This window comes from Pagrus major, chromosome 6 (assembly GCF_040436345.1).
Source record: "Pagrus major chromosome 6, Pma_NU_1.0".
Classification (NCBI taxonomy): domain Eukaryota; kingdom Metazoa; phylum Chordata; class Actinopteri; order Spariformes; family Sparidae; genus Pagrus; species Pagrus major.
In genome coordinates this window covers 9,794,204-10,082,561 of record NC_133220.1, presented here as the reverse complement: position 1 = coordinate 10,082,561, position 288,358 = coordinate 9,794,204, and the positions used below count along the sequence as shown (strand labels likewise).

Sequence of the window (288,358 nt, the reverse complement as noted above, 5' to 3'; positions counted from 1 at the left end):
GTAGTAGCAATATCTGCTGTTCTGGGAAAAATAACCCTTTCAGAATTAAAAGATGTGGCACATTATTCACACTGAGTTGACTGTTGACTAATATATACGTTACTGTAGAGGAAGCAGACATCTCACGCTCAGTATTTATCCTCCTGTGTGCAGGGTTATGACTCTAATAACAGCCTGGATCCATTGTTTTCATATTCTGTTTGCTCTCTATTCCCTGTGTTCTTCCTCCTCGGTGTCCATTTTTGTCGGTGATGGGTTGCCTTGGACCCCAGCTGTGAGGCATAAAGTTTTCTGAACTTTGGGTCAAGGAATGATGCAGTAGGCACTGGTAGCAGAGTGTTCAGCAGCTCATAGCCTGAAATAACAGATGAGGCTGTCAAGACGGGGCGCCTTGCCTGATCTGGGCTACACTTCTCAGTGCAGGGTCACCTCTGTTGCCTGTACTTTTCAGATTGTCTGTCTGGAAATCCAGCTATGACAGGGAACACAAAGCTAAATGTGGCACCATTGTCTGAATGAAAAAAATATGTCCTCTACTAATGCAAATGAGTAAAACTCTGCAAAACAGAACTTGACAAAGCGTTTACACTGATGTATTAGAATCATTTTCTCCTAAATAGCTTGTTGGATGTGAATACAATGAACCAGTCATTATATACTGTAGCGCTCTCTGTAATATAACTAATGTGGCTGTTTATTTAACTTATCTGCAGCGAGCACTGAAATAGCTGCAGGATGTGTTTGTGTGAAGTGCAGTCTGGTTGTTACAAATCTCCGTTGTGCTATGACTCATCAGAGGATGATTAGAAATGTTCAAACCAGATGAAATGTCCGCGTTTCTCTTTTATCTTATCGTTAATATTGATTTTATCTCATAATTCACACAGGCATCGTCTGTTCACGGACCTTCTGATCTACGCACATAAACGTGCACCGCACCTGCTTGCTCTAAATTAAACATTAATGTTCAGCTTTTCTTTATGAGGATAGTCAATAGTCTGCACAATCCCTTAAGGTGAAACAGTACAGGTGAGAACATTGTTTTCAGACTCCGGGGACGAGCAGAAAGAAAATGTTTGTTCTAACATTGTCAATGGAGTGTGAAGAATCAAAAGAGTTGACGTTACGTCAAAGATGTGATATCTACTGTGTTGTGGAGATGTCTTCTGAAGTTAGCATGCTAATCAGCTAGCCTGTCCTGTCTCATAATATCACTTTAAACTGCATGAGGCAAACTGTCTCACTGTCGAATCACAATCGTAAAACAAACTTAATTCAAACTCGGCATCAACAAAATAAAACTCAGTCTTGGTTTGCTGTTTTCAGCCCCTGCTGATGTCCGACTCTCTCTCCTTCCTCTCGTGTCACTGCCTGCTGTGTCTTCTAGTCCGGTAGGTAGCAACAGCCAAGGACAGCTAGCAAAGAGTGGCAGTTGTTGGTTACTCTGGTGATCTGCTGCCCACTATATTTGTCTAGATATCTTCGAATTCTGGCCATATTTTACAAATTACACCTTTTTAATTTAAGTAACCAACTCAGGATATCTGTTAGTTTATATTGTTACCTCTATTTACCATATTTTTTATTTAAATGTTCATATTCTGAGCCAGAAATCTCTATATTATATAATACACTAAAGATTTTTACAGAAGGCTTTGTTCATTTATCATTCTTTACCTGATTAATGAGCACATTTGTCCTAAAAACTTGGCGGACATTGTTTTTTTGTTGTTATTTTCTGATTTATAGTCATTAAAAAAAGAGAAATTCAAAATTCCTCTAATACACAATGAAAGACGAATTACGATGGTATCTATTAAGACTTTTGCTCCATCAATGTATGTATTTTAATTAGCATTTTAATCAGTATATGTTTGATTAAGTAATACATTTGTGTATTTAAAAACATAAACTTAAACACACAATTTTAGAAAACTTAGACACAAAAAATAATTGTTTTGATTTAATGATCAACTGGGAAAGTTTCACAATGATATCTATTAATATTTTACCCTGTTCACCTGTACTCTCTCCATATAATAAAATGCTGGTCTTTTGATAATTACACCCTGTCAGCCATAAAATTTACAACCAATCACAGATCAAACTTTTCAGTCTTTCCCCAAAAGGTACTTATGTAAAATCCCTCATAAAATGTCCTAATTCATCAGTAAGTTATCTTATTTTAACTAGAATTTGTTCATTGTGCCCGTAACAATAAAACTCCACTTAACCCAGACAATGTTTAATAAGGCCTCGTAGTGGTGGATGGGATCACTCCGAGTATCGCCTGGCAGCCCACGGGGCCCCTCCATGGCTCCGAGTTAAACTCATTACAGGCTCCACTATGCAGTGTTATGGCTTCTTTGAGGAAAATTGCCAGCCCCAAAATTACCCGCTTATTTTTGTTTCACGGATTAACTTCCAGCGCTTCAGGTTGCAGAAACCTTGCATCACCATGAGCCGCACTATAAGCAAATACAAAGAAATGAAAAATAAAAGGAAAACAGATGTAGTTCTACTCATACTGAGGAAAGTAATAGTCTTCATTTGGAGACAACAATCCTCCTGCTTCCTAGAAGGATCGGAACGAGAAGATTTAATATTACCTTGGAAGGTCGCTGGGAGCGGTGGATGAGTCCCTCCACTAGACGTTATCCCTCCTGCTGATGTGTCCTTGAACGAGATGCTGGATCTGTTTAATGAGTCACCTACAGACTCACTACTTGACTTTCCTCCGTGATATGTAGCATCACTGCTCAAGTGGCCAATTACATGCCAAGGCTTTGTTCCAAATAGAGAGTGGGAGCCCTGGATATAAAACATTCAGCCTTTAAGCAAGCAAATAATATACAGTAAATCTTCCCAAGTTACATTTGTATATTGCAGTTTCTTCCACTGTGAGAAAACCAAATTAATAACAATAATGTATTCTGGGCAAAAATAGGTGTCTACAGATTCTTGACCTGCTCACTCCCACTCGAGGAGTGTTTATCTGTATTTACTTGCATTTCCAGAATAATGTATTATAATTTAAATAACACTGGAGGATATGTGCCAAGGTGAAGTTGATGGGTGCAAGTTACAACAAATAATGAGTTTAAAAAAAAAAAAAGGTTTCTAAATGGAAACGCTGCACTCTCTAGGGAGGGCAAAAGGAAAGACAAGTTCTCTGTGTGGAGCACGATGTCAGTATTATTTACATTGCATGTAGCAAAACCTGAATAATAAGTATGTTTTTGCTAAATCACGTATCAGCCCAGTCACCAGGATAAAATGTTGGCAGCTAAGGTTTCTGCAAACCACTGATGCATTCACATTTCTACAAAACATGTCTTATCATGTTCAGATTATATGGTTACCACTTGACTTTCATATTGGAATGTCATATCTTTCATAAAATAAAAAATTGAACCTCAAAAACATGACGTTGCAATATAAAGAGGGTTTTATCATGTCCGTGGTTTGCAGAAACTTACATTTACAACAATTATTCTGGCGACTGAGTAGATTAAATGGATGTTTCATTAAAATAAATGTTGATTGCGCACAGTAAATACAAATAAAGACTATATCATTTATCTAAACACACTTGTATGGTACCTTAGTACATGTCCACTTGATTTTTGGTATAGCCTCTCGCTGGAGAAAAAAAAGATATTCCACAGCAGTGGAGAGCAGTAAGAAAAAGCTCTGAGCCTGCCAACTGTTTGATTTCTTATTAATCCTCTTAATAAAAGATAGATGATAGATTGAAGAGGGAGACTGCATGCTGGGATCTGAATGTACATGGAGAAATGTAAGGTCTTGTAAGGTGTAAAGAGGTGTTGATACATGAGCAGTTTGTTGTCTGATGTAGCTGAAATAGGGAGTGAGGACAGAATCAGTATTATGTGTCAAATGTTTTGGTTTAAGGAGAAAAATTGTAGCGGCTGAATTTTGGAAGATGTGAGAAGTTTACAGTACTCAAGTTTAGATGAGATGAATATATAATTGTCTGAAATAGGAGCATGTACAGTGAAAAAAGCAGTGGTCCTAACATTGAGCCTTGGGGTACCCCACAGGAAAGGAAATGACTATAAGAGGTAGAGAGCTGTTGAAAATAACAGTATGTGTCCTACCAAGCAAGTATGGATGAAACCATGTGAGCATACATTTACAACCTGAAGTGCTTAAAGGTGCATTATGTAAGATTTTTGTTATGAAAACATTTAAAAATGAACTAAAATTTGTAACAGAATGTGAAAAAATGACAGTTTTGAGGTTGTGATGTTAAAGTCATTGTGTTGCCAGGATATCTATAAAAGTCAGCATGCTAACCAGCTACCCACTAGCCACTTCATACATTAAGATGCGATAGTTCAATAGTAAACAACACCAACAGAGTTAGCTAGTACGACCACTAGCAACATGGTTAACTGAGCGTGCTAGCTAACAGCGGCTACAGTTAGCAGCAGTTAGGGATTGTACTGATGTCATGCTGCCCTCTATTTGTTTAGTGTCATGAGATGACTTTTGTTGTGAATTGGCGCTTTACAAATAAAGATTGATTGATTGACTGAGATGGCCAATTCTTGCATATTGCTCCTTTAATAGCAAACTGACACGGACATACATCTCAGCTCACTTGTGTATTGATTCTCTGAGGGACACACTTAAGCCACCATGTGCGTTCGTCTGCTGCTGTAACATTAATGTCCTTGCTTGTGTCTCGAATCACTTCCACGCATTGAGCTTCTTTGATCAAACTGGTAAATTGCTGCCTTAAAATGCTTCTCTTTTATTCAGGGCCCCATTCACCGAGGATACAACGACTTTCTCCTCCGCTCGTCTTTGATGCGACCTTGTGTCGCCAGTCATACATCATTCCAAAACACAGACGTCCTGATTAGGCTTTGGTTCCAGTCTGAAAGGTGGGATAGAGCGGGGGGAGGGGTTCATTCCTGACTTGAATACTGCTTATAAGAAATGTAAAATGACCCAGACCACTGCCACTCCTCTTCCTCTCTCTACATACAATCCAAGCATTGAAAGGATTTCTAGAATCAGTGCTGCAGAGGTTTTTTGGAACAGAAACTGATAAAGCAGCCTCAAGGGGAGGATTGGACTTGAGTGATGTTAAGAGCTAAAATATTGTATATTGCTTTATCATTCAGGGTCCAGATGGATGTTATTTATAACAGCTTGCCCTAGGCTGCCTGTTGTTAGACATTTCTGAGCAATGCAACCTGGTGTGAGTGCTGCAGTTTGATAAGGATGATATTTCCCCCTTATTTATCGAGTTAAATCAAATTTCCTTGTGCAACAGATTTCATGTTCAACATTTGTACCACGCTGGAACAAATAGATTCACAGCATGCTCTGCTGTTTTCCCTTTCCAAATATAAAGTAGATCTGACATTTAAAGCCTTTTTTTATTGATCCACAATATTTTTCTATCATCCTTTTGGGGCTGTTGTCGTTCTGTGGAAATGAATTCAGTGATATTTTTATGATCCTGTCAGAGCAGCTCTTGTGATGCTTGTTTGGTTTTACAAACCTCTAGTTGATAAAACGTTGTCCCAGAGAGCGCGTCACACCAAGTCGTCCCCTCGCAGGAGCGAGCTTAGCAGTTCCCAGCTGGAGTCTGGGGGCTCTCAAAGGGTCGGAGCCACAGCAGGGATTGGACAGTGCCAGCGCTGTCAGATCTGGTGAAATGCCACAGTGGGAACAAAGGCAAATGAAAGAGCTTTTTTGCCCTTTGATGCCGCAACTGAAGTCGAGGGTTATTGCCAAGAGCTGTGGAGCGGTGTGAACACGGAGATCACACCGCACAGTGGGACTCTGTGCTATGAATCACATTGCCTCACCTTGAGAAGCTGTGTCACTCTGGCCTGTCTCATGACTGGAATTTTTGGAAATACTGTGGTGTGGAAAAAAGTAGAAAAACTCACTCTTTATCAGTGTTTCCCACACATAGACTTTACGTGGGCTGCCCAAGTATATTTGGTGACCCAGTTCAGCATTTTCACTTTTTATTTATTTTTATCCGTCCAGCAGTTAGACGCCTCCACAATCCATGAACTAATGGACTCCTGGCGAAGAAAGTTAAAGTGGACAATGAAAGCTGAAGTATGTTTCCAAACTTTAAAAGTGATTCAGAAAAAGAGTCAAAAAGTCTCATTCTCAGGTGGTCAAATACAGACACTTTGTTTTGGTTGTGCAGGTGGTCGCTACCTGCCCAGAATCAAACAGCATGCAAAGTTAGCAACTAGCCGGTGAACAAAACTGAGCATTTATCAGCTGAAGAGTCAGGTATGTCTTACTACGATGGTGTCTTTCTGTTTGCTAACAAGATTGCCCTGATAACTGAAGTGGCTATAATATGTGAAAGATGTGCTTACTACAGCTTTTTTCACGCTGTTCGGAGAGGGGGAAAACAGTAAAGTTAATGTTTAAGAAATTTAAAAAATACATATTTAAATGTATCTAATGTGTGTCTAAATGTTTAATAGAAAGAGCTAATACTTGTGATACCTCCTTTGAATCTGAAACTGACTGACTCAAGGTCACATCATTGGAAACAACTGTGCCTGGAAAGAATCCACTGAGCTCAAGTTTATTCGACATGATTTAAATGAAGGGATATTGCCATGCCCGTGAGGAAGTTACATAGTTCACAATCTCAAACGTATTCCATAAATTCCCTTCTAACTAAATTTCCATCATTTGCAAAACAAAATGGAGCAACTGTCTTCTCTTGAATGGTAGTATGTATGAATCAAAAATGCTAAATAACCTGGATTTAAATGATTATCATTTATTGTAGCTTTGGCATTACATCACATGAAAAGAACTCTTGAGGTTTTGTGCATTTATTGCTATTTTCCTTTAATTTATTGTGATACATTTACAAATTAAATTAGATTAACTCTATTGTCCATCTCATTGGACATTTGTTTAGCTTCTTCCTGCACTGCACACCATTAAAACATACAGATATACAACATACAAATGGAAATGGGCAGGTAGCAGCAAATAGGTTGTATAGATACACCAGAGAGCATCTAGGAAACTATGAGTCTTGACTAGATTTTACAATAAAGGTCAGTGGATTTAAATAAAGCTGCTCAATGTTATATGTTAGCAATGAAAGATTCACCTAATGTCAGCAAGATTACGTGGATCTGTTAGCAGAACTTTCTACTGCTACTGTCCGTGGTGCTGAAAGTTCAATATCTCTTGAGCAAAGCAGAGACGAGCATAAAAAAAATGACTATTGTTTCCACTGGATGCTATACTTCACTTTTATGTTAGTGTTAACTTCCCTGAGGATAAAACCAACAAAACAAAGAAACAGAAAAAGCAGAAACTCTTCTGATATATAGTTTTTCAAAAGTAAAAGTACCGGATAGGTTCGGAGTTTTTCGAGTCAACTAACTCAAATGGCAGTATATTGAAAGAGTAATGGTTGCTGTTACAGTTTTTATTCCTCTTCTCCTCGCTGACCCCAAGGTGATTTCTTTCTAAGTGACTCCAATAGAGGAGAGCAGGGACAACCTCAACAGTCCACATTCTGTATAAAAAAAGCAATCTAAAGCTAACGGCCTGAGATTAGTCGTATCAAGTGAATATCTTCCAGAGTTATAGTCTTTTTAGTGCCATGTCTAGGATCACTTTGGTGCCAGTATAGAGAGGAGGAACATTAAACTCGAGTCATGTTTCTCTATTAATCAAATAATCATCTGGGCAAAAAAACACCTCAGAAAATAGTAAAAATAAAGTTTAACCAGACCAGTTTAACCACAGAAGAAAAACAGAAGCAGACAATCCTCACATTGAAGAACATGGGATTTTCTAGCATTTTTTTCTCCAGTTCATTAGGAATCAATTTATTGTATTTCATTTTATGCGTTGACTCATCAATGAATCCACTAATCGTTTCAACCCGAGGCATGTGAATATTTGTATTAAAGGATAAGTTCACCCCTATATGAAAATTCAGACATTATCTACCGACCCTCATGCCGATGGAAAGTCGGGTGAACTTCCGTAGTCCACAAAACAAAAGCAGCAAAACACTGTTGCAGCATTCTCAACTGAAGTAGATGGGGACTTGTACTGATATGTGACAAAACAGCTAAATGATAAAACATTACATAAACATCTGGAGTAATCCAAGTCTCCAGAAGCCCCGAGATCCCAAATTGAAATGAAAAAATGTTATTTTCGACGTGCGTTTGAGCTCATGCACCCACTTCAGACAGGGTGCAAGCTAACGTTTTTAGCTAACAGCTACAGAGAAGATTTCAGCTTAAAAAACAAGGGGAAATAACGTCTTTTCAACTCTATTTGGGATCTTGGTTCTTCCAGAGACGTCGCTGACACCGGAAGAGCTGAATGAAACCATGTTATTATAATTTTTTCAGTTATTTATTAACGTTTTTAAAACAAGTTTTGCTGTGAAGCTTCACAGATGTGCTGTGGACTACGAAACTTCACCAGATTTTGGGGGTGAAATAACTTAGATAATGACTGAATTTTTATTTTTGGGTGAACTTAATTGACTACATAATTGAACCTGTCTGGAAAGAATGAGCACGCAGTATTTACCTGCTAGTTCTGCTATAGTAAAGGCGTAAAAAATGCTTTTTCTTGCTTCTATATTTAGGAAACTCTGCCATGATACAACTGCATAACCTGACATTCCCTGTTACTCTTTTTAAATGTCATTATACTGCAAAGTGACAGGTAATTTGCATAGTACAGGTCCCCAATTAAGAGTTACAGCCACAGATGCCAAGAGGAAAGGAAACAAGCGAAAAACCTCTTCTCTGCATCTCTTTTTATATTCACTGCCACATCTCAGCTGTAAACACAAGCTTCTTGAAGTGTAAGAACTTTAAATGTGATGACATGCCGAGGAGGAGGAGGCCAGCGCAGGTCAAGATGAGGTTGCTGACAGTGGACAGGCCCTGAGGTCTGAATGAATGATTATTTTGATGAGGCTGCATGATTACAAATCTCTCCCCGCCTCCTCTCGGTCCCTATCTCGCCTTCTCATGTGGATAAATCAAAGTCGGCCCCTAACTGAGCCTCTGCTGCTCCCCTATCTGCAAAGTCATTATTCCAAGGATGTGGTCCACGGGGGGTTTCTCTCCTCCTGCCTCCACTCAGTAGTTGTTGCATGAAAAATAAGCTTGGTTGCTTTTTATTTGTTCTAATGGGCCTCTGATCCTGGTTCTCACCCCAGAGAGCCAGTTACGCGTCCTGCTGGGGCTTTTCAGTGGGCTCTTGTGCTTGTTGCGCTGCTGTAAGTCGCCACGCTGTGCCCTCGCTCTACATTGCTCGAGGGGCTCGTTCACAGCTTCTCCCACTCTGTTGGTGTGATTTGTGTCTTCATATTCCTTCTCTGTCTCCTCTCCAACACGCTACTCACGCCTGTAAATGGCTGTATAAAGACAGATAAAGTAGAAACAAAGGCGACCGGATCCTGTCACGCTTAATCAGCCTATATATACATCCACACCCTGTCGCCCATTTCAGACACACACCCCCTTTCTTTTCTCTCTATCTCCCTCTCTTTTTTTATCCTGTGTCACCCCCACCTCCCTCCTCCTCCTCTGTTATCATGGCCTGGAGAAGAGTTGTGAAATTCATGACATTCAGATCTAGAGGGGCTGGGTGATGGAGGACAAGAATAGTCTCTTGAGTTCCTGCTGGAATCAGTCTGTCTTTGATGAGCGAGTTATACAATGTCAGCACCCCCGATAATCTCGCTCCCGCAATTTGCGGCAGAGAGAGAGAATCTCATTTGTTGCATTTGGTTACGGCACAGTGGCTGCCTCTGCACGGTCTGTTTCTGCTCCATAACCTTAGAAATGAGGTGCCCAGTAACGTGCACACAACCTGAGAGGGAATAATGGACACAGCGTCATGAAGATAACACGAGATAGGATCTTAATGCTCTGTTCATGGCTTATTGTGTCTCCCTCCCCACTTCTGCTCACTTTTCTCACTGCTGTGAAAATCATCATAGGCGGTACGCTCTGTTGCTTGAAAGGCGTCGGAGTCTATCTGCTTAAAATTCAAAGTTGTCTGTGTCAGACAGGGCTCTCAAACAGCCCCTGAGACACTCAGCAGCTCGAGAAGATGAAAAGTAGTTCCTCTGGCTAACAGCGAGGGGTAGTGTTGCTCCAAGACATCTTCATTATTCCTTTTGCGTTCCTCTTTTTCCTCTCTCTCTCTCCATTCTTACATAAATCCCAGCAAATAAGTGAAGTGGAAGAAGTGGTGAATATTTTTGTGCGATTTCTGCATTGGAAATTTGGAGAGCGCTCTCCAACAGCTAATCAATGAGTCATTACTCGAGTAGTTAACTTCCTGCTAATGATTTTGCGAGCCGTTAGTGCAGCACCTCAGAGAAATCTCACTTTTTAAAAGACGGTGCTGTTCGAGCCAAAGCAAAAGTGCATGTTATCCCGCAGAAAAGTCAACAAAAAGGACATGAAAGTATGATTGTGGGCATTTCAGGCCACTGAGGCAGAGCCTGTTGTCCTTGCGATCTTGTCAGGGGTGTAGTTGTGCAGACAACTGGTGAATATTTAATGTGTCGGCGTCCCGCTCTGCTGTCCCCACAGGGAAGGGACTGTACTGTAACTGTGTAATAGCTCATTAGCCCTGAAGACAAACCTAAGGAGAGCCGTTGCTGCACTTGTAGGTTTGCTGACTGTTGGCACCTTAAGAGAGTGCTGATGAGAGGACGGCTGGCTGTATAGAAGAAGCTGTCTGTTCAGCTTCTGTTTGGCCTTTTCAGGTAGTGAAGCAGAGCAGAAATCTATAAGTGCAGAGAACTTCAGTGAGCTTCCTGTGTTTTTTGTTTGTATCGTCCTGCCTTTGTCAGATACAAACTATTGTAGGGGAGAAAATCAATGCCAATTTCCTTCAACCCATTATGTCACTAATTAAGTTCCTTCCTATATAGTGTTTTTTTTTTGGCAAATCTGTTAATGCCAGTCTTTTTCTTTCTCAGATTTTCTCTAGATGAATATTTTCAAGCCCCGACACAAACACACTTGTCTTTTGTCTGCAAACTTCTACACAATTGTGTGTAATCAATGAAGATTTCCCACTGGAAAACTAAATTAGGAGCAGTTCACCTTGATAGTGGAGGCATTAGAAAACTGCCTCTCTGCACGAAAATGGCAACTCCCCAGGAGCAAACAAACACTTGATCATTTTCTCTGCAAGATATACACCTCTAATCCCGCCATCTTTCTCAGCGACTTGTTGAGGCTTTGTGCTGCAGATCTTCTCAAATCAGGGCTGCGACTGCCATCTTATGTTATTATTTAGAAAAGCGGCAGGTGATATATTTTCTTCTTCTTCCTCCTGCTGCTGTTTCGAATGTGTACAACTATTTTTGAAATTAAACAAACAAAATAAACAAAATATGAATGAATGAATGAATGAATGAAGTAGTTTGTCTTGATTGAAGCAACTGCAGACAAACGTTTCATAAGTAGGATGTGGTAAACTATAATCTATTTTAAAAATTCTCTAAAATTTCGATGCCTCATACATCTTGCTTCGTCCCCACCCGCTATAACTCCGGGCCTCCCCTAGGGGGCACACCTCTCACTTTGAGAACCAGAGGTTTATGCAAATACTTTTCACTCTCCATATTCTTCCTCCCTCCTCACAGCATATTTATCATTTTAAACCACACTAGTTGTGTCTTGATACAAACTTCTTGTTTTGTAAAAGTCTCTAAAGGGGCCGTCCACACCAAGAATGAAAAACGATAGCGCTGTGAGCACCCACACCGATGAACAATAATGTTGGCATCTTAGGAAAATGGATATTGATGACCTCTTACTTGTGCAGAAATAACAAACAACCAGAAAAAATCCCAGGAGGACATGAAAACTTTCACAGATGAGAGGAGGTAGGAGAGGAAAACACTGCTGCAAGAGTCGTTGTCTTCTGAGGATGAATGTGCCTCATACTCTTCATCAGTAAGGCCCATCAGCGCCAAAGAACGATGGCGGTATGTCTCAGGTATAAACTTTTATTAGGGTTTTAAGTTGTATAAATAACAACGACTGAGTTCTCTACATCCCATCAATTAGCTTACATAAAAGAGAGATGCTACATGTTTGTGAAGATTCTCAGTCCAACCTGGTCATGGTATATCTCTGCAATACTAATGCAACTGGACTTGGATGTTTCACCTCTCATCTAAGAGGCTTTCTTTAGTTGTGACTGACTGGTGAGGAGTCACAAGCTTTTAACACTGTGCGAGCTGCAGGGTCACATGTGAGTCGTCGGCCCACCACGGCCATCATGTGAATCGCTGAGGTCACCGGAGTCCAAGTGTGAATGGGGGTTAAGCTTTCTGCGGAGGGAAGTCTGCGTTGTAAGTGGCTGATGAGTGGTGTTATAATTGTTGGCCTTGTATGTTCAGATGTCAGTGTTTCTATAGATATTGTTCGAGTTAGAATGATTTTTAAAAACATATATGTTTATAGTTATCGTTCTAGTGATCATTCTTGGATGTGTAGCCGTTTACTGAGTATGATTTGTTATCCAAGTATTTATCTACCACTGTGACAGCATTATTTCAGAGCGGAGTGAACCCCATCTCACAGATGGCAGCCTCCCGTCGCTGCCTCCCTCCTGCCGTGGCCAGTCAAATCCTCAAAGTCAAGGCTGACCTGCTTTGGAGGAGCCGGCCCGCCACATCTCTCGAATGAAACCTGCAGGCGTAGACTAATTACACCAAAATGCCCTTTCCCTTTCACCTGCCTCACACAAATCACTCTGGGTAAATAGCTTTTTTTTTTTTTTTTCTCTCACTATCCACATCCTCCCGAAGGACATCTTTTGAGGGACGCGATAGCAAAGGCTACGATGAAAAGAGCTGTTGAAACCACATTACTGTAGCGACAATAACAAGTTTGTCAGCAGGAGTGTGGTTCTGGAGAATCATTCTGTCAGAGACATTTCAGTGTCGCTGTCGGCCGAGGAACCGGGGCGGACTGACTGGAATAGAGGAGCTGCCGTTTGTGCACACTTTTGTCTAAATATAAAAGAGATCTGACTGGAGGAGGATGCATATTTTTTGCCTGCGGTCTGTACTGTTAAAGTCCTGCTTTTCCAGTAAGATACATCTGCATAAAAAGCTGGCAGATAAAATGACCGTCAGGGCGTGAAATAAGGAGATGCTCCACCTTGAAAACAAACAAATAAGAGGCTGAAAACACCTCAGCTGTGAAGGGATTCTTAGTGGCTGCTGCGTTCAGGCCCTGAGGTCATGACCCAAATATATCAGATAATACAATATTATATGTTGTAACGTATGTTGCTTGTTTTCTGCAGCGCTGTCACTTTATCTTACTATAACATTTTAGGTCCCAAACCAGCGATTTAAGTCCCCTTTCACTAGCAGTGATTGATTGTTTTTATTTTAGAGACAGAAAAGTCAAGCAGGACAATCCGTATCAATATCAGTCAGTAAAGGAGCTGGAGGACCTTGGTGGGGACACTGTGAATGACACATTCCTGCGTCCTCTCCTCTAAACATCTGATTTGATTTATAGCACACGTCTGGCCACAGTCCAGTCAGACCTAATAGAATCACTAAAGGTCGACTGGGGGAGTCGTCAGAGCACCCCGACATTAGCACCGGGGACAAGAAGACAATCAATGCTCTCGAGCCGGACAGGGCAGGGAAGGATATACCGTCTCATCATAGCAAAAAACTTAATAATAAAGACAGATAAATTGTATATCGGAGAGGCAGGGGAGAGACGGCAGCCAGAGGCAGAGGGAGGACATGAAAGGAGAAAAGAGCAGAGGGGACGGCGGCGAGAGAGAGTTGAAACGAAGAGGAAAGAAAATTAGAAGAGACAAGACGGAGGAGACGTGAGATCGTCCTCTGTTTGACCATAAGCAGACATGTGCTCTGCTAGCAGATCAACAGAGATATCACTTTCCACACAGCCTGATGTAGGTGGCACTTTGACAAGTCTCCCTCTTTGATTTACCGGGGAAGTTCAAGAAAAGTGTGATCACAGCAAAAACCCTTGAATAGCGGTTAGAGAGCCGGAATTGCCAGGTTGAAACAGGTCAAGTACCGCGAGAGACTCGCAAACATCGGATAATTCGGCTCGACCTCCGTTCAGTCAAAATCCCCGGCAGTGGGAGTTTTCATCTGATGTGAACCAGGTACTTTGACAGGAAAATTAGAGACTATCCAATGCAGCAGGTCTATTTGAGGACTGATACACTCTGTTTGGTTTCAAATCATCAGGTTCGAAACTTCGACTCTAACTACAGTCGCTTGAAACGGAAAAAAGAGGTGTGCCAAATTAGTGTCTGATGTAAGCTGGCATGGCACCTTGGCATTGCAGCTCAAGCACAATCCAAACTTTCTGCCAGACCACTGAAGGGTAGAGGAGCAAATACATCACTGCTGAACATGGGCAGCGTTCCACTTCATAGCTACACAGGTAGAGACTGCTGCCTCCATCATATCATACTCTCATTAACAGTCCTCATCGGTTCATTTTCATTGTCAAATATATGCTTTTATAAACATTTTTGATGATAAAAAATAATATAAATTCAGAACAGGAATGGAGTTTAATGTTTTAAATACTCCTATATTGTTTTCAGAGCAGGAACAGCAATAGTTTCAGCAGCAAAGTCATTATAAACTCAAATGTCAATAAAATAAATAATCCTGATATCAAAATACTTAGTGAGGTTTAGAAAGACTGAAGTACACAGACATCAGTCTGCTGAGGTGATTCACTGCCTGCAGGTAAAGCTGGTAGAGGGAGGAGGAGATGGTTCGTCTCAACCAGCAGCTAAGCTTACCATAAATTTCCGGATTTAAAGATACAGCTACATGGCAAATTAAGCTAAACAGTCAGACTACATACAGACAACTTTAATTTCAGTGTGTTAGTAGCTTATCTGTTCAGTTCAGCCGATAAGAGCCGCAAAAGGATTATTTTTATTATTGACCCGAAACCCAATGACTCAGCAAATTGTTATGTTTGAGAAGATGAAACCAGGAAATGTTTGAGATTTTTGGTTGAAAACTGATTGAAACAAAGAAACAGTTGTCAAACTAGTTGCGGTTTTCCTTTGATCGACTGTTTAATCGACTTATCGTTGGAAGACTATCGTCGATATTTGATTTTAAAGCCCTCAGATCAGCCGATAATCCCTACTTTGATGTTGAATTTTCAAATTGCATATACTCAGATGCAAAGCTGCCACTACTAGTGGATAAATCAATTACTTTACCATTTAAAAGGCAATGAGCAACGACAGTATTTTGATGGTTGATGAACTGTTTTAGTCAGTAAAAATCCCAGTTTCTCAAATGTGCTGGTTTTATATTTTTCATTATTTTTAATAGCAAGCAAAATTTCCTTGAGTTTGAGAAATCAAACCAGCTATTTGAATACCTCACCTTGGTCTGTGGGAAATGTAAACATTTTTCACTATTTAATTTTAATAGACAAAACAATTGCTGGAGAAAATAATTGGCAGATGAGTCAATGAAGAAAATATTTCAATCAGGAGAGTAAAGATAATGTTTATCACAGCAGATAAAATGTGTCTCGTCAGAAAGTCTTTGGTGTTTAGACTGTGCAGGGAGATTTTGTGATTGAAATGAATGAAAAATCCCCCCATGGAGATGATGATGGGGAACAGCGGCGTGACTGAACTAAAGGCAGGGAGTTAATCATATTTAAAAGATAGTGGCAAGATGATAGGCTTACAATGTAGGTGCGTCGCTGTGCTACCGGATAGATGTGACCAGCTGATATCTCAATTGAAGTTCCCAAATAATAAGCGCAGAAGTTGCGAGTGAGCATGCTCCAGAAGAGTGACAAGACAAGATGTTATGAGAAATAAACTGGAGGCCTAAGCAGGAAAAGTCAGTCGGTAGCAATTTATAAAACACTATCAACAAAAGTCCAAAGAAGAAAATAAATAATTTCTCACCCTAACCTTTAAGTATCTGCATCTTATTCCCACAAGACCCATTCTGAGAAAAGAGCTTCTGTAATTCCCATCATGATAATTGCTGGTAGGGGGAGCGAGTTGCCTTTTCATAGGGAACAGGTAGGAAATGAAAGTATTTTGTGGCCTCTTCCTGCTTCAAATGAGAACGACTTAGTCAGACAGAGCCCTGAGAAGCAGTCCTGTTTGTTTCCAGGACAACAGGACAGCCGGACGCACCTTCCTCTTAATCTGGCAGAGATAGGAGCTACTTAGTGGAAGAGCACAGAGGAGACAAGAAGAGGGAGGGCAGTGATGTGTACACACATAAAATACCCTCAGACAGGACACACACACACACACACACACACACACACGATGAGGGCTGAGACAAGGAGGGAGGAGAGAGGAAGAGTTAGAGGTGTAGAAAGAGGAGGAGAGGCATGAACAGAGATAGTGAAAAGGAAGAAGGCATGGCTGTTATTCTTTAGCCTCGTGTTGTGAACTGATATCCGATATCCTGCGCTCACCTGGGAAGCAAGATCAGCCGTCCAGCAGGATGCCTCAGAGGAAAAGGAGTTTCACATTTGGAGCTTATGGAGGGTAAGATAATAAAGGTGTGAGTGCAGACCGATTTTAGAGTTTGTGCTATGTGTGTGCGTGGCAGTGCGAGTGTACCTGTTGCATCTCGTTACCAACCAACCTGAGAGGAGTGGTGAGAGGAAGGTGCGAGACTCCGACTCCTGCACCTGCTCAACAACTGCAGCACTAGATGACTGTGACAAGGTCGTTGACTGTCAGCACCGTGCGCTCCTGGTTTACAGCTTTAACCATTAACAGTGAACAGCTGCTGAGATGCTAACATAATGAGATCAGGGAGATGAGATTGCCAGTTGTCCGTCTCCGCCATGGTGACCTGTTCCAGCTTGTCTTTTGTGCTTTCTTAAAGACTATGCAGAAGTTGCTGGTGAGACTGTTTGACTACTGAAAAACATTTATCATCGTAAGTTCTGTTAAACCGCACGCAGTTAGAGAGAATTATTCATTCATTAGTGGTAAACAGCATCCAAAAAATGATCAAGACATGAGGGGACTTTTTCATTACCTCTGGTGTGAGGTAATCTCTTTATGGGAAAACAAACACATTAAAAACAAAGCAGCGGTCGTTCATCATCATCAAAAGTGGTGCGTCATCTCAGAAAGACAATTAAATGTTGGAAATAGTGAGTTATTGGAAGATAACAGATGCAATTAAACACTTATTAAGGTTGTGCATTTCACTGTGAGGAAGGTAAAAACGAAACTGTGAGCTGGATCTTTACTTTGGCGGCGGTGAAAAAGTTCCCAAAACGGCCATTGCAGCAGTCTGTTTGGTTTGGGTCGACATGTTTACGCAGAAGACACAGTGATTCAAGGCTGTATATCTCAAAGCTGCTGGAAGGGATACGATCACACTGGAGCCCTCAGTAGCACAACGGCATGGGCAAACAAACAGTCAGTCATTTTAAACTGTAGCTTTCCAGAGATATTCAGTGTGTCAAAGTATGACAGTTTTGTCACAGTTTGGGTTTTTAGTTTTGTGGTTTCCTGTTTTATGTTGAAAGTTTATCCTCATTTGTCACGTCTTACTTTCCACTTCCTGTCTTTGTCTGTTTTCCCGGCCTTTTTCTGTAAATGCCTGTGTGTCACCAGTTCATCACTCCCTGTGTATGTAAGCCTGTGATGTTCACTTTTTGTAAACCTTCCTACCGCTGTGTGTGTCCTGCTTTTGGGTCCTTTTTGTGTAAACTGACAATTCTGATGTAGTGTGTGACACGAGGTTGGGTAGTAGCACATTTCTTGACATAGTTAATGTAATAATTTCGCTGGAAACCTTTCAGTAATGCATTAATATTACTTATTTACGGTTCTAAGTGATACATTGCTCCAACACTTTACCCCCAACACTACTGGGAGCTGGGGATGGATGGTTAAGAGGGTCTATTTAAAAAGAATAGCTTGAAACGGCACAACACTGGGTCCAGGCAGCTAAACTACTCGGTTAGGTTTTGAAAAAGCTCACGGCTTGAGACACAAACAGTCTCCTGGGTCTGAGTGTAAGTGTTTGTTGAACCATCCACTCTGTCTGCCTCCCTTTGACCACCTGGCTTCTTCCTTTGCAGCCATTTACTACGGCCGTTGGAGGCTACCTCATAACAATAAACGTATATTTGAGTCGTGATAAGCTGCTTGCACAGACGACCTATGTTATTGTTTTTCTGATGAGGACGGTATGGAAGCCAAGAACGGCCATGCTTGCAAATTTGCTTTTTTTGTTTATTATTTCAATATCTCAAGATAAGAAAGCTCATTTTCTCATGAGAACCGGTCCATTTTTCTTGTTGAGGAAACAAAGCAGTTTTCTGAAGATAACAAGATCATTTATCGTGAGGAAACTACTTCTCTTCTCGAGGATTTATGACTGAATAGTAAATCAAGGCATAATGTTGTTCTGTTTGCAGCAGTTGCTTGCTTGTACTTACCTCAAACTGTAAGTAATAAGAGGAAATACGCTTTTGCTTTCTCAGGTTAAACAACTTTAACGTTATCTCGAGGGAACAAAATGATAATTGCAAGCGCGGCCGACATCTCATAAATTACCTGTGTTACTGCATCAGTAGGGGGATGTAACACGGGGCTGTCGATGAATATTTTTAATTTGATTGTATAATAGTAAAAAAAAACACAGACAATTGATTATGAAAATTATTATTGTGAATAAAAGGCAGCACTACTGCAGCAAGAGAGAGAGAGAGAGAGTGGTCTGTAGTCTTCAAATTATGTTTTATGGTAGAGGACATTATTTTATTTGTCTATTTTTAAAGGACAAGCTCATGTTGAAGTAAATATACCTGTACAAGAAGTCATGTCTATGTATCGGTTTGCCCTCTTATGCACATGATGTTGCAAAAATAGGTATTCCAGTGGTTCAAACTTGTATGTTTCTGTTTTAACGTGAATAATTGAATGTCGTTTGTGTCTAATTTTGACAGCCCCGGTGTAAAAGAGGTTTCTATAGTCACAGCCTTGTCAGAATCATACATTTGAGGATTTTGTGGCCGTCAGAATGTGAATCTGTCAGATATGAAAACACTTTGGTTTATGAGCAGCGAGCCTCTCAGCCAGAATTAGAATTCATGAGGCGGTGAAATTACTTTTTACGACTGTGTTCTGCTGCTAAGGGTTTCTGCCAAGTCTGACTAAAAAACACTCACGAGGCCCAGTTTGACATTTCCGTTGTAGGAGGTTGAAAGCTAGCCGTGCTGAGTGCACAGGCAGATGCCGACAACCAATAGCAAGTAAGTAAGTGCAATGTAGGGCAGGAAAACACAATATTTTTGGAACAGCAACACACACTTTGTTCCCAAAGTGTGCAGTGAGATTCTAGGAACATAATCCAAAAAGAAAGTAGTGTCATTCTGAAAAATGTACACCCCCACCACGATCACACCTGCTACAAAACTACTAGAAAGTTGTATTCCTTCAGTTTTTCTTGATTCTGGCGATCTTGGATCTTTGTAACAACATAGGTTTTGTGTTTATACATGTTTAAACTTAATGATTAAACTGGTTGAGCCAAGTGAGGCACAAATCTACACCCTACAGAGAAACACGTGTGAGATGACACGCAGTCTGCTCCAGCCAGCTGGACATTGATTAGTAATATTGACTCGACATTTAGGTGTCAGACGCTTCAGGTCCACACATGTGACGGCGGTTAAGTGGAGGTGTTGCTTCTCGTGAAAATCTAGTGGACTACACATGTCAAGGTGATATGCTGTAGTCTCTTCAGTTATTTTTTAAAATCCTGGTTCTTTTAGGAACTTGGATTTTCTTATTAGTTCAGTTTCTTTCTAGACGAATAAGTGTTTTTGCCCACAGAGATATTCGGGGATGGATTTTGGCTGACTGTGTCTGAGAGAGTAGTAATGAGTCTGACCTGAACTCGTCAGGTGTTCTGTTTTTTACGTCTAAACCCGACCCGACCACTGAGTCATAGGAAAGATCTACTCGGGTGCGTAGAACAATATTTGTCAAAGGTTGGAACATTTTGAATCCTGATTAAATCACCAATTATTTTCGGAATTCAAATGAAATCAGTGAAACGACTGGAGGAGTTCTTGCAGGTGAAGCTTTGCTGAGAACAGCCTGTCCTTGTTCACACAGCCCCCAGATCGTCCCCAGAGCAGCTCTGCCGGAACAGTGTGATAGTTAAGTGGTTCTGCCTGTTGAGGGACTGCGTTCCATATTTATTAATGTTGTCCTAAATTTCCCCCCTCAATCTATGATCCAATCTGATATCCTCCTCTAATCTCTAAACCACAGTTTCCTCAGGATTCTCTGAAAGCATGCAGCTGTCGTAGATAGAGAGAAATTAGCTTTCTCCTTTTTTCACTTTAATGTGACTAATATTTGGTTTGTTTGCAGTTGTCAGTAAAATATGTCCCCAATGTTAAAAGCCTTGTAGATAAAAAGAGAGTCTCTGGGGAAATTAGTGCCTAATGAACAACAGGAAGAGTATTCTCAAACAGAAATGGATGAAGCTCAGACCCGGACCGTCAAATTACCGGTCTGCATTTGTTTCAGGATTTTGTCCTTGACGAGCTTATTTTGTTGCAGCATGATTTCCGCGTGCAATTTCATGGAAATTGCCGTCAGCACACGATAACGTTGCTGTTTGTACAAAACTGCAAACAAAAACTGATGAGCTTAAAAAGCAGCTGGAAGTTGGACAGTGTTTCAGCATCGATTTTACTATCTGCTGTGCCAGGTTCCTCTTTGATTTGACTTTCTCTTTCGCGTTATGTAAATTCAGAGCCAGCAATTATGTGAAGTAGGCAAAATGATTTCAAAGATGGTTGACTGCGTGGGTGAAAAGCTGTTTTTAACATTGTGTCCTCGGTGGATTTTCTGTCAACTTTCTCTGTAAACCTCCCACTTGTATTTAAATCCATAAACCGTGAGAACAAGCGGGCGAGGTCAGTGCCCCCTCACAAACACAAGCTTAAAGGCCTTGTTTGATGTGAACCACTTGCCTGTTTGGAGATTTTGAGAGGTTGCGATGGTAAACTGAAGATTTGGAGAAAGCCAGTCGATGACGCTGGTGGTTTCACAGGCTTTGAATTACAGCTGGCTGGTTCTCTGCTGGTGAGTTAAGTCAGCTTTAAGCCTGAAGACAACTGGCAACAGTTCAGCCAAGTGAAGGATTATAGGATTGTGCACATAACCCACTGCTCAGTCTCCCTCGGAGGTATTATACCTGGTGTTGAGGAGGAGGACGGAGCGGCTGTGCACCCAGTGCACCTTTACTTTCAGGCATTTTAGCTGTGTATTTGTTTGTTTTTCATGGTTCTGATCCATTTTAGGTGGTTGTTGACATCTTGAAGCTGCAATAATAAGTCAAACAATAACTTAAATCAGCAATGATTCACTGTTGGTCAGAGACATTTTTAAAATCTGATTGGCCTCTGTACATTTATGCTTTTTTTACGTTTAATGGTCCAAATGATAAATCAATTAACTGAGAAAATATTTGTCAGATTCATCTTCTATGAAAATAATTGTTAGTTTCAGCCTTAATCCACATGCTGATGATTAGAGATGATTAGAGATGTTATCATTTTGCGCGACGGCCATGAAATTTGTCTTAAAGTCAAGTGGACCCTGTTATATTGATCATATCTGTCCAGCTGAAATTGACCCCTATAAGCGGATGATTATTACAACCAAATGTGTTTCTTTATTTCTCAAACAGATTACCGTCTAGTTGACATTTGTATATTTTTCGTAGTCTCTCTCCAACCATGACTGTGTCCTGTGTTAGAGTAGACTGAATGAGGAACAGCAGCTGTCTCTGCTGGATGTTTTTTGGTAGTTTTACTTCGTTTTTTCCTTGAGATGAACAATGACTTTTATTTTACCTGTCATGATTTCAAAGTGCACGCAGCACTAGCCTCAGGTACCCAGCTGGATGCAGATGGTTTACTGCTCGGCATAGATTCAAGTCTAAAATGAAAAAAAAAGAATAAAGAATTTTATTTTTTTCCATGTATGAAAAGACTCTTACTCCTCTTAGATACGATACGATACGATACGATACGATACGATACGATACGATATGATACGATACGATACGATATAAGCGGTTGATTCCTGTATTTCTCTATAACATTAGATATTCATGACTAAATAAGCAAAATCAGATTTGAGAAAACATTTTGGTTTATTATTCATTTTGAGTTTAACACTGAACTCTTGGATCAGGACTGTGTGGGTGCAGTTTGATGAGACTTGATTGACAGTGACTGAACAACCCACCAACTGTCAACAGATTCTGATTTCAATAACAATAATAAATCCTGATCGGTGCTTTAGCATACGTGACATCGCCTTTTTCCAACTGAGATACGCCCACTTTAAAAATGGATTAAAAACACATACAGGTATGTTGTGCTTGTGAAATAACTAATTTTGTTCAGGTGGAACCGCAGAGTTCAGAGAACGAAGCTGATTGAGAAAATAAACTGATTTATTTTGCTCGTTCTTCCCCCTTTTTTTTTCAGCTTCTCAGTTTTTGCTTCCAGGCCTTTTTTTCTGTCAAAACTTTTTCTCACACTTCACAGATGTGTTTTCCTCTTTTACCTCTGTACTTGGCATATTATCAGTCGAATTGGCATTGTGCACGTCCACAGTTATGCCAAGCAATAAAGATTTTCAATTATGTTAAGTCCAAACGCATCAACAAACAACAGACTTTCCAGCCCCCTGTCTTGTTAGTCACGTCCACTGACTTGGTTGACGGGGTTGATTGAGCGCAGGCCTGTGGTAGTGTGGTGTAAAAAAAATCAACAAGGCTCAGATGGATTCAGACAGATCATCCGCTGTCTATAAAACAAAATGTCATTTAACGAAAACAAATCTGACACTTGATTTTTGCAACTTGACAGAAAAATAGCTCTTTAAGGGGCCTTTCATTCTCTGTCTCTTTCCATAACAACTCCTGTTTTTGTTGAAAGGCAGCGTTCATGCCGGCAATATTCAGTCTAGATAACATATTGATGATTTATTCTGTTGACTTGTCTGAGAAGATTTAAATGTTTGCTTTTTGAATTATTACGTTGCCAAGCTGCATCTCTTTTCCCAGCAACACAGCTGAATTCTGCCTTATATCCCCACAAGGCTCTGCCTGTCACTTCCACTAAATCTGCATTCAGTTTAGTCCAATTATTCTAAAAAGTTTGATGGCGGCTCGAAAAAAAATCAAATTAGCCGATGAATTTCTGGTTCGCTGCCATCTCTGTTGATCCACGCAGTGCGGACCGCATGGAAAAAATATAAAACAGGACTAAGACTGTACATGTTGGAAGCACGCAGACTGAGCTTAACAGATCACAGCAGCCTTTATATATCAGGGGGTAGCAGGGGAAGAGTGCTGATGTGAGATAATTACTGAAGTGCTCTTGACCCTCTTGTTTTGAAGGCCGGCGCTTCCACTCAAGGAAAGCTTGATGAATACATTTAGCCGCATCTCGTATTGACTTCTCACATTTAACGTGATTTAAAGAGCTATCTCTGTCTGAATGGCTCGATTCGTCTATTGTCTCTTTTTCCTGGCAGAGGAGGAAGCGGCGCGCTGTGGTCTAAGTGAGAGGTTTGAATCGCTCAGCTGTCAGTGAGAGCCATCTGATACTCTGGTGAAAAACACGAAGATGGCAGTATCCAACACGCCGAGGGTTTTGCGGCTCTTTTAAAGTCAAATGATCTCCATGATCCCCATGATACAATGGGGAATGATTAAAGGGGCACTGTGTAGTTTTGGAGAAGAAATTCAAACTCAGAATATTAATGAGGTAATAATACAAACTCAGAAACTGAATAAACAAGCTGTTCTCAGTGGGTTATAAGGTCCCCAGAACACTGTTTGAAACTAGAAAGTGGCAGGGTCCGCCACATATAAACAAAGTAAAACAGTATGAAATTGTGATGGCATTTAAGGTCAGTTAGTTTATTCAGTTTATTCAGCCATGAAAACGAAGAGAGTTTGTTTTTTAGTTTGCTTAGTCATTAAAAATCAGTCAATGAAGATCTTTAAGACCTTTAAGCTGCTTGTAAGAACATACAGACGTGTGGAGACCAGCTGTAAATAGATGTTAACGTCTTGTTCCCACTTCTTGTCATTAGCAATTCTCGAAAAAACTTACCTCGGTGTTAAATGACTTTTAAATGTCATACCAGCCAAAGCCCATTTTGTTACCTTCTACCTATTTGTGTGTCCTCCCTTGACTGACTGTCACGTGCCTCCACAGTAGATGGAGGTGTAGCTGTTTATGTGACGGTCTGTTTCTCAGCCCTGACTGTTAACACCAAAACAGTGTGTTGCCAGTGTCAGCAGGGGGATAATCACCAAGCGTATCGCTGACTGGCAAACTCATATTTCCATTCCCAACACTGTGCAACAAACACGGCAAAACAGCCGAGCCCTCACCAGCAACACGCAGAATGTCACTGTTTGCACGCCAAATACATTTAACAGTCATACACACAAAGGTGAGTTGTGTCTGATGACATAGACGAGTGCTACGACTGTGCAAGCGCAGAAGCGGTTGTGTTATAACATGTTTGATGTCAGACGCACTGCGGGGATGCTGTTTCATTTTCTTACATCATCTCAGCCTCTCTCACACACTTCCATCCAATGTTTTTTTAACAGACACAAGTACTGGAATGGGAGACGGGAGTGAGGGAAGACGGAGGGGTGGAGTAGCGAGACAGAGATAGAGATAGTCGTGGACTAGTGAGCCACAGAGCTGGCAGAAACAGAGGAGCGTCACTCTGAAGATACATACGTGCACAGAAACAAAGATGAGACGGTCCTGGTTTGACACCACTTAACTCGATCCTGTCACCCAGTGGTGCCGGCATGCAATTGAATATTCACCCACTGCTCCATCAACCTAAGGGGCGATCCAACAGGTGGATACTTGAAATACTTGAATCACCATGAATCTTCAACAGTTGATTACTTACATTAAGAAATCTAGTATTGTTTCACCCTGAAATAGAAAAATTAGGCATTGTCATGTGAAATATTTACATTAATTAACTAATAACTAATTAATTTTGTTGACATCTTAGAGTTAAAGGTATTTACAGAGGGGATTTTGGATACTTCTTTGTATTAGTCCATAAATCAGAAAATACTCTCTACAGCCATAAAAATGTATGTCCTGTGTTTTGAGGAATAAAATGTTAAGGTTAAATCAGGTTATGAACGATTTATGAACAAATCCCTCTGTAATAAACTTCAGAATATAGATAGGAATAAAACTGAGAAGTTTGTTGTATGTAAGTGCTTCTGAAGTGGAGATTTCTGGCTCAGAGAATGAGAAAACAGACTTTTAAAGATATGTATTATAAAATTCTTAATTATGGCAGTGCATTAAGATGATTATTTATGTGTTACTCTTTGTGTCTTGTGTGATTAATTTCTGGTATTTTATTTTTAAATATGCAAATGATGCGTTATCTAATTAAATCCACACTAATTTGCATATATTTCCTGAACAGGAATTCAAGCTAAAAACATTTATATGTGTATTTTTGGACATTTCTGTTCCACTAGTATTCAGAATTAAGGTGTTTTCACCTGTAATAACTCCCAATCAAAGGGATATTCCAATAATTTAGTATTGCACCTGTGTGTTTCCAGAATTGAATGGTAGAGGGTGAAGCATCGGAGCCGAGATATCCTGGATCCTATATTTTCCACAATGCAACTTGCTAGCTTCTTTCTTTCAGTTCTTTCAAACACACACCTGCAGTCTGGAATGCAGTTTCTTTTCTTAATGCCGACATCACCAAGGTTATTTCTTCAGCCTTTGGAAAAGCTTAGTTTACAGTTTACAATGATACAAATGTTTTTACAGGCTGACTTTTACTCGTTGTGAAGTTCAGTGCAAATTGACCAGCAACTATTTTGATAATCGATTATACCTTGCAGTCCTTTTTCAAGCAGAAATACAAACATTCACTGTTTCCAGCTGCTCAAATGTGAAGATTCACAGCTGTTACGTCATCTTCTGTGTAATGTCCTGTGATTTAATCTTTCTGATGTCACCTTGAGCTCTGGGAAACGATTTTGAGACATTTTCTGAACAAAATTGATTAATTGAGAAAATATTGGCAGACTAATCGATGATGAAAAGAATCCTATCGTCCATGGTGATCATTGCACCTTAGTTTTCTGCCATTGTAGAGAAAATCAAGACATGCTGTATATCAAAAAACAATCAGTGGAAAGTCTTTGGGTGGTGATGAGTTGGAGCTGTGTGGCTGGGCTTTTCGAATATGTGAATGGGGCCGGTTCAAGCTGAAACAAGATTGCTCTTCAGTAGAAAAATAGTGTCAGACTGTGTTCTCCACACATTATCATACATCCCTAACTCTCCTTGGCATAAATAAATAATTTTAAAACTGGATAAGATGCTGTTCTATTAATATTTTATGAATGTGATGGTGAATCGCGAGATGCGCTGCGAGTGTTGACTTTCAGACTCTCCTTGGGTAAATCTGAAATGGTCTGTGACGTTGCCAGGAATCTCATTCATCATTTTAAACCGTTCTTTATGAGACTGAGTAGGGAAAAGGAATAATCTGTCTTTCTGTCAATGTCAACAGACGTTGATGACAGACTGGAGGTGAATGGAAGGCTTACATCTTGTTTTGTAGCGCTGGATGTCAAAGTCACATAAGTTGTCATTTCACATCTTGAGAAGTCTTGGTGACGATGAGAGTGGAGATGTTTCTTTGAGGTAGAGTTGACCCAGCAGTAACCCTGCATGGAGTTGAAACTGAATCCTCCTGGCACATTTATATTGAACACAAAAAAAAAATGAATAAAACTTGTTGCATGTTCTCTCTTTGAAAGACACTGTTAGAAAAGTGGCTTCGATTACCTTCACGTTGTTTTTCTGCTGAATAGAGCGAGTGTCTGTGAGACTGTTGGTATTGAATGACAATGGTAATTATTTGATTGGCTTAGCCCGTGGGAAGGAAGGGATTAGCAGTGATTATCAGTAGATTGATTGTCCTCAACCAGCGTCTACTTGGTGCTGCTTCAAAGACTGACCCAGGTGGGAGATGCAGGGTGTCCTTCGTCATTTGTATGCAGGGTAAATGAAAAGAGAGAAGCGGCCACACAAAAATCCTCTTAACACTCTCAAAATGTCACACACCAACAGAGGAAAACAGCCAAATCCAACCCCATCTCCAGAATAAATGTGACATTTCTGCAAACCACAGATATGTTGCAACTTTACATGTTCAATTTTCAACACTGTGTTTGTGGTCTGGTTAGGTTTAGGCACAAAAGCCACTTGGTTTGGTTTCGGAAAATATCCTGTTCTGGGTTACCTTACCTGGCTGGAAACGTTTCGCGGCCACCTCACTTAGCTGTCACGCATCCAACATCTCCCCCACCTCCAAACTTGAAAGTCAGCATGTTCATGTACAAGACGTACGGTAGAAACGTTACATATGTCTGAGATGTACGTGTGGTTTGGAGAAACGTACAATGCCAATGTTTTATTCTGGCAAGTGGGCTGGCCAAACCACTTTGTTCTTTCTGCAGGCCTCATATCTTCTATTCCTCCTCTCTTCTTCTTCTACACAGCCAGTTTTACCTATAAGTAAGCATTCTTCTTCTCTCTGTCATTAATAATGTCAACCGCAAGATCACGATTCCTGTAATCAATTCTGTGGGTAGTTTATCTTCCACATGCTTTGTCAGCTTTGCATGCTTCCTCCCCACTTAATTTACACATTTTTCATATTTTTTAATCATACTTCACATTCCTAGACTCCTGCCTGCCTGCCTGCCACATCTTCTCATCTTTGAGACAAACCCACTGTGGTTGCACTTAGCAAGTGGCTGGCAGGCAGAGGAGTAGATAAAGGAAGTGGTGGGAAGAAAAGGGATCAGTGGAGGGAGGCGATTTGGATCATACTCATCTGGCTTCACGGAGGCACACTGCGGTATATATTGTTGAAACATCAAAGCCACACCGACCAGTATTCTTTCATTATGGATCACTTTGTTTATTATCGAGTATTATCACCCACCTCTGCAAGTCCTCTAATCTCTATGGAGTGTTTCACTATCTACTGTTGTGTTTCAGTGTCATTAGTGTTGTTTCCAGCCAGAACAGGCAGCTCACGCTCATCATTAACTCAAGTTAGCAGTGAGTTGGCGAATATATTGGGAAATTTAGCAGCAACAGAGCCTGAGGCTTCCCTCAGGAGTTGGTGGAGAGCGAACAGAGCTTTAAGGAGATTGAATATTCTTCTGACGTCAATCAGACAACTTAAGATGAATGCAAGCATTGCTCCGTGTTGCCTACATCTGTCACCGGCAGCTGTTTTGAAGAGATTTAGCATATCAAATCTCACAGGGCGACATGTTAATGCTGATCAAGTTGTTCTAATTGACAGTATATTAAGTGGACGGAGTTTCTGGTCTGAAAAGTGAAGCCACCGCCGAAGTGTCTTCCTACTTTCCTGCTGTAATAATTACTACAGCCACAAGAGGCCACTGCTTAAGAAGAAATGTAAATATCGGTTGTAATCTCAGTCATTTTCAATCAGGATAGAGGCATAGCATAGCGTATCCTCCTAAGCTCCAACAACTTGTCCAAACATGGTCACCTCTGGCTCCAAAAAAACAAAATGGTGACGGATGTAATGCCAGACTCGAGGCCTCATAACGGTATGACTGGGTGGCACGTGCGGTTCATGTCTTAAGAATTGAAAAAAATTACAATTCTAAGGTCTACTCTACTGTTTCACCTTCTTCAGATGTTTTTTTTTTTGTTTAAAATCATCTTTCAGTAATATTTAAGATGGGAACTAACATTTATCTCCCATCACTTTGTTTCTCTCTAGAATCGACAAGAGCTTCTCCAGAACCAGAACCTTATGGTAAGTCCTCTCCTTTTTGATTAACGTGATGCATCGAAAAACTACTGAAGTTGTTAAGCTGGAGGCTACAGGACTGTTTTCTGATTCCACATGGCCAACCGCAACTTTGATTAGATATCTAACTTCAGTCAGAATGAAACCAAGATGATCTGTGTCGAGGCTGAGCAATGCAAATACAGTATGTATCCCATTTTATTCCACCCATGTTCACTGTCAGCATGACTTTCTGTTTTGTGCTGCAGCAATAAACAAGCTTTTTTTTCATCCTTTTACAGCCAGTTGAGTCAGCATGAGGAGCAGAGAGATAGACTTTGATTTGTCCATCATTTTCATGCTTAGTCAGATGCTTGCAAGCTATTTCACTTTAACATTCTCTAAATGTGCTTTTCTTTCTACTGGAGACAGTGTGATGACCTGAGCGAGACGCAGTTAAAGCCATAAGCAGAGCATGGCTCTTCTTAACCTCTTCTCCTGGCTCATAGAGAGATTTTCAATCACGCATTGAATTATTTTCTCACCTTGAAAACCTGCGTGCTCTTTTTGCTTTGGGACATCTGCATATGATCGAAGAGGAGATAGTGGAGCTTGTAATGGTCGTGGCTTGGCAGGTAGTTTCACAGCATGGAGTGCGGGAATGTGGGGCTGTAAATACAGGAGTGAGAGCAGATGGAGGGAGTCAGGGAGCACGAGTATGTGTGCAACACCAGCTGGCCATGTCGGGCACATGCTTTTGTGAACTCAACCATCAAGGGCCACGGACAGATTGATAGCACCGCTTTTACATGGATAATGATTTGCAATACCTTATTTATAGTCTACTGCAGTAATGAACCTGTGCACTTATTTGTTTGTTGTGCTGTGAGTTACATAACTTAATGTAATATTTTATTGATATTGTTATTATTATAGACTATTTGCCGTCCAGTAGAGCCCTCGTTTTCGTGATTGTGGTTCTAAAAATCATACAATTTGTAACTGAGTTGAGGTCAAGCTATCATACCGAATCCAACTGATTCAGCGCCCTCTCAAACTTATAAATTACTAAATTTACTAACTAAAAAATGGCCCACAGGGAGTTAAAATATGGCCACTCGTGGTTTTAAGTGGCCATTCGAATTTTGAAAATATTATGGAGGGATTCAGCATCCTCAATAACCTCAAAACCACTCCAATATTCTCTAAATTGGCCAAGCAGTTGCTGTAATATAGTCCATTATAGGTGATTATGCTAATTTATACTAATTGTACTGCAGTGTTTGCCACAGAATGACCCTGTAACTGTGGAGGACCCGAGCTACCAACTCAAAGTGTTGGTATTTGCTGACCTGAGACTCAAAAATCAGCTGTCTTTTTCAGAATGGCTTTAAGTTTGCCTCCATATTGTTGCTTAACAAACAAACACTAGAGAGGGGAGGGCAAATTGTCCACGAGTTGATCGATGGATACAAAATGCAAGTCACTGAAAGCAATCAAAAAAAGCTGACAACAAAAGGCAACAAAAACAGAAGAAGTAGGCAGAGGCAAATCTGAAAATAAAAGTACAAAAAATACAAACACTAAATAAAGTGTAAACCAATGAAACACTGGGAACACAGAGGGAACACGAGGAGTAAAACAGGACTGGAGAACAGAGACTGCAGGGCTGACATGAGGAAACAGATGACCTGACAAAGACTGAGAAAAATACAGGCTTAAATACACAGGGACTAATGGTGTGTTCCATTGCAAGTTGGAAATTGGAATTTCAGAGTCTGTATTCCCAACTTCCAAACTAAAAACATTGCATTTACTCTTACTTCTTTACTAACTACTTAAAAACATGGAGTACAATGGAACACACCATAATTAACAAATCAAAAACAGGTGAACGGGGATGGATAAACATTTAAATGGGCTGCCAAATATACCTGGGCAGCCCGCCCAAGTAAAGTCTATGTGTGGGAAACACTGTACTAACTGTGCAAAGTTTTTCTAAACTGTACATTTTTAATATGAAACTCCAGGATACTCAACTTTTCCAGGTTCACATTGCAGAAAAGTACACTTGTATAGTAATATATATGCATACTAATACAAACAGTTTCTTATGTCATAGATTCAATTGTCATCATAAAAACTTGTTATTTAGCAGAACGTTTCTACTTTGCATTGACTGACACCGGACACAGTCCATCCGTGAGTTGAATAGAATAGAAATGGAAAGAGAACAAAGAGATGAGGAAGACGATGATTGTATTCTTTTGTTTTTCATAGTTATAAATCAAATGGGCTGTAGACTTGAGTCGTGACTATAGGAGAGGATTCTGTGAAATTGAAGGTGTGAGGATGATTCAGGCTCATCAGAGGAGAAAACACACACACACACACTCGCTCAATTTCATTAAGAGGATTTGTGTTTCTGTGTCGCAAACGCGGCTGTAGCACATGCTAATGGCAGCTCAGGGCTGGGCTGTGCAGTTTGTGAGAGCTATCCACAGCAGAGCTCTGTGATTATAATCATTGAGTCATTATGCCAATCGTGTATTCCATCATTCTCAGGCTGCACTTGGATTAAAAAACCCAAGTATCAACAACATACTTACACTTCTGATACTAACTCCTGTCTTTTACCCTGGGAGTGAGTTTATTTTTTCATCCAGTAAGTTTTGCTCCGGTGTCAAACATGGTTGGATCACGTTTTGAAAAGGTTTATGAATTAATTACGACATGTCTCATTTATGTCCACAGGGACTTTGTGTGTGGCTCTCTCCGTCTCGCCTCTCACACAGCTATTGTGTTAGGAGAGGCAGCATGTCGGTGAGATTTAGGACAGCGGCTTCAAACCGTCGTTAAAAACTATCTTTTCTGGATCCTCTGCCATGTGCCACTGCCTCTAATCCATCACAACATTATCCTCAACCAGCCAGGTGTAGCTCTGTGTGTGTGTGTGTGTGTGTGTGTGTTTGTGGTGGGGCATCGAATCCACAGTGCTCACACCTCACTGTCACCCTTGCAGAGCAGCGCCTCCATCATCTCACCCTGGCACACACACACACTTTACTTCGTATGTGACTTAAGTAGCCCTGACTCATTTGGACAAGGGGCTGCCCTTCATGAAAAGGTGGGAACACACTTATTTTACTGTGCTAAACTGCTCTCAGCAGAGTGTTCCCAATTAAACACTCATTAACTTGATTGCTCTCGATAATGGCGGTGCTTATCAGCCTTAGTCTAAAGCTGCCGCCGTGCTGCAATGAGGAGGCCAGAATAAATGCCGTGGCATTTCTGCGAGAATTGTCAATCTGGATGTGGACATTTTTGTCCCCAACAACTCGACTCTGCTCTAATGGGGGCGAAGCATTAGATTGGCTTATTACAATGAAATTACTATCAAGTGACGCAGCACAAAAAGGACAACCTTATCAGCATTTCTGTTTTAATGCAAAGCAGTGTGTCAGTTATGAAACGCAGACCAAAGACGCAAGACAAACGTCCACCCTCCAGGGTTGTAGTCAAGACCACCTAAACTGAGACCAAGTCACGACCAAGACCAGAGTGTATCGAGACCGAGACAAGACCGAGACCTTGAGAGGTTGAGACCAAGTCAAGCGTACCATGAGAAATGTCTTGATAAAATAATCATAAGGCATTGCAGAGGTGAATTTTACTTTGTTTCTATGAGCAAACAAATACAAACTTTACCAATCCTTATCCATGTTTTACCATTGACCTTATACAATACATTTTTTTGTGCACGCATTAGGTTTTGCGGGTGCCTCTTACAAACCATCATGAAGAACGCATCAAACAATTCTTGTGATATCACTGCAGTTGTCAGAGTTTAAGATGAGACTGAGACCTTCAAAAAAGGCCAATCTCGAGGACTACAACACTACCACCCTCCGAGTTGCTGTCCCATCTTCTTTTAACTTGACCAAAAAACAGAAAGCTCTAATTTACTGCTCTTATCCTGTCACCAAAAGGAAAAAAAACAGCAAAAAGATGAATTTTCCCCTCAAGTCAGACTCTCTTCCAGTCTCTAAAACTAAGGTTTTGTCAGAGTATTCGACCGCGTCCAGCTGCCTGCTTCTGTGAACTGACCCCTGCGGTCTACACGGTGCATTTAATGACTGCTCATAAATTACAAATGTTGTGACATATTCCATTCACATCCAACTTTCCAAAGACTTTTTCGCTGAATGAGTTATATGAAGACTGGTCTTGTCGAAGGAGTTTTTTGTATTTCTCTATTTCTCTTTATTTAAGTAGTTAATTTATGTGGAGTAAATGTACGAAGTTAATCTAACCTCATAGGTATGAACCGAACTGTGGATACATTTCCTTCATGTCTTAATTAACATGTTTGCTTAGGGACACCCCTCAAGCAGCTTCCTCTTTAAGATAATGCGATATATAATGTACATGCACAGCTGGAGGTATGTATGTTGCCTTGCAGCCATGTAGTCTGAGCTGCCTCAGGGCCAAGAGTCTGAGTAACCCTTTGACTGACACGAGGAGCTGGGTGGTAATGAAGTGGTCCTCAGTGTTGAATGATGAGAAAGAGCGGGGCGAAGAGGCCTCTAATTGGGAATCCGTGCCTCTTCAGATTGCTATTAATGGCCGCCCTCCCTCCCAATATCGTGGTGAGTGTCATGAAGAGAAAGCAAAACAGGAAAAGAGGAGAGCCAACTGGAGCTCAATGGTCAGATCAAGGCTCGTATGTTGAGCCCGGGGTGAGGTCAGACTGTCGTGGGGACAAACACACTGTTTACATTATGCACAGAATATGAACAAAACACCAATGGAGATATTCTGCCTCACAAAACAGTCTGAATGACTCGCGCCATCTCATCTCGCAGATGTGCAATTGGCCTGAGATCTGATGGCTGAGCAGGCTGCTGCATCAACCTGAATTTATTCTAATGTTCACTGAACCGCTCCTGGACAGTCTCAGCCGGCATTAGGAGGTACAACCCTGCTGCCAGGATATCCTGGGGCTTCAGGTTTAGCAGTGGGCACAACTGTGCTGGGAAGAAACACCCACCAACTTTTACCTTCCTGCTGCGGTGACACATGACATAGCAACTCCTTTGCGTGTTCCTCCCATCAGTGTAATTATTCTTTAACCCGTCCACAACTCCTTATTGTGCAAAGGTTCATTTATTTAATGGAGCTGTGTGTGGCGCTCCGTAGGCTCAGTGGATATTAGTCTCACTGGGATTCAACAAGTTTATGTTCTTCTCTGAGTCACTTGGTCGTTTGGCTGGACCATCTGTTGCTTTGCACAGTTCATTTCAGCCTCTTCTGATCTCGTACTTCCCTTCATCTGCGCTGATTGAAGTGGATGCTGCTGCTGATATCAATTAGAAGCATAGCCTTCGCCCGGAGTTAATATGACTGGATTTCACTCAAGCAACTTCATCTCCATTGTCCCAACCCCACTATTAGTTATTGTTTGTCTCACATCACAGAGTCCAATCCATAAATTACATACATATATCACAGCTCGCTCTGAGAGAGAGTGATCGCAGCTGCGTGTAGCTATCACGCTCATTAGTTCTGATGATGTTTTCATTTAAGATGTCTGCAGACAGCCACGGCTCATACAGGGATCACAGGCGCCTCGGGCAGATTTAAACAAGAACGATTTAAACCTATTCCACATATGAATGCAAATCATGTATGGTCCACACGGTACAGTTTGTGTCCACGCAGTGTTATTTACAGAGGTTTGTGGCTCACATATCTTACCTACGTGAAATTGTCAATGAGGATCTTTCTCTTCTGATCAAAATTTCTTCCCCAAAACTACATAGTGCACCTTTAAGCTCCATTGTTTTGTACATGAAGGATTAGCAGGGTAAGCAGCACTTATAAAACACAGTTAGTGTCTGTGGGAATGGTTCACAGACCCAGAGCAGCTGAATTTTTTTTCTCTAAAGCACCGTGTGGCTTTGGCTTTTTTTATTTCGACTGCATCAGAACCAGGTGGGGGGGGGGAGTGACCCCTGCTGTGATCCAGACGGGTGTGTCCAGTTCTCAGTGAGTTCGCAGAGGAAAACATTATGACCCAATGCAGTTGCAACGTGGTCTGCTTATGCAGGGTTGGGGGGGGGGGGGGCACAGTCGGAAAGAATCGCAGTGATGTTGGAGGTTATTTTAGCAGATGGGGTTCGTCTGTTACTCACTGCACCTGTTCAGTCAAATGCAGACTGCAGCAGCAGCAGTGGTAGATGAGAAATGAGTCAGTATGTTTTTGAAGTACTGTCCACCCTCGTGCTACCTTAAATTGGATCTCTTAGAAGATTATAATGTTCAGTTTTAAGACGCTGTTACCGAGAGATAATGCTGCCGTTAACATGTTTTACTGCGTATTGAGAGATACAGATAATCTACATTTATTACTCTATATTCCTGCAAGTTGTGCTTCATTAGCCTCCCCCCTGATAGAGACGTATTCAGGCAGTTAATTGAAAAGCTTGGACTTATGGAGGTGGGTAATGTTGCTTGCAGTTGTAGCCATTTAACATCATCGGGAGGTCGACTCCATGTAATCAAGCTCTATTACATCTCAGTTCAGGAGACTCTTTAAATAGGCACTTCACATACTTCACTGAATAGGATGACAGAGAGCAAAAGAGAACGACGGTGGAGGAAATGATGTGTTTCCAGCGTCACTCAAACAGTACGGAGCAATTATTTCACTCAGGCATTTCCACATTTACATGTATTTATCACGCCTTTATTGGACATATGTGAGGGGATTGTAGCGTGGTGTGAAAAATGAGACCTTCCCTGTGTCTCTCAGCTGCCTTTACAAGCCTGTGCATGATGTGTTGGTGCTGTGCATTTCTTTGTGAAGGACTCGGGTTGTGTTTTTCGCAACAGTCCAAAGTATGTGACATGTTCTCGGAGGAGTTCTCTTAATGTTGTCAGCTACATATGTCTAAGCCAAATTGTTAGGTACGAGTTGTCACCTTCTTTTGTCTGGAAAATGTTGACGATAATGTAACATTTGGTGATGAGATTTCCAAAATGACAGTTGCAGTTCGGCTCATAAACACTTGTTTTCAATTTTTGCTGTTTTCCCACAACGGAGCAACTTTTAATTATCTAGGTACGCTGGTTTTTATATTTAACATTACAATATTGCAGTTATTCTTCATTTGCATCTCAGTATGCTTCAGTCTTTGTTTGGACACCTGTGTTGTTGTTGTTTTTTTCTCCTTTTTGTGCTCCTCACTCAGCAGCCGCTGCCGTGCCCACCTGGAGCCGCTGCTGTCAGCTCCGCACGTCCACATAATGACTCTAATCACCCTATTAGTCACTGGGGCACTCAGAAACACAGCAGAGTGGGGTTAGGTTCAATCCACTTGCCATTCAATCAATCCAGGATGAGAAAGTAGTGAATTGGAAGAGGTTGCACTTCAACAATCAGATTCTCAGAAGAGTGCAAACACTAAATGCAGTGAGCATTTTCAGAAGAATGTCGAAGGAAATCACATTGAAAATTTCCAAGAATAGAAAGACAAAAATAATCACTTTTCACTCTTTATTTGTCTCACATCAAAGTAGATGTGAGAGTGAACTGTGAATATTTTGTCCTCATTGACTTGGAAATTTGAAATGAGGAAGTAAGTCAGACTTTCAATTATGGAAATGTTAAGTTTTGGAAAGCTTGCCTTAATCACTGGTACACTGGGGAAATAGACATGCTGCAGATTTAATTATGTGTGTTGTTAAACTGATTGAATATGCACTTGTATTTTGGTTTTCCCTGGAGCTAAGTCTAAGTTTAGCACCCAATTAGTTATTTTTGACCCTCAAATTATTTTTAAATGAATGAATTTTTCGTGCAATTTACTTAAAATGTGATTTTTCAGAAACATAAGTCAACCGCCAACCAGAAATGTAGAGCTCTCAGTTCCTGCAGGTGTGAATGTGATCATATTTGCCTGTGTGATGGCGCCCTTTTCAGGGTGTACTTGCCCAAAGCATGCTGATATCATGTCAAGGCCAGAAAGGGGATTATATAGTGACATTTAAATATGTTGCTAATCACCGTTTCCTTCATTTCAAATTTAACATAAATGTGCGTCTTCATTTAGTGGATCCACACAAATTCAATACAAATAAGTGCACAAGACAATACAACTGAACTGTGGATGAGCTATTCTACAGTCAGTCTTCCATATGCTACCTGCCCACTTGCTCCTGTGGATTCACACTCAGTTTGGGTCCAAGTATATCGCTGCCAAAATCAATGGAGAGGGCCACCCAAACACAAGGTAATTATGAGAGCCAGCAGGGTTCTGGGAGTGCTGACAACACTGTGTTTGTATTGAAGAGCTGCTGCCTTTTTTCTACTTTTAAAGCCGTGAGAGAAATGAGAGCCATGGCCACCCTGCACCCGAGGGCTACACGTGATGATTACATTTTGATAGACCGTCATCTTGTTCCTCTTTTCCTGCATTAGTTTAAAGTAGATCGTTCATCAGTGTCACTATACTTACCAGAATATATATCTGTTTCACCCAATATATCACTGCAAACACAGCTATGTGATTTCTTTTAATAACACGCAATAAAGGCACTCTGCCTTTAGAGGCCTTCAGCAGTTGCACATGATGCAGGTACAGTACATGTGTGGGAATGTGCGTCTGAAGACACTGAATCAGGACATGTCACCTTTTCTGTTAGCTAGCAGTTAGCTGACATTAGCTAGCGAGCCACAGTAACATTAACCAGTGTTTCAGGGCTCCAGCACTACTTTTGGTAGCCCCTCATGTATTTTTCACCTCCAAAGTTGAGAATAGATCTTCGCCCCTGGCTGGAGTGTTACCGCCACCCATTGGAGACCAGCAGAGTGGTGTGAAACCAATTGTAGGAAGTAAAAATGTGCCACCACATGCTTGTATGAACGCACGTGCATCCTCGTGCTCATGTATGGTCGTATGAATAAAATGGGGACCCACTTAAAAACATTGCTCCATAGTGCTAATATTCAATCTTAAGCTAACTCTTTCTGCAGCTCGGATTGTGTTTTCTGTTCAGTTTTAGTCTCCATGGCCCTAAAATACTCACAGAATACTGTATACTCATATGGTGTGTAAAAGAGGGTTGACTCTTTTATCAGTTTAATCTCATTTTCTTTCAGCCTGATTCTTTTAGCCTTGCACTGATGCTTGAAAGGGAAACCAGGACCAAAAGTTAAAAAAAGACTCCCATATCCAGCATCTTGTAATTGTGCTTACCTGCTGACTGCAAGGCGAGTCAAAATCCCAAATCTAATTCCACCGCCTGTAATTTTCTGCAACAACAACATGTTATTTTTATTGTGTTTCCCCCTAAATCTGCAAAAGTGTCATCCATCCATCCATCCATCCATTTTTTTACTGGTTGGGAGTCTCTCGGCATCTCCTGATATGATTTAATGTGATACGATTCAAAATTTAGAGGGCTATAGTGCGATTATAAAATGATTATCGATGTGTCATTGTGCATTAAAATTTTAGATTTTTAGATAGATGATTTACTTTATCTGGCTGTGTGACTACCCGCTACTTCTTTGCTCTTTGCTCAGGCTCAGCCATCCTCACCAGAACTACAGACAAGTTGAACAGAAATGTTAAAGTGTTCATGTAGAATTGGGTTTTAAATTTCTAATTATTATTTTTCTTCATAGAGACACAGTCTTCCAAGGCAATACTAATGAATCTAAGAATTGATTTTTTTTCCCCCACACACTATTGACAACAGTTTTGACCTTTGACCTTCGGAGCTCACTGAGCGGAGCAGCAACTGCAGAGGCAGTGTTGAAAAGATTTGAGCTGTACTCACAACATCCCTCACACTTAAAGTAATGCAACCAAAGAAGTTAAAACTGCAGCTTTTTTTGTGATTAGAGCTGGAGCTCTGGCTGTGGATGAGGCAGGTTTTTAAGTTTTTAAGCAGCTGTTTTGTTGTGCTCACATAGTATATGGTGTCTTGTAAATGTATGTGTTACTGATTCTTCTTCTAAGCGTGTTCTCTGCAGTTTGGTGGTGTGTAAATGTTAAATTTAGTCTCCGCTGCCTCAGGAGGGGACTGTGAACAGAGTGGGAAGCAGACAGTCACAATGAGAGACAGAGTCAGAGAGGGGGATGAAACTAATGAAATGAGAAATGGGGGAAAAAACAGTCAGAAGAGTCTCAGCGTGACCCACATACAGTAGAAATGCTCTTGAAATTGCACACCGTCTGATTAACTTGACAACTCCGAATTCCTATGTACTCACTTGGAAGGAAATACTGATAATTTGTTTATTCACGCTTCTCCTGACCTGGTTTGACTCTCATTTGTTCTGCCTCCGTGTAAGGCAAGATCCTCTTTCATCTTCAGCTCCACCCGGCTGGCAGCACAGAGGCTGGAAACAGGCAGAAAGGTTTTGATTGTACTTAACCTGCATGCTTCATGCTCCTTCTCTGCCTGTTGGAGCTCAACTATGTTCATCCTGCCCTCCCTGGGGTAACACTATCCTCCCTGGGTGAGTGGTGGAGCAGCTTACCACGGACCTCTACTGGAAAAACCACAATGTAGGTTATCCGTCGTAACCCAGATCCCTTCTTTAGCAGTAAATGAAAAGAAAACAGGCTTTGTGTGTTCCCTGTGTGTGTGTGCTGAAGCTAGCTGTGGGCTACCTGTAACTTTATACACACACAAGGGTGTGGACAAGCCAACATGCCGCCAGAAGGCTTGGCTCACATCCCCTTATGGGTTTGTTTCAAGGGCCTGCAGCCTGCGTTATCGATTGGCACTGCTGCCGTCGGATCTTCTGCAGCTTCTTAGCAGAACTGTTACCGTAACTGTAGCAAGCAGCTAAATCTGTTTTTCAGAGGCGATGCTTCAGAGCAAAGACTCAGGACGAGGAAGAATGCGTACAAGATTGTGGAGAGTGAGCTTCTCTGATGCCGTCTCCAGAAAGGTGCAGCACGTTTGGTAAAGTCACGGGTCTTTTATTGCATTTAGATCTTTTGAGGCTTTGTCTTCACCTGCATGCTCTGAAACAGTGACTTTAAGTATTTAAATTACATGTACATTTAATCATTTAATTTGATTTCATAATGTGAAAGCATACTGAGAGAATGTGAATAATTTAGTCTGGTTAAAATGAATTAATGCACACTTATACATAAAGCTTTTGCGCCTATTAAATTATAATATAATAAAGTTAACGGGAATTTCCACTTAAACAAAATGTGTTTTTCAAGTGTTAATAATCCAGCAACCATTAGACATAAAAGTAATGCATTTCAAATGGGTTATTCAGTCTCCTGTAATAAATTACACATAGATATTTCATTTATTCACATTGGCTCAACATAATAGGAAATATTTGCATTACTCTCTGTGGTCAAGGGTAATGTAGAGAGGAGGGAGGGGATCACTAACTGCAAAACGGACAGGAAGTTAGCCATAACGACGACAACGCTTACATCAGCTTTAAATGTGACCCGTTACTTTGAACTTATGTAATAGAATTAGCTGGAAAATGTTCATTTTATTAAAGCAAAGACAACTTTTCAAATTTCCCAAGCGTCCCTAACCCTTGTGGTATCATGGTTGAGGCTGCTGTCACAAGGAGCAGCGCGGCTACCGCTAACTGCCTGGCTACTGCCCAAAGCAAAAAACAACCATGAGAATCTCAACTTGACCTTGAAATCCTGATGTCAGTGCTGAGTAAAATACCCGGTTGTATTAATAAGTATGCAGGTCTTATTACTTCCTGATCTAGTAGAAAAAATGTCGGTTTTAACCGTCTCATGTCGCGGTGTTAAGAGGAAACACACTATGACGCAACAGCAGTGCTCTTCATCGAGTGGATGCCTGTCCGTTTACCCTCCGTCTTCAGTCCTCTTTTGCAGTGTAGAGTTTCCACAGATATTTCACTTGTTCCAGCGTTACCTGGGGAAAGTGACCCAGCAAAAAACAATGCCTCTTCCTGTTCAGGTTTCGCAAAGGCAGATGTGCTTCCTTTGTGCCATTATGTTTTCTTGCAGTGTAGAGTTTCCGCAGTTATTGTAGTTGTTCCAGCGTTACCTGGGAATAGTGACCAGGGAAAACAATGCAGACACACTTTTTGTGCCATAATTTGTCCTCCTTTTCAGAGAAAAATCAAGCCCGTGATAGACTGAATAGCAATAGCGTGAAAGTGAGGTTTAAACTGAACCAAACTATACGTGGATGGTGCTTTTTTTCAGATTAAGCATATAAGTGAGAAAGTTAAAAAAGTTGTCTACTGCCAGTTTGAAATATGTAAAGACAATGTTTTAGCCAAAGTTAATCTGAAATCTGTTGTGGACATAGACTAGGAGCATGCCTGTCTGTGAGCTGCTTCCATCTACATCCTACGTTGTACTTATTTTGGGTGATAAAGGGATTTCAAGCTTTAACGTTTATTTCTGCTGCACTGTGTTTGCGGAGCATTGGAAATTCGGTGAATGCCTTTTTATGCGAGACTGCTTTGTTGTGCCTGTACACGTAATGTGTGGTGATGCCTCGTACTGTCTTATGCATGAGGATTAGGGAAATGTGATTACTCAGTGCTACACTGGACAACACTGACCTGTGTTTATTCCTCTGTGGGCTGAGCAAGTGATTTTTCCCATTATGTGAGAGCGTGCTCCAAAAATGTGCAGCATTTGAGAGCTTTTCAGCTAACTGCCTGCTGCTAATGTGTCAAATGGACAATGGGATGGTTAGGCTAATTTCTGCAGAAGGGGTTTTATGATGTTGGAACAAGCTGTCAGAGCGAGGCAGATAATAGGATAGAGAGATTTGATGTCGCCTCTCAGATGAGGTAATGTCCCCCCCTTTTTTTTTTGAAAACTTTGCTTTCAAGCCTACATCCGGCCACAGCGTTTTTGTCCTGTTGAATGAGCAGAATCTGTGATTAACAAGCAGACTCGCTGAGGCAAATGCTAAGCAAAAGCAACACCCACAGCTTGAATGGGCAGCTCTCTTGTCACAGACAGATCAAGAGAAAAAAGACGGGAGGTGGAGATAGAAAGCGAACAAAGGGGGAGACATCAGCAGAGGAGAGCAGGAGACAGAGAGAGTGGAGCGTTTGTGCTCATCTCAGAATAAAAACAGTTAATTGCACGCATGCAAAGAGAGGAAGGAGAAGGGAGGAAAAACAGGGGAGGTTCGGACTGAAAGGGAGGATAGAGGGAGGGCTGCTCTCAGCATCATCTGACAGGAGAGAGGCTGAGCTCCGACAGCAGGTGTTGGTGGATAGAGAAGGACTGAGTCAGACGCACGGACGCAGCGATACATAGAGGAGCACCAAGTTGTTGAAGGGAGGAAACTGAGCTGCAAGTGAGGCAGCACTGAACACAGGTAAGAACGGACAGAGATGAGCGAGTGCACTGTTGAAAGATAGATAAACTGAGGAGAAAAGGGCGTAAGTCAATACAGGATGGACAGATAAGAGAGAGAAAGTGACATATGCGATACAAGCATCTAAAGAAGAGACTGCCTGTCTTTTAACTCCAGCTGATCCGTCCTGATATCTTCATCCTTTCACACTCCAGACCCTGAACTTTCTCTCCGTCTCCCTCTCCCTTTCTCCCTCTCGTTCACCCAGGAAGCGGCCGACTGTCATCTCCAGTAAATGAGTCTGCTTTCATTGTGCATTAGCTGCTGTACTTGATTAGATTAGTTGCTCTCTACTAAGTGGACCTGCAAACCTTAGGGGTTCATGTGTACTTATCTCTCTCGGACTGTCAGTGTGTGTGTGCATGTCTGTGTGGTGCTGGGGAAAGATGCAGCCAAGCAAGACATTACTCTTAAAGCAAAAATATGATTCAAATATTATTTTCGCTCGGTATTTATGAATCTTAGGAAACTCAAAGCCCGGAGCGAGAATTGAATCTATAATGCCATTGAGAGGCGAAAAACCTGGAGCAGTTCCAGTCGAGATGAATTTGAGAATAATGTTTTCGTCTCAGATTGCTTTGAGCTCTCAGATTCAGTTGAGCTACATTGACGTCAGAAATTTAAAGAAGAAAACGGGCCAGCATGTCTGCAAAGTTTCTGCTCGGCTCCAGTTTAATAGGATTTGTCTTTTGGTGGCATCAAGAAAAGGAACTGACTGATGATAATGATGATGAGATGATGATGATAAGCCCTGATAGTATTATCAAAATAGAGTTACAGCTTTACACCCAGCAAATTAGCTGTAAGCAAAGCAAGAGTCCCACAGGTAGCAGAGTCGTGGTTACAAAGGGCGAATCACTTAGTCTTTTCAGCCCAGTCTTTAGAGCAGTTCGAGCCGACAGGCTGCAGTTAACCTTGACAGGAAAGTATTGCTAATGATTGACTTTTACTAGATGATAAACATGCTGTTTTCTCGTGCTATTTATGATGTTAGGGGGGATTATAGTAAAAGCATCTTTTCTTTAATTATCTGTTTCTATTAAACAAACCTTCCTATGTTGTCAAATCTGTAATTACAGGATCTCTGAACTAAACTAAATTCTGACTTACTGGCATTTCGTTGGGTTTAAAAGGATTAGGGAGATCCTAAAATCAGGAAATGAGTTAGCATTTTTGCACTTCTGTTTCCCTCATCTCCCAGGGAATGGGTTTTATGGCCGCCATCATCTGTAGCTGGGAGCCGCTCTGTAACGTCATCAAGCCAAATACATATGCTGCTGTCACTGTCGGCAAGCAGCAGCAGACACAGTCATCACTGCCACTAATGGTGGTGCTGCTAGACGGCAGAACGCAAAAATTGGTCACCGGATTTGTCTATAGGTTAGTGTAGTAAAAGGCATTGTGTCGGTGACGTTGAAGTCTTCTGACGATAGCATTAACACTTCAAAAATCCTTAAAGTGTTGTTCGTTTGTGAAGATGATGAAAAAACATGGAAGTATCGAAAACTTTTGCTTGCCACAGAGCGTATTTTCTTCAGTAATCCAAAATTTAAAAACCATCCTCTGGTTCCTTCCTTTTTAGTTGAAGGAACCAGAGGATGCCATATCCACTGCCCTCTACTCAGTCTTCACAAATCTTGAAAATAACAACTACATCACAAGGCTGTTTTTTGACTTCAGCTCAAAATTTGGCCGAGAAAAATCTGTCATCCCTGCTGCACTCTATTACTCATATGTTTTAAGATTGTTTTGCTTGTATACAGAAGTCATCACGTTACCCTTTTGAGATATACTGTAGTTACAAAGCAATGGATGGCACTTGAAATCTCATTATTAATGCATGATGCCCCAAGGTCTTTTTGCTCGTGTGCCTGGTTGTTGCAAAGGAGTTTCCTCCTCCATTAATAGGCGAGGTTACTGCACCATGCCAGCACTCAATCCGGTGATATCTGACTCTTCCTGTAGTGCCCATGGCTTTCTTCTTTCTGCCAGTGCATCTGTTGAGCTGGCACACATGCAGTAGTCATAATCAGCCAGTATGTGGCCTGAGGTCAACAGTATTTACCAGAGCCATTGTAGAGTTTTGCCGATGAGCCTCTGAGATGAGTCTTGAGTTTAACCTTGTAAGTTTTCATTTAAAACATTTCAATTATTTGGGTTCATAACAGATCTTTCTAATTCCCACTGCAGCGACGGATACTATTATCTGTACGTTAGCTTGTGTGGTGCAATGTCAAAGCATTTATTGATATCTAAGGTATTTATGTATACATTATAATCAGCTTAGATGGCAGACCCTCTGAATATCCACCTCTTAAATTGAACTAAATACTTTTGCTATGACCAACAGCATGCTAAGGCCATTTGGTAATGACTAAGCATTAATCATCACACCATACTGTAGATATCATGCGGCACACGTCTGTTGCTGTTTTTTTCCCCCTCATATAGTCAGTGAAAATATTATTTTACTGTTTTTTAAGCTTTTTCAGGAAACCAAATATGTCACTTACAGGATATGAAGTCTATAGTCCAAAAGTTACAACACCCACCACCAGAGGAAACACATATTTGATCAGTCAGCAGATTGTGTAGTTGATACATATGGTGATGATTCATATCCGACTGACCTTAAAGGGTAACTCCACCAATTGTACACATTCAAGTGTGTTAACATGTCTTGCGGAGTACTAATGCAAAGGAGTATAAAGCCTTTTGCTATTTCAGAAGAAGCTGCATGTAATCTGATAAACTGCCTTCGGTGATGTCACTGGTCACGGTGATGTGGAGTTACCCTTTAAACCTCTTCACTCCACGACAAACCACAGAACCGTCCTACTCAAATGTATGTTTTAAATTCTGTTTGCGGAGCATCCGGCGTTGCCCAGCTCATTTGTATTTGCAGGTGCTGCCCAGCCTGAACTGTCATTGGACTTCAGGAAGCTGGGATTCTTATTAGAGCTCACAACCCAGCAGACTGTGGAGGCAGCCGCTGGCAACACACAGGATTAATTGGCAGATTTATTTTCAGAATTATTTCAGTAACTTTCTTTTGAGAGAAATAAACATAGGGACACGATTCTATCATGAAAACCATCGTAGTCTCGAATAGAAGGGGCTTGGTGGAGAATGCCAGTTTGGCCATTTTTTCAGAAAAAGACTTTACTGCTTTTACAATCCATCAGTGCAGAAGTGTAAGTTGGTCGACCTAACCTTGGATGATTATAGTTGTCTAGTATCTTTCATCGGTGTATTCTATGGTACAAGTATTACAGCAGAGGATAAAATGATATGGTTGAACACTTGGAGGTCATCTTTTGAAGCATTAACTCCTGAATAGTCTCCTGAAAACGGCACATTCCTTTAAAAGGAGTTAGGTAATCATTTTCAAGGGATAGGTAATGTTGCTAGGTGACACACGTTTATACAGCTGCAGCTGGAAGAAGAAATTTGACCATAATATGTGGAGAGAGAAATAGGAAACAGCTTTGTGCACATTGGGTCTACCGCAGAGCAAAATGTGCTAGAATCTAAACCTAAACCAGACAAAATAAACCACAATAGCAGTGACCACGTACTCAGTCCATCAAAGCAGATAAACACTTATCTTTTCGTATCATTTCTCGACGTCTCTTCTGGCTCTCTGCATCCACACGACTGCAACTAGTTAATCAGATGTGACTGAAGAATGAACCTTTCACCTTGCGTCATGTGTGAGCCGCTTGACAATGGGCAGCAGCCCAACTCATTGTTAAAGGCGGTGCCAATCATCCTGCCGTCGTGACACGGCGACCCTGCCACCTGGCTGCTGCTGTGCACGGGACTGACCTGTGCCAGTCACCAGGTCCAGAGCTCATTAGGACACGCCACAGTTGGTTATCTATATAAGTCTAGTTCAGGAGGGAAAGGGAAAATATGTGTGCCTCTGCTGCAATATACATAAGCTTATTAACACACTAGGGCTTTCTAGTGCATATTAGTTGCTGTTTTGATATAAGTGATACCATTAAAAATAATAATGGCTGAATTCCAATTAGGAATGCCTCCAGGCCATGGTGCAGTGAGAGCTGGTGATTCAAAAAGGACAGAAAGGGGGGAAATTACTGATAAAACAAAAGCTTTATGGGACTTGTCACCCTGTTTGACTTTAAAGAATATGCTGGAGTAGGTAAATATTGAATAATAGAACATAATTTTTTACCAGGATTCACAAACTCAACTCCACTTTTAATCAGCCATTAAAGAATGATAGATTTCCACCTTTTGAATTGAGAAATAAATCTTTGTAACCACTGCCAGTAGTTCTTTTCTTCTTCACGCTGCTAATAATTTATCTGCTACACAGGTGCATCTCAGGGCATTTGCAGCAGATGTTGAATTACTAAATATTTGACTTTGATTCGAGCGTTAGTAACCATATCCATACAGTATCATCGTGTCATGTGTCAGGATGGTGGTATTTTGATAACGTGTGCTCGCCGTGGTCGTCAGAATATGCCAGCGTCAAATCTCTCCCTGAGTCAAACTTAACATTTACCCTTTCGCCAGATATTTCTGTTATCTGCCGTGTAAATTAATGCGGTGACGGTATAAACAGGCCCACACACACAAATACGCACACACTCACACGTAGCACAGAAAATATATTCGTCTTCTGTGATGAGAGCCACCAAGCTTGCCATCGGTAGTGAAAGTGGCAGGCTGTCAGACAGCCTTCATCTTTCTGTCTGTCGAGTCTTCCTAATCAAGATTGATTTGCACCTTTGTGCTTTGCCTTTCAGTCTGGATATGGTTAGTCCCACACGGAGGGTTTGGGTTAGCTGTCTGCCCGCTGAGGCAGTGGGCAGGTGACTTAAAGGTCCCATTTTAATGATCGTTTTCAGGGTCATACTTTTATTTTGGCGGTCTGTTAGATAATGTTTACATGCTTTAATGTTCAAAAACGCATCATTTTTCTCATACTGAGTGTCTGATCTGTAACCCATGTCTCTCCTCCTCCCGCTCATGCAGTAAAAGAGTAAAGAAATGTTCTGGTATCCCTGCTCACTTTATTCAATCAGGGAAAAAAACTCCATAAAGAGGTGGGCCTCCTGTTTGCTTGTCTGGTGTTTACTGCAGCATGTTCATGTGTTGATGTATAGAGGAGGGAGTGGACTGCTAATTGCAAAACGGAGAGGACAACGTTTACAACAATTTTAAGGCCCCCCCTCCCTAAAGGTCCAGTCTGCTCTGATTGGTCAGTTCTCACAGGCCTGAGAAGGCACGGCCACATCATCTCTGCTGATGTTTTGGCAACCACGGCCGTATTGGGGGTGTAGCTGTGGGCAGTGACTGTATAGTTGTGACATCACAACCTTGAAGGTGAGGTTTCTAAATACAGACTGTACGCATTTTTCTGTGGATTGAGCATTTTGATACTTTAACAGTATTTATATGGTCTTGCTGATATGGTTGTGTTAGTGTTGCTGCCCTTCACGTCCAAAACTGATGCTGGAGTAGAGCATCATAGTTTGAAGCTTAAGGCCACTGACCAAGCTGCCATATTTGATTAGTTGGGAGTGAGAACATGTTAAAATATACCCTTTCACATCATTTAACGCATGTTTCAGAGGATCAGTTCTCACATGTGAGTATTTTTCTGGTCTCTGGTCTCTCTATCATCGAGTTGAAATGCTATGACATCTTCCCCGGAACAACATCAACGCAGCAATATCAAATCATGCGTATTTGGCCTATAAAGCACCGAGGCCTGCTTTATAACAATAATAATAATAATAATAAAAACTTTTTACAATACCGTAACATCAACTGTGCAAAGAGTAAAACATGATCAAAGAACCATGAATTCAAAGGAAGTCTTTTGTATGTGTCGTTATGTACCTTGCTACACTTTCTCTTCCCATGGGACGGTTAAACAAGGTGTCATCTCAGTCTGCAAACGGCAGATTTGTGACTGAACAAGCTCAGTAAGCCTGTCCTTTGTAGGCAGATTTTAATGCCTCGCTCTTGCCTGGAAGCAGCATTTGACATCATATTTTCATTGTGTTCCAGCTGCACCGAATGAAAGACGTAACAAAGTTCACTCTCTGGAGGAATGTCAGTTCTGAGAAGCTGAGGATGCTGCAGGAAAGATCTGACAGCCTCATTCAGTCATTTCCCAGGATTCAGCAGAGATCAGAGGCAACAAAGAGCAGTGTTCCTGTGCTTTGGTACAAATAGATTGTCTAACCTCAACTCCAGGTCAGCGGTCTGTTGTCATAAAAGAGCAGCTCTGTTTACTCAGACTTACAGATTCTCCCCGGTTGTAATAGGCAAGGCATTTTTTAATAGAGACAGCTGCAATGTCTAGTAATGCACTGTGTGCAGGAGAGAGTCTGCTCTGCAAATGATCTTATTCCAGCCTCCCCACCTTTTAAATCATGGTGGTGTGTGCCAAGACGGCAGAATGGATGAAATATGTGTGAGCGTTTATGCCTCCACCAAATTCTCACTCCATTCTCAACCAGAAATCAGATTGTGCTATTGTTCTGTGTCTCTTTTTGCTGCAAAGCCGTGTTGCTTCCAAATGCCCTCTGCTGCAGGTCTGTGAACAGGTTGCATGCACAGACGGGCTGCCAGTTCTCGCAAATGGCTGTTGTGTGAGACAAAGTGTGAAGTAATATGCTGTGACCAGAATCCTGGTCAGAATAATTCACTCCAATCACACAGAGAAGAGAAGAGAGGAGAGGAGAAGAGAGAAGGGGGCCGGGAGGAACAGAGACAGAGAGGCGAGGGTGGCGGGTTAAGAGATGAAAGCTGAGGGTCCTTTCTTCCTCCGCTTGTATCAATTTTCACTTTGTTCTCCCTTGATTCTACACTTCTCTGTTCCTCTGTGCAGCTGATCTGTAGTGTTTCGCAATCTCTCCCAATCGCACTCATCAAGTTGCTTTTCAAACTCACTGGTGCGAGGGCAGAAAACTGAACAGACAAATGACACAAGCCTTACTCCTGAATAAAGAAAAACCCTCAGGATGGTGGCATAATTTTGATACTCCTCACGGTAGTGATGTTGAGTGATCGCCTTTGATGAGATTCAATTGTGTTCCAGACGTTTTGCTGTGCTCTTAACTGCTTAAATGAGAAACTCAGCTCAAGGCAAGCCATAAACTCTGTCTTTCTTTTCTCCCTCTCTCTCTCTCTGTCTCTCTCTACCCACCCACCCCTCCGTCCTCTCTGACTCACAGGAAACAAGATGGAAGGATTCCTCGTATCTCTGATGAAGTAGAGCCCTCGCGAGCACACTCCCACCCTCCATTTCCTCTTCCCGTGCTTTCAAAGGTAACACAAGACTTCGACTTGCTGCGGCTCTCGTCTCTGTTAAGGGTACAGTTGCTGGAATCAGATACTGAGCGAGTGCCAAGACTCTGATCTGACTTAACATGCCTGAAATCAAAGAATTAACTTTTTTCACACAATTGATCATTTTTACAGCAGACATTTTGACATGACCTCGCAGTAAAAGCACATGTATAATCCAGGATTCATTTTTCAAGTCTTAAAACAATGGTCAGGAGCCTATGGTCTGAAACCCAATCGCCAAAATAAATGTCAGCAATGTACATATCTGCAAACCACGGATATGTTGCAACTTTACATTTCCTAACATTCAATTTTCCATTTAATGTTGTGACAACGTACACTGTGGTTATGATCTGGTTAGGTTTAGGTACCAAAACCACTTAGCAAGTGTTTGGAAAAGATTGCCTAAAGCAGTCTGGACAGGTCCCAGCATCTTGCTAAACACACTGGCTTGGTGTCCTTGCCACATTCATGTGACTACATCACCATCCTGTCCACCTACGGACATGAAATAAGCTAATATGCATGTAATCTGAACGTGATATGACAAGTGTTGTAGAATTTCAATATTGTACGTATGACACATACAAATTTGCACATATCTGTGGTTTGCAGAAATGTTACCTGCCAGCATTTTATTATGCAGGCTGGGCTGCAGCCGGAGAAGCACCTGCACATGTGTGTCTGCCATCTTGAAAAGCTAGTTACGGCAACATCCATCCAATGGATGGATGGATGGATGGATGGATGGATGGATGGTCAAGGTCTGTCAAGTATATTAAACTTGACAAATGGGGGATTATGTAGAAAAAAATGGATGGCAGTTATTCGCAGTGATCCATATTCTTTATTAAAGTTGTTCATTTAAAGGGTAAGTCTGATGATATATTTTCCTTTTCAATTGTTAACAAATTCCACGAATAGGCCAAAACCAACAATAAGTTATCTTGCTAACATTATGGCACTGTTGTTGACTGTTCACTGCTGTTCAAAAACTATTCACACATCAGTGAGCCTGACTGTCAGTGATTATTCATGAACGGACATGTCACCATACGTGGCAGTGTAAGTGTTTATGAGTCAGTTTTAATGTGTGGCTAAAGTGGTAGCTTTAACCTGGCTTTTCTAAAAGAATATAAAGTAATATATTTGTTTTTTAAATGTATGCCTTCAGTCGGAACGAGTGCCACAGACATCTAGTGGGGAATTAAAAAAGAATTGAGATTTCATGGGATTTGTTGACAGTACAGAAATAAAGAATAACGTCAGCCTAACCTTTCAAAGCCACAGGTCGGATCAGTATTTGGCGCTTGTGAGCCCAGTACAAGGAGTTACACATAACGCTAAAATAGTGTTACCAGTCTGTATTTGAATCCCCTACTTCTCTGTTTTCCTCCTTCTTTTTTGGCTCATCATAATCCTTTAGCCGTTACACTCAGGTGAAAGGTTCCTCTAATGCCCCCCCAGCCCGGGTGTCCGTTGGCAGGCTGTTGTCTCTTTTGACAGAAGAGTTTGTGCCCTCTGTCACAGGCTTCTGAGACGAATATAGATCTGCAGCAGTTGTTCCTCTCAGTACATACCATAGGGGGCACATTGATATTATTTTTGTCACGCATGCAGTGGAAATACAATTAGCAAGGGATTAATAAGGAGCTGCACAGAATAGATTTGCGGGGGAAACATTTCCAAGTCTTCATGTGAGAAGCGTCAAATCATAGACCTGATTTTTTTATAATGCCACAAATTATATGGAAACCAGTGAGATTTCTATTTACTTGCTGTATGTTGCAAGTGCCGGTGGATTCAGTGTCTGTAGTGGTTATTTCCTCCAGTACGTACACAGGGTTATAGGTTGCACACAGTAGGGTTGTTAAAGCCAAGTGGTTAAACAAGACGGCAACGTTTTATAGTTTCATTGCTCTAGAAATTGCCAGTGGTTAAAGTTAAAAGCTTCTTAAGTAATTCAGCCAAGTGTTTCTGAGTACAACAGAACTCACATAGCAGAGCCTTGATCAGAGATATACTTCAGATTAAGTAAATCTTACTGAGGAGTGCTATATCTCACCGATTGATCCACACATTTGCTTCATGTCTGATTATCACAAATATTCCCACATTCAAATTGTTTACATGCTTGGGGAGTACTACTAGCACATGAAAGTTTTGTATAAAGCCTTGCGGCTCCAGACAGAGCTTCACAAAGTCTGATAAATCGCCTGAGTTCAAAACTGAAATGTATCTGTGGCTTTGGAGTTAAATAGAACTGGGCTTACAAGACCCCTGCAGCCCACTCCTCATCTGTGCTCGAGGCTAACAAGCGGAGCTGCCTCTGGCACAACACACCTCAGTCTGATTTAACTCTTAATGGTCAAGTTGCCTTGAGGGTTATGTCGGCACCAGGTTTTAACAAGAAAGAGGAATGCTTGGAATTAAAAAGATAAAATCTTTGGTTCGGCTGCTTCAACCTATTTGTGCATTTTTTGCCCTTAGTCTGAAAAAAAGGTAATATTCCTACTATGCTGTTTAAATGGCTAATGACAGATCGATTTTTCAGGAGGGTGGCTATTTCATGAACCTGGACTGTGTGTGTGACCGCTGTTTATATGACCTGTATAAGTGCTGAATTGGTGGTGTACTCTTCTATTCATACCCACCTCTTCAAGTAGTAATAGAGGGTACTAATGGATCCATCAGATTTATGCCAAAAGTTCAAGGTTTTTCCTTCCCTAAGTCCGTGATAAGGCAGTTAGTCATAGTAATGCATTACACATACTAATACCCAGTAGATGTTCATCAAAATGCAAGAGATGTGCTGTGTTACAGGGAGGGTTACAGTGCCTCTGTGTCTTAAGTGACTGTTCACTGCTTTTGTCAGAGTGAAGGCAGTAAGAGATCTGCTTCAGCGTGCAGAAAACTCAGCAGCAGCTCTGCAGACCTCAACCTCTGTGGCAATCAGCTAGCTCGTCTGAGGCGCTGATGGGGTGGAGGGGGCCATCCATGTGAGCTAGATTTGTGTCCCCCAGGCCCCGGTGGCCAAAGCAAGGTCAGACACGTCTTTGGAGTTAGACCTGATGAATGGACCCCTATGGATTTTCTCTGGCTGAAATGATAGGCTTCTGTGCCCATTGATTGACTCTCTTTGAAGTTTAGTTTCCCATTTTACTGTATTGCCTTTGAGGATGCGGCTAACCCACAGAGCATAAATGGAGGGTGGGGGAGTGAGCAGGCGTGGGGATATGGCTTTGGATACAAATCATTGACAATTTGTCTGTCGAAATTCAAATGTGGCTCTGGTTGTTAGCTGGAATCACAGTGTTTCTCCTCAGCTTGCAGAATGAAGGTCCAAGTGCATTTTTCATGGATATTAATGTCCCTCATATGTATTCACTCACATACTGTCACTTAGCCATTCATCCAAGTCAGTCAGTCGATCAATGGATCAGTCGATCACTCAGCCATTTACTCACTCACTCATGCACTCCCTCTCTCTTCGGCACACACACACACACAGTTTCTGGTAATCAAGTCAGAGAAGAGCGAGATGTGTAGCTCTCAACCCCTCAGGCATTCAAGCAGTTATAGTGAATTCACGGCAGAGGCTCCATATTGTCTCGGAGTGCAGCATACGAAATGTGAGCGGCTTAAAAGACTGAAGGACAAGAAGTCTGAAAGTCCAGCTGAGACACTTCCAAGTGAAACCTGCGATTCCTTTCACTTGTCTGTTGCTGATCTTCTTCAGTGCATATTGTACATAAGATCACACCCCATACTGGAGCCACCAAATCCAAGCAGGGCTCCGCTGCAACAGCTTGAGCTCGAGCTGAAATGTCGCGCTCACCAGCGCCGCTTTCACAATCAGTATGCTTTACAACTGAAACAATGTCAGCTCTCATAGTGTCAGCGTGAATAGTAATTAATACCTCCCTCACATTTTGCATTCATGTAACAATTGTACATGATCATCAGGCAAGCTTAATTAGTATTCAGCTGTCCTCTGTGGATGTTCTCAAATCCTAGTTTGGCATTCAGCTAATGCCAGCTCGGACCCGAGTAAACAGATCGCCAGTAATGAAAGTAACCGCGGGGCGAGGCAGTGTTTAAACGGCTGACCCTTTATGGTGCAGTATCACTCTACTGAGAGCTACTTCTGTATTTATAAAATCCACATTTTATGCACTTTCCATTCAAACAATGTTACCTCTCCGAATTGTGTGTACCTTCCATCGATTTTCCTCAAGGGAAATCAATGCAGGCAGTTAGCTGACTGTGTTTATCTTCCATTGCAAAATGAAAAACGCTTAACATATATGGGGATTATCTGTCCCCTTGAAAGCTTTCAGCAGTGTATTTTTTTTTTCTTTTTAGAAGTAGGTCAGTGTTTGTTGATATCTGATGGAGAAAGCCGCACAGAAAAGACTTCACAGAACGACAGCAGTCCCACAATGCCTCCCTCGGCTTTTTTATCGCTCCTCTTCCTCCTCTGTCTTTCACTATCTCTTATGCTCTCATGTCGAACGAGTGTTTAGCTATGCACAGATGATTCGGGAGGTGCTGAGGTTGGATAAGTCCTCCATCAGGCTGTGGCATCTACACATGAAGGGAACTGGGCTGCCTTCCTATCTCACACATCTTCCCTGGTGGATGTGTTAACATTTTCAAATTGATGCTTTCTAACCAAGAGCATGATGCAGTGGAAAGTGCCTGATGCATTCACATGTAGAGTCCACAGAGTGCACCACTTGTTTCAATATTTATGATGGCTTCTTAATGGCATTAAAGGGGAATTCTGGTATTTTTAAACCTGGGTCCTATATTTACATGTTTTGGTGTGTAACTGATTCATATTTAACGAAAGTTATGGAATCGGTCCAGTAGATTGCCTCAACTGTCAGCCGCAACACGGCTGCAATGGCTGCAATGTAATCTTTTGGGGCAACTTCGACTGTCAAAGTTATGTCTGTTAAAAGTTTTTTTTTTTGCCACTAACAGGCTGAGGTTATTAAAAGTGTCTGATAACAAGATCCTTCTTCTAACCAGAAACACAAGTCATGTTCAAGGAGAGGTCTCCCTCTGAAATCTCAGGAGGTGTAGTTACAGTTTTTGCTTCATCTTTGCCTCATAGTCAGCCATGACTCTGGAAATAATTACTTGCTGGCAGATCCTAAACTCCAAACTCCTCTCTCTAACTCTCTGACTGTCTCGCTGAGATCAAAGAAGTTGGACCCAAATGCATGAGACGGTAGGCGGGAACATCAGCGGATGAAGTTTATTCAGGATCAACGGCAGGAACAGGCAAAAGCGGCAGGATTAGGGAAACTCAACAGACTAACGAGGGGATGAGGTGCAGGTGGAGTGAGGCAGAGAAACGCAGGTGAGGGTAATGAGTGGAAAACACTAGGAACAAGGAAGGGATAATGAGACAGATGCAAGACAGGTGTGGAGGGAAAGGCAGGCTGGTAAGGAGCACAAGAACACAGGAGGGAAACAGAGCTGAAGACACCACAGAATGCCAGTCACTGGCAACAACAAGCACTATTAGAGGACGACACTTTGACAGTCATAGTTGCCCCAAAGAATTACACTGGAGTCATGCTGAGGCTGCCAGGTGAGGCAGTCTACTGGATCAATTACGAAACTTTTGGGAAGTATGAATCATTTACTCACTTCAGTTATAGGGCCTAGGTTTAACAGTACCGGAAGTTCCCCCTTCAGAATTTATCGTAAACATACGTCAGCAAGAAAATTGTTCAAGATTCAAGATTAACTTTATTGTCCCACAATGTGGGAAATTTGTTCTGGGCCATTCGCCCATGCTGCAGCCATAAGTAACACAGAACATAAAATTACACACAATCACATACAATAGATGTGCACATCTATATCATACAAAGTGCCGGGGTGCAAAAAAGTGCTAAAATTGTAGTAGGAAAATTACTAACCTATACAAAACAAGCAAACGCAAGTCACCTGAACTTATCTGACCTTATTTAACAGCTTGATTGACACGGGAACAAACAAGTTTAACATCTTCCTTGTTGCTTGTACAGAAATAAAAGCATAACGAAAGCTCATAGCAGCTCTTTAAATTTATATGAGCACTGGAGGTATAATTAACCTACTTCTCAGCATGTGCTGAGACAACATAAACTGCAAAATATATTGAAGTTTCTAGGTTTGACCTGAATCACTATAGAGGTAAAACAAATGGCTACACTGACCTGTTTTCATTTTCATGTATGTCTGTCTGTGTGAAGCAGAGAAGAAGTGTTTCTGACAGGGAGGCTTGAGAAATATGAGATGAAAGAAAAGAGGAAGAGAATAGTCTCATAGTGTGATGTGTGTGTATGTGTGTGTGTGTGTGTGTGTGTGTTTGCATTGAAAAGAGAAGATAGCTGTGCAGAGCTCACAGGGAGGGGAGAAACATTGTTCCACCCTTCGTGCGACTTCCTACTGAACAGCTGTGTGTCAATGGGAGGGTGGGGGACATAAAAAAAAAGGGAAGGAAAGGAAATCTCACATTACAGTATGTGCTTTTGCCACACACTTACGTATGGATTCTGATGGACAGCTATCAAGTTTTCTCTCCTAGTTTACTGACTGAGCGACAGTGAGTGCGAAGTGTCTTTGTCAATCTCGCCTTTCTCCTCGTGGCTGACAGTGACATCAACACCCTCGCTCTTGTCAGCTCGCCGCCTGCGTTCGTACTCGTGGAATGATGACTGAGCTCAGGATAGCTAAGAATGCCTTATTGGATGGACTGCTCAACAGTCCCCCCAGTAAGCCTTTTCTCAAGAGACGATGCCTCAGCGATGTGAGTATTTTTCACTTGCTGGAAGTGAGAGATTCTTTTCGCTCCAGTTGTTGTTGCTTGTTTAATTCTTAAGGTAGCTTAGAGACAGAGATAGCTGTGTGTGGAGCTGCAGAACAGTACGTTTTTGTGCATTGTACAGATAGATACATGCTTCACTGCCCTGGGATCTGCTTTTTAGCCCCATACAGACAGTCAACCATTGATGCATGCTTTTTTTTCATTGAACATGCTTTTTTTAAGTTTTAACCTGATAATAACATGGATAATACAATTATAAAATTCTGTAATGGTTCTATTTGTATGAGGAAATATGCCTACATAGCTATGGTTCACAGTCTGCTGCACTCAAACTCCACAACACAGGAGTACATAGCTTCCTTTCCCTTCTCAGGAGAAATTTCACTGTGTGTTTGGTTCACTGATAATCTGGTCAGCATAAGACAATGCTTGTTGATGTTTGTTTTACAGTTAGTAGAGCGGTATCTCCCTGAATATCATATGTCAGTGTTTATTTTCACATGCAACAATAGACTGAGGCTACACCTTGGGCTTTACTATGTCAGGGTCAGGTGTGTGTGTGGGTGTGCTTTCATGGGTGGTGATATGTGTACGTTTACGAGCATGTTTTAGTACATGCATGTGTGAAAATGTGTATTTGCACGCAAATGTGTGTGTGTGTGCTTGCGTGTGTGAGTGTGTTTTGCGAGCCCTGCAGTGCCCCTCAGTAAATTTAAGCTGTCATGTGGAAACATCAGCTTGGCACTTCAGTCCACTTGTGTTACATGGTGAACAGAGGGCTCAACCCGCAACAAGCAGTGCCGTCAGGCCAGCTGTGATCCTCTTCATCTCAGGTTGGAGCTGTTTAAATCCATAACTTGGACTGTGGAGATGAGAAATGCCTCCCTGAGGATACTTTAACCTGCGCCAGTATCTCTACTAATTGGACAAAAGACTGAATTATGTTCTGTGGCAGTGCATGGTCGAGGTGTATAATTATAGATCCAGCAGCTGGATTGAAGCCTCTTCTTCTAATGAGCAGTGCTGTTATCAGTATTCCACCTGAACACACATTGATTAAAAAAAACAGCAAAATTATACCAGCCCAGACTCCAGAACGTTTCTGTAAACCACCGATATGTTCACATTTGTACGTGTCATTCACACCATATTGACATTTCTACAAAACATGTCATATCACATACACATGACATGTTTATGACCAAACCAAGACAATTTCCAGCTGTTTTTGTGTCGGCAAAAAAACTGATACTTTGACAAGAAGTCATGGCGACCTAAGCAGCTCACTAGCATTTTTAGCTCCTGTCTCTTTAAGGCCTCCCCCCTCCTGAATACCCAGTCTCCTCTGATTGGTCAACTCACACACGCCTGACCCAGCACCACTAAAAACAACAACAGAGCAGCTGTGCTAAATCAATTCTCAAGTGCTAAACTAGCCACTAGACATGATGCAAATGTGTGACATGTTGAGGTAGTGTGATGTCACAAAGTCACAGTATTATAGGCGGGACTACTGGCGAGGCGTTTCAGGAGCAGTGTTTCTGTGGGAGAGAAGCCTAAACCTAACCAGACCATAAGCACAGCCTTGTCACAACATGAAATTGAAAAGTGAGCTATGAACCATAAAATTGAAACATAAACTAATATAAAGTGTCAACATATCCATGGTTTACAGAAACAGACATTGCCGACATTTATTCTGGCGACTGGGTTGACGGGAAACCAGATCACCTGCGTCAATTTATTTTTTATCCCTCCCTGTACACTCCCTATCTGCCTCTCACTTGATAGGTTGGTAGTGCGTCTCATTCACACATTAATGAGCCTCCGTGCTTCACACCATAATCAGTGTCTTCTAGCTGATTTGGCCGTTGCACGCAGTCAGAAGAGCTGTTGGCTGTAGCAACAGAGAGGAGCACTGTTGAGCTTTGCGGTTCATTTTCCCATCAGAGTTACTTGTTTACAGTGTGTTTGTCTTCAAGCACGGGAGAACGATTCTCCTGGAGAGCGCATCCTCAGTGAGACTAATGTCAAGTGGGGTTAGGGAAGCATTAGGGATTGCTGTCATAGTGAACTAAACAATGAGGAGGTGTCAGAGATTCCAGGAGGAGGTCTTGAGACTGCACAGCCAGTTTTCACAATGGGCAGAGATGAAGGATGAGTGAGGACAGCAGGGAAGGCATATCAACACAACTGACAAACCCATGTCCCTTTTTGGATCTGTGTCATCTCTCTTCCCCAGACCTCGGACCTGTTTGCCATGATCGAGAGGATGCAGGTATTGTGAGCGGTCCCCGGGCTCTGCCTTTTGTACTCGCCACACAAACTCGTCCGTCCTTCCTTTTAATCAAAGTACATCCTCAGAATTTCGCTCGCTTCGGACATAAAACTTCACCTCTGTTTCGAGACTCTGCTTTTCCTGCTATTTTTGTATTCAAGATCACAACCTTGCCACTGCAACACTTTTATGTGCGTGTCCATGTATCCTTCTCGTTGCTATTTATGTGTTTATATATATATATATATTTACAGCAGTGACAGCCCCGAGGCTGCCTTTAGAAACCTGATGCTTCTGAATGTGCTGAACAGAACCTTTGTGTTTTCTCTTCACAGCTGTGTAGTTGTTTCTGCGTCACCAGATGTGTGAAATGTTGTTATGTTTTCCACTATGCCTAGATGGATTTGTAGGATGTCGTTTGTTGTGTAGCCGGTGATGTTCATCTCTTCACATGAACTAGAAGCAAGAACAGTAGGTTCTGAATAAGCTCTGGTGGAATGAGATCCACACAGATGAACAGATAATTCGATCTGACTTTTGAGTTTAATTCATGTACGACAAAAGACATTTTTTACTGTCTTAAGTGGTCAAAGACAGTATAAAACTGACCTTTTCCCTTTGGCATTGCTGTGTCAAGGTCAACTTAACCGTAAACACTAGAAGCACCATTTGAATCTGGAAAGTTTACCATGATTATATCTTTGATTAAGGCACAGGATATTGCTCTAAAACATTATGTAGGGTTTGAATGTGTAAAACACTTAAACAACAACCATTTCCCAAAGTTACACTGCTGGAACCAATAAGAATCACATGTGTACAAAGCACGCTTCCTGGGCATGAAGATACCTATTAGTTATGCATTAAGTTTAACCGTAAAGTCTTCCTGACCTAATTTGGAGATTTTTTGGAGGGATTCGAACTTAATTTATTACTTGGACGGCACAGAAGCAGCACTGCCAAGATGCAACAGTAGCTATTCAATTATTAGTAATGCATACTCTTCAACATAAAGGGAAAGAGGGAGGGGGAAGCAGTGGACTTGTCTTCAAAGAATGAATTTAATGAAAGCATTTCTAATTTCCATTTGATTCATCTTCCTTAGTCCTTAAAAAAAACGTCATATTTGATACATTTCAAATCATGCTGCAGGGTTTTCTATGCAAAGGGGCCACTGATCAGGAATGCTGCGTTACTCATCTCTCTCTGTGCTTTGGGATCTGCCAGCAGAGTCAGCAGAATAAGAATAGATGGAGGAGATGAAAAGCCCTTTTTTTTTGGCACTTTTTGGCCCCTAAGTGGAATTGCAGTTTTAAAAGAAAGGAATTACGGTTAATGGTGTTGGTCAAGGTATCTAGCAAACAAATCTTTATTGTCCCAAGGGTCAGTTTGGTGTCCATCTTGGATTTTTCCAGTAAAAAATTCAAATAGACATGACTTTTTGAACTAGGGCTGTCACAAAATCAGATTTTCACTACACGATTATCGTGGCCAGATGAATTCACGATAATAATATTATTGAAATATCTATGGAAGTTTTTTAAACAAAATGCTAGCGATCAAATCTATCTTTAACTTTTTTGTACTGTGTGTCTTGTCAAAATCCTTCAAAATAAGAGCTGAGGGAGGTGGAGAGAGTCTGTAACCATAACTGTAAAATAAGTGTACAAAAGCAAAAATTACTATCAACTAATCAATGACTAGTGAAAAGGCAACCAGATGAACTCATAAACGAAAATGCACAAGGTCGGAACATCTTCGCTGGATTATTCAGACGATATCATCATATGTGTATTATTAACATGATATCACGGTTATCTTGAATATCGCAATATTGAACTAGAAATAATCCAGAAAAAACACATTTTTAGCATGAGTAATTGATTAGTGTCATGTTTTTAACAAGTTGGGTATATTAAAACTAAAAAAATAAAGAAAGCAGCCTGTATAATTTACGCTCAAATTCATGCAAAATATCTGTCTGCACATTTACCAAACTATAAGATCCACGCAAATTCAGGAATCAACTAAAATTGACAGTGATACGGGAAAACAAATATCTGCAGTAGCTCAGTGGAAACACCTTGTTCTCAGAGACCTCTGCTTATCTTTCTCACCCGCTATCTCTTGTCTTTACTTCCTCTTTCTGTGGCCCATCTGGTGATTGAGCTTGTGTTATGTAAACGTGAATTATTGTCACACTGAATTATCTCACACTATGCTGCAGCGCCATAAATTTAATGGAACTGGACAATCACAAATGTTCCATGTCGGTGTCTCTTTGCCTTTTATCTTCACACATGTTTGATATATTTCACCTGTAGCCTATCACTTTTTTTTCCCCTCTGTCTCTACAGGGTTGCAGAATGGATGAGCAAAGATGTCCCCTCCCTCCCCCCCTCAAAGTGAGTCGCAAATCCTCTCGTCTCCTCGTAGACCACGGCCTGGTAAAGCATCCGTAATGGCAGAGTTATAAACCTTTTCCTTATCTGCTGTCAGACAGGCTTTAGGATGCTCACCGGCTGAGTTCGGAACTCAACAGGGACTAAGACTGCAAAATCCTGAGCCGTCCTATTACCTAGACAGGCTGCTGCGGCTGGCATTGAAGGCTGAGGGAGACTCTCAGCAGGATGCTTGAGGTCAAGTCAGAAAGGGCACGAAATAGATGGTTATCAGCTGAGGGAAGAACATAAGAGCATTTGTTGCTGTGACAAAAATCAGCAACCTTGGTGAGGATCTGTTATGTTTAATGTGGTTTTGGGGTTTGAAGAAAAGACTTGTGTAACGGCTCCTATACAAAATAGTGTTGAAATAAAAAGTTGGCATGAATAAGCAAAGAAAGATGTCATCCAATAAAAATAACACACAATGCCCAAAAGGCGTTGGATGTGAGAGGTTCAGTGTCGGCAAGTTAAGTTCCCGGATCTCACCCCATAGTTTATGGACTCTTGGACGTTTTGAAGCCAGTAGAGTCATCCCTTTCCTGGCCATTATACAGAATGCAGTTACTTCATGATTGGCTTCACTTTTCAGACCCAAAAGCTCAGTCCACTATATTGTCTTTAGAACAGAACAGACTTTGGCCGTATATTTTAGTGTTCTTTGGCCCGTGTTGGTGGTTTATTTTCCTTCTTTAATGTCGGCAACTGCACAAATGATGAGCTGAACTGAAAAGGACAGGCTTTTTCAGCAACCAATAAAACAGCCAGGCTTTGGCAACAACTTCTGTCTAGACCCGGCATTTTTAGCCAAGCTAGCAGAACTGTGGAGGGAGGTGTCAGACTGATAGTGAGCCGGTCTGTTCACCACTTTGCCCGAACTGAAATATCTCAACAACTATTCAATGAATTGCAATTAAACTTTGTACAGACATTCTTGGACCCCGGATGATGAAACCCACTGTCTTCGTCACTTCAGCCATATATAGCCTGTAACTTCTGATGGAGCAGGTTCAGGCGTGCTCTGCTGGGGTTGTTGAGCGGCAGTCTTGGGAAATGGAGCAAATCACTGTCTGAAGTTGAGGAAAAGTGGGTTCGCAAAAGAAGTAAATTGCCAGATGAAAATCACAAAATGGTGTCAGGAGTGTTCATCCCAATGTGATGTTGAAACCTGTTTTATATAATACTGCATGCATTAGCTGCCAGTAACTGATAGTGAGCTTCTCTCACACCATCACATGCATATCCAGTATGAGTCAAAACATTATCTTCATCAAAGTGAAAGGTTGTTACCCCTCTTTTCATGCCACTGAGAGGTTTCAGCTCGATCTTTGAAGGTTATAAAATTTCAGCTTTTGGCAAATGACAGATTGAAGCTTCAGATAACTGTTACTTACTCACAAAAAGATGGGCTATGTATTCACCAGGGAAGAACATAAGGCATTCGTCAAAAAGGCGGCTAATGTGGCCCTGTCATGTTCGCAGGATAAGAAAAGTAACTCTGAAAAATGTGGAACTGTATGAAACTGTAGTTAATATTCTGTCACAGTGTTTATGCTCATTGTTATTTGCCTCAAAGAGCCAAAACTGAAAGTATGACTAGAAGCGGCTGTTTGTCAGCTTGACTCATATTCGTTTCCCCTCCCTGCAGACAGAAGAGGACTACATCCCTTATCCCAGCGTCCATGAGGTACATACGATATGCTGTCCACACGAATAACTCACCCTGCACACTATGTATTTTATATATGTCAGAAACTGTAAAGCTAAAAGTCTGAACTTATAAACCAAAGTATACAAATTTTGCAAAAACCAAAGCAATGCATTGCTTGAAGCAACACATGGACTATAACTTCATCCATCCCTGTCAGGTTCTGGGTCGCACCAGCCCTTTTCCACTTATCCTGCTGCCCCAGTTTGGAGGCTACTGGATCGAGGGGACCAATCATGAGCCTAAAGATGCACCAGAGGCTGATCAACCCCCCGGTTCTGCCTCCCACATCAAACTGGAGACAAACAGCACCGCCAAGATCTACAGAAAGCAATTCATGGGCAAGGTGAGGATGGGGAAGAGGGGTCTGGTTTTATGCAAAGACGAACAACTATTTATCTTGGTTTGATATCTTAAATCATAGAATTGGGTTTGGGAAACGTCTCTTGTTTCCAGCATTTGCCTTTAAAATGTGTCTGAGGTGATTTTTATGGTTAGGTTTAGGCACAAAAGCCATTTGGCCAGGAAAAGTTGAGAAAAGATCACGTTTTGGCTTAAAATACCTGCTTTGGTCGCCACAAACACAGCTAGAAATTGTCCCTAAGTCTCCTTAAAAATATTCATGCTTTCAAATGTTGAACAGGGGTCACTGTCTTGGCAGCTTACCTGCCTGTAACTCCGCCACCATCCCCCTCCACCTCCCGATATCAATGTCAGGTCATAAACACGTAATGTGAACATGATATGACATGTATTGAAGAAATGTCGATATAGTACGTAGCGCCATGGCACTCACAAATATGAACGTATGAGTGATTTGTTAACTGCAGACATTTCATTCTGGCTCAATATAATACTGATTACACTGATAATACTGGGTTGACTTTACCCTGTGAGATCTAACGACTGCTGCAGCCATCGCATTTGATTCACATCATTTTCATACTCATCAAACCCCACCACTCCCATCAAGATAGAAATGTTTCTTCAGAGGATAGAGGTGATTAAAGCCAAGAGTCCCCCCCACAGCATAAAAGAGTGAGCGCTCAAAAGGTTTCTTCACTCATTCATTCAGAGTTTTGCTTTAATTTGTCACATGTCTGCTTCTGAGGTCGTGTGTCGGTTATCTATCATTCATTAACCTTTATAACTCCTCACGACAACATGTAAAAGTCTGTGTTCCTCTTGAAGTCACTAAGCTATATGATTTTAAACTGTGAAACAAATTGCCCTCTTGTAAATAAAGTATTTCTGTTATATATATATATATATATATACATATATATATATATATATATATATATATATATATATATATATATATACAAAGCAATTTGTTCCAAATCAGATTTGTAAAAGTAGATACACTGTACCTTGTTTCACACCTTTTCCTCAAGGACAGTTCAACTACTTCCCTTAATTAAAAGACCGTTACTCTCTCCAATTTATTATAGCGTTTTATTATTATTATGTCACCCACTGTCAGTTGCTGGAGGAGTGTTCTTTCTTGCATTAAAGTAACTTCTGCTTTTCCGCCCGCAGGAACACTTTAATTATTACACCATGGATGCCGCCCTGGGCCACTTGGTCTTTTCCATAAAGTACGATGTCATTGGGGATCAAGAGCATCTGCGCTTGATGCTTCGGTACAATTTCCTATTATCTTTATCTTTGACCTGTTTTTTTCTCCCGTTTGTGCTTTTTGTTCTCTCACGTGTTCGTACCTACCGACAGTCCTTTACAATTGTTCTTTGCCGTAACTCGACTTATCTCCCTCTATTGTCCTTTTTTCGCATCAAACCTGCAACAATCCTGCCTCAGATATCTATGTAATGCAGCGATGTTTAGCATTTACTCATCACTCTCCCACACAGTACCATTTCACTGACAGAATTTTTCACACATGGCTTGATTGTGTGGGCTACATTATGGGGTTGATGTTTGTTTTGTTTTTTTCTTTATAGCTCAAGGATAGTGTTAAGCCGAGCAAAAATGACACACAGGAAGAAAGGCATCCCAGCTCTCACAGGTTGCCTTAGTGATGAACTTAAAAATGCGTTTTCCAGCTCGATTGCTGACAATAGGCAGCGCTGCGGAGAGGCTCGCCCCTGCTGTCAGAGGGTGCCCGATACATTTTCTCATCAATTTCATATTCAATTGAATACGACTTCAGACATCTTCTGCCTATTTCAGACAGCGTCCGAGCTATTGTTAAAGGATTGCTTCTTTAATGAATGTACTCACCTTTCTTCCACTTCGGCTCACTCACAGCATTTTGTGTTCATAACACCGAGTTTTGTGGACGTCTCCTCCATCAATCCTCTAATGGGCTCTGTTTTAGCTCCTGTCTCTTTAAGGCCCCGCCTCCCCTATGCCCACTCTCCCCCTGATTGGTCAGCTTGCACAAGCCTGTGCCAGCACCGCTAACAACAACAGAGCAGCTGTGCTAAATCAATTCCTACTTGCCAAACTAGCCGAATGATGGAAATGTGATGTCAAGAAGTCACAGAAATGTTTTAAAGGCGAGATTACTGACGAGGCGTTTCAGGAACAGTGTTTTCTGTGAGAGAGAGGAGCTTCTGTTGGGGCTGTTGACCTTTTTACTGTCGAGATCTTTTCCATAAACAAGAACACTGCAGGAAAGGGAAAAAATAAAATAGGTCTCCAATGAGGTGAACCTGCGAAAACAAGAAAAATAGAGTCTGCACACTAAATAATGCTCCCATGAACATTTATTACCTCTCTCCCTTATTTTTTATGTGAAACTGCTTATGCTGACTACATGGCCAGGACCTCAAGGACTCCCTGGAAAAAGAGATTGTGTATCTCAAAGGTACCCTTCTGGCTAAATAAAAGATGAATAAAATGAACTAACTGCTTCTCATAACATACAGAAATCTGACAATAAAAATCCCCAAATAACTTTCAAAGTTCTGCTTTTGTGTCCACAAAACCCACACCAGGGCCAAACAGAGATTTATGAAAGTATAAATAAAAGTGTTGAAGGTTTGCGTGGTACAGCGTCAACACTCACGCTTGTCTATAAATGTTGACTTAAATGAAAACCGTGCCACAAAGTACTCAACAATCACCACACTATTCATCCCTGCTGTACAAGCATAATGCCTTCCACCCACCATCGCCCAAACTCGTGCTCACTCGCTGAAATCCTCTTCACATTCTGCTAAAGACAGACGAGGGGGAGAGAGGCAGAACACAAAATAACCTGTGAATTAATTTTAGCACCGGAGAGACTCCACTCCAGATTTTAATAGCTGCCTTCCCTCTTCGTTAATGGAGCTTTCGAGTGGATGAGTATGTTGCGAGGTAACGGCCATTCAGCCCACAACATTTTTCACATAGTGATGTTTTCTACTGGATGGGCACCACCCACAGTCACCCCGTCACCCCCAGTCAAATTCAGTCCCCTCAGCTAGTTTAGTCACAGGCAGTGACTCACAGTCCATATTTAAAGCATCTGTAAGAGATCTACATGATGTGTCATAATCGCTTTTTTTATATTTTGCTGTTAGAGTCCCACACACTAAAACAACATTAGCAAACATGAGGATAACAGGTTGTTAAGCTTTCTGTATATTAGTGCTGTTAGTCCTGCATATTAGTGTAAATCAGTGACCATTTTAAAACAAATGGGGCCTTTATTTCAGACGTAAGGAGAGAAAAACAAGCTTCTCATTTCAGCAATTGTTGATTGTTGTCTCTGAGTGACTTTCACCCTCCACTGACTCATTTAAAGCAAGAAAATGTAACTTCCTGGAGAAACGTGGTTGATTGTCGAGTCTACTACTGACGCTTTGGGCTGTTGCTTTAAAACAAGATATTTCTGAAGGGAGTCTTCAATGGGAAATCCTACATAGATGAGATTGTGTTAAAGCATATGCTCCAAATCATTGCGATGAAGTGGAAGTCGAATCTCACATTGCCAGATGGATTGGAAACTGAGGAAAATAGTCCTTTTCTTTTATGAAGTATGGCAACCTTCAATCAATTACATGGACAATCTCCCGTCTCACATGATTGAATGACCGTCTGCTGAGTCTCTGTCTTCATCACATTAATGTTGTAAAAGACCATTATATACTCTGGTTGGAGCTAAGTTATGTCTCCATCCATCTCTCCTATTTTAACCCCCTTAACTTTTAGCTGTACATTTTCGTTTGTAATTGTTGTGTGCCGATTTATGTTGTCTGTTATTTTAGTTTTTGAGCGTACGGTGAGTGTTTTTTTCATTGTCAGTGGGTCTTACTGTTTGGGTTTGTGTTATATTTGAAAAAATGCTAATAAAAGCTGCATGTTCCAGACAAAAAGTCAACTTCCTCACCAGTTTATGATGAACAAACAAGGATTGTATTGCATTGTAAAGCTAAGTTAGCCTTCATCTAAGTAAAGAAGCATGAGAAGATTTAGGATTAGTCTGGTTTCCTTCTAACACAACCCTTTTTGGATTCTTATCTAACATATTTATCCCATTTTCAGTCAGTTATCAGCATTTTCTGGCTCGTTTCTTGCCCCAAAATTTCAAGTTTTAAGGGGCAACGAGGATGTGAGTTGTTTTGTCACGATCCTGCACAAGTCAATACAGTTAGTAACTGCTGCATAATTAATATCCACATTAAGGAGTGTGTCAAGGGGACGATTAACATCCAGCGCTCACTTTGTAGCTCATTTTGTGTAAAGTTTTTCTTTACTCCCTGAAAAAGTAATGATGCCCATTTGACCCTCTCCCAGGCAATCTTGGCTCAAACACATCAAATGTAAAGACCATTATAATCCCAGCCACACACAGCATCTATAGGAAAAGATCCCCTTAGAACTGGCGGCTCACTTGCATGAATGCAAAGCACCAAAGAAAAAAAAATCATTAAAAGTAGCCGGAGGATTTCTTTGGATTAGAAACTTAACAGTGAGCATTCTGACTTTTCAAACTGTTTTTTTGCCTTTCAGCACAAAGTTAAAAACCTTCCATGACGTGATTCCCATTTCCTGCCTTACCGAGTTCCCCAATGTGGTTCAGATGGCCAAGGTATCACACAGAATATATCGTTAAAAATACGTTGCTATATGTTTAAAATGAGAAAAGCTGAATGTACTTTTCCACCTCCAGCTTGTTTGTGAAGAAGTAAACGTGGATAGGTTTTATCCCGTCCTCTACCCAAAGGTAGGCAGTCGCACTTACTGAGATTTCTCCAGTTATTACTTCCTCCACCGACACCACATCCCCAAGAAAACTCTGGAAACTCTCCCTTCTCTCATCCTCAGGCATCAAGGCTCATTGTCACCTTTGACGAGCACGTGATCAGCAACAACTTCAAGTTTGGAGTCATTTATCAAAAGTTTGGCCAGGTGAGTGCGCCCTCAGAGATATGCCGCTGCTAATCTTTGCTTTTGAAGTCATGTGTCACTCCCTCCTGAAAATGTCCTCTGCTTTCCCTCCACGCAGACATCAGAGGAGGAGCTGTTTGGAAACATGGAAGAAAGTCCTGCCTTTGTTGAGTTCTTGGAGTTTCTGGGCCACAAGATTGAGCTTCATGACTTTAAAGGGTTCGGACACTTTTTCAGTTAAACTCAGTTCGATTTCGGCAAGTCTGTTTTAAAAGTCTCAGTACCGCACGCCACCTCCTGTCTGTCAGAAGCAGGTCATCATTCACTTACCTATTGATCAGAGCTGGCTTTAAATCAATCCCCTGAAAAAGCGATTTGGAGTGTCCTGATATTTGCAGTGTTGCTGACATTGTGATTGAGGAGGCAGAAGAAGTGCCCTTGGCATTCGCTCAATGATGGATGAGCGTGGAAGAACCGGGTGCTCCGAGAGCAACACTCTTATGTTCACTGCTTTGTTCGCCTCGCTTCTTCCTCTTGGCTGCTCACCTCAGTCCTCGTTTTGCCTTTTTACTTTACTTTCTTTTATCTTCTTTTTTTCCTCTACTTTTTCCTTGCCTGTGCCCTTAAACCTCCTCTTTTCTTCTGCTTCTTTTCTTGTCAGATTTCGGGGCGGGCTGGATGTCACTCACGGGCAAACGGGGACAGAATCCATCTACACAAGTTTCCATAATAAGGAGATTATGTTCCATGTGTCCACCAAGCTGCCTTACACAGAGGGAGACTCACAGCAGGTAAAGTGACATTCCAATGATTAATTATCAGGGGAACTAATTGGTGCTTTCAGGGCAATTCGCTTCACTAATTGATTTGTAAAGGCCTCTTCTTGTGACTCTTCCATGTGTCGTACTGCAGCAGCAGCAGCAGCTAATGGGTCAGGGCTGTAAAATCCAAATGAAGGTTTTTTAAATGACGCTAATTTGAATCAGTGGTTGAAAGATTTCCAATTCCTGAAAATACACTTATTCCCTTTTCTAGTTGAGAGTTAGATGAGAAGATTAATACCGCTCTCAAATCTGTACGGTAAATGTATGGTAAACCAGCACCTCTTAACTCACTAATTAATACATAATATCTTGTTTGTTAAGTAAGTATCAAACAAACATGACATAACATGTTAAAGGTATACTACGCAGGATTTTTCTTAAAACAAAGTATATTTATCTTGAGCATCACTTACGATCCATTCCAAGGATGTGTCTGTATCTGCAGAGACCCTGCCCTCTGCCTATATAATCTTATTTTTTCTCAGTATTTTGCCGTGTTTCTGGGTGTCAACCTTTGGGGCAGTAGTGTGCAGCCAGCTGGAAGTATTATTGGCTATGGGACTATAGTCTGCATAAGAGCTGCAGCTGCAGGTCTGTGTCTGTTTGACCGAGGGCAGGGCTGAGCTACACACACACACACACACAGATGGACCACAGAGGCAAACAACAGATGGGATGATGTGTGTATTCCGGCTGCATTCGCACAAAATCCGTAGGGTTGTGCAGAGGTGTGGGTGTGTTTGTTTGTGCTTTACAACATAACTGCCGTAAAACAAACATAATTGTTTTGCTCTCTGATTCACAGCTCTGTTCTCGCTAACGTAGCTCCCTCTGCTCATTCGCTCTCTAGCTCGCTCGACTGCTGCTGCTCACAAGTTTAGCCAGGGAGGGCGGGCCAACTTTGAATAGTGTGTTTATAAACAGCAATAAACAAATCCACCATAGTATACCTGTGTTAGTGAGTTTTAGAGGTTAGCTGTTTATCCTTGTTTCCAGTCTTTGTGCTACACTAAGCTCCTCTGATGGTACTTTCGTGGTTATTGTACCGGTATGAAAGTGATATTTATCCATTAATTTTACTGTCAGCAAAAGGCAAAATTAATTTCCCTTAGCGCTGCAAAATTCAAATCAAATGATTATCTAAAAACCTGTTTGTCTTTAACGTACTTGTGTTGTACAAATGCAGTAAAGATAGTGATGAGCATTTGCGAAGAGTCAACTTTTGTTTAGGCTTGCGGGTTTGATGTCCTCACTCACTTTTAGAGGCCTCCCTAGCATTGCATTGTTCTCTCTACTGCCATTGAAGTTTCTCCCTCGTCGGTTCGTGGCTGGAGACTCTCGCCTCTTTGATGCCGTGTTGCAGAGAGCTGCATTAGTCTTCAGCTGCCTCTTGAACTTTGTTACCACAGTAACCCTGCGTTGCACACAGACTGTCCATATTGGCGAGGCATGAGGAGAGACAGAGGACATAAATAACACCCACATGGGATGATTCATGAGGGAGCTCGAGAGAAGGAGGCAAGGTGCAACTGTAATAACATAGCATTATTTCTGGGGGGAGAAACCGCAGAATTAATGAAGCCAGATCTGTCCGAATATGAGCCGATCTGAGCGGATATACTGAGCAGTGTTCAAAGGCTTCAGGTGTCTCAATCCAGCCCCTCACTTTTATTTGTTAAGTGTCTGTCTGTGTTGAGTTTGGCAGAGAGAAACTGGGGTGAATATTATTCAGCTATCTGGGATCAGAAAGCCCCCGCGTGAGTAAATATTAAAGCCGACAGCTCATAAGCTCAGGGATGATGCAGTGGTAACCTGGCTGCCCTCCTTCTGCCGCCACATGGTTCCTGTTTCACTCTCAGCCCTCACTACTGTCTCAGAAATACGTCTTAACAACAGACATTCCTGCACAGAGATCTGGCTGGCTGCTGCAACGAAGACCCGCTGGCTCGGCCCCCCCGGTGTGTGATTTTGGATAGCGTGCCGTCGTTCCTGAAGCACAACGGCGCGTGAAACAGCGTGTCACCCATGCTGCCGTCTTACCCTTTTTATACAGACATCTCTTCAGCTCTGTTTCTACCTCCACTGCTGACTAAAAGGCAGAACAACAGTGACCCAGTCCTCGTCTGTATGTTTTATACAGTACGACGGGGGAGGTGGAAACAACAGCGCAACATTCACGCCTTGAACAAGCTGTGTAAAAATGGCTACAAATATAACTCGAATTTCCCCATTAATGACTGTTAATTGCTGCTCATTCATATCTGTCTAAAACAATGTTATTTCACACTGAAACTTGTGTTCAGAAGTGCAATTACAAGGAAAATTAGTCGCTTTTTTGATGATTAATTAAAGTCTAACACATTCGTACTATTTGATAAATGTATTTCTTTTATATTCGTGGCTTTTTACGACATCAGCAAATTCTGAAAAAAAACGTGCCGGCGCCTGAAACAGATGGCTGATTGTTCTCATGTGGGACTTTAACAGACTGGCTGTGAAGTAATTGGACTGATAAGCGAAAAAGAGCCCGTCTATAAATCCCAGAGTCAATATTTACAGTGCACACAATCAGACGAGTCTTGAGGCATTTTATCGGAGCGCCGGCTACAACTACAGCTGCTAAATTAGAGCTGATAGCAACAGGTGTCAAGTTGCTTTGTTAAAAGTCTCTACTTAAGTTTGTTTGAATAACCTTCATACCATGATGTCAAGACTGATGATGAGAAATAAAGAGGCTGAACAGAATATATTTAGACATTTTCATATCCGTTATTATTATTATTAGTAGTATTTTACTGTTTGATTGCTGAGAGAAAAACACATCATGAACACTATTTATCATGTCTCAAACAGGAAATTTGCACCCAGCTACTGCAAAAACCCTAATCACACACATTGTGACATATTAAAAGTTGAATTTTCAAAAAAGAGGGAGAAGAAAGTCATCTCCTCTGATATTTATGGGATCTTTGCGAGTTCCTAGCTAAAAAGACAATGAGGTCGAGTCACATATCCCGACAGTGTCTCTGATGCTTGGCACCACTGAGGGTTTTAAAAGATATTGCTTGAATAGAAATTAAAAAAACTCGAGCAGAGTCACGCCGTCCTCCAAGCGTTCGGGTGTCCTTTCGGCAACTTTTAAGCTGTTTGGCAACCAGGAAAGTGCAGCGATGATACGGGTCACTAACTTTCAGCGATCTGCAGAATCATAAACCATTTTTGTTTGACTTTGCAGCACCTCCGCCCGTATTCAGATGCATTAAATTCTAACACCATCAACAGCCATTAAAACCTTGGGCCTGAATTATTCTAACCTCGTCCTCGCTCCTTTGAAAAGAAACAGATTACCTGGATTTATGGGGTTTTCTAGGCCGGTACCTGCTGCGCATTCATAGATGTTCTGCACACATATGAGTTTTACTATTTCTGTGTATGGATTTCACTTTTGTGTCCTCAACACAAGCTTCAAGAGAGATAAAAGGCATAATAATTTCACATTTTTTGGCGTTTGGTGTTAAACTGGGCTGTCAAACATCTAAAGACGGTTGAACTCTTGGATCAAAGTCGTGCCCACCTCTCTGCTGGGACCATATTTATTCCCTGTCAGTCTTTCATTTGAAAGTCCTGGAAGTGATCCCGTGTTTCCGATTCTCTAACTGGTCATTTGAGATGTTTCCGCCGCTGTTAATTTTGTCTATCTGTGCCATCCAGCTGCAGAGGAAGAGGCACATAGGCAACGACATCGTAGCCATCGTGTTCCAGGAGGAGAATACGCCCTTTGTGCCCGACATGATCCAGTCCAACTTCCTGCACGCGTACGTGGTGGTGCAGGTGGAGAACGCGTGTACGGACAACGTCACCTACAAGGTTTGGTTTTCAAGGACGGCGTATGTATTAAGAACGTTTGACACACTGTGACCTGTCAAACCCATTTTAGATTCGCTCATTCATTATTCAGGAGCTCTCAATCTTCTGTGCAGCTCTTTGAAAAGTAGCACATGTATTATAAAGACTGTGCTCACCTGCTTTCGCCTCCAGGTGTCTGTCACAGCACGGGATGATGTACCTTTCTTCGGGCCCGCTCTGCCTGACCCTGCCATCTTCAAAAAGGTCAGCAGTCACACAAATTCCCGAAACTCAATTCTCCTTTACAAGCAGACATCATAAAGGCTTCATACTCTCCGCCTCTCCGTCTCTTTATTTGCCTTCCCCTCAGGGACTCGACTTCCGCGAGTTCCTATTTACCAAGCTCATCAACGCAGAGTACGCCTGCTACAAGGCTGAGAAGTTTGCCAAGCTGGAGGTGAGACGAGTGCCGCAATGCAAGCTGAGCTATAGACGTGTGAATACCTGCAGTGTGTTTGTGCATGTGTGTACACTTGAGTTACACGCCGGTTCGCATAGGTGTGCTTGATAGTAAAGTGATTTCAAGTGACGTTTATACCACAACGCACAGGTGCTCCAAGTGCTGGGGCCACATTACAGAAAGTTCCTCAGTTTGAATCTTCAGTATCCTCAGTTTAGGACTTAGGACACATTCAGTTAGGAAAAAATGTTATCTTATTTTAGGAGATTAAATATAAATCTATTTCAGAACAGTCTATCCAAATATTTTTTTGAGTTAGGAACACTGATTTTAGCCTGTTGAAGCAACTAACACTAATGTAAGCCTTTTGGATAAGCTAACACTAATGCTACCCTGTTGGACAGGCTAACACTAATTTTAGCCTGTTGAAGAAGCTTACATGGATATTAGCTTGATGGAGAAGCTAACACCGATGTTAGCCTGTTTGAGAAACTACCATCCATGTTGTCAGTTGGGGAAGCTGATATTGATGTCAACCTGTTAGCTCATTAAAAGCTAAAACTGAATGCCTGTCTTTTCTTGTCCATTACAGCAAGCTAGCTAGCCAGAGACAAGTGAAGCAAGACAGCTGTTTTCATGGATGCAGGCATTGCAAAACCAGTGCAGACTGAAGATCAAGTTTTCAATTCTCGTTAGGACATCTTAAGATGAGATACGAGGTTTGAGCCATGAGTTTAGCAATTCCTTCTGTAGACGAAAGATAGGTTTTTTTTCTGTATCTCTGAAACTAGGACAAGCAGTTAGGATATTTCTCTGTAGTAACGCCAGCGCTGCTGTCTGTCACCCTGATGCGTTGCTGTCATACGCATTTCATCAGCGTCGCCCGGTACCCCTCAATGTGCGATGATGAACTAACTTGAATTTTTAGATTTCAAGGTCAGCGTTTGTACCTGTGCAAAACTGACTCTGGCTGTGTTGCTGGCAGGAGCGCACACGTTCAGCCCTGCTGGAGACTCTGTACGAGGAGCTGCACATAAACAGCCAGTCCATGATGGGTCTGGGTGGAGACGAAGATAAGCTGGAGAACGGGGGCGGCGGAGGAGGAGGAGGAGGAGGAGGCTTCTTTGAATCCTTTAAGGTACGGCACCGTGCCTCATTTGACAGGACGCGGCATTAATCTGCAGACTCCACGTGCATGAGAGAATGGTTGGATGGATAAACTTTTAGGATGCTTTTTCTTTTCCCTCCCCTGTCTCTTGGCTGGGATTCTGGGTATTCACACATGAGAAAACAAAAGCATAGAAAATGTGCAGTGTATCTCAAAGGACCAGTCCTGTGGCATTTTGATTTTTTCCCCTCGAACTCCGGTGTGTTTTCATGTGATGGTGTGGTTTTGAGTGTCCTGTTGTGCATGAAAGGCGAGACTCCTCTTGCTTCTGACTGAGAGTGCTCCATCAATGACCATTAGGGTGGTGGAGCGTGGCCCAGCCGTTGAGGCACAGTGGTGGGGAGCTGTGATTGTGTGTGCCTGATGAACGATTTAATGACCCCTCATTAGGGAGCTGATGATGCAGTTCGCATGTCTCCCCATGGGCAGCGTTCCCTTGCTGTTTTTCCTCCTCTCTCTGTGTCGCCAACTATAGTTCTCAGCCCATTTTTCTGTATTTCCATGCAAACTCCGGAGAAAAATATATCCACCTTCCTCTCAGTCTGTATTGTCTCTTTAGATCCATCTCTTCTCCATATCTTCAAACAATACATCTGTACAAATGCGCTCTTGCCTTGCAAATCCTATCTTCCTACCTGTCGAGAGGCATCCCGGTGCCTCTCTTCCTCTCCCTCACACCTCCACGAATTACATCTGCAACGAGTCCCCACTCGGCCTTTTCCTCCCTCTGCCTCCGTCTCGCTGTCTCTCCTACTTTTCTTTCACCGCCCTCTTTGCTCACACTGTTTCATCGTCCCCTCCCATGACACCAAAACCCCACTGTAGCTGTCCCCCCCCCTGTTACATGATGACTTTGGAGAGAAGAGATGTGGCGTCATCCTCCTCCACCGCAAAGCCTACACTCTCTTCGACCTTCTGTGAACCTACATCTCCTTTTTTTACGCAGCCTCTCCCTCCTGCCTGTTGACCTGCACTGCCCCTAAGTGTTCAAAAATAGTCCTGCACACAAAACAGCACAAAAACATGTGAGCACAGATCAACTGTGAGTCCATGTGCACACAGGAATGCACACACATACGTACACAGACACTCGTGCCCTCAGAGATAAGATACTTACATATACTAGCACTTTACAATAGGTTCATCATGTAGATATATTATATTATTGGTGTTTTGTTTTCCAATTGACGCAGCATGCAACCTGCAAAGTAACTAGTAACTAAAGATATCTAATAAATGTAATGGACTAAAAAGTACAATATTTGCAGTATAAGGTAGCAGAAAATGGAAATACTCAAGTAAAGTAAAGTTCAGTACTTGAGTAAATGTACTTTGTTATATTCCATCAATGATATTAGCAACAAATATACTATTATTGAGTTTCGAGTCACATATATGTGGTATATATACTGCTCTGAAGAATTGGGTCAGTGTCGTTGCGTTTCCACGTAATATCTCAAGTGGATCCACTGACGGTATCTCCTCGTTTCTCTCTGTAGCGGGTCATCCGCAGCAGAAGCCAGTCTATGGACGCCATGGGCCTCAGTAACAAGAAGTCAAACACAGTCTCCACTAGTCACAGTGGCAGCTTTACCCACAATCCCGCAGAGAGCCCCAAAACCCCGGGGATTGTAAGTAGCCCACTTTGGTTGACATGATGCCCACCTGACACACACACATTGAGGATACAGTATATTTTCACCGTTAATAAACACACACACAGCAGGCTGGGAACCCCTTATTCTTGATTATGAGCAGCACTTTAGCAAATGACACCTTTTTGGCACGTTGTAGCACTTTACTTCCATCAGTATGTTAGCATCGAAGCTTTCACTCCTGACATTTTAAAAAAATCACTCTTGCTTTGTACTAAAGCAGCTTTCGTTGTTTTTCTTTTCTTCCTGTGTACGCCTCGTAATGACTTTTTCTTTTTCTCTGTTTAGATAAATTAACACAAACACAACTTCATTGTCAGCATTTCATTCATTTCCATATGTTCAGAGAGTCCTCTTCACCACATAGAGTGACAGTTAGATATGTAAGGATGATGGTTTAAAAACAGACTTTCCATGGTGGGATGAATCCGATGATTTTCCTTCTCGACGCAGGATGACTGTTTGCTTGTGAGCCCCGGTGTAGCCTCTATCCTGAGTCCTGAAGCGAGCTCAGTGTGGCAGCTGTATGATTACCCAGACTCCCTCCCTCCCTCCTTACTGTGCTTTCTTCCTTTTCTTCCTGTTAATGCCACTACCTCCTTTTTTATATTTGCATGTGTGGCTGCAGAGTACGCATGGCACCGAGCCATATATGCAAAAGGACAGCACACACTGCACTCTTGTGTTTCTTTCAAAGATGGGGGCTAACTGTGTTTTCAGCTCCTTTAATATTCATTGCAGATTCCATTACAGGCAGTATTTTGAATTTAAAAACTAAATGAACCCCATTTCTGAAAGGACAAAGTTTTCTAAAAAGCTTCCCCCTTTGGGATTTTGTCAACCCTCTCTGCCCTCTTCCTCCTTCTGAATGCATCACTAAACAGACCTGTATCCCTCAGGGCAGAAACTTGCCGACATGCCTGCTACCTCAGTGACCGCTCCCTCTCTCCCGCTGTGCCCTCCCGTGTTGGACCCCCCAGCCTGCTTTCTGCTCGATAAAAAGCTTCTCAATATTATGTCTTTTGTCTATTAAGTCATGCTGCGAGCTCCTTCTTCAAGCTCCTCTGCACCTTGCTGTTTCAAATTCTTTGTTCTGTGCGCATGTGTGATCTTATGATGTGTTTCTTTTTGTTCTTTTTCAATCTATCATCTCCTCCCTCTCTCTGTGCTCTCCCTCTCCCTCCCCCTCGCCCTGTCTTGTGTGGCCCAGTCATTGCTTGTTCCAGGGAAAAGTCCCAGTAAATATGGACGCCGAGGCAGTGCCATAGGGATAGGAACAATAGAAGAGGTTCATGTATATTTATCCCTTCTTGTTTACTAATTTTGTCTTTGCTTTGCTTTTGTCTTTTCTTTACGTAAGTTAGCTTAAAATGTGCCTGTCTTAGCTCTCTTTGCTGTGAGAGGATTTCAGATATATCCGTGTCATAAGTCATAATGATATTTGATCATTCGTTTATATACATACATTTGCTAATGGTGAAAGGATATGCTCCATCGTAGCCTGAGGGATGTTACAGCTCATTTATCTAAACATTAATCTGCAGGTAGATGATTTCATTTCACACGATCGCATTTTTTCTTTTGTTTTATATTTGTGCATTCCATCGCAGCAGATCTCAGGACATCACACACGTCATTCTGGTTAAAGTTTTTTCCCGAACACTGCGAAAGAGAAAAGTCAAACTAATTCATCAAAGAAAACTGTAAACAGACTCCTACTTATGTTCTCATACCCAGAATCATACTGCTTCTTAAATTAGAGATGTTTGCCAGACAAGTAAACTCCACCGTCTGGCCTCAAAATAAAAAAACGAACAGGACACCCGACAGGAAGCTTCGTACTCAGAAACCTTTTTTTCATTAGATATAAGAGCTAAAATAAGAGAATGTAAAACATGAAATCAGTTTCTGTTTGAAGCCCAATGTGTCATCGCATTATCAGGATTTATCAATCCATCCGTTCATTATTCCCTCACAGCGTATTCCTACATGTAGATATGTTTCAGTGTATAATACAAACGTATATGCCGTGGTTGTGAAATGGTTATACTATCCCCATTGTGTGTGTCTGACTTTCCTCTCCCTACCCCGCTGTCAGTCATTGATCATTCCTGGAAAAAGCCCAACCAGGAAAAAGTCCGGGCCCTTCAGCTCCCGCCGCAGCAGCGCCATTGGCATCGAGAACATCCAGGAGGTCCAAGAGAGGAGGTGAGAGGAGAGAGCAGAGCATGATCAGCAGGGAAGTGGGTAGTGAGGAGAGAGTAGTGTTGCGACAGATGGAAGCAAGGACATTAGAACGAGGAAAACAGCCATTAGGAGACGCGCTGTCGAAGATACACGCCCTCGCTGGATGGCATTTATCAGTGGATAAGATTCATAATAGGCTCACTTTGTGTGAGGCCTCGGGCAAGCAGCGCTCACAGTTTATTTTCTTCACCTTGCAATTTGCTTTTCCCATCTGTGTGGGCGCCTTGTTGGCCTTTTCGTGGAAATTGGGTCGAAGACTTTTCGTTAAGAATAGATTTCTTGTGTTTCCGGTGTCACTTCGCTGCCAGTCTGGTGGTTTCTGCTCTGCACCATCCGGACAACACTATGATCTCCTGAAGAAGCGCCTCCGTTTGTTGAGCTGTTGTTTTCATGCTTCTCTTGTGATTGTGACAAGTAGTGGTGGGCAATATGACCTCAAATCTATATCAGGGTTAGGTCAGGGTAAAAATGAAAGGAATTTTGTGCGATTAATGTCTTTACCTTTCATGTAATATTTGAGATACAGGAATAAATCAGCTTGTCACTACGGTGAGGAAAACAGGTCAACAACAGTTACACAGCAGTTTTCAGATCTTACAACACATGTTTAGATGTTATGGGTGTGTTATAACAGTCATCAAGGGTTTGTCTAATGTCTTATGAAATAAGTTCACTTACAGTGTTGTCATGTGTCACCCTCCATCTCTGTCCTGAAGCCGGGACGTGTCTCCCAACACCCAGAGGACACCAGACAGCGCCCACTTTTCGCTGGAAAACAAATCGGACAACTCGTCCAATCACAGCTCTCCAGAGTTTCCTGCCACTAAGAATAGGTGACTATTATTTTCATTCAATAAATCTGTGCACATTTGGAAGTTATTTGTGATGATTGATCGTTTGGATGGTTGGGAAGGATTAATGCGTTTGTAAACTGTAGATTGGAGGAGCTTCTTTATTACATGGATGATTACCCTCGTAGTCGTAAGTCTCTCGAGCCCTTTTAATAAGGCGAGCCAACAAATTCACATTATCTTTTTCACTCTGTTCATATTTGTTAATTGGTGGTGCAACACTCTTCTCTCATTCTACAGGAGGCACTTGCATGGAGGTGTGTAGTTTAGACAAGACACAGTGTAAACCAAATATTCATAGTTTGTGCATGTACTAAACCTGATATGAGACAAGATGTCATCTGGGATTTTGATTATGGTATTGGCATGATATAGCTTAAATTGTGTTTTACTGTGTCTTAAAGGCTGCACTTCATCTCATATGTCAAAATCAGGGGGAATTGGGTAAATTACAGTTGCTCCTTCTATGATAGAAATGTTACAGTATAGAGAGATTATATGACAATATAAATAGGAAAAGATAATAAGAAATAAAATATAAAAATCTGTAAAAAAAAAATGTGCCTATAATAGATATGTTTGATACAAGAATAGAAATACTACTAGAAATAGAGATGTGAGATATGTAGTACACTATAACGACAGTGTAGATAATACTGAGTAATCAGAGACTGCAACTGCAACAGAATATTGCAATGAGGTTGCACAGAAAAAAGTTAAGGAAACTGGGTGAGTTGAAAAATTGTACAAAAATGATGCTTTGTATAACAGTTAGATTGTCATCAGTATTACATAGGTGAAATATAGTTAAAAATAATGCGATAAACTGTAAGTTTTGGTACATATTGCCGAGCCCTAGATAGAGCTCATTTAGACTCCAACAGCTTAACAGATTACTCCTCCTGGCACATAAGTAAACACACTGCCATCAGTTGCGCTGCTTGAAAGTGCTACCTGGGGTGCTGCGAGTTGAAGATGATGAATTAATCAGATACCACAAACACAAAGCAACAAATACAAAAATAAATTCCATGTGTGGAAAAACACAGGTGTTTGTGCGGTCAGAGTGACCCAGGTGTGTAGTCTGGCCATGTGTTGCAGGGCGGCGTCCATCCCCGAGGCTCAGGACCTTTCCCGCTCCTCCTCCAACGCCAGCAGCTTCGCCAGTGTCGTGGAGGAGCACGAGAACGAGCACGAGGCAGACGAGGAGTACGACACTGGACTGGTGGGTGGAGATAATGAAAGTTCATATATTTAAAGTCGCTTCCTCAAACCTAAACAGGCAGCTTCTCACAGCTGATTTATTAACGTTTGTCTCTTTTTTACCGTGGGGGAAAAATAATCTTCTTTTTTTAATTTGTCGCTTGCTGCTACCTAAAAATTGAAACAAAGGATGTGAGAAGGTTTGATGGATTTCGCTATATCGCAGTAATGGCAGGTCTGAAGATGTATTGCATAGTAATACATATTAATGTGTTTATCCTTTCACTTGTACCATTTTGCATCTAAAAAATAGACAAAAAATGCAAATACAATCATGGATGAGAGATGTGGTTATGATTATGCTGTCTTTCTTGTTCTTGTTATACAAATAAATAAGGAGAGGGATCTTCTTTTACCCCTCCTGCAGGAAAGTGTGTCTTGTGTTACGCCATTGAAGAAAGGCTCATTTGTGTACAGCTCGATGGAGGACAGTGCATGCGGTAGCAGCCAGGGAAGTTTTCCAGGTGAGTCGAGGAGGAAGGGGTCATATTTCTGGGTCAGTGATAGCCTGAAGTTACCAGAGGTCAACTGTTTCACTTACCCAGAGTATCTAGGGAAAATCTAGGTGGGGCAGATGTAAGAATAACGCTCCCTGCTTCCTGAGCAATTAATATCGGAGCGCACGGGTGATTCACCTCAGCCGCACCAGTGGAGCTCACTGCCAACAACAGAAGGCCCACTCTGTGAAAATTACCAAACTCTTGATAAATGAAAAAAGTTTGCTTTGCCTAAAAGGTACATTCAAAACTTATCTGCAGTTTCCACATGACGTCTGTTCTACTGTGCATTTTTTTCCTATCATTTATGATTCACTCTGAACCATTAATCTTTTGCATGCTTATCCTAGTTTGGCTAGAACAGCTGGCAGCATTATATGCTTGAGTTTATTAACCATGACAGCCACACATCTGTCGCCTCCCTCCCTACAGCCTCTCATCCTCAACAGCAAGCTGAGGGAGTGAAGACATCCGAGCCGAAAGGGACAGACAGCCAGCCCAAGACAGAGCGACCCTCGCAGGAGCACAGGTCCTCATCGGTGAGACAAACCGCCGTCATTAGGTGACACTCAGATGGTTTTGCTCCGTGTTTCACAAAGTCACTGGAAAGGATGTTCCCTTCTGATTAATTGTTGAAGTCATTTATTGAGAAGAAACATCAAACAGTCACTACGTCCATCTCAGGTGGGTTTCAAAGATGTCACCTTGAGTTCTGGGAAATTGTAGTGGGCCGTTTTTCACAATTTATTGACTGAACAGTACAATAAAAAGTGTCTACAGCCACGCTTGTGCCTCTGTGAGCAGCTGAATGCTAACATAGTGATTAGCAGTAAACACAAGTACAAGAATAAGTACAGCATAGACTCTACATGAGTGGTCACCAACCTTTTTGAGACTGGTAGCTACCTCAAGGAGAGAGAGTAATACGTAGAGCGAGGGCAGATTGTCTACTAGTTACTAATCACGGATGGTGATCGGATGGTGCTCGGGTAGAGTATATGTGTGGGAAACACTGCTATACATTTAATAGGTTAAATGTTTTAGGAGACAGTCTCGGAGCTTCAAGGTGCCCTACTTACCATGTTGGCGACCCTTGCTTCAGATGAAAAAGTAAGGGATCACAAAAGGCGCAACAATTCATCCTGAGAGGCAGTCAGTGATTTGTTAGTTTTGAACAGGGGACGGCCCAGTGGGAGCAGCCAGCAACTGAGAGTGGCTAGCGTTTGTAATGGGATGGCCATGGCCCCCTCAACCCCCACAAAGGCACAATTATGTGGTGTGGGCACTTCAGCACCATGGACAGTGTCGTGGATTTATCAATACGCAGCACAGTCGGGGGCTGATATTTCAGAGCCGCGGTGGAGGCCATAGACTCTAACTTGCACAAACTTCTGTCAGATGAAGGATCAATGACTAGACTAACATATTCAACTAAACAACCACTCTGCCCCTGTTCTCTCTCTCTGCTACCTGGAGGATAGGAGAGCGGGGAGAGCTGCAGGTTAACAAGCCGGATGCATATTGGTTATTTCGCTAACAACCGGGACGACATCCCCCCTCAAATCAGCTGAGAGAGACATGAATGTCTGTACCAAATTCCATGGCAGTACCATAGTCAACAGGATCCATCTCCGGGGAGATACGTCTGTAAAAAAATGTCCATCTGATTGTTGTTGAGATATTTCAGTCTGGACCAAAGTGGTAAACTCATAGGCAGACATGGTGTTGCCGCACCACTAGCATGGCTAAGGAGAGAATAAAGAGATTAATCAATAATGAAAATGATCATTAGTTTGCAGCCCTACTCTGATATTTTGTGTTGTTGTATTTAATTGTGACGTCTCTCCATGTGTGTTTGCAGAACTGTTAGCCACACTCCTGTGATCACTACATAGATGTCCATTTTCAGGTAAGACATAGTATTGACTCAGTCTTGGGGCTACTTAATGAAATAACCCCTCTTTCACCTGCCTCTCCTTTTTGCCAATCCCATTTCTTCTCCTTTGTCTCAGCATTCCCATAAGAGGCAGCTTTTGCCAAAAAACAAGCCAAGGGCATGTGAACTCCACCCCAGATGCAGAAGAGGAGCAGAATTAGAAGCCAGATAAAGAGACTGACAGATCTTCCTTGTGTGTGTTTGGCATGGATCTGCTGCCTGTCATGACAGACACCCATTTCCATGGACAGGTACCGACCTACCGCCCTCATTCCAGCTCCATGTGGACCCTCCTTGAACGCTCAAGGCAAAGGAAACCAGACCTCCACACCCATGCAGGATAACCGCTGACTGTCATCATGTCAGCAGGATTTGAACAGGGTATTAAATCTTGTGGTGAAAGACGCGGAGACCGATCAAACGACTGTTGTTTGCTGAGCTTGTTGAACAGAAAAGTGGATCTACAGAGAGGAGAGTTGCACTAGAGAGGAAAAAATGTTTTGTTTTTTTATGTAAACCTCACATCCCACTGTGATATTGTACATGGGTTAAACTTTGATGTACCGGGTGTGTGTGTGTGTGTGGCAGTCTGTCAGGGCACTTTTTTTTGTGTTTTATTGATGATCTATTCTTCTTCTGAGTATTCTGCAGTGGATATTTGTCGCGTTTTATGACAGCTTTGGTAAATATGTCCTATTTTTGATGGAGGGTACTTCTGTGATGCTGTTGTTGGTGGCTGTAATACCATTAGTCACCTTTCTCTTCTTGAAAGGCGAAATAAACCACAGAAAATGCGTCTGCAATTTTTTTAATTCAAATTTTTATTTAAGTCTTTAGAAGAAAATCAATATTTTAACAGATGTAGACTCTATTGATGCTATAAAATTAGAGTAAAAAAACATAATTACTGTCGTGCCCCAACCAGCAATGTGCATCCTCAATCCACACATTAAGGTACTGCTGTTTAGTCCTTTGTCTCCAGATACTCTTTGTCACACACCACTTGCTGATTCGATGTCTGTGTATGGGTGTGTGTATACAACAGTACTGTGCATGGTGTAAATCTGCTTGCCAAAAAAAACCTCTCTTCTGTACACTGGTGCCATGCTTGACATAGAGATGTTGTCCCTGTGATTTGTGTTTTATTGAAAAACCAGCCAGCATCTCCAGATGCAGCGCACATTGCTGATAGAGAGCCAAATGCCAGTTTCCTACTTTTATTTGTAAAATGTGATATATGTACGTGACCCAGGCACTACGTTTTCAGTTATTTCGAAAATGCTGACCTTTTGAAAAAACCTGATTTGTTGCTGAAAAAGAATTACACTGTGACTCGTCTTGAAGTTGCCTTTCTAATGATTGTGTCGCGTGGGCTGCTTTGAAGGCGGGGTCGTGTTTAAAGGCACTGCGTTGCGAGCTGGCAACTGAATGTAAAAACCTGGCAGATACGCGTTTATCTGCTCCAATGAATGGTGGTACTGTGCTGACTCCTGGTCACGGTAAACTTGAGTCCGAGGCAGTTCACCTCTCCTGAGCGGAGAAGCTTTTTCCTGTCTTGAGTTTGTTATAAAGGAAAGCACTGATGCAGTTTGAGCTGAGTCGTTTTATTTCGGTAATATGACTGAAGCAGACATGCGATTTATTGTCTGTAGTGAATTAAAGACAGCATTTATAGTTTTTTGAAAGTACAAAAGTTTTAAGACACTGGACCAAATGCAAAACTGCCTATAAAATGTATTCATTGAGCTGTTAATAGCTACAAAACACTGAATAAAGTAACAGTTTGCATTTGACTTGGCAAAAAAAAATGGCATTAGAAAAAAATATACAGACTTTCTGTAACAAGTACACATTTGTGTATTACAGCCTTTATGAAAAGATATGATTTCAAATGATTTTCCTCTGAACTTTGGAAATGCTTGAGTAGATAAAGTGCGCCCTCTGGTGGCTCTGTATTATTATAGCACATCACTATGTGGTACCATTCATCTAGCTGTGCTTGCACTGTAGGCCAACAGCCGGCCAAAACCACAACAAAATTGGGAGTGAATCCTCTATGTGCTCGATTCAAATGATTGTATTTCTTGTATTTTGGGTTCTTGTCAACAGTCTGCTTAAGCCCTTGTTCAAAAGACTTGTTTGTAAATATTGCTTTTCATCCTTTTTTGTAAATAAAGCCAACAAAAATGTTTAATAAAGATGAAGATGCATACGGTAGATCAAACCTCTGTGGTAATTCTTCCTATATAAATGTTGATGGTTACTGTGCAAGTATTGTCATCTGAAAATGAGGCACATGTTAATTAGAAAACAGTGGCACATATTGCAAAGTGATTGCTCGGAAAAATTTGTTGTTTTTCATGATTTTAAGACAGAAAAAAATGTAAGGCCTCGACAAGAAAGATATCTCTTCCCACCTAAAGCTAACTCAAGGGTTTCTTCTAAGATTTGAAAACAAGGACTCGTTCTGCGCCTGTTACCCATCTCCATCTACTGTCAAGTATTCATTCACATCTCCAGGTTCCACCACTTGTAGTCAAACGGTTCCCTGCGGACGTTGGAGCCACAGTGCACCTCTCCCAGCAGTTTGTGGTAGGAGGCGAAGTCATCGATGAACGTGCAGCTGAGGCCCAGGCCCTCCAACAGGGAGAGCATCTCAGTCTCCAGGGCGCAGCGTCCGTTCACCTTGGGGCCGTAGGGCTTGGGGATGCCTAGGTTTTTCCCCAAGACGATCATGTTCACCTGGAAACAGATGTGACAGATCACAAGACTCATTTACTTACATTTTATTTATCACTGATGAGTGCATTCATGTCTTTTAAATTCAAAACAACCATTGGAAAATGATCACAGCGATGTCTGAACACACCATGTCAGGGTAGTAAGCCACAGCTCTGTACTCAGTCTCGTCGCTCCCCGTCACTAACTTGAAGAGGATTGGCAGGTCGATGATGTCCTTATCATCCAGGCCCAGCTCTCTCTTCAGGACATCCCTGTTCCAGTCGACGCAGTGCTGACAGAGAGCAGACGGTACAACTACATCATCCACTGCTCATTCTGTAATCATGGTCTGTCTCTTATTCACATAGAAATCCTCAAAACCAACATTATGAGGTGCTTGACAACAACAACAGTAAACAACAGTAAGTTCCCACACACACTTTTCACTGCATTGATAGATTTATTAATAAAGGTCAAGGTTTCACTGATGTGGCCGAAATGTCGACCACTTGTTTAATAAATCTATCAGGAAAGAGTTGAAAAGTGTGTGTGGGGAATTTACTCTTCGGTTCCGTCATAGGATGCCACCTTTCTTGTCATGCTCAGAACGACGAAGGTGGACCCAAACGCAAGAGACGGCAGGCAGGCGCATCAGTTGCAGAACTTTATTCCAAAACTTTATTCCACCCATTCCCCTCATCTGCCTGGAAATAAGAGAGCAGGGAGGGGGCTAATAAGCACTTGGAACAGGGCAGGACTAATTGAAATGCAGGCTGGAGAGGAGCACAGGAACACAGGAGGGAAGCACAGTGTTGCAGTAGGGGCACACAAGCTCAGAGAACATGCAGGAGCACATAGTGTGCACAAAAAAAAAAAGTTTTGGAACTTGGTAATGACAGAAGAAAATGGCCAGGTGGGACACAAGACTAAGATTAGCAATGCCAAACGTCAGCTTGGGTGGTGTAAAGCACACCGCCATTGAAATCTAGAGCATGTTGTCTGATGTCATGAACCTTTTTACGACCTCGCCTGCTGATTGACAAATCATAGTTTGGCTGGATGCCTGGAGAACAGTGCTGCCTGAATGCAATGGTGCCAACTGTAAAGTTTGGAGGAGGAGGACTAATGGTCTGAGGCCGTCTTTCATGATTAAGGCTCAGCCCCTTCGTTCCACTGAGGGGATATCATCCTGATCTTACCCACATCCGTCACCTTTGGGATGAACTGAAACGCTGACAGTGTGCCAGGCCTTATCTATCAACATCAGTGCTGGCGCTCACTAATGCTCTCGTGGCCAAACGGGAGCAAAATCCCTGCAGCCAGGTTCCAAAATCCTGTGGAAAGCCTTCAGAGTGGAGGCTGTAGCAGCGTATTAAAGGATGTCCACATACCTCTGACCAAACAGCGCAGATTACAGTACATCCCCAGCAAGAAACCACATATAATGTTTGGATTTTCACAGATTGAGCCAGTCTTTCATCATCCTTTCTGTCTCACTCACCTGCACGTAGCTATTATGAGCTCGGAGATCCTCATCATCGAGGATCTCATCCACTGTAATTGGTTCTTCATCTTCCACACCTTTTAGGAACCATTATTCAGAGTGTTGAGAATTATGTGATGAGTTTGTAGATTACGGCACATTTTCTGCAGATAGTATTATTAAAGATGAGCCTACCCTCGAACAGTTTGGCTTGTCCGTGTCCATCCCTCTGCAAGCTTTTGAATAGTTTATAGCCTGCGTCTGGGCTGGCCAGCAGCAGCCGGAAGCCCTGTGCACAGAAACACAAGAGACAAAGATAACACTGGCTGTCTCTTATCCTGAGAGCTTATGCAATCTCACAATGGACGTAACAGCATTTCACTATCACGTCCTCTCTTCTAACTAATTGATTCTTCAGTTAAGCAGTTTAAGAGGTTTCTGTTTAAAGGCATACTATGCAGGAGTTTGACAAAACAATTAATATTATCATAAAGAAGAATTCCCTCTCAGTCATCATTCATGACCCAGTAGAAGTGTGTGGTGGCGTCTGCATCTCCAGAGACGCTGCCCTCTACACGTACTTTATTGGTATTTTATTGTATTCAGGACCCAACGCAACTCTCACAGGAGTGGGCGGTCAAAAAGCAAATAACAGGTCCTGGGATTGCTAGCTAACTAGAGTTAACACGGTCATTTTCCACTTATTTTTGACAGCTGATCCGTGGGAGTAATGGAACATGGAGGAGCTGTAGGTATCAGGCTGCAGTTCAGAAAGGTAACTCCCTCCTCTTTCATAACGTTAATTAATAATGTATTGGCAATAACTGAATTATTGCCAAACAGGTTCTTTTGCTTTTTGCTTTGACAATAAATCAAATGAAACTTTGTATGTTGCGATAAGATGTCTTTCATTAATATCACACACTGTGTTTTCCCTGCGGGACGGGAGAAGGCACAAAATCAATGAAACTCTATTGTGCGGGAGTGAATGTTAAGGATGTTTGCGGGTGTGGGCGGGAGTGGACACACACATCGAAGGAACGGGCGGAAGTGGACCACACAGCACCTAGGAGATGGTGGTAATGGTCAGAAATTCAGGGGAAGCAGGATGAAGAAAACACTCCCACGCAGGGCTCTAGTGTGTAGCCCCGAGCCAATAACGGCATATGGTCTGTTTCGGGGACTGTATAAAAACACAGCGACCAGGGGACGTTGTTGTCTCTGTCTCTCTGCTCTCAGTCAGTTACAGATGTATAAACAGCTGCAGGTCTGTTGACCGAGGGCGGGGCTGAGCTACACACACACAGACTGAGCAGGCGGACAGGATGCACTTTGGCTGCACTCACGCAAAATCCGGGCGGCGTTGTGGAGGTTCTTGGACAGCCTTGAAACAATCAAAAGATAACGTTTAATTCCTCTGATCCCACTGCTCTGATCTCGCTAACGACGCTCCCTCTCTTAATTCACTCTCTAGCTTGCCTGACCACTGCTGCTCTCTCTCTCTCTCGCTCTCAGCTTTGTCAGTTGAGCCAGAGATGAGGGGCCAATTTTGAAATGGGTGTTTACCAACAGCAACTGACAAATCCTTCATAGTATGCCTTTAAAAGGGAATATTTACCTTTCTGTCAGGTGCAGGAACAAAACTCATGAATTCATCTATGTGGCCGACATAGAGCCAGTCAGAAAACAAGGCAACGGGCTCCTGAACCTTCTGAGCCCACAAGAAGTCTTGAACTACTTTGGTCATGTTCCGTCCTTTAGTTGCCCTTCAAGAAAGAGAGAGATGCACGTATGTTCACAAATAAACTGGACTTATTAATTATATGAATATGCTCTTTTATAAATGCTTCATATTCTTCCTAAGTCATGGATTCATCTCTGGGTCTCTTGCACACTCACGTGGGGAAGGCCACTCCAATGAGGATCCTGCCCAGGGGGTAGTTTTTTCCGTTCACAGTGACGGGAGGACTAACCTCCAGATTACCGAATGAGTCCAGGCTGCTCACATCTTTTCTCTCAGCCACCCTCGTCACATAGCCGAAGTCGGGACCCTGAGGACATGAAGGTGGTTAAAGATCCACTCCAGACGTGTTTTAAAATCATATGGAAATACTCTGCATCGGACAATGAACTACCTATAAGTAACATCTTAAAATGTACATCCCTTTTTTAAAAACCCATTATCTATGAATTTGCAAATATTTTTCATCTCAAAAGTTTGACTGCCATATATAAGATGTCTCCTACTTCACTGAAAACTTTTTTGTTTTCAGTGATTGTGCACTTGACCTCACACCTTTAACAAAGATATAATTCACGCACAGAGGACCTTCCCCCTTTAGCAGCTTAATGTGAAAACAGCCTCCTACTGTTCAACTCTGCACATACTGTACATCATCCTGCACAGGGAAGCTGAACTATCCAGGTGAAAAAACAGAGAGGAAAACACATTTCTGGGTCAAGGGGGACTTTAAAGCAGCAAAGGAAGCAACACTTCACTTTTGTTGATTTTGGCAGCTCTGCTGGACGAAAGCGAGATGAGCACCACCGCCTCCTCTTTTAAAGATCTTCTTTTGTAAGCTTGTGCAACAATGACCCCTTATTTTATCAATATTATTTTGGCCTTTTCACGGCTTTATACGACAGGACAGCTAAAGACTGAAAGGAAACACTATGAGATAACACACACCAAAGGGCCACAAGCTCTATCAACTGAGCGCCCTGATACTACTATTTTTAAGGATCTGTGCAGGATGCATAGCAATGGGGTAATGTGTCTATTCGTGGCTATCTAAGAATAATAACAATATGACAACAGTGGAACAAATTAAAATGTGTTTTAGTAGGCATACTGTTCACTCCTAGGTTACATGCACGCCTACAGCTAACAGATTTGGGTGCTTTTAGTGCTCAGTAATGGCAATTTTGTAGAAATACCTAAAGTTATCAACATGCCTTAGTATTGTTATGATTTTGCATGGAGTTGGACTCCGTGACCCTGCTCATAACCAGTTAAAAGTTGGTTTATGATTAGATACAAAATGATGCCAGAACCTTTGCCCTGAAAGCATATTCTATTAACAAACACCAGAGAAGAGAAATCTGAGTCTATCTCTCACCAGTAGTTCGTTATATGGAAAGTCCTCGAGTTTTCCATCTCGAGGGGAATCCAGAACGACAGGAAACCGCTGATGAGGTGCGTCGATGTAACCAAACTCCAGCTCATCCTGAAAAATAGATTTAATATGAGTTATTATTATATTTACTTGTCCTCTGAGGTTTTTAATAACAAAAAATACGTTGCTGATTTTCGTCTTTTCTGTGTGCTTGTCATTTTTCAAAGAAGCACATTTTTTTCAATTGATGCTCTTTCCCATGAAGTCTTCTTTGTTTATTTTACGCATTCTTCCTCTTTAGTTTCGCAATGTGGCAATGAAGTAACCAATGCCGCCGTTATTGTGGCCGGAAAAGAGGCGCCAAGTTTCCTAAGAATAAACTCCAGACACTGACGCCTCAGACGTACTTCCCATAAACAGCATAGATGTGAAAGTGAAGCACATTTTTTTCCTACCTGCATCCAGCGATCTCCTCTGTTCATGTACTCATGGCAAATCTTCAGCTTGTACCCGCTCGTTTTGACGAGGTTCCTCATCCCTTTAAGGAACTGGTAGTTATCGGTTGTGCTGAGAAGGTAAACACAGACAGAGAAGAGGTTTTAACAACAGCAATAATATGCAAGTTCATCTGGCTTTTTACATCTTCTATTCCACCAATAACCAACATCATTATTCAAACTCTTTTAGGTAAAACAAACAAAAACAAAAACAAAATCAAATAAAATGAAATATCTTTAAAACTCAGGGACAAGGGTGTTGCTATGAATCATTGCTCGCATGTGTAATTTTCTTGGTAGTGTGAGTTAAAATGAAGAGGAGCGTGTAACACTAAAATCCTTTTGACACGATTATTGTCATCATCAGCTTTATTATTCACTCGTGTGCTCTTACCTGCAGACAAACACCTCAATGGGCTCGAGGGTGTTTGGGGTCATGATCCACGGTGCCACTCTGAAGACGACTTTGTCTGTGAAAATAGGCGTCTCAGGGAGAGCCTGTAAAAACATGAGAGGCTGCTGAGTAGTGTCAGCTGTACTCTCTTTATGTCAAGTGATTTGACTTAAGAAAAATCTAAAAGACATATAAAGATATATAAACCTGAGCTTTTTTCAGTGAATAAATTCGTCTGATGGTGTTGTCAAAAATATCAAAATATCGATTAATAACAGTTCGGAATATTTGAAACTGTTTACATACTAGTATTGATACTGATACTAGTTGTGGTTTCTTGCTCTTCCTTCTCTTCGACGGCGAGTCCACACAATCTGCTGCCGAAATAGTCAAATTAGCTTAAATATTGTTGTGTTATATTTATCTTCAAACATTTAATGCCCTCAATCGAACGTGGTATCAAATATCAATATTTCTGTATCAAAGTTAGAAATTTCAGTATCGTGACAACCCTAGTGGGAGATGAAACTCAGACTGTTAAAATGCTGCAGGTCTTACTTCACCGATGGGCTCCAACAGACTGAGGTTGATGCTGATGAGCCCATCGAAGTCTCTGTCACAAAAACGGAGGCCCTCCACGTAAAACTTCATCTCTGCATCACCTCCGAGGTAAGGCACTTCGCTGGACAGGACCTCACTGCTCAGAACCATTGGGTAGTCCTTCAAAAAGACGTTCAAGAAACTCCCCGCTGAAGTAAGAACGACATAAAAGCAAGGTTCAAATACTGAGGCGCTTCATCGTGAAAAAGAAAAAAATAAGCTCACTAAAATAAAGGATCTAAAGCCAGCTGAATTACATGTTTGTTACATCATCTGTACTGGGGCATTCACACCCTTCATCTTTACTCACTCAGGCTATTATTCTCAGAGTCTCTGGTCCTGAAGACTCTGGCACTCTCTGCATCACTCTGAGAGATGTGCATGGTGAGCTTGTAGCCCTCTGGGAGTTTGGCAGGTCCTTTGGTCCGCAGCACCATGACAGACATGTCCTTCAGATCTGCACATCCACAAAGAGTCACGTTAATGTTGCCTACATGTGTCGTTGTGTTCTTAGATTTTGAAGCGCACATGTAACAGATACATGACATAAATCTGCTCTGAAGCTAAACACTAATATTAATGTGGGGTTGTATTCATGATAGTTATAAGGATGTGAATGAGACAAACCAAGTACTATCAGATTTCAGCTCGACTGGTTTTTCAACTGCAAAGTCATTCGAGTGGCCTACTTTATCAACACGCCCTCTACACCCACACAGTATTATTAACTAATCTACCTTATCATCTCTTTAGTCTGCTGACTTTGCAGAAGCAAATACGATCGACCCAAATGCCAACATGAAAAAGCTAATAGTGCAGAGGTGGTGAAGCACCAAGATGCCGTGCTGTTTTACCTGACACTCTGGAGATGTAGCGCTGGGCGTGGTCTAGTTTCTTCCAGTAGCTTTGCTCTGAGTCACAGTTGACCAGCAGGATGGCTCCATGCCCATCAGAACCCCATTTCCACGATCCCTAACAAGTTTTCAACAAACCGGACGTGAATGAATTTGACTCACATTTCGCTGGAAGATGTTTTGCAAGGCACTTAAACTTCTGTCCTTCTGACATTTATCAAGGTCAGAGGAGGAACTTAAATGAATTGAAAAGTTCAACAACATGTCAAGGCAAAACTTGAGCCTTCTCTGAATACAGCCTGTTCAGGCATATACAGAAGAGGCAGCGTGACAAGTTCAGAAATGTCAATAGGAAGCAGGAACATTTTATAATGATTAATCTGCAGCGCTGAGTTGGTTCCATAAATAGAAGCCTATTCAGTTTGTTACACCTGGCATGTTATTGTTTATTGGAAAATGAAAAGAGGAGAAAATATCTCCCCCATTAGGTGTTGCACTGTGTCTGCACCGCCATCTTAACCCGACACATCTGAGCTCACCTTGTTAGGGTTGTTTTTCTCCACCACACCGTCTCTGTCAGCATCCACATCCAGAGAGATCTCTGCGTGACAGACACATTTGTTTATCCCAAAGAGCCTTCGCATGGCCAAAATATTTCAGATAGTGTTTTCATATCAGTGTACAGCTGATGTTTCTAAAAGGCTGTGTTGATACCCACATATAAACCCTTTCAGTAAATATATGAGTCATGTTTGGATTTCGATGTGCTTTTAAACACGCCGCTAATTCAAACTAAGTTTAAAGGTTAAACAAATAATTAGCTGTAATAAATCTTTATTTATTCGTCAGAAAAATGCATGTTGTTATTGTGCTTTGACTTACCAACAGCTGTCAGGTGCAGGATTGCTGTCCCCACCACTTTTTTACTCTCATCATAGTACCTGACAGACAGCTTATAAAACAAAGTCACATGTTATTTATATGGTAAATGGTCTTGCATTTCTATAGCGCTTTTCCAGTCTACTGACAGCTCAAAGCGCTTTACAATACTTGCCACATTCACCCATTCACACACACATTCATACACCGATGGCAGAGGCTGCCATGCAAGGTGCCAACTGCTCATCAGGAGCAATTTGGGGTTCAGTATCTTGCTCAAGGACACTTCGACATGTAGCTGGGGGGAGCTGGGATTCAAACTTTGTTGCATCAGAGTCATCCGCTTCCAACCTACTTTACCTTGTTATCATTTTCAGTTTCGCTGGCCTTGCTCATGCTGATGAGCAGCACTGGGCTTCCACTGAGAGGGATGGGAGAGAGGTGGGACATCTCCTGGGGTGGGGGGCTGATGCTGTACTGAACATTGGGAGTGCACTTCACAGAGAAGAACTTGCAGCTGGGAGGGGCACTCCTGGGAAACCAAGACAAACGGGACATTATGGAAGCAAGTTAGAGCTTGTTTACACAACACAAACAGACCGTATTAAACACAAAGTACGGGTGAGAGAAAATATTTGTGCTATACGAGTCAGGACGAGCGTCGGCGTGCGCAGCAAACGCACAAGCTCGGATTTCATGGTTCAACAGGTGGTAAGCCAAAGTAGCAGCTGAAGTCATGATAAGAGTTACTCGAGATAAATGGTTTAAACATGTGTGACTGTTTTTATTAAAATAACTCATTATTATGGTGTGATGCAGATAGAAACTGCAGAGGAAGTTAAAGGTTGAAGAGCGGGTGGTAAAATTCCCACTACGCCTCGCTTCCAGAGTATGATAACACTGACAAGACGCCTCCATGAGAAAAAGGGGCACTTGTTCTACACATTTCTTTGGAACATGAATCTTTTGGTGATATGAGTCGCAAGTGAGGACACGCCTGTATTCTGCCTAAGGACCAGACACCTGACAGTCTCACACTATACCACCACTAGATCTCAGGTTTCCCATGTGTCAGCTATTCCGCAGTATGTCATTACCACGTATTTATTGAAGAGTAGGCACCATACGGGCAAATGAACTTACACTGGTCAGTGATTTTTTATAACCAATAATCACAAAAGCACATTAAAGATTTATCAGTTGCTGCAATTGTTCCTCTCTCTGTCTACACTGTGACGAGATCCCTTCCAAATGTGACTCCACTGTAAATGATGGGGCACAAAATTCCCTTTGAGGGCAAGAAACCACTCATAAAAAGTGAATTTTATGCTAAAAAGACTGTAACGTTGGAAGATATCCACTTGATTTTCCTTACTTGAACTCCTCAAACCTCATATTAACTTTGCATTTTGCCCAGAGCTAGAATGAGATCTCTTCATGGCAAGATAAGACGGGAGGAATGATGAGATCCACCAATAAGGAGCACTGCTTTACTATCAATGTGAATCTGTCTTTAGGATTTGAAAACAAAGCTCCTTAACAAGACAAGGCCTCTAGTGTCCTTTTATTACACTTTCATTTTTAGATATTCCCATAACCCGTCAGCACCCCTGGGTGTCAAGGCTGTGTGCCAGTCACACACTCGGCCCAGTGTAAACTATCCTCGCTCTGTTCTGTTGTGTAGGAAGACATTTGGCAGAAAGTAGAGCTCACATTTCTTTGGGGATAACAACGTCTCTCCTGTTGGACAGCAACAACAGAGGATTGTTGTTTTTCTCCTCAGAACAAAAGACCGTCGGGGCCGCCATCACCAGGATCTGCATACGAATGACAATGTCTCCTGCTGCTCGTGATATTGGCTATAATGGAGTTATTATACACTCCGTAGCCAGTTTATTAGGTACAAGTACAAAGTCCAAATGACCATAAAACTGAATCAATGCCTCCCTAAAACATTTCAAACAAAAACTGATCACTATCACCTTCAAGATGTTAGGATTTACTGCAGGACTGCACACGTTTTAGCAACTGAGTGTATGTTTTATAACAATAGGGATCAAATCTAAACGTATAGCTCTGGATTCTGACTGCTGAACTGGTTGTCTATTGAACTCTTCATATTTGAAACAAAAATTGGAAATGAGACACAGCCTACACACCAGTGATGGAATATAACTAAGTACTTAACTACTGTACTTAAGTACAACTTTATGGTACTTGTACTTTACTTCCAATTTTCTGCTACTTCATTGATGCATAAGAAATACAACACATTGGACATATTCAGCATTGAGTATAGCCAGTGATGGAATGTAACTAAGTACAGGTACTCTGTACTTAAGTACACTTTTCAAGTACTTGTACTTTACTTGAGTATTTCCATTTTCTGTTACTTTAGGCGAATAGTGCACTTTTTACTCCACAACATTCATTTGATAACTTTAGAGTTACTTTTCAGTCACACTGACTCTGATGACCAGAATACTGGATCTGATAATCGACCAGCCCATTAATCTATCGACCCACAGTATGATGCATATACTTAAATGTAAATATGATCAGCTTCAGTTACTGCCAGAAAAGTGCATTTAATATCAGATACTAAAATACTTTTACTCAGCTACAACTTGTATGGCTGACTTTCACTTTCACCAAAACCAGATTTAAGATTGATATCTTTACTTTAACTCATGTGTGACCTTTGGGTGCTTTTCACAACGCTGCTACACACTGAAGCCACTACCATAACGACAGTGGTAACCAAGGTAACGCATAGAACATAATATAATAGAATATTTCTAGATTAAACATCCCAAAATCACCAAACAACTCGCAACACAAATAGTCTAGACGGATGCGCGCGCGCGCGTGTGTGTGTGTGCATGTATGGGTGTGTGCATGTATGTATTCATCAACAGGTTGAAATATGATCCTACCTGCTCAGGTTCACATTGAGCTCCGACCCGACCACGCACACAACCTTTGCAGTCCTATCATAATCTACACTGAGGGTCCGGGGGTGAATCATGGCTGCGGTCCTCTCTGCTCCTCTGCAGACAGACTGGCACTGAATGAATGCACAGCTATTGTTGTGTATCAGGAAGCGAAAACGCAGACGGCTTGACTGGCACACTGTCCGGTGTGACGGCGACAGGAGATTATAAAGGCTGCAGGTGCTTAAGGTCCAAGCCGCTCGCTGATTTGTCGGCCAACTGCACCAACCCCACCCTCCTCCTCCCCCCCGTCCATGTCAGCTATCTCTATGTCCCTTCTGTCTCTTGTGTTTACTCATCCCCTCAGCATTCCTCTATTTATTTAGCCTATATTAAGACATGCACTTCAATAATTTACAACAGCCTCGGTAACAACACTGTTTGCTTTGAGGTGTCTTTTGTCTTTTGCATCACTATTCACTACTCAGAATCAGTTCGGGATATATTGGGATATGAGCGCATATGTGCAATAAAAGTCCAAATTAAATGTGTCGCATCATTTTTGGGGAGCAGCAATATTCACACAACGAAAAAGAAAATAAAAAGTCAGATTCGTCACAGAGTAAACAATCAAGTGAAACTCTAAAAAATATCCCTAACTAATTTAAAGTGGTGCATTGCAGAAGTATTAGTGTAGTTTTATTATCTATGTACGCACGCATGCGCAGTAGTAAGGAGACAGTTTTCACCTACATGTAAAAGGCGTTTTATCTCCAATGCTGCACACAGTAGAATGAAAGTAAGTAAAAGCAAACAGCTCCTTAATCATTAATAACATGCAACATATATGCAACAGGTCTACTTTGCAGGGCGTTTCATGCTCTCCTGTCCGATCGACGGTCTTACCTGTTCAGGTTCGCCTCCAAAGGGGTGCCAAGAACATGAAGAACTTTTTGCGTATAATCTGGTTCCAGGCGACATGTTCGACCAAATTGTGGAGTTACTTTTCTTCTTTTTTGTAAGAATGCAGGAACCTCGGTTTGTGAGACTTGTTGAAACATGGTTGATTGCGGTTTGCCTCAGACAGACTGATGCGGGAGCGACAGTATGTGCGGTGGCAAAGTAGTGCTGGAATGTGATCCCACTATGTAATTTGAGACAAACTCTGCCCTTGAGGTTCGTATTCGCAGAGTGGGATTTTGGATTGGATGATTGGACAGATGATGCATTTGCTCGGTACCTCCCATTCATTCATTCAATTGGAAATTAGGCTATGAAAAACTGCCCCGGGCCGCTGCTTGGTAAGATTTGGTCTCTGAGATGGTAATGTTGTGGAGAAGAGTATTCAGATTACAAAAGTAGAAATACCACCCTGATAAATACTGTCTTACAAGTAAAACTCTGCTGTTAAGTGAAAGTGTTAGTAAAGCAGAAAAATGCACTGAAAGAATTCAAAGCAGACTTTACCCTGTGTTGTAAAAAGTACCCAAATGTCATACTTGAGTAAAATTCTTATTACTTTGATAAAAGTTAAAGTCACCCACACAAATAGTAGGCTACTTGAGTAAAAGTGTTATGGTATCTGATATTAAAAAGGTGCATGTGACGAAGAGCACATCGTCACCTGGCTTTGCACGCATGGCACCACACACTTTGGACTGAGTGCGACTACATATGCACTTTAATAATTGCACAGACACTTTAAGAGGAGCAACAGCACTTTATTGGAGACTTGCACAATACATTTTAACAATTTTTGCACATTTGTATGGATATGTACTTGATTTACTTGAGTAAATGTACTTAGTTACAATCCACCACTGAAGGCAAAACCATTATGTTGATATTATTTAGCGGACTTAAATCATACTGCAGCTGAGGAGATAGTGACATGAAAGAAATCTATAGAAAATGCTCACATCTTCTGTACACACATTTCCTTAATGGATGGTCACACTGTTCCACTAGCTGAACTTGAAACCCCATTTTGACCTCAGGTTTAACAGTACACAATCAAGGGTAATTAAAACATATTATCCAAAAAGAGGTTTTACAGCACAAACACAATATTTATTATATTACCATGATTTAACAAATAACAATAATAAGTAATAATAATCAACAGAATGTGAAAAAAAGCAATGATACTTTTGATACTAAAATAAATCAATACATTCTAAAGTTTCATTTTATAAGTCTAATCTGATTTATGTGTATTTATTTTATTTTCCTCTCTTTTATTGTATTATATTCTGGTACATTTTATTTTATTTCATTGTTTTTACTTTTTTCTGCGTTGCTGATGTTTTAATTTTTTTCCCCCCGAGTTGTAACTTTGTTTAGAACGATTCTGTATACAAACTTTACAATTATTATTACCACTACTGCTTCTGATCAAAATTAAAGCCCATAGCTTGTCCTGCAGGCACATGTTGCATAACTTTATTTTTTACAAACTGCTGCAATTCTACCCTAAGAGACTCTTAATTGTACATGAAATCCTTAAAAGAGAGAAAGCTGAAATTACCACCAATAAACACAAAGGATGTGAAATACCAATTCATACAAGAGCAAAACTTTTTGCTGTGTACAGTAGACTACCATAAAAACATATTGGACTGACATCCAATCAAATCGCAGCATATATTTGACAAGCGTAAGCACGGACCAATAGAAAAACACTAAGTACGCTGGAAAGGGGCGGGGTGTAGGATATCCTATGTCATCAACTCAAGGCGCTTTGTTGTTCTTTCGGGATAGAAAGACGGAGGAAAAATACTGTAAACATTCAAGCCGAGCAAGGATTATACTTCATTTGGTTCAATACAATCCGACGACAACCAAGTGTGGAGTTAAAACCGATGTCGTCCGGTGGAAAGTGGCGCATTTGTGGGACCAAATCACTTCAGCGTTAACGTTAGCAACTCCGGGAGGGTGTCCAGATTGGAGCGGAAGGAATTCCAGGCACTGGGAAGAAGGGGGGGAGAAATCTGCTGCGATGCCTCAAGCGTGTCGGATAAAAGCCGCCTGGAATAATGGCACTTTAAACCTGAAGTATGTGTTCGTTTGACTGATATCAAACCGCGGGAGCAATTTTAATGGTGATTTTGTAACTGTTAACGTGCCAGTTTTAGCGAGTTAGCCACGTAGCTACGTAGCCTCCAGTAGGAAGTCATTTAAAATGGCGGAAGGTTGGCCCATTCCTTCGGCCCTTGTCTTCATGCTGTTGAGTTTGAGTGCCTGGGCTCTTGAGTCTTGTCCCGCTCCTTGCTCGTGCTCCAGAGGACAAGATGAGGTTCATATTCTGGACTGTAACAGGAAAAGGCTGTCGACGGCTCCCCAGGACCCACCAGATGGGATATCCCAAGTGTAAGTACACAGCCGGATAGACACAAGTGTGTTGAAGTTAGTCCTCTACTGAATCCACAGCACTGATTTGTTGCTCCACCAAAGCATGCACCATAACATACCAAGAAACCCCGTTTAGATGTGTTTTATCCAGTTCACCCTCTTGATAAGATTGTGTTTGTGTTTTGGTTTGCTTAAAGACATAGACTTTGGGCATATTTTCCCATTTTCTCTTATTTTTTTATGAAGACATTAAAAGAATGATCATTACTTGGGTTTTCACAAAGCCTACTAGAAATACCCAGAAATATTAATATTTGTGACCATTTTTCAGACCATTTTGTGACACTGATGCAATAATAATGTATACTAGTAATTAATAATAGTATGGTAATGCAAGTACACCCTTTTTAAAGATCAATTAACTTTTAATTCTTAAGAATATTCAGACATTGGAATTGTAATATGAAACATTAAATAGTCCACATCAATAAAATCAAACCATATTACCAAAACAATAAATTAATATGACTCCTGTTGACAATAATGGCTTATAAACACAACAGGCAATATTAGTTGATGTGTACAAAAAGCTTAAAAACGTACAGGCCTCATTTATCAAGTCACTGTATAAAATGTGACTGACATAGTCTAATACTACAGTCTTGCAGTAAATCTTAACTTCACTGATGTTATAATGTTAATTTTGTTGTTGAACCTTTCTAGAGAGGTGTTTGCGGTCACTTCGGAGGTTGTAGTTTATGGTGTTGAGTTTTACTGCCTAATATTAATACGGTCTCCCAAATGATCATAACTTCTTTAAAACGTTTCAAAAAGAAAGGAGCATTATAGTACTTACGATGCTAGGATTTGTCTCTGTTCTGTGTTGTATTGTTTATTAGTTTGTAAGTTTATTAGTTAGGCGTACCTAATAAACTGAAAGCTGAGAGCAATATAACGTCAGGGAGGACCGGAGTTAATTACTCCGAATTTCTAGTACTTTTGGGAAGAAGCAGTGTGAGCCGTGATCTGACTGATACAACGGATGTTAATCTAAATCATTTACTGTGCCCACTTCAATTTGCACAGTTTTTTCAGCAGCCTCTTTGATATGATACTAACGTTATGTTGAATTTCATTTCAGCACCATGAATCATAACGAGCTGACCAGTCTTCCCTATCTTGGAGATGTTTCCCCAAATATCACCTCGCTGTCATTGTAAGTATAGAATCTCCTTCAGGTTTTCTTGTCTCCCCTGTCGCTCCTTTAAACAAATACTCAAAATAAGCCTTTAGTTTATTTATGTTGTTTTTATGCTGTTTTCATGCCTTTTTGTCTCTTGTATAGTAATACCAAAACATTGGTTTCGTACCATGTACCTCATCTTGATGGGGGGATTTGAGTATACCATAGACAGACATAGGTTGTCTCAGTAATCAGTGTAATTAAGCCTTTGAAAACTAATACTTGATTATTTTTGTATGATTTAGAGTTCACAATCGGATCTCGGAGCTGTCGATGCATCAGCTACAGCCATACGTTTCCTTGGAGACTCTGGACCTGACATCTAACTCCATCTCTGAGCTCAAAGCTGGATCCTTCCCCTCCATGCAGTTGAAATATCTGTAAGCAACAAAGCTTATTTAAATCTTCTTCATTTAACTTTTTATTAATCAAGGAATTTAAGAACACATTATCTACAAGTATGGCCTAACGGTACAAGTTTAATAAAAAATGAAATAGAACTAGAAATTTAATTTATCTACCAAGGTTGCAAAATACAGCACACTTATTGTATTTTAAACTGGTTTATTGTTATGACAGGTGAATTTGTAGAGTAACTAACAGTATTAGAAGGAAAAATGAGCTCTGTATAATACAACAGTAAGATAACATAGTGTTTATGGCTGTTTTACAGAACACATATTAAGCAAAGTAGTACTATTCAATGCCAGACATTTTCAGGTATCCTTATTATGTCACAGCAAATCATCTTGTTGTAGACCAACTGGCTTTGTGGTGCCTCCTTCTATGGATATTCACATACACAGTAGGTGTAACTATGGAGCAAACATTATTCTCCTTCTTGATTTTACCTCTAATGTTTCTGCTCTTTTATCTCATAGGAATTTGAGTAATAACAGGATCAGCGTCCTCGAGCCTGGCTGCTTTGAAAACATCTCCAGCTCCCTGCTGGTGCTGAAGCTGAACAGGAACAGATTAGTTGTGCTGCCATCCAAAGTCTTCAAACTTCCGCAGCTTCAGTTCCTGTAAGTATCATATGATGTGTTTCAGTGCAAAACTAAAATCGCTGGTCAAAAAATGGAATGGTTGATAGTTTGTAGACAAATCTGTGAATTTTCATTTCATTCTGTCATAGCAACTCGGACTTAAGTACTTGGCTGAGTTTACTGTAAATCCAGTCCAAAAATATTCCAGCGGCCCTGCTTTTGTGTATGAGTGCACATGGTTGAAATAAACTGATTCTCGCCCTGCTTGTAGTGAAATGAAGCGTAACAAGATCAAGATTGTGGACAGCCTGACATTCAAAGGGATGGACTCACTGAGGTCACTGAAGATGCAGAGGAATGGCATCACTAAGCTCATGGATGGAGCCTTTTTTGGGCTTAACAACATTGAAGAACTGTGAGGACACACTTCACACTCTACTTTCAACACTTTTAAAGGAGTAAATGCTGCATAGAGTGTAAAACCTTTTACAATAGCAAAATAGAGGTCTGTAAATGCACAAAGATAGGTGGGGAAAACCCTAAAGTACGAAGAAAACCTCATTACTTATTCTGTATTTTTCCAGAACAAACTGCTGGTCATGCTGTCGGCCATATTTGCTCTGGTAGATTTGTTCTGAAAACAAATCAATTTACATTATGACAGTTGTTTTTGTTAATGCTGGTTTGGTTTTCCCATCTGTCTCTCAGAGAGCTGGAGCACAATAACCTAACCGAGGTCAACAAAGGTTGGCTGTATGGCCTTCGCATGCTGCGTGTCCTGCGGGTCAGCCAGAATGCTGTCGGCATCATCCAACCAGACGCCTGGGAGTTTTGCCAAAAGCTGGAGGAACTGTGAGTGTGTTTGCTTCATAGCTAAAATCCTAAGAGTCCCCACTTTCTTTCATAAGCCCTGGGCTCTGAAATTCATTCCGTGTGCTCAGAAGAGTTACTGTTATCTCACTGCAGTACTGTTGGCTGTCTGGAGCTGATTCAGCCTGTCTTGCCTCTGGTGGATGTAGGATACATTTGAACAATGTTCTGAAAATGTCTAATTTTGGAGTATCATCTTTGAATGTGGTATTACATTAACATACGAGACTGCTGTTAACATGAACTGTGTTTGAACTAATCCTTATCATATTTGTGGTTGTTTTGTGCAGAGACTTGTCCTTCAATCATCTGACTAGACTTGAGGAGACAGCGTTTGTTGGCTTAGGTCTCTTGGAGAGCCTGAACCTGGGAGAAAACTCAATCAGTCATTTGGGAGAGGGAGTGTTCAGTGGCCTGGCAAGTCTGCGCACCCTGTAAGTGCTATCATCAATACATCTGTCTAAAATCTGTGGTACATTTTTGATCTAAGAAGTGTAATGAACCATGGTATGCAAAATGTAATCAAGTCCTGGCATGTTCTTGGCTCTGTGCATTCTCATGAAGGCTGCTGACGAAAGTAGGTCTTCTCGTTTCACTCTTTATGTGTAGTTCTTGTCCCGTCTTGAATACCCTTTCCGGCTGATCTTTAGTGGTTTGGGAAAATAACAGTAGCATTAGCAGAATATTTAACCTACTGCTTCTAATATCGTCTTTGTTGCGTTCTAATCCTGCTTGTCAAGATTCATCTGTTGTGTTTGTCTTAGATCCAACCACCCAATGTGTAATTTCCATAGAGTCCTGTTCTCTTGATTTTGTGTCCTTTGTCCTTTCATTCAATGTGGGCATCATGCTGATTTCGAAAGTTGTAGCTTGAACTTGAATCTTTAAGCATTGGTGTCAGGGCATTACAACTGGCGTGTACTTAAGTGTTACTTAACAACTCGTCTGTGGAACTAAGCTACAGTTGTTGGGGTCATTGTGTAAAATACATGAGGACATGAGACATGAGGTTGCTTGACACCTGGATGTGGTTGTACATTCTGAAATCCACTGCTGGGGATATTCATCAAACCTTTGTGGTGTGTGAGCAGACAAAAAAAGTGAGACTGTTCAATATGTGACCGTGAAACCGTTGGCTGGTGGCAATTCGTCAGAAACAGAGGCTAACTCGGCTAAAACAAGCTAGTCTCGACAATGAACTAACATTACAAGGGTGTTTACTTGCGTATTAGTCTACAACTCATCTGTGGACGTCAGCTACAGGTTTTGGGGTCAGTGTGGCATTGTTTGACAGATCTGGCATATTGAAACTTAATGACCCAACCTCCTAAGCAATTGTTGTGTTCAAAGTAAGGGGGCGATCTAAAGATCAACGTTAAAGATCGAAGTACATGCTCTACAGATAATGAGTGCATCAACGTATATCTTTTCTTGTAAATGTCCAGTACAATCAGTAACATCAGTGTTGTCATGAGTGTATTAACTTGTGGGGAAACGTCGTCGCCGCGGCATCCCAATCGATGTGAACCGTATACTGTATAAAGGTTGATGTAATATTGCGCAGGGGAGGGAGAGTGTTGGTCTCAACACTGTAGCTTAGCCAGAGGCCAAGAGATGAAGGTTGATCGAAATCTTTGCCAGTGTAGGTAGACCAAGACTCGCACTGCTCTGGGATTTGAGTTTGTTTGCTGTTCAATATTTCATCAAGCAGGGATGATATAATATCGGCATGTAATATGCTCAACATTTTTCAGTGTCTACGGAGCATATCAACAAATAACAAAGCAGCTCTGGCTTTGTCAGGGAGAGAAAATGGGACATGCTTTCTTGGGTGTTGAATGCAATAAATTGTTATGCACTGCTCTGTTTATCAAGTTAATGGGAGTTTTCTGTTACAGTAATGTGCTCCTGCATTCATGCTTACTATATCAGTGCCAAACAACACATTACTTGGTTTGAATATGGTATAAGTCTGCTGCCTTTACACACCAATTCTATTCACAAAATTAGTTTGTTTGCAGAATATTGAACCCCTATTACACTGGATAAAAAACTCACTAACACACACCGCCATCTGGCTTCTGTCTTTAGGGGAATACGGTACAATCTGCATTCATTCCGGGGTCAAATGATTCTTCTGTAGTCACAGGTGTTTATCCACTGTGATGGAAACACGACATTCAATTGGGCACGCTCATTTTCACCTCTTTTCTGGCATGATGTTATAATGCACATTGAAGTTCCAGACATTGGCCTGCAAATACTTTTCCGTCCGTCTCCATTCAAGCAGCGCTCAAACATCACTCAGTCAGCATTGAGTTTAAAAGAGAGACTGAAGTAAATGCTAAAAAAAGTAACCACTGTAATATTGTCACCAGCCTCCTTCTGTTCCCTGTTTTCAGGCACGTTTGTGACAGGGAGACAAACTTGTCTACTGGCAGTGGAAAAGGATTTAATTGCCTATTTGTTGCCTGTTTACCCGCATTTAAAAAAAACCTGCATCTACGTTGTCAACGTCTAAGTTGGACTTAAATGACACTTCTAAACAATGTTAACACCACCACAAAAGCTTGAAAATACTCTAGCTATGGGTAAAAAATATCATCCTAATTTAGAAAGTACGTCTTCTTCATCATACATTAATCTGTGTCGAGGAAAGTGTTGAGAAGAGAGCGAGTTGTGAACTCATTATTCGCCACACAGAGTTCTGCGAAAGCCACTGAGCTGTAAAGAGAACATATTTGGGAGCTTGACCGTCCTGGGAGCTTTCATGGGAGAGGGGAACTGGAAAGTGCCGAAGTCCTTTCAGAGGTGGCCAGGCATGAGCAAAGAGAAACAAAAGAGCCTATGACCCATCCTGTAAACACAAGGCCTTTCTGGGTTTCCAGCGGACCCATGAACTGTCCCAGTGCTAAACAGAGCCAATTAATTTCCCCTCATCAGAACAGCGGGGGCAGCGAACTGTGACACACTGTGGAAGTATGGTGTCTCAGATTGTTAGTGTCCTAACTGAGAGTCACTGCCACTGACAGCCACAGTGGAGATAATGTGCCCTCTCTGCGGTCTTTAAAAAAAAACGTTTGCAGGAGGAGTCATTACATCTCCAGTCTCTTTGGAGATCTAAAATGTGACTCTTTGTTTTTCAGTGATATCCGCAATAATGAAATCTCCTGGGCCATTGAAGACTCCATTGGTGTCTTTGATGGCATGAAGAAGCTGAACACACTGTGAGCACTTTACATTTTACACATTTATATATAGATGAGAACACAGACAGATTTAGATTTAATACATTATGCATGTTTCTAGAGTATCTTGCATTTAGAAAATTAAAGCAGGTGCATCATAAATGATGCATCTGTGTTCCAGAGATTTGACTGTATACAACCTTATAGGTAGAATATAAAGCTTTTTTGTGCTTGACAGGTTTTATTTTGCTGTGAAGTTGTTTCTCAAGGTTATTTTAAGGCTGGTCAAATGTCTTCATTTAGTCTCGATGAAAAGATGCTGACACAGCGGTTCCAGTGTGCAATAAAAAGTTACCCAGCAGCCCGTTTTATTGCAACTCTCTTACTGAACATAATATAAAATCTTTTTATTTTCCAGAATTCTACAGCGGAACAAAATCAAATCAATCACTAAGAAAGCGTTTGAGGGCCTGGAGGAGCTGGAGCACCTGTGAGTAAAGCCGCTGCACACTCTTGTTTTTCTACACAGTTAAACTCCAGTCTCAGAAGGATCAGTTATTATTGTTGAATGATTAAAGATAGCAGGGGGCTTTTATTACACTGAGATGTTGTTGTTGTCTTGTGCTTGTGAAATGCCATTTTGATCAAATCGCATCATAAGTGTGTCTGATCCATATTTCTGTCCTCTCTGCAGGGACCTCAGTAAGAATGGCATCATGTCGATACACCCAGAGTCGTTGTCCCATACGAAGCTCAAAGTCTTGTAAGTAGACACAAAATGAATCTTACAGCTCTCATTAGCACATTTCGAAGCCACCATGTCCCTGTGTTAATATCGCTTATATGACTGAATTATTCTTATTGCTTTCATTCAAAGCTAATTATGATGATTAAGTATCACTGCAATTGCAGGACACGATTGGCATTTTTAAGTCGGCATTGTGTAGTCGTATGAAGAAGGTGTTAGGCTCTGAAAGTTGTTGACCTGCTGTAACAGTTGGACAAGCAGAGATTTCTGATTCAACTTTTGAGCTGCAGCATCGTCATCTGCTTTGTTAGGGCAGTTATCTCTCCTGCCTGTGAGGAAAGACAGTGGAAATGTTAAGTCTCTTGCCTTTTTGAGGTTTTGATTTTAGGAGTGTCTCTCTCAGGCAGTGGCTAACAAATGTATCATGACAGTAGTCATATCCTGTGATTAATTAGTCTGCTGCTCTAATAGAATATAGCACTATTTTCTTGATGAGTGGATAAAGTGGCTTTGCTCACTAACCTAGCTAGAGGAACATAATGGCAACACCCTTGTAATTAAGATTTATTTTAGGATAAAGTGTGTTAAAACATGGTGTTGTGAGCAGTGAATCAATTTTCCTGACTTGATTAAGATCCTTTTAAACTGTAATTTGGTTCCTATGTTTGGTTGCCTTTTGATGTCTCCTGCTGACTGGTTTAAAAATATGACCTTGGTAATGGTTACGCCTTTCAATAACCTCTTTCTATAAACAGAATTTGACCATTCACAGCAGTTTTATACGGCTGTTTATCATTGTTTGTTTTCTGAATTGTTTGTTTTTTTAGTCGTCTAGTGGGATTGTTTTCTGTATATATGAACTGCTATAAAAGTTGCCTCAAGTGACATTAAAGTTTTATAAACACACTGTTTTATCCACCAAGACTTGCCTTTAGGGTTCAGATAAGCAAGGCTATTTTAGCAAGAATCATCAGTCATTGTTAAAGAGCCACCAGAGCTCTGTTTTCATGATATTGGGTATAATAAAATACAGCTACTCTTGCTTGCCTGCTCACTGTTACTCAGTTACAAGCGGCACTGGACTTATTATTGTTATTTTGTCAGAGGGGATAACAGCCCTCTTTGAATTATTCAGATAATTTAAACCTTCATTTTAAGCGAGTAAATACAGGTTTGCTCTTCTAAAAAGGGTAAATTACAAATCACTGTCTCAAATGTTCACAAACAAATCCTGGAAATCCCAAATTCACGTTCATTTGCTCAGTGGGTACATCTCATCCTTTTATCTCTGCAGTAATTTGATGATTCCAACTAATTTTACAATGACTCATCTCTCGCTTCCTCCATTACCTTTCTGTTCTCAGTGTCCTGAACACGAGCAGCCTGCTGTGTGACTGCCACATGCAGTGGCTGGGGCCTTGGTTGACTGACAGCCAGTTCCAGCAGTCTGTCTCCGCTATCTGTGCTCATCCTGCCAGCCTTCTTGGCCGCAGTGTCCTGTCCATCAGCGCGGAAGAGTTTGTTTGCGGTCAGTCCAATTTTTTACTTTTTCTTTTTTTGTATACCGTTTCCAGTCTGATCCAATGCAGGTCATCTCTTGTGAGCTCAATCTAAAATTGTTGGCATCATCCAGAAAAGAGCATCGAGTTTTCTTTCTTAGTTCCACACTCTAGCATATTGTGTCACTCTGGAAGTTTACTTTCCACAGGTTTAATAAACAAAAAGTCCGGAACAGTTTGGGAAAAACTCTTCTAATAGATTGAAGCTGACTGTTTTATTGCTCTTCCTGAACTGGCATGCTTAATATAAAAATGCTGAGTTTCACATTTTCTGTCCCTGCTCCTCCACAGATGATTTCCCCAAACCTCATATCACAACTCACCCAGAGACGTGTGTGGCATTGCGGGGAAACAACGTGACTCTAAGCTGCGTTGCGTCCAGCAGCAGTGATTCGCCAATGAACACAGCTTGGCGGAAGGATGGGGAGGTGCTGTATGATGCAGAAGTTCAAAACTACGCCCGGTACCAGGAGGGAGAGCTGATCTACACCACTGTGCTTCACCTCCTAAATGTCAACTTCACCGATGAGGGGCGCTATCAGTGTGTGGTCTCAAATCACTTTGGCTCCAATTATTCCAACAGGGCCAAGCTTACTGTCAATGGTGAGGACGTTTGTCAAAGACTGTGATTAATGACTGTCTGTTTGGCTCTGCAGTCTGTTATGCTGCTTTTCCACCAAAATTAGCGAGTCTACACAGGTTTTTTTAGATGCGAGTACACCCGCATCTGACATCACGCCAGGAATGCGCCGGAAATAGTTGTAACAGAAGAGAAAACAACAATAGACCCATTGTGAAAGAAGCGTCTGTAAAATGGTCGATCAATTCTTTTAAGCATCACTACCCCCGCCAAATGATTCGTTTCACTATCATCATTTGAGCCTTTCAGTCCAATAACATTTTGAAAGTCGAGAAGACTCACACGATTAAATTATTTTATCCCCATTCAAGTTAGCCGGGTGCTAAACTGGAAGTTAGCCGGCTCGGTTGGTGATCCAGGTATTTTCATACCCGGGAAGTTGAGCTTTGTCGGCTTCAAAACACCACTGAGCAGCTTTCATAGGAATGAACGGGGCTCTGCCTCCAGCGCTGAGTCCAGTAATAAAACCTCTCTGAATAGACGGCATCCCAAATTCCTTCCTTTATACTAACACCATTATACTAAACACTGACCTCTGGTACTGTTCATAAAATTGTATATCTGAGGGAAGTGTTTCAACCCTTAGATTTAATTGTAGCAGTTATTTTAACTCTAATCTCTGATACAAATGCGTCTCGCCTTCAGTGTCCCACCCTTGACCTTCTTCTCTTTATCTTTTAGAGCTGCCATCCTTTCTTAAAACTCCCATGGATCTGACAATCCGGACTGGAACGATGGCCAGGCTTGAGTGTGCTGCTGAAGGTCATCCATCACCCCAAATTGCTTGGCAGAAGGACGGGGGCACTGACTTCCCTGCTGCCCGAGAGCGCAGGATGCATGTGATGCCAGACGATGACATCTTCTTCATTGCTAACGTGAAGACAGAAGACATGGGAGTGTACAGCTGCACGGCTCAAAACGCAGCTGGCAGTCTGTCTGCAAACGCTACTCTCACCGTCCTGGGTGAGTCACCCACCTGATTAACAGGGCATATTACTGATGTTTTTACTGCTGGGTCATTTCAGCTGAATCACTGTGCTCAAATTGGCTGCTCATTTATGTCTTTCACTCATTACACATCTTTGTTTTTGTGCTTCCTCCTCAGTAATTTAAAATAATGAAGAAGCAAATACAAACCTTGTTATACCATTGCTGTGGGGAATACTTGAATCTGGCTGTGCAGAGCCTCTCTGAATCTACTGTTAGATTACATTTCTTAATGAATATGAGTCTGAGATTTGATTTAAGATTTGCGTTGGTGTATAATCAATAACTTTTTCTAATTCTAAAAATAACTAACTTGTCCTTACACAGATCCATCTGACACAACTGCCACAGGGATAATCCTTATTAAATCAAAAATCAATGAATCCTCTTCTCTTGCAGAAACTCCATCCTTCATGCGACCGCTGGAGGACCGAACAGTGGCCCGAGGTGAAACTGCTGTGCTTCAGTGTATAGCTGGAGGCAGCCCCGCCCCTCGTCTCAACTGGACCAAAGATGACGGGCCTCTGGTACTCACCGAGCGTCACTTCTTTGCCGCAGCCAACCAGCTCCTTATCATAGTTGATGCTGGTCCTGCTGATGCTGGGAAATACACCTGCATCATGTCAAATACTTTGGGAACAGAACGTGGCCACATCTACCTGAGCGTCTCACCATCGCCAAATTGTGATACCGGTTCGGGATATGACCAGGATGGCTGGACCACCGTGGGCATCGTGGTGATTGTGGTGGTGTGTTGTGTGGTTGGAACCTCGCTGGTGTGGGTCATTGTCATCTATCACATGCGCAGGAAGAGCGAGGACTACAGCATCACCAACACAGGTCAGCAGTTTAGACACATAACCATCTGTGACATATTTAGCCTTATTTGAGGCTTAACCCGATAGGGATGGCTGTTTGAAAACCATGAAATGTGTCTGTGAGGACAGCACTTTGTTGTGAGGATGAGACTGTTTCACAGAACTCGATACCGTGTCACAAAATATGTCTCTGTCTGTTCCAGATGAGATGAATTTGCCAGCAGACATCCCCAGCTACCTGTCCTCTCAGGGTACTTTGTCAGAGCCGCAGGAAGGCTACAGTAACTCTGAGGCTGGCAGCCACCAGCAGCTCATGCCTCCGCTCTCCAACGGATACGTCCATAAGGGCACAGATGGTGAGTAATCTCCCTCATGGATTTGGTGAGCGTTTCCTGCCATGTTTGACAAACCCTTTGTCTCAGCGCCATGAAAGACGCTATTTTTACTCTTTTGTTTTCTGGTTATCCGGAATAATCATTTTGTGGTATCTATGACACAGGCTTTGATTTATCACAATGACAAACATGATTATGTCATGATATTGATTTAACAAGTATGGGTTTCTTTTGCATGACATAAGCACACACACAATTATTTATAGTAATCATCTATGAACTGCACATAAAAGGAAATCTCTGCTAAGTTTATATACACACTAGTTTTCCACTATTATTCTGAATATGATACGTATCATGTAAACAACATATTCCCTTTATTATACCTTTTTTGGAATGTAGCATTTTCTGTTTTAAACATGTGGGATATGCAGATATTATTCAGGTTTTAGGAGCCTTATTGGACATGTAAACAGCGTATTAGAAGTATGCATCTCAATTTGGGTGTCGAGCACAGTTAACAACACACAGCCTGATGACTGTTTACAATCAGCTCTGTGCGTTGCCAAGCTGACAGTTTGCAAGGCTGGTATAGAGACGCATGCACACAAAGAATCCCACATTTCTGGTTGGAAGGAGAATCAAACCTCCTTTTGAAATAAACCCACATTTTGGACATGCTCAAATATCCCACTGCTGACCTTTTTAAAGAAGGTGGTTGAACAAATGAAAGATGGAGTATGCAGGGCTGGGGTGAACGGGAATAATTGTGGAATAATCATTTTCATTAGCAATGCACACAGCTTAGTAGAATATTGTCTTTTTGGAATAAGGGCAAAAAACAGAATATTTTGTGTGTATAAACATCATTGGTGCCTCCTTCAGCTGGAACCCAGTAAAAACTTACTATAAAATTTAAGATGTTTACTGTGCCTGGTATTGTCTTGTTAGTTTTTTAGTGCTATGCCAACTCATATCTGCTGCTCATATTCTCATCTAACAGGTTGAGTTATGTCAGCATTGTGATCACAAGAAAACAGAGTTTGTCAAGTCAACATCATGAGATTATGGGATTATTGAGTGACCACAAGAAATCAAAGACACACAGATACACTGCTACCTCTCTTGCTGTCCACTGAATTGCTTCTGACACGAAAAACAAACAAAAGCCTTTCCTGAGAAAAATGTCTTTAAATGAAACAGAGCTTACCCAGTGTCCTTTTCAGGATTCAAAGGTTTTTGGACCCTCCCATTCAAATTAGGTTCTTGTTTCTGCTTTTGTGTTCTCGGATCAGATCCCTGCTGAAATAAGACACTGAATAATTATTATGTTTGTCCCAGGTGTGTGTTATGGAGACACAGGCAGTGAGGTGGAAACTGAGGGGAACGGCATGCTGCACTGCAGGGTTGGCTCTCTGTTCACTGGCCGCAACAGTTTCCACCCTGGAGAGCCCCGTGAGGGACTAGCTGGGCTCCCCACAGGTTAGTCTCATCTACACACTAATGGTTATGTGGTTTCTATGTATTTTTAAAGGATTTGGTTATTTCTGCTTTCTTAATGTTCAGCATCTTTCTTGTGTAAGGGATTTTAAAACAACTATATCTATGCATTTCACTGGGCCCTGAGCTTGTGTTATAAGTCGATGAAACCAAGCTCAGGAACGGGCCTGTAAACAAACAACAAACATATGGAAAGTGACTCTTATCAAGGTGCTTCTTCTGTCTTGCCAGGTGGTGCAGGTCCGCTGGTCATCTGCTCCGACTGCTACGACAACGCCAACATCTACTCTCGCACTCGGGAGTACTGCCCGTACGCCTATCTGGGGGAGGACGACACACTGGATAAGAGTCTACCGGGTCTGAAGGAGAGCTTCAGTGAGCATGCACAGCACAAGGACACAGCACTGGAGAGCCTCATTAGCAACCAGGACTCCTCCATCTTTCTCACCTCGCACGATAAAAGGCTGAGCAGCCACTCTCCCCCGGAGCACTATGCTAATGGTGAGGCAGAAATTCCAATTTTACCTTTTTTGAACAGGATAGTGTCTTCATCCTTTGTCTAGGTGCAAACTATCATGGCTTATGTGCTGAGCTTCCTTTGGGGAAACATGTTGAATTTTCAACGTGCAGCTACTGAAAAAGAGAAAAAAAGCAGGATTCTGAAAATAATGTCCTCGCCTTTTGCTGCTTGGCTGTTATAAATCTTGCAGATTCTCTGGCAAGTTTGCTCTTGGCTTACCATTATAGACGGTATAAACACTGAGGTCATTGATTCGCCGAAGACAGTTTTTTACAGACTGAGAGATTTCCCATGCAACTGGTAAACTCGGGACTGTATTTATTAGTTATTGATTTTCCAGATATGACCCTGTTTAGACGGATGGAGGGTTGTTATGAAGGTTGTCCAGGTGATCGGAAAATACGGCTAACATTATATTCTCTGTGGAGATTAGATGAGAAACAACTGTGTGAATAATGTGAACAAACCAAAAATGAGATACTTAAATGCGGTTTATCAATAAACCAAAGGTCTACTGTTGCAACTAACCATTTCTTCATTGCCGATTAATCCGTTGATTATTTCCTCAATTAATCATTAATGGCTGTTTGGTTCATAAAATATCACAAAGTGGTGAAAAATGTGGGTCAATGTTTCCAAAAGCCCAAAATGACATCCAAATGTCTTGTTTTGGTTGCAACATACATAAAGATAATACGTTTACTGTCACAGAGGAGTGAAGAAACTAGAAAATACTCACCTTCTGAAGACTCATTAATGGAATCAGACATTTCTTTACTTAAACATTACTGGAACTGATTGAAATTGTTGGAGACTAATTGAATAGTTGACATTGTGATTGCGTTAAAACATGATATGGATTTTTGGCCACATCGCCCGCCCCTAGTAAGCGTTCTGGAATCAGGTAGTTGGAGATAACGTGCTGGCTGCTAAATGCTGCGTTTTACTGTCTTGCAGATTCCCTTAGTCGGTCCTTCTGGGGAGATGGGGAAGATCCGTCCTCGAAACCCCAACCAGGCGCGTCCCAACACCCAGTGACTGTTCATAGGACACCTCCTCTGGCTTCCACTGCCAACGGGGCAGAGGAACAGAGCGAAGCAGAGGTGGACTGTTTTCCCAGCCAATGCACAAAGGCCCACAGAAGTGCCTCTAATAGGACTAACCCTCAGGAGCATCCTGCTCCCACATAGGTCCTTACACTCCACCTACGTTCTGCCTCTGATTCCTCATTGCTGCACCCCCGCCCTCTTCACCCACTACCTCCAAAGAGACTCCTCACACTCTGCCAAAGATGCTCTCTTGTATGTTTACATTCCCCTTTCACTCAAGAGGACATGCTAACGTTCTCCACGGTGGAAAGACTGCTGTGTCAGGCTGGAGAAATGGACCAGTGATTAAAGTGACCTCCTTCTTGACACCTCCACCTCTGCAGGACCCATCTCTCCCACATCCTCCACTCTTCTTTGTTCTCTTTCTAGAGAAAGCTATGAATGTATGCTTTAAAGAGCCATGTCGGATGCTGCCACGAGAGAAACCGAGACATGGTCGGGTCTCTATAGGCTCTCTCCTCCGTCCCTGCTGCTGAGGGGCTGAAATTTGTTTCATCATTCCTGGTACTTGTTGGAGCAGCCTGCGAGACTTTGGGAGAAATTACTAACCACCTATTCCCAAGTGGGGAAAAATGGGGTTCAAACAAGGGACATATGTAGCTCCCTGACCAGCAGTTTGTGGTTGTTAATATAGGAAAGAACACGCGTCCCACATTCCCACAAGCATCCCGACTGACTCTAAACTATGCTATCTGGTATCCTGTTATGCAAATCCCAGAGACAGTGACACCAAAATGTGGTGTATATTATGAATATATATGAATATATCCTATATCATCTTTATCTGATCTTGTTTTTGTCCTATGTCAAACGCAGTTGTTTATTCCTTCATTTTGTGTCTTTGTAATGATGAGCAGTTCGGGGAGAAAGCATACAGTTTTTTTTGCACATGTGACAATCATGGTTTAGCTGGCTATTTTCTAATGGTTGTCTATTGGATGGCCTTTTTCACAAGCATTCTCAGTAACCTCGATCAGGTGACGACTTTATGGTTTATGTGTACAGTATGCACTGATTTGTTTTCCCTTTTTAGCATATCTTACAGGCACTTAATTTAATGGTGTTAAACTTTATTATGCAGTGTGCATGCCGTTTTAAATTGTGGTGGTTTATCATCACGGTTTTATCTCAAAAGGTTCACGATTCTTCCGTAGATATTGATTAAGCCTAGGTTCTCACTTGGGACTGTGAAAAATGAGAATGTATTGTTTTATTTTATAAATGTATGTGTACATAAGGATAGTAATCTATTAAATTCTGTGTCCTACTAGTCCATATTGAGGTTTGAGACTTAAGCTGCAGTAATTTGAAGCCTTTATCGTCCCAGAAGTTTTTACCTGTCTGTTCAGGTAAACAAGATGGAAACATTTTTCTTGAGAAGTGGGTGTTGTCTTCCTTATAAACTTTAAGCGACCGCTATCAAACAGCTGCCAACTTCAACAAACTGTACTGTTTCTAAATAACAGCTATGAAATTGCTTTGAGGTTTTGGAAATGAAGATGCCTCATGTAAAAGAAATTATGTCTTGTTTCATCATGTTAGTTGTCCTTAAAAAAACAAACCTCTTGATAATTGCACTTCAGAGTTGCGCAGATGTAATAAGCTTTGTTTTGTGACTCAGAAAAATATCATAATTGCTCAACATATTAGGCAAATCACACTCAGCTGCCTGTTTATTACACGCACCTAGCTCAAAGCAGTGCAGTATAATCCAGCAGTTGTGCGATACGCCCAACCTTCGGCATTAGCTAGCATCAGTTTTAGCAAGGTGTACCTAATAAACTGGCAACTGAGTGTATGTCATAATCTTTCTTCCCGAATATGTCTGACAGCATATTTAAATTATTTTTGTTATTGTCATTTCCGTTACGTTGATGATCAGTACTGCATCATTTATTTTTGAACAAGAAAGGAGTGTTCAAGGGTACTGAGTTCAGACACTACAAATCAATAATGCTGACAGTGAAAATGTATGATGCTATATTTTCTGTATTTTCGATGTATAAATTATTGTTACTTCTTATCAATAGTTAATTGACTACAGTTATGATCTGGGCCCGATCAGACAGTGTGTTTTGTAATCTGCCTTTTTTGTTGAAGCCTACAATGTTTGCTAGGCAACCACCAAATTACCTGTGATTGAACTGTGATTTTGCTGTGCAGTAAACCCGCAGATCTGTATCTTTTGAAGTGCTCGACTTCCTAGCATGTAGTTAGTTAGCTCTAATCGAGATCCAGGAGCTTTTCCTGGAGTATGTTCAGTTTAAGGCTCTTTAGGATGAGTTTTCAAAATGACGTCAGGCGCTTTTCTGCTCTGAATTGAAGTTTTCTCGACTCAACTTTCTCAGACGTAAGATGCTCTAGGCATCTAAAATGCTGACTGCCTATAGAAAACAAATGGGGGGAAAAAATGCCTCTCACTACAAAAATTACACTGTCTGACCCGGGCCCTTAAGCAGCAAATGATACCGGTACACCTCCTTCTCAGCGGTACTTGCAGATGTGATTTCCATGTCGGTCACTCTTTTTTAGTTCTCACTTGTTTTCATATTCTGTTATTCATGCTTGCCTTCAGTTGCCAGATCAGCACATTCCGAGCCCTTCCCTGCGAATTTGGCATTTCCAAGAAAGTTGGAGACTAACTGGTATTATTTTTTCAAGCCAGTTGGAATTTTCCTCTGTATTTTGACACACGCCATGCTTCAGTGGAAGCAGATTTTTTCTGTTGGCCAAGGTCAATTTCATGCCCCTTTTCTTTTTTTTTAAATGAAAAATTGCAGTGACAAGTCATTGAAACAGAGCCACATGTCAGGGGGGATACGCATCGATTCTCTGTTCAATATTTTTTTTGCCAACACAGCGTAACATAATGTGCATTTGTGGTGTTTTATTCTCTGAACGTCCTTTCTGACTTTATACCAAAGTTTAGCAGTAACTGCTCTGGCAATATCCAATGCTGCTTTTTTTGTATTGTTGAAGTTTTGCATTTTGTTTTTAATAGTATTTTTGAAACCTTGTTTGCCTGTACATTCTGTAAAGCATGTCTAAAGAGCCTTTTTGTTACGTAGCCATTACTCAAACATTAAACATGAATTCTGATAATTCTGTTTGGATCATGAATGTCTGCCTCAACACTTCTATTAGGTAGAAATAGGATCCTTTTTTTATAAATTATTAAAATGTTGACTGTTTTCTTCCCCAAGGTGACGTATTTAAAGTGTTTTGTTTGTCTGACACCTAAAGATATTGAATTTACAAGGATAAATAACAGAGAAATGCAGGAAGTGCTCACATTTTTAAGCTAAAACAAGCTCATGTTGCTTTTAAAATGCCCAAAACAGTTCATCAAGAAATTGTTTCTGCTTTCTGCGACAGTGTCTGTCTTTCCTTTTCCTGACAGAGGGCTTAAAGAAAAATGAGAGAAAATGTTCTTCAAGGATTTGCTTTAAGGTTACATGTAATTCCAAGCACAGGGGTCTCAACCACAACATGATTTCTGGGCACACCATGGAACAATTTTAAAAGGCCAAGCCATCCATAATCTGGATTTAGTCATGTCAAGCCAACGCAAAGCCAGCTAATATGGGCCTTTAAAAAGAGAACTGCTAGTCCATCCTCATTCTTGACGTTAAGAAAAAGACCTCATTTTTTAAAGTCCCTCCCACATAAATCCACACAGGAAAACACTGGCTACAAGCTGAATGTGAGAGCACTCCGGCTTTTAAAGTCTGCATTTCGTTTGGATCCTCTCTCCCCATCAAAGACATGATAGCATTGTTAATCATCCCCTACAAGGCGATGAATTATTCAGCACAACGTTCGGGGTGGCAACTCTGTATTTAAAACGCAGGCTTCTAATGCATCACACCCGGAGAACAGAAACCACTGCTGCTTCACAAATACTACAGAAGGTGTGTTCCTTCCTTCCTTCCTTTCCACGCTTCCAGTTAGAACGTTAATTAACTCGCTGACATACGACCGTCCTGTGAGTCAACGCCGCCCCAAATTGTCAAAAAATCCATCACGGCGGATTTGGAGAGGTTTTGGCAAAAGCAAACTGTTCATCGTTTATAACACGCTGTGAAACACGACGACAGATCTCCAGGGATGAAGTGACATTCACAAAGTTTAATTAACTCCACAGCTGCACTTAAACACCACTTCAGCTTTGCATCGTCTTGTATTTTGAAACATTTGTCATGAAACCAGCATTTAAAGACGACAGAGCTGTTATGTCCCATAGTGTTGTCAAAACATCAGGATTACAGATGTGTGTCTATTCTGAAGACTTGAGACAGTTTCAGCACTCATTTCCACAGCATCTATATGCTTGTACTCAGGGGTGGAAGTAACTAATTGCAGCTACTCAGATTACTGTAATTGAGACCTTTTCGCGGCTACTTGTACTTGAGTATTTTTTTCTAGCAGGTCATTTTACTCATATTTAAGTTTGCATTACTTATGAGAAGTGTAATTTCAATAAAAGGCAAAGATCCCTATGTGCACAGTTGCGTTCAGGAACATTACCTTCAGCCTTGGAGACCGGCAGGTTTAGTGGCACCCCAGAGAGGAGGACAGACTTTGTTTGTTGTGTGAGCTAAGGGACATACTCTTCACTAAAATGTCCTCCATTTGTGCTGATTTCTTTTGGTTGGCTGATTATGAAACACTTGAGCTGTGCTTTAGGAAAGGTGCCTCTTTTTTTGTAGCAGATTTTCCTTGTTGTGTTTTGAAGAGAAGGCAGATTATTTTGTTTAAGACCGAGCTGCAGAATGACTTGTAACGTCATGATGAAATGAAATGTAATGAATGCATTGCAACTGTGTTTTCAGTTGTCTTGCAAACCCATGAGGGCTGGGCGCTCCATGTGCATGACACGAAAATAAAAAAATCAATCATTACGTGTTGGAATCTACCTAGTTACTCAACATAAGGACAAAAAAAACATGAAACTGTGCAACAGGTGCACTGAAAGAGAAACAGAAACCTCTTTGATTATATACATCATTTTAATACCAGCAGTTTTACTTGTAATTGCGTAATATTTCACTGATATAACTATACTTGTACTTGAGAACAGATTTTCTTCACTCCTTCCACCACTGCTGGTGCTAGCCGTGATTTCTTACACTCCAACAATAAGGTGACACATGCAGCGCTGCAGTGCACACACAGGCCCACCTCCTCCCTCTCCTCTGACTATAGTTAGAAGTACATCAACTTAAATGCTGTTAGAAGCTGCTTGACTCACAGCACACATGCCTTGTTGTATCTAATCGTTTCATAAAAATGTAAAATTTGATGCCCTCAATGCCCAAATATCGATATTTTTCAAGGTATTGTATCAAAGTCAGAAATTCCAGTATCGTGACAACACTACTACTACTAATAATAATAATACATTTAACTTATACAGCACTTTTCAAAATATTCTCATACATATCAAAACGGGGGGTTAAAAGTTGTAGGCCGTTTTAAAGAGGTGTGTTCTGAGGGATTTCTTGAATGTGGTCAGCGAGCAGGAGTCTCTGATGTTCTTGGGGAGTGAGCTCCAGGGGGTGGGAGCAGCGGGAGAGAAGGCCCTTGGCGTCAGCTGACCGGAGGGTGCTGGTGGGAGTGTGCCTCAGGTGGAGGAGTAGGGGGGCAGCCAGGTTGTGGATAGCTTTGTAGGTGATGAGGAGAAGTCTGAAGTGGATTCGCTGAGGGACAGAGAGCCAGAGGGTCTGGGAGTAGGAGTTCTCTCCTCTTTATTTGCATGTGTTTGGTTTTGAGGTAATCCAAAAGAAGTGGAGTAAGTAGTCAAGTTACATTACTTTTACTGACCAGGTAATAAGTAACCGTACCAGAAAACATTTTTTAAAGTAACCCTCCCAACTTTGTGAACTAGTTGGTACAAGCACACATAACGCATGAGCTCATGCTCCCAGGCCATGTGGTGTGCAGGCTGTGGGTCCAGGTGGGAGTGTAGTTTCCCCCTCGAGTCAAAGGTCAGATTTCCAGCACTGAATCTACTTTAAAGATGGTAATTTATGCATTAACACAGTACAAGGTGACTGCGAGCGTTGTTCTGTGTGCGCAAGAGGAAAACAAAGCTGTGATGATAATGATTAAGTCAATTCATAGGTCATGCGTGGATAAATGCAGCTGGAGGCAGTCGAGGGTTGTTTTCGTGCAGGTATGTGAAAGACCTGAGGGAGAGCTGGAGCACAGGGGTGGATTCTCTGGTTGTGTCAGTGGGTGGCGCTGTGGAGACGCTTATTAGATCAAACGGAACGTCCTCCCGGAGACTTCTCACCTCGCTCTGTACAAATTAAGCGTCTTAATTAGGTGTAATTTGTTTTGCACGCTTCATATTAGGATTACATGCTCCGCGTGTTTGTAGTCAGTCCTGTGTGTCACACTCACTGTGCCAAACATCCGAGAAGGCGCTCCTAAATGTTACAATAAATGCAGGTAAACATACATTCAAGACAGGGGCTATATGACAATAAGTTACAATGAGCGTTACTGGACTCATACAGTGTGTTTTTTCTTCTTTTTTGTCGTTTAGTACCGCAGCACACCGGAGGATGGAGCCAGCATGAGCGTCTGGAAAAGCGCCGCCGCCGCTGAGCGTAAAAAAGGGGCGTTTCGGAGCTTGGCAACATCTCTGTTGGCGGTGCCAGGTGTGTTCAAACCTGTGGCAGACGAACGCTCGCAGATGTCTCTCAGCTCAGTCACCGTGGGCTGGATCTCAACTGCTTCAACCGCCTACCGGTGATCGCTGCCGCCCGTCTGTTATTTCCAGCCTGCCCACAGGTATGAGGGATTTCTCGTTGACGCACTACATTTCAGCGACAGACGCTCCACAATCCGCCGCCGAGTGAGTAAAAAAATCCTCTGTTTACATTCTGTTTTGGCGTCGGGAGGCTCGTCCAGAGGAGGCAAAAGCGCGGATATGTTTCCAGAGTAGCGATGGAGAGCGTCAAACCCGAATTGTCTCCTTTTTAACCATCTCGCCGCTATCAACTCGCCTGCTTTTACGCACAAGGAGCGCTTGGAATTATTGCAGCCCAGGCGGCGGTGCGCACACCGGAGCACAAGCCCGTGGGATGACAGTGCTCAGCGGCACATCCACGGGGTGAGAACCAGCCTCCTTAATGTCAGGAAGATGAAATCCTCAGCAGGTCGGGAGAAGAACTCAGGAGGGTTTATTAGGCCGCGTCACTTCGCTTTCGTTTAACAACAGCGAGCCGAGGCCACTGCAACCAGTCCGATCTCGAGTATAGTTGTTGGGAAAAAAAGGGAGTAACCATGTCCAGAACGCTGAAGAAGAAGAAACACTGGTCCAGCAAAGTGGTGGAGTGCGCGGTGTCATGGGGGAACCTGGGGGACTTTGGCTCCGTGGTGGAGGTCCTGGGAGGAGCAGAGCTGGGACAGTTCCCCTACCTGGGCCAGATGAAGCTGGACGTGCTGGTGTGTCACGTCGGGAAGCTGCCCTACTACGGGGACGTGTTGCTGGAGGTGAACGGGACGCCGGTCAGTGGACTTACAAACCGCGACACCCTGGCTGTCATCCGCCACTTTCGGGAACCGATTCGCTTGAAGACGGTCAAACCAGGTGCGTCCTCCCCGCTTTACTTTCCCTTTCTCACCTGAGCTGTTTGTAAGATGAACCCTCATGCTTGTACACATCCAACAGAAACATTGGTGCCCTCATCTCAAGTCAAACATGCTCTAATTCATCCTCAAATAACATTAATGTTCAGATTTATTCTCACAGATTACATCATATATAACTTGGAATAGGTTTATAAGTCTCCCTGTGGCATATGGATGTGTACATGTGACCTAAAGTTGACTAAACCTTTCAGAAACAGAGTGAAAAGGTGAATAAAGTGAGTACACACACTTCTTCCCAAAGGGCTCCCAGGACATGTACTGTAAACCTCCTGCTGTCCCATAACATCTAATTGGCCAATTCTCTCACCACTTTGTCAGGAAGATCCACTAGTGATAATGGTAGTAATGGCATGTAGCCCAGTCGGAGCCTTCTAGGCTAAGTGCACTTACATGCATAGAAATAAGGCCTTATTACATCCTCCATTATTCCCGCTACCCTGCTGCCATTGGCTCGCACAGAAGCATGGAGTGGTGAGCCGGGTTTGTATCTCGTTGTCTCATCATTCTACATCCGGCTCTCCAGAAACAAAAAAAAAGGAAAAAAAAGGATGCTGGCTGCAACATCCAAACACTCTGATAATGAGGACTAATAGCTGGCGATGCTGCTGGTTCTCAGGTGAAAGGTTGTGTGGTTATTGGCGAGGGAGATTGGCCTCATTTTGCACATTGTATGCTGTTCAAAAGGTTACATCAGCAGCAGCAGCAGCAGCAGCAGCAGCAGAGTCCCAGGACCCTCAGGCCAGGATCCCTGAAGATCAGCTGCAGGCGTGCACATGCGTACTTATGCTGTGTGTCAGTTGCGAGGAGTTTCCACTCATTTTTATTAATATTTGATTGATTTTTATATCTTTTCACGGGCAAACAAGAGATGAACGGGAGAATGTTTGCCTAGATTTATGAGCCCCGGTGCCTATTAGTGTGCACGCATGCACAAACACATAAAGGTGTTTGTGTGTGTGTGTGTGTTTCATGGCTCTACAATCCCAAGAGCTCCTAACACCACGCTCTCTGCCCCACTAACCAAGGATGATTAATAAAGGGCAGAGAGTGAGGGAAGGGAGAGAGAGGGAGACACACAAAGATGCAGAGGGAGAGGGAACGGGGAAGGAATCAGCTCTGCCTCTGGCTCCAGGCTTAACTCCCACACGAGGCTGTTTTTGCTCTTTAAATCTCGCAGGGAGTAATAGGTGGCAAGGATGGCAAAATTCCTCAGCACCTATTTCGTCAGCGTCACTCACACCAGTCTGAGCTACGTGTCCATGCTCCCTTCTCAAGGTTACTATGAGCTCCTCGGTGTTCTGTGTGCACAAAGGGGCCCCCGCCAAGCCCCTCTGGCATCAGCGTACAGATGGGGTTGTGATATTGTATGCTTATGTATTGTGCATGTGTGTGTATACATTCCTGTGTGGTAGCCTCATGTTTAATTCACACCTCTTGCATAATTGAGTTAGCCAGTGGATTTTCTCCACTCTGATGGAGGCAGTGGGCCTAGAGGATCAGCTGTGAGCAGGCAGCCCGGGAAAAGCTGCGATGACACGACGGCGGCCGGCAGCGACGGGCGGCCTCTCTCTGGGTCTACCAGATGTTTCCCCCGTGCTCTTCCCAAGACCCTCTCGTGTGCTCTGCCGTGCCTTGCCCTCTGGAGCTGGTGGGCTTCCTGTGCTGCATGCTTGACAGCTGGGGTGGAGCTAGGAGGGAAGAGATGGGGAGAGGGCGTGCAGAGACGCCAAAGCAGAAATGGGGATTTGAGGCGAGGATAGAGAGAAAGATGCAAGTCTCCATGGAGGCTATTATCTATCTGAGCCATTGATCGAGGAGAGTGTAAGCTGAAAGAGTCGCACAGTCACACAGCACTTCACTTACTTTTCTATTGCCGCTTCTGGTGCATCACATGTTCTCTGGGGACAGTGAAGAAAGAGCCGTCTCTCACATGCATACATCCTCACACGGGGTATGTATGTTTAATGCTTTGAAATGAGGAAGTTCACACTAAGCCTGCGCCAAGATTTTCCTCATGCACCGTGAGTCGTACGTGCCCATTCTCCTGGTATCTTTGATTAAGCCGGGAGATGCCTCTATTAAAAGCAACGCGCTCGCTACGGGAATCTATTTCTGCCAGTACCTCCAGCTAAGGATCGGGGAAGAGATGCCTGATGAAAAAGCTCCATGAATGGCGTCCCAGAATTTCCGCCGCTCAGTTGTTTTTCTGCTGCGCCTCCTATATGTTTGCAGCTTCAATCACGGTGCGATCAAAACATGCGTACAACCTGTGGCCATTTATATGCAGCTGAATGGATGATGACTCTGACATCAAATGAATAATTTCTCAGTGCAGCGAGTGCGAAAAGCCCCCTTCTATCATGTGGATGATTAATATTAGCTGTGCAAACCTAAGAAACACATGCATACATGAAGCCCCGCTGAAGAATTGATGCACTCTGCCTCTGCAGCTCTTTGCGTCTCAGTCAGAGAGTTTGAATCAGCTTTATGATATTTAATAAAGTCATTAAATTAAACCAGACTGCAGGTGTGTTTAAACTAAATGGTTATTCATTTAAATTCAATAAAACACAGTTGGTGTGGGAATAACAGCATTATGATTGGAAGATAGTTGTTTGATCTTTATGCTTTTAATACTTGATAATTGTTGCTGTGATAATGAGAACGTATTAACTTTGCAGAACGGCATAAATCTGTTTCTGAGGTTCCAGAGGATGAGTTTGTTCTTCATTATCTTTGCGTTTTCAAGTGAAATTTGCATAATCAGGCAGCGGATGCTGCTATCGATAACAATTTACCCTAGATTACATTTTGAGTTATCTGCCTCTGCTCACACAGCAACATATTTTCCATTACCTGCCGATCATGCCAATAGAGAAGAATATAGAGTGACATGAGCCCCTAAGCCCCTGTATCAAACAGCAATAGTGAGTGTGGGTTAATCACATTAATGCACCTCTCATATCAGGAAGTGCCTCTCAATGGAATCATCCTCTTGACAGGCGATGCTTTGTCACAGGAAAGAGATTTGCAGTCGGCTGCCTGGAAAAAAAAAAAAACGGGGGGGGGGATTGAGAGTGAGAGTGAGAGTGAGAGTGGGAATACAGCGGCTCAGAGAGCCTGGTCAAATAACTAGAGACATCTGTTCTCGCCTGAGAGATGTTTCTGACAATCAGCTGAATGGAGCAGGAGAGCCATCACATACACTACTCCTCTGGCACAGAACTCATAACAGAGTCATTTAAGGCTCAATGAGCTCTTTCTTAGTGATTTTAAAGTGATTATGAGTTTTTTTTATGCAGATTTATGAAGACATCAGCTATGATGTGTTTTTCTAAGACCTGATCCTGCTGCTCCGCTACCGGATTATTGACTGTTTGGTGCTTACGTAGCTACGTTTGCGCTTCTTTGTCATTTTAATTGCGCCGTTGCCTGGTATGCATGTTCCTGTAAGTTGTGTACAACTGTCTTGATGTTGCTTTCTAGGCCAGGCGTCCCTTGGAAAAAAACAGTCTTAATCTCATCGGTGCCAACTGTTTCCATAAAGGCTGAATGAACAAATGATAAAATGATTACTGTACACACAATAAACTGTACTGTAGGTGGTTGTGAATTCTCATGTGCCTCATTAGTAGTATAACATGTTGTGAACACAGAATATGATAAAAATGAAACTTGGCAAATCTCTACTTGACACTATATTAAATGGAAGCAGAACGTTTGCGTCAGCTGCTCTCCTGCTGCTTTATTCATTGAACCAGCACAGCTCTGATGTGCTCCTATATAGAAGAACCTAAAGGGCAATACTAATGTGTTTTTTGTCATGTTTCAGCCCATTAGCTGTAAATATCTATATACTCTGTGTTTCTGCTGACCATTTTCTAAAGCTCACTGTAGTGTACACGATTGCACAATGTGTTTTTAATACCTTCCAGGCCTTGACAGTTTTCAGTTTATTTCACTGCATTATGAAAAACACCCAGCACTAACTTTCATTTAGGTTATCCATCACAGCGAATACAATGTCCCGTTGTCATTGTGTGGCGATAAAGCGCGGATTTTCCACACAATGACGACGCGACCTTGACAACAATAAAAAGCAGAATGATGGATTCTGATGGATTGAGTCCCAACAGTCTCCTTTATTCGCATGAAATCGTACTCACTCGTAGATACCGGCCACCTAGATCTGCCAGTTTTTCTCACGTAGAGCCATGTACAGTTCCTTAAGAAATTGACAAGAATGTTGAAAAACATCGTAACCTGCAATGTTTAAGAAAGCGAGAAAAAAAATCCTTTTTCCAGGTCCACACCAGTTGTGATGGGTATTGTTCTGGGCTGGAACCCATCCTCCATCCAAGTTTTGTCAAAATCTGTTCAATAGTTTTTTGTGCAATCCTGCTGACAAACCAACAAACAAACAGACGAGGGTAAAAACAGCCTCCTTGGCGGAGGTAATGACTACTTGAGAGCTGGTAAACATAAATCTGAAAAGTTTAAAATACTGTATATGGTGGGCAGTAATGTAACGTTTATATTATTTGTAGAAAGTTGTATAGACGCCAAACTGTTGGTATAGTTTGATGAAAATGGTCCCAACTCAAGTTCCATTTACTGGCTGTTTACAGAGTTTTCCAGAGTAGTAAAGGCTCTCCAACTCAAACAGTGGATCTGATATGAATGTCATTAGTTTGGCAAGTATTTATTCATGAACCAAAGTATTGTACACGTTTAAACGTTGTCATGATGGTGCCACAAGTTATTACTATACAATCTGATTCAACATGCTCGTGTCTGCAAAATTACACTCACAAATCTTAAATGGTTGCGCCAGAGTCAGTGGAACACAAAGTCTGTAGAGCCTAACGATACAACCAATAGACTGACATTGCCATCCTTAGAGCCGTGCCTCTAGTCAAGTGTTAAATAACATTCAGTTTAAAATCACATGAACACATTTGGAATCTCACTCTTGGTGTCAACGAGCTCATCTGAAGGAGCTCTGGGGCTGCATTAAACAAAAAAAAGCTCAGGACCGACCGCTTTAATAGTCCAAGCAGGTGCTTATGATTTGACCGTCATGCTAGTTAACCTCCGACAGTGTTGGAGAGGGGAAGCACGGCGGCAAACACTCGATCACAAGCCCTCCTGTTTTGTTGGCACCACCGGGCCACCGGCATGTCACCGCGCTCATCAGGGGAGCGCTGGTTAGTTCGTGCTGCACAGAGACACTTAGGCAGGGCTTATCAAGCTGCAAATGCAAGACGATTTCCGCAGTGCCAAAGCATGACAATTAGCAGGAGTGTTGTTCCATCGCTGTTCTCAACCTTCTAACCTCGCCTCATTAATGTCTTACTAACTTTCAGTGCTGTCTCTCTTCACGCTCCCTCCTCTGTTCTCTCTGAATCAGAGGGATTAATTCTGTGGCGGCGATTTAGATTGTCTGCTGAATGTCGTGTGATGACTGTGATGCATTTTGTTGACACGTTTATTGTACAGAAAAAGTGTCAGGCCTTTAATTAAATTCAATCAAAAATAACTTTCTCATTATAGCTCTTCAAATGCGGCAATAACCTGGGTCACTCACGTTCATTATTCATTATTGACCATATTTCACATGTGGTTGGATACTGAACGTTTCTGCAAAACCTCTCTCTATGTTGCAACTTTATGTTTGTTAGGTTGAGATTTTTCTATTTCTCTCTTGTCACAACGCTGTGCTTATGCTCTGGTTAGGTTTAGGCACAAAAACCACTTGGATAGGGTCAGGAAAACATCATGGTAGGCTTAAAAAAACTGTTTTGGGTGCCACGGTCATGAAAAATAGCGAAAAACACTGTTCACAAAAAACACTGGATATGTCCACGGGTCTCCTTTTTAAAAGATTCTGCTTTTGACAGCACAAAAATGGCTGGAAATGTCCTTAGGTATCCTTTAAAATAACCAGTGGCGTGACCCTGACTGTGGTCGGCCGTTTGGTAGCCTTGTTGGTATGTGATAACGCCACTGCCGTCCCCTCCACCTCCTGATATGACATAAGCATATAATGTGACCACGAAATGCCACGTTTGGGGCAGATGTCCATCTTGCATGTGTCTGTGGTTTGCAAAAACGTTAACTGCTAACATTACATCCTAACGAATGACCCGTGCAGTTGCAACATGTGATTAAACTCCGTCAGTCCTCTGTACTCCTACTCTAAATGAAGACAGCATGTTTCTTACTGTGAATCTGCACAGACTGTAACTTGACTGATGCACGGAGGCGCTGATTCTAGTTAAATACTTACTTTAAACGAGGTGAAAGGAGGATATTTATATTTCTCCGTCCTTGCTATTTATTTCTTTGTAAGCACGCCATGCTTTTTATGTCTGTTTGGCCTTTCGCTATATCATCCTGCAAAGCATTTTGTTGATGTACAGCTTGTTTGTCCTCTGTGACTGTCATCAAGCATCTCCCGTATGTGCCGGAGGCAGCTGTCAGACTTTTTAGTGAAGTGCTGCTGTCTAACCACACACACACACATGCACACACACACACACATACACACTCAAAAATACAAGGAGAGAGAGATCTAAGTGCAAAATGTCCATCTCGACACATAATTTTAATTAGAACTGAGACCTAAAATCTAATTTTTTCCCCTAAAGAACCGCTGACTATCTAAAATACAGATTAAAAATAGGGATTTCAGACATAACGATAAACAAAGTCAAATTGATTTATTAAATTAATCAACTTCTGGATGTTAATCCCACTTTTGTTTTTGGCCGAATTTACATATCAAGACTAAATAGCAGGAGTGTTGGCTTGTTGTTTTGTTTTTACTGCAGTGCAACACTATATCAGTTCCCCCATAAAACTGCTGCAAAGCAGAGCTGCCAACACCCCAAAGCATCCTCGTTGAGATCCCACTCTCTCATGCCTGGCAGTGTGTCGGTGGGGGCAGGGGGAGTGGGTGGGAAAGGAGGCGTAATGCGAATACAAAACAAACGAGCGTAAAGTTGCTTCCAACCCTACTCCAGGTCCTCAATAATTCATCAATACTAGAGCAGGATACTCCACTCATGTGCGTGTGTGTGTACACGTGCGCGACGACTGGTGATATCAGAGTAAAGGCTACAGTCAAAAAGCGTAGCATGACTCCCGCTTTACCGCAGCGCGCTCTCATTATTCCCACTTTGATCAAGTTGGCGCAGCTCTTCTCGCGCTCTCCAGCAGCACCTGCAGCGGCTGCAGCGTAAACAGCATGCTCGATGAGATGCTCTGGAGTTGGAACTGTGCATTTTTGAAAATTGATGATCAGAGAGTGTCACGGTGATTGCCGTGTGGCGGTGAAATGTATGCGCTGTTTCCCTTCATGGGTGTCACTTAGGTTTATATGCAGCGATATAGAGGAGGTTGAATAGCTGCAAACTGTGAGTTGATTTCAACAACAATGTGGGAATTGCATTTTTCAGCTTTCAAGCCTGAACGTCTTTAAGTCATACATCATGTCTCTCTATAATCAGGTCTGTTTATCGCTGCGGCATTCTGCAAACAAGCAAAAAAAAAAGGTAAAAGTGAGAGTAAATGGGTTTATTCTCCAGACTCCTGTTTATATGAGTATAAATATAATGTAAATAGAGTCGCTGAAATGGAAGGAGGAATCCTCCTTTTTAGTGTTTTTAAAAAAGAAACAGGAAATTGTGGAGCTTTAAAAACGTGTGAGGACTGACTGAGAGTTGTGCTTGAATAGAGTGAAGCAGTTTGCATTGTAAACCTTGATTTTTGGCCGTGCTGAGGTGTCTGTTCAGGCCACGAGGCAGACATTATGGTGATCACCTACCAGGGAGCTCAGGGTGGTGGACACAGATCATAGTGGCGGCGTTTAATGAGCAAGTGTGTGTGTGTTGAGGGAATGGAGGGGTCAAACCAGTACAAGCAAACTACATAATCTACGCTGCATGGGGAAAAGCCTGGGAAGTTGCATCTCCAACATGGGAGAATTATCTCTCTAATTGCATCATCTATAGTAGCTTACAGTAGCGTCGCTCATAAAGCTGTAAAGCATACAAATAGCATTTGAGTGTTTACAGTATGTTGAATTTCCTCTGGGATATATATTATTTTCAATCACTGGGAGGTTCTGGGGGATTTTCAGTTCCTCTGTGCCTTCAGTCCCTGTTCCAATTAAAGACTCCGTTGTCGTCCTAAATGCCTGTTAGCGCTCGTACTGCGATATAATGACTAACTCTAATCCCGGCCCAGTAAATATGTATTTATTAGGGGTTCATGAAATCATTTGTTACATTTTTTAGTTGAATACAGGGAGGTAATTTTCACCATTGGGAGTGTGTTTCACCACTGACTGAATAGGCGAGCAGTAATGGGTATTGGAAGTGGTTATTTTTGCTTTGACCTGCATCCTATTTGCCCCCATTACCTACTGTTGTTTCTGCCGGCTTTGTGGAGAGCTCTGTTTTCCCTCTGCTCCTCTCTGACCTACAGTTGTGAGATCTCTGCCGTATATTCTCTCCCGGCGACATAAATGTGTCCTTTTCTAAATGTAACCATAGAGTAGATGTCCAGATACTCAGCGTACAACCCCTGTAGCTGGTTGTATCATACTTTTTGGATTTAGTGGTATCATTTTATCCCCTGGCAACCGCAGAAACCCCCTAAATATGTAATCGTCCAAATAGTATCATAACAGGAGCTTAAAATCCCCAGAAGATGCTTATATGTGATATAGCAACAATCTGAAATTACAAGTGTTCATCCCTAATGTGATCCCCCCCCTCCCCCTCCTTTTTCCTGACGTCTTCCTCCTCAGACTGCATCAGTCACATCCTGCACATGTGAAACAGAATTGGGGATGGGTAAGAGGTGGGGGTTGGGCCGTCTTTTTGGTCGAGCATCGTCTCTGTCAGTGTCTGAGAGCAGATCGGAGGGGACGGCTGGTGAGGAGTCACTCCTCGGTCTGAGAGTCTTGTTTATTTTACCAGAGGCACAGCAGCCATACGGCGGCTGACTGACCAAGCACTGTCATGAAGGACGTTATCTTTATGCAACAATGATTGCTACACGCCATCGTCCCTCCACCCCACCCCCCTTCAGCTGCGTTCAGCGATTGCACACTTGGCCGGCGTGTCGCTAGCCACTTTCCTATTTTCCAGATGTGCATTATCCTCCAACTGGTGTTTATCACGGCGAGATAGGGGCTCAGGTCACCTCTAGACAGCTCACAGGTAATGGGCCTTGACATCTGAATTAGTCTGCTCTTTCAAAGGGTGATTAGCAAGCAGCTTAGGATTCTGAGGGGATGTCGATAGGCAGACACAAACAGGCCGGGGCGATGGGCCGGTGGGGTGCTGCCTCTCTGTGGTTCATGATGGGAGGCTTGCCAGTAATACGGCTCATCATGAGGTGGTCACGGTGTGGTTTTGCAGATGACGGAGGGTGGGAGGGAGGGGGGGTGACTGGGGCAAGTGCGATTATGCGTTTGCACTGGTGATTTAGCCACTTGAAGTATATAATTTTCATTAGCTGATACTGCAGAGTGAACAGTGAACCAATCTGCTGCCCTCATAAACTTAATGAATAGCAGAGCTTCCAAATTTTATCCCAAAATCTTGCTCCTGTCTCTGTGTCTTGGCTGTGTGGCTGACTGGCCCAGCTGTTACGCTCATCCCCAGCTCTTTTATTATTCCTTGGCTGTGTGATTCGCTGTGTGCTTGTGGCGGCAGGGGAACGGCTGGCTTTGTAGAATCTTAATAGCGGTGAGCTAGCGCCAAGCCTTCCATTCGCCCGCTTGCTGCAGGCGTGTGACTGAATGCCAATGAGACATTAGGGCTGAGGCAGGATGGATCAGGCCAGGCTGTGGCAGGCGGGATCTGAGTGGCTGTAGAGCCCTTAACCAGGTGAGGGGCGCACATGAGGCTGCACAGCAAGAGGCGCTCTGCACGTCGGGGGTTATCTCAACGCACCTAATCGTCAGGATGCGCCCTCTCCTGCGCTTCTCTGTCAAGAGGGAGATAATCTAAGTGCATTCTGTTCGACTTTGACTTTGCGCAGCTTCCTTTGTAACATACTGCCCCAGAAAGTGAGGATGTTAGATTAGACCTGTTAGATTCTGATTCAGGAATGACACAATGATAAATGACGCTAAAGCGAGGGACACAGTGCAGAGTCTCTGCTAAAGCTACAGAGGTATTCTAGATGACCAATTACAGCTCTTCATCTCCTCTCCTCTCCTCTCCTCTCCTCTCCTCTCCTCTCCTCTCCTCTCCTCTCCTCTCCTCTCCTCTCCTCTCCTCTCCTCTCCTCTCCTCTCCTCTCCTCGGTTATATAATCTCCACTCCCCCTTTGGGTCAGGCTGGGTGATAAAAGATGTTATTTTTCTTAATTTCCAGTCTACAACAGTATTTGAAGATATTTGCCTTTTTTTTCTGTTGAAAATGCATTAATGTGATTTCTTAATTAAGCCTCCCTTGTAATAACACTGATTACACCGCGGTGTTTAATTCAATATAATCTCCTCTTGTTTGCTTATCACCACAAATTATGTATCACTGCGTCCGTACGATTTCATGTTGACTGTATAAGGGATATACCACTGAAGACTATAGGTTTCCAGTTCCGATATATCAGCCAAGGAATGACTAAATTGTGTCTGTGTTATGTCACATCTCGAGCATGAATTCTCCTTAATTCTGTAGGTGACTCAGACAACACAGGACCTGTCAGTGTAAAATAAACGGAGAGCTGTAACGCTCTCCTGTACACACTCATGCACACACATCAGCACATTAATCCGTCTCCTTCGCAGCATGCACATGGTTCTCCACATGACGCAGATGTTGCTAACAGTGGGATGGAACCATGGGTGGATGCAGAAGCCCCAGTCACCCAGTCACTGCCTAATCTGATTACAGACGGCTTCACGCAGACTGATGAAGAGAGGGCATCAGGGAACGGACAGATGGACGAGTCATGGTTGTTAACAGCTGTGGTTAACGCTGTTGTGTAATATACAGTTGTGGTGTCCAGGAAGAGGAGGGCATGTAAAAGCAGTTCACAGCACTCTGCAGAGGCTGTGTGTCGTGAAACAGCCATGTTGTGACACAGAAATCATCCTATGTGCATCCGTCTGTCTCGGGATTGTACCTCCAAATTATATTAATAAGTCCTGAAGTTTACACTGATCACAGAGTTGATCCCCACATCCTACCTTGCCTTGACTTGTGTATTTACATTATTCCAAATGTTCCCAACAAACCCAGAGAAATCCAGATGTTTGCTCAGGGTAATGGTCCCTTTCATTTGCTCACAATGAAGGACCGTCTGCAATTGGGACTAAAAAGTAACGTGAATAAAGATTTTAAACATTAGATAGTAGATTTTCATCAGCAGTGGTGGTTATTTAATGGTGCTCAAGAGGATCATTGGTGGGTTTTTGACAGAATACTTTGCCACAAGATTGAGAGCAAAGAAACGCGGAAGGTCTGTACCTGTGTGTTTGTATTCAGGTCAATCACTAAGCTCAGCACTCACCAGAGACTCCGGTTCTCTTTCTTCTTTTCCCCCTCTCCTCTCTTTAACGTTCCGTTACTGAAATAAAACACATTTTTAAAGCTTAAAATCACAAAATCACCTCCACTGATCGCTGCTACAGTCAGGTTGATAAACAGGAGTGGTTAACTTTTGAATCCCAAAAGTTAAAACGTAATCTCTGAGCTCTCCTTCTGTTAGTAAACGGCTCAGAATCGGGGCAGAATACGATCAAGGTGTTTATTCCTCCAAAAGGTCTGGCTCTGCACCTGCCTGGGCTGGCTGCCTCTGATCAGCTAAGCACTATGACACTTTGCAAACGTCTTTTGTTTTGTTTTTATAGAGAGACCCTCAGCAGCAGAAATGACATATTTTGCATCCTTGGATAAGACACCAAACTCCAATTTTCTTCCACTGGTCAGGCGTGGAAATAAGTCATAGTGTCTGCGTGAATGAGCAGCAAAAACCTTGTAAAGCACTTTGGATAAAAGTTCTCTTTGTTATATAAATGTGGCAACTTACCACTTACATTTGCCATAATTCTCCCATGCAATTGGGTCTGGCAGTCGTCTTTACTTCCAGTGTGAGGCTGTCGGCAGCAGATGTGATCCATAATTTGAACGTCCATCACAGTACAGAGAGAGATGGGAAGAATGGGAGGACGTGTGTTTATATTAGATTGCATACAGCAAATGTTTCACCATTGATTAATGAAGCTAAACAAAATCAACAAGCGGAGTGGCTCGTGTTGATTCAAATCACGTTCATTATGTGGTTTTTTTTTTTTTCAGCCTCTCTAGCCGCCCCCAACCCCACAACAAGACTTCACAGGAGTTTGTAGAGTTTCAACCAGAGTTGAGTGTTGGCAGCTGGGGCTCGAGGAGCTCACTGTTAGATTTGCAGATCTGAGGCTATTTTCGGTCCAATTTTAGTTACATAAAGCACATATTTAGGAAATAACAAGGCAATTACACCGGCAGACCAGTTAAGATTTTTTGAACAAGTCATAAACACATTTTATAATCACAAAGGCTCATTTGTCTCTTTAATTTTGCTGCTACACTCACATCTGGCACACTGTACTACGTAGCTGCACCATATACCCAGCAGTCCTTTCAAAAGCCAACAATGCTCTGCCCACTCTGACCTGACTCTGCTGTAACACCTGCTGCTACTGCTGCTCCCCCCTATACAATTACATGAGCAAACCTGCCTGACAACAGTCCGATCATATCTTTCGGATGGCTTTCTTGACCAAATAAATGGTTTATGGGCCTCGAACGTGGAGGCAGGAGTCTCCTCTCCTGATGCTGGCAGCTCAGAACCGACAGCCTCTCTTCCCAGAGGGTTCATTCCCTTGAGAGCGCAGATGCTGGGAATTACAGCTACACTTCATCAAATTAAAAAGATTTGCTGCGCGTACTAATATACATAATGTGAGTCGATGTCTCGGCTTTGTTCATCCTGTTTGTGTTTGTGTGTTTGGCAAATATCGGTTAGCTAACAGTACGAGGTTTGTAGCCGGCTGTTTTCATTGCTCTCTTGCAGATCTTGTGGGCCATGTCATTGCTGTCTGCTAATTACTTGTCTTATGCCGCCGCTAGTGATACGCAATTAATTTTGAATTGATATTAATTATGAATTAATTTCTTCTTCGTGGATGATCTTATTTTTCTTTTGTTGTGTGATGTGCATTATGATGCTTTTGATGCTGTTAATTTAGGTAGATGGAATACTTCCCGAGGATTATGAATGGAGCTGAACTGGATTAAGACATATTTCTTCTCAGGGTGTTGTTCTCGCTCGGGAAAACTCGGTAGTAATACTCCCCAAAAAAGTGAAGTTATACAACTGTGTGATAAAGCTGATTTCTTTGAGGTCAATTCCCTGCAGTCTATTTAAAATGCAATGTTAAACCGAGATTCATTTCTTACGTATAAAGAATTCATTCTTATGATGATGAGCTTTCTTTATTAGACTTTCTGCTCAGTTGAATGATTTGGAAGAAAGAGAAAAAAAAAAACCCTTTTTGAACTTGAACATGATAATGCTGCTCAGAACACTTCCCTCTTAAATAAATTTTAGAACATGCCAGCAGCACTGAAAGCTGCACGCTGGCATAAAACATGCTAAGCAGCAAGTTAAAAAAAAAGGATTAAACGCTTCACGGCATAAAGTGCAGAGTGCATTAAAAGCTAACAAACTCCGTCCATCACGGAAGCTTTCTTCCTGTGTTCAAGCTTTAAAAAACAGTCAGCAACAATGAATCCTGGTACTCAGGCTATCTTGAGCTCCACATTTCTGACTAATTTAGACTCATAAATATGAAGGGAGCTTTCCTAAAGTGGCCTTTATAAATAATAATATAGCAGTGACTAAGCCCCCGCACGTCCAGAGAAGCAGGCCAGCCTCAGCAGGCAAGGTACAATGATGAGTCAGGTATTTACAATTTCTTAAAAATCGTCGCTCAAAGCACCACGGTAAACAACACCTGACACCTAAAGGATCTGTGCTGATGCAAACAAATTCCCATAATCAAGTAAAACAGGTTTAAAAACAACATAAAAGCGCGCCACATTAAAGTTTGTTCCTGTGGTAGAAACCTACACTGAGCCTTTTGAAAAAGTTTCCATAGTGTGGATTAAAAGAGAGACAGCAATCAATTAAAATCCAGTTTGACACCAGGCTGCTGCTCCTGCTTCTCCTTTTTTGTGCTTACACTATGCGAGGGCTTTGAAGATTTGTTTCTCACGCTGAAATACAGCTTCTTTTGATTTATCTGCGTTTCACACCAACTTGAGATCGTATAGCTGGCACTAAATATAAAAACGTCTGCAGCGGGTATGCATTCAGCATCAGCCGTCTCTAAATTAAAACGTGTCTGTGTGCTCACACGAGCAGGTGTCGCTGACAGGCTTTTATCCTGTCTGAGCTGCAAAGTGGCCAATAAGATTTAACAATCGTGCGCTCTTCTCTGTCAGCTTCTCCTCCATTGTTCAAGGACTCGCTGTTCTCTGCTCTGTTGCACTCTGGTCTGCAATTTCATACGCAACGCCAGTGATGCGTTCACAAATTGTGGTTTTACCTCTGAAATTTTGATACAGATCCTGTTGACTCTGTCTGTGCTTCCTTTTCTTCTGTCTGACCTCATGTCTTCTGTGCAAGTCGAGGCCTGTTGTGTTGTGTTGCAGAGGAATTTGGCGAGGAGTCGAGCTGTCTCACCTAACTGCTGTATTCAGTTGGTTATCTGAACTCCATTTTAAAGCCAACAACAGAACCGTCTTGTATGAGTTCATATAAAGTGTAACACAACAGTGACAGGTTTTTGTGGCTGCAGTTATTTTCCTGAACAAATAGTTTTTGCATTAATAAGTTCATTTAATGTCAGAAAAAAGTAAAATAAAATTAACATTTCCTAAAATCCGGTATGAAATTGTCAAATTGCTGGTTTTCCAGCAGTCCAAAGTCGAAAGCAGGGGTGCCCAAACTTTTTCCCTTGGAGGAGCCAAAACTAAAACGTAATAGTGGGCCACAGGCCAGAGGTCAACACCTCTTGTATTGTACTTCCACGAGGCAAAAGTAGAATCTGAAGTACCCTTAATTGACTGACTTACAGTTTTGGGATTTCCAATTACATTTCTGTTGATCAGTTAATTACTTAATTGCTAAAACAGATATGCAACATATATCTGTGAAAAAAACTTTTGCCCTTATTTTACCAGTTAAAGGAGATATACTATGCTCATTTTCAGGTTCATGATTTTTATTTTGGATGACTACTAGAATAGGTTTACATGGTTTAATGTTCAATAAGCACATCAGTTTTCTCATACTGTTCAGTGCAGCAGCTCTGTATCCCCCTCTGTCTAAAACACTCCTTTTTCTTTCAAGACTTGACCTTTTTAACTTTTTTGTTCTTGTGCATGTTCTTTTACATGCACAAGAACATATATAACACAGTGTGAAAAAAATAAGTCTGCTTTGGAGTGTGAGATCTAATTAAACACATCAAATCTCAGCTTTTGTTTTTCTTGCGAGAACCGAACCTAAAACACAGTTACTTACCATCTCAACAGATTTGTTAGTTTTTGGGGCTGAGCTTTGGCGCTTCAGGCCAGATGATGCAGTGTGGCATCATGATCTCTCCTCTGATTCATTACAGACTCAGCCAGTTTGTGTTTTGACATGGCCCGCTCTGACCCCGAGCCCCAGTCTGTCTGGATGGCTGTTTTTATACCTGGCTGAGCAGAGCTGCCACTGGCGTTCACCCACACATGGACGTACCTACAAACAAATCCAAAAAGACACATTCTGCATATGCACACATGGACAAAGCTGTTGGGTTGAACGAAGGTGAAGGTGGGAAGTCGGTAAGAGGCGGTCCAGCTGTCCATCAAGCTGAGGTTTATTTTCAGGTAATTTGTGTAGGATGATTGGAGTTTTCACTTTGAAATCAGCATCAAAGACTGACATTAACGATATTAATTTTATTATGGTGGACGTGATTGTGGCTGTCTGCAGGTTGACATTTGAACAGTTAATAAAACAGGAAAGGTTTCAGTGGGCAGACTAATGCCAAGGCGTGCAGAGACAGCGCTTCTGAAAGTTAATTTAAAGTACGGAATGAAAAAGATGATGAAAATGACATCTTTAGCGCCGTCCAATATTGTGAAATGGATGTTCGTACGCCATCTTCTCCTTGTTTTTGGTGCTGTCATTTTCAATAATGCATAGAATTACTTACCAGGATACATTTGTGCACATTATTAAATTAACGGAAATATAATCTCGCACGCTGGTGAATCCTTGAATTACGGACTCTTCTCTCTGTTGTATTTTTACACTTCATATGATATCCAATTAACAAAAAAAAGAATGAGTTGGAGAGCTCGTATTGTTTTCTGGCTCCTCAAAACGCAGCAGCAGCAGCCTTGCTTGAGGAGTCCCGCTGTCTATTGTCTCTCAGTGTTGTTCTCATGAATGCACTTAAAATTACATCATCGTCGCTCGTGTCTCTGCAGACAAAATTAATTATAAAAATCTCTGACTCTCTCAGTGTATGCAATTTGCATGTCGAATGTGTCAGGGAGAGGGCTGACGGCTGTTAAAAGCACATTTTACGCTTGGAACTTTCTGACGTACCAAACCTCCTCCGCAAAACAAAACAAAACTAAACAAAACAAAACAATTTACTTGAGGAAAGATTTGTATGAGCAAAAAGGAAATCCAATTTTTGTATTGATAAAAATCCCATTTGTGGTCCAGCCTCGCAGATTTATATTTCTCCATTTGTGAGTCAGATGGCCTGGAAGGACCTTTGCCGTTTGAATTTTTGAGATTGTATTAACAGCAAAAGGATGCAAAATTGAAAGAACAATGCAGCCCAGGAAAATAGTCCGTTTGGCAAGCTCTCTCCCACAATGTCCGCGGCTCACAGCCACGTAGCAAACCAATTTTGTTACTCTGGCACATAGAAACAGAAATTGATCTGCGTAAATAGACTGGATTGCTGTTGCTCTCAGAGGGGCCGATCTGAGGAACACAGACGAATATATCCACTTATCCATCCATCCATCCATCTATCCATGTGTCCATTCACCCATCCGGCCAGACATCGGTTTCCCTGACAGGGGATGCTCCTCACTGTGACAGGCTTATTGACAGGCCAGAGAGGAGCTTGGGATTATGGTGACTAGAGGACGCCACGAGTGCTTGTCAGGCTGATGTGGAGGGTAAGGCTTACACACCTCTGTGGCATGCATGGAATTCATGTGGCTGCACCTCACCGGAGAGAAAAGCTGTCTGACGAAACCAGTGGAACCAGCGGCACCTGTGGACACGCACGGTCGCTGCTCGCCTTTTATTTATCTGTCTTGCTCAGAACAGGGGTAGATGTATGGGAGTTGATTTAATTGCGCCGCTGACCTTTAAAAAGGGAAAGAAAAAAGCCATTAAATTAATTCATTTCATGGTCTAGCTGGTAAGCCGCTGTACATAAAGTATTTATTGTATCAAAGCTTTGTCGGTAAAGCTCTGCTTTAAATAGCAGCAGAAGTGGATAGTTCTTTATCAAGGTAGAAATTCAAAGTCAGAGGAATCTGGACTCGGTGTAAATGAAGGAGGTGTCAGTACTTGCAGATGGATTCACGGGTTTAAATGTTAGCATTATAAATGGGACCATTTCTTTTCATTGCAGTTCAAGGAGGGTTAGGGACGGATGAGATACGGAGGAATAGCCTTCATTGAACAGATTTCAAAAACATAAAACAAAAAACTGCTGGACTGTCTGTTTTATAGTCCTAGTTGCAATATTTGCTTACAGATGATTGGAAGCTAACTTGACCCCCTGGTTTTACCTTGACAACAAAATTCCAATTAAATAAATTATATGAAGACGCATGCGTTATGAGCTGTGTGAAATCATTTTGTACTTAGTCGTGAAGTCAGCAGTACATTTAATGCATTTTTTTTGAAGAATATGTCAGCTTTTTATAGTTTTAAGTCAGATATTTCAAGCATGTTGTTGACCAGGACATGGATGAGCGGTCACATTACTTTTCATCTCCCCTCCAGGACACGAAGTCCAACCTGACACTACATATGACTTGCAACATTGAGGACAGAGTTAGCCCCGGGCTGTTTGTCAATTCTAATGTTCACATGCGAGGGGACACTTCTGCACATTTGTATGTATGTGGCAGCCGACGGAAACATCGGCTCAGGTCTGCGCCTTCAGTGTTTTCACAGGATTTATGTCTGATCTCCTTTCGTCAGTAATTGGTGCACATCTTGATGAAACACCTTTTCCAAATGGGCAGGCTGGAGAAGCAGGTGTGGATAAAGAGACTGGATTTGTTTTGTGACGGTTTATCCTGATTGTCGAATTCCAGGAACGCGCCTGAAACACAGGTGTGGAGACGAGAGAGCTGCCACTACAAGGCCCTGCCCTGCCTTTGTGCACAGATTGAGTTGAATCATCCTGTTTTGTAAAGCCAGTGATTAAGGCATTGGTATTCAGATCCACCCAGCCACACCAATGATGCTCCCGTGCTTTATGTTTGAACTGCACCCTCCTACAACAGGTTTAATCCCTCCCGCGTCGTCTTCCTCTCAGACACAAACATGTTAAAAGCCTCCAAACAATAAGGCAATCCAAAAACAACATAATTTTTATATATTTGGAGGGCCATTCAGCGGGATGTGCAAATTCCACAGGCATATTGTGGCGGTGGATTTCACACTGTGAGGTTTCCAGTTTATGTCTGAAAAAGCAATTGTAGCTGCGATAGAGCTGGATTTCATTTTCCAGCGGCAGCCAATGCCCTCTTATCGCTCCTTTCACTTTGACGCCTATTATAATAGCTTTACACAGACATGGGAAGAATCCCAGCAGCCTATTACCCCTACCTGCATTCAATTTACGTCAGCTCTCCCTGAAATGCTAACCCCACCCTGCCCCATGCTACATTGCACTGCTCCTTTTTTTTTTTTTTTTACCTGTTTGATGAGATGAAAGGGTGAAAAGGAGAAAAAAATGTGAAAAGCACGGAGGGAGTGTACATGCATGCGTGTATAATTTATACTCGGTCGATACACTGACAGCTGAGATCAAACATATAAAATCTGCAGAGAGCATTTCTAAACAACCAATATTTCCAATACTGAAGTCTTTAAGAGATTACAGCACGAGACTTAAAGCATTTGATGTGTAAAGAGTTACGTTGCTTGCAGTGCTTTCGCATTTCTCAAGTTAACCACAGCTGTGAAGTGCTGTTATTGGTTGAGAACCGCTCCTCGACTTCACCATTGTGTTCACGCTGGAGATGGAGAGAGGCTGTCCGCCCTGCCACAACATCCTCTTCACAGAAAATGCAAGGAGGCTATACAGATAGGAGACCTGTGATGAAGGTTATCTTTTCTTAAAGCAAAGCTTTGTAACTTTGAGCACCATTCACTGTGCTCACGAGCCACAACTTCAGGATAATGGGAAACAGTTGCACAAGTAGACAGTAGAACGTTGGTAGACATTATTCACCATAAGCTGTTGGGCCTTGCTTTAAGGTAACATTATGTAAAAAATGGTATTTTGTGCAATTTGGCGTCCCTTGCTGTCGATGAGTGCACCACAACTGTTGTATGTACAAATCCCAGGTTGTGTAACAAGTTGTCAGATGTAATGTAACAACTGCAGATAATATGGCACGAGGAAAAAACTTTACATCTTGAAAACTTGTATTCAAGTCAAGATGTACGCTCAGGCACTTTTTATGCTGGTTGACTCAACAGTAACGGCATGCCAAGCGAACGTAACCTGAATCGGAAACTCTAACACCTGGCTATAACATGCTACCAGCTAAACCACTGTCGAAATGGGCTGACTTGGCATATGATCAAAAGCTAGCAAGTTGACAACTTGGCCAACACAGCCAAACTTCAAGCAAGTGCAAAAACACAAGACAAAGCCAGCTAATATTTAATTATTATTCAACAGCCAGCTCCGCGTCTGTCTGCAGCCTCTCATTAAGTGAAGCCGTTGCCAACGACTAAAAGCCAGTCTGAGATTTACTCTTGTCCTTCTCCTGTCACCAGGTCACCATCCCTTTTTCTCTTAGCTTCCTTACAGCGTCTTCTTCGGTGTGGTCCAGTTGCCAGCACGCCTGACTCTGGTTCTGTTGCCTTTTTCTGCCCCAGGACCTGAAAATCCTCATCCTCCGTAAAGCTCCTGTGATGACGGCATAAACAAATACCAACCCTCCCGGCGGTGTGCTCAGAGCAGGTCACACAGTCGTCTCACAGAGAGTCACAGAGAGTTGAGACAGCGCAGCCAGAGGACACCAGAGAGAAAACCAGAAAACGTTTTCTCCATTTAAATATGATCCAGTTTCACCACAATCAGCCGTAACTGTGATGTGACACGCTCACTGAAGTTACATAGTGCAGAAACAAGTGATAGGAGGGCTGAGAAAGAGACACCATTCACCCTATTGCAAGTCACTGAACCATCAAAATGATTTTGAAGCTGTTATCTTAAGGAAAAATAGTTGCATAATGTTGTTTTAAAGGTATCATCTGGAGTTTCTGACCACTAGTGCTGTTGAGCACTTTGTTTGAGTCCCCATTTTTTTTTTTGTCTCGAGCACAAGGATGCATTTGCAAACAATGATGCGATCCTGCCAACGATGACGTATTTCCAGTGATCCGAAAGGTATGGAACAATGTGCCGACAAAAGGCAGCGAAGAAGACTGCACGCCGGTGAACGTGAATGTGAACAATGCAGGTTTCAAAATGTTGAAAAGGTCGACTTTGCAAATGTTTTGGTGACTGCAAAAATAACTTGTTTTTCTAATCAGCTCCACAGGGCAGCTTTAAAGCAGAGCCATTCTTCTATTAGACAGATTTAAATTGCTTCGGCAACTTTAATGCCGGCTTTCTGCAGCCTAATTATGCCCTCTGCAGCTGTGTTGTGTTGGGCAACGCTTTTCAGCAAAATGCCCTTTATTCCTGAAACTTTTAGATGGACGATTATATGAAATGTGTTTTAGGAAGTGAACCTTTTTCTGTGACAGATAGTTTGTAGAGCCTGGGACTCAAGACAAAGAGCTGTTTGCAATGAAAAGTTATGTTCATGTCTGACATATACAACGTTTTAAGTAAAGTATTACCCAAATATAAAATATTGGATTGCATGTATTGACCGATACTCAAAGTGGCTGGAGCAAAAAAAAAGTCTTCAAATCATGTAATGCTAGAGGTAGCAGTCATTTCAAAGAGTAGACCCAGGTTAGGGGACTCCAGACCTGGTAGGACATCTGATAATCCATCCGTTACATAAACAGGCATTTTGTTTATATAGCCTTGTCAATTACTCTCACATCTCCTTATCTTAGAAACACTGTGTGTACGACCCTTGGCAGCTGCATTAGCAACGCATTCAGAAACAAAGCACAAGCGCTATAAAAGACACAGGCTAAAAGAGTAAAATAAGCCATCTTGGACAATAAGTCTAGACTCAAGGTAAGAGTTACCATGGTAACAGTATTGAAGCGTGCTCTGTGAAACCAAAAAAGTTAACCAGTCACACTGAGATAAGTCAGATCTCATACAGGTTTCTGCCCGGCGCTCCGTGAGATGGGTAGCTGTCGCTGAGACGGCTGACCCCTGGCTACCCTCTGCCATACTTACGCATCAGCTCGCATGCGGGAGCTCCTCCCCTTCATCCGGGCGTTTATGCCCGAACATTTCTATTATTGGGCTCTCCTGCATTCATCTGTCAGCGGATGCTCCGCGATACGAGGTGGCAGGCCGCAGAGGCACTGAAGCATTTCCGCTCCAAGTGCCCTCTCTCCCCATTTCCCCTCTTCGTCTTCTTCTTCTTCTCTTTTTGCCATCGTCCTTTTTTATTTGGCTCAGTTTTTCCCTTTTGCCCATCTGGCCCTTCCACAGACAAGTGCATGTAGACACACATACTGTACATCTTTTGTACTCTCTCTCTCACACACACACACACACACACTTGCATTGCCATAGGGAGCTGTGCTAAGATATGTGTCTGTGTAGAGCCACTTGCCCCGGAGTCAGGGAGTAGATCACTCAAGCATTGCCTGTAAAGAGGAAAACAGCTTTTCCTCTTTTACCCGTAGCTCCTAATGCATGCTTACATTGTACTTACATAGATGGAATCAAGAGCTGCGAGCGTGCGTGTGTGTGTGTGTGTGTGTTTGTGTAGGTGGGTGAATGAACATGCCCACATGTGTCCTGGGAGCTGACAGAGAGAGAGGGTTTAGATAAATAGTCCATTGTCTGCTGCAGAGCTGGACGGGAGTGCACTGCTCTTGTTGCTGGAGTGGAAAGCAGAGGTGGATAACTGGATGTGCCTGCCGCACTGTTGATTTAGAGGGAGGCTATGAGCCACCTCTGGCTAGTTTCTGCTCCTCTCTGAGCCGGTATTTCCTGATCCAAGGCGTGTCATTTAAGAAAACATGTGAGCAGCCACGTGCGTTCTTGTATTTGTGTACATAGGAGCAGTAGTGCAAGAATCTTTTCGTTAAGGCAGCTACAAGGAACTTTCATTTTCTTTATTGAGCCTGGTGGCCCCTGTGGACAAAAAACTGTATGAGCACCACCGACTCATATCATAAAGATCTTGATCTGGCTAGCTGAGCATTTCACTTGAAAGTGGGTAAAAGAAAGATGCAACATATTTTTGATGCTGGTTTCCTTTTTTAAACACAGCTCGGCTCGTCTGTGCTGTACCACCAGACTACAGAGCTGCTTCTTTCCTCACACTGTGAGACCCCTCAATTCATCCTCAGCACTCTGCCATGACAGAATTTTAATTTTAATGAGTTATCCAACCGGGGCTGGATAAGTCAGAACCTGACCCAGTGAGAGGCATTAAGAACAACTATAATATCTATATAGACATAGCCACTCTTCTCGCTGATGATCTTGCTCATTGCTTATGACGGTCAGAGGCATCAGTATAAGATTGTGACTGTTCTCTAATTAGTTAAAGTTCCTTGTAGTCCCTTTATGTTACACAAGACAATAATTGCTTTTATGATGAAGTGTTGAAGATGAGTTCAGGAGTCTCACAGCCTGAGGAAAGAAGCTGCACTGCAGCAGGGTGACCACACTTTGACTGCGGTGGGTGTTGTCTTTTAATAGCCTTAAAGAATCTGCTTGATGTATCAAAAGTAAAATTACTTTAATATTGTTATTATTATTAAGTATGTTGGATTATTCTGGCAAATTATTCATTTAATCAACAATTTGTTCCATAAAATTGGCACAAGTTACCTGAAAAATATGCACTAAGCTCCAGATCCCAAAGTGACGACTGGAAGTGTTGGTCTGTTTTGTCCAAAACCCAAAGTTATCTAGTTAACTGTCATATAAGAGGAAGCAAACCTGGAAATATTATTAGTTTTGATGACACAACCAGGAAATTGTTGCCAAATAATCTTTAAAAATGCAAAAAAACATGAATTATTAGAATTGGAATACGTTTTTTTTGCCTATAAACTAATCAGCTAATCATGTCAGCTCTGTAATCACAGATGCATTAATATGTAGGTAGGTAAGATCTTTTATTTATTTTGTTGTGTAATGCATCTTTAAGTATCTTGAAAAGCACTGTATAATTAATATGCATTGTTATCTGTACTATTGTAGAGGCTCATTAGAGGTTTTGTATATAAAATCTTAATATGCAGAGTGACTATAGGTGTCAAAGTAGGAGTTAAAGCATAATACAGCACTTATAGCACTACAATAAGGAACATATACCTTTAAAGTAATCGAGTAAACGTCCCACAGCTGCTTCCCGGGACGAATTGTAAAGACGTTCAGCAGAGTGAGGACAGCTTCTCTCGCTCTCAGGTTGTGATCAGCATCGTTAAGTGAATATATCCAACGAATATAGTCCGTTACATAAGGCTGTGTGTACGTATAATTAGATGTGTGTTGCCTATTTTAGAGTGAGATCTTCCATGTGAAAGCTTTGCATGATCCCTTGATGGATGACAGAGATGGAGATAACTACATCACATACACATTCAGGTCAATAGTCAGGAGTATTACTGCACTACTCTGAGCTCATACATTAAATAATCAAATACAGCTCAGTTGTTCAGGGCCTGAGTGGATTTGTATTTGAAAATATATGTGCTGTTTTATTTTTAGACCACTTTGTTGCTGCAGTGAATGTTTCCCTTTATGAAGGAGACGCATGTGCTCCCGGAAATGTATAAAACCAGAGGATGTTGCTTTAAACTGACAATCATGTTATAGGTGCATTTTCACTGAGCCGCAGCAAATACACAATTTACATATAAACAGGTGTGATGTGAAAGATCAGGGTCAGATAACATCTTATCAAATGTAGATCCAGTATCAAATCCGATTATCTCATTTATTAAATCTTATTTCAAATCTTTTAAGATTAGCTGCTAAAAGGAGAGACAAGTTTAAGATTTAATAACAGATTGAGTTTAATGAAATGAGGCATTTTATTAACTTTTTTTGACCCTAACCCTGATGACATGTCAAACACCAGCAGGGTCTCAGCAGGAGCTGAGATTTCCTTGCAAAATTCCCTAACATGGCGACGGATAAAAGTCGTGGTAAAACTTTCTATTGAAGTCCTACGTTAGCTAGCAAAAGTTAGCTAACATTATCATTAACACAACACTGGCTAACCCTAGCGTTGCTAATGCTAGATCGCTAACATTAGAGCAGTACAGTGTGCTGGGTGCATACAGTGGAACACAGCCATTCTTACTTCCCCCCCCCCCCCCCCCCCACAAACTGGCAACTACCAAGTTTGATTGCTGACAAATCACAGAAACCACGTGATACCAACGGCTGACAAACCTTGTTTGAAGCTGGAACCAGCAGAATTCTTACACAGAGATAAAAAAAACAATCATTTTAGACCCGACACATATTTAAAAATGATTGATTCACAATCATAAAAATGTTTTTAAGGAAAAGACATTTATTCTGCATCTTTCTGCAAGCTCTGTAGATGTGTTATTGTTAAAAAATGACTGTATGACTTTTATTCTTTATTGGAATGAATACTTCCTGACAAGTTTCTGCTTATAAATGCATCATAATCTAACAATAAACATGTGGTGCTATGATTAAAATGTATAAAGTCTTATTAATGTTGATAAGCGTCTTATAGAGACTTATAAAGGCCTCATTACCTGATGAACTAATGCTGCTGACAAAGACCATAATATAAAGCATAACTAAAGTCACAGACTGCTTGATGTCCCTTTTCAAATGTTAGTTATTGTTCTTTAATTTAACACGTTTGCCTGACTCAGTCTGAGTTGTTGTACAACAGTAAACTGCATCCTTCAAACAAAACTGCAGTGATACATTTCAGATCTGTGACCCATTTTGAATGCATACATCATAAAAATGCAGCCTCAAATGTCAGCCTCAGCAGAGTTTTTTAGAGAGAAGATATTTTTCACAAAGTTTGCTAGTTATCAGATATATCCTTCAGTGATGAAAAATCTCATTTCCATCTGCTCCGTCAGGCTGCTAAGATCCGGCTGTAGATTTCACGTCACGTACAATCAGCATGCTCTGAGCCACCGGCTCACATTCAGTCTTTTGAAGTAGTCTGCTTTTCCCTCTCCCAGTCCCTTCTCCCATGCCAATACTTTACCTCCCTCAAAGCTGCGTTCCCATCGGTCCCAGCTCATAACTGGGGCATGGCCGCAATTGTTGTGCGGCCTTTTATCCTGAATAGTGCTGAGTATTGTGGTAAATGCATACATCAGGGTTTCCTCTTATGTGTGCATTTTTTAAATCTCGCCGTGATGTCTGTGCGTGTATGCAGGCCAAAAGAGAGAAACACTCAGTGATACAAACACCCTTCACAGGAGAGATGTGTAACGTCAGTATGCATGTATCGGCTTCCTGTGCTCGACAGACTCTCTGTGTACATGTGAGGGATCTTGAATTTTGTTTGGCTCCTGTGAAGGGCTTCTCGCGTGGAGTGCTTAAACACAATTGATCTGTTTACTTCGCCCTCGAACTCAGAACTGGTTCAATCGGAGTTCGAGCTGACGGAAGATGTCGGAGTCAGTTGCACAAAAATGAAAATCGCTTACCAGTTAAGTCTCACCCACGATGGATGAGTCAACAACCCTTTTCTGTAAAATCATTACCTGTGCAGACCATTCACACAATAGGTAGTATTGTAACAAGGATACTTTTAACTGGTTGTGAAACAGCCTGTATTTGACCTACATAAGCAAACAAGACCATCAGTGAGAGGACTGGTTATTTCTAATTACTATAGTAATTCTGAAGGCCTGTCACTGGGTCGGATTCCGACTTATCCGGGGCAGATAAGGCAGAAAATGTACACAATGTTTAATGGTGCAGTGCTGAGGATGAATTGAAGAGTCTCACAGCCAGAGTAAAGAAGCTGCTCTGTCATCAGTATTAAAACACAGTTTACTTTGCTTCATTCTCTTCATCTTTTGTACAAAGTGGCCAACAGAGTCAGCAAATACCGAAAGTCCCTTGTAGTAGCTTTGGACGATTTTCAAGCAAACATGCCAAATGTGTCCTCAGTCAAGCCTCTGAAATGTGAGATTTTTTTACTCTTCCCTGAACGATATGCAAAAGAACCATGTTGGCTTTATTTTGACAGATATTACAACAGTGATCAGTCATGATTTTAGTGGGAATGGCATTTTTTTTGCATTTCATTTTCACTGAAAAAAAATCTAGAAATGATGAAGGAAATGCTCATTCATGTGGGGAACGTGATCGGCTGCAGGTTTGCAGCCTCCCCATGTTAAGATAGCTTCTCTTTTTTATCAAACTATTTGCCCAATGAAGGTCTAGTGCCGAAACGCAGACACTGTGCGGGAGTTTGGTTGCAACCTGAGCCTCTCCCACACACCTGGCTCATGAAATGATGTGCCAAAGTATTCTGGCACATCTTTTCAGTATTTTTTCTGTTTTTGAATCACGGCTGTGATTTTTTCCTTCATCAAAAATTGCAGCTCCTGCGATTTGGATATTCCACTTGACCATATTTGGATTTCAATGATATCTCAATGAACTGTTCAGCTCTAATGTTAATTAAATTCCTTTTGGTTTTGGACTGTAGGATGTAAAATAAAAAAAAGCCCTTGGCTCCTAGAAATTGTTACGGTCATTTTTTTCCCTCACTTTCTTCTCTGATCACCAAATGATTATTTAATTAATAAAAACAAATAATAGGCAGAATGATCAATACTGAGAATAATCTTTAGATTACTATTTTTGTGATATGGCATGAGCCGTAATGTAAAGTTATATCATTTTCTGAACGTCCCAGACTGTTTTACTTGCCTTTACCCACTTAGTCATCATATCCAATCTTAATATTTTGTGAAAGTACCAATAGTCAGCCCCACAGTATTGCCGTAATATTGATATTGAGGTATTTGGTGAAATAATATTGTGATGTTTGATTTGGTAGACCAGTCCTGGCATTTATGAAGTGCTTTTGAGCATATTTCAAAATATCAACATATAAATCAGGTATCGAGATGCAGCCTAAAAATATTGCTTTATTATTTTAAGATCATATCGGCCATGCGGCCCTGAAGCAGTGAACATCGACTCATTTCATTAATACACAAAAGCCCAGCCTTAATCAGACCAGATTTAACGTTCTACCATCTTAATCTGGCCATCTAAATCACAGCTGGCCTGTTAGAGCCACTCATCTGTCCTGGCGGACGCCCCGCTTATTGACTTGTGGGGCTCAGTACATGACTCGCATAGCATACGTGTCTAATAGATTTGCAAGGAATCATTTCCAGCTCCGGCTGAAATAATTAAGTTGACATTCTCTCCCCAATGCAATTAACAATGAGCGCTGTCCAATCTGTGACCTGGTAGATGTTTGATTTCATGGACTGCGTCTAACATTACGAGCTCAAGACGCGGAGCACTCTCTAGCAGGAGGCAGCATGTGAAAGTCATCAGGGATACATGGTGTTAAGAGGACGCTGCCTGTGAGGCATATCTGGTTCACTTAGCTAATTTTCTTGAGGTGTTGTGAGCTCTGCTTGCTTGTGTGCAAATTACTGTCACATTGCTGTGCTGTTGCCGTAAATTAGCAGGCTTGCGCAATAGATTGTGCTTTTGAATGTCTTTGTAGGGTTTGTTTGAAGTGTGAGTGAACGACTTCTTAAAAATCATGCCTCTAATTTGTTGTAAAAATATCAACGTGTGAATGTTTCCACTCTATTTCTTTTGTTTTTGTAGTTTTGATTAAAAGTGTCCATGTTTCTCTGTGCATCTGTGACATTAAATGTGTGTGAGCCTGTGTGCCTCTGTGCACATGCGTTACCTTGATGTACAGTAGATCAAGCAGCTCCTCAGATCAGATTGAGTGGCTGAGAGCAGGATGCTGTGAAATTCAGATGCACCATGTGCTGGAAGGGAGGCAGCCTCTGATGTATTTTTAGACGGGCTAAATAATGAATGCCTGAAAAGACTGCTAGGACCCCAGCTGCCAAACCTTCCCCTTTTTTTCTCTGCGCTCACCTGTTCTTCTTGTACGCTCCTTGAAGAAGGAGGGTAAGGAGGAGGGCGTCTCCACCTCCGCCAAAGCAACCTGCTGCCTCCTTCGCCGGCTGTCACTGAGGATGGCAAAAGATCACTAACACGTCTCATCAGGATTCAGCTCTGGACTGTGAGCTGAGGAAATCTGTGAGAACTGGGTGAGATTACTGTACATCACCTGCATTCAGAAGAAGAAGAAGTAGCTCACTTTGTTTCATCATACTATTGCATTTTTTTAAAGATCCCCCCAGACCTGTTTTAACACGTATAAAACACTGCGCTTTGATTAGTAATGGGTTTTTGATATGATACAACAAAATAAGGTTGCACACTCTTTGATTATGCAAATATATGTCATTTAAAAAATGTAGCCACTTTACAGGAGATGTCTCCTACTTCCCTTTAAGGTCCATTTCTTACTGCAGCTGCAATGGAGGCTTCAGGTTTCCACTTCACACTCTATCGCAGCAGGATTGTCTTCCAACCCGTTTGTGATGTCACAAATCATGCTCGTAGGCCCCGCCTCTTAAAACAGAGCAATGTGAAAACAGCCATCTAGTGTCAAACCTGGCACAAACATCCTTCTACACAGTGAAGCCCAAACAAGAAGGAAAAAAAGTAGTTTTATTAATAATCAGTGGAGTAATATCATCCAGTTATTTTTTTATTAGTTTTTTTTAGAGACTTTAAAAGACAAAAGATGAGCAGATTTATCTCTTTAACATATGACTGTCTGATGTCTGCGAGCATGTTGTTTTGACGTGATGCTGAAATGATCTTTTTTTTTTTAATCAAACAACTTCTCTTTTTGAGTACTATTTTGATAATTGATTCATGTCCTTGAAAGTCTTTAACCAGCTTGATTCATGCTTCTCAAATATAGGCTTTTCTCTGTTTAATATCATTGCATATTGAACTTCTTTGGGTTTTGGACTGCTGATTGGACAAAACAAGTCATTTGGTGTTGTATTCATGGGCTATCAAATTCCTAGATATCAGCCACCTAAATACTGTACGCCTGATTGTTTTTTTCATCAATATCCATGCATTATTCCATGAGAAATGAACACAAATATGAGAAAAACACAATCTCAAAATGTTAAAGAAGTGAGAAAAAAAAATTCTTGGATGTGTTCCTTCACCTGGACCTGCACCAAAAGTTAAGTGGATCTACTCTGGGCCAAGACACATCCTCTGTCCAAGTTTTCTGGAAATCTCCTCAGTAGTTTTTGTGAAATTCTGCTGACAAACCAACCAACAGACAAACAGACACAGGTAAAACACGACCTCCTTGGCAGAGGTCGTAAGGTCGATCAATGGTGAAAATAAATGCAACCCTATTTTTAGTGATCGGATGATGCAGTAAACTGTTTCTCTTATGCATTGTGTTTTTGCACCATTGCAGTTCCACCATCCCCTAACACTCCTCTTTAAAACAACCCTGGATGAGATGAGCAGTTATTTACGGAGTAATTGAAATTTTATTATTGATTATGTTTACCCCCCGAGCATGTGAGTAGTTTGTCTGTATCAGCAGAGCTATTTTTAGATAAAAACTTGTCAAGTAATTCCAATCAATCAAGCTGCGCCGCCCCTCTCGCACGGAGGACCAGCCGCCGCGTGATGGAGGATCAGATTATGAAGATGCCGTAGGCCTCTGGGCATGGCGGGGGGAAGATCCATGAAGAGAGATGATTAAGGCAGAATTGATGGGAGAACGGGAGCTACAGTACAGAGCGAGCGCGCATGTATATGCACATTATGTGTGCGTATCAGATGGAAAGTGGCAAAACTGGGGCCCCAAGAGGAGAAACTCGGCTGAGCTTCACAAACTAAATGTCTTAAATTCCACTCTGTAAATGCTTTGGGGCCGATTAAAGGGATGATTACACAGGCGGCAGGGCACTCATTAAAATATACAGCGGATAACAATGGCAGTGTCACCATCTATACTCCAACCGCTATATCACCACCAATTTATGGTTAAATATAGAAAATATGAACTTGCTGGCTTGCGAAAAATGTCCTACATTCATAATAACCTGTTTTTGTTGCCATGACATCACCAGAAGCTTGTGTTTTAAAAAAGAAAAAAAAAAAGATTTCCTCCATTTTGCTCCCTCAGTAATGCGGGCATGGATGTAAGGATCCTCGGCTCAGGGGTTCAACCCTGATTTCTCAGCTGTGAAATACGAGCTGAGATTTGGTGAATCTCTCATCATGAGCTCATTAGTCAATGTTGGAGGAGAAAAGATCAGAGATGGTTTCTGTGGCGCTGCGGGAGCCCTGGAGGTGTGTACGTCTGTCGATGTGCGTGTGGGCTGTTGCGCTGTCAGTCACAACAACAACTTCTCTTGTGTCGGTATTCTGTGCAAGGGTTTTGTCTTTACTCACCTCTGAAAGGATTAACGGAAGTCTCTCGCACCTTCATAACGTACCTGTGGTGTTTGCTGCACCTGAGGAGCCGGGTTGAGTTTATTTTCGAAGTTTATTTTTATTTTTAATTGCTCATTAGAATTCGGTCTCACACTTACATCAGTCTCTGTTGTCTTAAAATGAGTGTATTTCTTTACAATAACTGGAAACAGGAAAGAGAGCCCACACATGGATTTTACTTGCCAAACAGTCTTTCTAATAGTCTAGTTATAAAACAAGGTCACAATTAGAGGCGTGTATGGCTTTTCTTAGCTTAGCTATCTCCATCCAACATATAATGAATTTGCGGCACCCCGTGGTCTCTAATCTCTCTCACTAGACAGTCAGAACCTCCTCACATCCTCGGCGGAGTCGCTGAAAGGCTTGGCTAACAATGACAATTCAGATACATACATTTTTATTGTGCTTTTTCTAGGAGTTAACATTTAAAGGATAGGTCCACATTTTTTCAAGTCTGTTTTAAAGCAAGTCCCACATGTACATTGAAAGCGTTATTGGTTTGCTCCTCCGGTCTATATTGACTTTGATGTCCCCATTGTTCTGTGTGAAAATGCTCTCTAACCAAAGTTCAACCAAAGCTAAAATGAGGCTTCGACAGCCTGACTTAGTTATATCAAGTGTGTTTCCTCTAAAGTGACAGTCTGTATGGACCAGTGTTGGTGAGCCATGTTGGACAGATGGTAACACAAACAGGGAATAGTGGCCTAAAAACAAGCTGTGGCTTGATTTGCCCACATTCAATGCACATTATGAACATTTTGGTATTGTTATGAAGACAGACTTTAGAGATAGGATGGAGTTTTAGGATGCAAATCTGAAATACACACAATGAAAACAGTGTTAACAGTAAAGATCAAATGTCCTGGAGAAATGCAAACATATCCTTTAACCTCATCCTAGTTGCCTTTTCTGTTGTAGAAGTAGTTGTACTTCGTAGTTTTTAAGTTTACCTTCATTAGTCATTACTTAACTGTCCTTTGTCCTTCTTATTCCTTTCCCAATATTTGTGAAGACTGAAAAAGTGAGGTAAGTGCTAAAGGCGCTAGCGCGGGAGCTTTGGACTGGGACAGGGAAGGGGCTAGCTGGTTAGCATGTTAATATCAGCAGATTTCTCTGCAACACAACACATAGATGTCATTCTGTCAAATCTGTTATTTCTTCACATTCTTCTCATAATTTTAGTTAATTTTTGAATGTTTTCAACTAGAATTCTTACGTATTGTGAGAATAGTTCATTAAAACTATGATCACAAAAGCAGTGGTACAGACACAGAAATAAATAAGGTATTTTGTGACACATGGTGCGATACTTTTAATAGCTGAATTTGTTTTTGTCTTAAATAATTGCCATTAGTATCTCTAGTACATTGTTTTCTTGCTGTTTTTAATGTTATTTGGAATATGGAACACTTGACAAGGACGTTGTTTTTACACCCCGAGGTCTAATAAAGAAATACCTCTTCATTTAAACAATAAAAGCAAACAGACATTGTATTCATATTAAAAAATAAATGGGAATATTCACACGTTACCGGGGCGTTTTCGCACAACTCCCACTATATTGTTATTTTCAAAAATAATGAAATCATTACAATGTAGCTTACACAATATAAACATGGCTGCATCTTTACCGGAATAACACACAAACCCTCACACAAATAGTTGTATTGAAAATCAATGCAATCAGTCCATACAGTGAACATTTAAAGGTATAGGTTGGCTGTGTAGTTTTTGAGAGATGCTGTACAATTGAGATAACAGTTTTAACGTCCTGCCAACTGAAACTAAACAGAAAATGAAGCCGCCACTGTGTACAAAACCAAAACGAGGCAAACGGGAGCCGTAAAAATATAATCTCTCAGTGGAAGGTGCTCAGGTTGGCAGTCGAAGCACATGTCGTTCAGAAAACATTCAGAGAACATCGCAGCTGCTCTCTGAATCAATATGTTCAGAGTCGTGTTTGCTCTGCTACTTGGGAAACAGAGTCATCAGCCTTTTCCTTGTTTCACTTTTATCAATATGGCTTCCTTGATCTTTGTTTTTTTTTTTTGGAGCCACATCTTTGAGGTCAGCCGTTCTCCTCGTTATCTCCGTGTCAGCACTTCCTCTTGATGTAGTGGAAGAGGCCATGTACATGTCCTGAGGGCTCTGTCCAACTTTTGAGCCTCACTAGTCAAAGCTAAACACCTGTCACTTCCACACTCGACTTCCATCCCCTTGTCACCGGCAGCGCAGGGGCTTTTGATGGGCCTTGTCCCGGCTGTTTAGTATCAAAGTATATGAAACGGGGAAGACTTGCCCCTTCTTTTCCCTTTAATACAAGAACACACAATGAGATTTTTTCTTCCCCTGTGTCGAGTTGCATCAGGCTCACTTCAGGATTCGGCTCAGTTTGGGGTGTCTTGCTGCACTAACTGATCTGAATCTAATTTTGTTTTTCTGATTTGTTGGGGTGGGGGTAATCAAGACAGCTCTCCCTTTTTCTAATAATCTTAAAGAAATTAGCTTCAAGTGAGCAGAAACAAATTCTCATCATCAGAGAGTCGAGAGCTCTGCAGCTGTGCCGCAGTGATTGCTCTGATGACGGTTTCAGCTGGAGGAAATTGCATCATGAAAAATAACCACCTTGTGCCGTGCATGCTTTAATGCACATAAGGATATTTGGGGCTATAATCTGCTTATCCCATGATAACATCCCGGAGTAGCCGGCTACTAAGTTAACATCTTAATACCATGAGAGGAGATTTCCTCGGCTTGGTTACAGTGACCAACTTTTAGCTGGAAACCTCTTTCCTCTGGCTGCGGTATCTTTGGAGTGAGGATGGAAAACATTTTTTGTTTGTGCTAAATATTACTGCTCCTCTCCCTAGAATTTGAATGGGAGCCAAACTCTTGTACTTTGTGTAAAATTGATAGGACAGAAGGGAATTATAAATCATGTGAGACCAAATAATTAAAATCCAAGAGCTTGTTAGCATTCAACAAAGAGCACGGAAACAATTGGAATGCATCCCAACATCTCCTCACGATGCCATAACACATGTCATCACACAGAGCAAGTCGGGGACAGGAAAGTGTAATAGTCTCTTCGTTTTCGAGGCTACATCTCCTTTAATGGTGTCCTTAAATTTAGCTTAAGAAAAAAACCCAAAAAAACGCTGTGTTCTTGTCCCTGCTGCGGTTGCCATGGATACCCAACATGCCCTACAGGACGAAGACAAACGCTCGCAGAAATGTGTAGACACCAGGCTGGTTCCATAAGAGCAGAATAACAGCTTCATCAAACAAACGGCACATGGCTGAAAACACCAGTGGAGCGGTGAAGCACTGAGAGAGCAACTGCCTCAACTGAGAGGCTCTCAAACGTTTATTACATCATGTTTTGGACATTTTTGTCAGCCAGAGCAGCTGAAAGTGTTGACAACCGAGCAAGCCTGCAAAGCAGATGTTGTAAGCGAGCAGTATAAAACGGAGTTAACCAAAAAAGTCATAGCGGCTTGAACCAAAAAAGTAATTTTCAAACGTATTGTTGATGCTTTTTTGTCAGTGAGAGAAAGAGGAAAGATGTTTGGAAATATATCAAAATCGCTCCTTTACCCTCCAAGCCTCGCCAGGCTACAGTCTGCGTTTGATTGACAGCCGAGCCGGGAGCACCACCAAAGCACAACGTAAACAGACTTCTGCTGCAACTGTAGCTCACGAGCCAAGGAGAGTGAGTGTTTTGTTAGCAGTTGTACATGCCAAGGAAATGCATAAACAGCGGGTGAATCAATACCTAAAGAATTTTAATTACAGATACAAATGTCAACAGGATTTTTATATATATATTTTTTTTTTTTAAAAAGCGAACAAACATTAACACTCGCCTTCTTAATGTATTCAGTCTTGCCTCTCTGCTGCTGTTGTGTGCGTGTGTGCAGCGATCACCTCATTAGTTCAGCGGGATCACAAAATAAACATTTGTTTAAAGGCCGTTAAAGGCTGTTTGTGTTTGAACATGCATGAAAAAAAGGCTAATGAATATTCACCACATAGATTATAACGCATGGCTTCCCTACTATATAATATGACATCAGTTACTTTAATAGTAAAAAAGTACCCAAACAGGATTCAGTTAACAGTACCACACCATGTAACATTTAAACAAACCCGTCTTTACACTTTCATTTTAACGAAAGTGCAACTGTTAACTCGCTTTTTGCGATATGTATGGCCTTTAGCCGAGCACTTTTCCCAGTTGGATATTCGTATAGCTGCTCATTCAGTGAGCAAAAGTGCAGGATGAGAAATGCTTATAGATGAAACGTGGGCATAATATATGACATGTGGATGGCTGTAGTCTCACTGTCACAATAAAGCAGAGCAGTCGTGATGCTGCTTCATGCACATACAGTTCAAATTACCAGATTTGCAGCACAGTCGCGAGAATAAAGTGTTCATTGTACGGTTCTTCACACCATGAATTGCATTAAATTTGTGCATTTTGTGCACTGTTATTCTCTCAGCTTTGTCGTTGAAACATGTTTTGCCTATGGCTGAAATAAAATCAGCAGCATCAGAAGAAAGTGCAGGTTTTTGATTAAGAGCATCAGCGATCACTGCCAAAGGCATCTTTTTACCATCCAACATGACCAGCCGAGCCGCCCCAGGACCGGCTAATGTCAAGTGTAGGGAAATGAAATGGACGAAATTGGACTTAGGCTGGCCATACAGCCAGATGTCAGTGACTTTTGTTCCCACATCTTAGCAGAGACCTGTCTCCACCACAACATCCAGGATCAAGCTATTGCACTCGATAGTTGGACCGTGTTCTGAGCAGATGCAGCACAGGTTGAGGAGAGGTGGAGAGTGTTTACCTCAGTGATGCTCGGTGTTCAAAAACAGTCAAAGATGATGGACAGGCTTTACCTGATGTCAAGCTTTTATTGTGAAGATGCTGACCACATTATTTTCACCATCTTGTTGCCACTTTTTTCATTCACTGTTGTAAAGGTCATTTTGTAGCATGAAGGAGTTTACAACTGTTCATGTCACTATGCAACCCTGTGTTGTAAAATGACAAATAAAGTACCTTGAACCTATATGAGCTGACTTTCTTATCAGAAGGGGGATGGTGACGGTGTAACAGCTAGGCGAGATGGCTGCCAAGCAAGAGCCCAATGTTCAAGAACACTACTTTCCATTCCAGTTGACAAAACCGGGTAATTTTAGTAACCATTGGGACATTTTTAAGCCGTGATTCTGGCTTCAAAATCAGGTATTTTAATCCAAAACATGATCTTTTTGCAACTCTAAAAGTGTTTTTTGTGCTTAAATCCAACCAGAGCGTAAGCAAAGCGCTGTGGCAACATGAAATTGAAACTTGAAACAGAAAGTTATCAGTCGTGAGTCAGATTTTTGGAATGAAATCAGTAGTATAAACCTTCTGCAGTGTAATTTTTAAGACATATGAATACTGTTAACAGAATTTCTATTTGCTATTATTCCTGTCAGTCTCACTTTCTGACAGGATCAGGGAAGAATGCAGTTGACTCTAACTTTATTCATCATTCCAGCAGCTCTCTCCCCTTGTACGTCACAGAGGCAGCAGCAGTAGCAGTGGCGGTGTTGTGTCAGGCTATCTGTCTCTCCCAGACAGACTAGCCATGCATGCAGCTCAGAATAGAGCAGCTGGGCTGGCTCTTAGACTTGGGCAGTGAGTGCTGTCTGTGGTCAAAGAAGAGCAGGCAGAGATATGCCCTGTTAAGCTGAAGCCAGACACGGCCCTGCTGAGAGCCTGTATCAGCTATTCAGCAAAGCCGGGGCTGTGAGAGGCACTGGAGTAGCGAGGGACAGATAGAGAAAGCCACCAGACAGACGAACCGGATGGAGAACATGACTGACAGCTATCAGAACGATGTCCCGGTCATTATGCTTCGCTCAATGAGTCCTCTCAGACTTAAAAATATGCGTGCACATTCTCATCACACACTTGGACTCATCAAAAATACATGTTTTTTTCGAGACACACTCATTCTACACCCCCTGTGTATCTCAGATTTAGCAACCATGCAGCGCATCTTTCTGGAGGCACAGGTTTGAGTTTGAATCTCTGCAGGGGGTCTGGACGAGCTCGCCGCACCAGAGCGCCGGGCCACAGGTGTCCTGCCAACAACACAGGCTGATCGATCAATTAGGGGAATAAATAATCCTCCACAAACTCAGTCCCAGCTTGTTCACTCTATGATTGATTCTCCACATGCGTCCGATACTTAGAACGGATTATTGGCTGATTATTTGAGGAGCCACAACCTTTTGTTCCACAAATCCAACTCTTTATCCAAAAATAACGCGTATAAAGAACTGGATATATTGATCGCCGGGCTGTTATTCTGTCTGACAGAGTTATTAAAGTGGAGCTGAGTTTTGATGCCGCTGTCGGAAGATGGAGGAGTCAGTCACCGATATTCTGCTTCAGCCCCTTTCTTTGATCTGAAGGATCTTTATTCTCCTTGTGTCTCCCTTCAACACATCCGATGACTTTTGCTCGCTCCGTCTTCCCATTTTGCTTCCTTATCCGTCACATCTATTTCTGTTCACAGCGATCTCTTTGTTTCGGCTCGGTTACTCAACATAACTGAAATGAAAAAAAGCTTTCCAATGTTTCTCCAAAAACATTTAAATACCTCAAATAAAGGCTTATCTGCGTGAAAGAGCCACCCAAATCTGTCTCTGTCACCGAGAAAGGGGTCGAGGGACTTCAAAAACTTTTCCAATTACAGAATTGATCGGTGCAACCTATTTGATTCAAAATGCTCAGTGATTCGCTAATTGCCTCGAAACTGATGCGGCTTTGTTTGTCCAATCTTTATGTATGAGGCACCATTCTGGACAGAAGTCAAGCCAAATTATGCGAGGGAGAGATGTGAAGAGGGAGCAGCATTTGTGGCCGTGAAAAGTGTGTTAAAAAAGCTTCTGCGTCCAAATGAAAGAATCTGTTTTGTACAGCGTTTGTTCAATTGGTGTGCACGAGTGACTGAGTGCTTTCTCACTCATTAAACACAAACCTCACACAGGGGAGTTTAAATGCTCACAAGAAGCATTTAGGAGCAACTTATTGATGTACCCATCACCTGCTTCCTCCCCTGATGCTGATTTTTAAATCTCAGGCGTCTGATATACTGATCCAATACCAGCTGTCTTCTCTTTTTCAATTTAAAAATCTGTATCCTTCAGTGCCGTATTGGTTGGTTTGACTTGTTCATCTAGTATTTAAGGTAGCTGTCGAGGGAAAATGTGCTGCAACTAAAAACTCACTCAAATTATCAGCAGAATGAGAGTTTTGCTGTTATGTGAAAGTCGACTATGTAATGTGTTGCAGAGATATCAACTCAAGTTGGCATGCTAACCTATCCGACCTATCCTCTCATTCAATACCGCTATCCGGACCGCAAACTGCGCGGCTAACTGAGCTAACTAGCCAATGGCAGCTACATGAGTAGTTAGCTGTTACTCTGGTGATTTACTGACCCCTATGCGTTTTGAGTATGAATGAAGTTACATATTGCACCTTTAAGAAGACACATGCAAATAGACAAACCACGAGCAAATAAAGAAAACAATTCTTCAACAATTTGAAGCATGCAGCATCATTTAACAAGCGCACTGCAAATACACACAACGCAACCAATTACATGGACGTGCTCAAACGGCCCAAAACATTTCCATTAGGAGAAACGTGCAAATACAGAAACAACAGAAAACAAATGTGAAAGGAAAACACTGTATATCCAGTCGACGCACCAGACGTCCTCCAGGCCTCTAGGGGGAGCTCTAAGTGGATCTAGTCTTGTTTCACACTGATTCAATATTGATCTATTACTGCCTGGGGCAGACGAAGGATAGGGCCGTCGAAACACTCTTTTTTGTTTTTTTTAGCATAAGCCCACTCTCACTTCACTATCATCGGGCTTAAAAGGGTGGATCCACCAATTTCCCACATTAAAGTGTGTTTACGGGTCTTGGGGGGTACTACTGCATATGTGAAAAAAGTAGTATAAAGCCTAATGATACAGCAGAACCAGAGATCTCGCCATTTTTATTCTTCTTTTTCAAAACCTGCTCCTTTTTACAGTTTTTGTCACATGTGCAGTAGCGCTTCCAAAGACGTGTAAACACACTTTAATGTTAGTTAAAGTTGCCCTGTGAGATGGCTGCTGACATATCTGGGGAATGTGCTGACTTTTCTGCAGATTGACACTTGTTGAGGCAGTGCTCTGATATGAAAGAAATAACTACATTGAAAAAAATCCCTTTTTACTGACTTGTCAAGACATAATTGGCAAACCTGGGTTCCTTTAAAAGAATGACTGTACTACTTTAAATGTAAATGCTCCAGAGAAAGGAGCTATTTTTCTGTATTTGTCAGTTCAGGTTAAGTGTCCCTCCCTCCCACCTACAGACCAAATGGGGTCTGCCACTGTTAATTCCTCTTGGCTCTGCTCTGGAGTGGAGTCTCTTTGTACAACCTTTGATTACATCAATAGAAATAGAACTGAGCTCTCTCTCCGGTAACCTTGACCATACTGACCAGTCGCATCGTAAACAGGCTCTCTCCTTTTCTTTGTTATTACTATTGAGGCTGACACACTCAAGTAATAACATCAGAGCTGTGGCGACTGTCTCTCTTTGGGGCAGACAGCAGACTAATTGGTCCCATCTCCTCTTGAGTAGATGTTCCAGGAGCTGGGCGTAATCTCATTAGGCAGAGGCGATCAGCGACTGCCGGGCTGTGTGGGGAGAAAGAGGAAGTCCCCTTGTCCGTGTTGAGCTGGGCAGAAATCCTCCCATGGAGACCGCTGGGCATATGGAAACCGTGTCAGCTAGGACTTGTCAGGCTGACAGCTCCTTGTGTGTGTGTGTGTGTGTGTGTGTGTGTGTGTGTGTGTGTGTGTGTGTGTAGATGTGCAAGTATGCATTTATGTGAATGTAAGAGCCAGAACTGAACGTTATTCTCCTGGATAAAAGCTTCTCCTTATGAAAAGCAAAGGTGCAGCTGAGGTCTGTTGTTGCCACAGTGACTATCTTTGTTATCAACTCTAAGTATTTCCCTCCTCTTTAAAACTACAGGTGCCAGACGGCTGAGTAATGCACAACGTGTCTCAGAAACTGCTGTGGCCATCCAAAGGTTAGCCTCGCAGCTTAGCCAAATTCCTCCTTACAATAATTGTACTTGAAAAACAACCTGCTAAAAGGCTCCTTTACTTGGCAACTCTTTCGCTGGAACATTTCATTAGAATTTAGATGTGACAGCCTATTTTGGTCACCAAGTTTAATTAAGGCAGGGAGTATTTCAGGGGGATATAAAAAAAAACTTTTGGTGAAGAAAACAGATTTATTTTGGGGCTGTTGCAAACTTCTGAATCAAGTTTAATGCTATTAGGAAGAAAAGAAAAATGTCACAATCTATCTACAGAAGGATCGCAGTGTGTTCTGGCACTAGCAGCTCGCCGAATATCAACTCAAGGTGACACCGTGCATGTTAAACTCTTTCCGGACATGCATTATGTCTATACAAATTACAAAAGGGATGCCTGCCCTGTCATGTACGTCTCCCGTGTTTCCTCTCCGTGTAAGTGCAGGAGATAAAGCAGAAACAGACTTGAGTGGCAAATACCTTCACCATTGAGACATCACTGAGGAACTCTGACACAACTGAATGTAGACAGGTCTTCAATTTACAGTGTAAAGATGCAGGGAAGCTCGTCCGTCGAGCCCAGGAGCTGCTTTGCACAAATCTCCTCTTTTTTTTTTATTTCCTCAGAAATTCAAGAGTGTATTCACTGTTGGTTCTACCTCCGTAAACACGCTCTTAGTTTTTCCATCAATTATTAATAAATGTGTTTTGCAAAGAGCGCACTCTTCAATTTTCAGCCCCGAGTCCTGTCGCAACCGATCATTTGGAGATATAGTGCGATCGCCCACATTCTTATTTCTAATAAAGCTCCTCTGCATCTCCCATCCTTGTATCTAAAGTTATTGCAATGTCAGACAGCAAACCGTCATCATCACTAATCATTCTCTCGGCCAGCAGGTCTGACTAAGTACTTAGTCGAAGCTATTAGGGTACTTGTCAACAGCACTTTCCAGAGTGTGCTGCCTTTGGCATCCAATCTAATCAGACCTGATAAGAGCCCACCGACACCATGCAGGATATCTCCTCTTCACCTCCAGCTCATCATACGAGGGCATTAAATGTCTGTTTATCATCACCCACCTGCACGATTAGACATGAATCTAGCTTACGTATTCATCTTCTTTTTAATTGATTGGGCTCTTATAGGAGGAGGTGTTAATGACCTGGCGCCTGTGTTGCAGAGGTGTTGAAGACTTCCAGATCTTTTTCAGCTTCATTATAGCGAGCAAAGGACTCCGTCAGTGAGTTATCTCCCTCATTAGACTTGTCTTCATCTGACAGCGAGGATGGACAGGTAGCTCTGCTCTATTTCAGCAGAGATGAAAAGGCAACTATAGCATCAGATTACAAACAGGATTTCCTGCAGTTCTTCTCTCTCGGCCTTCCGTCAGAGCTCCTGCCAAAGCGATGGCACTTTAATGCCTCTTATCAATCTCATAGCAAACGATAGTCAAGTTCACAGCGAGGTTCTTCCGCTGTTACCTCTTTCTACCTTCCTGCTGTCGATCTCCTCGACTAACTCTTAATCCTCCCGACAACGTGCCATCATAATAAATTCAAACAGCCGCTCTCATTCCAGCCTGAGGAATTCCACTTATGAGTTTAACTTTTTTTTTGAGTGGGAGAAGTAAGATAGCTTTTCTTTTATTTATTTCAGTTGTAGCCAAGTTTGGAATACCATCATTAATAAACTTAATCTGGCAATAGAGGTAGGTGGGTAGCCATGGATGGATGGATGGATGGATGGATGGATGGATGGATGCAGATTAGGTTGGGGAAAATGAAACAGTGCAAGTCTCTGTGTTGCCAGTGGTAACTGGCAGAGATCACTCAGCCAATTAGAGAAGGTAGAACTAAAATGCCACCGAGGCTTTTTACAAGATTGCAGCGCTTATAATAATGCACAAGGACTTTTATTACTCTGCAGCTTGATTAAAAGAGTTCATCAGACTGTATCAATTCATATAAATATGTACATACCTGCATCAAAATCTTACTAAAAACTATTCCACAGATCATTTCTACAGCGCATAACACTTCCATTTGATGACTAATATGCCTGTTCCCGATTAAATTAACAACTCATAATATTTGCATTAAAGATGAGTGTTCATTTAATACATGAGGCCCAGTGAGCAGATTCTTTACCATAACTAAATGCGTCATTTTAAATGAACATTTCAGTCACAGTTCTGGTTAATGTGCCGGCTTTTTGTGTCTCACATCATCTGAAAATTAATCAACACGCCAGCGTTACAAAACGCCTGTATTAGCTGCAATTCTTTTACCCTATAGGAGGCTGCTATCAGAGACGGGGGACGAGCCTCTTCCTTCCACTCCACATCTGAAGAAGTGTGTTGTTACCATGGCAACCGCACAGTCTTATCACTCCAGCATGAGCATAATTTAAGCTGCCAACGTTTATTAGAAAAATGCAGAGTTTAAAAGTGCAAGTGTAAGTCAGAGGAAACTTGTTGAGGTTTCTTAAGAGTTAATTACTCTTCCGCATAATTTTCGCCTGTGTACAACGCTCGCGACAGCCCAAAACTGTTTTAAACATAAGGTCCAATAAAGTCCAACAAATGGGCCGTGCATTATCCAATTTCAGCTGCTTAAGATATTAATGTAAGTAGTTATGTGTGAATTAAAATAAGGTCAGTATTGTGAAATAAAATATTATGTAATTATGAGAATATCGGTGTACAGTATGAGAGGAATATGACAAACTGAGAGGAACTATGTGAGGCTTCAACACGTATGCAAAATGAGATAAACGCACAGATCTGCAGGGACATGTCCTGTACATACATTATATATGATATGGGCATATACGGTAAAATACACGCATTTTATATTTATAAATAATCAACAGGATGTGCATGTTGGGAAATCTGTATATCAAAAATATGTCAGAGATACCATACTGTAAATACTCAAAGACGGCCATGTTGATGTCTTTTCAAATGATCACTATGACAATCAAATTATGTATGCTATTACACAAGTACTGACGGACTGATATTTAGTTGAATGGTACAAAAAGATGGAAGATGATACAGATCCCACCATCCCACACCACGATGCTGAAGTATGATGACTGTATGGTCAAGGAACCTAACTTGCTTACTCTCTCTGAAGTGTGTTCCTTCATTTTCTGGAGGCATTTCTTCATCAGAAGTTGTACAACGTTTATATCTTGGCTTTGAGTGTGTTCCTCCATGCATCGCTCATTGACTTCAATACAGCTGTCACCACAGTCTGGCACCAAAGCAAGATTCAGTGACGTAATGACCCTTAATGGCGCCTTGTGTATGATCAGGAAATACAGAAGCAATCACAGTGTTTGTTTACAATAACTTCCTGCATCACACACTCGCTTACATACCATTTAATTGTGTATAATTTAATAAGTGTATACATCTAATTCATCTAAAATGCATGTTTGATGCTTTCACATCTCATTAATACCAACACTTCTACTAATGTTAGGTTGGAGGCCTGATTTACCTGTTCGATAACAGACTTGGATGTTTGTCAGCGTTATATTCTCACTGAGCAGATGTGCATATATGTGAACAATTACACTGAAATGATTATCACAGCGTCTCTCGTTTTATATTTTCCTTGTGTGGAGCAAAAAAAAGAAAAAAACAACCATTCGGATGCAGTTATGATGATGTTTTAGAAGTCCTTCGTGTTGCCTGCTTAAGAATTTACTGTAATACAGATGCTGACGTTGTTTGAAGTGGAATTATGGATAATTATGCTACAAAAGTCAAAAGATGAAATGATTCATCCAGCGATGTAATTCCTCTGAAAGCTCGTATAATAATGAAAGATGGCCCTTCCTGAATCTTGTTGTTTCCTGTTGTTGTTTTTAGAATTAATAATCTTAATTACTGTGTACAAGAGCAGGTCTTTCCAGTTTAGTGATTCAATTTCCAAGCTCAAGAAACCAGTTAAATCTTGCTGCAGACACACTTACTCTTACTGCACAATATACACAAGGGAGACGGAGAGCTTAACTACAGCAGGTAAATCAATAAGTGGCAGGTGCTATGGATTTGGAGTTAATATGAACAGCTGACAGGTGGGATGAACTTTACCTGAGCAGCAGTGAGTCAAACCAACAGCACAATGACTCAAGGATTAATTGCCAATTAAGGTTACAGGTTACTGCAAGCTCCGGTTGCAAAAAGCCGTATTAGAGGGTTTGTTGGGATGCTTGCGTGCACTCTGGAGAGTATTCTGGTTGGAGGAGTTTTTTTTTTTTCCCCTGATTGAGCCCCAGTCTTAAGAGATTTGTTGAGGGTTGACTCATGTAAGTGGAGTCCACTTTTTGCTTTTTCAAGTAGGAAGTGTTTGTAATGATTTGTTCTCGTCCGCCCCGAATGATGTGTTGTGGCCCATCATGAGGATCTCAGGGTTGAGTCAGCCCCTCTGATCATCTTTTGATTGTACATTTTGGAGCATAGTTCCTGCATGTTGATGGCAAAATGAAACTTTTAATAAATGACACTGAGAAGTATCAATATGGCAATCTACTGTATTGTTTCCTCTTGCAATACGATTATTAATACACTGGCCCCAAATATCGATATTTTTAATAAAACATGCACAAGCTCTCAACAGATTCCCCCGACAGTTTGACTTCACAGAGTCATGACTTCATGACTGCTTGTGGTGTAAACTTCTGTGAACTTAATTCACGCAGATTGAGAGGAATTTAGTGAGGCACAGTTGTTTTCTTCCTTTAAACATTTTACTTCTAAAACTGTTCTGCTTTCTGGCAGTTCAGCCTTTCACCCGTTTATGGTGATGGCACACATGGACAGGTTGCAGTCAGTGTGTGTGATAAACTAAGCCAAGACTCTTTCACAGTGCACTTTCTTTTCTTTGTTTCATCTCAGTTCATGTCAAATGTTGTGAACAAACACCACAATGCAGTGAATAAATGCAGAATTCCTGCACTTTGCCTCCTTAAGTTAGACAAATATCATGATGCATCGTTAGATGTTTGTCTTGCACTGTATCACAGAATGGCTGTATTGTGATACTATCGTTAGCGTGGGCATTGTGAACCATATCTTATCATGAGTTACTCTGTGATTCCCGTCACTACTGAGAAAGATGTGTAACTTTAGCCAAAAAGACATGTATGGAAGCCATTAGGGGTCTTAAATAAAATGATAATGTGAGCTTGAAAATTAAAAATGAATAACTAAAGTTAAAAAATGAAAATGGAACAGTTGCTTGACATTTAATTATCAAAGACATTAACTGCTCCAAAGTCAAGAACATTCAAATGTAAATTCAAAATTGAAAATTAAACAGCTTTTCCATTGTCCCTGCAAGTATGTGAACATGATAATGCAAATTGAATTATTGCGTTTTAATTTGAACTTTTACTCCACCACAGCTATTTTGGAATTGCATTATAATTTTCAACTTTTATTATCGTTTTAATTAAGACCCCGATGGGCTTCCATATACACATGTTCATCACAGTGTATTTTCCTGAAAGTAGTTGTTTTTGTTTGGATCTTGTGTGTCTGTGTGTCACTGGGGCATAGAGTTTGTTGTGCAGTAAGTCTGGCTGCTGTTTTTCTCCTTGACTAATTGTTGCAAGGCTGCATTCTTGGGGCCTGGCACTCACTTGTGTGTTTTGGAACAGCACTGAAAACAAAATTCAGCTAATTCCATCTTGTGAGGGGCTCGTTGCACGGGTGAAATATAGTCTTGATAAAAAAATATCAAATTCATGTCTTCTTAAAAAAACACACACTGTTGGATTTGTGCAAAATTGAAATGTGTTTATTTTACATGGTAATTTGTATTTAAAATGGGGAAGAAAAAAACATTTGGCGCTTCCAATAGAGAAAATAAAATAGTTTGGACGCTTCATAGATGATCTGATATTCGTTATGCAATGTGAGGAACATGAAGTGCGAGAGTTTTATAAATATTTGAACAATGCTAATTAGAGCCTGAAACTATCACTGGAATAGAACAAAAAACAAATCAATTTCCTGGATGTGAAAATCACAAAAACGGATGCTGGAGGAGGACTACGCCATTTCTTATTTTTGCTTACATCCTTCAGTGTGCTTTGGATTGTTTCTGAGGGAGACTTGCATTTTATGTTTTTTATCAAGACTATATTTCACCCACGCAGAGTTCCCAGAGAACACCTGTTTGTGATCACCAGAAAGCCCTGGCAGCGCTTCCACTCCATCGTCTTCATCATGCAACTAATGTTTGACTATAAGCATCAGCTGACCTGTGTGCTCAGCTTGTTTCGGAGGAGGAAAGTTGGATTGTTGGACGTCTGTACATCAAAGATGGCTCTGCCTTGTTGTCCAGGGGTGTAGTTATCCTGGCACTGGTTTTGCCTCTGTACATTTGTCCTGACATGTTGGCCAGCATCACAGAGGGCCGTAAAGTGCTGCTGATGCTTAGGTGCTGTTTGAACGTGTGAAGGCTTGTTGCAACATCTGGATTAATCCTTTTTAGCAAAGCATTGTCAGTCAGCCAACATTAAAATAATTTTCTCTGTAGTCAGAAGTCATGTATTCCTACATGATAAATATGAAATGTACATCCTCTTGGTGAAAATCGATTGAATTAAACAGCTTGTTGACCTTGCCCTGAACTTAAGCTGTCTGTCTCAGTAATGGATGACTCCTGTTATATTACTGTTCGGGCTGGGGGACGATTCAGTATTCTTTCAGTTTGGCTTGCTGAGGTATTTGGTGTTCCTGGTGTTAGACCAATCACATTAATTTGCCCACCGCCCCCACTGTTGTTTCGATTTTTTTTAAATCAATACTCGGTCGGACGACAGATGCCACGGTTATAAACTGAAAGTGTCTCCTCCAGCATCAGACCCGCAGCACAGGGTAGCAGGAGTCATCAGGGGATAAGAGTTAAGGAGAGATGACTGACATAATGATGGCAGAGGATTGGTTGGCAGTATTTCAGAATTAAACCAAATGCTAATAGGGAATCTGAAAACGATAATGAGGGAAAAGGAGTTTGTTACTTCACTGAGAAGTTGGAGTTGTGTTAACAGAGGCTGCTTCTTGTTTCATTACTCCCACAGACTCAATAAAAAATGCTCTCTGACATAGTTAAAACCGATCTGGTGCCAACAAAAATGACCATAGCCCAATGTTTGATAAACAATAGGAGTAAGTGCTGAACTCACTGAACACATTTCCTGTAACAAGCCTATTTCATGATAAAAAATCAACTTGTGTTTTTCCAGTTAATTACTTTTAACACAAAATGTCTTTAATGTCACGAGACCTTGCTGATATTGTTTTAACCACATCACTTTGCCTAATCACTGTATTCCAGTCTGTGTCTGTTCACAGTCTTCACAGCACCACTTTTAGCTGTACCAGAACTCAGTACTGGGATTGAGAGGACATCTTGCAGTGTGTCCCTTGATGTCCTATCTCTTTATATTAGCCGTGAGCTCTCCTGGTCCCCCTCTGGGGCTGTATGAGTACCTTGTCAGAAATCTGTTTTAGCTGCTTGTTGGACCAATTTGTGGCCAACATTAGGGCTTTCATTACAGGCCTCCCAGTGCACACACGCACACCTTGTAAGATGGGACTTAATTAAGTTTATGCTTTCGCTGGCAGACCCAGGGGCTGGCTGCTTGCTTCTGCTGCCGATTGTTGATTTATGTTGAGTCTTCAAGGACAATCTGCTTCCCCTGCCACAGAACAGGGCAGAAAACAAACGGTGGTTCACACCAGCTGTTTGGGGATCATATCTCCCAAATACCGTCTCAATATTCCATTTTTCATCTCGACTTGTTTCTCTTCTGCCCCCCTTTGAAGAAGGTTTACAGAAATAATTGAAGTTATAAACACTTGATCCTCTCGTTGCTGTTAAGCATTCTTCTTCTTTTCTCTCTCAAGTGCTTTTCAGACACTTTAGAAGATACTTCTGCCAGCCACTTGCTGACAGTGTTTATGTCTTCTTCTCATGTGTCTGAGCTGAGCAGGTAGTGCGCCAACGCAATTTATGTATCTCTGTTTGTGTCTACATGACACGGCTACATGAACCATCGACACAAAGAATGTGTTCAGCTTATCCTCCGAGCCTGGAGGCCATCAAACTCTTGAGAGCGGAAACTCAACCGGATCTCAGCCTGAGTTTATGGTTCACACAGTATATTCTTTGGTGTCAGTATCTGGGAAATATGAATGCAATGTGAACAAAAGGTATGGCTCACAGTCTCTCAGACAGTCTCACAAACAACTACATCCACAGCCAAGGTGCAAAAGGTTTGGTTTCTCTTGAAAAACAAACTAGAATAGCAATCAGTAAAATGCCTTTTAATGTGATAATGAAGATTGATTAGTCTGTTTTTGTGCATGTGTTGTCTTTGCCCTTATATCTGTTTGGCTCTAGTGTTTTCACAAGAGGACCTGCTTCTCATTCATTATAAAGAAAAAGACATTTGTCTGTGCTGGGCTCCTCTTTGATGTGCACTTCCCTTGCTGTCAGCCGCAATAAATGAGATTCATCTGAGAAGCCGAGCAAGACAAATAAATCCAATAAGGTTTTGTCACTCACTCTGTGTGTCCTTTAGTGACATCCTCTCCTCCTCCTCTTCTCTCTCTTTGTGTTCCTCACTCCCTCTCGTTCTCTCAAATCTGCTTTCTTTTTATACACTCTTTGCCACTCCCTAGTGAAGCATAGCAATTGTTTACCTTTTTCGGTTGGAAAAAGCGACGCTCGGTTTAATAAACAAATGTACCCTCCGCTACCCCGCCACCCTGGGGAATCTTAAAGAAAGACTGCTTTGCATTTTCAGCTGTTTTGGAAGGTGCTGATGCTTGTGCAGCGCAAAGCCCAAAAGAGTGACAGAGGAGCAGGATAAGGTCTGCCAGGCACCACATGCCTGAAACAACGGCACATCCATCAGCTGCCTTCCCTGACACGTCTGCCGTGCCCAGGTTCCTTCACTGAAGCCTGGCAGGCGGCGAGCTCCTCGCAGGTTGTTAATGTGCCACGTGACGCTGGGCACGGTTACAAAAGACGGCTGCTGGCTTCAAATCCGACGTCGCGTCCGATTCAGCTGTGACAAGCTCACGTTCAAGCGCAACCTTGGCACGGGCTCAGGGAGCAGGAACAGACCTGTAGATGCACCAGGGAAGCGCAGCAATAAGGAGAGAGTTGGGTCCATGCCCAGAAGACTCTTTGTTCCTGTCACAGGGTCACTTGCGCAACATGTTCTTGCACACCACAGAGGGGAGAGGGGAGAGTGTGACAGGTTACAAGTATTGGTGTGCAAACTTCGAGCCCATCTGTGATTAAACCGCTTTCTGACACTAATTAGATGTGCTGATGAGAGCGCAGCTGGGACAAGACTTGAAGGAGTCGAGCTCCCTACAAGCAACTAAGCTGCTGCCGGTGCAGCTGAGAGGTGAAGCGACCGGAGCTTGTTGTATCACACAGCACACAAACACACCCCAAAACACATCTGTAGGAGTCTGACTGAACTGTCGTCCCCCAGCAGAGCATTTTTATCTTACTAATTAGCTTTGAAGCTCAAGCAGAGTCCAAACTGCTTTTAGCTGTTTGTAAGGGCTGGTGTTTGGTTTAAATGCGGTGCCTGGTGCCGCTGAGGCTGGCGCTGGCACTGGGCCAGACATTACACACATTATTGTTTTGAAAATGCTTCGCACTTATCTGTGACTAACTGTTGGGACTGACAAGGAAAGTATAGCAACATTGGGACACTTGCTGCTGAGTTCATGTGATTCCTGCAGGAGTTGATAGAGTGGTGACACAAATCACATCCTTTAATTAATCAGTTTTCTGACATATTTTTGGGAGAGTTTCCTCAGTCTGATAAGGAGGCTGTCAAACATTAGTCCACAGTGCTGAAGAATCATTTCACCGATTTAAAAACCATTTTCTCGGTTACAAACGTCAATGTTTTTCACATGAGCCGTAATCCAAACTGTTAAAAAAGGAATATTGAGTATGCGGCATTAAAATTGAGCAAGGAGTCTGGCATTGTGCGATCGCTGGGAGCTTTGTAAAACTCAGTGTAATGAGCCTAAGAAGTTTCTGTTTGAGGTGAAAACACTGCAGGCTGTAATGATATTAGAATTATAAATAATCTCAATTGAAATTGCAGAAAGTTCTTCAAGCGTGTGTGCACAGGAAAGTCACATTGATTTTGTGATTAGCTGCGAGTGTGTAGAATGTGGATCTTAGCTTTCCCTCCCCCGGCTCAGTGAGCAAACCAGATGCACATCTTGGTACAACGGTGAGAAAGCCCGCGAACATACAAGGAGACACAACACCAACAGAATTAGGATCCATTAATCAGACCAAATGAATATGCAACAGGGGCTGCTGGGATGCAGACTGCCGCCTGTCTGGCTAACAAGGCTGGCATCCTGCAGCTTCCCTCTGAAAGAAAGATATATCTTTTTCAATGGACTGAGCTGTGAGCAGCAGCAGGCGTATGTGCTGTCGCTCCCTGTTAGCTGTCTCCCCTCACTTGCCTCTGCCTGCGTCTCTCATGCCTCCTCTTTATCTAAAGCTGATGCTCGCACTGCTCATTTATTCACTCACTCACCAACAGCATCTCTGACTATCAACAGTGAACTATCATTTGGTACTACAAGACAGGGATTATTTTTGTGTTTACATGCTCCTCTGTGCAGAGGACCGGTTGAAAGAGCACAATAAAAACCCTGGTGTTGAATGAAAAGAACTGAAAGGACCATAAGTGTTTTGTTTTTGTTTTTTTTCATGTTTTAGCCCAGTTACTACAAATCACAGCAAACCATGTTGCAGAACAGTGTTTTAGATTTTTAAAGGTTTTTTTTCCTACATGCTCGCCAACGCTTGGTTTCCATTCATTTCCATACAACATAAGGATTAAGCACCGTAGCTGTTGAAACTTGAGTTGTATCATCCATCACAGTGATCATCAAGATCGCCAACATTGCTTTATTGTGGCGTGGTGATGTAGTTTAAAGGTGCACTGTGTAGTTTTGGGTCAGAAATCTTAATCTTAATTTTAAACAAACTGATTTTAAAGGATAACACAATTTCACACTGTTTTACTTTGTTTATATGTGGCGGACCCTGCCACCTGTCTAGCTGAGAACAGCTTGTTTATTCAGTTATGGAAAAAAAACACACATTTCTGAGTTTGTATTATTACCTGATTAATATTGTAAATATTGAAATTCAGATTTTGAATTTCTTATCCAAATCTACATAGTGCCCCTTTAAGTGTAGACTTTTTTAAAGCATTTACTGCATTATGTGAAATTCTACTTTACTGTACATCGGGTACAGATTGTACTTGCACATTTTTGTCTCGCCAAACTCAGATCAGATAGATAGATAGGTAGGTAGATAGATAGATAGATAGATAGATAGATAGATAGATAGATAGATAGATAGATAGATAGATAGATAGATAACTTTATTAATCCCTGAAGGGAAATAAGTAATCGTAGCAGTGGGTACATTCAAATACAAATACAATCAAAATACAGGGGCAAATATAAGAACAATAAAAAAATACTATATACAATATAAAAAAAACAAACTATATACAATAAAATGCTTAAGTAGCTATAAAATAAAAATACTGAGGTAGAAGAGAAAAGGTAAGAGGAACATAAGGTGCTGTCACAACAGTGTCTATCTCTCAGCTAAAATGTTTTCAGAAACATATTTTAGCATAATGTTTAGCTGCAATTGAGAAGGTTTGTGAACTGGAAGTGGCCGCCATATTGTTTCTGTACTGTGACAAAACGAGGCTTGTTCATTGAGCTGTGACACCGCTGTGCAGTTTCATCTTTCAAAATGGACGGCCAGCCAAAACCAATCACTGCGCAACCTGCCGTACGTTGTCAGTACCTGTTGGTAGGTTGTTACAGGTTTTCTACAAAGGAAACACCACTGCCTTAATTTGTCTTTGTTCTCTGGTCATGCAGCACCAATTTAAAAAGAAATATGTGCCTCTCTCTACTGCAAAGACAGCCCCAGTTTTATGCAAAAGCTGTCTTTCCAGCGGTGAAATATTTCTTTAATGATGTGACCTCACAGGCTAATATATATGCTTCTGCTAATTATCTTGAACTTGACTTATTCTGTCTCTCATTTCCCTCATTACTCCGGGTCGTGACCCCGGCAACAGTGTGGAAATTTTTTAACAGAAGCAGGTCATTTGTACTGTGGAAAGAAGTCCATAATTACCTTTCAAGACTTATTTTAGCATGCAAAGAAGGCTTGAAGCTCCTGGATGATTTGACGGACAGAAAGATATGCACCAAGAGTTCTGATGAAGTAGTGTGTCAGACATGTGAGGAAGTGTGAGGATGTACTGCTTTTCTGTGTTTTATATGATTGTAAATTGAATCTCTTTGGGCTGGAGGAGGTCTCGTTTTTCTCTCACACATCCTGAAGGTCATTTTGCAGCCCAGTCACCAGGATGAAATCTTGGCAGTTAATGTTTCTATGTTGCAAACCACTTATACAGTCAGGATTGTACTTGTCATCAGCCAACACACCATATTAACATGTCTACAGACGTATACTGATATCGCATTCACATTACATGACTTACATATCGGGAGGTGGAGGGGATGGTGTTGGAGTTACAGGCAAGAGGGCTGCCAAGTCAGTGACATTTGTAAGTGTGCAACCACCGGATTTTTTTGAGGAGACCTCGGGACAAATGCCAGCTGTGTTTTATAGCAACCAAAACAGGTACTTTAAGCCAAAATGTGATTTTTTCCAAGTGGGTTTTGTGCATTAACCTAACCAGAGCTTCAGCACGTCGCAAGATGGATTGAAAATTTAACCTAAATAAAAAGTTTCAACATAACCGTGGTTTGCAAAAACATTTATCATGGTTACTGAGTTGCATTTTTCAGTATTTTCTGAAATTTTTAGACGAATCAAAACAATTATGGTCAGCTGAGTTCATTATGAAAATCATCACTAGTTTTAAAAAATGTAAATTCAATTCTTTGCTCGAAAAAACTTCCAAAAGAAAAAACCTTAATGGAACTTTCCTCTTTTCTCTAAACTCTCCTTTATATATTTATAACACTTGTTTGTATTTAAAAAAAAAACATGACCCAGTTCATAAATACTACAATCTAACCTTAGCCGGATCAAATGAATTGAATGGAGCCTCAGTACAAGAAGATCAGGCTTCTTACCGAGCTCCATTGCAGCCCTTCCTTCAGGCTACACCGTGCAGATGATGCTTCTGTAGATGCCAGTGACCTTTCTGCCCTTAATGTGCTACTTGTCCAGACAGATAACAGTCATTCTACATCCGTTACATCTGTTGCAGCAATACCGATTCAGAGATGCGACGTGGAGAGGGCCAGGGAGAGGTCGCCACTGTGTAATAATAAACGTTAGATATGGCTTTAATTGCTGGCATCAGTCAAGACAGTATTAACCTGGTTAGAGGGAACAGTCATAAAGCAGAATCTGAGCTTCTTTCATACACCAGCTTATAAGGACTCGGTCCCCCGGGTGCTCCGAGGAATGCTCTTTTTCAGCCGCGGGGCTTTTGTGTGTTGAGGACTCCAAAACCTGTGTTATTGAAAAACGCTATCATCTTTTTCTTCTGCCTCTGGAGTCTGAGTCACATGACAACACATAAGCCTGGCTTTCCATGTAAATCGCCGAGGATTACATTCAAAGTGACACAGAGTGATGATCAATATGCCTGTGTTGTCCTCCTCCCCGACTATCTCACAACACGGCTCTTGTAAGTTCATCACTTCGCTTTCTCTCCCCCGAAAAAAAGTGACCTACTTAAAGTTGACTCTGAATTTTTCTCGCTCTTTCTGGGAGGGAGAAGAGGAATCTGGGGGTGGGCAACTGCAGAGCTCATCTCCCATGCATTTGTGTTTCAAGTGCAGTCTCTGCAAACTTGGAAGTGGCACATTTTTTTTTTTTGTGCTCACGTTCTGTGATGTGCTCCTGCCTCCAAATTAAATGAATCACAGTTAAAGCAGCTGGTACTTTTTTTTTTTTTTTACCTTCATACTGCAGCTGCTTGCTTTTAGTAAAAATCTGCTTATTTACCTGCACATGCATTGTTCATGTTTGACCACACTCACTTTGAAAATGTGCCGAGAGAACTTTGTCTCCCTCTTACCGCAGAACGGGAGACGATGGGCGAACGTGATTTTCTATTGCGGTTAGCTGGAGCAAACAGATTTTGATCCATGCCGTCATTGTTTCATCATATTTGCCTGATGGGGCGACCGCAGAGCAGAAACAGCAGCAGGCAGGTGACAGGAGCACCCATTAGGCTCCGGTCCTCCTCGACTGCGGAGACACGCCACGGCATGAGGGACGGTACTGTCATCGGGGAGCACGATCGTGTAATAATACAGAAGCTTTCAAAAAAAACAGACAACTGTCACAGAGTCTGACATGCAGCCTTTAGGTGAGGCGTCATCCTTTATGATGCTGAATTTGAAATCTGGATGGAAACCGGTGAGGATGTGAGGTTGTAGGAGCGCTCGTGCTCATCCATCAGGTTGTATAAAAATCACATAATCTGGAATAAACGACACGCAGACATTCATCACTGCAGTAGTATCCCATCTATTATGGCAGATGGAGTGAGTCTCACTTTCTCCATAGACATCTGCTATAGGGAGCGACTGTGTGCACTGTGTGAAATCCAACGCATCCTCTGGCGGTGATGAATCAGACGGTGAAGAATGTGTTGGTCAGTTCAGAGACAACAGGTTTTAACCCTGCCCTGCATCATAACCACCACAGGGACAGTGAACCATCCATCTACATTATATCGCAAACACCATGTGGGAGGGCTGAGGCCAGCGAAGAAACGCCTCAAGCTGCAGGTCCTCTGATGATTGGCTGCCAGGAAAATTGCTATAGTTGTAAGTTAGAATTAAAGTCACTTGTCTTTATGTTTTGAGGAGATTTTAAGGGTTAATTTCTCAAAACGTGATTTGTCTGTTAAATATCAGAATTAGCTTCATTGGCCAAGTATGTACACACACAGTTTGACTCCGTTTGTTGGCCATATGTGAGCAGATTGTAATCCAATGTGATCTTCCCCCGTCCCCTGTCTGTACAAGCCTGTGGACAATTTGTTTAAGTTGTTAAATGCTGCTGGACTTCTTTCTGAAGGACTCGGGTCGGCGACACGACAATCCAAAGGATGAGACTTCATCATCTCAGAGCAAAGGTAGCTAACCTTAGTATAGAGACAGAAGTAAACAAGTTTTTTGCTTTAACGTATCATTATGGACTAAAAGTTGATTACAAAATGCAATGGCTATAGCAAAATGACACCATCTGCTTTTAGTTCCCTTTAAAAACCTCGCTCTCACTTTCCTGTTTTGTCTGCCACTAAGCACGAAATCTCTCGGGAAAATGAGGGCTGTCTGGCGATCCAGACAGTCAGGCTGGAGGCTTGGCACCATTTCTATTTCCTTTTGTCCTGTGTTGTTGGTAGGTGCTACTCTGAGGAAAACAGAAAGCGATCTTTGCGACAGCAATGGCAACAATAATACCAATAGGAACACCGAGGGAGGTCGAAGTTCACTTTAAACCCAATAATTCAACATTAACATATCATACTCTGTAATCATTGGAAACCTTGACATCTTGATTTGAATATGAAGTGATTTATTATGTGGGTTCAGGATGGGAAAAAGAAAAAGTTAGTTCTGGAGGATATTTATTTGACTGACAGGTGTCTCAGCCTATCACAGTCTGCCTCCGCTCCCTCCACCTCGCAACTTCTGTTTTTTGCAACCATCTGGATTTTCCTGGCTATGACATGGCAAATTCAAAATTCAGTCTTCTAAACATGTCTTCATTTGGTCAGTGGTCCATGCTGGCACTAAGGCTCCACAGGACACCCACACTTGACCATCACTTCTCTCCGTTCTGCTTAAACCACCAAAACTCATGTCTGTTTCTGTCAGCCCCGCAGCCAGCACACATTATTATTCCACCGCTGTGATGGTTTGAGCTTGGAGATTGTTCTGGAAGTAGTCAACAGGAAGGACCTCTGGCCAGATGTCAGTTGACCGTAACCTCTATCTGCAGCCATTGCCGTTCCCTCCGGTGACACTGCCAAAACAGTAAAATTGCACAGAGAGCTGGCAAGTGTTTGGCGGCAAATTTGTGAATTTGCAGGCTTCATTGCTCGTTAGTTATGAGCTGAGAGCGAGAGGTGCTGTTTCAGCCTAGTCAGCCATGACAGTGCTCTCCTTTTCTTATTTTCTTGCTTTGTACAAATAGATGCCACACATTTTGTTCTTGTCATTTCTCCATTTGTCGGAGACATTCAGCAAAAAGGTAATGGAGTCCCCGTGGAGGCCGGCAGCCGATATGGCTCTCCTGTGGGGAGAGTTACACTGGATGGATAATGTCACGGACCACTGCTTAGAGAGAGGGAAGGGGGGGGTAAGAGGAGGTGGGGGAGTGAAAAGGAGATAGAGATGGAAGAAAATGAGCGGGTACAGGAGTGTGGGACTGCAGGTAGCAATCATAAAAGAAGCATCAATGCCATACACATACATGCTGTACATTCACACACACTACCTCTGTCGTTTACCTGTCAAATATCCCCCAGTGCTCAGGTGGCGAGGATTAAATTAAGCAGGACTGTCAGTGTCACATGCTGTCACAAGCACAGAATGTGCTTATTAAACCTCAATGTGCATTAATCGCCCTCTCAGTGACAAGGGGATTTTACCTGAAGATTGATTTTTACATTCAACTTAACATCAACCCTAGATTAAACAGCTCAGTCATGGTTAATGAACTTTTATATTACACACTACAAATCAAAGCTAAAAATTCTGGTATTGATTTATTGGCAAATAAACGCAGATTTTTTGCAATAAAGCCTCAACAGAGATATGTAACAGAAGCAGGATATTTTACTGTTTAACAGTTAATTTCATTGCCTGATACTAGAGACCATCTTGCATTTGGATCTCACCAGCTGTGACGCCTGTTAACTTGTTGACTTTGTGACCCAACTCTGTCGTCATTACCACTTTATTACCTGAGCGCTCGGTACTCGTGGGGCGGGTAATGTTTCAAAACGAATATGGGCCAGGGTGGTGAGTGTGAGGGGGCCGCCCGCCTAATTTTGACCCCCTTGCTCGGACACCACCTGTCTTTGAGGTCAACGTTCGTTTTGATCCCAACTACACACATCTGTGGAGAGTTATGACCGTCTGTCACGGGCTTGGGAAGTAATGGAATACATGTAATGGGATTAGGTAATCAGGACAAAAAAAAAGGTAACTATATTTTGGTAAAGTACGGGAAAAAAATGTAATTAGATTACAGATGCATTCAGTAAAAAATGTTGATTACTATCAGGATTATAATTTTAAAACGAAGTCTTGCACAACATCACACTGGTCTCGAGTGAAACAAGTGTGAATTTTTACAGAATACACACTTGTTATTAAGATTAAATAAGTCATCCAATTGATATTTCTTTTCTCTGGTCTTGTTTGGTATTGAGGTAATCTAAAAGTAGTGGAAAGTCATCAAGTTACATTACTTTAATACTGTAATACCTGTGATACTGACCTGATTACTGGAACACATTTTTAAAGTTACCCTCCCAACCCTTCACATTAACACCTGTCAAAAAACTCAAAACCACTTCTGTGGTAGTTCAGTAGCTACCACTACACCTTTTGTAGTGATAATGTGGTGTCTCCAGGACCACGTTTTGCCATGATGACACATACACACACAGACACAGACACACACTGACTCACAAGGTGGAAACGTTCCCACCCAAAGCTGGTTGTTGTGGCTGGTAATGACAGTAGAGTAGTTGAAATCAGTAGAATTATAAATAACCCCAACCATCTTTTTCTGCATTATAATCTAAAAAAAAAAAGTTTACTTATTGATCGTATCTGACGACATGTACACTGATAATGACATACCTGTGATAGGCCAATATGGTCCAGCCCACATATCAGTCAGGCTCTATATATGGTTGACTACATATATGGCTCCATAGGGCTCATTTTGGATTCTGAGGTCAAAGAAAACAATTGAATTTCTCTTTTCGTCTTATTCTCTTTCTTCTTTATCTGTTTCTTTTCAGTCACAAGGAAGCCCTGAATTCATCATAATGATTGTTAGTGAAGAAAAATGTGGGTGACAGGCAAGCAAGAAAAGCTTTGATGGCAATATTTGGCGCTCATTTTCCCCCCTTGTATGTGTTAGTGTTGTGTGGGTGTATGGGTATGTGTGTGTGCATGTGTATTAGTCCCGGGAGAGGCCTTGCAGCAGCTGCATACCTCCCAGGGAGCACAGAGAAACGGGGGCGGCATGCATGTACTTGTTCTCTTTTCACAGATGGGGAAAACATCACCAATCTACAGGTGACGCACAGCAATGCCGCGCCTTACTGTAGTGGCAGTTGGCAGTGTAGCTATGTGTCTGTGTGTGTGTGTGTGTGAATAAGTAGGTCATGCATCCACAGTGAGAAAATAATAGATTCACATTCAACTTAAGTCACAGAAAATGAGTTGGGACTCTATCCCCACTACGAGAAATGTTTTTCAATTACAACAAAGAACGAGCTGCATGACTCACGCTAAGGGACGGCTTGTGTTCGTATGCAAATGCGGGCAAATGTTTGCGTGTGTCTTTTCTGCGTACATGTGGTGATATTGTTGTCTTGTATGTTCAGTGAATCAGTCCTGACCAATGGTAGGAAATCGTTTTTTGGTTTCCTGGCAAAAGGTCCTCTGGGGTCGGAGGGAGGACAAGGTATGAAGCTCTGATTTTAAAAGGCTCCATCTTCACATAAAACGAGTTGCTGGAGATCACAGGAATACAGAGCTGAGTAGAGGAGACATCGCAGAGAAGGCATAACCTTTTAAGGCACTGTGGTGATGATGAGGACTAAAGCATATTACGGCCTGTGTGTGTGTGTGTGTGTGTGTAAAACAGACAGACAAAGAAAGGAATAAAGGAAGTCAGACTAGGAACACATAAAGTTAATGCTACCAGTTTAATCTGCTTCTAGTGTTGGATATAGGTCAGACAAATAGTCGATACTGCACTATAACATGATCTTTTTTAATGTGTTGTTGATGCACATGACCCCAATATTAATATTATTGTATGGTCCCTTGTGATATTAAGACAAAAGATGTTCTCCCTTCTGGCAGTTGAGCTTATTGCTGTGTTTTTGCTCTCTGACATCTGAATGACACGGCCTGAGACACTTTGCACTTTAGCACTTTGATAAATCTCAGTTGTCGATCATCCTAGAAAAAATGTGAAGCTCTCCATAATGCTGTAGATGTCTCAATGTCTCCGTGTGTTGAATGCACAAGCTGAAGCTACTATGATGTTTAATGAGATCGAGATCATCTCATTGTTATAATTTAGAGTGGATAGCGATCATGTACATACTGTCTTTTAGTGTACTAAACAGCAGGTTTAGCAGGAATTGCAGCAGGGATTGCAGTTGCGGTGTTGAGTTTTGGCTAATGCCAGTAAAAATGCCAAGATAACATGAACACTGGAAAAAGCCCAGTTATCTCCAGCAACAACGAATCCAACCAGCTAATTAATTACAAAAAGATGTTGATGAGGTTGTCGATGCCTCATAGAAGGTTTAGCCGTACACGAAGGGCTTTAACTCTCCATTAACACGGTTAGCACAGTGCTGGCTGCAGGCGCGCTGCAGGGAACTTGGCTTTCAGGCTGTCAAACACAGTACACTCCTGAGCTTTTATATTGTGTGTCCGACCAGGTTTTTCCTCAGGTTACTCGCCCTGGCCAGCTTTGCCTTTCACATTACGAATCATGCAGCAATCATGAGTGTTTGCCTGACTCACTGTGACTGTTTGCAGGAGTGACATCTTACTCGCCGTCTGGCCTTCCAGACTCTAAAGATTTGCTCTCAGGTACCAAAATTTGGTATGGATTGATTTAATGTGACATGAAGCAGCACACACTAGTACAAACTTAATTCAGTACCAAGCTCAGTATCCAACCCTCGCTCACATCCATCCTTGGGTGTGGTCACAAGACGCTCAACCTTGCAAGGATGCTTTTTCACCTCACATCATTTAGTTGAGTGATGTATGTCTGGGCTCCACACACTGATCCTCACCAGCACCATAGAGCTGCTCAGTTTAGTCTCACTGAGAGAGAAAGCTCCAAAGAGTTTAAAAAACTGCAGGGGAGCCTGACAGACCTGATATTGTTTGATCGGCAGGAAGAGCGACACAGCTGCGCACGTAGCCTTGAAATACTCTATAACGAGAAACTGATGTAAAAGATGAGAACCACTCAGCTGAAGTTTTACGGCCATGGTAAAGATTTTTATATTCGGAAGTGCTAAAGAAGCTGTCCTGGTCGAGTGTACGACACGTTCTTCAAAGAAGAAGTGTCCCTCGTTATGAGAAGTAGTGGAGAGAATAAAAGGCAGCTCAGAGAGTGTCATGTCTCGTCTGGTGACAATCCGCTGTTAAATGAGTTTCCTCTGTCAGAACAGTTTGTAGTATTGTTAGAAAAAGCCTTTAGGCACTGCTGAATATATTCTGTGTGATTTTCATGCAGTTCTTTTGTCAAGCTCGCCCGGCAGCTATTCCACCTAAACAAGAAACCGCTGCGTGTGTGTGTTGACACCGATTCTGTTGTAGCAATACGTTCTCACCTTTTATTAAAAATGCGGGAGGATTTGTTTTATTTGACAGTGTAGGCGAGGGTTTCAATTAAAACGCATCTAATAATTGCGAGTGCAGAGCTGTTGTGGAAAATCAAAGGACTGAAAAAGAAAGTGTGTGGGAGCCTGTTAACAAAATTTCCTATAGCGGTGTATAAAAGGTTGGATCCCTCAGCGATGCTCCGGGATTGTTAAAAAATAAAAATAAAGCGTTGCAGAAAAGGAAAGTTGAACAGTGGCGTCGGTTCTCCCTCTGCTGCTGCGACTGCTGGTTTTATGTTTTGTACTTTTTATTTATATTTTACTTCCCACTGGAGAGTTTTTTCAGGTGCTTGTTCAGCTTGTAGGCTTCCAGCACAGTATCTGTTAAAGCATGTGGCATAAAAATATATGTAGAAAAATATAAAAACTCTTCTACATTAGATATTCGTAAATGCTCTTAAAGGAAGAGTGTGACTTCTTTGAATCGGTGTTGTATGAGTGTATTACCCACAGTGGATGGTGGTCGGCTCGCCCCCCGTTTGGAGAAGCAGCAGGAGTAACAGTGTGGGAAGCTAAGCGGTGTACTGGTGTGGAATGGGGTCAGATGCAAAATGTATTTCAATTCAATATCAGTTTAAGAGGACGCTATATTTAGAATATTATCACCACTTTGCCTTCCTGTCAGACAGCCCCTTTTCTAAGGCACCATATTTTCTCTACCGTAAACGATACCCCATGTGCAAAATTAAGAGATTGAAACTGTGTGTTTGTAGTGGTCATTTTTTTTGAAAAGGGGTTTTGTAAAACCGCTGCCAAATAAGACAGGGAGGAACTTGTCGAAGAGCGACGCTGCACCCAACCATCAGGTGAGATAGATAAAAACAAATTAGGGCTAGGTGTTATGGCCTTAAAATATTCTTAAGCTATATCCCCTTAACAGCTCTTCTTAAGACTGACGACAAAATCAAATGTCACATTTTTATTTTTTTTTTAATCAATATTGTGACAATATTATAGGGATGACGGTTGGTGCTGTCACAAAATATTAAAACAATGAGATAAATAATCATCAGTAATATAATAACCAGAGGCTGCAAAAGCACACACATTCTTTACTCAAGTAAAAGTAAGAAAGTACAGGCTCTGAAATGTACTCAAAGTATAAAAGTAAAAAGTTTCCCTCTGAAGGACATTTCTACCGGCCATTTATGTGCAAATCTAACTGAACCTCATGACATATTAATATCATTCAAAGACTATTAAACTTAAAGGTGAATGGTCTTGCATGTCTATAGCGCTCCTCCAGTCTGACTGACTGCTCATAGCGCTTTACAACACTTGTCACATTCACCCATTCTCACACACACATTCATACACTGATGGCAGAGGCTGCTCATCAGGAGCAATTTGGTAGAATCAGTGGGATTTGTTCAACCCGTTGATTGTTGAGTCCCATTCCCAGTTTGTCAAATACTGTGTCGGTGAAGCAAAACTAAAGAAACAAGCCTGTTTTGAAAATGGAAGGAGTAGAAAGTACAAATATTATGTTAAAATATAAAGTTAAAAGTTATCAGAAAAGTAAACACTCAAGTTAAGAATGGATACCTGAAAAATCTACTTAAATGCAGTGACGTATTGAAGTATTTGTACTTAGTTACTTCCCACCTCTGCTAAATGAAAATGTTAGAACAAGTAGAACAGTCTGCTAAGTTCAGAAAATTACAACACTTTGTAATACAGCCTTTAAAACCAAGTAAAGTCAATACTTATGTTAAATCATGATATAATGATATCCAAAATCTAAGACGTTTTAATGTTTTCAATGATATAAAATTGATGTATTGCCTTGCACTACTACAAATAAATGCCAAACAACTAACCAAACACCCACTAAAGCACTGTAGCTTCCACACAAGTTTCCCCCTTCTGTCTATACTGTGTCATGAAGGTGTCCTCTTATCTCCGCAGTGAACGACATTATGTTGTGGCTGTCATAATCGCTCAATTTTAGTTTCTTCCACCATAAACTGCTGAAACTTGGATCCAAAAAGCTGATCTGCGTACTGCAAGTACACGGCATTCATAGGAATATAAAGTTCTAGTGTTGAGGAAAATATATTGTACTGTCAAAGAAAAGGGCTGTCTGACAGCCGGGTAAAGTGATGAAACTATTCTCGCTATAGCATCCGCGTGAACTCGTATGGATTTTTTGAGGTGGGCCTTTTTTAACGTGTCTAAAAATGATCCTGTCTACTTATTACTTCCTACACTGGCAGATGAGTCTGCTTCTCCAAACTGGGAGCGTGCCTCCCGACATCAACTGTATGTAATACACTGGGTATGATTAACATTAAACATCCAAACTATCCCTTTAGTGTAATGCTGCTCATTAGTGCCCATCTCGTATCTCAGTAATACCACTTTTGTGAAATAGCAAGCCCAGTGGTTTTTCAGAATGAGCTACTGTTTGTATAAACAATTAAATCTCCATTCTGTAAGTTTTTATTGGCTCTGTTCACTGTAAACTAGATGTTTAGGCAAATCTGCTGCGTTATTGAGAACACATTTCATGCTCTTTATGTCTCCCCGAGTCCATTTAATTAGAAGAAAATCACAGTTTTATCGCTTCTCCCTGTTCAAGTTTGATTCTCCAGTTATGATAAATGTTGTTTTGAGAGCGTCGATACCTCTGCTGTGAGCCAGATCAGCGCGTTGTAGCAGAGATGGGGTTTTTTTTGTTTTTTTTTTTGAAGGGAGAAAGATTTTCTCTCCGCTTTTTTTTCTGTGCTGTCCTCTGTGTTCTTAGGCAGAGGAGTGTAATTGATTGAGAGCTCACTGTGCTGGAGAGAAGCTGCATGTACGGTACTTCAAAAACTTTGGTGCCCTGTACTGAAAAGATTGAGTCTAGACGGAGCAGCGAGACATCGCTCTAGTTTTTATGGGGAGCATCTGCGATGTAAAAACCTGCGTAAAAAAGTCTTGTTTTAGTGACTCGCTATAAGCCACAGAAAGCGCTTTTTGTCTTAGTTTGTCCACTGGCAAAGCAAATGTCATGTGGAACGTGAAGGCCGTGGGTCCCTGCCCATTTCAGCCAGTATCAGCCAGTTAACACCTTAGTCGGACTTAAAGGTCACCTCCCTTACAAATCTCCTCATGCATATTCATCCCTGCTCCTCTTCGAGACTTTGCTGAGCGAGAGCTTAAGCGTTTCTTTTATCCCCTCATTCCTTCCCCTTAACTGGAGGAAACCAGCCTCTAGTTCATATCCTCCTTCTTCAGGGCTCTTCTCATCTCAGCTCCTCCGAGGAGGCTGACTTAGCACCCTCGGATCGTAAAAAAAAATGCCCATTTGGCCTCCAGGAAGAGCAAAAGCGAGGAAGACTGGGCTGAAAGTGAGCTGCTGAGCACGCTGGCGAAGAAGCTATCTACTCCGAGCCCTCTCTCTGCCCTCAACATTACTTTAGCAACAGCAAACTATCCCCTAATTAGCAACTAATCTATTATGGATGAACCTCTAATGCATCTGTAGAAATAGCTACACGACCGTGCCCGCATCGGTGTTTGTGGGTTCGGGTGGAGATACTCAATCACGCTGCATCAACCATGCAGTGACTACACCCAGTACACTCGTGCGTTATCATGTTTGCACGCATGCGGTTCCAAGCTGCTGGATATCGCCGTCAGCGTTAGTATCTGGTGCTGCCCGGCTCATTAAAAGCACCCTGCACTCAAACCACAGGCGAGAACAGAACAGTAGTGGATTATCTCATGAAAAATGTAGGGGAGCAGCAGCGTTATCTCTCGGGCCCTGCGCTGGGGTGGTTTGTGTGCGGCTCCAGCCCTTTGATGTAGTCCATTGATCTCCCCTTGCTGACATGTTCTCCCAGGCCCATGGCTGCACCAGCCAGAGGGGTGATTAGCCTTATTAGTGTAATGGAGGGGAGTAAAGGGCTTTAGAGGTGGAAAGGATGGAGGAGAGAGTGAAGGAGGAGGGTAGTTTGGCCATCGCAGAAGATGATGATCAAGCTTGAGCCCATAAGTTTCTCTGCCTGTAATCAAGGCGAGAGAGGAAGGGGAGGAGGCCAGCTGCAGCAGCGCGAGCCGCTTTGTGACTGAGTTGGGTTAAAGTGCAGCACTGCGGTCCTTTGTTGTACTGCATGCTTCACTGCCGTGATTTATCGTCTGTCTCGCAGGACGAGCGCTACTGTAGAATGCAGAATTGGTTTTGACTTTCAAGGAGGGGTCGAGGGGATTTGGCTACGTTCATGCTGAAAACTATGATAAACACTGGAGCACTGTGGGTTTTGGCTTAGCTGCCAGCTGGTGCTTCCGAGAGCAGCGTGCTACGGCAGACATCATTTAATATGAGGCGATAGGTCAGCGGCAGGAAACCAAGTGAATGACAGCAGAACACCGTAGGGGTTTGCTAGTGGTCCCGCGGTGACGTCAGTGTTTCGTTGGCAGTGCTGAGTTCTATTTAGGCGTGTGGAGAGGAATAAACGTCAGGATGTATTGAATCACAGGTATTACCTTTCACAGAGAGAAGCTGTCAAGTGCCAAATGTCGCAAGATTACTTCAGATAACAGACTCTCCTCTTAAGTAAGAGCCCAGTGTGAATCATTTCCTCTGGGCCACGACAAGGCTGACCACTCCTTCCCCATGACTTTCCCATCATTCACTGCACAAGCACGTTGACAATGAATGTGATTTACTGCCATGCATTACACCGCCAATCCGGCCGGAGTAGCTGGTCTTAGTGAATTCCATTAAAGCGCTTTGGTTACAGTGAGAAAGCTGAGCGGTTCAATATCCATGCTTTTCCAGACACTATCACACGGAGACACTCCATCACATCTGCCTCGCTGTGGAAGAAGGAAGCTCCAGAGGGAGAGAGAAGGTCATGGTGGAGGGGAGGAGCAGAGGTTTTTAAGGGAAGGGGAGGTTGTTTGCCGACGTGGTGAAAGTAAACAGTCCAGAGGGGCTGGGAGGAAGTTTGACAGACTCCCATTGAGTACTCGTATTTGTCCTTTATTCCCTTCGTCTGCTGTCATCTCCTCCCTCTTCTTCTGCAGCCATGTTTTTTGGCAGCTGCTTGGGGCTCTACCAAGCTGTGTTTGTGTTTGTGTGTGTGTGTGTGTGTGTGTGCGCCATGTCCCGTGTCCCTACGAGCGGACATGGCCGCGCCACCGTGCCAATAGTATGGGTGCATTGCCGGGCAGCAGAGGGACAGAGGTCGTGTCTGTAAGAGTCAAGTAGCCTGTCGCTCACACCTTCAGCTTCCTCTCCAAAGTCAACCTCAGGCTCATTTGACCTCACAGTGCAGCTCAGCACAAACCTGCAGCCTCCGTTCAAACACTGGAGTTGTTGAACTGGTAACATCACAAACATGGGACGAGTTATTGTTGTATTTTGTGAGCAAAAAATCCTCATGATATTGTTTTTTATCATGATTATGTGAATATTTTGTTTTCGATATCTATATAAATCCCAACAACTTTTCAACTTAAAAAACTGTACATACACGGAAACATCCAAAATAAAAAATAAAAAAAATAAATGACTCAATAAATGAATTCATATGCCATTAAATGCACCAAAAATGATATTAAAAATGAATGTTTGCATTAATTAATTTATAAAATGTGATCCAAATTGATATTCCTTTTTTAGTTTGCTTTTGTGTTTATTATCTTTGCATAGAGATGTATCTTTGTGTACTTTCCAAATTCACTTTTGATTTAATTAATTAATTAAGTTGTTAAATTTCCTGTCACATTTTCTCCTTTTTATTTCCTCAACTCATTTTTTTCTGTATTTTCTTTTTACGTTTCTTCATACATTTCTACTTCAATATGAAAATAAGTGGACTAAATTGAATATACATGTACATACTTGCTTTGTGTCACATTTAATGGCATGCTGATTATATTATTTGTTAATTTATTCATTTTATCTTGGCAGTTTTGGTCCTCCGTGGTGCTGTACTAGCACATGCATTTGATTCAATGCACATTCCTTGTTTTAAAAATATTTCAAGCAGAATTTTTGAAGAAATATTTCAAAGGAAAAAGTCTTTTTATGAGTAAAGAAATGCATTCAACACATTTGCTCGGCCTCAAGGCCATGTCGTCATTTGTACCGCTGAATGTGCCTGAACACTGAAGGTTTCCACACCGTACCTTTGACATCTCCGTCACAATTGGAACAACATTCAGTACAGCTGTTTTAAAGTATGACCAGCAAATATAAAGAGTTATCTATGAGAAACGTAAACACAGGAAACACATCACAACTGCGGCCTATTGGCTTTTCTAAATCGGAATTTCCACATTGAAAGAGCCGACGGGTAATTTTCCAAACTTTCAGGTCAGTAGCTGCTCTGGTCATCGGCACTGCTTTATTCACTTTTTCAGTCACCTACTCACACTCACATATTCCTTCACGGCCTTGGAACTGGTCGCCATGAAAAAAGATTTTTTCAGACATTTGCTGACATTTTTTAAAATCTTCCACTGCTTCAAGGACTTGGCAGTAATGATTCATGTCTGTGGGGTGGAGGTTTGCAGGGTGCCTTCATTTCATCATCTTATGAACCAGAAGATTACTCCTGTAGGGGCAATTAGACTTCCTGTACTCTTTTTTAAACACACTGTAGATGGAAATTTTGAACATGAAATTTCTACAAACCCACTCTTAGCCCATAACTACGACACTCAGGCTCGCGCTGCAACACAACAGCCTGCACATGAACTATTCAGAAGGAACATCTGCTGTTGTGCTGTCATTAAATGCAATATGATGACCAGTTTTTCCAAATATAATTTCTGGGAAAAAAAAAAACATATTATAATTAGGTCGAAAACATAATGATCAACCCTCGCTAACTGCTGTGTGAGCTCATTTTCAAGCCTCTTTCTCTCCCTCTCTCTGTCAGATGCTATGTCTGCCTCTTTCTCACAACCACACATTCACAGATGATGACACAGTGTTAGAATAAACAAGTCTTCTTCTCTCAGTCGTTTTCACTCTTTCTCTCTGCCCAGTCATGCCCCAACACACGCACACACACACACACAGACACACATCTTGTCGCCCATGTTGCTTTATCACCAATAGACCGTGAAGAGAGACCTTTTTTTTTTTTTTTTAATGAACACAGTAAACACTAACAGGACGACAATCTGTCTCTGCTGGGGACCTTTTCTTTCTCCAGCAGGCTGTCAGGCCCTCGCTGTATCACACCTCAATAATCTCAGGTCAATTGCTTTGACCACAGCACCTGCCGGCTGCGAGATTGCCTGCTATCATTTTAATGGATCGCCACTCTAGATACACTTTAATTATGTCTCACTCCTGACACATTGTGCAGAACGTCAGTCTTTTTTTTAAATGGTTAAAGTGCAAGACATGCAGGAAGTTGAAAAGAAGCGCTCCTTCTTCCTTTCCCCCTCTTTAAATCTGCATCCGACCGATAGCGCGGGGAGTAAATATTTGCTAACCATGACATCTTGTTTCTTCTCCCGCAGCTATTTTCTCAGAGAGCGGCGGGGCTCTTGCTGTGACAAGATGACAAGCTGTGTCACGGCCCTGTAGCAGGCCATGATTTACACATACACTCGTGAGGACAGCGACATGCAAAGGCCACATGTTGAAAATGCACACACATACAGTGAACACACAAAAAAAATTACCCAAATATGTGTGTTTGTGACTGTTCAGCCCCCCGAGCTCTAGACCGGAATCACATACCAGTTTCCGATACCGCACACCCGCAAGTGTCGCTGACACACATCGGGCACCGTGGCAACCCCGTCTGTCTGCCAGCATCAGCACCACAGTGGGCGAAACACGGGTGGTCTTTTGCTCAGCCGGTCTGTTCTCCCTCCTACATCCCCTCTTGTCCCTGCCGCAAGAGTGCCGGGAGACGCTTCAATCCGACAAAGTGTCCACTGTCTCCACACAGGAGCACTGACTCATTTGGTTTTATTGTAAGCCAGTCCGTGTTTGTTGTTGGAACCACTGCAGGGTAACATGAGTTCAAGTGCCAATAATCTGTTTTATTTATAAGCCTGGCAAACAAGCGCGGGGGGGGGGACTGTACACAGGATTTTAACGGTACCTCATGTTCAATATTTACTTCCACTTCCCCCCTTTTGTTTTATATTTATAAGGGGGTTTACAGGCTGCTTTTAATGCTGCGCCATCAATGCTTAGTCAACTGTAAAAAAGACAGAGGTCTGGTTTATGAGACGCAATGTCTAATGAATCCTGAAGCCATTTACATGCTGTCGGGCGGGGAGCAGATCGGGCAGAGCAGAAGAGCTCTGAAGTGTCTCCGAGGAAATTTACGGTTATAACATCGAAGACAAACACTGAAGGGGCAGGATGTCTTGATAACGGCAGATCATCACTCCACCCTGAACAATACTCGAGAATCGTTCAGCCACAGCCAAGCGGCGGCATTATTTCCATGTTGGAGTTTGCATGTCATTGGCAGTGTGGAATAATGAGTGAATAATGCCAAAGTTGGGTTTTTGTGTGCAGGGGAAGAGTTGACATAAGGGAACAGCCTGTGTTGCAGCGATATGCGCTCATATCGTATTCTGCCCGAGCGAACGGCTGTCATCCAAGGCAGATCAGGAAGACTAATTCAAAGGGCTTATGCATGCTTAACAGCACTCTGCTTGGTTTTAGCAGTTTATTTACACACTGTATCTGTGCGCATAAAACTCCCTTTTTTCCTTTTTCTAGGCGACCTTCAGACTGAAACAGGGGAATGTGTTTGACTCCGACGAAATGGTTCTTTTAACCACTTTACATTGCTTTCAGAATGTTTATTATAGTAGTTATTAGGCTGAAAAGGGACATTCACATTTTAGATTTATACATTTTGGATCTTTATCGAGAGCAATGAGTGAGCTGGAAAGTGAAGTATCTCTCTAAAGGACACTCCCTGCAGAATAAAGTTGAACAGTTGTAGTGACTGCACTAAAGCAGTATGTAGACGATGTTTTTCAGTCAAATAAAGTATGTGGAGAGCATACTTAGTAGCATTCTGTTTCTTTTGGCTTGTTAAGGCAACATGCTGCCTCTTCACAGGCTCGGCGAGATTCAATTCACACACTGCTTGAACTTTGGCTGCCAGGTCGCAACGCAGCGCCCGCGGGGCTTAACGAAAAAAACAACAGAAAGCAAGAAAACTCTGCATGACTCTTCGTCTTCGTCATTCAGTATTCATATACGGTTGAAAGCAAACCTCCAGAAGACTTTTTGGACTGTGTCTCGTCTGCTTGGAGTTCTGCCTGGCCGTTCCTCCTTCTTGTCTGGAGACAGAAAAATGTTCGGTGAACTTAATTAGCTGAAATTAAGAGTTGGGTTTAAAATTTGATTAGTCATACAAGTAGTGGAAATGTTGCTTTCTGGCTTCCCACACACCAAAAATACCAACATGGGGGCTGAGTTGGAGGCGCACACATTAAATCTCTTCCTCATGACTGTGTAACCTTGAATATTTTAAACCTGCGAAGCTCTCCCAGTGAGTATGATAGATTCTGAAGGTGTGAATTGGACTTTTAAAGCGATGCAACTCCGGAAAGTGATAAATGAGCCTGTATGACATGCAACACCCCAGGGACAATCAGGTCCTTAATTGCGAGGAGGGAGAGCCGAGCTGGCATGCTAAAACCAGAGTGGTGTTGATTGCACAATACACAGCGTGCAATCATGTGACGCAGAGATCATTATCTTAGAGTATTATAATTAATTATAACCGGCAAAATTCATTATGGTTCTACTTAAGAACTCGAATAACTCTTGAAAAAAGAAAAACATCAATGTAATCTCTGCCTGAGCTGTATTCACTTCTCTTTGACCCTCGTTGAACTTCTAATTCTTTGCGTAGTGATGTCCTCCACGTCATTTCCCTTGAAACTGAAAGAAGCTGTGCTAAAGCTCTGCTGGATGGATGGAAAGAGAAAGCGGTTGATGGAAGAGGAGGGGTTGTGGCCGGAGAGTGCCCTGGCAGTGGAGGACGGCGATTTGGCAACATCGGCGTTGAGCCGCCTCCCTCTGATCCCCTCTCTCTAATTCTGTCTTCCCACGACAGAGAGCGCCCAGCCCCAGTCTTGCATCCATTATGCATGGATGAGCTTTATTGCATTATGTTTTTTTAGGCTAACACACTTAGCAAGCTTGTAGCATGCACAACCCCTCTCCACCAACTCAGTGAATAATTCAAGGCCAGGGCATTAGGCTTGGAATAGAGGAGCTTAATCAAAGGCTACAGCTTTCAGTGCAGCTCAGCGCCGCCCCATTGGCAGTCATAACCTCGAGCTTGGCACAACATAGATTTTAAAAAGGAAGTTGAATTATCAGGCCAGAGGCGGACTTTTGAGAACTGTGAGAGCTTTGAGAGACTCTTGAGATTGCGACGTAATTCAGAAAACTTGCATTCAGCAGACGTCCTTAGGTTTTATTGTGAGCCGTCAGGACACCTCGTCCTGTTCAGTCTGCTGCTGAAGCTGCCATAAAGGCTATTCAGCTCCGCTCCACCCTCGTTCATTTTTAACTTGATTCCGCAATTCTGATTTACGCTGCGTTTTTGTTTTGTTTTTTCTCTGAAGATCCTTTGCCTATAAGCACTCTGTGGGAATATTTGCCTACTATTGTGAATTTTTGAATATTCTTTAATAATATGGCTTAATTTCATGTCTTTTCATGCAGCTTCTGGGCTGTTGGACTTTTCTAAGCAGTTTTCAGATTGTAAAGCATTCTTTCATAATTCAATAAGGGGTTTAAACGTGACAAGACGATTCCCGCACCGAGGTGGAAAACTTTCAGGTCAACTGAAAATACACCAAAACACAAAACTGCATTCAAGATACACCTTCTGGAGCGTTTGTGACCCAATTTGATCTGAACCACCACAAACCAGAGCGAGTTATCTGGGGGTCTGACCCTGAAAAACTTGAGATTCAAAGAGTGTGTTTCCTGCAATTTTGGTGACATTTAAAGAATGAAAATAACTGAATAATAAGTAAAATGCAACAGCATTCTTATGTCAAATAATCTTCTTTTTTTTTTTTAAGTGTATATTTAGTTCTCAGAAAACACTGCAGAATAATTCGTCCTCCAGCGTAAACTCAAGTAACATTTATCACTTTTCATTCTTCCATTTATTTTGTACACCTGCCGTAGGTTATAATAACTAAAAGAGTGAAAATTTGTCATAAATCAAGAGAATTGAGGGAGACTTGTGAAACTGGGAGAGGGTGATGAAAAATGTGAGTCTCTTGGGGAAAATCAGGAGGGTTGGAAAGTATGCCACTGCTTTATCTACAACCTTGAGTCCCATGAAGTTGTGGGACGCTGTGTAAAATGCAAATAAAAACTCAATTCAATTACTTGCAATCGAACTGTGCTTACCGACATAATTAACGACGTGTTGCAGAGCCCATGTAGTAATATCCTTCATACAAGAGGTGGACCTCACCCCGTTCTGGCTGGAGAACGACTGATCCTTTGGAGGATGCCCTTTTCATACTCAGTCATGATACCATCACTGCTGCTGTGGGAAATTGAGCTGCTCAGCTGGTCCAGTTAGGATTAAAGTGAAACTAAATCGGAAATAGTGTAACTTCCCCGCCCAGATTATGAACTCATGACCTTCATCCCACACCAAAACTGTTAATGCACAAGTAATAAGTTTTTGTTTTTTTCATCAGCATCCATCAATCCCTTCTCCCTTTTTCTGTTTCTTTTATTTTATCGTAGCCTCCACCATTTATAAACTGTAACTAATCTGTCTTAATACTGTTTCCAATCATGTCTCTCTCCCTCCTGTAACCCTTCCCTTCATTCTTCCTCTATTCTTGCTGTATTTCCCTCTCCTCTCTGTATCTCCCCCTCTGTGTCTTTGCTCCGTTTATTTCTTTTCTCTCTCTCCCGCTTTCTCTCTTCCTCTCTCTTCCTCCTCCTGCAAAATGCATCCAGGCTTCCCTCGGGGGCTAATCCTGTTGGAAACGTTTCAGGGAAAGCGGATTATCTGTCGGAGCGGCATGATTTTTGGAGAAAGTTCACTCACACTTGATTAAATTAATCATTGTCCTCCAAAACCCCTTATGGTTTTTCCTTGTGGATATTGGTAGAGATAAATAACCGTCCTCAAACAGCATAATTCAGCTCTAATTGATTTTGGGGTGGTGTGCCCTGTCTTTAGGTGGAGGGGTGGGTCGTGCGGTCGGTGCGTTGCTGTTGAACCGCGGAGAGTGGGTGGCAGAGCTGTCTGGAGAGTATCGGCGTAGCTTTTGTCGGGCACAGAAACAATTTTAATCTGGCAGTTTGCAGGTCGATTCAAAAATCTTTGACAGCTTGATTTATCCTCCCTTTTTAATTCGCCATTGGATTGCTTGAAGGTGGCCCCAGTGTGCTTTTGTTAGAGCTCTACAGAGAGTAATGCCTGATTTGGTCTATGCTTTCATAATTTATGTAGAGGTGTCAGCATGCGTCATGGTGCCATCGCGGAGATTTGCTGCAGAACACATTAGAGGGAAGAATTAGTGTGTAAGTACAGGTGTGTGTGTGTCTATGTGCGTGCGTGTGGCCACCAGGCAATTGTTAGTTCGTTGTTTATAGCCCATGAAGAGCAGTGTGGTCAATGAAGCTTCACAGGTGGATAGGATGCAACATAACCTTGAAATGACGATAAACTTTCCACATCTTTGCCTACAGCCATCCCCTCCCACCCTGCCCGTTATCTCTCCCTCTTTTCTCTTCCCCTCCTGCACTCTTTCAAGCCAATGCCACCCTTTCAAAGGAAAAGCCTGCCGAGGCTCCATTTAACAAGAATATCCCCTCATTACACAACTGCAAAACCTTAAAAGTTACCATCCGCTAAGTGGTTTAATTTAAGGCAATGAAAAATTCCCTTTCAAAGGAAATAATTACAGCTGGTTCTTCAGGGGGGCATGTAGCAACAGTGTTTATGGAGGATAATTACTATGCAGAGCAATTACTCTACAGCAACAATTGGTAGCTTTACCCCACATGAGTATGGGGATTAGAGCTGTGATCATCCTGGGTGTCGAGCACTCGTCTGGGTATGATTATTGGAAAGGTCCAAGGTTTGGAGTGAATCAGGATGGAGGATTTTCTGTCTGCCCTCGGTGCACCACAGCTATAGTATGAGGAAGGTGTGTGTGTGTGTACATGTGTATGTGTGTTTGCATTGTGCGAGGGATGCTGCTGTGAATGCGACTGTTGCTGAGGATATCTGCAGACATAACCTTTGAAATGAATTTTTGATTTTTAGTATTATTACCTCCACCCAGGAAGGTTATGTTTTCGTGTGGGTCGGTCTGTTTGTTTGTTGGTTTGTCAGCAGGATTACACAAAAATTACTGAACAAATTACCAGGAGGCTTGGATGGAGGATGGGTCTCAGCCTAGAATAGAGCCCATTAACTTTTGGTGTAGATCCAGATAAAGGGACACACATTTTGTTAATTTCTCAGAGAACAATGCATGGATCTTGATTAAAAATCAGATATATTTAGGCAACCATATATCTATGAGTGAGTGCAATTTGATACTAATCCGAATAAAAATCCAGATTTAGTGGATTTAAATATGTTTATTTAATATTGGATTGGGCTTGATTGAATTAAAGCGGGCTATTGAGGTATGCACTCTGCTGAGTATAATATAAAATACGGATGTAAATTTTACAAATCTGCTACTTGTTCTCAATAGTTTCCATGTACTGTTTTGCACGGGCCTACCGATTTTTTTTATTTTGCTCTAACTGTATTTTGTTTTAAGTAATAGCAACTTAAAGGTGCTATATGTAAGAATTGGCCACTGTGAATTCATATTCAAAACAAATAGGGGGCAGCATATCACCAGCCGCTAACAGCTGCTAACTGTAGCTGCTGTTAGCTAGTTTGCTCAGTTAGCCCAGCAGCTAGCAGTCCGCACTGGGGCTAGCTGGTTAGCGAGCTATCGTTAATAGATATCTCTGCAACGCAATACACAGACGTCTTTGAAATAATCTCCAAACTCTTTATTTCTTCACATTCGGTTGATAATTTTAGTTAATTTTCCAATGTTTTAAACTTTAATTCTTACGTAATGCACCTTTAACAGGTTGAGATTATTGCTGTTGTATGTGTAGGGTAAGTGTAAAGATTATTTCATAATATGTATATTTGTCATATGGATCTGAGGTGGTTTTATTGTTGCCAAGGTAACAAGCAATAGGGATCCAAATAAACAATAATCACTAAATAAACAGAATACAATAGAGGAGGCATGTTGAAAAAGAGACTCAAGAGAAAATATGCACACATTCATAACATTTGCATGTGGTTTCATATACTATATATGCGTGAATGTATTTGCAGCGCCGTGTTTGACATGCTTTCCTGCTGCGGTACAGGTTGCTGTCTGACAAACGGCAGCCCCCTAACATCCTTACTCGGTGTCTCCTCGGAGATTCATCATGTTACATCATGATCCACTTGCTCAGCAGACATCCTGCCTGAAATGCCTTTCAGGTTTGACTCCTCAGGTCTGGATACCATAGTCTGTCTGTTACATAATTTGTCTGCAGGAAAGATGTGGTCTCATTTTTTTTTCCCCCTGCTGCTTTCAACTCAGCGCTCATACCTGAGGTTGTCTGTCTTCTGGAATCAATGTATCCGTTGCAGATTTCACTGTGAACCGCGGAGAAGGGATTCAGACTGCAATGGATTTGCATGCTTTTTTGAACTGGGCCATGTGCAAATGGGGGGTATAAAATAGATTCTGGTGTCTTGTGCACGGCCAGTGGTTTGGAGAGGTTATGAGAACACATTGTTTCTACTTCGCAGATCGCTGATGCAAGCCCTCCTCATTTGTGGCTCGTGTAGGGAATTTGTGTACAAGCGTATGTGTGTGGGCAGATGCTTGAATACATATTAAAAATGTATATGTAGTGCATATATTTATGGTGGATGTATATATATATACAGGAGTGATATCATTTATCAAGGGGTAATACGTGACATTTCCACATAACAATGTCTAAAAACGACTAGATCTTTGTTTCCTCCATGGAGGTTATGTTGTCACCCGTGTCCGTTTGTTGGTTTGTCACCAGGATTTCATAAATGGTCGTGGTCTGAGGGACCGATCCAAGAGTTTTGTTGCACTGTCTTTAATATTGAGAGGTCAGGCGTTCTTCCAACGTTTTTGTTTATTTCTCAGAGAATAATGCATGGATCTCGATGAAAAAATGCAGGCGTATTTACGAGTGAGTTACAGAGATGGTGAGTTTAAATTATGGTTCAGCAGTTATGGGTGGTCTAAAATTTAGAGTGATACAGGGCTAGGAAGTTTGACATTGGATTAGGCTTTAGTGGACTGTTGGGCCGGGGCGGAGGCGGAGCCATTCAAGTGATATATTTTGTTAAGATGTGTACTTTAATTATCCCAAAGGTTTCCAACGATGTTCAAACCCAGGGACTAATGTCCGGGGAAACATCAGATGGTAAATCAGTCGTGAGGAAGGAAGTGATTAAAAATAACGTGAATTCAACATTAATACGTTACCTCATCTCAACATATCTGCCTGAGACATGTCGGATAGATTTTAATCGGCAGTGTTGGTTATTTAACAATAAAGACAGCAACTGCCATGATTTCACAACATCATCAAGACCCCATAGCGGCAGGAAATACATACTGTACATTTCATTGAACAGCTGATCAACTGTAAAATTCTCAACAGTTTTGATCATCATCAAAAGTAATCATGTAAAAAACATTTCCAGCAAAAATTCCTGACAGAAATTGGTTCCAGATTGTATTTTTTATTGTCGGTACGGACAGAACAAGCAATTAAAAGACAGACCCGGGCATTTTATACAGATTTATTGTTGTGTGTATGTGTCAGATTCAGAGGCTGCATCCTCTGGAGGAAGCAGCACATGCTCCTAAAATGGAGAGAAGGAGTTAATTAATCAGCCTGAGAAATGATCCCTGATGCAAAATGTTCATGTTGGCTGTACCGACATGAGCTGCAGATATGCCAATAGAATTTGCTTTGCAGTAAAATGCAGTAATAAGTATTTTATGGGCTTCTGTTTTTCCTCAACTGTTAAATTTTGAGTGACATTTATGGCTCAACATTTAATCTCCTCTTGCATTTACCATTATTGTCGATAATAAAGTGGCACTGTGAATTCTCCTCTCTGAGACATCTTTATCACAACTCTCAGATTTTGAAGAGCTCTTTCCCCAAATTTTTTGTTTGTGATGCATCTGATTTTTATGACAGTTAGACATAATTCTGAGCTTGTTGGGACATGAAAAGCTTCATTACATGGTTGTGTGCATCCGAGCTCTCCACGCTCATGCAGAGTCCCTTTTTTATTGTGAGCAACCTATGTGACATTACTAACAGGTCACGGCACGCACCTGAGCCAGGTTGTCATGGAGTCGTCGTGGGGACTGTCAACCTCCCCGGCCACCACTAATAGCGTCTCCTCTCCCGACCTCCTCACGTGTTACCTCCTCTTTCCATTCAACTCCAGGCTGTGCTGACTCACTCTCCCCTTCTGTCCTGACAGCACTGGAGTGTGTCTGAAAGCTAACTTTCCCCTAAGCCACAGACATGTCAAAGCTTACCCTCCATGCTTGTCTCCATTGACTTCTCGCCCAGAAAGTGTCAACACATCTGGCAGAAATCCCTCAGCCTCCGAAGCAGGCTTTCTCCTTCTCTGGCCACTCCAGCCCCTCTGTCCTTCTCCCCTCTTGTCCTCCCTCGGAGCACATGGCTGAGATCCCTGTGCTTCACCTCCTCGCCAGAAACATGAAGTCTCTCCCCTGTCGCATGAGTTGCGAGTCAGACCGAGAACCTACAGTCGTAGCAGCCCTGTGTTTGCATGCTGAAGGTTAACGGGATTTCTGAGAACTTTATCTTTCTTCCCTCGATTATATGTCTCCTCTCCTCCTCTCCTCTCCTCTCCTCTCGTCTCGCCTCGTCTCGTCTCGTCTCGCATCGTCTCACCTCGTCTCGTCTCGTCTCTTCTCTTCTCTTCTCTTGCAGATCATGTTGTATTATTTTTTTTTATTTGAGACGATTATCTCCTTTTTTTAAAAGCAAACAATTACAAATTTGCTCTTATATAACACCGAAGCGAATATATTTGGATTTTGGACTGTTATATAAGCAATCTGAAAATATCACCTTCAGCTATGGGAAATCGTGTTGGACAGCTTTCATAATTTTCTTTTTCATATTTAACAGCAGAAGGATTAATCAAGAAAATATTTGGCAGATGAATCTGTGATCAAAATATTTGTGAGTCGCAGCCCAAGTTTCGATGTCCGTTTCAGAGATTTCTGCAGCTACTAAATTATAGTGAGGTTGCTTAAAATTTTAGGAACATCATCAAAGCCAAACTTTGTATCAGTTTAGATCGAATGCTTTCTTTATTAGATGGTAAACAAACGCAGCTGTACCCTCATTACAAACCAAATACCCAGCATATATAATGCACATAATGTCTTGTTAGACCCAAAATATACCACACTTTGACACAAATCCTACTTCTCTTATACGCTATAAGAACCAAAGAATATTTTCTTCAGATATGCCGCCTCAGTAAGCAAAATAAACTGAATAAAGTCTCTATTTAAGTGCTTATAAAGTCTTAACTTGTGTCCATTCCTCGATAATTGATATTCCTTCAGTCCGTAAGGGTCGACTGATCAAAAGAATCAGAACAGTTTTTCATCAATTTTATTCAAGTCATGAATTTTGCCCTGAGAGGTCTGTTGCTCACTCTCTTCCAACTTTATCTGAAGAAACTTTGACAGGAGACTTATTTTCTGTTCTTCCTGCTCAGTGTTGTTGGGTAGTTTTTTTAAGTGCCCCCACGTTTTCCTGTGTAGTTTTCACCCCAGGACAGCCCCTGGAGGAGTGCGAGCGCTCCCAGTTTGGAACTCCGCACAGACAATAATATTTTAAAGTGAGTTTTTACTTCCGAATGATCTTAACTAGTAATATTTAATACATTACATTTTGGAAAGTAACTTTCCTAACATTGATGAAGGGGCAGGCAGAGACCTCAGAGGCTGATATCTTACAACCTGGACATAATTAACAGCTGTCCACTGAATATTTGTGATTTGTCTGTTATTATTTCATGAAAAGTTGACATTTTGGATATAAATCATACATTGGACAGCGAAAATATGTCCTCTGACCTTGGGCCTGTGTATAATTTCAAATTTCCTGTGTCAGTTCCACATGTGGAAATTTTAATCCACGTGAACAAAAGCCAATCACATATTATCGTATGTAATTCACCTGTGAAAATGTATATTTCCTTACGTGGAAAAGGTCAATCACGTTTGAAAATGTCCAGTTCACATGTAAAAAGTCAGAAGCTCTTGAAAGTTGCATGTTGTCTGAACACAAACAGCCATCAGAAGCTTCCTGATCAGTAAAGAAGACAAATATGAGCAGGAATGTGAGGCAGACGTTTTGATAAATACTAACAAAGTAAGAGCTTTACAAACCCAACTGTACCATCCCATATCTCCAGATGCATCTAAAACAACAGCTTAACTCTTACTTTGTCTGCACAGTCACCAGCGAATACAGTGAAATCGTGTCTCTACCTGAATACACACATAAATCCATACATAATATAGAAGCATCGTTTCTGGCTGGAGGACTGGAGGTAGTCTGGCACAGTTCCAGCCGTGTGGCTCCTTTTTGGTCCACAGAAACTTATTTTTCAGAGAGCCACCAACAGAGCCTCTCTCCTTCAGCACCCAAATCCTGCAATCACTCAAACTCTCCCAGCCTTTTGCCAATTAGGAGCGCCGTGCATTCTGTTTCCGACCGTTTCCCTGCAGACTCGCCTAGCTGTAAATGGTAGTTATAGCCAATATGGCCTCATGATGGGGGTGAGCGGTTAATCCCCGACTGCAGATACACAAACACGCCTCCACAGTCTCACCAGCACAGGCTGCTTTCACCTGTGACGAAATTGCTGTATCTTCCGCTGTGTCTGTGAATTATCCTGGCATGATGACGACACATTGTTCATCCGTTTGCCGTGCAGGAGGTCAAGGTCTAATTAAAATCATCCTAATCTGTGTGGGGGGATTGAGAGTGGAATCAGACAGCAAAACTTTCTCTTGCTGTCGGCATAAAATAAACGTGAAGCAGACTAATGCAGAGACTTAATGGCAGCTCAGCTATGTTGCACTTGTTATTCACCTGGTGTCAGAGCTGATGTAATTTGAGTGTCCTGTCATAAACACAGCTGGGATGTATCTGGTGCTGTCCTTTTTTATTACTCGCATTGTTATAAATGGCTCTCTGGGTCCTCTCAGTCAGCAGGATTAGAGCCCAGGATTAAGATTCTGCACAGTGACTGAGTGGCTGTGCAGTGAGCGAGGTGAGTTATTGGAATTGCCATCATTATCCTTTGGATATCTCATCATGAACTTCTCACCTCAGCGCTCCTTCAGCCGCATTATACGCTGCATTTGCTGAATGCTCACATCTGCACAGAATTAAATGTACAGATGCTCAAGAAGTTCCACTTGTCACTGCGCGCTTGCTGAAGTAATTGCAGCACTTTTTCTTTTTATTGCTCCTCATATTCTGAATTTTATATCGAAAATGTTCTCCTAAAGGGCCGGTGTGTAGGATTTAGGAGCATGGAGCAGTGAAGTTGCAGACTGCAACTAACAGAACATCCCTCACATCACCCTCTCCTACGAAGTCCATCTCTGGAGTTAGTGTTAGGTTTGTCCGTTCTGGGCTACTGTAGAAACATAGTGGTGCATAATGGCAGACTTGGAGGACACGCTCCATCTGTAGATATAAAAAGGCTCATTCTAAGGTAACGAAAAACACAGTTCTTGTTTCAGGTGATTATACACTAATGAAAACATTACAGATGCACCGGTCGATTGACCAGAGACTGGGATCGACCAGTTTTCAACACGATTGGCCACGATCAGTGCCAGATATATCCAATTATTTATATCTGTACTAGGGAGGCCAACTTTCTATTTTGCTCACGTCAACTGCAGCGCATTACAGACTCTTTCTATTTTACCTTTCACAATAAAAGTCCCAGATATACAAGTATACACTGCATAAATGCCAGCAACGGAGCACTTTAGGTTGAGATTTGTTTGTGAGAGGAGGTCTTGTAACCTGGAGCAGTTTTGGAGAAAATGTAAGAGTTATTTAATACTATGTTATTATGAATATAAAACTGAATTTTCCATCAAAGAAAGGTTACAAAAATGTTTGTATATGTTGTCAATAATAGTTTGAAGAAAGAAAGAAATTGGAATCGGCAGGATGAAATATTATATTTCCTATTTCTGCCAATAGATTTTCCTGAATCCTACACACTGGACCTTCAAGCAAAGTCTTTGTTTGGCCTTGTGTTCATGATTTCATGAAGTGGGATGATCGATAATACTGAAATCATCCCAGTATAGCAAGATATTATATGTATAGTGCGATGTCTGTAATATGCTTTGTACTGTGGTGGAGTTGCCTTGTCTGCAGCTGTGGACCTTTTCCCAATCTCTGCTTGTCTTAGTGTTGTATCCATGTTTTGTGTATTTTTTTAGTTATTTAGGTATCTCAAAAAAGGGATCGCTCTTTGATTAAACTGCTTACAACTCAGCTTACAAATTGACTTTGGTTTGTATTAAAGGGCTGCACAGCTCGGCAAAGAAATCATATTGTGGTTATCTTGACAGATCTTGTGATGGTGCTGTGAGTGACAGTTTTAGTGGGATGGTAATCTTTGCAAAAAATATTGAAATGATGATGATGTGATTTTTGTCTGGGGTCTGTTCCCCGTACAAATGGAGGCCAAGGCGTCTCTGTAGCACCACAAGGCTTCATGGGTAATGGTATGTTTTGAAAAACATTTTGCCTTTATCAAAAGATTGTAGCTCCTTGGACATTGTACTTGATTTTGATCATATTTGCATGAACTTTTCAGCCCAAGTTGTATAAAATAATGTCTTATTTTTTGTATTTTGGTCAGTGAAATAAGGCTTGTTGTTTGTGTTGTGACTGATGGATAGCATCAGTAGTAGTCTGATGGGACAGTGCGTATGTGTGTGTGTGTAGGCGTTGAAACCTACGTGTGCATCATCCTCTCTTAGCACAATGCACTTTCGTAAGATGCCCCGTTGGCCCCAGGATGCTCTTTGCTCACTCAACAATGAAATGCATGGTATTGGAGGCGATGGACTGGCATTTCAGGCGGCACGGAAACGACCTTCGTCCTCCACAAGAAGCCGCGATGATAAAAAGAGAAAGTGGAAGAGGAGTGTTAGCCCGGAGAGTAGAATTAGGCGGTGAGCTGCCCCTTTTGTTGAGTCTTTGTATGATGACAAACACATCCACATTGACTTGTCCTTCAGTCCAGACCTTGGGAAGTTACTTTCAATAATAGCATACTGTAATGATCTACATAATGGAGGACTAGAGAGTGCTGAGTGACACACACGTTCTCACTCTCTCAGCTCTGGCACACACACACACATACACACACTGTCTTGCTCTCTTTCGCTTCCTTCCTCTGCAAAATCTGGCGAGGCGGCTGCTGTCTGAAAACAACGAGGCTAGCACATCTCATCACCACAGCAACAATTACAGTTCTATTTCAAGCTTATCTTCGCCTGGGTGTGCGTGTCGTTGAATTAATAATATGATCCTCCTCTGTCAATCTGTCAGTCACTTAAACGCCTCACACGGAGAGAGAAACAGAGAAACCGTGAGCCAGAGATCTCCCTGATTCCCGTCCTCTGCCCCTGAGCTGGTCTTCATTAACAGGCACTTTGTACTGTAGTTTGACTCCTATCTGCCGCCATTGAGGAAGATGACTGCGATAGCCCACATTTCTGTTATCATTCCCTGACGGCTGCAGAATTAATGGCACAGCGGCAGACTCACTCGACAGCCATCGACAGGTTAAGGATGACTCAGCCCTTTTTTGCCCGTTGTAGACTCATTAAAGATCAAAAGGAATGCCTGCTGAGCTCGGCGGTTGAAATAATGTACAGAATTTGTTATGCGGTAAACAGCATTTGAAGTGGTCCTCTGTGGAGCCTGTGGAGGTCTGTGCTACTGCATTTCCCACTTACAGTGCCTGCTAGTGTGCTTCTCAGCGCACATTGTGAGATACTTGTGTTTACAGTACCTTGGTGTGACATTTTAAAGGGGAAAACAGAATGTGCCATTAGGTCTGAGGCAGATGTAAGTGGTGGTGGGAGATTAGGAACCAGGCTTTTTGTCTCGTGTCCCTGACTGCCTGAGCGTGTTGGTCTGCTTCCACCTCATTTCAGTGGCTAATACGTTCTCTTTCTTACTGTTTTTCTACAGCCCTCAATAATTGAATACGTCTGGCCCAGTCCTTGCTCCACAAAAAAACATGACTTCACTTTTATGGAGACATGATTTGACAACAAGCTTGGGATTAGACGGACCCTCCCACAAGCGTAGAACAACACAGCTTGCTTGAGTCACACTTGTTTTTTTGTTTTGCTTTTTATGTAACTTGGAAATTCGTTTCTCTGCAGCAGGAACAGTGTTTGCATGCATTTGTGCCAGATGTAGTTTTGCATGTGAAACAGGTAAGAGCGGAGAGAGGGAGCTAATAAGAAATGCACGTCAGGGTTACACCAGCGGTTTCCAAGCTGAGCTGCATAGAGCCGGGAGGATGCGCATGACTGGAGGGGGAAAACGTGGATTGGAATTAAAACTGAATGAATCTGATTCATTCGGAAACAGTAAACAAACACGAGTGCTCCGGTGCCAGCGAGGCTGTCAAGATTGAGTTTTGCAAGATTATCCAGAAATTTAAAACATGTCAAGTACAAGATAGACACATTTTTGACTGGGGGGGAAAAAACCTGGTGATGCACATTGATAAAACATGTCATTTAAAATATGTAAATGCTCATCTTTCTCCCAAGGTCATTATGGCAGGAGAATCCTGTGTGTTTTGTTGCCATGCAGGAATATCTGAACAATTATCTGATTATCTTGCGAGGCAGATGGATTTGTGAAATCACGTGATCTAGCAAAGCCATCTTGCCAGGCTTTAAGCTATGTGCTTGTGGCCCGAACCCCAGTGGTTTAGGTGTGACGAATAGCGAGAGAAGTGACTGTTTGTTAAAAAACAACAATGGTGGCTCCTCAAGAGATGTAGATACTGCTATAGCATTTGTCGTATCAGAACTTCAGAGTATATTAAATGGAAAAAGGAGCAAGGAATGGCACCGAAGGCTTTTCTCAATGGAAAAGACTTTGATTTTATTTGCTGGTGGTAGCGTGCTCCCACTGTTGATCTGGATTGTTAAAATTGATAGACAGATGGTTTAACAGTTCATACTAAGTATTTTGTTTCCGGTGCTCAGAGGATGAGGATGAATCCTACTGATCTTTTTCCTCTAGTATCACCACGAGGTTCACGTCTGTGGTTTTGAGTGAAATGTCTCAACAGCTATAGGATGGATTACCATGAAATGTGGTACAAACACTCATGTCGCTCTCAGGATGAATTGTAAGCTGATATCTGACTTTGCATCCAGTGTGACCAGCATGTCAACATTTTCACCTCCAGAACCGGTGACATCTGCCTCAGGCGTCAACCTAACTTTCTGTTTAGTGGTGATTAGCAGATCTTAGCATGCTGACACACTAGGATTACACGGTATACAACATCTGCTAAACATAAGCATGTTCGCATTGTCATTGTGAGCATGATGATGTTAGCATTTAGCTCAAAATGTTAATTTGCTCCTTTTGCTGCTTGTTTTCCCAATAATGTCACCAGCTGACAGAACTTCAGCTGACTAGAAGCTGTAAGCTGGTAATCGAAGACAGTGACATGGTAGACAGCTGACAAAACTCCAGCTGACTGACATGTCAGAGGTGTGAAGTTTGTGTGATGGTCAAACTTGTTGCCCTCAGGATGAACTGTAAGCTGGTGACTGACTTTTTCATTCAGTGCAACCAGCAGGTCAACATTTTCACTTTTTTTTTTACAGTATTTAAGACAAAATACCTCCAGATCTGACGACATTAGCCTCTTTGTGTTTAGTGCTAATTAGCAAATATTAGCATTCTAACTCACTAATCAAAGACGGTGAAACCAAGCAGACGTAACATCTGCTAAACATTATAACCGTCATTGTGAGCATGCTGATGCATAATGTTATTTGGCTCCTTTCGTTGCTAGTTTGTCACCAGCTGACCGACATGTCATGAGATGTCCTCTCTCACACGGACAGCGAGAGAGGTCGAAGGTCAGATTTTACTGTCCGTGTAGTGCAAACGTTGGTCAGAGATAAACGCTCTCTTATTATGAGGTTTTTTTGCAGACATGTTGTCTGAGCCAGATGCTAAGTGGGGACCCACATGGGATGTAAAGTGCGTGTGTGTGTTTGTGTGTCTGTGAGTTCATTCTCCAGCTGTCTCGTTCTGCACAGACCACATTAATGATACAACAGAGGCATGGGCCGTAGACTGCTCATTAAAGAGAGAGTGCAGGACGAAATGTGAAATGAAGGCAGAGGCAGACTGAAGAGGAGTATGAGACAGCAGAAAGAGAGAACCAGAACTGAAGAGTTGAGAAACAAAACAAGTGAAGGTACGCCAAAACAGCGCAGAACAGAGCAACAACATGACTCAGCACCTGCAGGGCAACACTCCTCGTTCCTCTTACCACCTCATCTCGAACTTTCTTCCTCCTTCCTCCCTCCTTTGCTCTCCCCGCCTGATCTCTCTCTGTCTCTCTGGGACCAGGACTTGTTCTTCCCCCTCACATTATCACAGCAGCTCTCTCAGTCTCGCTGTCGATGCTGCTGTTAATTTGCACTCCCCAGCTCACCCCCACCCCTGCAGTTCTGCTGAGCTGGTCTGATCTCGCCTTTTACCTTACAGCAGGAAGGTCGTCCCTCCATCTCCTGAGTGGTGATGGACAGAGGGGAGGAGGTGGAGGGCAGAGGACAGGAGAAGGGAGCATATGGTTAGTTAACTTTAATGCGGAGGCAGATGTTTCTGTGTGTGCTCGGAGATCAGTGGGCTGGAAAGAATATCATGCTATGATCATATGAGGGAATATTTGTAGTCTCTATCGTCTGGAGGCTGCGGCTCTGATTCTGCACATCTGGCCTGCAGTGTCGGTGGAGAGGGATTTAGGCTTTTCTGTACTGTTGCCTTTGTTATGATGAATCGTAATACTTACTGCATATTTGATATTTCACTTAAGCTATCCTTTATTGATTCCCATAGGGAAATTTGTTCTCTATATTTAACCCATCCTAAATATCAGGGCCAGTGGGCCGCAAATGTGCAGTGCCGTGGATCAACTCTCAGTTCTTTGGCAAAGGGCACTGACAGAGGATTTAACCTGGCATATGTGTTTTTGACGGCGGGGGAAACAGGAGCACCCAGAGGAGACGTACACACAGAGAACATGCAATCTCCACACGGAAAGGCTCTGCTCAGGCCGGGAATGTGGTAACACTTCAAAAAACTCAAAATCTTACCAAGTATATTTGTTTAATTTCTAGTCAAAGTATCACATTACACTTGATTTAAGCCAATTTTGCAAAGTCAATCACGATAGTAAAATGTAATATCAAAAACCGTATCTGTGTACTTGTTATTCAACATAATGATTTAATTTAAACTGCTCGGAGAACCACTAATTCTGCAAAGTTTCTTAAGAATCCTTTAAAGATGCACTCTGTAGTTTTGGGGAAGTAATTTTAATCAGAAGAGAAAGATCTTCATTGACTGATTTGTTTTATGCCTAAATAAACTAAATAAACAAACTCTTTCTTTTCATGGCTGAATAAACTAAATGAACCATTTTTTGTGAAGGTTTTTTAGAGCAGCCTAAACGATCCATTTTTGGTGGTTCTTCAAGGCACCTTTGAGGATCTTTAAAGAACCTTTTGCAGATAAAAAAAACCCTCTAAAGGGTTCTTTGTGGAACCAAAATGGTTCTTCTATGGCATCGCTCCAAAAAAACATTTTTGGTTGCACAAAGAGCCCTTTCCAGTTATGTGCAGATAGTAATTACTGAGTAAACAGAACCTGTCTTTAGACACTTTGCTTCACTGGCAGGTTTTCTTCTCACTTATTACAACCAAGAAACACCTTCATTGTGTTGTTGTTTGTTTGTTTTTGTACTTATTTTTGAAGTGGCGCTGTTTACAGAATATGTTCCGATTATTTTCACTCCAAAATGTCGGAGACTTTGTGGACCATTTTTCAGTGTGGAGTAATATTATAATTAAAGGTGCAACAGTAAGACACACTCTCTGTCTACACACTGCCTTTGTGTGTGTGTCTCTCTCACACAAAGACACACAGTAAGAAATAATTAAAATAATTGCCTTGTAATACTTAAATTTGCGGAAGTCATGCCAACATCAGAATCACACATCTAATCACCTTGCAGGATTTTTATTATGTCTTGTTGTTTTTTTTCTCCCGTTTTTTTGAGTTCATCCTTTTAAGCTGCTTATGCCAGACCTCTGGCCTGTTGCTAAAACAAGGTGAAATGACAGAGAGTGTGCGCAGAGACGTTGGGGCGTGTGAGACCACTGCCTGTTTAACTTTGCACAGCTCTGCAGCCGAGCAGACAGGCTGGAAACACAGCTACACAGCGGCCCATCAGGCGAGCCGCTCCGCTCCTCTAATGCAGCGTCCTCCAGCCTGTAGTAACACTCCACATGCCAGTTATATAAGTGAAGAGAATTCATTTGACGGTGCTGCGTGAGGTGTGAGATTATAAGCCAGGCTTATGGCACAACACTCACACTGTTTGCTTCTCTCAGCAGAGTCGGCGAGATGCCCCGCGATCCCAGTCTCACATACAGCTCTCTGAAAAACTGAGCGGACGCCCCGGTATAAACCTTCCCGCTCAAAGGTGTCCCGAGGCAATTTTGTCCCCTAAAATGGCCACAGGAAGCGTCAAGGTTAGAGCAGGATGGAGGAGGCTGGTGGAAGTGGGGGGAGGCGTGGGGGTCGGTGCTGTCAGGCCAGGAGAGTGATGAGAGGAGCCCGAGCAGAGGTCTTGCAGGTGCTGGAGCCTTAGCAGGCCACCGTTTGACTGAGTGCCACAGGGGAAGAGGAGAGCCTGATGAAGAGGATGTGGGTGACCTGTCATACACCGCATGATGGATGGAGAGGGAGGCGAAGATTGGGGGGGGACTACAGTGGCATCTGTCTGCCTGCGAGTATGGGTGAAGCAGAGCATTAGAGAGAGAGGGATTTAAAAGCACAGAGTGTAAGAAACACCTCGGGGTAAAATCAAGCCGGAAACATACAAAGAAGCAGAGCGGGACGAAAAAAACGCTAAAAATATACTGCAGCTGCCCTGTTGTTTTGGGTAATTCTTTACAGTGCTTACATTAAATTTTTATAATGTTTGTTTACTCGGTGCATTGGTTTTCAGTTGTTTAAATGTTTTATTGCTGTTAATTTTTCCCACACCATCTGACAGAATTGTGTATTATATATCAGCCTCCTTCAATTTATTATACAAGCAAGGGTTGGGCAGTATAGTTAAACCCTCTATCACCTAATTATAATATAATTTTATATCACAGTATTGTGAGGACAAGCCTCACCGCTCTCTTCCTGCACAAGTCTGGTGGGTGGAGTCGGGTCATCAGGGATATTCTGCTCACCTGCACAAACTGGCTACACGCAAGTCAGTCAGCCTATTTTTGTCCTTCCTCTGGTTTCTACGCTGTTTGATTTTGTTGAATTCAGTTTACCTTTACGCACTATTTTTTAGTTACAGCTCAGATATATACAAAGCAATATAATAAAATACTTTTTTGGAAAAATCTATTGAGAAGGTTCAAATTGATAGAATAATGAGAAAGAAAATGTGTTTTTTGGTGAATCTTGCAGACAAATCAAGATACTTGATGCAAAAAGTTGATGCACAAATCACATATTTTTACCTATTAATGAAACCAGCTCAAAGATTTGCAACTTTGCTGCAATGCAACCAGGATAGATATTAAAAGGCAACCAGCCACTGTAAGGTATAAAGAATCATATTGCCCACCGCTCATTGAAGCCATATGATGTTTACACATATGAGTGAAATATTCAAGACTCAATTTTCCATCATTTTCTACATATTTTCCCACAATTCAGCTGGATATATTTGGTCTCTTTGAGAAACTCCCACCAGAATTTTAAATACAATCCTGTGGGTTTGAAGAATATTCAGAGATTGTCCTGTCTGGAAATTGCCAGGAAACCAAAAATGACAGATGTTAATGTAACTGACAAAGCCCTCTAGTGGCCACAGGTATTTTTGACTCTTTTCCACTGGAAGCAAAGGAGCAAAGTATTGTGATGTTGTAATGGAGCCACAATGTCTGCAGAGGCAGGAGGTGGATGGATAAACAAAACATCAAACGGACTCTGTGAACTTTTCAGCTTCAGTCAACAATAGTTTCTTGTAACCACGGCCACAATCATCCTTATGTAAGCCAGAACTCGATCTCTCCGAACCATAAACAGATTGTTTTGTGCCTGATCCTAACCAAACCATAACCAGAGCCTTGTCAGATTGGAAAGTCCAATTTTTGTTGTTTTATTTGAGGACTTGCTGATATTTAGCTGCACTGTGCTGTTAGTTTGGAATGGCTGATCCACCAACAGGTCAGTGAGGTTCACAGCTTAAGTAATAGTAAGTTTTGTAAAATAACCAGCTATTTTTACTAAAAAATAATAAAGCAGCAAATCCCTTTTGTTAAGTAAATTCTGTCAGAGCTGTTCCTCAAATATAGACGTTTGGATCAAAGCATACTGTATGTAGCAAGCAAGTCCCACGTGTATCTATTAGAGAGAAGAAGATGTTCAGAGAAACGTGTTACGTGTGAAAAACAGAGATTGCAGTGGTTTGCCTACACATTCCGAGCATACATGGCGACTTTTCCCCGACTCTTTTTCCAAATGTCCTCGGGCAAAATATGTAGAATTCCTGCTTTTGGTTTCTCGATGAGATGACCCAGTGCACTGAGAGAGGTGTCAGGGAACAGCTCCAAACCTGATGACATATTCCCCATTCAGAGGACTGTTAATTAAGCGACAGTCAGACAACAGAGATAATGACCTCCCAGTGGACGCCCCACAAGCCTCGGGGGGGGGGAGGATGCCTCAGAATAAAATGTCGTAATATACACCAGGCGTTTGTTTGCTCACATTTTGCTGTGAGAAGAAAAAGATCCATCGCGAGGAGACACAAATTGCTGTTCTTCATTTTCTTTCTGACTCAGAGGTAGTGAGAAGATTGATACCACCCTCATGTCTTTACTGTAAATGTGAAGCTACAGACAGCACATGATAAGCTTAGCTTAGCATAAAGACTGGATAAAGAGGGAAGACACTGCTCCAGACAGAGAAATAGTCCAGCACATAAAACACCAACATGTCCGCTTTACACTTTAGTATCTGTACTTAATTAAACAAGCAAGATATAATATGCTAATAAGTGAGCTTTAAAGGTGCTGGTAGATTAATCTGTTTACTGAGGTAGTAAAACAAGTGAGAAGTAAGGTAAGGTTGAAACCAGTGGAGTTGCCACCTGCTGGCCATTAGAAATAATGCAGGTTACACAGGCTAGCTGTTTGCCTTTGTTTTCATTCTTTGTGCTAAGCTAAGATAACAGGCTGCAGGTGGTAGCTTCATCTTAAAACTTGCAGATAGAGTCCCAGTCTGCATTGCTAGCTGCATGGCTAACTTAGCTAACCAGTTAACAGCAGCTGCAGTCAGCAGTAGTTTGTGGCTACTACAATGTTGCAGCATGAATTTGGGATGTTGCCAATACTTACATATTGCACCTTTAACTCCCAGCAAGAAAGCAAAAAAAGCATTTCCCAAAATGTTGAACCGTTCCTTTAAAACTTGTGTTTGTCTTTGTGGTTTCTCTAGGAAACATGCTGTGGGTGTAATTTTGTATTCATTTTACTCTAACTTACAATCCAGTGGTTGCATCAGAATTACATAATTGGAACGAGTATGCAGTTTTGATGAATAAAATGAAAATTGATTTGCACCTACGAGGCAAAGTGATGTTACAAATTCAAAACAGCGAAGTTAAACCTCCTCGCCGTGAGTTCAGGAAATTTAAGAAGATTTCTGACTCATTTAAAAGCAAATGAGTCCATTTGAAAGAGAGAGAAAGTTGGAGCACCACCCAAAAAGTTAAATTGCAGCACTTCATCAAAAGTGAACTAATGGATTGAAGCCAGCATCACTAATATAACTGATGTTAGATTTCCTTACTGTGCTCTCAGTGCCTCAGCTCAAAAGTGACGGGATGTGTTTTCACACATTCTGTTCTCACAAAGCGAGCGAGTGCATTTTTTAAATAACATAAAAACGACGGAAAACAAATCTCGGATGCCTGACATGTGCTTGTGTGTGAGACAGTTATGTCTTGAGCTCGGAGTGTTAATCTAATTCTGTGGCCTCAGCGCAAGGTGTTGTTCTAAGTGAGGATGTTAACAGGCTGTCGCTTCGATAGGGGTGCCAGGCGCCGCTTCTGTCGCTGCGGATATTTTCTCCGAGCCTCCGGTTTTTTTGAGAGGACGGCTTCTGCTGATGCTAGGTGAAATGGCTACACGGTGCTGGAGTATTCCCGTGGGTGACCTTGCTCTTTTTTTGACACATCCTCTGTCTTCACTTCATGCAAAAATGACGAGGTACAGTACTAGAAGAGAGCAGAGGGTCTACGGAGGGGTTGAGTCTAGAGCTTCCTTTAAAGGAACCAGTTTGATTAATCCAATTTCGAGGATACGTGAGAATGCAGCAGCGGATACAAGTGACAGGGAATACATTTGGGACTATTTTCTGAGGAATGAAATGCGTAAATTCGATCAGAAATTGTTAAAGTTGAGAAAAGAGAGAAACTCGAGAGAATTTTAAAAGGAAATGAATGAGACAAAAATTCCCCACTTATGATTTTCTATTGTTAAAAGACAGTTACAGTATGCTCGTCTTCCTGGCTGGCTGTGGAGAAATAGCTCCACAAGTGAGTGGATGGCTGATTGGGCACAATGGAGCCCATTGAGTCCTCATCATCCAAAGAATGGGGCCTGCTACAATAGCAGTGTTATCTGTGGGGAGGAGAAATGAGGAACTCTGATGTGACAGCCTCACTAACACTCTCTGACAGGACCCAGGAAGCCACAAAGACCGCACTGTACTACTGTATTTGCACCGCAATGAACAGATCAGAGCAGTATGTGTGTTTCTCTGTGTGTGTGCGTGCTTTTTTCCTTTTATTTAACCAGTGAAGTGTGACTGAGCGTGCTTGCTCTGCTGCCTTACAGTCAAACACACAGTCCACACCTAGGTAACTCTACTGTACAGCCACAAACATCCACTGCTGAGGGCCGTTAGCCACCGATTGTTGAGGCATGATGTGTGTGTCTGAGTTTCGGCGAGAGCACATCACTACTGCAAGACGATGTTATCATTCTTTCATCATCAAAGAGAGAGTTTCATCAGCGCAAATGCAAAGTTTTTAGCCAACTATTAAGGGTTCAGTGTGCAGAGTCATGTTTGATGTGAATGGCTTGTGCTGAGTGAGATTTTGAGAACAGGGAAAGATCAAAAACTCGTCAAGTTTGTTTGTAAAGCCCGAAGAAAGTCCTCACGTGCCAGGGAAGTGTCAGTGGGCTTTAAAGGCCCACAACATCAATGATTCCTGACCCAGCAAGAGCTCTCACACAAGACAAGGGAAACAGTTTAAAAACATCCGAGGAAACTTCAGGAAGGAAAACAAAAAGACAGCACCTCAGGGAAGCGAAGATCCAAGATTTAGAAAGGAAGTGACATGTCAGTCAAAAGAAACATTACCAGCATGGTAGCTATTCACTCTGACTCTGAGCTTTAGTTGCATCCATACTCCCATCGCTTTTTCATGGCCCGTTGTCTGCCTCATATCTGATGCAGAAATATCTGCATCCATGCAAGAAGTCAAGAAAAACAAGAAAAAGGCAGTTTTAACTATCGGCTGTATAAAACAGACGCGTAATGTTCATGACGTCATCCTCAGGTTTCAAAAGAGCCATTCTGAAGCTCATTGTTGCCATCTTGGCAGGAGTTGCTCACCACTGTTGTCTCTAGACACCACTGCTTTCCACTGTCGCTCTGACAGCTCCCTCCAGCTGTTCCACCAAGCCAAGACAACTATCTCCTGTCCTCCATCTCTCACATCTCTACCGGGAGAGCAGCTGTCATACATCCCTGTGGGTTTGAAAGGGTCTTCATCTTCGCACCACGTCCGTAACTTTGTTTTGTTCAGCCTCTGAAGCTTGAAACAAAGTTTGCCAGCTAGCTGTAGTTAGTACTCACTCATACTGTAGATACCAGCCATCTGAATATGAATATGCCTGATTATTATTCATCAAGATCCATGCATAATGAAACAAAAACGAAACAGAAATGTCTATATGCACCCTATCTCGCAATGTTAAAGAAAATACATGGATCGGTCCCGTTATCTGGAACAGTTAATGTGGTCTATTCTGGGCCGAGACCCATCCTTCATCCAAGTTTTGTGGGTATACGTTCAGTAGTTTTTGCGTAATCCTGTCGACAAACCAACCAATCAACAAACAGACCAGGCGGAAACATCTAACCTCCTTGGAGTTAATAATAAACAGGACATGGAGACGCAGTGTATTGGCCGGCAACAACAACCACTTATTTTTATTTTTCTCGCACCTGTCACAAACCCCGTTACGGATACTTGACTTTTTTGTGCTCTTTGGCGGGGCGGTTGGGCGACCTTTTAAATCACGATGTAGCAATGGTCGAGGGCTCAGTGATCGATGACATTGGAGATGGACGATATCACTGTCAATCAACCCAGCTCTAATCTACCGTAGGCTTAACTTTGGTGCTCTTGCTGTTGCTGTTTACTGACTTTTATTGTTGCTATATTGACAGCAAATATTATGTCTCAGTACAGTTTGAACATCACTGAAAAAGGTTTGTTTAGCTTTGGATAAACTCACAGTAACCAACAGATTGATTGTCTTATTTATTGTGGGTGAAGTTGCCATGTTGTGGTGTTAGGTGAAGGTTGTTTTTCTGATCTGAAGCTATCTTTGATGAATCTCCCTTTGGAAGCCACGTCACTCATTTAGAAAGCATATGGAGCACATGTAGTTTGCTGAAACGGCCTTGTTTCCCCATTAATCCCCCCGTGTGTGGGCTGAATGTGAACAAAAAGGATATTCTGGGATAGTTTTGAGATGAAGTTGCCAGATTGGGCCTTGGTTCCCCAGCCTCAGTCTGTTTATCTGCTAGACCAGCTGTGATGCAGCCCTCTTTGGAGAGGCAGACGGAGAACATGCAACCTTTATTCTGAAAAGCCAGGCCCGCCGGGATGACGGCTCCTAAAACAGAGTCAGATGGCAGCGAGGAGCGTGGACATGAGGGGCATTTTGATGTGAGTCAACAACAGCCTCCAAAACTTGAAGCGAGAGTAAGTTTAGAACGCAAAATAACACGATTGCTGCGGCGTCACAATAATGGCCCGTGTTGGTTTCTTTCGCGGGCTGAGCAGGAAAAGAGGATTTGAGGGTTGAGAAAGCTTGCTGAAATATTCCCCGAGCTCATCATTATTCTATCGTCCCTCTGAGTCAAGTACATCCCCCCTCTCTATTAGTACATACAGTACTTCTACAGTAGCAAGATCACATCTTTAGTCCTGCTGATTGGTATTCATAGCAATGCAGAAAGAGTCCTGCTGAGCAGAGTTTGATCTGTGTGTGCAACAGAGAGGGAAAGACAGACGTGGAGAGAATAAGGGAGAGAAATGGGGGTAAAGAGTGATTACTTCTCTGTAGTCAGACTGTTTCAAAGCCTGCTCCCCTCTCTGTCAAGAGATGTGGCTCACACTGAATCTGAGGGCACACAGACACCGAAGATCTCTTCCTGTTTTTCCAAACTCCTCATCATGTTCTTTCAGAGAAAAAACTTTTTTTTCCCTGCTTGTGTGTGACGACTCTGAAGTCTTCCTCCGCCGCAAACTTTGCATGAACTTCCTTTGTTTTTACAAAAGCTTCTGGGAGTTGAGAGCAAAGGCGAAATCTTTTTTCAGATTTTTCTTATGAAAATCTCTGGTGCCTCACTTTTTAGGCTGTGGCATTGTGCATCTTTGGTGAAAAGTTTTTTTTTGAGGCTTGTAGAAAACTGTAAAGACAGTCGAGGCATGAGCACAGCATCCATCATCTGTCACTTAGCAGTTCGGATTTCAGACTCGTTTCTTGGGAGGAACAAAGGCGGTGGTGACAATGAATACAGCCCGGTCCGGTTTGTTCTTGGTATTTATTAACAAGCTGTCTTCACTCAGAACTCCAAATACTCAGAAAAAGCAATCTAGTGCAGCTTTGAGCTCCCTTTGCACACCAGAGTTTCTAAGCCAAACAACCCTCTGTAACCTCTCTTGTACCCTAAATCCATTTACCTTTTAACGATTGAAGTGGATTTAACAGAAGAGATCAGAGTTTAAAAATCTGTTTAACCTTCGTCCTCCCCCTCAGCTACAATCTGACCCTCAGTGATCAAACTGGAATTAAAAAGTGAATCAATGAGGATTTAAGCTCTCAGCTAGAAATAACAGGTGCTCATACTGTACTTGCTGTGCATACATACAGTGTGCTACGTGTACGATGCTGTGGATAATATTGCAACTATGAGTGAAAATCTTGTAGACCAAAACATATATTCTGACCAGAAATCAGTTCAGAGTTTATCCAAAGGGCTTCGAGAGGGTTTCATTAATCTGACCTCATCCAATCAGTCACACCATCTGAAAAAAAAAAAAAAACACACACTCGCACTCAGAGCGAAGCATTTTTGATTAGAAAAGGTCTTAACACTGGATAACCGTGACCTACTAACAGTCACTGCTGACCTCGGCACAAGAGCTGCAATGATTAGTCAATTAATCAATCAATCCATTTTTTAGTCAGTTGCTGCTTTTCTGAAGAAACCGATAGAAATCGCTCTATCCGGGTCTGTGTTATTGATCGCTTCGTGAGCTGTCACTTGAATAGATTTTATTTTAGACGTAAGCCCTCAAAGAGTGCACCGCTATGCTTTTATTGACCCTTCGTGCCTCTGCCTCTATTGTTGCAGGTAAAGTATTGAACACGGACCTGCGCCACTACCTCAGCCTGCAGTTTCAGAAGGGCTCTCTGGACCACAAGCTCCAACAGATCATACGGGACAACCTCTACCTACGCACCATCCCCTGTAAGTACACCATATACAGCAGGACTGCTATGTAACTCCCATTCAATACACTCAAAAGCACCTGCGATCGCAAAGCAAGCCAGGAATGTACAGCATGACCTACTTTCAGAGCATATATGCTTTAATCCGAAGCACCTTATGGGAACAATGAGGATGTTCTTGTATGCATCACACAGCTGGAAATCCAACCCACCAGAAGCAGCGTTCTTCCCATTAAGCTACACATTTGCAAACACACACATACTGTACATGCTGCACTCACACCTCATCGTCATCCTCTCCCAGCTCTCTGTCACACACACACACACTTGTGTCACCATAGCAACCCGACCAAGGACATCTCTCTAACCCTCATGTAACTTATTTACTTCTGTACGGTATCATCACACTGATCAAAGTCATATTCTTTCCATAAATAACCTGGCGTTTTCCCTCCGCTGCTCTTTCCTCGCTGACATTCTGCACAGCGGAACCGACACCAACTATTATTCTTTGCTGAAAACAGTAATGGATTGGTAAATCAAAAGGTTGGTACTGTGGACTGCCAAGAGCCACTGCACATAACGGCAGCTGTTTACATTTTTAGAGGCACAGTAATTCACACCCAATGAAAACGTCCATTGATTGGAGGTTTTTTAATGACACATTAATATTGAGAAACAGCTTTTGATCTGATAGTCTGTAGAGCTGCTGCATAAAACAGCACCACTCTATCATTCTAAAGAGATGTTTCATGATGTCACCAGTATTTGTAGAGGATAAGTGGTGCACAATTTGCTTGTGCCTTGCGGACGTAAAACCTCGTATCTGTAAAATGTCACTTTCCAAGAGCTGAGGGAAAAAAAAGCACCTTTTTTTAGCCTGACGCCCCTGTATGTCGCTTTCTTTTTTTCTCAAAAGGTTTTATAGGCTTGAATATTGTAATCTTTTAAGTGGAAGCATGAAAATGACAGAAATTAGAGTGACAAGGTTGTTAGTACAATAAAGGTGCAAATTAATATCCTGATTAAGGTTTGTGTGGGTTGCAGAGATGCAGGTTGTTCGCTGTAATGTGGTACATGCCTCCAAATTTAGAAATGCAGATTGTTTTTTTTAAGTAAAACAGCATCTGTGAGCTGCTACTGTAATTCAAACTGTGATTATTTTTGTTCATATACTAAGATGATTTTCCACTTGAAAAGGCAATTTCATAAAAGCTTTTTAATTTATTATAGAATAGGGCTTGGAAATCTAACAATGTTATATCATTATCATTATCATGGTGTGATATGGCACAAGTGTTTTTTTCTCTAAAAGCTGCATTACAGTAAAGCGATGTCATTTTCTGAACTTACCAGACTGCTCTACTTGTTAATACAGTATTGGCCTTTACCCACTTCAGTCGTTATATTCACATTACTGATGATTACATATCAAAGATCACACTGTGTTAATATATTTTGAAAGTGCCAATAGTCAGCCTAGTCGGCAGGATAATGTAAATAGTAGTTAACGCTTCTGCAAACCACAGAAACGTCCAAGTTTGATGTGGCATAGGCTTCGTACCATACTGACATTTGTACAAAACGTACCTGTGACCGCAGTTTGACCCTGCGTTGCAGCATTTGTAACCTGGTCCCACTGGATATTTTTAAGGAGAGCTGGGGACCATTCCAACCATGTTTGTGGCAACCTAAACCGGATAGTATAAATGGAGAGTCTGGCCATCTCCAGCTGTGTTTGTGGTCACCAAAATAGGTATTTTAAGCCAAGCTATGATGTTTTCCCTAACCATAACCAAGTGGTTTTCGTGCCTAAATCTAACCGGAGCATGACCACAGCATTGTGAAAAGAGAGAAACAGAAAACTGAACCGAAGCAAATGTAAAGTTGCAGCATAAAGGAACCTACAGCTGGAAGTTATTTGTGGTTTTGAACGTACTTAGCTAAAAAATGACTCTGGTAATTGTGTTACAGTAGTCATCCCTACAATATTGCTGCAATATCATTATCAAGGAATTTGGTTTGTGATATTTGATTTTTGTTGCCTAATCCTATTTTTAATGAAGGGATTTTGAGGAGATTTCAGAAATATCAAGATCTAGACATCGTGTATCCTGATGTCGCACTGCAATATTATTTTAAGGCCATATCTCCCAGCCCTGTTATAGTGAGCTGAAAATGAAACTGAATTTAATCCATCTCCTCTCTGATACCGTCCGTCCGTCCTAAAGTGATGTTACTCGATGTGAAAAGAGATATTGCCCTGTGTTGGTAAAGCGCCAGATGACACGTGAAAGTGAAATTGCATCGACATGAGACGCGACTTCGCCGAGGTATCTGGAATCCTGATGCTGTGATGATGTTCACACGGATACTTTGCCCTAAATATTTACCACGTCCTGTTGAAGACTCACTCTGCTCCGAGGAGCGCCATAATTGAGTGTAGTCAAGGTTTTAGTCCCATGCAGAGCGACTGCTCCTGAGGCGACGACAGACTCTTAGGCACAGCACTGTCACAAACAAGCAGCATCTCTGCTCTCTACCCCCGGGGCTGCAAGTGGCTTGTTCACAGGGGACTTGAATGCACAAGTGTGACATTTTTTAGGGAAGTAAGCTGCTTACCTTTCATGTATATTTAATCAGTTTGTTTGTTCGATTGTTTCGGGGGGGTTTTCATCGTGGATGGGGAGGAATCTCTTCCTTACTCCCCCTCCAACACCTCTTTTTCTTTTCCTTCTTCTTCTCTTCTGTCTGTTTTTGTTGTCACTGTCAATCATTCATTCACTCTTTAATGCCTTCATTTCTTTTCAAACATCAGATGCACTGAGAGTATCTCAGGTCAGCTACAGCAGAGGATGATTATAGAGTTGAGTAGTGATTTCTCCTCCAAGGACACTACAGCCTGTCATTCAACACGCCCTTCCCTCCGCACACACACTGCTTCTGTAACTCACATACACCTGCACACGCACTTCAACCTTAACTACCATTGTGAACATGGCTTTTCTATTTTTCTCATGTACGATAGTGGCGGTCGTTGAGGTTTTACAGCCCGTAACCGCCATTCATCATGAGCAGCCAGTGGGCTCGCTGCATGAGTCTGACTCTCTAATCCCCGGCTTGAATTACTGTCTTAATGAGCAAGAGACCAGGACTCGCACAGTGACGGCACCTCCATCATTCACTCGCTCGCTTTCAGTCTCCCATCCTTCACCCTCTCTGTTTCACTTTCGCTCTTTCTCTGTTTCAATTACTCCTGGCTGCCTTTTTTTCTTTTTGAAAAAAACCTTGGTTTTCCTTTCTGTTTGCAGATTTCTTTATACAGCACATTTTTATTGTGCGTCAGGTATAAACACAGGAAAAAAAATAGAAAAGCAATAAGAATGGTTTAATTAATTTGAATGACTGTAGTAATGAAATAATCACAAATCTGCAGTTCGTATGCCTTTCAAGATTTATATATTTAAATTAAAACATTTAGGCTACAATGTAAAGTATTTCACATCTCAGTATCTCGTGCATTAAAATGGTCCATATAGATTTCACCTGATTCAGAGCAGTTGTTGGTCCCAGACTGATCCCAAATATAATCGCATTAATATACAGTATGGACATAATTCCTACAATAGAATGTAAAAAAAAGAAACAAAAATGATTCCAATAATCAGAAAAGTGCTGAATATTGTATCCAATAATATCCCAGAGTACATACATATACATGTAAATATAGGTATCATTTACTTTAACTTCTACTTTTGATACTTGACAACTTTTTTGTCCTAAACTTATCACTCTGATTGCACAGTGCTGTAGAAGATTGACACCATCCGCAAAGAGACTGGTTCCCTATAAACCTCACTTTCACTGTGCTGTTCAGTCTGTCAACAGGTTCGATTTTTCACTGAAAAACAAAGGTTGAAGTGTGGCACAAAGGAAGTGTGTCTGCCATTGCACTACCAAAAACAGGAAGAGGCGTTGTTTTTCCCTGGTTGCTATCCCCAAGTAACGGTGGAACAACTGGAGTAACTGTGGAAACTCTGCACTGCAAAAGAGGAGTAATCTGTTGATGGTGGAGGCAGAGAAGGTGAAGAGGGAGACTGAGAATGAACTGACGGGTGTTGTCAAAATATGTTCCTCCATTGATTGGTGTTCCCCTTAGTACCGGGACTCCAGACTGTTCAAAACCGGCCTTTTCATGGCACTGAGACAAGTTTTCTAGGACAAATTGGGACTCTAATGGTTGCTTTTGCTTTCGACAGCGGCCAGGCTGCTAGAGGTAGCCATGTTGCTAACACTGTGCACCAACAGTAATAGCACAGGCAAGAAGTTGTCTATTCCCGCTTTAGGGACATTTAATATCAGATACTTAAGACTGATACTCAGGTGCTGTATTTGTATAGGTGTCTTTCACCTGCAAAGGAATATTTTAACACCATAGCCTTACTTTAACTCGGTCAAGAATTTTGGGTACTTAAAACAACACTGCATATATATATATATATATATATATGTATATATATATATATATATATATATATATATATATATATATATATATATATATATATACATATACATATATATATATATATACATATATATATATATATATATATATATATATACATATATATATATATATACATATATATATATATATATATATATATATATATATATATATATATATATATATATACATACATACTCTATATTATTTAAAATGTTTACAACATGCAAAGTAGAAATCTAAATGTCAGCTCTCGCTGGGGGCATCAGGTCAGTGTGTGGGCATCTTGGCTCAAGAATTGCAAATCAGAATGTAACATGCTTTTCCAGCTCCATTTTGTATTTCTACTTACTTCTGCAGACAACTAGCTAAACTACCATTAACCACAGCGGACCACAGTGCATTACAGACACAAGACAAGGTGCTTGCTGACTAATGGGCTTGTCTGTTGCTTTCTCCCAACTCCCAAAGCTCACTCTATCTCCTGCCCTTACTGCAGTTATTGTGCCTGAGCAGCTTCACCCTGCAGACGTGCTGCACTTTCCTGACTCCTCATCTTTTTTGGCACTCAAACCTGACAAGTTATTTTCTCATAGTGGGAAATCAATACTTGATACAGAAGTTTACAAGGCTGTTTGAGGAAGTAGTAGTGGTGCGCCGCTGGAATTGTAAATTACTATACAAAATATGATTTCTCAAATGTGTTAAACGTCACAAATAAGCATGTCTGAGGGTGGATTCATTCCTCAAAGTGTGTGTAACAATCATGCAGACAGCAAGAGGATTAGCAGGGGCAGTTCGGGTCACTGTGCTAGTGGTCCACTTTACTGAACTACCAGCCACGCTGCTGGACTCTCACACAACTGCAGCTGCTCTGTGCTGTCTGACCAAACACCAAGGGGTCAATTCATCTGAGCCACTGCACTTTAGGGCTATAATGAAAGTATTAAATTCTACTTTTTGGCCAGTTGGGAAACCTAAAGCAGAAATGTTCAAATAAAAAAAGGAAGACGAAAGATGACCAGAGAGTTTGATATGTAATGGAGAGGTAGGAGAAAAAGTGAGCAGCAAAGAGACAAAGAGAGAAAAGTCTTTACTGTCTGTGTGTGTGGTAAATCCCTGAGTCCCCTTCGCTGGGTCTTGGGACGGGCTCCCTCTCATTTGGACTCTTACGAAAACATTGGAAGGGGTTCTCAAGAGCCCTGGAGAGGACAAAGGGAGGGAGGAGGATTTTTCTAAGAGCTCAGGGTCACACGCAGTCCTTCAGCTCCCCGCTGAGATCAGAGATGGGCAGAAAGAGTTTGATCTCACACAATCTCACTCTTGCACAAAAGCACACACACACTGCATTTGTGTAGATGCACACAAAGGCAGGAACAAATTTGTACATGTCACAGACACACACAGTTTGACTCTGTGACCTTTCCGCCTGCTTAGTTGCAACCATTTCAGCAGCAGATTCCTTCTTCTCCTTCTCATCCTTCTCCTCCTCGTTTGATTTTTATTAATTTTAGGATAAAACCAAGTTGCTTTTTTATTTCTACTAAAATGGTATTAGCTTCATTCTGTTTTACAACATGACAACACCAGAGTAAGCTGCATGACAGAGCTTGCCTCAGCTGTGTCTTAAAAGTGAACGCTCCACAAACAGAACCTGAAAAAGGACTTTGGCTTTGTAATGATCCTCTTTCTCTTTCTTGTTCCCTCTCTCTCTTTCTCGCCATTTCAACAGCACAGCCCTGAGCCATCTTCTTTTTTGAAGTACCAACATAAAACTATGCACGAAATCACCATGTTAAATTTATGGCCTGCCATTTCTGACTGACTACCTCTGATGTTCCCGTCGTGACATCCTCTCAGTCCAGGCGGTTCGAAAAATATGTCCCTGCAGTGCTCAGGCGTGAGACCTTGCAGGACTAAAGTGAAAATTTGTTTCAGTCCAGGTTAGACGGACACACGCAGACACATGGATTTAACTACAGTACTGTGCATGGGTACAAAATTAAAGGAATGGTTTAACATTTTGGAAAATCATCCAATACCCCTGTTGTATCCATCTGGTTAAAGCTACAGCCAGCACTTGACGCAGTGGCAAGACTGGAAACAGGGTTGTATGTAACAGATTCCAACAAAACAGCACCTCAAGCTTACTAATCAGAGCTAAATATCTAATTTGCTAATCTACTAAAACAAAACTGTTACATTAGCTGTGTTAACATGGAGCCTACCATTCCAATTTTAATTGATTTAAAAGCCCAAACAGAATAAAAATGCTCCATATAAACACCTCATTTAGAATAAATAATCAATCAGGAGCAGAGGGGTAGTTCAAACCTTTTCATAAACAGATTAAAATAAAAATTGGCCCATGTAAACAACATAACCTGATTACTTTCTGGCCATGTCTTGACGTAAATACGTAGTGACATAAGGTAAATTGGCCTACTTGTAGATTTTAATGCTGCTCAGAGTTTGTTTTTAACACAAACTCTTAGGGAACGGAACATAAATGATGATAGATGTCCCTCTTCAGGACAGAGATCAAATATCCAACAAGGAAGAGGAAGGCATGAAGTAACATCATTTTTTGCGCATGTCGCACAGCTGTTCTGGTTAAATTCGTTGTTGCATGTAAACACCAGACCCTGTTAATCCCGTCCCATGTAAACAGTTCATCCGAAATCTTCAATTGGAATCATATCAATCGAAATTCAGAAATATTGTAATCCATGTAAACACAGCTGATGACTGTTTCTCTGCAGAGCACATACAGTAAGCCTGGCTTCCACCAAGCTTCAGTCACATTTCAGTTTATTACACATCAGAATGGTCATTTTTGCATTTCCATTGTCAAATGTTGTGGATGGTACAATAGAAGCACTCCATTCCACCCGTCTCTCGCACACTGATGTGATACATGGTTGAGTTAATACTGCAGACCACTGATTGGTCAATCGGAGCAACCAGAGTCGTCTCGTTGTCTGCGCCCTGTTGTAGGATTTCCCAACACTCTCCTGTTTGTAAGCTGCCTTTGGTCTTCCTGTCTGCGGCCTTTTCTCAAACAAAGCTCGTCTCCTCGCTGTAACAAACAACCACGGACCCTGTGAGTATACGGTGGAGCGAGTGAGGAATAAAGTGACGGTGAATCTGAACCCAGCAGAGGAAAAGGTTAGCAGTAGGTTGTCAGTCTGGCAGTAAATGAACAGTATAGGTCACAGTGTGTCAGTTAATAAATGCAGCAGCTTCTCCAGACCAAGAAAAGCCTCATCTGTTGTTTCCCAACGGCTCGAAAAGTGAAACCTCGTCAGTAACCTCACCTACATTTAAAGGGTAACTCCACCAATGTTACACATTGAGGTGTGTTTACAGGTCTTGCAGAGTACTACTGGATTGCATTGTGGGTAAATCAGTCCATTGGTCTAGCATTGCTCTCAAAAGATATCACCTTTTATATTCCACACATCCTTCTTCCTTTTCAAAACCTGGCGCCTACATTACTCACAATGCAACTTAGCCCCTGTTTGACATCACTAGAAGCAAGTTATCAGATAACGTGCAGCTTCCTCTGGAGCTCTAAAAGGCTTTATATGACCTTTTTCACATATTAAAAGGTCTAGGTACATTTATCAGCATTACATATAGGTCCCAAGGGTGCTATTGTACAAGTACTTTGGTGCAAATGCAAATAAAGTGACCCACTGGAGTGTTGTCATACTTGTAATAGTGCCAGGCAACCAGCGGAAACTCTGAATTGTACATACAGCAGAAGTTGTTAATTAGTGAGATTTAAAGGTGCTGGTACACGGTTTTTACCTGTTTCCAGTCGTTATGCTACGCAGAGCTGCTGCTAGCTGTCGCTTCATATTTACTGTTCAGACATGAGGGTGGTATCCTTTGATACATCTCTTGGCAAGAAACAAATTAACTGTATTTCCCGAAATATTTCTAATTCTGCAACATACTCTTCTCTTTTAGCTCAGCACAATCCAAATGCATTCCCCGATGTATTAGCCAACAGTGTGTATGAATTTGTATTCTGACACAAAATCGTTGTTCTCTTTGATAAAGTCTCACTCCTCCCTTGTCTGGTTCAATTAACTCCAGTGTGTCGACTGCACCTTTTTTTTTTTTAACACACACTGAGGGTTTTGTTTGAGAGACCAGCCTTCAACGGTGTATTTGAAGTGTCAACGCCTTTATCGAAAAAGGAAAAGTACAACATGATGTTACGAAGTTCTGCTCGAAAAGATTTGCTGCTTCCATTCAGATGTACCCTCAAAGCTCAGCGAGCCCTCATTATATTGTCGGGGTCTGATCCACAATAGGGGGGCTTATGGTATATATCAGTGTGACATCCAGGATGGTGGCTTGGGGAGATACTTGGCAGGTACATGACTGTGGCTCAAGTAATTGGGCTACAGGGGACATTTCTGAGTGACCAAAGCCAGCGGCGGCGGGCAGACATGTTGGTAATGAGAAGCAGCAGAGTCTCGATTTCTCACACACGATGCAATGTCAGCCGCTTTTGGTAACATAAACTGTGGTATCAAGGCACACTGTGGGAGGAAGCCTTTCTGATTGTTTTTTTTTCCCTTCTCAAACTGTGCTTTCACTCCTCTGCCCGGCTGCAGAGAAACCGTCACAGTCCAATTAAGGGAGAAAATATAAGCATGGAAAAACAAAAGGGAATGGCACCATAAAGCTACTTAAAAGGTCATTGGGCCACCGCAATCTGCACGCCGGCTTCACTGCTAATTAGTGCAGCTTCTACAAGTGTCAAGAAAACAACCGAGAAGGTGCAACAACATATTTCAATGAGATCCTATAATAGTTGTAGTAAAATGCAGTAATAAGGGCTGTTTCAATGCAACATACATACACGTGTATACTGTTACAGATCAGTAAATGCCTAATTTATAGGGTTTAGGTGGATCTATTGGCAGAAATGGACTATAATATTCATAGTTGTGTTTTCATTAGTGTATAATCAACTAAAAAATAAGAAGTGTTTTGTTTTTGTCGCCTTAGAATGAGCCTTTTGCATCTACAGAGGGAGCAGGTCCTCTTCCACCATGTTGCACCACTAGGTTTCTATACAGTAGCCCAGAACAGACAAACCAAACACTGGCTCTGGAACGAATCTTTCATGTTTCTTGCATTTTTAGTGGCCACGTAAGGGAGGTTAAGCAGACCTGCTAACATAAGAGTGGAGGCATCCGTGGGATGCCCGTGTCCGATCTGTGGAGTCCCTACCTCGCAACCTAAAGAACTGCTGCTACCAGACACAACAGGACACTCCAAGAGGCCTGTTTCCAGGCCTTGTTGGGTCAGAGCCATGTCCAACTCACAATTGGGCATTCTTGAATTTGACTTGTTCCAGGACGTCCCTTAGATGCTCAGTCAGATTGGGAATTGGGGGAATTTAGAAGCCAAGTCTACACCCTGAGCTCTTTGTCATGTTTCGTGGGCCATTACTGAGCAGTTTCTGCAGTGTGGCAGGATGCATTGTCCTGCTCGGGGGCCGCTGCCATCAGGGAGTGCGGTTGCACTGAGGGGGTGTCCTTGGTCTGCAGCTGTGTTTGGATGGTTGGCCCGTGTCAATCCACATGATGACCCAAGGTTTTCCCAGCAGAACATGACATTGTAAGAAGACGATCAGTGTAATTCACTTCATCTGTCGGTCCTCTCAGTGTTGTGGCTTATCGGATAATTAATGCCAAACACCGCTGCTGTTTGTTGTCTGCAGCTAAATCGAGGGTCATATTGCTTTAATGTATGAAAGACTATTCAGTCATTGAACTCTGATCCTGATACACATTCTGCTTCTGACTCATCTCACAGCGAGACGTTCCTGGCTTCAGTTGATAATCTTTTCTGTGTGGCACTTGTATCTGCTCTCGCTGCTGCTGCAGGGCTCCTCAGCGTGCTCTCATATCCTCCGACATAGAAGTCAGGTTGATTTGAAATTTTAAATTGCCTGTTTCTATGAATGTAAATGACTATTTATTTTAGCCTCTGCAATTGACTGGTGGCCTGCCCGGGTGTTTATCAACCTCCCTCCCACCCTCACCCCACTGTCCTCCCTCCTCTCCCCACGACCCTGAAAAGGACTCCTATCTGGAGAACGAATCTCCTCCATAAGCATGGGTGACAGTAAATTTCGGTGACAGAGATTGCGATGGAATGTAGCGCTGATGATTGGTTCATGCTGTGCGCTTTGTTCAGCCTGCCATGCAATAAATAACTGTCCTGCCTCCCGTTCAGCCGAGGTTACTTCTATGGAGTTTACACGTTTGGTGACATGCCACCTAATTAGCCTCGAGTGCAATAGTGGCACAGTCCTATTTATTTATTCATGACTGTGGTTTACATAATCCTGATGGTAATGTAATCATTTGGTGTCCATTTATGTCTTGTGGATATTCATCTTGGAAAAGAAAGAAACTGCCATCAGTATTGAAATAGACTGTGGCTTCACCGCAGGAGCGAAAGCTGCACTCGGATTGGCCTCCTGTCATTTTCGTTGACGCTGTCCTCTGTGGGACTGAGTGAGCCTAACCCACACCGGGAGGTTACACAACCCATCATATTTCATAACCGTGATTTACTCAGCTGTTTCTTCATTTCAGCTGTAGCCAGGAGGCTACATACGTCAAGAACCTCCCAATAATAACTTGTTAGCAGACGCTGCAGTTACTCATGGAGGATTAAATGAATTACGCCCCTCAGTGCTCCACAGTCCTTCATCAATTATCAATCTTTCACTGGATGGCACCAAGGTCTTTTTGCGGTTTTCGTTCCAAAATGAGATCTCGACCCTTTCGAAAAATGTGCTGCAGTCTTGTACAGAGTTGGCTCACAAAAAACTCTGTTGCAAACCAGATCTTATATCTTATGAATCATGAATAAGGAAAGTCAGTTAAAGGTTGTTCTCAGAAATGTAAGTATAGTGTGAAATACATCTTTTTATTCATGAGCTGATCAGCCATACTCATTATGTATACATATCTTGTCGCTACGCTGGAAGAGAGAAAGAATGTGTATGATAAAAAACTAGAGCCGAGCGGTATTTCGCTTTTAACGTGTGAAAACCTTGAAAGTGTTTGAAATGCACATTCAGAACCTGTGAGCTTAGAAAACTCTCAAAGTCCATTGGAAAGCATTACATAAAATAATGTCATTAACTGAAGAACAGCCTGTTTCTTAGATTCTCAAACATTATTATCTCTGTCCAACAGCAACATTTTCTACACTCTTGTTATATCTACACTTGTCTACACTTGTGTCTCTTATCTTACATGTTTTGCTTATGCATTTTTCTTTTCTCTGTGTTTTTTTTTTAATTTTCCCTAGGCACCACACGGCTTCCTCGAGACGGGGAGGTGCCAGGAGTGGACTACAACTTCATCAGTGTTGGAGACTTCAGGATCCTGGAGGAGAGTGGACTTCTACTGGAAAGCGGGACCTATGATGGTAGGTATCACCACAGTGTTAAAAATATGAGAAATCCCTGTGTGAGTGTGTGTGAGTGTGTGCCTGCATGCATTTATGTCCACGATTCGCACTGACAGCTCTGTATAATGGAGAGAGTATGAGCTCGATATCCACAGTCATTATGACTTACAGCCTGCCTTAGTGAAATGTGACAAGCGGGACGAAATGTATTGATCAGTGAAACATGATTAAGGACTTGTTGGAAGTGACAGTCAGATTAGCAGCGATACTCGCAGCCCTCCAGATGAACTGTTCACTTTCTCCACACTGTGTGTAGAACGCCCCGGCGAGTGATGAAGTAAGCAGACTTTATATTTAAATAGAAGTGTAAATACTGTGGAAACCAGGGCGTGGGTGTACTAATCTCAAACAGATACAGTATCTGCATATATACTCAGAGTCTGTGGTAAAGGGACAAGGTTTTGGTCTGGTTTCTGTCACGATTGGCCACCTGTTGTATTCATACTCAAAACAAATAGTGTTTCACCAGAGTAACCGCTCACTGCTGTTAACTGTAGCTGCTGTTAGCTAGTTAGCTCAGTTAGCCATGCAGCCAGCAGTCTGAACTGGGAGCACGGAGCACCGGCGGAGTGTTGGTGACACACTTCCCCCTATTTGTTTTAAGTATGAATTCAACAGGTGGCCAATTGTTACATATTGTACCTTTAATTTATTAGTTTATATTAGCCAAAACATTGTCTCGAACTCCATTCTCATGTGTCAAGTTGCTAATTAGAGCGTAAACAATGACCGGTGCATGGAAGAGGAAGTCTTGCCCAGATATACGTCATTGGCCAGAAACATTGGCTGGTACCCCCCGAGGCTCAATCTTCATCAGACATTGGCCAATGGAGACTGAGGGTCTAACCTGAACCATACCACAGTTGTGCCATGCAGGTGCATATTTCTTATTTTATTGCAGGTAAGAGGCTAAATGGTGAATTACAAGGCCATAGCTGTCATATGTATGGTATTGTAGGTGTAAAAGTTCGACCAACTACATCTTGAAACATGCAAAAGTATGAAAGGAATGGGTTCTACTTGTTGCCTTCATATTAAGTCTCTTAAATTAAATATAAATCCAATAAATTATTAGAATGAGCATATTTTTCCTCTCAAATCTTTCTTTTTGCTGCATCATTAGCAACAGTCCACTTACACACAGACGTCTCTGGCTCTGCCGTCCTAAATTCGTCCACCACGTCTGTTCCCGTTCTTGCCGATATACAAAACATATTCGCACATTAGAGCTCGAGCATGCAAGCAGCTGTAGCACCTGATGGTGACCTTATGTAAACCAGTCAACCTGCTGATCCCGCCGGCTGGCTGCACAGTCACACATCAGGAGGTCCCACTTGTGTTCTTACTCTCAAGTCATGCTTTATTCATAGGATAAACCAGCCTCCTGCTTTTTTTCTCCCTCCCTCTCTCAGATACAGCCAGTAAGCTTCTGCTCATCACAAGCATCCAGAACTTGAACTTAAAGTACATAACCTCCTTTCATCTCTCTTGACTCATAACTGCTTTTTTAAACGTTCACTTGACAGCACCTGGCTGCAGTAAACATGTCAGTGGCGACTGATATTTTACAACGAGTAGACAAGAACGGTCCCGTTCCTTCTACTAAGAAGTTTACACAACGAAGGATATTTCAGCTTTGGCGAACAGCTGAAGTATTTACCATTTCTAACACCTTATGCTACAATGGAGCATAAGCACTTGCCCTGCATTGAGAGGGTCTTGGAAAGTCAGACGGTCGCAGTGTATTTGTGTCATGAGAGGATTGGAACGGAGGATTTCTCTCACATTGCGCAATGATTATGGCAATAACATGATAATCTGCCCGCTCTCTTTAAGCTCATTCTTTCTTCCTGCAAATCCAGGCTGCTGTGAAATGGGAGAGGATTTTTCTAAATGCTTTAGGGGCGACCTCTGGTAGCGTGAATGGACCTCTGCTGCACCATTCTCTCATTCACATTCAGCTGTGTCTTGTGCTTCCCTTTAAGATGGAGAATTAAAAGATAAAGTCAAAATCCTCATCCAGAGAGGAAGTGCCTTATGGCTGAGGGAGCAGCTTTTTTCCGGTTGCTTCTGCATCTGTGTATTTGTTTGTGTTTGTGCGTTTACGGACGGTGAAGTGAAGATTTTAACTTGTGATGGGTCTGTTGGAGCAGGTTCTTCCAACAGTCTCTGATCCCTGTGATAAGGTGTCAGTCCTTGTCTCCACCCTTCATTTTTGTTACACAGTTTGTTACACTGCATGAGCACAAACTTGCACATCCGCGCACGCAGAACAAATCCCGTCCCTCCTTGTGATGGGATAGATCTCGAGGATCAGGTTTCAGGAGCTGCCAAGTCGCCCACGCGCTGTCCTTCATCTTTGAGCCGAAGCCAAGCGGGATTTACACCTTTTATAGAGAGGTTGACCGTGGGTAGAGAGGGAGAAATGGAGAGCAAACTCAGGAAGAGCATTCAACAGAAAGTGAGAGAGAGAGTAGATACGGTGGCGTGCTGAGCTTTTCAGCTCCCGACGGAAACCCCCTTTGCAGCGGAAGCAGGGCTGCCTTGGCTGCGCACAGATGTGTGGATTAGCCTCTCAAAAAGTTTGAAGTTTCAGTATGCTATATGCCCGGAGAGAGAGAGAACCCCCCCCCCACCCCCACCCCCCTTCTTCTTCTCTTCCTCTAAAACCCAGTCAGCACAAATGCTGCATGGCGACTGTGGCAGAGGGTGCTGATCTCTCAGCAGCACCGTCACGTCAAAGAGGAGCTGGAAGTAATTGGATTGAAGAGTGGGATTTACTCCATTTGGTTGTGCTTGAAGTGCAGCCTATTTTTTTTTTCTTTGAAAAGAGGAAAATAAACAAGGTCAGGCATCCTCTTGCGTGGGTCACGTGGGTCGAATTCCTTCAGTGAAGAGCTCATGAATTGCCTTCAGTTTATAAGTGCACAAGTAAGTGAGTTGTGCTCAAGGTACTGAGCTAATGGGATTCTTACCTAATCATAATGGTCTTACTAATAGTCCCAAATGACTTGCCTGAATGCTCGTTATGTTAATGGTTCATGTATAACGGTTTTTCTCTACCTAGAAAATATGTAGTGGGAGTAATTTAATGTGTTGTACTTATATTTTCAACTTAAACAACCTCTCCACGACTCTTTGATCCATCATCGTGCCGACCGTGACCGTGCGAATCCCTGACCTCCTCTCAATCTGAGGTCAGGACACAACACACATGCATGCTAGACAGGGTAAGAATGTTTCTGAGGGCTTTCTATGATTGGTACAGTACATGCTGGCTGCTACCGTGTAGGTCCGGAGGGTCCCAGGTTGCCTGCCAAGCAGACAATCAGCCATCTGCGCCAAAACGCTGAGAGCGAGCCTTTCTGGGCTTTTGGTCCCTCCTCAGTCTCGGCGCCTCTGAGGTTCAGATTGGGTCACTCTCTGAGAACAGAGCAGAGCTGCTGGACAAGAAGTGAATAGACCAGTGCAGTGAAGTGCACGACTGGAGGGACAGCTGCCAGGAAAATTTAATTCTGCACAAAGAGAGTTTTTACTTTTGACAAATGACATCTCTAATCTGCTACCAGGGATAGAAAAAAATCTGTCATCCACTTTTAAATCTGTTGTTTTGGGATCCCCATTGTGATAACGAGTCAGATTCAAACGAGGAAGGACAACAGATTAAAATGGATATGAGCGCAGGATTCATGAATTAGCAGCAGCGTGTGGCGTGGTGGGAGGACGGCTGCGTGCGGCTGTCTGCTCACGATCTTGGGTAGATGAAAGTGTGCTCATGACCTTGTGCAGCTTATGCACATCGCCCTTGACAACAGGAGTCTTTTCATTACCGGTGGCTGATTCCGCCGCCATGAAATTGCTTGCACGCACTTTGAAAGAGGCGGCTCGCTCTTCCCGGCTCATCAACCCTGTGACACGAGGATCACAAGTAACGTCGGACAGGCTCCCCTGCTCATCAGCTTATGAGGCTTCCCTCTATTTATAATAGCAAATGGTGCCACAAATCTTCACTGACACGCCGCTTTCACACACCTCCCTATCTGCGACGCACATTTATCAGGGGCCAGGAGACATGTTTGTAAGTAATTAATCACAGAGGTAGCGTCTGGCTGATGAATGTCAGCGTGTGGCAGGAGACAGGCGGGGATTAGCCAACAGACCCAATCTCTCCTTGCTATCGTTGTGCCACCCCTGTTAATGAAGCCATCTTTGACAAATGCGGATGAGTGTCGCTTAGTAAACACAGAGTGGAGCGACAAGGTGGAGGGTGGGGAGGGCCGACTTTCATCCAGCCTCCTTCTCCTCCTCGGCGTCCTCGGCTGCTTTGAGGATGACGAGCGTAGCTGCATTAACCCAGTTTGCTGTGTATTGTAGCCAGCACGCCAGGGGGGGATGAGGCCGTGCTCGAGATGGACGTATCAAAAAAGCTGTCGTGGTGTTACTGTAAAGCTGCTGGAATGACTGTTGTGTGTTCCTCAGAGCCCTCTGTTCTTCCTGGCATGGCACGCCGTTGTCAGCTCTCCCCTCTTTGTACCAAGCTATAAAAAGATCTGGAGCTGATAAATGCTGCTCTTACAGTGCTGCATTTGTGATGTCTGCATGTTCACGCTTAAGTACATCAAAGGTTCATAATAGCACGGTCCCATATGCAGCTGGGTCCAAATGAAAATAAGATCAAGTTTGTGGAGGCTAATTAATTTGCTGAAAATCCCTATTTCCCAGCGGCATCTCTCCCCTTTCTTTAATTAATCTAATTATAAATCATGATTTAGCTGAGTGGGCTCAATCTGATGATCGCTTATTGTAGGAGCCGGGTAAATATTTGACCTGACAAATGGATTGCCAAAAAATTGATTTGATATTGTTGCGTAAACACATCCGACTGAGCAGCATTTAGCAAACAAATAATCATAATAAATGGTCCGGGTAGAAATTAGTACACACATTATTTATAATCCTTAAAAAGGTTGAATAATTATTCCCCCAAATTGAGTTCCACATACTGCTCAGCAGCCATACATAGATGGATCGCCCCATGAGCCAAATGAGCATATAATTTAACAAAGTTTTGCACTCTATCCCCTCTCTTTACGGAGGGCTGTTATCCTACTGAATATTTATAATCCGTAACACAAGGTTTTTCTTCATTAGGAAGAAAGGCAAGCTGAGAGATAGATAATTGCTGTATTCAATGATCAGTGTAATTAGTTGCTGGCAAATTCCAAGTGAAGTGATTTTAATGTTACATGAGTCATGACAGCCCTGTGGTGCAGTTATCGAGGGGAAACAGCGCAGGGGGTTAAGAGACGTGAAGATCATGCAGAGGAAGCAGACCTCTGAAACTTGTAAATACTCAACCTTGAGTGCTGGCGTGTGACATTTAGAGATTTCATTTTTGATTTAAATCCGGTGAATTAGAGTGATGTTCGACACGGTGGATGATCTCCGAGTGTGTCTCCTTCCCTCACTTAACATGCAGCGTTCAAATCCCACTACTGTACTTTTACTACTTCCTGGTTGCATCAGTCTTATTCTTCTCTTCCTCGCTCTGCTTCTTTACTCTTTAAGGTAACTACTATGGGACCCCGAAGCCTCCAGCGGAGCCCAACCTCGTGCAGCCTGACCTGGTGGATCAGGTGCTGTTTGATGAAGACTACGGCGGCGAGGTCCCCAGGAAACGCACCACCTCAGTCAGTAAGATGGACAGGAAGGATAGCGCGGTCCCCGAGGAGGAAGATGATGACGAGAGGCCACCGCTGGTCAATGGATTGCCCGGTCAGTAAATGTCACACACAGAATGTCATGTTAAATAACACAGATTCTGATGTTACCATCTGGTTCTCTTTTAAGACATAAAGACTTTGGCTTGTTGCAGATGGTGTACAGTTTTATGGGCCCAGTGGGTGTTCGAAGACAGTACAGCACCGTGAACACCTCAATCTGCCACATAAAACGGCATTAAAAGATTGTTTGACTACATCCTCCTGAGCTGCTCTCATCCCATCCGCTTCTCATTCATTTGTCAGTCAAGGTTGTTGTATTTAACACAACCAGATCAAATGGTGGAGGAGATTTGTTCCGCAACAAATTTTTACCAGTGTTCAATCTCTTTAAAACCCTATTTTAATATACTGTTTCGTGGGACTGAAAATATATGACCTGCAAAAACTGTTGGCCCGTGTTATAAAATTACTGAAACTGACTGTACCACTGATATCAAGGAATGCAAAAAGTTTTGTTTTTTATTAGTCCAGGTTTTTGAATATCTATCTGTGTTTGTGAGATTTATGCCACAACCTCAATCCAAGGGAGTTGTGTGGTATTTTGTTTGTAGTGCCATCAGTTGAAGGGATCCAAAATTTTGGACCTGATCTCAGAGAAAGCCACGGAAAACCCGCCTGATACTGCATGAATTAATTTCCGAACAAAGAAACTAACCCTTTTCAATCCCTGGCAACTTAGATCCAATCCAGAAACCGTTGGCCCAAAAAGAGAGAAAAACAACAGCTTCAACCGTTTTCTCATGTTTGTCTTTTGGATATTGGCTTCACTCATATTTTAGATAAGTTGACACACGTACATGTGGCAGTGGAGCATCTCTGACCCAAGTAGATTGAATATGATAGGACCAGGCCTGATTTGGGTTGCAGATCAGGTCTCAGTAACTGTTACCAAGCAGTCCCATAAAGACCTTTAGGTCACAGCATTAAAAAAATCAACAGCAACATCTACAGAAACTAATGATTCTGGATTAGAGGCGTAAATCGATCGACAGAAAATTAATTGGCGACAATTTGAAAAATTACTCAATTGCTTTTCATTTCCAAGCAGAAGTGCCAACCATTTGTTGGTTCCAACTTCTTCTTAGGATTTGATGCTTGCTCTTGCATTAAATAGTGAGCGAATAATTAACAGATAAGACTATAATGAAAGTAATCTCTATGGACATATTAAGGGATTTTGGTATCTGTTTGCAGTCCGAGTAGTATTGACCAATCACGTTTGAGCAGGATTTGGTTGCAGGCAGGTGAACAGTCTGTGTTGAGAGCGAAGGAGGTGGAAAACATCTTAAAACTCACAATGTTTTAGCATTTATTTAGCTTTTTTTAAGGGGCTCTGTGTAACAATTTGTTGAAATTTATTTATTTATTGGCCATATGTGAGCCGATTGTAACGTGACGTGAAAAATGAGACCTTCCCCGTCTCTCTCAGTTGCCTATACAAGCCTGAGGACGATTTGTTGAAGTTATTTTGCTGCTGGACTGTGGATTTCTTCGCGAAGGACACAGAGCCACTTTAAAATGCAGATACCTATTAATAAAGATTAGCCGAAATGTTGGCAAAACACCTAAAAACACTGTATTAATGTTGCTATCAAAGTTGCTAATTGGACTGTGTTCATTGACCAGCATACAGAAAAGGAAAAAACTCTTGGCCTGGATATCCATTAACCGTTATCTAGAATCAGCTGGCTACCAGAAGCCCTGAAACATTTGCAGTTGCCCCCAGAGGCTTAATCGTCATCACACATAATTGTAATGAATGTACTCATTAGCCGTATCTCTTCTGAGGATAATCTATTGACCTCGCTGTCAACAGTTATATCTCAAAACCCGAGCAAAAAAAACGAAACATATCTGCATGCCTCGATACCACAAAAGTGTGTGAACAAACCATTTAATACCATCTGCTGCTGAGCCACATTTATTGCCTAACAAGGCTGACATGCCGTCTCCAAAGTGACAGTTTACACACAAATATTCAAATGAGCTGGCTGCACTGCTGACAAATTCCCCGCTAGCAATACTGTTACCTGATAATAAACTGTGCCACAGGTCACCTTGAGAAAGCCTCATCCAGAAAGCAGGAGACTGTGTACGTGATCAATCAAGACAACTCCTCGGCTCTCTGAGGAGAAAATCTGTCCTTAATGCTCACAAGGAGAGCAGCCCTGCAACAGAAATAGGTCACATCCTGAGCACCATACCTGGGTTTTTATAGTAGGAGAATCGGGGTTAACACAGAGGCATGTCCAGGCTGAAAATGGTAATTTTTTTTTTTTTTCATTTTTACTGAATGAAACATTGTTTTGACAGTCACGGCTCAAACACTGCTTGCTCAGCTGTACAAAGGATTCACAGAAATCCAAAGTCTGTTTACCCAACCGCTCTGTCATATTGAAATCAAACACAAAATGATGCCCAGACATCCAGGAGCTCTTTTTATGGAGAGGAACCAGTCACAAATGACTGCTCTGCTCATAGCCCACAGCTGTGGCGGAGAAGTCTCAGTCCGGCCATAGATGGGCAGAGTTATGGTCGAATGGAAAAAAAAAAAAAGGTTAATGGAAAATGTGAGCTCTAAGTCTCTGAACTCTTGACTGCAGCTTTCCTTCCATCTTTGCTTAGGCTGTCTTATCACACACCGCCCTTCCCTTCCTGCTCCTTCGCAGTCCGTCTATAACCCATCTGACTCATATCGTCAAGTGGGCCTTCACCCTTCTGTTAACCCGAGGACCTCAGCTTTCCCTCCAGGCTCTGCCCTCAGGCTGCTTCAGCACCTTCAAACACATGTGCCTCTTCTCTGTGTGTTTGCCTTTTAAAAATGAAGCGCAAGTGTGTTTTTGATCAGCGAGACGAAAGAAGAAAGTGTGTTTTAAGATGATGCAAATAACTAACATGTTGGTGCTGCTGAGGGGCTGTGTTGTTGTCGATTCAATCTAAAATTCAGATTGCATGATATTTAGGTGATGCAGCCCCCAGAAATGCTTCTTTGTAGTGTGTCTAACATCTTCTAGCGTCATCCTTTGTTGTGAGGAGGTTAGCTCTGTATAAAAAGAATAGGATGAATAGCACTTCTGTTTCATCCTTTTATAACCATCTTCTGAGGGAAGGCATGAAGTGCTAAGTGAATTAGGAGGGTCTTTGTTGTACGTTTCATGTTCATTGTAGAGCAGTTTCTCATTAAAGGGGAGTGTCTGCAAACGTAATATAATATATGTAGTAAAGTATTATCATTCAGAAGCCGCCTTGGGGCTCGAATAGCCCTTTCTAAAGTGAATCCCTGCCTCCATCATTGCAACCCACAGGGAATGTACACATACACGTTGGCATAAGCATTAACACTGTGTGCACATGCAAATGAAAAACAGCCCTTTGGCGAACACAAGCACATTCGCTCGCATGCAAATCTTGTGAGTGACATCAGCTCTCCCTCCAGTCCCCTGCAGCAGGCGAGAACAGGAAAGGCAGAGGTGATCCTGCAGCCTAACCTTCAACTTTGTCTGCTCTGTTTACTCCCTGTTTTTTCCCCCCTTTGACCTCTCATCCCTCTGTCTTTCTATCTCCATCCCTCTCTTTGCAGAGCTCAAAGAGGGGGCAGACTGGAGGAAAGCGGTGCCCAGCTACACCCAGTCCAGCAGCACCATGGACTTCCGCACGTGGAGCTCTCTCCCTCGCGATGACAGCCTGGAGCCTCTGCCCCTTAACTGGGAGATGGCTTACACTGAGACCGGCATGGTCTACTTCATAGAGTAAGTAAAGGACACAACCCCACAAGTCATGTGACCATTTAGTGTGGAAAGAATTAGTCAGACAGCTAATTAATGGGCTTCAACTGACATTTTTTTCTGAGCAATTGACTCATTTTATGTGATTTATCAAATAGAAATGCAAACGTTTGCATGTTACATCGTCTTAAAATCTGAGGATTTGCAGGTTTTCCCTGTCTTATATTATTATTAATTTTGGGGTTTTTAACTGTTCAGAACAATTGGAACGTGCTGCCTGTGAGGGAGGTAAAAGGGGAAAGCTCTCTGAGGCTCGGCCTCTCAGGGGGGAGGCCAGCAAAAATCATGTTCATCCTTAATTTAAGCAATGATAATTACATTTCTTTGAACCAAAATACTCACCAATACTTCCTTAAAAACAGCAAAACATATATTTTTTTTAATAATCAATAACATTAAAACATAAGAAGTACACTACGGGCGCCACATGACCTGAGCATGACCTGTAAAAATGTACTGATGTAAGCTGACTATTAGCTGTTGGAGTGAATTTCATTGCTCTGCCACAACCTGCACATAAATTTGAATGCCAGAAAAGAAAAGGAGAATAAAAAGAGGCAGCTTGGTTTTAGACCCAGAGAATAATGTTGGGCCTGAAAAGAATGATAGCACGGAGGGTAACATTACAACACATCCTCATATCTAAACAACAGAATAGGTCAATTGCCAGTGATTCCCAAAAACAACAGATATCACATTACGCAAAACATCTTCACTGTTGATGCGTAACAGCGACAGGCGTCATGCTGTCGCTGTTTAAGTTTAGGCAAGAAAAACATTGTGGTTTGGCTTTAAAAAACGACATTACTTATGTAACTCCTGTCACGAACAACTTGTGTTTTGTACACAACGTTATTTATGTGACATAACTTAATTACATCAGTAAGGTAAAATAACTCAACTGTCAGACAGAGGATGATGTTGATAATAGTTCTGCAAGCGTTTCTGTAGGAATGAGAGTGCACGCATGTGTTGGTATGAGTAAAGCAGATTTGGTTGTGCCACAAATGATGTTAAAGCTCCCCCTCTCATGTAATATTGTTTAAATATAACAACACAAACTGCATCCTCCACAGAGCTGAATAAACGCCTTCGACTGAACATTTTAACCTTCAGGAAGGCAGGATATATATTGCCGATTGATGTATTAGAGTGTATTTGTGTGGCCGGAGCTTGTGAGCCCGTTGCCAAAATCTAATAAAAATCAATGAGCCACAACATTTGGGTGAAAAATATAACAAAAATAGTCCCCAATAAATGTAAATTACTCCTGTTTGAGTGAAACTAGTTGGTTAAAATATATAGAATAATAGAGATGTAGCAGTGAAAAGAAGCTAGAGGTAAATATGATATTAGCCCGATCAGGTGTAGTACAGGCTGTATGCTGGATGATGACAGTGGAAATTTGGGGCAACTGACGACTTGAGAGTTGTTCTTGTTGTTAAATATGTCAGTTTACAACTGCAGTGAGGTATGTTGCGAGATGTGATGTTAAAAATGAAAGTGTTGTTTGTATATCTGATGTCACGCAGCGTTGTATTTACTGCTGTCTTCTTTTAATGCATAATTCAGCACGTATAAATGTTTCTGCCAGTATCTAATCATCCCGACAGTAGGGTTAGGTTTGATCCTGAATGTGTAATGATGGGTTTGTGATCTGCAAGTCACATCATTTCTCATCACTAAATGATTCAGAAAATGGAGGCTCGACAACAAAACACATTCGCATAGAAGGGAAGGAAAGAGTCTATTGGATAAGATATACACATAATGATCCATCAAACCCGACTGATAGGCGTTCAAATGATTGGAGGCCCCGCACTTAATAAAACCGAGAGCTTCAGGAAGGTATAAATACTCCAATGTATTCCTCCCACTGTTGTTTCTTTATCTAACATAAGGACATGTCAAGCTCTCTATCTAAGCCGATCAATACTTTGATTTTAAAACAGCCAAGTTAACAAACCTCTCTCGGAGGCCTGTATGTGTGTGTGTGTGTGTGTGTGTGTGCGCGCATGCATGGGTGCATGTGTGTGCGCGTGCAAGCCTGTGTGCTTTATTCATATTTGGCTCTGAGCCACTTGTCTCTGAAGATATCAGAAGACCATTGTGATTTTCCTCCTGATTACACACCCCAGTTGTTTAACACATTTGAGGATAAACGAGTTTGTCGTGTTTCACATTCAGAGGGTTTTTTTCTCCCCTCTGAAAAGGCCACCTAACCATGAACACGGTAAAAGTGACAGCTGAATGTAGCCCAATGGATAAGATGTTTGTTGACGACTCCGGTAACCCTTGTGCAAGAGGGCATACAACACAGTAAGAATATGGCTGTGGCTCATCCTTTTTGTTGGCCGCTTGTGCCTCGGCAGCGGTTTTTCTGCTGGCACAGGTCTTTATTGTTGATATTTACTGGCTCCCCTTTGTGCTCCGCAGTCACAATACCAAGACGACCACGTGGTTGGACCCCCGCTTGGCAAAGAAGGCGAAGCCCCCTGAGAAGTGTGAGGATGGAGGTATGTAGACTTCACCACTCAGCGGCTCTGCTCAAGCATACAGCCAATTCCATTAACTACTGCACATGCATTTACATAAGGCCATACCTCTGCTCTATATGCTCCACATTACATGATCCATCACTTCACACGCTTCCGCACGTTTAATTAAATAACCAACCGGGGTGGAATACAACCGTGTGACTTCTCTTTGAAATGACACGTCACCTAAGAGTAACCTGAGGCATCGCAGTCACGTGGCCTCATTTTTCAGGACTCACAACAGAGCTGGGGTATACTTTGAGGAATTCCAGACTTGTCTTTGTATCCCCAGGATGCTAATGTAGGCTTAAGTGCAAGCAAAGGCGAAGAGCGGCCACGGCTGAAAGAGTGGGACCCTTGGAGCCGGGTTTTAATGGATTTTTACAGGCGGACAGAAAGCTAGTTGGTGTGTTGCTTCTGAAAAGCAACTCCAAAGCCCTCTCTTGCGTGAAGAGCTCTTTTCTCTCTCTCTCTCTTTTATTCTCTCCCTCTGTCTGATATGTTCATCAGGGCGTGACGTGCATCAGCCATTCCAGCCGGCCCTGCTTGTTGAAACCACAGAAATGTTCACTAAATTATTGTAACCTATTTTCATGGCTACTTTCTTATGCTAAACATCCCAGTCAGGGGGAAAAATACACTAGTAACTGCTGCTGTACCTCGGCACCATGTTGAATGAGTTACAACTCCCACATGATTGTCTACTAAATATTGTGCCTGCTCTTCCGCTTCTGTCTCCCATTCTGTTATCTGCATGCGTGCTTCCCTATTTGCATCCTTCCCCAACACATTGGCACTTTCTTTTCTTGCAGAGTTACCTTACGGCTGGGAGGAAATTGATGATCCACAGTACGGCACATACTACGTGGAGTAAGTTTTATTGATTTATTGATATGTGCAATTTCCCAAGCACTCCAGCTGCCAATGCCAGTGCAAACTGTTTTTATCACACTTGTTTACCCGCAGATGCACATATAACACAAGCGCATTTCACCGGAGGGATCGGCGCACGAGTGCATATTACACTGCTTAGTGTACATTAGCAGTGGACCGGCATGAATCAATACAGTCTAAAAATAAACAAATGGGTGTAGCACACGGCTCACTTTGCTCAGGAGAACAGTTGAAGATTCTGATCAGGATTTTCCCATTGTTTATCAGTGTGTGGTAAAATGAAACTCTGCGGGTAACATGGCAGTGACCTGTATGTGAACACAACGCTGATTGTGCTCTCACAGTGCCCTGCCAGTGTTTGTGTAATAAGCGTGTGTGTATAGAATGTGAGCTTGTATCTACAGTATGTCTCTCCATATTGTTTGTATATTTCTGCACAATGTGCTTTTGTGCGCGCGAGCCCAGCAGGAAATCAGTGACACACGGCCGTTGTAACAGCAGTAGGGAGGAGCGGGGGGAGATTTCTAACTAGAATGCATCGAGTGAGGATAGAGTGGGGGCAGGTAGGAGAGCTAGCAATCTGTTGTGATGAAAAGAAAATGGGAACGCTCGCGTTGTTTTATTGCTCAGACCGCTGAAGGATCCCTCCTAGGTAGATGTGACACGAGAGAGAAACCCGCACTGTTTGGACAAGGAGAGTCAGTGGCATATAGATGGAACTTGTAGCTGCCAGCTTGAAATGATGACTGTGAAACAATGGCTGGGGTTTCATGCCAGGGGGACAACAGGCTGTTTACCTTGTTGTAGAGGAACAGGATGTTGCTGGCAGTCGGGAGGTTCATTTCCTACAATATTAAATTGCTAAAAGCCATAGTAGTTTCCCCACATGAAGAGGAGGCGAGTCAGCCTTTACTGTACGTGTGCTGTGTTTATGAATGTATTTATAATGGCGCCACTATAGCATCCCTCTATTAGAAAATCATGGTTCCTTTATAGGGAAGGTGCATACATAATTAATCGCAGAAAAATGGTGCAGTAAGCTCAATACGTTAGAGGTTTGTATGTGTGTCTGTGTGTGTACAGTGGTGTATAACTACGTACGTTTACCTCAAGTACTGTACTTTGAGAGGAAGAGGAAGAAATTGTAATAAGAAGAGAAAGATCTTCATTGACAGTTATTATTTTATGCCTGAACAAACTAAATAAACAAACTGACCTTGAAGAACACACTTTCATTGTTTATATGTGGTGGACCCTGCCACCTTTCTAGCTTCAAACAGTGTTCTGGGGACCTTATTTTCCTCTGAGAACAGCTTGTTTATTCAGCTATGGAAATGAGTTTGTATTATTACCTCATTAATATTGTAAATATTAAAATTCCAAGTTTGAATTTCTTCTCCAAAACTACATAGTGCCCCTTTAAGTACAATTTGGAGGTACTTGAGTATTTCCATTTTATGCCACTTTGTACTTCTACTCCACTACAATTCAGAGGCAAATATTGTGCTGTTTACTCCACTATATTTACAGATTTAGTTTTCTCATACAAAATATGGTCAAGAAATACATGCAGTGTAATATTATAGCTTAAGATAAAACTTGTGTGATCTCTAATTGGAAATTTACAAGTTACTTAGTAAGTTCCCCCCACTTAGTTACTGTAAACCACCTTTAACAGCTTCAAAATTAGTGGTGAACACAATAATACATCAATAAAGATGCAATATAAAGAACTGGCCACCTGTCAAATTCCTACTCCAAAGCAATAGCGGGCAGCATATGACCAGAGTAACCATTTACTGCTGCTAGCATAGTACATAGTATATATATAAAATTGTGTGATTGTGTGTTTTTCAAGTCTCTCCTCTCAAATCTGAGCTGCTTTTTCTTTTTTTCCCCTTTTTTTTTGCAGCCACATCAACCAGAAAACCCAGTTTGAGAACCCCGTCCTGGAGGCGAAGAAGAAGCTGAGCCAGGAGACGGCTGCCGTCCAACAAGCCGCCGCAGCACCTCCCCAAGGTAACAACAGCACTGCAGAATATGACCTGTCACTGTCCTCCGTTTGGATTGTTCGGAGAGAAAAATAGTTTCGTTCTAGCGCGTCCAAACCACAAAGAACTGAAGTGAAGGACACATGGAATGAGATTTTTGCACACATGGAACTTGCAACTGCCACACTGCTGCGACAGTGACCTGTAAAAAAAACATCATGAGATATTGCTTGCTGTCTTGTGGGTTTTAAAAGTCTCCCTCAGGTTTATAAGACATGCTAATACATGTATGACTATAATTACCCTCACCAGCTTCTGTCTTCCAGTCATTGTGTGTGTGGGGGTAAAAACAACAAACCACAAGAAATTCCAGTTGGACTAAAGTCTTTCGTCTTTCGTCTTCCTTTTCGTGTCCTCTTATTAATTAACCAAGTGCTTCTATTATGTATGACATTCAATATCAACAGGAGTAGTTTTGGCTTTATTTGAGTCGTGTGAAGTTTCCTTGTTCTATTTCTGTACTCGCTGTAAATCACCTGGGACATGAACATCAGCTAATTGTCTAAAATATAATTGTGGTTTAATTACTTTGGCTTATGCTCTGTAGAGAGGGCAACCCTTTTTTTTCTTCAGTCAGTGTGATGTGATAAATATGTTTTCTGGGAATAGAAAGCGGTCATCATTTCATGCAAGGTCAGCTGAACGTGTCAACCTTCAAGTAGCCTCAAACAATAATAGATTGTCAAATGAGCCTTTTCTTCCCCCAGTTCGCTCATTTAATACAAGTTTTTGTCAGCGCTGCAGTAATGGTCTGTTCTTTAGGTTGACAAGCCATTTTTCTCCCGCAATAAACATTATGAATTAAGCATGTTTTCATTACAATGGATGTATAATAGATTACGGTGCCGCAGCGGTGGAAACAGACAGGCTCGTGGCGCTGGCAGGGTTTCAGGGAAGTGGGAGAGGGAATGCAGGGGAGGAGGCCTGCTTTTAGCGGTGCATGTGGCAACAGCTGGTGGAACAGCACATCAGAAAGACCAAGCATAATCAGACATTTCTCTGCTCAGGTGTGTGGGGACTGAGGAAACCGCCATCTCACCCCTGATTACAGATTACACAACCGAGTGAGCTGTCAGACGGTATGCTGTGACGAAACGGTTACACCTCAGGCTAGAATTCAGATTTTAACAGTTTTCCACGATGGATTCCCAGCGAGTTTATGTCATGGGAATATCTACTAAAATAAAAAAAATAACACATTATATGAGTATAGAAAGGTTACCCTATAAATGAACCGCTATACTGTGAAATAGTTCAGTAAATTATAAAATATCAACTGATTTTTTATTAAGCATATCAAATGCACTTCCTGGATACCCTCATTTTGAATGGGTAGCATCATTATTATTTTCACAGCAACAGATTTACTTAACATCTTTGGGAGTATTAATGAATATGTGAGGGGGAAATAAAGCATTTTTACCTCCCAAGACCTGTAAACACACTTTAATGTGTTAGCTGTTAATTACAGGTAACCACAATCAGCTAAACAGGGGGCGCCACTGCCTTTCCAACAAGCAAATTAAATCTCCTCATTCTACCCATTTGAAATGAGGGTATCCAAGAAGTGCGTCCGATACGCTTCTGTTTGGAAAAGGATTCTGTCCCTACACCTCTCCGTGACATCTCCACTGCCTCAGTGCCCATGCAGCTAAACCTGCAGAAGAGACAATGCTGTGGTTTCTGTCAGCCAGCCAGCATACCAGACTTTGCGTCCACACGTGTTCACCGTCTGCTCTGCTCCGATAGGTTGAGCGCATTGCACACTCGGTACTTTCCTTGTTAGTCACATCCTGGCCTCGCAGTGACACCGGTTTATACACTGTGCTGTTTAAAGGTACATTCTTGTAAACAGCAGCCGATGTTTCTCCATTCATGTAGTGAGAAAGATGTCTTCCCAATTATGCTGCATAATGTCACTTTTGATTCACAACGCATTTGAGTCACACATGAGAAATCAAAAAGCACGGCTGTTTGATGGATCTGATGGTTTTGTCTGCCTCTGGCTTTCAAAGTCTGCCCACAAACATTGGCACCGAGACCTTCCTTGGACTCTCCCACACAAGTACGGGCTCGCACACGCCGTACTCATTTCCTCCCTCCGTTACATCTGTCTGTTCCTTCACACACAAGCGTGCAGCCGAATGGTTATTTCAGCACTCAGTGGGGGGAAGCCGAAGAAGAAACATCCCATGTTGAGTTTATCAAGCAATTTGAATGTGATTATGTAAATGAGCTTTGCTTGATCCATGCGACAGTGCGGACATCTGGAGTCCACACTGGCTGTGATAAGTTACACTCATTCACAGCCGTTCATGTCTGCGGTGGATGTTTGTGACTGCTGAACCGTTTGACAGTGGGGAGGGTGCCCGCATTTAAATTCCTCACACACTCGCATGAAAGTTATAGTGTTTTTTAAAACTGAAGGAAATGAGAGGCAAAATGTACAGGTGCTGTTATCCAGCCAAACTAGAAACCTGCTGCTATTGTGATCTTGAAAGGAAGACATTGGAATGGGCACATTGTGATTGGAAGTCTCTGTTAAATCACCACAATGTGCATGTTGAAGGTAGAATGCAGCTTTAGAGCTACATACACAGAGCAGTCGTTTTCCATCTCGTAAAATCAGATGTTAGCTGCAGATCTCAAAAGTCGCATAAACGTGGCAAGTGTAAATAAAGCCATTTTACTCCATGTTGAACCACTTACCTTAAAGGATAAGTCTCCTGATATTCTATAATTTTCTTACTTTCAACAAATGCTGTGAAAAGACCAAAACCAACAACACATTTATCTCACTAACAAGTATTGTCTGTGTAGCCCTAGCTTAATATCACTTATTCCTCTGGGAGCATAGACCTCAATTGTTAAAAACACATGACTAAGCCACACTGTTGCACTGGGTGACATGCTCCTTTGTTACCATGAAAACAGTGTATTTTGAGTGAATCCCATATATTCCGTACTGCTGGCATAAATACTCATTAGTGCAGCAATTGTGGCTGAAAATAGTCCCCAATAAATGCCCTGTTTACCCCTTTAAGAGCAATTTTGCTACAGTGAGCTGATTTTTCTCCTCCTCATTAATAAATAAAACAATGACCTTTTTTTTAAGAGATTTACATCTTCAGCAGGAATGAATAGGCTCGGGAATACAGACTAAAGCAGTGTTTGTTTTGGTTTCTTTGTGGAATTTGTTGTCAATATTAAAAACATAGAATACACCATCCTTCCAATATTGTTTGTGAACAGTTTGTCAAACTCTAATTGAGTCAGTTGTCTGAGTGCCCTGTCCTACAAGGACGATGGTTTGCTGTTGGCCGTCGGTGAGCGTGTGTGGCCCTAGTTTTTTGGGACGTGTCCGTCACTGTTGGCACTAATCTGCAGGTTTTCAGCAGACTGAGTGCAGTATGTTGAGCCTGTCGGTGACAGACATCAGTCTCAGTGGCTGTTCAGCAAAGCAAACCAGTGCATGAGAATAGAAAAGGAAAGGCCATTGAGCCTGTCACTGTAGTATCCATGCATAGTGCTGTTTTTCCCTATTTTTGTTTCTTCCTTCTTCCACAACCAAGCCACAAGCTAGCTGCCGTCGGTTGTGGTCTTTGCGGTGTGTTCAAGTTTAACTTTTTGGCAGAAACACAGCTGACCTGAGCTGACGCCTCTAGTTGATGCCAGTTTGGTGTGTCTGGGCCCTCACACATCGTTAACTAGTATGGTGACAGTGAAAATCTGTTTTGGAGGAGAAGTCGCCTTAAGTTATTTTTTACCAGAAAGTCTCTGTGACCTCATGGCGTTCCATCCTCGTGATGAAGATATCTCAGAAAGGTATTAGGGGAATATCTTCAAATTTTGCAAATAATGTTCAAGCCATTATTTGACGCCATAGCTCAGGAGAAGCAACTTGACTGGTGCACGGAGGCATGCAGTACCAACGTGAGACGCAAATTCTAGTTTAAAATGCATGAAACCAGTAATCGTATTAAATAAGCTTGTTGACTGCATATTTTTCTTGTGGGTTGTTTTGCTTCATTTCATTCAGCTTTAAATATCAAGAAACTCTTGCAAACCATTTTCTGTACATACAGTGATATCTCTGGCATCCTGCAGACAGACAGCCACATCACATTCTTTCAGTATTCAGTACAGGCGCTGGAATGTGCATCATTTGTCACTGCTGGCTTCACGTTTTTGAGCCGAAGCTATAACGCTGTCCAGGCCAGAACTCATCAGGCTGTGTCCATGATCTGAAGTGCTGATACCACAGTAATGCCAGATAGGGAAGCTGCTCAGCTTAATGCAGTGTGACCCTGACAGTCGGTTATCTGGCGTATTGCGAATGCCACAGCCAGGCCGCTGGTCCATATTGATGTTGCCACTGACCTTAAGTTGTTCCCTACTCAAGTTATAAAAAGTCTGACAAACTGCAGTGTAGAGGGGATAAGACAGGACAATGTGCTAAATTGGACACTGTCTGAAGAGTTCGATCACAGTTTTGCTGTGTAGTTTTGTAATAGGATGAAGCACATAACAGTTAACAAGTAAATTAGATTCTTGAGCCAACATTTTCTTTAATTTACCCGTCTGTTTGTGCTCCTTTCTCAGCAGGGTGGTATGAAAAGGTCTCTGTTGAGGTGTTTATCGGATTTAGGCATGTACTATACCATGCCTGTTAATTGGAAATGACTAATGACTATGTTTATCCTCAGCACATAATGCGTATAATTGACACTCGATGTCGACATGGATGGATTTTGCTTTCTTTCAAGACGGATATGAAATTATTAATGTGTTGTGTGTTTGATGTCGAGCTCTGTTCGGAGGTTTTGACAAAGCTCGTCATTCACTCGGGCTTTCTCTCCCCCGTCTCCACCCACTCTTTTCACACATGCCCACACGTATGCTCACATGTACACTGTCATGATTTCCTTATGTATAATAAGTCACTATACGCTGCGCAGCGCCAACCAGCAGGTACTCACATTTGTTGGTCTTAACGCTCTTCATGTATAGTCTTGTTCTGAACAAACAAACACAACTTAAATACATTTATGAATATTTTAAATATCATTTGGATTTTAATATTTTGCTGCAGGGTCTTGTGCAGTATTCTTGGTGTGTATTTTCTGTTGTTTATTGATATTGAGGTAGCTATAAAGATTATACTACTAGTGCTTTTACTACTAATAGCTTACACTACCACTACTCCGACTATGGCTTACACTAGTACTACTACTGATGTTGCTACTACTACATCCTTTACTACTGCTAGTATTATTACTGCTACTTCTACTACAACAACTTTTACCACAACAACAGCTTTTACTATTACTGATACTACTTCTACCGTTACTTAAATACTAAAGGTTATACAACTACGAGTACTTTTACTACTAATAGCACCACCACCGCTACTACTACTACTACTACTCATATTACTACTACTACTATTACTGCTACTACTACGTTTACTACTAATACATCTACTACTACAACCATTACTTGTACTGCTATAACATTTACTGCTAATACTACTATCACTACTACTACAGCTTATGCTAGTACTACTGCTGTTGCACCTACTACATAATTTACTACTACTACTACTACTACAGCTTTTACTACTATAACTTTTACTAATGCAACCATTACTTCTACTACTACAGCTTTTACTACAAATACTACTATCACTACTACTACAGCTTACAATAGTGCTACTGCTGTTGCTGGTACTACATCTTTTATTACTAGTACTATAGGTACTACTACAGTAGTAGCAGTAGTAGTACCTATAGCTGTAGCTATTAGTGTTAAAAGCACTATTAGTAGTATAACCTACAGCATTAGTAAAAGTAATGGTAGTAGTAGTATTAGTGGTAGTTGTGGCGGTAAAAAGCAGTAGTAGAAGTATAACCTATCTAGCTGGTAACAACTACTGTGTGGTAGAAGTACACAGCTGCTGTGTCTTTTGTCTTTTATTATTATAAACCAATAAAGGGTAATCTAATCTAATCTAATCTAAATAAGACATGTCTTTACAAACAACAAACACTTCTGTCTTTACATTTGTTTCTTTTACATTCTGCTGGTTTCTTTGTTGCTTAGAGTGGAGAGCTATCACTCAGCAGTGTCCTCCTGCTGCCGACTGCACTGGATTCTAATAATTGGCTGGGGCAGCACAAGCCATTTGCTGCTATATTCCCCTTGCTGCCCTTTCTTCCATAGGCGGCATTTATTCTTTAAAAACAAAACAAAACTGGCTCTAACGTGCACTTTGTTTGCAGGTAAGGGAGGTGCGTCTGGCTTCACTGCAGACCCCAGCCAACTGAAGGGTGAGATGTACCACACGGCGCTGAAGAAGAGCGCCCAGGGATTTGGATTCACCATCATCGGAGGCGACCGCACCGACGAGTTCCTGCAGGTGAAAAACGTGCTGAGCGACGGCCCCGCTGCCCATGACAACAAAATGGCGTCAGGTGAGCGAAAACCTCTGCAGATGTACACGCTCTGTTTTAAGAGGTGGACAAGATAGACAGTATTCCTGTTCAGATGAAAATCTCATTTCGCTGGCAGGAAGAGCAGTGAGTTTAGAACTGCTAATTTCTGCCATATTTCAGAAAAAATATTAAGCAGCCAACTTGTACACATTGTGCTACACCAACAAAGCACCTGGAGGTATTCATTTTACCTCTGTAGCGCTCACTTAACCTAACACTGTCCCCTGAGCTTCATGAGGCAATAACAACAACTCTAGCTCTGTCAGGGGCACAGTTTTATAGCAGACGGTCTGATTATGGTGGGTGTGAAGCCATCTAGCATTGCTGTTTTTTAGTCTCTGATCTTGCCATCGCCTTGTGGCTGTCTGTATAAACCAACAGCTGTGAGCTCCATGAGTGTGTGTGACTGTGTGATGGTTTCTATTGTACGAAGTGACAGAAATCCACACCCGTCTCCCCGCAGTGTAGTTGTAGCAAACAGGGCTGTTCAGGTCTGTTCAACCATGGAGCGAGTGAAGGAGGAACAGGAATAAAGTAGGATTGAATGGTAGACTGAAGATAAAGGGAAGAGGAACAGGTACAGGGAGCTGCCAAAATGAAAATACGAGAGCGCAGTGAAGAGGAAAGGGACATTTTAGGGGAAAGATCTGTCTGACAAAGGAAGGAGTAAGTGCTTTCCAAAGAAATGTAGAGAAGTGATGTCTTGATTAAATACCAGCAGAGAAAAGTCCCCTCGTCACTGTCCCTTCTCCCTCTGTTTTAGGTGATGTGATTGTTGAGATCAACGGGATGTCTGTGCTGGGGAAAACCCATCCAGAGGTGGTGCAGATGTTCCAGTCCATTCCCATCAACCAGTACGTGGACATGGTTCTTTGCCGTGGCTACGCGCTCCCTCCGGATGTGGATCTAGACAGCGACGACCCTCTCCCACCTCCTCCTCCCCCACCGGCCACCCAGCCCCAGCAGGCCCTGCACGGTGGAGAGGTGGTGACTGCCGTGCCCCTCATCAACGGACAGCCGCTGCTCGTGAAGGGAGACGTCCTCCACGGCTCCTCTCAGGAGCTCCACTACGTCACCATGGATGCAAGCGGCCGGCCCGTCGTGGCGGCCATGCCCAACGGGAGGCAGGGGGAGCGGGGAGAGGTGGCCACCACAATGCTGCAGCCAGAGCTGGTGAGCGTGCCTCTGGTCAAGGGGCCTGGAGGATTCGGGTTTGCCATCGCTGACTGCCCGCTGGGCCAGAAGGTGAAGATGATCTTGGATGCTCAGTGGTGTCGCGGCCTGCAGAAAGGGGACGTCATCAAGGAGATCAACAGACAAAATGTCCAAACGCTCAGCCACGCCCAAGTGGTAGACATTCTCAAAGACTTACCGGTGGGCAGCGAGGTCAACGTGCTAGTGCTGCGAGGAGGTGAGAGACTGAAGAACAACAGATCTCTGTGTTTGTCTGTCTCTCCAACTGTCTTTCTTTTCTGCCTGTCCTTGTATCTATGCATTAGAGGTGGGCAATCTGGCCAAAAACAAATATCTATTTAATCGCTATCATCATCCACAATCTTTTTGTCTCTACTTTGAAATGTCCTGTAGACTGCAGCCGGATGCGAAATAACCAATGATTTCTTTGTTTTCACCATTATAAAAAAAGATTGCATTAAATATACTTCGTATTCACCATGTGGCCAGCGAGAACTTACAGGTCTTACTAGGTCTTACTTGGTATTTCACCCAGGTGGGCGTGGATTTGCAGAATGTAGCGGTGCGCGCTTCAGACAGCTCTGTTGCAGTCTCAGCCTGTGTTTTGAGTGCACACTGCTTTTCAAGTGGGCATAGAAAGTGATAATAAGACTTGTTGAATAGATTTTGACTATCATCCGCTTGAATGGAGTTCATGTCCTGCGTGTGGTCTGAGGTTTTTACTTTCTAGCTTGGACAATGAATTTATTGTTCGGAGGTGTTTAAAAGAGTACTTTCAGTTTTCAGTCGCAGTTCTGTTAGTTTAAGGCTAGAAAAACTACCTGGTTAGGGGTTACGAAAAGATCAAGGTATGGACTAAAATTATAATTCAGTGTTTCGCACGGGAGCAAGTAACAAGGGACGAGACACCCAATGAAAGTTGACGAGAACGCCGATCAGGCACGCAGCATTCTTTGTGACGCAGGACTTAAGACGCCACCCTGAGCAAAATACCACGTTTTTCAAAAGTCTCTACAACTCAGGTGCATTATTACAATGTACTGCCAAAGAAAGGCCACGTGAAGTAATTAGTCCACTCAGCATAGTCACGTAGTTGGCTACATCGCTCTATTGGTTAGTTCATGTAGCACAGATCTGCTAATCAATGCGGTTATGTCGTTTGTGGATGGATCTCGATCTAAAAATGGCCAGATCTTCCACCCCTACTATGTATATATCTACTTATCTGGAAGACTGATTGGCTGAATATCCATGTCATTCTATCCATCCTTTATTCTCATGCTTTCATTCCCCTCTCCTATGTGACGTATTTTGCCATTGCTGTCAATACAAATTCAACAGTGCCCATGGGAGGCGAGGTCAGCGTGCTGATACTGACAGGAGGTGAGGTGGTGTTATGGCTGGTTGGGGGGGCATCGACTGACCGCACACTGTTGTTCTGTAGAAGCCTGGGTGATGCCACTGTGCCTGTGGCCTGGAGAAGGTCACCACAACAGAGACTGCTGCCTGTTTAGCTGAATAGATCCACCTGCACCTCCTGTTGCACACAATGATCAGCCTCGATCCGACTGAGCGCCATTTCTCGAGCATTCCTCCAGTGTCAACCCGCCTCTGTTTATGATGACTCTCATCGAGGCGTAATGCAGTCTGTTACAAGTCTGAGAGCAGGAATTACATAAGTGTGGGGATGTGCTTGATTCAAAGGGAGAGAGGGAGGGAGGAAGGGTAGGCACCCTTCAAATGTCTCCTACATCATCTCCAGCCGCCCCAGGGATCCACTGCGTAAGTCGATGCACCCCGGATTGGCTTTGATCATCGGCAGAGCGCAGGCGATTCCTGCATGCCTCTACATCCATGGCCCCTTAAAGAGCCATGGCTAAATGTCTATAGAGGGAAGGTCCCCAGGGGCCTCCTCCCTTTAGCCGCGCCCATACGCTCCTTTTTACTCTCCGAAGCACCCACGCTACTCACCCTCACTGCTGTGCCACCATCACCACGTCCTACTCTGCTGATGCACTGCATGACCCCCACAGTCAAAGCAGAGCCGGGCTCAGCTTCACCCATCCTGCCCAATTGGAGAGCTAATGCCAGCTTTAACCCTCATTAGACAATGACCGTTGGCTTGGAAGAGGATCCCTATATGTGTGTGTGTGTGTGAGAGACAGATAAAGTGTGTAGCGGGCACCACTGAACAGAAGAAGAGCAGAGCTTAGAGAAAGGATGGAAGGAAAAGAGTGGTGTGCTTCAGGTGTGTGCGCGCAGTAAACTTGCCTTATTTATGACTGTGTTGTTGTATTGGGAAGTGGAAAAAATGCTGCTGCGTCTCCCCATCTACATCAGGCTCCATTAACCCCTCATCAAGCCAAGTGTTGGTCCGGCCCCACAGGGCTGCAGGCTCCAGAGGAGTGTTTGTTAATCCAGTTTATGCGGGGAGCTGAGTCAAGGGAAGGAGGAGGGGGCCGTAAGAGATGATCTGTAGGGAACAATCTGAGCGCTTGAGATGGAACGTGTGGGTGTACTGTACGGCGAACCGAGATAGGGAAGAGAATTATCGGTCATTGAATTACATGCATGAATCTCTAATGCCCTCACCCGCTTCTCCCAGCCCTGCAGTGGGCTTCCATGTAGTCAGCACTCCAGCACATGTACTACCTTTATACTCCCCATGTATCTTTAATCGCACACGGATGTATATTCCCTAATGGAGCATTCTTCTTAGTGAGTACACCTCTTGAGTTTAGAGCAGCTCACTGGTTTATTTTTGTGCTCCCTGCTGCCGTCTCACACTCAGAGAGGCAGTGCCATCTAGTGGCTCCGGTGATGGTGGTGTTTTTTTTGCACCAGATCTATCTGCATTTCTCACCACAGTCCTGTTGTCTCTCCATGTCTTTTCCATAGGTCAAACATCCCCTGTGAAGAGTCTGAAGCCTGTGAGTGAAAACATATCTTTTCCTATTTCCTCACTATTGTTTCCCCGCTGGGACTTATCCCGCAATTTAATTTCAAAGCTTTTTGTCCTTCAGCTTAACCAGTAAGCCGCTGTTGCATCGAATTAAATGATAGCAATAAATTTGAATATTGATTATGTTTCTGGGCGCCTCCTTTTGTTTGCGCTGAAAAACGGTCTTAATTACTTCCTTTCAGTATTCGTATTCTTAGGGCTATTGTCAGGGGATTGCAATGGTAATGAAGCATGGATGAGCCTCTTTAGATATGGTGGTATTATTAATACAATACAGTCTTAGATAAAGAAGTTGCCCTTTCTGCCTGAATGGGCTCGTCGCAGCCACGGGGAGATCTGTAGTTTTTCTCCCACAGATGTGATATTACTTTTAAGTCCCATCATTTAGCCTTTCAAAATAATCAGAGGCATGTGAAGTTAAAAAAAAAGAGAGAGAGACAGTGAAGTGACCTTTAGTGCTTTAGGTAATTTATCACAATTAGATGCTCAGCCACTTGTCTGGGATAATGAGCTGTAGAGACTATCAATAAAATATGTCCTTCATAGGTGAATACCAAAGGATGTTTGATCTCATGTAAATCTAACATTGAAATTTTAATTGTAATGTAAATGGGGTTTCAACTTGTGATTATTTTCAAACTTTATCGGTTGTTTGATGAGTCTTTAAAATGTCAAAGAATTACATATATATATATTACATATACATGCTTATCACAATTTCCTTGAGCCCAAATCAAATTGCTTTTTTTGTCCCAAAACTGAAAGACTCTTCATTTACTCTCCTACATGACCAACAACGGCAGCAAATCCTCACAATTAAGAAACCAGAACCAGAAAATGTTTGCTTGCTTGCTTGAGAAATGACTAGAACAAGTGATCAGGTTATCAAACAGATGGCGATTAATTGTCTTCCCATCAGCTACTCCATTAATTGACTAATAGCTGCCGCTCTAATTGTAAAATATGTGGTGCTGACGGTCCATGTATTTCAATTCCAGAGACAGGAAATGACGGCCAGTACGGAGACTTTGGACACCGTCGCAGACTCAGCCCCCCAGGCCCTGCCTTACCACTCCAACACGAGCACCCTGCGCTCCATCGACTCCCCCAAACGAGACGTCACAGAGCTGTACCTGAAGTCCAAAGCTCTGCTGGAGAGCAGACGTAAGTGTGGACTAGCGCATCATAATTTGTTCTCAGGAGTTGTTTTTAACCTCGTCTTTGCTTGAAACCTTGACCCCTCGCTCAATAGTGAAAGAGTATTATTCATCCACAGAGCCGCACACCAAAGACATTGACGTTTTTCTGAAGAGAGACATAGAAACAGGTTTTGGTTTCCGTGTCCTTGGAGGAGAAGGTCCTCAACAGCCAGTAAGTATTTCTAAAACTCTTGTACGTCTACTAGAAAGAAAGAAGCCAGTGTTGTACTCTAAAATGAAGGAATTACAAGCTTTAATAATTATCAGAAGGTTATCTCTCTATTATACTAACCCTCTATCAGAATGTCTTTCCCCAGGTGTACATCGGGGCCATTGTGCCCAGTGGGGCCGCTGAGAAGGACGGGCGTCTGAGGGCGGGAGATGAGCTCATCGGCATCGATGGTGTGATGGTGAAAGGTCGTTCGCACAAGCAGGTGCTGGATCTGATGACCAACGCCGCCCGTAATGGTCAAGTTATGTTGACCGTACGCAGGAAGGTCATCTACAGAGGTGAGTAACAATCAGAACAACACCTCACACAGTTTAGATGTTTTATCTGCATCTACTTGAGAAGTAGTCAGACTCTTTTTCAGTGATTTATGGAGCTGTCTAGATCATGAAAACTAAATGTCTAATGGGGCTTTCGAGAGAAAACTGCTCTTAAAAACAGGAAGTGGTGCAACATGTGTTTTGACAGAGACGACAGTAGCTTGATGGTTAAAAATAGACAACCGGTAAATGACATAAAGAGCACGAGTCAGGGAATACACTGCAAAACATTTATTTGTCCAATCTCTAGTTAAAATATGTCATATCACATTATATAAGACACAATCACCTTGTAGCATCTCTCTCGGATATAATGCCTGAATATATTGCACAGAATGTCAACATCTGCACACACATAATGCTGCTCCACTGTGACTGTGACTGTTTATAGTATCCACTTCCAAAACACGGCTTCATTACTTTCGGACACATTTTTCTCGCACCTGAACACACAGAAACTCCAGACTGTGCCGTCAACAAAAAAAAAACAACTCCAGGAATGCACACACCCACGCACACAAACACAGACTTGAATATGTGTACCTGTATTCGTTTCAGAAGCAACAGATGAAGAGGCTCAGGAAATGGCTCCAGTGCTGGTGAACGGTTCCCCAAAGCTACCTCGCCTGCCGATGCCCAGCGCTCTGGACCACGAGTCTTTTGACATCACGCTCCACCGCAAAGACACCGAGGGCTTCGGCTTCGTCATCCTCACCTCCAAGAGTAAACCGCCGTACGGAGGTGAGGCTGTGGTCTCTTAACCCTTTCATGCATGAATTATTAAATCAATGTTTGTTTTTGTTTTTTTACAATATATGTTATGTTAAAGAAGTTACCTAAATGAATCAATGCAAGAAGTGATTCAGGAATAACTCTTTAATCCTTTATTCTCAGAAAACCAAACAATATTTTCAACCAAATAAGAGATGTTAGAAATACTTCTAGCCAGATTTTATTATTATTTTTCTTGTACATCTGTTATTCAGGGCCTAAAAATACATCAATACACTCCAGTTGACATTATACACCAGAGGGTATATTCTGTATATATAGATAAAATTAGAGGACTTTTTTATTATTTGCTGTCCGCTGGAGTGGACAGATATATTTTCAGTCACAAAAATGAATGTTTACTTGAACAATATATGTTTTACTTGTCTGGTTTTCTGAGAATCAGAGATTTTAACAGTTATTCAGGAGGTACTTGGTGCCTGTCATCTTTCCTCCGCCATCTTTAATTTATGATGGCATGTCTCAAATTGACAAACAGATACCAGGATAACATTTAAATGGACTTGTGGACAAGGCTTTGGGGATCTGCCACCTTGTGAGTGGGACATGGTTCTCCAACTCAAATGGTTAAAAATGGCTTCCTTCTATGTTGGAGTTCACAATAACCTAATTTTCATAAAATAATCAAGAAAATGCCGCAGTATATACACATCAAAGACAATAAGACAGAGACTTATTTGAGTGAGAAACAGATTTGCGTTCAGTCAGAACCCAGCACTTTTGCTGGACTACATACTCCAGCATTATGTTGACTTTCTGGATGTATTTCAAGGTTTTCACCACATCTGGTTCTCAAATGTTCATTTCTCCTCATAACTGCTCTTTCAGTTATCCCACACAAAATTGGCCGAATCATCGAGGGCAGTCCCACCGACCGCTGCGGCCTGCTGCACGTCGGAGATCGTATCTCGGCGGTCAACGGGCGCTCCATCATCGAGCTCTCTCACAACGACATTGTCCAGCTGATCAAAGAAGCAGGCAATGTTGTCACCCTCACTGTGGTTCCCGAGGATGGTGAGTGCCCACGGTTATTAAAGCAGTCTGTTTGTCTCGTGATCATTTTGGTTCAATATGATTTTAAACTTTATTATCTGCAAAGGGGTATTTTCAGCCAGACAATCAAAGCAATCAACCATGCACATAATAAGAAGATATGAATATTTTAGTACCAGCATTAATAATTTAGATCTAAATTGAGGTATACTAAATTTGAAAAAGGGGGAGTTCATCTAGAAGGATTTCCAAGTCTGATTATAATACTTATAAGCTTTCTTCAGTTCGCTAAAGAAAACCGAATGATGAACTGAATTTATTCTCACTGATTGCTGTAATATCAAAATGTGTTGTAGAATACAAAGGTCCTCCGTCTGGAGCCAGCTCAGCTAAACAGAGTCCAGCTCTTCAGCACAGAGCCATGGGGCAGCGGACAGCACTGCAGGATGAACGGTAAGGATCCACGCCGGCACTTGATCTATCTCTTGTTGTTATGCAGGGAAGTAAATCCCCCCCAAATAATCTAATTCCAGGGGAAAAAAGAGTAGAGACTTGAGACTTGAGAAAGGTCTTTGTGACCGAAATGTCAACCCTTTTTTAACAAATCAATAAATACAGAGGTGAAGAGGGTGTGCTAGCGTTTACTCTTTCATCACTGGTGGAATCTACACTCCCACAAAGGATAAAGCATAAAAGCAAAAAAACAAAGCTTTCAGTCACCAGCTGAAAGAGGCCTTTGAAGCTGTCCAAACCAGATTTTAACTCCAACTATACTCTGACTCATCGGTGTCATTTCCACCGGGGACCCTGAGGACACGTCCCTACCACTTTTTGAAATGGCTGATTTTGTCCCCGTCACTTCTTCAAAAGCATAATTTGTTTAAAACAAATAGCTCGGACCACCAAATGTTAACTAACAATACAAAGGTTTTGCTCTCCATCAGAGCCTGCAGGTGAAACTAGCTGCTGCTGGTTTTATTGTGAACATATGACAACATTTTGTTTTGGTCGCTTTAAATGAGGCTCCTGCACTACTTTTTTTTAAAGAAATGTTAAGTTACCTGCTGCACTGTACCTAGTCGAGTAGATTGACAGGGGTGGTACATTAGTTTTTAATTGTGTGAAATGTGTGACTTTATTGGCTCATGATTGGTTGAATATGACGCCCTTGCTCTGAATACACTGGCTGCACAGTGCATAGCTGTCCCTGGGTCAGTACTCTCTCACTCTTTTGTACCCAAAGGTGCAAAATGTTCCCAAAATCTACCTTTACAAACATGTCACATTAGATACTACTGAGAAAATGATGCAGTGCAGTGCTTTCTCTCCTCTGAATATCAGTGGCCAACTCCTCCTTCACTGTTGGCGCTCTGACTTATTGTTCCCACCCCCATGTTTGGCCTGAGGAGAGTAAACGTAGAAGTAGATAGTAAATGCAAAAGGGAACTCCTCTGAAATGTGGTGCACAGTGATGTTACTACCTGTGCTGACAAATTCTAATGAAAACAAAATATGATATGCATGAGTGTGTGGGTGAGGCAGGATTGCCTTCTGCGAGAGGAAAATTCTCTAAACAAACAGTGTAATAAACATCAAAGTGTATAAGATAATAATGTGTACATAAATAGAGCATATACAAATAAATTAAAATATCCAAGTGTGAAAGAAATGCAGCTCTCCTTTATTTAATATCCACTGTTAAATTAGATTTTAAGTTTTGCATAATGGCTTTTTGTAGCCTGCAGCGTGCTGCTGACAGGATGAATTACTGAAAAAACACTTGTGTTGTTTGTTGTAGTTATAACCTGGATATGGAGGAGAAAAGGGAGGCAGTCAACTGGTCTGACCATAAAAGTCTTTCACTTGAGCAAGGAACGCTGTGTGTGACAGGACCCAACCAGGTAAGAATAATCCTCTTATTCCTTCCACTATATGTTGTCTTAGCAACTATCTGGAGGTTCTGCTCAAGGCACAAGTTTTTAAATAATTGGCGTATAAGCTCTAGTCTTACTGGGACAAACAGACACAGTATTTTATGCACAAAGAAATAAATAGTTTGGAAACAAAAAGAAATATCATGTATAACATTTGCCGAATTTACAAGAAGGCCCAAATAGTTAAGAATTTGTTGCAGAAAGCGTTTCACAAAGTTTCAAACTCAACAACTCACAAAATTGAGCATTTTTTTAAGGGAGTCTGGGGATTTTGGGACGGTCCTTTAACGCGGCCCAGACCACCTCCGAGTGGTTGGATCTCAAATGTGTCCTCAGTGCGTCTCTTCACACCCGTACTTACAGCTGTCAACTTGTGATCAGATCACTCAGGACGGATGTTGATACCAAGTGTGAACAGGGCCGATGACTGATGAGTGTTGTCTCCATGCTGTGTAGGGTTGTCTGACAGTGGAGCTTGAGAGGGGCCCCAGGGGCTTTGGTTTTAGTCTGCGAGGGGGAACAGAGTATAACATGGGCCTGTACATCCTGAGACTGGCTGAGGATGGGCCCGCTCAGCTTGACGGAAGGATCCACGTGAGTGCTCTTTTATCATAACATCTTTGAAGGTTTTCTTTTTCTTCATGTCAACTCTGAACTGCAGGATAGATGGGTTTTTTTTTAGTTAATGCTGCAAAACTGAGGTTAGAGACACTCTGAAGGGACTCTGTGATATTTTTTGTAATATTTGTTACTTCTTTCATTTTTTTATCTGGTTAGAAAATGTTCTTGACATTTGGAGTTGCCCCTGTGGCAGAATGATACTGAATCAAAATGTAAAAAGCACTACTAACGGTGCCTGGAAACCTGAAGTATTTGTTAGGACCCACAGTCCTCAGTGTTGGATGAAGAGAGCATACTGCTAATTTAGCTATTGGTCTGGTGGGACTAGAAGCGTAAAATTTGCCCTCAGGATGGAGCAGAAAAGAAAGGTCACGAGGTCATTTTACATGTAAGGTCATTATCCCAAAGGGTTTATGAATGTGCTTGAAGTTAGTATATTAGATCATGAGATAAAAGAAAGTTCACAGACTTTCTGCAAATTGTGGTGAGGGCTACAAAGAAAGGTCAAGGGGTGACCCAAACCATTAAGATTAGATCTGTCGACACCAAACCTCATGGGAATTCAGCCGGTAATGTTGAGATGTCTCGCTTTGAACTAAAGATTTGGACCGGACAGACTTGGCCATCAGCTGAGAGTTGATTAAATAAAAGTCTTGGGAAGTTCATTTGGTTCCACTTAATATCGTTGGATACAGTTTTATGCGCTATTATGTCGACCATTACATTGCTGAAATCAAATTCAGCACATTTCCGGGTTAATGAATGAGAAGGGTAAACCTCTGCTCTCGTGTGCTGAATAAACCAAAGATTAAATCAGTGAATTATGTTTCGTTAACCTGTTTAGGGGAATAATGCTGTAAATGCCTCAGCTATGATGCGTTTGCGGTTTTCATTTAGCAAAGTAACACGAGCTCCCTACACAGCCGATGGAGAGAGATTGTGTTTATTATTTATTCTGTAGATTTTTACCGTTTTTGTTTCCTATCCATCCATCCATCCATCTATGTCAGCAAGCATCCATCCTCCGTCAGTGTCCTTGAATATGACAATGATCATTTCCAGGAAGGTCACTCTGTAACTGACTCTGTACTTTTTCTGTCTATGGAGTCCCCATGGGGATTAAAATTATCACATTATTATTATTATTATTAGTATGAGAGGAAAGATGTCGCTGCGAGGTAACAGAATAAAAGCTCCAAGCGGGAATCAATCTTAGACTTGCCAGACTGTGGTCTCTGGGCATGACTTTGCCTATCCAAGGGTGGAAAAGAATGTCAACACTGATTAGATCCTAACAGACTGACATGTTTACACGCTTTATCCTGAGTTATTTTGTCATCTCCAATAATAGATGGTACCTCCGGGGTATTACGAGACGCCCGTCTGTGTGGCATGAAATTTAGATTCCTTGATTATTATGCGAGTTTGTGTACGAGCATACCGCTTCTGTATGTTTAATCGAAAGTGTGTATGCATGGAGAGCGTGCAGCAGAGTATGCTAAGCTTCGAAAGGTGTGTTTCTGTTTAGTAATTGCATTTTTGTGTTTTGCTGACAGGTTGGAGATGAGATAGTGGAGATTAACGGCGAGGCGGCGCGCGGCATTTCTCATACACGGGCTATTGAGCTGATCCAGGCTGGAGGAAACAAAGTGGTACTGCTGCTGAGACCCGGGGCGGGCCTGGCTCAAGACGGCAGTAAGTACTGTATTCGCACGGTATAGTTTCGATGTACAGTACAGAGACCAATTTAAGTTTTCCTCGAGAGTTTTAGTTTATTTAAATTGCCTTTGTGCCCAGAAAGTTATTGCTAAATTGGTTACCTTTATTGGTACATTAAGAAGGATTGTATAGTCAGCAACTGAGGTATTTAGCTGAATAAATGACATACTTATTGAATTATTTGTGTTTCGGAGAAGAATCGCTTGGGAAGTACACAGTTATTTTAAAGCAAAAAGATAAATATCACTCTTTATCTTATTAAATATGGAACTACAGCCAACAGCCCCTTATTCCTAGCCTCCATGATACCTTGCACGACTCCAGGCTTGTTCTGCCACTTAATCCAAATTTTTTCCATGATAACGGGACGCTAATCTAATCATTCTTAGAGCGACTGGTGCAAGGTATCGTTCATTCTTGAAGATCTAGGTTAGCGACTTTATCGTGCAATTCTTACTAATGCTATCGCTAACACTTCTAAAGCCTTGAAAGTGCCACCGGTCCATCAGTTTTTATGATAATTGCTAATTCCGACGAACCCCGGAAGTATCACCCATAATCGTTCCCCCGGTGAGCTCCCCATGAAACTCGTAGATTAGCTTAGTTTAGCATAAAGAGTGAAAGCAGTAGGCACCTGCATAGTTTAACATGTTACAACGTCTTTGTAGACGACCACAACTTATTTTTGACTTAAACAGGGGCTGGTAGTCAGGTTTTCTTAGCTTTGGACAGAGGCTAGCTCTTTCCCTCTCTTTCCTGCCTTAATGCTAAGCTAAGCTAACCACCTCCTGGCTGTATCGTCATATTTAGAGCAGAGATGTAAGAGTGGTATCAATCTTCTCATCTAACGTTTCTGCTAAGCCTGTTTCACAAAAGGTCAAACTGTTTCTTTAAATGTTGCAGCATCATTGACATTTAGTTTGAAGTATTTCCTGTTTGATAAATGTTACAAAAAAACTTTAGTTTGCAACTGGATTACATTTATTTTCTAAATCTGTTTACTGGTGTACAAAGAGGGGACACTGTGTAGTTAAATACAACCATAAATCCACCCAATGTCTAGCCAAAGATAATGAGTCCACCTGTTTGTTAATTGATGAAGCCTATTTTGGAACGGTGCCATATTGATTTCAATGTACTTTCTTTATTTATTCATTTAACCTCTAACCATCTTCTTCCTTTGGGCTCTTTTCTCTTGCCTCTGATGCAGGTAGTACAGCTTCCTCTACTGTGTGCTACTACACTGAGCACCAACACTAACATCTTCACTGCTTTTAGTGGCCTCTTCTCTTTTACCTTGGTAACTCTTCTCTTTCTCACATATCCTCCCTGTTAAACTCCTCACAATAAAATATTTGTCTACCTTTTTCTCTCTAAATTTCCGTATTTTGTGTGGAAATAATCACATTTCTGTGTGCCTTCATGTAAAACGTGTGCTTCTCTTACAGGTCAACGTGATCAAAAACTCATTTCACCCACAAGCTATTCCGGAGAGGTGTTTCTCTCCGACACATCACCCCTGTCCTCTCCATATCCCCCTGGGGCTTCCATCTTCGTTTCCTCTCCCTTCTCCAGCAAACTGAAACATTCCCGCAGCTGGAGCACCTTATCCCCACCGGGCCTCAAGCCCAGCAGCAGCAGCAACAGCAGCAGGGGTTTAAGCTCAGTGGAGGAGAGCGGTGAGTGGGCAGACAAGGAGGTAGCAAGGCTCTCTCCTGCCTCCCCTGAGCCTATGAAATTCTACAAGAGGACCAGGCCCACGAAAGACTCAAGAGAGCTAAGCAGCCCAAAGATAACAGGGGAGACATTTTCTAAAGCCAAAGAGCAACATCACACTCCCAAAAGGACCGAGAGTCAGGCACAGGAAGTGACACTGAGCAGGAACAGGACATCTCAGACACAAGCGAAAACAAGGTCCACGAGCCCCAGGAAGTCTCCTCAAGCTGGACAGCAAGTGGCTTCAACCCCGCAGCGCACAGGGCATCAACAAGCCCCTCAGAGATTAAAAGACTCTCTCAGCAGAGAGAGCTTGGATCATGAAAAGAAAAATGGCAAAGGGGGGACTCTCGAGATCAGACGATACACACAAGGAAGGGAGATGGAAGGGAGGATAGTGCGGACCGGGCCTGGCCAGGAGCAGGAAAGTTTTAAAAGAAGGGCGGCGGGACGGTCTCGCCCCCAGAGATCATCTCTTCATACAGTCAGGGAGAGCGAGAAAGTTCCAGGTACAGACTCGAGGCAGAGAAATACCAATGGGAAACCCGCAGAGGACAGGAATACAAATAAAGAGACTCTCAGCAAAAGAGAATCGCTGCTGTCGTTCAAAGATATGTGGAGTAGAAAAGGTTCTGTAGTTTCACCGAGAGAGGCGAAAGGAAGAGAAGACACATTTTCTAACTCCAAAGAAGTCAGTAGTAGGGAAGACATTGTGGCCTCTATACACAGTATTCCAGGGACCCAGCAGAGCCCAAAGGGACCTCTTAGCCCTGGCCCTTGGAAAGTGCCCAGCTCAGCCAAAATCCTCTCCGAGGCAGAGGTCCTTCGTGACCCTTTGTGAGAGAATACTGAATCACCCAGACTCGAGCTGTGCCATGGAATATTTATCCGTAACCCTCAGTGGATTGTTTTTTCTGAGTTCTTCCATAAAAACGGAGAAGTGCAACACAGTGCCACTTTTATTTACAGATTTGTCTTTCGACGAGGTCTTTTTATCGGGAGTCCTGTGTCATCACATGTGGCATGTAGCAGCTCCCCCTCTGCCTTGTCCGCTGCTTCAGCGTCGTCGATGTGGGACTCAAGCATGTGCGGCATGGTCGGGGGCCTTGCCAGACGAGACATTTTCGAAATGTGAATATGTGCCAATCCTGGGAGCCTCCTGAGGAACAACGACTACCAACAGCGCTTCACTCATTACAATGCAATGACCCATATGCAAAGAAAAGGAGATAGGCCCCTCGCCTCTCGCCTGTAGTATACACCACATGTGACTGTCATCTAGGGTTTAATTTAGCTCTCGGTCTCATTGTGGGATATTTTGACTTTGTCTTTTTTCTTAGAAGTTTGCTCAACTGCATGCAGTCGGTCCTTCTGTTTGTTTTACTGCACGTGTTCTGCACATCACCGAGGATGATCCCGTTTTATCGTTTATACTTCTCATTCTCGACACCAGGCAGATTTCTAATACAATCCAGCAAGCGTTCACTTTACCGGGGACTCTAGACTGTTCTATGCTTCTAGACGTGACTCTCCTTCATACAAACAGTATCATCAAAAAGACCAGAAACTTGTGGTTTGAGAACTTGTTTACCATGTGTATGATAACCAACCTGTGTGTAATTTATTGAGATAATAGATGATTACGTGTATATGTAGCTGTACCAAGCCATTCCACATTTTGATATAGACTTCAAAGATCTTGTCCCATGTTATCTGAGCTCTCACCATCCTTCCAGCGTACTTCAGTGGTAGGAATTACCATGGATCTTTTCTTGTAGTTCATGAAATGTATAGGGAGCGCGCAAACCGCCGTACCAAACGTTTGCAATCGCTCAAAACGTGTCTCATTGTGAAATATTATATAATATATATATTTGAATGTGTCATGTTTTGCAGATTCTAACTTTTAAATATCTATTGAATTCCATTGCACTGCATCTGCCCTTGTAGCATAACAGAATGACCATGAGTTGTATTTAATTCGTGATGTTTGACTTGCTACCAATGCATCGCCATTTTATGATATAATTATCCTTATTTTATAAAAGATGTTTCATTTTTTTCTAAAAGGTTCACTGTTTAAGGCCAAAAGGGCAATTTATATAATACTGTGCAAGTTCTGAGTCATGCTCCTGATGGTTTTACCTTTGCCTATTTGAAAAAAAAAAAGAAAAAAGAGGGTTTTAAGTATACGTATTTGTCGATCCTGCTGTGTGATTATGTGCCAGGGAAGCTTTGAAGGATCATGGAGCTTGGAGAGAGTGATTTTGTGAGTTATTGAGTGTGCTGCTGATGTAAGACAGGTACAAAGAGACGCCACCTTCTTACATAATTCAAGAGTGGTTAAGCTGGTGGGTATGAAATGAGAAAAAGTCTAATGTCACTGTTACTTTACGACATTTTTTGAAGCTTCTGCTGTAAAAAAAAAAATCAGAAAATGAAATATACTCAACATAGCTGCGAATTTAAGAGATTAAGACATACTCAGATGAGCTCAGGGAATGCAGTATAGTAGCAAACGTGTGATAAAAGTCAATATCACTGACAAAGTCAAATGGTGGTTCAGGTCTGTGAGTGACTGTGATAAGAGCTTGTGATTGTATAAGGGAGATTTCAGGTTACACATTACTAGACGGTGTGCTCTGAGCCAATCAGTTGTAGGTTTTTGTGCAATAGTTTGGTTGGTTGAACGAGTAAATCCAACCCTGAGTGTCAGGTACAGGCAGTTCAGTCTGGTGAATCATATAATGCCCTTTTTATTGTGTGTCCCCCCCCGCACTGTTGTACCCCTTTATGCTTTTATTTTGACCGTTTTGTACGTCATCTCTGTATCATACTGTGGCCTTGCATCGCTTCATTAGAAAAACAATCCTCGTGGTATCTTCTACATTCTGTAGGAACAGTAGATGTAAATGTTTGTACATTGTACAGCACCTTTATAAATACTTGCTGAGTGCTCTTTCTGGGGGATCTAAAAAAAAAAAATAGAGGTATATTCAAATTGCTCCATTATTTTTTTATGTAAAAAAAAGAGAAAATATTTAAAAATGGATTGAAAAGGATAGACTATGACCTTGACATGGTGTTCCGTTCATGCACTGAAAAATAAAGTTTTACTGAAAACACCGTCTGGACTTTATTTATAACATTATATGCATATATAATTATAATATTTATGCTCTGAACTATATGTCATTGTACTGCCAGTACAGTCAGGATTGACAGATTAATCATCTAGGTGTCATATTTAGATTAATTTCCTTCACATATAGTCCAACGACACTCCTTTCGTATGACAAAGCAGCAGAAGCCGCTGTTACTATGGCAGATTTCCAGTTGTCATGGTAGCCGACTGCTTTCCTCGGCCGGGCTCGGGGAGAGCTCGACTGCTCAAAGTAGATGCTTTTTCAATTACAAGAAAAAGCTCAGAGGCATCTTACACCACATACGCGTTGTGTCCATTAGATATTTCTAAGAAGGCATGAATCACGGGGCCGTATTTCGAAACGGGAAACGCAAATGAAATTTCTTCAGAGAGGTTTTTTAAATCCTCAATGAAATTCCAGCTGCATGAGAGATATAAGGATTATATAAGCTATGAATCTGGTTAAGTACCCTACTGTATACTTTACACTGAGCTGCAACACGTGAATGAATCGCACATACTGAATTTGAAATGACTCGACCAGGTGTCTGCAAAACATTCATTAAAGGCAGTTTGCCAGTAGGCTCTACAGTGTGTGTTTGTTCTTGGCAGTTACCCTCATTTGTAAATCAGAGTTGGATTATCTGCAGGGAGCTTCTAGAAATCACGACTGATGCATGTTTACTTTGAAATTATGAGGATTTGCAGAATTACTGTCTAGGAATACGACAAAGATTCAGTTTTACTTTGCATGTGTGATGATCCTCTGCAGTGCTTCACACCTGAGATGGCTGATGGCACCTACAGCTCATCACTGACCAGCTCCAGCAGGGCGGTTAAGCACAGAACAGTTTTTTTTTTTCATGCTTTTATTGATGTGAACTACAATTAATCTGTTAATGACTGCGAAGACTCTCTGCAGCTCCATTATGTTATCGACTTTGACCCCGGTGTGGATGAGGCCTGCTCGGTCGTTCAGACCTCGATCTTGCCGTAGAAGAGCCGCCTTAATGACTATAGAACGACTGGTAATTGCATGTGGTGAAATAATTGACTAAATTGCTTGAGAATGGCTGTAATGTGACATTTGTAATGTTCTATTTCAGGTACGAGCATGTAATGATGTGTGGAACTGGATTTGTACGGACAATTTGATAGCAGAGGTAAATGTTCTGCGCAGACCTTTTGTCTTTGACCTTCCTTTTTAACCCCGGCTATCATTTTATTTTATTTTCAGGGAATCTGACATTGTTTAACGGAAATAAAAAGTTTGTTTCTGTTGTGGAACAAATGATCAGTGGTTCAAATTTAATATAAAAGATAATTTTCTTTGTTCTGGTCAGTGAAACTATAAACTATGAAGGTAAGAAGAAGCTGCTGACGTCTATAGGTTAGATTTCTGTAATGTGGAAAAATGTATATGCATAAGTAACTTTTGTGTCTTCGCCTGATGTTGGTTCACCATCCAACACACATACAAAGCCAGGGATGGAATGTATCCAAGTACATTTACTTAAGTATTTTACTCAAGTACAATTTTTAAGAATCATCAGTTGAGGAATGTTAATTCAATTACTTCATATATGAATTGATATGCAGCCAGATTCTAGTTACATAAAACTTTATTCAAGTACATTTACTCAAGTAGTGGTCTTAAGTATAATATTGAGGTACTTGTATTTTACTTGAGTATTTATATTTTCTGCTACTTTGTACTTAATATATTGTACTTTTTACTTATTATTTTTATTTGGTAACTTTAGTTTCTTGCTGCATCAGAAACCCAATCAGGCCATTTTTAATGTATTTATCTAACAGCAATCAGATCTTTAAAAAAACACTGATAATGGTATTTAAAAAAAAATGCTGCATATTAGATCTGATAATCGACCCGGCTGCTAATCGAACGATCATTGGTAAACAATATATACATACATGTAAATAAATGTTTAAATTAGATTTACTTGTACTTTTGATACATAAGTACATTTAATATCAAATACTTTTAAGACTTTTGCTCAAGTACTATTCATATGGGTGACTTTCAATTATACCAAAGTAATATTTAACATTATATGTTTACTTTTGGTTACTTTTTACAACATGGTACAAAGCATATTTTCACTGTGTCTTGAAATGCTGCACAACTACACTTTACAATAATGTCAGTTTGTCAGTTCGAATCAAGTTACTCTTGTGAAAAACAATCCTGCGTGTGTTTCTGAGCAGAACTCATGTGATACATATGGTTTTCTCTGGCCTCTTCATGAACAAACTGCATTGAATCGTGTTTGCCACTGGAAGAAAACATCACCTATTTATTTTTTATTATTACATCATGGTCTTCAGTCAAAGCTCTTAAATGTGTTTTATGCAGTTCACCTTTAGCACCAGTAGATGTCACCAATACACAGTGGAGTGTTGAGTGTACATGGCTGGAAAAAGGGGCACACATTTTTCGAGGATTATATGTAATTGTTGTCTGGATCAGGATTTGGGTTTTTAAGTTGTTTTCTGCGGAGATCGTTATCATAAGTATGCATTGAACAGAACATGCACCACTTGAGCTTTATCTCGTGAAAAAAGAAACATCTGGAGAAAAACATGAGCACTTTTGACTCATATGAAGGATATGAAGTGCAGCATCATCTAGAGATAGAGATACATGTGTGAAGATATACAGTATGTGTGGAGTGAAATAATCCTGCCCAGCCCATCCCTGGAATGATTGAGCATGAGAAAGGCAGGTGAACTATGCAGCATTGGACAGATATTAATGTTTGGGTGGCAACCTCTTTGCTCTATTATCACACTTGAAGGGAAGCAGATGCATTCCTCTGCTTGTTGAGAAGGGAGGTGTCTTAATCTTTCACTCGGACAGGGTGTTTGGAGAGATAAGACACCCCGGCTATGCCTCAGCTCTTTGGAGGCTTTGAACACGAGAACTGGCGTTAGTTACCAGCCAATGCAGGTTTTTCCTAACGCCTTAAACGGACATGAGGTGTACCAAAAGCAGAGATTTTATTGGCTCTACATCAGGTTGAGTACTTTCCAGTGACGTCTTAAACTTTCTCTCACTTTCTAGTGATGTCATGTGCATCATCCCGCACCCTGGTTGTTTCCTCACTTGTTCACACAAGTGTTCAGATACGGCTTACTTAGCTTTATTAGTTCCTTGTTGCCAGGTTTCTGTGTGGGTTTCTGAGGCAACTCTGGGTGGAGTGGAGGGAGACGGCCCCTGTCAACAAACGTCTGTAGAGTGAACTCCTTGGAATTTACCCCAGACTGTGTGTGAGGCAATGAGGCTCAGCCCTCAGCTGTGGAATGTATCCATGACAATAACACAAACCCCACAAAGTGACTCAGGCTCTGCAGCGTAGTGTAAACTGTCAGCATTTACCGAGGCAGATATTGAAATGTGATTATTCTGAGATTGATCGTGTTGTCTTGGTGAGACTCTACAAACTTGTGGGTGAGTCATAACACAAGAGAGAAATAAGGACTCCTACCTTAAGAGGAACCACAGAGGGATTCCCCCCTTTTTTCCAGGACACACCCATTATGTTTCCACTTCTCTGTGGCAACACTTGCAGAGACATCTCCACCCCTGAGTTGGAACTACTGAGCTGGTCTAACTGGTTGACAGACTGGGAGTTTGTGTTTATTCACTGCTCATTAAAATAACACTCACCTCTTTTAATTAAGTTCTCCAGAAGTCATCGATTGTGTCTACTTGTCTTTGACATGTTCACCCTGAAACCTTTGTCTGCTGTGCCTGCTGTGCACACTGACGCTTCTGACAAGAAAAAAGGCTTTAAAAGGGAAACTTCCTTTCCAGCCTTTCAAAATAAGATGCTTTGTTATAAAGAATGGAAATGAAATTCTCTTCTCCAGGCTAATAAATAAATGTGTTAAACAAAATAGATTTAACGGAAGTAAAATGAGAAATTAGATAATGAAACTTAAAACAATAAACGTAACAGAGCAGAAGTTAAAATATAGAGATAAAATAGAATTAAATTTAATTAAAGGTCCCCTCCACATGTTTTTAGACTTATATACAAATGATCTAATGTGTGTCGGGCAGGGGAAATAAAAGTACAATGGTACTTACTCTTTCTCCCGCGTTAAAAATTCTGGAATATATTCATAAAAATGCAAATATTTTTCATTTCACAAGTTTAGCTGCTGCAGGCATCAAGTTTCCACATCACACTTGTGTATGCTGAATATTTAATATATTTTATATAATGTAATATTTTATATAAATGACTTGTTTGAGGCACTTGTTTCTATCAATTAAATTCTGAAACTGTGATTTTGTCGTTTTGTTCTGTAGCCCTCCTCTGTGGCTCTTCCTGAGGTTTCTTCCATCAGTTTTTTACCCTGTTAAAGGGTTTATTTTTTTCCAATATGGCAAGTTTTTCCTCACTCGACTCGAGGGTCTAAGGACAGAGGATGAAACTTCCAGACTGTTTGTGATGTCACGAATCATGCTCGTAGGCCCGCCTCTTATAAATCAGATTTTCAATGAGCACAGAGAAAACATACACTTTGATTAACGAATGTGAAATCAGCCTTCTAGTGTCAAACTCCGCACATGCATCATTCTACACAGTGAAGCTCAAATATTTAACTGTAGGAACAAGAAGGAAAAAACATTTCTGACTTTAAATAGAATGTATAATACTTTAGTGGTGCCTGTGACTGGTGTAAATAGTGAGAAAATGAATAAACTGCAATGTAGGCAGGTTAGAACCAGTGTTGGACAGGTAAGAAGAGGATGTAGACAGGAAATGCACTTAAAGATATGTACTGTGATGGTTTAACAACTTGTGAAAAGTACTAAAATAAATTATATATATATATATATATATATATATATATATATATATCTATAATATGTGCTGATATTTAAAATATCTATATCAGTATTATGATTATGATTAAATATCAACGACGTGTGCTTTTTGGTTAGAAAAAAAAACTCTGCTTTTATTATGAAGGCGGTATTTTCTCACTTCCTGGCTATTGAAGTTAACTTGATAGACAACACGGATAGTCGTGGTGCGTTCAGGGGCAGGATCACTGTTCCCCGGCAGCGGAGCGAGTCGCGTGTGTTCATCGCCTCTCTGGAGAAGTCTGAAGGACTGAAGGAGAAACATCTTCTGGGTCTTTTGTCTCATTCTGCGGCCCGGCATGGAAGTTTTACTGGACACCTGTGGACGGCTACGAGTCAGACCTCTGCTGTTAATGTACCTCTTTGTCCTGAAGGCAGCAGGTCAGTAATAACGCACCATCCTCACACACTCACCCTCACAGTCTGGTTAATGAGATAATATTTATCAACGCACCAAGTCACATGAGAGCAGCAGCGAGAAATAACCAGACTGTCAGCTCCTCAGAAAAGTAACTGTAAATGAACTTCTTGACAATTCAGACTGAACATTAATGATTTTATAACTTTTTTTTTTAATTAAAAAGTAGGGAATAAGATCATTTTATACAAACTGAGCATAAAAAAACACATTTTTCTATGTGAAAGTGTGTAAAACAAAGGAACTGAAGATATTAGAGTGTCCACTTTATTAAGAACTGTGTGCTTTTACTTTGTGTTTACTTTTATGGTGCCCATAATGTTCAGTTTATTTGTTTACACTGTCATAGAAGTGTTAATATGTTAGAGCACTGAGGTAATAGTTAAATCTGGTGTTGTACTGCACTACAGGTGTTTCTAATATTCTACCCACCTTGTGTTTCTGAATAGAAAAAGGACTACAAATTAGAAACAGCTCTCAATATAATGTAGTCCAGCTCAACACCACCTTTAACTAGAACCTCAGTGATAAACAAACACATTGCACAGATGTGCTGAATAGAGCAGGCTGTAAATTCAACTCGGAGTACCCTCACATTTTCCTGTGTGGGAATACTCCTGAAGTATTTTTGTCAGATTAACTGCCAAGACAAGACATAAATCCTCTACCGTACGGTTCACTCCTCTGCGTGTTGTAGAAATATTGCTGTGATTTCCTCAGAGACAACATAATTCCTTTAAGTGCGGAGATGCCAATATCAACTGTAGACTGTGCACAAAGTTCTCTGCTCCACCACAGACACACCACCTACTTCTCTTTAGAAGAGAAAGCCGGAGGAGGTTTTTTTTTTTTGGCACCACTTTCTCATAAGTTTTATAAGTTGTACTAGGCTTTATTACTTTTTTCTAAAAAATGCTTTATAGATATTTAAAAAGTCTTTTAAATTTTATGGAAAACCTCTTGACTGGTTGAACCACTTACTTGGACCAATGACCATTAACAGTGTTAGACTTAATGGATTAACTGCTCTTTATTAATGACTTATTAACAATTATGACTGCTGAATTGACTTATTAGAAACTGAGGGATCCGAGAGTACTTTTAATGGATTACCAACATTTATAACCAAACTATAACCAATTAGAAACACCCAGTGACGGTGTATAACCATAAAGCTTTAGTCGTCACAGAGGTGAGACGCAGACAGAGGAGGCGGTCGGACGACTTCAGTGATTTATGAAGAACTTAACGTACAAGGTCAGAGAGGAGAAACCAACAAAGCAAGTCGCATGAACTGACAAGGGGTGAATGAAAACGGGGGGAGTGGGCACAGGTGGGCAGGGAAGGTCAGCTGATAAGGAAAGGGAGTGAAAGTTGGAGGGCATCTGGTGGGTGAATGGAAAATGGAAATAAAGGAGTCCTGGAAACAGGGAATGTGGCTGGAGGAGAGGGGCAGAGAGACTAACTTTGACAGTCTTGTTTTAAGATCCGGTCCTTTCTGTCTCCAAAGAACCTGGAAACTGTCATTCAAGCATTCATCACATCGGGTTTAGATAACTGTAACTCACTCTGCTCATGCTTAAGCAAACACAACCTTTCCACACTCTGAAAGTTCGAAATGACGCTGCCAGACTCCTCACAAATTCAGACAAAAAGAGTACATACTGTAAAACCTCGATACTAGCTTCATTACACTGGCTATCTGCACATTTCAGAATAGATTTTAAGATTTTGATTATCACTTTTCCAAGATCTAGACTGAAAACCAGTCGGTTGTTAGGAATGACCTGCTGGAGGAGATCAGGCAAACACTGGTGGACTCAATGAAAGTGTCCTCTTGGATGCCTCTGTGGTAGATAATACATGAAAAAATGCCCTCTAGGGTGCCTCACCAGTGGACACCGCACTCAGCTGGTGCCCTTTTTATGTTTTAAAAAAAAAAGTTTTTTCGCCCCGGCCCTCAAACTTCCTGAGTCCACCACTGGGCGAGCCACATGTTTGTCCTCTTTTAAATCCACTTGTTTTTTTTACTATGCCTTGTCATTTGTTGGATTTTGTTTTTATTTGTAAGCACTTGGTAACTATGCTTTAAAAGGTGCTATACAAATAAAAGTATATTATTATTATTTTTAGTAGTAGTAGTGGTGGTGGTGGTGGTGGAGGTTGGTAATAACCAGTAATAGCGCTACTAATTAAAAAATCATAAAGGCTTTATAAATGGGTAAGGCATTTTCTCACATGCATTGTATCATCTCTACACTATATATCAGCTTCATGTCTTTCCTACTTCACGACATTACAGGCTTTCATGTTTTCCGTTTTTTTTCTTTTTACTAAAGCTGAATGATTTCTCCTTTTTCCTCCAGCTGACTGTCCTAGACCTCAGGAAGAAGAAAACACCGTCTTATCCAACGAAGCACTTCTAATGAATGACTTTCCAGAAGGTTCTGATGTGACTTTCGAGTGCGCTAATGGATATGTTATAGAAAGTGGCTCTGGGGTCACAACCTGCATTGATGGGAAATGGACTGAACCAGATCTCATATGCACAAGTGAGTCCTGGATACTTTCATTATAACTCTACTGACACTTTAATAAAACATTATTATTCTGTCGTTTCAGGGTTAATGTCCCGGCATAAAGGTCCAGCATGAATATATTTTCTTGTTTGTTTTTATGTCACAGAGAAAGACTGTGGTCCCCCTAAAATGCTGCCGAATATGGCCTTTGATACCAGTCAAAGTACCCTGTTTGGTTCTACAATAAAAATAACTTGTGATAGAGGGTGAGTCCAAATGTTAACGGTAGGAAATCTGTCCATGTAATTGCTATCTGCTTGAATTACACCTGAGAATAACTAGTTCATTAGTTAATTTTAGAGAAGCAAGTGTCGACATGAAGCAAATCCAAAAACAACACACACAGGGAGCCTTCAGTAGATCATGATGTCACTGTAGACACAGTCAGCAGTCTACCAGACAGTGCTGCTGGCAGATACACCTAGAACACCGATGTTAAGGTGGAATCGCTAATGGAAAACGTCTGTTAAGGATAACAAAATGGTCTTGAAAGACAAATACAGCCGTGTCCAGAAAGTGTAACGTCATAGTTTCACTGATTAGAAACTTGGCTCTTCACATTGAGAGAGCTGTTGACACATACTTCTAGAATAAGCTCTCGTCAGAACTTAGTTTCAGTGTTGAAAATACCTCCTCGCTACATTTCACAATCATGGCTCTAACAGTATCTATTCCTCCTTAAATAAACAGTCTTGCCTCTGTCGACAGGTACCAGGTTAATGGGAACAGCTACAAAACGTGCCTTGCAACTGGGTGGACCGGAAGAGGAAAGTGTGAACGTATGTGTCTCTTACTTTGTATTTCTTATTTCTAATGTTTGGTACGTTCCTTAAAACAAAGGCTAGTTTCAAAAGTCAGCTTCTGTTTCTCTCCTCTTACACGAGCTGTTTATGCAGCAGCGGTTGTGTTTGTTCTGTCCTTGTGAAGCAGTTCGCCTTCCTCTGTTTTCCTGCGCTGTTTCTCCCTTCTCTGTTATCGTTATGTGATAAGAATGTGTGAAACCACCCGTTTGTGTGTCTGTTTGATTCCTCAGTTGTAACATGTGATATACCTGGTGAAGTGACCAATGGCAAAAGCTCATGGGTTTCGGACGACTACCCAACATATGGAACAATCATTCAGTACACCTGTGGTGAAGGATACACCCCGGTTGGGAACGATACAATTGTGTGCAGCGAGTCTGGTGAATACGATTCTGAGCCTCCTCAATGCAAAAGTAAGCGCACTCCATCCATGATGTTTGACTTGTTCTTCTTTACACCGATGAGTCAGAGGCAGGCTGCGGCAGACACAGCTTCATGAATATCAAGCACTGTTTAAGTTATTTGAAGGCCGCACAGGTGGTTCTGCATGTTTGAACCCTTGTAACACTCTTGATTACTGCAGACGATTTTCAAACAATGCAGTCAATTCAGTGGGGGACTTAGGATGTTTGAGGGGCAGGGGCGAAAAAATAAAAAGGGGGCACCACATGTATGCGGGGGGGGCACCAAAGTCAGGATATGTTTATAGTGAAGAGATGTTTTCTCCACTGGAAGGGCACCCTACGACATGTTATCACATTTTGTCTACCTGAAGGGCACCCTTGAAGGCACTTTATCATGTTTTGTCTACAAAAGGGGCATTCAAGAAGGCACTTTCACTGCACTACACAAGGAGAATTAGATGAGTAAATTTGAAGATAGATTTCCAGCTACAGGAAATAGACCTTATTCACACAGGAGCCATTTTTCTCTGATGTCAGGCTCAGGGTGGGAAGCTCAAATGTCTTTTAAGTTTAAAAGCCCTGCAAGTTGATTTTCATGGTATACTGTTGTGAAATCAATTTCATACAGCAGCTGCCTGGAATGTAATAAATCAGTCAGAAAACCGCTGTTATGCAGTGTCGGCATGTCATTTTGTGCATGGTTTGAAGTTAATGGGTTAAAACATGCAAAACCACAGACGCGGTCTCGTTACATCTAACCATTCCCACATGCTCAGAAGCAACTTCATTTGGGTGCGCTGTCAGGCACCCAAATGAAGTACTTATCTGTAGCATACTGCATTCAGTTAAAGAGCACATACTAGGTGGTTGCTATGGTGTCACTGAGGACACTCAGCTTTAAACACACTGCTGGCAAGTTTGAACATCGTCACTGCAGTCCATCTCCACACACTCTCAGTTAACAGCATTTTTCTAATCACCACTCATGTCTGTGCTCACACCAAGCTGTTTGTTTACTAACTGCCACGCTCATATTCTCATTAACAGCTTTAGCGTATATTGACTTAAGAGCATCCTCTCATTAAAAACATGGTCATTGGTCAAAACTCTGCAAACACTACATTGAGTACGGTTTTCAACGAGGCGAAGGTTGAACATCATAGGCATCACTTTATAATCAGGGTACAAATCATATACATAAATGCTGAACTAATGCATGACTCATGATGACTTGATGCATGAATAAATGAATTCCTGTTGACCATTAACAAATAATCAGGTCACTATGATTTACATGATTAGTTCACATTTAATAGATCATCAGTTGAGGAATGTTAATCGCTGTTACTCCATACATGTATTGATATGCGACCAAATGAGCTTGACTCCAGTTACATAAAACTGTATTTCAGACCCATGTATTTGCTCTTTGAAAGCACAACAGGACCTGTTCTCGTGAAAATATTAAGCTGTTTTTTTTTTAAGAATCAAACTAAAACAAAACTAGGGCTGCACAGTTAATCTAAATATTATTGAAATCTGAACCTGGCCAAGTACAATATCCAGACGCCCTGGTCTACAAATTCTGTTCTCCAGATGTAAGGGATTTTTCATCATTCCCGCTAATCATGAGTCATATAGCAGTTGCCAAAAAAATCCCAATTTGATCTTTTTTTGCCATATCAAGCAAAATAAAGTCACAGTAATAAACTTTTATGCAACTGAAATCCAGCTAACTTAATTGAATGTCAAGCCACATATGAAATAACTGGGATTTAACATTCCTTAAAGGTGCAATATGTAAGAATTGGCCACCTGTTGAGTTCACACTCCAAACCAATAGGGGGCAGCATATCACCAGAGTAACCGCTAACTGCCGCTAACTGTAACTGTCATTAGGTAGTTAGCTCAGTTAGCCGTGCAGCTAGCATTCTGGACTGGGAGCTCAGAGCAACGGGAGAGTCTTAGTGTTTAGCTTCGGGGCTAGCTGGTTAGCATGCTATTTTTTAGTAGATATCTCTGCAACAATACGTCAATTCTTTAATGTTTTCAACAAAAATTCTTACATATTGCCCCTTAAACAGATGAAGCGTGAACTAATCACATAAAAGTTTAGTGAATTGATCATTTGTTAATGGTGAGATACTGAAATTCTTCATATATCCTACATTAATTCATGCATTAAATCATCATTAACGATGCATTAGTTAAGCATTAAGGATATGATGTGTACCCTTATTTTAAAGCGTTACTTATTCTGCATGTAAAATTAAATCTGTACGCATGCTCCTCCACATAAACGGCTGATGAGCCATATTTCTTTTAACTCAGTAGTGTTTTTATTCATAGGTGTCACAACAGAATATAAAATTACAACAGAAATGGTCACGACAGCTACACCTGCACCTCCAGCACAAGGTATAGAAATCTTTTACAGACAGAAATCATTCAAATATTTTCACACTGAAGAATTTAAAGATAATTACCCTCACTGCAAGAATTCAGTATTTTTGAGAGCAATGATTATTTTCCGTCTCACAGAAGCATCCACGTCTACAGAATCACCTGCCACATCCACAGCTCACAGAGTTAAAGCTATCACAACCAGTGCAACATCAGCTGTCCCACCTTCACTACGAGGTACAGAGAAATGTCTCCAAACAAGACGATCAGCATGTAATTAAACTGGAAATCTTTTAGGCACAGCACTTGGTAGCATGAATGGATTATGTGCATGCTGCATGCATTTCGGGAATGGATTCTCAGCTTCACAAGCTACTTTTTATCCTGCCTAAACTTGAAAGGAATTAGAAATCATTGTGGTCATTCTGTTTGAAGGTGGTAGACAAAATTTGCCAGCTGAGGATAAAGCTACTACAGCCAGTGACACATCAACAACATCATTTCAAGGTATTGAACAATTTAATGAAAAAGCAGTCCAGCTTGAATCTTCTTTACCTTTGGAAGTTTCGTGATTACAAGCTTAAATTTAATAAGCTAAATTCTGTGCCATGGATTTTTAAATTAAACTGTGCCTCCGATGAGCAGATTGCTTCCCAAGCAATCCTTTAGAGGACTCCAGTTTGAATATAGTGTACTTTTAAGACTTCTAAACTTTGTGTGATTTGTTTGTATTTAGTTTGTGATTTGTTATTTCAGTTAAATTACCCGGTTGTTTCAGTGGAGGGAAGAAACACAAGTAAAATATAGTAATGTCAGGCCTGAATTTTCTTTTAAGGCAACTGAAATGGATCTGTAAGTCAAAAAACTAGAGGTAATACTTTGAAAATTGCCCCTAATGGGAAAGTAATGGGCTGTTTTGGAAAATAGCACAACAGTATAAAATATAATGACTCCTGTGCTACACATGGATACACAAAACCATTTACAAGGAGAATAAAAGTTATCATCAGTGTGGAAAACTGAAATTAAACCACCAGAGGGTCCAGCTAGAGCTCATGTGCTCAAAGCTCACTGAATGGGATTTTTTGTTATTTTGTTGCCTTTTTAGACACATACTGGGACTAACCAAGTTTACTAATTTTGGGAAAAAAGCTTATTGGCTGTCTGGCCAAGAGTGTAAAGCTTTCTGTTTTATGGGGAGTAATGTGCCAGGCAACCATCAGAGACCCCATAACTGAATTTTTCAACAAAAATTAAAAATTGTGGTTTACACTTTTGCATGAAATAAAGGCATACTATGCAGGAGTTGGTGAGAACAGTGAATCAGATAAACGTGTCCACGCCTCCACACAACCCTTCAGATTTTGTGTGAATGCAGCCAAAGTGCAGGATTCACCTGTGCCCTGCAGGTCTCTGTGTGTGTAGCTCAGCCCTACCCTCGGTCAAACAGACACACAGACCTGAAGCTCTTAAACATCCATAACAGACAAAGAGCAGGGGAGAGAGGCTGAAAACTTTTTTTATTGAGTTTACGTCATTGAGATATAATTGGCTGGGTGCTACACACCACCGCCCAAAGGTTGACACCCAGAAATGTCCTGAATGCAGTAAATACTATGGAAATAAGATAAAACAGGCAGAGGGCGGGGTCTCCGCAGATACAGACACCACAGACTTCTACTGGGTCATAAGTGATGATTGAGAGGGATTACTTTTGCATGAGTCTTTACACTGGTTTTTTTTTTTTTTTAATGAAAATCCTGCATAGTACACCTTTAAACAAAGGAGATACAACATGTTAATAATGCTAATGGCTGCATATTTAACCAACACATACCACACAGAGTCTGGTGTCAATCTTCTCATTTAACTCTTCACCAGAAAGTCAATAAGCACATTTCCCAAACTGTCAGACTGCTCGTTTAACACTATAATTTATGACTGCCATGACTTTGCCTTGTAATTTTAATTGTTTGCATAACAAACAATAATGGTATTAATTTACTGACTGGAGAGATCTGTCATTTAATATCCTCAGACATGTCTCCCTCTGTCCGTCCCCGTCCCAGTTAATATGTTGATGTTCTTCCCTTCACTGATCCGACATGGAAACACTGAGATGATACATATAAAATCATATACCAGCAAAATAATTTGACACATACTCTAATCAATATTAAATCAGTAAATGAGTTTGTAACAGCCCTTCTTGGATGCTCTGACGATGTAGTCAGTCCTGTTGACCATGGCAGTTTAAATACTGATAATACTGTTTTATACTTGCAGGCAAGCGTGATGAGGCTGTAGATACTAGCAGGGATAGTGGTGAGTTATTGAGCCCCAGCCTTATCAGGATGTTAACGTGGATGATTATTTATGTTCTGCATTTAACTTTGCTTGTGTCTTTCAGGATATATACCTGTTATAGTCAGTGTTGTATGCGTTTTCGTAGGTAATGTACAACTTTTCTCTTTTGACTTCACATTTTTACAGAATTCTGCAGTTTGAATACAAAAACAATAAATCTCTCTTTTTTCTTCTTTCTTTTATTTTTATTAACAGTTGCTTGTATACTTATTCTGTGTATACACAAGTTTCTTCTGAGGAGAAAAGGGTGAGACCCGGTGTTTTTCTCTTAACTCTTCAATGCATGAATCATATTTGATTATGCTTTTTGTCCTTCCATTGCTTGTTGTTTTTTTTCACTTTCTGCCTTTAATTGTAATGCACAGGTCCATTATAGCACATGTTCTGTAAACAAATACAGCATGCAGTGAATGATATGCAGTAACTTCTAAGTAACTAACTCTGCAGCAGGTTCAGATTCTCCCCTTGTTTTTAGTGTTTGAGCTGTTTAAGGAAACCTAGATGTCTGTGTGTTTTCGGACTCGCTCTGAGAATGAGGGAAGTCAACAGGAAATCCTTTAATAAAACAGGCTGTTACATAGAAACCAGCATCAGGAAAAAAATTTTCCCTCAGGCTGGAATGAATCATGATGCCTTTGATAATCAAGTTAAAAAATGTGCAGGAATTAACAAACTCAAAACAATGCAGAAACAGGGACATATTTTTTGACTAAGGTGACAACCATTTTCTTAGACATTCCTGTGGGCTAAATTTGACAAAAAGAAAAAAAATCAGAGTGTGAGACTGAACCGCTTAAAGGAAACCTATTACGCTTTTTCATTTTTTTTACCTTTCCTTCAGTGTGTTATAGAGGTTCTTGTGTATGGAAAAGCTCTTGAAAGTTAAGTCCACGCCGACGGGAGCTCCTCTATCCCACAGAGAACATGACTCCTGTAGTGCCTGAATTGCTTGTCAGTAGCCTCGCCTTTAATTCTGTGACTTTGTGACATCACACTACGTCACCGTGTCGCATATTTGCGTAATTTTTGCTGATATTCACGGTAGAAGTGAAGCTAACTAGAAGCTGAAAACGCAGCAGAGCTGACCGGACACACGGTGAGCGGTGCAGGGTCAGGCGTGTGTCAGCTGACTAATCAGAGGAGATCAGGAGGTATTCGAGTCTTAAAGAGACAGGAGCTACAACAGATTATTTAAGACAGAGGGGAAAGACAGTATGAGTAAACTGATGTGTTTTTTGTATAAAAGGATGTAAACCTTTTCTAGTAGTAACCCAAAATAAAATGATGAACCTGAAAATGAGCATAGTATGTCTCCTTTGATATTAATCTTAATTTTAATAAACTTAATAGCTCAGGGCAACTTTCCTTAAACATGAATCTCTTATTAACAATATAATCATATGAAACCTTCACATACTGCATTAAACCAAGGTTAAAGCTTACTTTACAAAACTCATTATTCTCTCAAAGTGGCAGTGACTAACACTAACATTGCGGAATGCTAATCAAATATGCATTAAAAACACCATTTGGTGAACTAATCAAATTTTAACATACGATTAACATAACTGAAACAAATCTGACACAAATTCCTTATTTGATGACACTATAGCTCATATGACACCAGAGAAGACCTGAAGCCGGAGTTATTACAGTTCCAAAATCTTTAGATTGCCTGCCTGACTAAGGTACCTGTCACTTCCTGTGTATTTACTCTTACCAAGTACAGTAATTGCCAGAAAACGACCAAAATACCTCTAAAAGCCATACTGAAGAAATGTTTACGTTTAGAGTTTTTAAGTGGAAGCATGGAACAGATAAATGCAAATACAAAAAAAGCATGAGTGCTGTGCTTTTTTTTTTGCTCCGCTGTGTGAATGAAGCTCAACCTAAACATTTTCCCTCTTCGTTTCTCGTCAACACCAGCTTTGCAAATGGAACCACTCCTATCTGATAAACAGCTTCGGTGAGCCAAGAGGGACATGCCAACAAACTGCAGCTGTGCCTCTCTGAGGCGATGGGGACAAAAAAAGAGAACTCACTTTAATGTTAATGCACTTAAAATGGCAGATAATCAAATGAATACGTAACATAATTTAAATCCTAAGATGAAAAGCACTTTTTTTTTACGATGTATTTTTTTAATGCCACATTATTTTAACGATTGTAAATAGCTCATGCCACTATAGTATTACTATTTTGTACATTATTTATGTTACAAACTGAAATAAAACACTTTAACATTGCCTCCTTGTGCTATTAAGCATTGCAGTATTTGCTGTATGTAGTTTACATTATTCAAGGCATAGCTTTACATGTTAATAATGTGCTGTTTTGTTAGAACAGACTCATGAAAAAGGGGATTCAAGAGGCGTACAATGTGGTTAATTCAGTTTGCAGACTGAAATGGCGGCTGATAAGGATACAATCAGCTACATTCTTTGCCTCCTGACTCTCTTCTCTTCATTGTCTATTGTTTCATGAGCTGCCTGAGCAAAATAATGGGAAACCTTCTTTCATGAAAAGAAACAATCCAATAGAGTACCGGCCGTCAGTGAACCATGTAACACAAACTACTGTATCACTTGTGAGGGGACATTCTCAGGAAAGTGTTCAGAATGTTTTTGATCTTGAATGAATGAGCCAACGGAGCAGAAACCTGTACAACTATTCACTTGAAGAAAATATTGTATATTAAACTGTAACCAACATATTTTACAGAGATAACAAAGAAAAAAGCCTCGATTCAAAAGAGTTGCATGTTGAGGTTTTGTTCTCACTTTAGAAAGTTTTTGTGCCTAAAAGGAGAAAAACTCAATGTTTGCATTCACAGTCAGGGCAGCAGTAAAGGACCAGGCCATTATCCTGGCAGGGGTGTGGACCAGTACAGAGAAAAACCCCATAATAAAATGTGGCTCCACTGTTTCTTTGTACTCTGGTCCGCTGTCGTGCCAGAGGCCCGACTGTGCCTTTTTTTCAATCAAAAGAGAGGGTTTCTTGTGTCTACTTCAAAAGAACTTACATGTGTCAGTAGATCATTTTTGTAGAGATTTTTTTTTTTACAGTTTTCTTCATTGTATATGATTTTGAAAAAACTTTTAAGTGGATTGAAAAGATCCTTTTATCAACTTGTGAAACAGAACATGGCCATAAACAGGATATGCACTCATCGCGGTAGTTATTCGTCTTAGTTATGTGAACAGACAGTGCATTATCAGGAGAGGAGGGGGTTGCTGTTACTCTCAGAGAAGCGTTGACAACAGTGGCGGTGTTTGTGGAGGTCATCAACCATCATCCACAGCCAGCCCCTGGGGAAAAAAAAGGAGAAAAAAGCTTTTATGGTGTTGCTCACATGTTTCACGTTGGAGCCACATCCATTTGTCTACAAAGCCATTGTTGCCCTGACACTATTAAAAAGACATCACTGAGATACATCGTTAAACATGATTACATGTTCCTTGATTACAATGACCGCGGACACATTTTTTTTAAAAGTCAAAAGCATGTAGGCTAAACCATCTCGGTGAAAATAGTTCCCCCAGAAAAACACAATTTGCTCTAGTTTAAGTTGTTTTGCTAAAAAGCTAGAGCGTCAATTTGTTTCGGGAAATGATTTAGCCCTTTTTTTAAGTGTCAGTCCATATTTGCAAGCATTTCTGAGTATTTAAATCACGGGAGGAATTGGCTGGAGACTGAAAAGCAATGAGAGACAGCTAAAACAGTGGAGTAAGACTAAGAGTCTACATCCATGCTAGTGGCTCTGTGGCATGATCTGATACTGCCATGTTGGTGTTGTTCCTAGAACATCATAGTTAATGTTGTTCCAGGACCATCGCTGAAACTAACCAGCCACATTTTGTAATGTCATAGCTTTGCAACTAAGGGGGAAAAAGACCAAAAAAATATGCACGTGGGAGAAGTCTTCCTGTGAAAAGGTGTATTTTGACCAAAACCATGTTTTCCTAAACTTAACCAAGTATTTTAGTTCCTTAAATCTAACCAAACAGCAACAGAAAACTGTAAAGAAACTGAGAATAATGTGTGGAAATAATATCAGTGATAACAGTGATAATATATTATATAATATATTCCCTCTGGGATTCAGTCCCTTGACTTCGGAGTGAGAGTCGTCTGTACCAACTCAACTACAATAACATGCTCCAGATTTAGTTTCTGTTGCTGATTTGGTCACATACAGTTGAAATGAAATGACAGTGGTGCTTTGAGCTGACTGCTAACACGCTAACATCAAGAAAACTTCATTGAGGCCTGTACTGAATTTCATTGCAATCCATCACTTGTTGAGACTTTTACAGTTGAGTATACAAAAGTCAACCTCATGTTGCCTCATTTCATCATCAAGGAAAATTCAGAGGATCACCAAAGTCCGGAGGATTCATCCTTCAATTATTGGGGCTTATGAAACCCTTTTCAGAGACAAGAAAATACACGATTCCAAAAAATACTTTGGAAAATGCCTGCAGTGTCAAAACAAGTCGAAACAATAAAAGTTGATGTTTTGGAGATAAACGATAAGACAGTGGTTTTACAGTATGAGCCAGGATGGGTGTGTCACTGCACTTGTGCAATGGGGAAAATGGTTTAAAAGAGGAGGAGGAATCAATGCTCTTTTTTGTGAATCATAAGCAATCAAGAATATTTCAGTCTAGGCCAAACTGGTGGACCGCCCAACTGACATTGCCATCCGTCCGCTACATCAGCAAAAAAGCTTTATCCTTGAAATACAACCTCACAACAAAAGGGATGAAGCATGTAAATAATACATCACAGGACAATCTTTCCAAGTGCGTAATCACTCCTGAGTCAACATGGTAACTTCTGCTTCAGTACACACCAGCCTCTGGGTCAGTGAGCCAGATTTGCAACCGTGGTGTACAAGACAATTTACGAATGATCGCGTCAGTGTTGCGTTAGAACAGTGTCATGACTAACCAGCCTTACTGGTCCTCTTCTGTAGCCTCAGCAGTCATTAGTCAGATGTGGCCTCACCACAGGAAATGAAGAGACAAGTGAAGAGTGATAGCAGGACATATGCTGGGTGTCCTCCCTGTCTCAGCAAGTCGCTTTTCCATTCATGGATCAGAAGCATTGATTCTTCCTTCTCTTTTAAATCCTGTTTTTCCAAGTAATACAGCACCACACCCATCCTGACTGGAATCATCACTGTCTGAAAACATGTATCTCCAAATGTGGTTTTAAGTAACTCGTTCTAATGCTGAACGCCATTCAGGCATTTTGAAAAGTGTCTGACTGTCTTTGAAAAGGCTTTCATAAGCCCCATGAAGTCTTTTTTCAATATAATCCTTCAATTTGAAATTAAAATGTGAGAATCACCACAAGTGGAGTTATGAGATCTTTACATGACAACAGAAAGATTTTACCCAACACCTGCTGGTTTTTCCACTGGACCTCCATGAGTCCCTATCCTGTTTGTGACGGACAGGAACATGGTCATGAAATATCTGTCCATCCTCTTTGTGGAGATCCTATTACAGGAATGTGCTCTGCACTTCCATAACATAACACAATGTGATATAACATGCTGTAAGATGACAGATGCTTTAAATGGTGTCCAGTAAAACAGTTCAAAAACTCCATAGTGTGGTTGTAAACACATATTTAGATCAAAGTGATTTCAAGACTTATGCCTTTATAAAAAGCATTTTATAAGTCCTATTTTAGTTTACA

At 41.8% G+C, this 288,358-nt stretch overlaps 5 protein-coding genes across 6 annotated transcripts; 4 read left to right on the top strand and 1 right to left on the bottom strand.

The window, feature by feature from the left end:
* Window positions 1–56,504: 56,504 nt before the first annotated feature.
* rap1gapb (RAP1 GTPase activating protein b) lies at window positions 56,505–83,643 on the top strand. Its single transcript, XM_073468237.1, has 25 exons — window positions 56,505–56,560; window positions 58,821–58,856; window positions 61,214–61,261; window positions 62,946–62,984; window positions 63,166–63,351; window positions 64,548–64,651; window positions 67,971–68,049; window positions 68,131–68,184; window positions 68,286–68,369; window positions 68,467–68,567; window positions 69,010–69,139; window positions 72,884–73,039; window positions 73,211–73,282; window positions 73,389–73,475; window positions 74,464–74,616; window positions 76,146–76,277; window positions 77,512–77,589; window positions 78,400–78,509; window positions 79,265–79,381; window positions 79,670–79,681; window positions 80,501–80,624; window positions 81,030–81,126; window positions 81,592–81,698; window positions 83,021–83,068; window positions 83,172–83,643. The coding sequence occupies exons 2-24, from the start codon at window positions 58,839–58,841 to the stop codon at window positions 83,027–83,029; spliced, it is 2,097 nt and encodes a 698-aa protein (XP_073324338.1). The 5' UTR covers window positions 56,505–56,560; window positions 58,821–58,838; the 3' UTR covers window positions 83,030–83,068; window positions 83,172–83,643.
* Window positions 83,644–84,688: 1,045 nt separating this feature from the next.
* On the bottom strand, window positions 84,689–96,710 carry padi2 (peptidyl arginine deiminase, type II). The gene is made up of 16 exons (XM_073468518.1): window positions 96,576–96,710; window positions 94,000–94,171; window positions 93,643–93,712; window positions 93,300–93,361; window positions 92,761–92,878; window positions 92,217–92,363; window positions 91,865–92,055; window positions 91,307–91,410; window positions 90,871–90,982; window positions 90,419–90,526; window positions 89,199–89,350; window positions 88,918–89,065; window positions 87,495–87,588; window positions 87,318–87,397; window positions 85,965–86,108; window positions 84,689–85,837 (listed from the first exon to the last, which is right to left on the bottom strand). The coding sequence occupies exons 1-16, from the start codon at window positions 96,665–96,667 to the stop codon at window positions 85,604–85,606; spliced, it is 2,028 nt and encodes a 675-aa protein (XP_073324619.1). The 5' UTR covers window positions 96,668–96,710; the 3' UTR covers window positions 84,689–85,603.
* A 2,627-nt stretch (window positions 96,711–99,337) lies between these two features.
* On the top strand, window positions 99,338–117,528 carry lrig2 (leucine-rich repeats and immunoglobulin-like domains 2). The gene is made up of 18 exons (XM_073468178.1): window positions 99,338–99,941; window positions 101,065–101,139; window positions 101,412–101,546; window positions 102,048–102,191; window positions 102,424–102,567; window positions 102,861–103,004; window positions 103,313–103,456; window positions 106,169–106,249; window positions 106,629–106,700; window positions 106,905–106,973; window positions 108,323–108,486; window positions 108,809–109,120; window positions 109,839–110,120; window positions 110,544–110,984; window positions 111,166–111,318; window positions 112,639–112,779; window positions 113,029–113,298; window positions 114,275–117,528. Exons 1-18 carry the CDS (start codon window positions 99,754–99,756, stop codon window positions 114,505–114,507), a joined length of 3,192 nt encoding a protein of 1,063 aa, XP_073324279.1. The 5' UTR covers window positions 99,338–99,753; the 3' UTR covers window positions 114,508–117,528.
* A 4,191-nt stretch (window positions 117,529–121,719) lies between these two features.
* Window positions 121,720–268,756, top strand: magi3b (membrane associated guanylate kinase, WW and PDZ domain containing 3b). The gene is made up of 22 exons (XM_073468390.1): window positions 121,720–122,026; window positions 218,285–218,401; window positions 230,246–230,365; window positions 235,976–236,182; window positions 239,771–239,939; window positions 242,412–242,491; window positions 243,325–243,382; window positions 245,319–245,425; window positions 251,739–251,930; window positions 252,715–253,362; window positions 254,487–254,528; window positions 256,044–256,075; window positions 257,106–257,271; window positions 257,384–257,478; window positions 257,609–257,816; window positions 258,414–258,596; window positions 259,476–259,661; window positions 259,997–260,093; window positions 261,439–261,541; window positions 262,031–262,168; window positions 263,752–263,890; window positions 265,363–268,756. The coding sequence occupies exons 1-22, from the start codon at window positions 121,720–121,722 to the stop codon at window positions 266,469–266,471; spliced, it is 4,503 nt and encodes a 1,500-aa protein (XP_073324491.1). The 3' UTR covers window positions 266,472–268,756.
* A 5,066-nt stretch (window positions 268,757–273,822) lies between these two features.
* LOC140998852 (complement decay-accelerating factor, GPI-anchored) lies at window positions 273,823–284,895 on the top strand. 2 transcript variants are annotated; one of them, XM_073469253.1, is made up of 13 exons: window positions 273,823–274,056; window positions 276,460–276,645; window positions 276,779–276,878; window positions 277,381–277,451; window positions 277,706–277,888; window positions 280,229–280,297; window positions 280,421–280,519; window positions 280,718–280,789; window positions 282,569–282,607; window positions 282,693–282,734; window positions 282,845–282,896; window positions 284,262–284,337; window positions 284,576–284,895. In XM_073469253.1, the coding sequence occupies exons 1-12, from the start codon at window positions 273,975–273,977 to the stop codon at window positions 284,317–284,319; spliced, it is 1,053 nt and encodes a 350-aa protein (XP_073325354.1). In that variant the 5' UTR covers window positions 273,823–273,974; the 3' UTR covers window positions 284,320–284,337; window positions 284,576–284,895. The 2 variants fall into 2 exon arrangements, with proteins under 2 accessions (XP_073325354.1, XP_073325355.1); XM_073469254.1 differs by lacking the exon at window positions 284,262–284,337 and having other exon boundaries at window positions 273,847–274,056.
* The last annotated feature ends 3,463 nt before the right edge of the window (window positions 284,896–288,358 follow it).

Excerpts from the sequence above, each read along its gene's own strand:
- rap1gapb (XM_073468237.1), top strand. Across the intron at positions 64,652-67,970 it reads CATCTGCGCTTGATGCTTCG|CACAAAGTTAAAAACCTTCC; the intron begins GTACAATTTCCT and ends TTTGCCTTTCAG. Across the intron at positions 73,476-74,463 it reads AGAAGTTTGCCAAGCTGGAG|GAGCGCACACGTTCAGCCCT; the intron begins GTGAGACGAGTG and ends TGTTGCTGGCAG.
- padi2 (XM_073468518.1), bottom strand. The coding sequence starts at position 96,667 with ATGATTCACCCCCGGACCCTCAGTGTAGATTATGATAGGACTGCAAAG. Across the intron at positions 94,172-96,575 it reads CTCAATGTGAACCTGAGCAG|GAGTGCCCCTCCCAGCTGCA; the intron begins GTAGGATCATAT and ends TTGGTTTCCCAG. Across the intron at positions 92,364-92,760 it reads CTACATCTCCAGAGTGTCAG|ATCTGAAGGACATGTCTGTC; the intron begins GTAAAACAGCAC and ends GTGGATGTGCAG.
- lrig2 (XM_073468178.1), top strand. The coding sequence starts at position 99,754 with ATGGCGGAAGGTTGGCCCATTCCTTCGGCCCTTGTCTTCATGCTGTTG. Across the intron at positions 109,121-109,838 it reads GGCCAAGCTTACTGTCAATG|AGCTGCCATCCTTTCTTAAA; the intron begins GTGAGGACGTTT and ends TTTATCTTTTAG. Across the intron at positions 113,299-114,274 it reads CCCGGAGCACTATGCTAATG|ATTCCCTTAGTCGGTCCTTC; the intron begins GTGAGGCAGAAA and ends ACTGTCTTGCAG.
- magi3b (XM_073468390.1), top strand. The coding sequence starts at position 121,720 with ATGTCCAGAACGCTGAAGAAGAAGAAACACTGGTCCAGCAAAGTGGTG. Across the intron at positions 254,529-256,043 it reads CGTGCTGATACTGACAGGAG|GTCAAACATCCCCTGTGAAG; the intron begins GTGAGGTGGTGT and ends TCTTTTCCATAG. Across the intron at positions 257,817-258,413 it reads CAGGAAGGTCATCTACAGAG|AAGCAACAGATGAAGAGGCT; the intron begins GTGAGTAACAAT and ends TATTCGTTTCAG.
- LOC140998852 (XM_073469253.1), top strand. The coding sequence starts at position 273,975 with ATGGAAGTTTTACTGGACACCTGTGGACGGCTACGAGTCAGACCTCTG. Across the intron at positions 276,646-276,778 it reads ACCAGATCTCATATGCACAA|AGAAAGACTGTGGTCCCCCT; the intron begins GTGAGTCCTGGA and ends TTTATGTCACAG. Across the intron at positions 276,879-277,380 it reads AAAATAACTTGTGATAGAGG|GTACCAGGTTAATGGGAACA; the intron begins GTGAGTCCAAAT and ends CTCTGTCGACAG.